The sequence below is a fragment of the Acinonyx jubatus genome, chromosome C1 (assembly GCF_027475565.1).
Source record: "Acinonyx jubatus isolate Ajub_Pintada_27869175 chromosome C1, VMU_Ajub_asm_v1.0, whole genome shotgun sequence".
In the NCBI taxonomy this organism is placed as follows: domain Eukaryota; kingdom Metazoa; phylum Chordata; class Mammalia; order Carnivora; family Felidae; genus Acinonyx; species Acinonyx jubatus.
Genome location: NC_069381.1, coordinates 14,096,059 through 14,319,003, shown reverse-complemented (window position 1 = coordinate 14,319,003; position 222,945 = coordinate 14,096,059). Strand labels below are relative to the sequence as shown.

General features: G+C 50.3%; 5 protein-coding genes, 1 long non-coding RNA gene and 1 other non-coding gene across 13 annotated transcripts; 3 read left to right on the top strand and 4 right to left on the bottom strand.

Moving 5' to 3' along the window:
- Nucleotides 1-32,754: 32,754 nt before the first annotated feature.
- On the top strand, nucleotides 32,755-33,938 carry RNF186 (ring finger protein 186). Its single transcript, XM_015081569.3, has one exon. The coding sequence runs from the start codon at nucleotides 32,950-32,952 to the stop codon at nucleotides 33,610-33,612; it is 663 nt and encodes a 220-aa protein (XP_014937055.1). The 5' UTR covers nucleotides 32,755-32,949; the 3' UTR covers nucleotides 33,613-33,938.
- A 20,652-nt stretch (nucleotides 33,939-54,590) lies between these two features.
- TMCO4 (transmembrane and coiled-coil domains 4) lies at nucleotides 54,591-140,448 on the top strand. 5 transcript variants are annotated; one of them, XM_053208149.1, is made up of 15 exons: nucleotides 54,636-55,328; nucleotides 60,379-60,556; nucleotides 66,708-66,882; nucleotides 67,625-67,652; nucleotides 82,660-82,792; nucleotides 89,333-89,430; nucleotides 89,685-89,828; nucleotides 90,620-90,739; nucleotides 95,040-95,204; nucleotides 96,108-96,244; nucleotides 99,343-99,427; nucleotides 125,862-125,979; nucleotides 132,343-132,436; nucleotides 133,447-133,470; nucleotides 139,741-140,448. In XM_053208149.1, exons 2-15 carry the CDS (start codon nucleotides 60,387-60,389, stop codon nucleotides 140,080-140,082), a joined length of 1,833 nt encoding a protein of 610 aa, XP_053064124.1. In that variant the 5' UTR covers nucleotides 54,636-55,328; nucleotides 60,379-60,386; the 3' UTR covers nucleotides 140,083-140,448. The 5 variants fall into 5 exon arrangements, with proteins under 5 accessions (XP_026916028.1, XP_053064124.1, XP_053064121.1 ...); XM_027060227.2 differs by lacking the exons at nucleotides 125,862-125,979; nucleotides 132,343-132,436; nucleotides 133,447-133,470; nucleotides 139,741-140,448 and adding an exon at nucleotides 115,055-117,250 and having other exon boundaries at nucleotides 54,591-55,328; XM_027060229.2 differs by lacking the exons at nucleotides 125,862-125,979; nucleotides 132,343-132,436; nucleotides 133,447-133,470; nucleotides 139,741-140,448 and adding an exon at nucleotides 110,346-111,172 and having other exon boundaries at nucleotides 54,639-55,328.
- LOC128312792 (uncharacterized) lies at nucleotides 62,443-70,950 on the bottom strand. Its single transcript, XR_008292529.1, has 3 exons — nucleotides 68,628-70,950; nucleotides 66,146-66,912; nucleotides 62,443-62,684 (listed from the first exon to the last, which is right to left on the bottom strand). It is a non-coding gene; the product is annotated as an uncharacterized LOC128312792 (long non-coding RNA).
- Nucleotides 140,449-140,781: 333 nt separating the features above from the next.
- Nucleotides 140,782-155,166, bottom strand: HTR6 (5-hydroxytryptamine receptor 6). The gene is made up of 3 exons (XM_027060232.2): nucleotides 153,965-155,166; nucleotides 143,434-143,589; nucleotides 140,782-143,233 (listed from the first exon to the last, which is right to left on the bottom strand). Exons 1-3 carry the CDS (start codon nucleotides 154,676-154,678, stop codon nucleotides 142,784-142,786), a joined length of 1,320 nt encoding a protein of 439 aa, XP_026916033.1. The 5' UTR covers nucleotides 154,679-155,166; the 3' UTR covers nucleotides 140,782-142,783.
- A 4,715-nt stretch (nucleotides 155,167-159,881) lies between these two features.
- Nucleotides 159,882-172,179, bottom strand: NBL1 (NBL1, DAN family BMP antagonist). Of its 3 annotated transcripts, none has more exons than XM_053208137.1 (4): nucleotides 172,157-172,179; nucleotides 162,966-163,154; nucleotides 162,726-162,837; nucleotides 159,882-161,332 (listed from the first exon to the last, which is right to left on the bottom strand). In XM_053208137.1, exons 2-4 carry the CDS (start codon nucleotides 163,133-163,135, stop codon nucleotides 161,084-161,086), a joined length of 531 nt encoding a protein of 176 aa, XP_053064112.1. In that variant the 5' UTR covers nucleotides 163,136-163,154; nucleotides 172,157-172,179; the 3' UTR covers nucleotides 159,882-161,083. The 3 variants fall into 3 exon arrangements, with proteins under 3 accessions (XP_053064112.1, XP_053064108.1, XP_026916034.1); XM_053208133.1 differs by lacking the exon at nucleotides 172,157-172,179 and adding an exon at nucleotides 171,300-171,482; XM_027060233.2 differs by lacking the exon at nucleotides 172,157-172,179 and adding an exon at nucleotides 170,208-170,504.
- Nucleotides 172,180-187,598: 15,419 nt separating this feature from the next.
- MICOS10 (mitochondrial contact site and cristae organizing system subunit 10) lies at nucleotides 187,599-221,875 on the bottom strand. The gene is made up of 4 exons (XM_015081586.3): nucleotides 221,720-221,875; nucleotides 191,476-191,523; nucleotides 190,301-190,410; nucleotides 187,599-187,847 (listed from the first exon to the last, which is right to left on the bottom strand). The coding sequence occupies exons 1-4, from the start codon at nucleotides 221,781-221,783 to the stop codon at nucleotides 187,833-187,835; spliced, it is 237 nt and encodes a 78-aa protein (XP_014937072.1). The 5' UTR covers nucleotides 221,784-221,875; the 3' UTR covers nucleotides 187,599-187,832.
- LOC113599642 (U6 spliceosomal RNA) lies at nucleotides 206,834-206,940 on the top strand. Its single transcript, XR_003420561.1, has one exon. It is a non-coding gene; the product is annotated as a U6 spliceosomal RNA (small nuclear RNA).
- Nucleotides 221,876-222,945: the final 1,070 nt, after the last annotated feature.

Here is a 222,945-nt window from a genome sequence, read left to right as displayed (position 1 = left end):
CTGGTGAGGAAAACCCAGAATCTCACCAGGACTGCCTGTGTTGCAAGCTTCCCGTCCTGCATCGCAGCTGGGAAGCATCGTTCTTGGCTCTCCCTCAAGAGCTCGTCGGTCCTTTGGCATCCCAGGAAGCCGCCTTGGGTTCTGGGTTCATTTCTCTTCTTCGAGAAGATTGAGTAAAAGCGTATGTATCGGCAAAGTTCAGCAGAGACCCAGACCTAGAGATAAGATGTCTCAAGTAAAATGGACTGTTCCCACACCCGTCAGTGTCCCCTGTGAAATCTCCAGCTGCAAAAGCACAACTCACAAGCATCCTGAAAGGAGGGGACATCTGCTGGTTCCAACACACCTACTGCTTCCCAGGCAAACATGTTTCCCTCTCTCTCTCTCTCTCTCTCTCTCTCTCTCTCTCTCTCTTCCAGTTAGAGAAAAAGAAACTGAGGTCAAATTGACCCCCTTGGGGTAGATCTATTCAAAGAAGTTAACGTCTAATGTCTGTATTTTGTATTTAGTTAATCGTAATGTCTTATACACACACTTCACTCAAATTGGTCTTTTAATTTGCACAGTTAGAGCCATGGGATTTACCCGCTATGCTGCCATTTTAAGTTATGCTTTAAAAATGGGGTGCCTTGGGGCGCCTGGGTGGCTCAGTCGGTTAAGCGTCCGACTTCAGCTCAGGTCACGATCTCACGATCTCGCGGTCCGTGAGTTCGAGCCCCGCGTCAGGCTCTGGGCTGATGGCTCAGAGCCTGGAGCCTGCTTCCGATTCTGTGTCTCCCTCTCTCTCTGCTCCTCCCCCGTTCATGCTCTGTCTCTCTCTCTCTGTCTCAAAAATAAATAAACGTTAAAAAAAAAAATTAAAAATGGGATGCCTGGGTGGCTCAGTCGGCTGAGCCAGGTCACGATCTCACAGTTCATGAGTTCGAGCCCTGCATCAGGCTCTGTGCTGTAAGCGCAGGTCCCACTTTGGATCCTCTGTCCCCCTCTCTCTGTCCCTTCCTCACACACACACACTCTCTCTCTTTCTCTCTCTGTCTCTCTCTCAAACAACAACAACAACAACAAAAATTAACACACCTGGGGCACCTGGGTGATTCAGGCAGTTGAGCATCTGACTCTTGATTTAGGCTCAGGTCATGATCCCAGGTTCATGGGATCAAGCCCCGCGTCAGGCTCTGTGCTTGAGATTCTCTCTCTCCTTCCCTGTGTCTCTCTCCCCTGCTTGTGTTCACTCTCTCTCTCCCTCGCAAATAAAACATAAATATATAAATTAAAACAATTTTAAATGTACACACCGTTTGACTCAATGCCTAACCTTAAAAAACCACACTGTGGCATTTATCATGGGCAAAGTGGTAGACATCCTAAAGATCCACCAACGGGGGGTTTTTCAAATAATCTAGGGTGCCACCATACCACAGAGCACAGCTGGCTCTTGAACAGCACGAGTTTGAACTGCATGGGTCCACAGGTATGCGGATTTTTTACAGTACAGTGCCGTAAATGTATTTTCTCTTCCTTATGATTCTTTTTTTTTTTTTTAGTTTTATTTATTTTGAGAGAGAAACACAGAGCGTGTGAGTGGGGAAAGGGCAGAGAGAGAGGGAAGGGCAAAGAGAGAGAATCCCCACAGGCTCCTTGCTGTCAGCACTAAGCCAGACACGGGGCTTGAACTTATAAACCGTGAGATCATAACCTGAGCCAAAATCAAAGATACTTAACCGACTGAGCCACCTGGGTGCCCCCCTTATGATTTTCTTAATAACACTGTCTTTTCTCTAGCTTACTTTATTGTAAGAATACAATAGATAATACATATAACTTACAAGGTATGTGTTAATCGACTGGTTGTGTTATCGGCAAGACTTTCAGTCAACTGTAGGCTATCAGTAGTTAAGTTTCTGGGGAGTGCAGAATTTTCAACTGCCTGGGGGCCAGTGCTCCTAACCCCTGCATGGTTCAATTTGTAGCCACACCAAATAGCCAATCAGTCAACGAAAACGGAATGGAATAATGTATGCAATGGGTTAGTAGGAAAAAAAAAACAGTTTGCACAAAGGTAAGGATCCCATTTCTATAGAGGTAAAAAACACAATTTAAAACACACACACACACACACACACACACACACACACACGTACACACACAGAAAGAATGAAGGAATAGATGTCAGACTGCCAAACTGATCGTGTCTGAGCTCTTGGAAGTGGAGGTGACTTTTATTTTCTTCGGTTTACATTGTGGAATGTTTGTATTTTTCTAAATTCTAGGCACTGGAATTTTATTACAATGGTTGTCAGAAAAACGCCTCCCAAAAGCTGTGCGTAGTCATCAGAACACGCGGGTCTTTGTTCCAAACCTGCTCCTGAAAGCTTCCCTCAGCACCAGAACTCCCAAGGCCAGGGCTGGAGTGGCCTCTTATGGAGGAAACCCTTCATTCTCTAGTCGCTGACCTTAACTTTGGATTGCGCCGTGCATGTCCCTTTTGGACAGTGTCTAAGCATCTTCATTAGTATCAGGAATGAAGAGCTGCCGTACCCATTGGCCTGGCTTGCCCAAAAAGCAACTTGGAGAGTAGGAATTCAGATTTTTCAGAAAAACCTCACATACCTTTCCTTGGGGACGCTCATGCTTACAGCCGTGACACTGGCATTGCTGTGGCATCTGGAATTGGAGATGGGCTGGCCATCCCGTGAATGGCTGGGTCATTTTATTTATAGGCTAACAAAAGCTGCCAGCTGTTTGCTAGGAACCTAGAACCTGCCTGCGACGCCCCTCTAAATAAGACAGAAAGCACAAACCCACCTTGTCCCATTGTGAGTCTGTCCTTCTACAGCTCGGGAGCTTTGCAACCATAAAGCGATATCCAGGCTAGTCTCCCTGCTGAACCATGGTAGCTTACAAAGCCAGGGGCAGCAACACATTTGGTAACAGGTCAAGTGAAGCTGTAAAAGTATCCAAAGAGGTAACATGACACCCTCCTCCCCAACTCATAATTAAATGCCCCCTTTAACACCATTAACTACAAGAAGCCTTCCCGGGTTTCACAAGCTACTCTTAGACCAAAGAGTATCATCTCTCTATCCTCAGATCAGACTCTGGCAACTGAGAAAGATTCTGTGAATGAGTGAGTGACTAATAACATGAGTGAATGAATAAGATCATGCGTCTGCTCCAGCACCACTTTGTAGATATGACTGCTTGTTCATTTCGCAAAAATTTATTGTGGGTTTACTGTGCGCCAGGCTCTGTGATGGGCACCGGGACATCAAGGGAGACAGACAAGCCTGCTGCTTGCAGGGAGCTTATATGCTAGCTGGGGAGAGAGTCGATCCACCAGGAAACACAAGCGTGTCTGCTTTCAGATGGTGATAGCGCTATGAGCAAATTGCAGAGGTTGTAAACTCACAGGAAACAGAGTGCCTTGGGGTTCGGCGTGGTTGGAAGGCAAGGGGGGCAGAGAAGGCCCCTCGGAGAAGGTGGCGTTTGAGCTCTGACTTTGGATGACCGTGAAAGTGTTCGTTTTCAAGTACTTATTTAGCTTTTGCCAAGAGCTCCGATCCTGAAAATAGAATTTCAGGAACGTGCCTGACATCACCTTTTTCTTGACAGTGGGCACTCGGTCTCCTTCATCGCCGCGACCTGGCAGGATGCTGTGGCAAGCTCATGGGATTGGCAACCGCACTACCTGGGCTCAAATCCTGCCTCCGCCACTTACTAGCTGCAGATCTGGGACAAGTTACCTAAGCACTGGAGCCTCAGTTTCCCCACCCAAATAGGAGGAGGAGGAGGAGGATTCATATTTAGCAATAATACTTTTACAAAAGGCATCACTAACTGCCCACCAAAAATCCATGATTCTTCTTCTAGAGCGTCAAGTTGTTACTAAAAGGCAGCTGCCCCACCATGGAGCCCATTTTCCAGCCCCCCCTTGCCTCCAGATTCAGCCAAAACCCACATTTTTGCCACTGAGATGTGAATGGAAGTTATGGGGGCCACTTCCAGGCCTGGGTCGCTGAGTCACCTTAAGGAGGAAAAGCACCCGTTGACCAGGAACACCCTCACTGGACCAAGTCAGGGAAAAACAAGCGTTGGTTGTGTGCAGCGACTGAAGTTCAAGGGTGTATTCGTGACGGCATCCACACTGCTGGACTTGCTCACACAGCCTTACAGTGTGTGTCATGCAGCCCCGGAAGTGGCAGCTGCCTGAGCATAACCGAGGACAGGGCTTTGAATCCCATCCAGTGGGCCACATGAGATTTTGACCTTCTGCCCCTCCTCACCCTTGCAGAAGGGGATGGTTTTTTACTATATTGGATATTTATTTCTGGGAAGATCCGTAGCTATAGGACAAGGGGATATTAGGTTCCTTGGACTTAGCAGAGTTGTATTGTCCAAAAAACAATTTTTTTTTAATTGATGGGGATACAGGAGAAAGGAATCTTTCTCACCTCTCTCCTCCTTGAGCTCAGAGATTGCAGTGGAGCTTGAAAATCAAGAGCTTCGCCCAGAATGTAAAACGTCTTTTCTCTTTTTACTTCCTCTTCCTCCAGGACAACTCTTCTGCGATACGGGCTTTCGCTCTCAGGCGTCTAAAAGGGAAGAAAAGAACTATGGGCCTCGTGTTTTCATCCCTTTTATTTAGTTTTTAATGTTTATTTATTTTTAGAAAGAGAGAGTACGAGCAGGGGAGGGGCAGAGAGAGAGGGAGACAGAGACTCCCAAGCAGGCCCAGTGCCGTCAGCACAGAGCCCAACACAGGGTGCGATCTCACGAACCATGAGATCATGACCTGAGCCGAGATCAAGAGTCGGAGGCTCAACCGACTGAGCCACCCGGGCATCCCTTTTCATCCATTTTAAAATGAGATAACGGGGGTGCCTGGGTGTTCAGTCAGTTAAGCCTCCAACTCTTGGTTTCAGCTTGGGTCATGATCTCATGGTTCGTGAGTTCAAGCCCCACGTCAGGTTCCATGCTGTCATGGCAGAGCCTGCTTGGGATTCTGTCTCTCCCTCTCTCTCAAAATAAATACATAAGCTTAAAAAAAAAAAAAAAGGAATGGGGTTTTTCTAAAAACTAAAAAAATAAATATAAACAAACAAACAGATAGAATGAGATAATGAATATACAGCTCCCATCCCAGCAAATGACACATAGTAGAAATTTGACAAATCAGTCTGATCTGCCTTTAGCTCATTTAGCTCCTGTTAGTTCATTGCCAACTATGGCGTGACTGATAGCTTATCTCAGCCATAATAAAAATGGCTTAACTGGTATTATTTTCCCCAGTGGGTAAATAAGAAAACAGAGCCTCAGGGAGGTCAAATACATAGCTTTATTATATCAATAAATGTCTGGTACCTTGTTTATTTAATTCTAACAACCATATATGAATGCATGAGATTTGTATTATTGTACCCACTTGCCAGATGAGAAAACTGAGGTTCAAAGAGTATAAACAACTTTCATTCTTTGACAACATTCTTTAGTACTTTTGTGTGTGCCAGGCTCTGTGCTGGAGTGTTGGGAGTCAACAGTAGGCAATAAAGACACGTTCCTTGCTCTCATAGAGCTCACAGCCTGGTGTGAGATACAGCCAGGTAAAGAGGCAGTCTCTAGTATGATAAGTTTTAAAAATGGGGTGCCTGGGTGGCTCAGTTGGTTGAGTGTCTGACTTCGGCTCAGGTCATGATCTCATGGTTTATGGGATTGAGCATCACACTGGGCTTTGCACTGACAGTATGGAACCTGCTTCAGATTCTCTGTCCCTCTCTCTACCCCTCGCTGGCTCACACCCTCTCTCTCTCTGAAATAAATACTTTTTTTTTTAATTCAAAAAGGGGGCACCTGGGTGGCTCGGTTGGGCATCCAGCTTCGGCTCAGGTCATGATCTCGCGGTTGGTGAGATCGAGCCCCACCTCTGGCTCTGTGCTGAGAACTTAGAGCCTGGAGCCTGCTTCATATTCTGTGTCTCCCTCCCTCTCTCTGTCCCTCCCTGCTCATGCTCTGTCTCTCTCTCAAAATAATAAACATTTTTTAATGAAAAAAATAATAATAAATAATAAAAATAAAATTCTGAGTAAGCTCAAGACACTATAGGAGCAAACAGGAAGGGCCACCCAACTCAGAAGTGGGGAGAGGTGAGAAATGAAGCATTTTAATTTACATTAGATATAAATTGAGATATAACTTGTGATAGGATTTAGCTAGAATGGGCACTGGGGAAGAATGTTCTGGATATAGGAACCACTGGAGCAATTTCACCACTAGGTGCCCAGAGTCTGATTTCTTTCTATTTATTCTGTCTGGGAATTTCCTGGCTTCTTGTGTCTGTGGAGAGATGTGCCCTCATCTCTGGAAATTTTCCAGTCATTTTCTTCAAATACAACCTGTGCTCCATTCTGTTTTTCCTTCTGGGATTCGAATTAATCCTCAATGAGGCAGTCTATGTCGCTTACCTCTTCTGTGGTTCAGACCTTTTTGATTTCCCATCCTTTTCTCTGGAGATTTTCTTTACCTGTCTTATAGCATACACTGTTAATCCTTTCTTTAGCTGTGCCTAATCTGATGGTAAAACTGTCCATTGTAGGGGTGCCTGGGTAGCTCAATCGGTTAAGCATCTGCCTCTTGATTTTGGCTCAGGTAGTGATCTTGCAGTTTGTGAGTTTAAGCCCCACATCAGGCTCTGTCTATGCTAGCTGTGCAGAGCCTGCTTGGGATTCTCTCTCTCTCTGCCCCTCCCCTGCTTGCTCTAAACAAACAAACAAACAAAGTTAAAAAAAAAAACAAACAGTCCGTTGTATTCTTAGTTTTGATTCTTCTATTTTTCAGTTCTAAAATTTCTGTTTGGTTCTTTCTAAAATCTATTATGTCACTTTTTTTTTTATCATTTCCTGTTTCTTAACCAAAATTGCCAGCTTAGGTTGTGTCTCCCTGAATAAAGTAAGTGTTGTTGTTTTATTTTTGGTTTCTGGTCATTCTTATGTTCCATATGGGTCTGTTTCTGTTGTCTGTTGTTTCTGTTGACACTTGCTCGTGGTGTCTTGTCTTTTAGTGTGCCTAGTTATCTTCAAGTACTCGTTGAATATTGTATTTTTAAGTATATTTGTTAAAATAATTGAAGGCCTAAAATGATGTTATGTTCTCTGCAAAAAAGGTTTTCATTAGCTTCTATGAAATACCTGAGGGTACTAACTGCTTGGGACAATTAAAAATTTTTTTTTCAATGTTTATTTATTTTTGGGACAGAGAGAGACAGAGCATGAACGGGGGAGGGGCAGAGAGAGAGGGAGACACAGAATCGGAAACAGGCTCCAGGCTCCGAGCCATCAGCCCAGAGCCTGACGCGGGGCTCAAACTCACGGACCGCGAGATCGTGACCTGGCTGAAGTCGGACGCTTAACTGACTGCGCCACCCAGGCGCCCCTTCTGCTTGGGACAATTTAATCAAATCCAAAAGATTGGGGTTTTCTGGACCATTCTCATGACTCAAAGACTAGTGCCAGTCTGAGCAGGTTTAGTTCCACCCCACGCTTTCTTCCAGGACATGGCACTTTTGAGTCTCAGCTAAAAATGGAAATGGTTGACTAGGATCACTACCCTTGATGGGATTCAAAATCCTACTTTAGTCCTCCAAGCTCTGAGGGTCTGCCAAAAGACAGCTCAATAGCTCAGCTGATTATTTGATATCAGCAAGTGTTCCTGAGCAAAAGTGGCCCCGAGTGTATGGCTCACCTCTCTGGGATCCTAGCTGTTCCCAGATTTAAGCCAGTATGCTTCACCATCTTTTTAGCTCTTTGATACTTTTAAGATGGTTTTGTATTTTATACAGCTCATTTAAGTATCATCAGCTTTTAGCCATCACTGAATATAGAAACTTAAGAATGGTATGTTCCAGAGATCTCAAATCTTCTGAGTAGTACAGGCAGGATTGGAAAGATCTGTTTCAAATCCTACATTCTTTGTTCTACACTGCACTGCTCAATCCAGATGATGATGTTATAGATAGGCAGACAGATAGATAGATAGATAGATAGATAAAGCTAACACTTCTTAACCCTCTTCTCTGTAGACACTCTGTTCTAAAAACTTTAGATTTTTTAACTCATTCAGTCTTTACAACCATCTTATGAGTTAGGCGCTCTCATTATTTCCATTTTACAGATGAGGAAACTGAGGCACAAACAGATGAAGTAAGCTCGCCCAAAGTCACACATCTAGCAAGGATTGAGCTGGAATTCAAACCTGAGTCCAACTCCAGAGCCTGTGCTCCTAAGTGCAAAGTTTTAAACAAAACTGTCCTGTTGCCAAGGGCCTGAGAATCATGTAACCTACCACATAGATTCAGTCACAAATATCAATTCTAGGACTATGGGTTCTCCAAGATTGGTTTTCCAAACTATTTTTACTTACACCTTCCTAAGCCCAGATAAAACAAAGTCCTCACTTCCAGTTATCGGGAAGGATTGCTTTGGAAACAAATCTTCAGTTCTATAAACTACAGCCATCCTCATCGCCTATCAGATGTTTTTCTCCACGGGAGACCAGAAGAGTTTACAGGCTAATCAGTGCTCCCGCCAGTCTCATAAATTGAAACAAGGGTGAGGCAGTGAAGGAGAAAATGTTTTATTGTCCCCATTTGGCAAAGGCAGATTCCAAGCCAAAGCAGGTGAGTCACCCACAGAGATCAGAATCCAACACCCAGTCTGTTCCACCCCTCTGAATTCCTTCTTGCAGTGGGGGACTTTACCCCATAAAGAAAGCCACTTCTCTTCTAAGAAATATGCAAAGTAGACTTGGGGTTGCCAGGGAGAGGGCAGTGGGAGACAGATTCATGCAAGATCCATGAGTCTCTCTGGGGATTGGGCGGTCCCATATCTTGAATTTTTAGGATATTAATAACCATCCAAATTACTATTGATTGAGCATTCACCAGTGTGCCAAAGCACCTTTATGCATTTTTTTAAAAATCCTCAGACAACCCTCTAACGAAGATTCTATTATTATTCTCACTTTCATATTAGGAAACCGAGGCCCGGAAGGGCCTTGAGACAACCTGCCATGGCCACCTGATTGGGAGAAGCAGCCCAGTGTCTGCTGTCTGAAGTCAGTGATCTTCTATTGCCTTTCCTTCCCCACCTACAGACATGTCTGTAGGTACTGAGAGACAGAGTGGGGACATAGCGCTTTCTTGGGGCCTGGGTTCATTCCGAGTCACAGCTGAGGAAGCTGAACCCCAGAGCAAAGGACACGAGGAACAGGAGACGGTTTCTCTGAAAACAGGAGGGTGGGTGCAGACTGACCTGTTTGTCAACATGTCAATCTGGACACACCTGGAAACACCTGCTCCACCACCCAGGTGGCCACTAATGGGGCAAGTGCCACCAGGTCATCCTCTTCCAGTTACTCTCTTCTTGTTTCTTCAGACTCGTACAAAGGCCACGTCCCATCAAGGAGCTCCCGAGGATCCCTGCCCCCATCTCACCTTAGGATGAAGCTTCAAATGTATTTTGGCACCAAGGCCCCCCCCCCCCATTGGGAAGCCCTCTCCCAGGACGAGGAAAGTGAAGCCTCAGGTGGATGAGCTGAGTGGCTTTGGAAGGGTATCCCTGCCCCCAAATCCATCTCTTATCTTGACACGTCACACTGGCTGAAGCCCCACGACCAGAGTTGTCCTCTTCTGGTGAAAAGTACTGAAACCTCTTCCAAAATGTGAACATCCCTAGAGAGGGTCCTGAATTTCTGCCCATCTTCATTTTTTCCCACATAAATATATCTTTTCCCAGACGTTTGGAACCTACTACCATCTGTCTGCTGAGAGTCTGACCCTTAAAAGGCCCCCAATAGGGGTGCCTGGGTGGCTCAGTCGGTTGAGCATCTGACTTCGGCTCAGGTCACCATCTCGCGGTTTGTGAGTTCGAGCCCCGCGTTGGGCTCTGTGCTGACAGCTCAGAGCTTGGAGCCTGCTTCCAATTCTGTGTCTCCTCCTCTCTCTGTCTCTCCCTCCCATGCTCATGCACTCTCTCTGTCTCTCAATAATAAATAAACGTTAAAAAATTTTTTTAAAAGGCCCCCAATAAACAGGATCTGTTTGCTATCTGATGAATGCCCAAAAATGACTAAACCAATAAACAAGTATCAGCCTAAAATTAGAGAGAAAGCTGAAACAAATGCATGCTTCACCTAATGTCTCTCTCTCTCTCTCTTTTTTAAGTTTTTAAATTTATTTTGAGAAAAAGAGAGAGCGTGAGTGGGGGAGGGGCGGAGAGAGGGAGAACCCCAAGCAGGCTCCGTACTACCAGCACAGATCCTGACGCAGGGCTCGAATTCATGAACTGTGAGATCATGGCGTGAGCCAAAATCAAGAGTTTGATGCTTAATTGATTGAGCCACCCAGGCACCTCTCTCTTTCTCTCTTTTTAATGGAGATGAACATATAACATAGTTGCATTAGCTTGTTCCTTGGGGGGAGTAGATATGAGTTTTACAATGTTCTACAAAAAGCACTATGACTAAAAGGGCTTTTGCACCTGAGCAATTTTTTAAAAATCACTGGATTCAGGGGATTGGCCCTGCCAGCATTCGTTAATATTTTAGAATTAACTATTCTGTGAAGCTGTCTTTCTTCAAACACCTTTCTGGGTGTCTTGGCATCAGCCAAGAAAAAAAAAAAAAAACATATTCAAAAGGGCTCAGCACACACCGTGGCACCAGAGTGTAAGCTCAGGCTATATTGCAACTGGTACTTCTGGTATTTGGGGACTTGAACTTGGAGACTTTTAACATTTGGTCTAGAAAAACTAATGCCATCTAATTCTGTCTCTTGAGGATCAAGAACACTGATGGATTAGAAGGTGGGAGAGGAGAGAAGCCACAGGTTGGTGCTCCGTCTGTAAAACTGATGGGCAGTGCTAGATAATTTTTAGGGCCCCTTACCTGTACTCTGTGGTGGGAGAGTAGCAAAGAGGGAAAAAGAGGATATGTGATAGAAAGGAGGGGTCTGAAAGGCTAGAAGAAGATGCTGAGCCCCCTGAGGGCTATGTTACTTATCTCATTTATTGTAACTAGTCTACAGATCCCACAACACAAATAGCAGGAGGGAAAAGAGCAACAGTAGAGATACTATCCTATCATCTTAGCTTGGATTTCCCACTACAACCTCGTCTGTTCTGAATCTATGCCAAGCAATCAAAATGGTTCCCAGGATGGGGCGCCTGGGTGGCTCCGTTGGTTAAGTGCCCGACTTTGGCTCAGGTCATGATCTCGTGGTTCATGAGTTCAAGCCCTGCATCGGGCTCTGTGCTGACAGCTCAGAGCCTGGGACTTCCTTCGGATTCTGTGTCTCCCTCTCTCTCTGCCCCTCCCCCACTCATTCTCTCTCTCTCTCTCTCTCTCTCTCTCTCTCTGTCTCTCAAAAATAAACACTAAAAGAAACAAAGATGGTTTCCAGGACATGGTAAGTGCCCCACAAATGTTTGTTGACTCAAACATAATTATGCTTTCATTTTAGAAAATATGGGAGGAAATACCAAAAAGTATAAGGGAAAGAATAACCATCATTCATGAGCCCATCTTCAAGAAACCAATAGAGAAATATCACTAATATTTATTAAGTGATTATCATGTGCCAAGCACATTATATGATCTGTCTCATTTTGTCAGGTACTTAACCACTGTCAACATTTCAGATTTCCTTCCAGGTTATTTTTTTTAATACAACATAAATATTTTCAGTAGTTGTGCTAGGCCCTTTACATATGTTTTATTACCATTTTTCTCACTCTTGTTTATTATAATTCTTACAACAAACTTGTGAGGTATTTGTTTTTTCTCCCATTTTACAGATGAAATCACTGAGGCTCAAGAGGTCAGTTACCTAAGGTCACAGAGCTAATAAATGGCAGGGCTGGGATTTGAACCGAGATTGGACTGGCAGAAACTCCCATAATTTCACCCATCACCTGCTTTCTCTCTCAGCTTCCCAGGTGTTCTTCACTGTAGGTTGTGAGTGAGGAGTGATGGGCAGAATGTTCCCAGGGGATCCGAGTGACAGGCCTTTGACATGGCACAAGGATTAAACATGTGTAAGGTGTGGTTGTTACTGTTAAGTGGCCCAAGAGACCCTTAATTCAGACCACCCATGCATCCAAGGAGATAGCGTTCTGATACCCAGTAACCCAACCAGAAAGATGTGAGCAGTGCCAAGGATGTTTCAGGGCCATCATTGTGGTAAGCTGGGACTGAGTTCCCAAGAACTGTAACTTTTATTTATTTTTAAATGTTAATTTTTGAGAGAGAGAAAGAGCATATGCATTAGGGATGGGCAGAGAGAGAGGGGGACAGAGGATCCAAAGTGGGCTCCATGCTGAGAGCAGAGAGCTCAATGTGGGGTTCGAACCCACAAACCTTGAGATCATGACCTGGGCTGAAGTTGGATGTTTAACCAACTGAACCATCCAGGCGCCCCAGAGCTGTAATCTAATAAACATGACTTTAAAAAAAAAAAAATCTTTATTTTTAAAGTTCTATTTATTTATTTTGAGAGAGAGAGAGAGCATGGGCAGGGAAGGGGCTGAGAGAGGAGGGAGAGAGAGAGAACCCCAAGCAGGCTCCGAATTTCAGCATAGAACCCGATGCGGGGCTCAAACTCAGAGACAGTGAGATCATGAGCTGAAATTAAGAATCAGACACTTAACCGACTGAGCCACTCAGGCGCCCCAGAACTGTAATCTGATAAACATCACTTTTATGACCATCTTAGCCAGTATAGCCAGAGAGAGGAGAGAACTTTCGTATATACTGAGTTTAAGATTTCCAGATAAAATCCAGAATATCCAGTTAAATTTGAATTCCACCATTCAACTATGGTCAACATTATAGATATACTTACATGTCTAAGTATGGAGACATGCTTACACTAAAATATTATCTGTTCTTTAACTGAAATTCAAATCTAACTGGGTGTCTTGTATTTTTATTTGTTAAATATGGCAGCCCTAGAAAGAGGCGCCCTTTGGTTTTATTCTGTTTCATTTTTCCCCTCTCCTTTATCTTCCACTTCCATTTCTGTTCTTCTCTCCTATCATAAGCATCCAAGTTGATTTTAATTAATATAAGTCCATCTAATATACCTTTCATTTGTTTATTTTGATATACACATAATAGTGAAACTGTATTATACGGATGTTTTTTTATCTCACACAATGGAATTGTACTATACATCTCATTCTGTTCCTTCTTTTTTCCTCAACCCTTTCTTCTTGAGATCTATCCATGTTGCTACATATACATCTGGATCATTAGTTCTGGGTTCATAATATTTCATCGAAAGCATTGACCAGGTTTTACCTAATAGTCCCCCAGTGGTAGACACCAAGGAAACTTCTACCTCCTGGCTCCACAAAAAATTCTGGGTCAGACTGTGTGCACATTTCATGGGTGTCAAGTCAATCTTGTATTTATTTGTATTTCTTTATCTTACAGATGTGTGTAAGAGAGTTTCTCAGAGGAGCAGTCTTAGGATTGGGATAGCTTGTTCATAGGATATACACGTACGTGATATTCAAACTATTTAACAACCATCAAGATGCAGGCACTGCCCACTCAGAACAGGCACTGCCTGTTTGGTACCCACCAGATTGGTACCCACAAAGTGTATATCTGCCTTGCAGAGGCACAAACACAGTTTCATTAGTGCAACTCAGGAATGGCTTTGCCAGACTGCACTCCACCAGCAGTGCATGAAGATCCCTTTTTTCAAATGTTGTCACCATTTGGCACTACTAATTTTTAAATTTTTGCTAATTTGATAGGTTGTGTTAGTCTTGTTGTATTTCTTTTTCTTCATCTATTTTTTAGCCATTTGTGTTTCCCCCTTTTTCTGCAAATTGCCTGTTCATGCTTTTTGCCCATTATGCTATTGCATTCCCACTCTTTTTTTTCCTGCAGATATATGAGTTTCTTGCATTGCCAAGAGCAACACTGTCCAGTAGAAATATATTGTGAGCCACACATGTAATGAAAATTTTTCTAATAGCCACATTTAAAAAGTAAATGTAAACAGGTGAAGTTAATGTTGACAATATATTTATTTAATGCAATATATCTAAAATATCATTTCAACATGAGTCAATATAAAATTACTCAGACACATTTCATTCCTTTGTGCATGCTTAGGCTTAGCCTAAGCCTTAGGCTTAGCCCACTCAAGGCTTAGCCTTTGAAAGCTCTTATGTATTTTATAGTACAGTGCAGTTCAATCTGTACTAGTCACATATAAAATGTTCAGTAGCCATCTGTGGTTAGTGATATGTTGAACAGTGCAGGCCTAGAACCCTGACTAAAGATAATAATTCTCTGGAGCAGGAGCAGACAGAGAGAGGTAGGCACAGAATCTGAAGGAGGCACAACTCTGAGCTGTCAGCACAGAGCCCAATGCAGGGCTCGAACTCATGAACATTGAGATCATGACCTGAGCTAAAGTCGGACGTTTAACCAACTGAGCCACCCAGGTGTCCTAGCTTTATAGTTTTTACCTTTCATAGATGGGTCTTAAATCTATTGGGGATTTTTGTTTTCATATTGTAGGCAATTACGATTCAACTTCTATTTTATAGAGTGATTTTCTCAACACCATCTACTAAATAATCTGTCCTCTCTCAACTGATTTGTGAAGCCATTTCTATCATACATCAGCATCCCATATACACAGTCTGCTTCTGAGTTGTCTGTTCGGATAGTTAATCACCACCATAACCCTTGTCTTTTAAATCTGGTGATTAAATTTCAGAGAATTGGGGTAAGTGACCCAACGTCATTCAAACAGTAAGTGCTAGAATTATGATTGGAATCCAGGTATTTCTGATACTGCTCCATAGCATTGTATTCGGCTCCGTGTAGCAGAAACCAGACTATAGGGGCTGGAACAAATGGATTTGTTTTTCTTGCAGCCAGTAATTCTGGAGCCAGGCCACCCAGTCCGGGTACAGTGGCTCCATGATACGACCCAGGATCCAGGAGCCTTCTATCTTTCTGACCAGCCATATTGGTGTGTGGTTTTTGTCTTCATGGCTGAAGGATAACTACTGCACCTCCTGGAATATGTCTTCATTTCAAGAAGGAAGAGGTAGGAAGGGAAAGAACAAAGGCAGAAGAGCATCAGCTGAACCTGTGCCTTTTAACCAAGGAAACAATTGTTTTTCTACAGATACAACCAATAGATTTCCACCAGCATCTCCTTGGCAAGAAGTAGGCCACATGTGCACACCTAGCCGCAAGAGAACCTGGAAAATGGGGAGGGGGCGTTATTTATTTATCTATCTATCTATCTATCTATCTATCTATTTATTTATTTTCAGCTGGGACGATTGCCACCTGTTTTAGTCTGCTTGGACTGTTAGAATAAAATAGACTGGTGACTTCAAAACATCAGAAATTTACTTCTTCCAGTTCTGGAAGCTGGGAGCCCCAAGATCAAGGTCCTGGTGAGATCCGGTGAGACACCACTTCCCAGTTCATAAGCAGCCTCACATGGCAGAAGGGACAAAAGCCTATTTCATAAGGGCACCGATCTCATTCATGGGGACGCCACCTCGTGACCTAATCACCTCCTCAAGTCCCCACCTTCAAATCCCATCATGTTGTCGGGGCGGGGGGGGGGGGGGATTCAGCATATGAATTTTGAAGGACACAAACTTCCAGCCCATAGCACCACCCAAACAAAATTTGGTTTCTGTTGAAAATTAAGAAGTGGAGAATGGATACTGAGCTGGCATCAGAATAGGTTTACTGAAAAGCTAATAAAGCTTAAGATTCAGGGTAACTCATTTGTCCACCCTCCTCCAATGCCCTATATTTAATTTTATATACTTAGTTTCATATTCCTTATCTTCACATGTTTGCATAAGAAGGGACACAAAAGTGAACCCCGTTTAACTCTACCTAACATCCCATTTCCCAGGCTTGTTCCCAAAATTTGTCCCATGTAATAGGGTCCCATGGTACACACTTTGGGACCTGAGCTACAAGAGTGAAGGTTACTATTCTATTGGTGTGGATAATAGTCAAAACGGAGTCCCTCCTCCAGGGGTAACTTTAAATCAGGACAGGTACTAACATTCAAGATGGGATTCAGAGCAATACTGCATAGATTTCCTTTTTAACACTGACCTTATTTTCTCCTTGGAAATGGATAGAGAACGCAGAAACTTTGTAAGGTGACCAAGTGCGGTTAGGCACAGAACAGAGACTCAGACCCGGAAAAGGAAGGTATGCATCCCTGTTTTACCACATCCTAGCTAGGTGACCTTGGGCACATTCCTTAACCTTTCTGAGACTTAGATTCCATGTCTAAAAACCAGGCATGCCATACCTGCCCCATAAAGAGTAAATGAGTTACCGTACCAGAATGCCTTGCATGATGCCTGACACGTAGGCGGCGCTCATTAGATGTCTGTTACATCTGAGTCAGTTGTTGAAGCAAGAAACAGAAGTGTTCCAGGCTGAGAAGACTGCAAATGATGGGAAACACCAGACAGGTATGGAGTGTCGACGGGGGATAGAAAAGGCGGGGGTGGGGGGGTGGGGGGGGACAGTCCTGTATGCATAGCACAGAGCAATGGGTGTTAGAGAAGGAAAATGTTGGCAAATTTCAAGGCCAGGAAAAGCCATGAGGCTTTGACCCATGACGTGCTGGTGGCCAATCTCAGGGTCGGGAGGAATAGCATGGGGCCCAACCTAGCCCTCCCAGGACACAGGAAAGAGCCACAAAAGACCCATTTATAGATCAAGTTTCTCTCTGTTCAGCAAATTAGACAATACCTCCCTTATTCACCATCAAAGCATAATGTGAGGATAACATGGGATTTTGAATGTGACCGAGCTTTATTGAATCTCATAAAGTATTCAGTGGGATACACCCATATAGATAAAATTTGAAAGGAAAAGACATATAAAGAGCGTTACGTGGATCAAAGTCGGTGTTTCTGTAATGGGTGTAATGAGTGTGCATTAAATTCCCTAACGATCTGGCATAAGAAAATGTTCATCCTCTAAATCAGTTAATGAGCTCCCACCCTCCTGGCTGCCGGAAAATTCCATCTCAGTAAGATTTTGCGAAACCTTCCTCTCCCCAAAATTGTATGAAGGTCATTGGGAGCTCGTGCAATCTGGAACATGCCAGGAGAGACCCTCCAGCTATCAGCCCACACTGGACTCGCCCCAGCCTGCTTTGAAGGTGGCATTTCTGTTGCCTTGAAGCCAAGCTTATACACAGGATGTCTTTGCTCCAGCCACGGGGGGAGGGTGTCTCTGTGCCTAGAGTCAGAGCACCCTCTGCTCAGCCCACAGCCATGCCCATCAGAGGTCCTGCCAACTGTGCTTTTCCGGAACCCAGTAAATCTTTTTGTCCTACCCTTCCTATCCTCTGGGGGAGCTCTCCCCATTCCCTCCTCTGTCCCCTCCCTACTAGGAGCTGCTTTTGCCACCCCTGGAAGCCCCATCCTCTCTCAGACAGTCACCCAGGGGAGCTCAAGTCATGGGGGTGGAGGAGGGGCTCTGATTTAAGGGGGCCTGGAAACTTCTGCTTCTGGCTACCTTCTTGGGATGAAAGAGGGGAAACTACCTACCATTATGAGAACAAAAATACACATTGATGTCTCAGAAAATGATCACATAGACACAAGTAATATGTTCTTCACACTCCTTAAAATCTGATGTAAGGTGAGTTCCCTTTTATTTGTTAAAAAGAGATCCGTTTGTTTTGTGAGCCAACCCTGCCCCAGGCGGAAAACTTACACCACCAACCACGTGCTCTGACCTCAGTCCCAACACCATCTGGACCGAGGCCTCCCTAGTCGCTGAGTCTGTTGTATTTGGAGGCAGACAAATTTCTTGACCATGAACGGGTAATGCTGACTCTGTGGGGTGAACAGGTCCCCTCAGAAGGTGACCAAAGAAAGGGAAAAAAATCCCAAGCCCCACCCTTCACCCCCTCATGCCCTCACCCTCACACTCTTTCTTACATCTGGAAAATATTCTCTCTTTTCGGGTCACAGCTATTTATTTTATAGCACAAGGTCACTGTCAAGAAACAGCCCAACACTGCTGGCGATTTTTCCTGTGATGTGGGGCCAAGGCTACAAACCAGGACTTTACTCTGAGGTGAAAATAACTCTTCTGGAGGCCTCTGTGCACAGGAGGGTGGCTCCATTGCTGGTCAGATGACTTTATGCTTTTTTTTTTTTCTTGAAAAAGAGAAGGAAAATCACAGTTGACAGAGAGAAGAAAGAAAGTGGGTGGAGCTCATTCCCAGAGAAAATGCTGATGCTCCGGGATTGTCAGAGCTGGCCATGAACTTGCCACCCACTGTGGCCCAGAGGAAAACACAAATGCATAGAGTGGGTCTGGAGAAGACCGAGCTTACAGAGGATGGGGATTGGGGCCGTGCGGGGCACAAAGGAGGTGGTAATTGTGGTTCAGGGAAAGTCCATCTCAGTAAGGGTGCATTCAATTTCAGGATGAATGTATACAATTCTAAGCCCTAGATTTGAGACTTGCCTTTTCCACTTGGAGATATCCGGCCATTGTTCAGTGAGCAACTATTATATGCCAAGGAATATGCCAGGCACTGAGGATACAAAAAGGAATAAAAAGAGCCATTGTTCTAAAATTTAAGATCCTGGGATGCTTGGGTGGCTCAGTCAGTTGAGTGTCCGATTTCAGCTCAGGTCATGCTCTCTTGCTTTGTGTGCTCAAGCCCTACATCGGGCTCTGTGCTGACAGCTCAGAGCCTGGAGCCTGCTTTGGATTCTGTGTCTCTCTCTCTCTCTCTCTGCCCCTCCCCTGCTCGCGCTCTGTCTCTCTCTCTCTCTCAAAAATAAATAAACATTTAAAAAATTTAAATTTAAGACCCTAACTTAACTTACCTGAGTATCCATTGACTTGTCTTTATAACGGGTATGATAATTTCTACTTCACAGGGTTGTCAAGAATATTAGATGAAGGTATAGAAGTCTATTTCTGTTAACTATAATACACTGTACAAATGCTCTTTTTTTTTTTTGCAGCACTATGGAAAAGTATGGAGATTCCGCCAAAAATATCAAAAATTAATTAGAATTACCATATGATCCAGTAATTCCACTACTGAGTATTTCCCCAAAGAAAACAAAAACACTAATTTGAAAAGATATATGCACCTTAATGTTTATTGCAACATTATTTACATTAGCAGACATGGAAGCAACCTAAGGGTTCATTCATCGATGGATGAATGGAAAAAGATATGGGGTGTGTGTGTGTGTGTGGTATGTAGTACATACATATATATAATAGAATATTGCTCAACCTCAAAAAAGAATGAAATTTTGCAATTTGCAGCAATATGGATGGACCTAGAGGGTATAACATTAAGTGAAATAAGTCAGAGAGAAAAATGCCATATAATTTTCCTCACATGTGGAATTTAAGAAACAAAACACATGAGCAAAGGGAAAAAAAGAGCAAACAAAACCCCCAAATCTTAACTATAGAGAACAAATTTTGGTGGTTGCCGGAGGGGAGGTGGATGGAGGGATGGGGGGAAGGGATAAAGGGAATTAAAAGTACACTTATCATGATGAGCAGTGAGAAACGTATAGAATTCCTGAATCATTATATTGTACACCTGAAACGATGTAGCACTGTGTTAATTATACCTGAGTAAAAAATATATATAAATGCTCTTTATATGTTTACTGCAAGCCTTGTTCAAAGAAGGGTTTGAAACAGTGACTTGAAAACAGTGACCTTTTCTTCTTTTTCTAACTAAATAAGTATTTGAAATAACAAAAAATGTACCAAAAATGTTGGGAAAATGCTACAAAGAATAATACAAAAATGAACGTTCAACAATTGTCTCTTCGGTGCAAAAAAGTCCTGAGTTGTAACATTTGCTGATTTCCATGATGTAAATACTCCCGCCACAGCCAATTTGTTACTGAATGCATAGTTGGGAAGTTATAAACCTAAGACTCCAGCATACCACTGACACAAAGAACTTTTTTTCCTGGACTATTTGAGAATAAATTGCCAATCTGATGCATCACCCGCAAACACAATAGGATGTATTTCCCACAAACACAGACGTTCTCTCTTACAACCACATTAATTAAAACTATACATATCAGGAAATAAACACCATCGAATCCAGAGACCCCCTGCACGTTTCACCAATTGTCCCAACAATGTCCTTCGAGCAAAAAGATCCGGTTCAGAATCACGTGCTGCATTTACTTGTTGAGTCTCTCTAAGTCTTGTTCAATCTGGAACAGTTCCTTGGTTTTTCCTTGACGTGCCTGATCTTGACTTGCCTATTTTTTAAGATTGCAGGCCAATGATTTTATAGAACATCCCTCGATATGGGCTTGACGGATATCTCTTCACGATTCTATTTAGGTTTTGCAACATTGGCGGGAACGCTAGAAGACCAGTGCTGAGTCCTCCCTGCGTCCCGTCGCGTGGAACATTCTTTAGATCTATGCCATTACGGATGATCATTTTTATCTCTTGATTAAGGTGGCATCTGGCCAGCACCATGACATTATCCTCTTTTCCTTCGGTAATTAGGCAGTATTATGTGGGGAGGAACTTTGAAACTGTGTAAATATCCCTTTCCTCCTGACATTGGCAATTCACTCCTTTGTTGATTCATGCCTGTGTGGGCTCGTGGTTTCCTATTTCACTGCATGAGTTTTAATCCATTATTATCATTAATTATTTTGTAGCCAAATTGTCCCTGATTTGGACATTTGCCAGTCTGATGCATCACAGTGCAGTGAGACATTGTTCTTTGAGCACTTCCTTTTTGGGGGGGAGGGGGGACACCGTATGATGTTCCAGGGTCACTTGGAAATGTCCGCACCCTAGCCTTGGAATCAAGCCATTTCTCCAAGGTGTTCTGCTTCCCTGGACTCCTTAGCAGAGTCCTTAGTGGAGAATGGTATTTAGAAACCAAGGTCTGGGTTGACTAGTGATGCTCCGAGGATTTCTATGAGGGCGTCACTGTTCCCAGGCCCGTTCAGCAGACAGATACAAGGATACATGCACACATACGCACAAACATACCCATCTATATTTATTTCTCTATCTGTCTGTCTTTTTTTTTATGGAAAGCCATGAGTTCACATCAACCTTGAATTCCGATTCAAAACCTCAGAGTTTATTCTAGTCTTCTCCCTTCTGTGTGTGTTATCTTCCTTCTCCAACAGTGAAAACTTAGGTCTTGCTTTTTTTTTTTTTTTTTTGAGCTATAACTCACATACCAAACCATTCACCAGTTTAAAGCGCAGTTTATTGTTTTTTAGGATGTTCACAAGGTTGTGCAAACATCACCATTATCTAATTCCAGAATATTTTCATCACCCCCAAAAAAGAAGGTCTAGACCAGTTAGGAATCACTCCCCAAATTCCTCCTCCTCCTATCCCCTGTCACCTACCGCTAGTATAGTTTCTGACCCTACACATTTGCCTGTTTGGGACATTATAAATGGAAGCAAACAACATGTGACCTTTACTCTCTGATTTCTTTAACTTAGTACAGTGTTTTCAAGGTTCGCCCATGTTGCAGCACGTGTCATGGCTTGATTCATTTTTATAGCTGAATAATATGCCATTTAAGGATAAGCCATGTTTCGCCTATCAGTTAACGGACATCTGGGTTATTTTCACTTTTTTGGCTATTATGAATAATACTGCTATGAACATTCATTTACAAGTGTTTTTTTTTTAAGTTTTTTTATTTATTTTGAGAGAGACAGTGTGAGCAGAGGAGGGGGAGAGAGAGAGAGAGGAAGAGAGAATCCCAAGCAGGATCCACGTTGTCTGCATAGATCCCGATGCGGCACTCGAACTCACAAACTGTGAGATCGTGACCTGAGCCGAAACCAAGAGTCAGACACTTAACTGACCCTCATTAACTTAACTGACCCTCATGAGGGACTCCTGAGCCACCCAGGAGTCCCTCATTTACAAGTTTTTATGTGAACATGTTATTGATTCTCTCGAGTACATACCCAGGAGTGCAATTGCTAAGTCACGTGGTAATTCTGTTTCGCTTTTTGAGAAACTGCCAGAATGTTTTCCGAAGAATCTGTATGATTCACTTTCCCTCCATCAATTATGAGGCCTTCAATTTCCCCACAGCAGTTACTGTCTGCCTGTTTTATTACAGGCTTCCTAGTGGATGTGAAGTGATGTCTCATTGTGGTTTTGGTTCGCATTTTGCTAATAACTAATGATACTGAGCATCTTTTCATGTGTTTATTGGTCATTATTTGTGTATCTTCTGTGGAGAAATGTCTACTCCTTTGCCCATTTTTTAACTAGGTTGTCTTTTTCCTGTTGAGTCATAGGAGTTGGTTATGTGTTTTGGATACTAAACCCTTATCCGACATAGAACTTTCAAATGTTTTCTTTCATTCTATGGATTTTCTTTTCACGTTTCTGAGAGTGTCTTTGAAGCACACAGTGTCCAATTTTGATCAAGGTATCTGGTTTTTTTTTCCCTTTGGTTGCTGTGTTTTACATGTCCTATGTAAGGGACCATTGCTAATCGAAAGTCATGAAGATTCCCAGCTATGTGGTCTTCCGAGTGTTAATAGTTTCAAATATTGCATTTTGGCTTGATAAATTTTGACTTTAATTTTCACATAGGATGTCCAAACTCACTCTTTTGTACGTGGATATCCAGTAGAACCAGCATCATTTGTTGAAAAGACAATTTTTCCCCATTGAGTTGTTTTAGCATCCTCATTGAAAATCGGTTGGCCATACATGTATGATTTTACTTCTAGACTCTCAATTCAACTGAACTCTACCTCTGTCTTTCTCTAGTATCACATATTCCTGATTACTATAGCTTTGTGTCAGTTTTAAAATCGGGAACTGAGCCGTCTAACTTCATTCTTCTTTTTAGACATTGTTCTGGCCATTCTGGGTCGAATACATTTCCATGTGAATTTCAAAATCAGCTTGTAAATTTCTGTGCAAAAAGAGAAAGCGAGGTAGGTTTTCGATAGGTTGTGTTTTTTTAATGTTTATTTATTTTTAGAGAGAGAGAAAGAGAGAGAAAGAGTGGGGAAGGTGCAGAGAGAGAGGGAGAGACAATCCCAAGCAGGCTCCTCACTGCCAGCCCAGAGCTTGACATGTTGCTCAAACCCACAAACCACAAGATCATAACCCGAGCCAAAATCAAGAGTCAGATGCTTAACTGACTGAGTCACCCAGGCGCCCCTTGATAGATTGTGTGTGTGTGTGTGTGTGTGGATGCCCTTATGAAATTGAGGGAGTTCCTTTCCCTTCCTAACTTCCTGAGTGTTTTCGTAATGAACGTGTGTTGAACTTTGCCAAATGCTTTTTCTGCAACTATAGGGATGATCATACGGTTTTTCTTCTTTATTTTATTAAAACTGTGCATTACATTAATTGATTTTTTTATATTGAACCAATCTTGCATTTCTGGGATGAATCCCTGCTGGTTATGGTGTATGATTCTTTTTATATTCTGTTGGATTTGGTTTGCTAGTTTTTTTGTTGGGGATTTTTGCATCTATACCCATAAGGAATGTTGGTGTATAGTCTATTGCTTTTTTCTTTGTGATGTCTCTGTCTAGTTTGGAAGAGAATGAGTTTGGAAGTATTATCCCCCCCCCATACTTATATATTTTGGAAGAGTTGGTTTTAATTTTCTTTCTTTCTTTCTTTCTTTGGAGAATGGGGAGGGGCAGAGGGAGAGGGAGAATCTTAAGTAGGCTCCACACCCAGCGCAAGGCTCAATCTCATGACCATGAGATCTTGACCTGAGCCAAAATCAAGAGTCAGATGCTTAACTGACTGAGCCACCCAGGCACCCCATATTTTAATTCTTCTTTAAACATTTAATAGAACTCATCAGTGAAGCCATCTAGTCCTATGCTTTTCTTTGTGAGAATTTTTTGAGTATTAATCAATCTCTGTTCTTGTTATAAGTCTGTTCAGGTTTTCTGTTTATTCTTGAGTCAGTTTTAGTAACATGTGTCTTTCTAGGAATTTGTCCATTTCATCTAGGTTTTCTGATTTATTGACAGTATACAATTGCTCATAATATTTCCTTATAATCCATTTTATTTATGTACTGTCAGTAGTAGTCCCCTTTTATTCATTAGTTTTGGGATTTAAGTCTTCCCTCTTGTTTTCTTGGTTACCCTAGCTGAAGTTTTGTGAATTCATTGATCTTTCCAAAGAAATATCTTTTTGTTTTATTAATTTTTTCTATTATTTTTCTACCTTTTATCTCATTTTATCTTCACTATTTTCTTCCTTCTGTTTTCTTTGAGTTTAGTTTCTTCTTCTCCTCCTCCTCTTTCCCCCACCCCTGCCACCCTCCTCCTACTCCTTCTTTTTCTTCTTCTGTGGGTTTTTTTGAAGTAGAAGTGCAGGTAATTCGTTTGTAATTTTTTTTCTTTGTTAATACAGACGTTTACAGCTATAAATTTCCCTCTAAGCACTGCTTTAACTGCCTGCCATAACTTTTGGTACAGTGTGGTTTTGTTTTTATCTAGTCAAGGTATTTTCTAATTTCTCGAGTGATTTCTTTTTTCACCAATTAATTATTTAGGAATATGCTGTTTAATTAACACATATTTGTGAATTTCCCAAGTTTCCTTCTATTATTGATTTCTAAATTTATCCCATTGTGGTCAGAGGACATACCTTATATGACTTCAGTCCTTTTAAATGTATTGAGACTTGTTTGATGGCCTAATATATGGTCTATTCTGAGAAACGTTCCATGTGCACTTGAGAAGAACTTGTAAGAAAAATAATAGATGTTGTTATGCTTTGGGGAAAGATCTTGAAGGACGCAAGAAAAGTGATGTTGCACAAAAGAGAGAAGAGAACGCCTGTGCCCTGTCCTTGGCCAGACCCAAGGGGATAGGATCAAGTTCACAGTAGTGGGGCTGGCTTTAGCCAGAAGCACAGAAGTTTACCTATGGAAGCAGGATGGGAGGCAGAGAATGTGGCGGCAGATCCTAGTGGGTGGGGAGTTGAGGAGGGGCAGACTAGAGAAGTTCTCTTCTGATTGTTTCAATCGCTCAGTAAATGTGCAGCAAGGTCAACAGCTGAGATTAAAGACAGGGAAGAAGTGGGAGTTTAAGGAGAGAGAAGAAGATGCAAACTAGCCATTCTGAAGAGCAGAGAATGAATGGACTAAGGACATGGCAGGTCCTTGCCTGGCAACATGAAAGCGCCATTGGAAGATCATGCTCAGCGTGGCTGTGTGTTTTCCTCCAGCCTTGGTTAGCTTCACTGGGACAGGCACAGAGCAGGTAGAGAGTTGGATTTTATCGAGAAGTCAAGTGATTGTTATTATTGACCATGGAATTGTAGCTGGGGAAGGAGAGGGGTGAGGACATTTAAAGACCAGGGGCCATAAAACCCTGATAGGAACACTGGAGGTTCCAATGTCCAAGGATTGTCAGAGTTTGGATATTAAAGAAAGTGATATAGAAAGGCAGGAAGCCACAGGTGGAGATCTGGTTGCACAAAACTGATATTGTGGCTTATTGGTAAAAACAAAACACGGTCAGGGGAGTGAGAGGTTGGGTTGGATGGGAGTCAAGATCACGGGAGGTGGGGTGGTCAAGGAACTGAGAGGCCCAGGGCTTGCAAAGATCATCCACACATATATGGCAACCGTCACGAATTCAGACTGGAGTCAGGGGGAAAAGCAACAGTGAGCCAGGAGCCCAGATCGCTGGGAAACGAGAGGAATGAGCCAGAAGTCAGCAGATGGCAGTAGACAGTAGACTCCGATGACAGAAGTCCAAAGCTAAGAGGCTTGGGGATGAGGGAAGGGAGAAGGGGCTACATGTGGTGATAACGAGCAAAGAGGACACCTGCCCACCTCCAGCCCTTCAGTATAAGGGTGCCAAGACGAGCAACAACCACCTCCTGAGAGGAGGCAGAAGGGGCAGCAGAATCCCCAGGGGGAGCTGGGTTCCTGTTAGCACGTGTGGGCAAAGGGAACATCCAGGGAAGAGGTCAGGATATGGAGATTTTTGCTGGTAACCCAATTCCAGAGGGCGCAGTGGAAGGTTTTCAGGAGTCGGGGATGAGTGGGAGAAGGGGGCAGGAAAGAGCACAATAGAGCCTTGGGGAGATTAGCAACCCAAGACGAGGAGCACCCTGGGAATCTGGAGTCCTGGTGGCTAATGACAAATACCAGGACCAAGGGGCTCGTGAGATGAGTCGTGGGGCTCAAGACAGATGGCAGTGGCACGGTGGGAGTGCCGGCATAGGCAGGGCCGGGTGTTTGGGGCTCTTTCTTTACCCTTAAAGACACACGTTCCTCCTCATGCATTGCCGGCAAAGGAGGAATCTAACTCGGTGGCTGGAGCACGGGTGCAGAAGCCAGGCCACCAGCCACGTATGGCCACCTAACTTCTCTGCAACCCGGTCCCCTCACCCACAGAGTAGAAATATTTCCTAGGTGCGTGGTGAGGAGCCAATGAAAGCATTCAACGAATGGTAGCTCTTGTGAAAGCCACACAACTAACTGAGTCTTACCCAAAGCCAGACCGCCCCTGGACTTCCCAGTCACGTGAGCCCAAACACAGCCCTTTCCTCGTGGGCTATGCTAGCTGAAGTTGAGTTTTCTGACCCTTCTGACCAAAAGATTCCTGGCACAGACACTATTTTCATCTCCGTTATTAGGCAGATGAGGAAGCTAAGAATCAGAGAGGTTAAGTTGGCTACTCCAGCTCGGATGTAAACGCAGGTCTGTCTGACCTGACAGTCTGCTCAGAAATAACCCTCCCACCGCCGACTCACAGCCCAAGGGCCCAGGAGCCTCTGTTATTTCTAGTCCAGTGTCTAGATTCTCCCAAGAAGATTCTGCGAAGGCCAGGACTGGACGTTGGGGAGAAAAAAGAGAGGCTGGTTTGGCAGCCTCCTGACCCTGGGCTGATCACGCCGCACAACAGTTTAATGGGTCCCAGGTCATGCTTGGGAGGTTTAATTTTCACATGGCCCAGTGGTCCAGATCCCAGGTCTGTGCTCCCTGGAATGTGGTGAACAGAGGACAAACGGAGAGGTGTTCTCAGATAGGCACACGTTGTCTCAGGCTCCTGTATCCAGGACAGCCTGAGTCAAAAGAGGCAAGAGCCCAGGGGTTTCGTTTCGAGCGAGAAATGCCACATGACACACCCACACGCTCCCCCCGCCTCCACCGTCTATCCTGTATTTACCAATTTTTCCTCTGTTCTTCTAGCTTCATGCCTTTTCTTCTCTTTTTCTACATCTCCTCTTTGCACAAACATTTTGGAATTACTTACAAAAATGTATATACAGATCAAATATAAATACAAAGATTGAACATTAGACCTCAGGACTAGGTAAACCACAAACTAGAACAGGAATTGCACACTAAGGGGACTGCAGCACCATGTGCCAACTGTGATATTTCACGATTGCTATGGTTGAGCTTCCTGGTGGCCAAAGCAAAAATGGGAAACCACAATTGTGTAGTTTGGAATATCTAGGTAGCGGGGACAGACACAATCTGCCCTCGGAGGAAACAAAGCTTTTCCAGCACTTAGCCCAAAAAAGAAAATTTTCGCATACGTGTGTGTACGGGTGACACTGAGTAGTGTCATACACGGGTGTCCCTGGCCACACCTGTGAATGGACATGCAGTAATGGGTTTCATAGGCCTGTTTCTTAGAGTGTCCTTTGAAAAAAAGCGGAGAAAATAATCCCAAATACAACTCAGTGAGAGCATTTAGAAAACACAGAGGCAGGGGTGCCTGGGTGGCTCAGTTGGTTAAGTGTCCGACTCTTGATCTCAGGGTCGTGAGTTTAAGCCCCATGTGGGGCTCTATGCTGTGTAGAAGCCTACTTGGAAGGAAGGAAAGGAGGGAGGGAGAGAGAAAGGAAGGAAAGAGAAAGACAGAAAGATGAAAAGAAAAGAAAAGAAAAGAAAAGAAAAGAAAAGAAAAGAAAAGAAAAGAAAAGAAAAGAAAAAAGAGGCAAATGCAACTTTCTAATGGTTTAGTTTGACCCAATAGCATTTCCCGAACTGCTTCTCAGCACATTCAAAAGCATTCTGTGGGGAAAAGGTCCCACAGGTAGAGGAGTTCAAGATGAAACCAGGATTAAACCCAATCAACCAGGTTTTCTAACAAGGGGATTTTCAAGAGCTTTTAACACTCCAGCATCCACGTGCATCTCCAAGTTCAGCTGAAGAACCCATTCTTTCCCGAGTTTACCTCTGGAACCCTCCTCTCCACCCACTGCCAGTTTCTTGAGGAGTAGCTCTGAAGAAGCTCACAGAAAGCCAGATACTCGTGGCCCATGGTGTGAGCCACGCGGATTTGGAGGAATGGGTGAGCTGTACTCCAAGGTAACTCTGTCTGAGCCAGGCGTTTAGTCCAGTTGGCCATCTGAGGTCTAAGGCCATGGCATCTCCTAGGCTTCAGGTGGTCTGCTATGCTCGCAACAAAATAAGGACACTTCTTCTTCACACTCTTCTTCTCCAGTTTGACCTCAAGACATCACTATTCTCTCACTCCTTCCCCGGTGAACTTGAGACTAAAGCTCAGATTAGCAACGTCTTTGCAGGGCGCGGGGCGACGGTTACCTGCACCGCGTGCCCAGGTGGTCCATCGGGAGAATTGGCTTTGGCTTCCCCCCTCAACAGTGAAAAGTCTGACCTCCGTTGAGGCTGTACGTATCAAACTCCTTATAGCCCTGGGGTGGAGGGGGGGGGGGGAGACATTGCGTGAACCCATAGGACAAAAGAAACATTTCAAAGAGGAAAACACAGTTTCATGAAGAATTAATGAGTTCAGATTGGTACAGCAGTTACAAAATATATTTTACTTGAAGATTTGGAAGGACTCTGGGTTTTCAAAGTCTAATAGCACAGCAAGCATAAACAGAACACAGAACAGCGTGAGAAGGAATCCTGGCTGAATTCCGCAGGCTGAGTCTCCAGAGACATTCTGTACATCCCCTGAGTTAGATCTGCTTCAGGCTCCTCTCAGGCGAGTGCACACACTCACTTCTCCTGGCTCAACAGACCACCCGGGCATCTCATCTCCATGTCTCTGGGAGAGATCCGTGACATTACAGTTGGCGACTAAAGCAAGGTGAATGCATTACTGGGTCTCCCCTGAGCAGGGTTTGACGGAGGCAGGGGGCTCAAGCAGTCTCCTACAATTCCCTACAGTGTGACTGTCTCCATTCAATCAAATTAAAAACTGAGCCCCAGTGAAGTTGAAAGGACTTGCCTAGGGTCACACAGCTCATAAAGTGACAGGAGCTGGATGTCCAACTATAAAGTGCCAAGGCGCCTTTAAGAAACAAAGTTGGGGTGCCTGGGTGGCTCAGTAGGTTGAGCATCCGACTCTTGATTTCAGCTCAGGTCATGATCCCGAGGTCAAAGGATAGAGCTCTGGTTAAGATTTTTCTCTCTCTCCCTCTGCCCTGCTTTCTCTCTCTCTCTCTCTCTCTCTCTCTCTCTCTCTCTCTCTCTCAAAAAAACAGAAACAAAGTGTTTCCTAAGCCACAATGGCAGGATGTGAGAAACATGAATGAACGAAATGTGTGTTAAAAGCTGTCATCCTGGGGTGCCTGGGTGGCTCAGTCGGCTTAGCATCCAACTTCGGCTCAGGTCATAATCTCACAGTCTGTGGGTTCAAGCCCCGTGTCGGGCTCTGTGCTGACAGCTCGGAGCCTGGAGCCTGCTTCCAATCCTGTGTCTCCCTCTCTCTCTGCCGTCTCCCCCACTCTGACTTTGTCTCACTCTGTCTCTCAAAAATAAATAAACGTACGGGCGCCTGGGTGGCTCAGTCGGTTGAGCGTCCGACTTCGGCTCGGGTCATGATCTCACAGCTCGTGAGTTCGAGCCCCATGTCAGGCTCTGTGCTGATGGCTCAGAGCCTGGAGCCTGCTTTGGATTCTGTGTCTCCCTCTCTCTCTGCCCCTAACCCACTCGCATTCTGTCTCTCTCTCTCTCAAAAATAAATAAACATTAAAATAAATAAATGTAAAAAAATTTTTTTAAAAAGCTGTCATCCTTGCAGAGGGGGCGGGGGCGGTAGTCAAAGGAGCTTTTATGTTCTAACGTATACTCTTCTATAATACTTGGGCTCTTATAAGCAATATATTTTCCTAATGGTGGCCGCCCAACAATATCAAAAGGTTATTCTTTAGACACTAGCCCTAAATAGCTTTCCTTGGTCTGATGTCAAGTTCATCCAGCTAACTTCCTGATTATTTGGCTTTCCACAGAGCTGGCTAGCAGAGAGAGCGGGGCTCTGGCCAAGCTGACATCACTGTGTTGTCCACCTGATTTTCTATTTCTCATTATAAATGAATGCAGCTCGACAAATTTTTCCTCCTCTTGTCCCCAACCCCTGCTAGTCTAGCAAATAGAACGGAGTATTATAGGATTCAAGTGAAAGCATCAAAAAGACACAGAGTCCCTTTGGGCATCGTAGCACATTAGCAGCATTAGTTCCCTTTTGGCCATGAACAGGCTGACTGTCTTGTCGATGCTTGACCCTGTGTCAGGCAGCAAGTAAAGGCTCCTTTTCTTCATCTTCTGCTGTGTTACTCAGAAGCCTTTCTCATGCAAGGGACAGGAATCCAACTTGAGCTGGCTTAAGAATACAAATCGGGGTGGATTTTGTATGTCAATATAACGAGAAAACCCAAAGATAGAGCTCTCGCCGCAGGTACGGCTGGATCCAGGCATTCCAACTATGTCATCAGGGCTCTTTCTGACTCTCTGCTCCTCTTTCTGTTGTGCTGGCCTTACTCTGAGGCAGGTTCTCTGCACACTGTGGTCCTAGCAGCCCCAAAGTTCCATCCTTCGGCTTGGAAACCCAGCGGTAAGAGAAACTTCTCAGCAGAATTGCCAGAGTTGAATCTCATCGGCTTGGTTTAGGTCACCTGCCCGTGTCTGAAGCAATTGCCGCAGCCAACAGAGTGGAAAATGCTGATCGGTCTGCTCTGAAGCCCATCACCTGCCCCCTTGCACCGAATGGGAACCATACAGAATGACAGTGGTCAGGAGCGGTGAGGGAACAGAAAGGGAAGAGGGAACAACCCATCGTCAAACTGAAGGCCAAGAAGAAACACCCTGGCAAAGTTGGGATTCGGATGATTGGATTTCAGAGACAGAGAGGCCTGGGGGGTGGGGGGCGGGGTGGATGGGGTGAAGCAGGAAGGCAGTGCCTGCCCCTTGGGGTGGAGGAAAGAGCTGAATCCGAAGAGCTAGACTCTGTGTGGACCTCAACAGGTACCATGAGCGGTAAAGGACCAGTCAGTGCGTCCTTCTGGAGTCGGTGAGGCCAACGTGATGCATTTTTCTGAGGACTGGATTGTGTCACCTCGCCCTCTGATGTTCAGGGCAAAGTAGTGGGATCATGTTTTCTCAACTGCCATGCGGCTCACATCGCTCGGTCCCACAGGCGTCCCGGTGGGTGGAGTCGGCTGCCCGGAGGCCAGTGGCCTCTGCACGAGCTGACGAGATTGAGCTCCCGGACCCGCGAGGTTAGGAAACCGACCTTGGGTACTGGTAGATTCCACAAGGCCCTGGCCCCATGGGAGTCCACTTGGAAAGCTGCCAGCAGGCCTGCCCTGACCACACCCCGTCTTTGCTTCCAGGCCTCACAGTGGGCCCCCTCACAGGCTGTGCCAGGATGCCAGGAAATTGCGCAGGAAGATCCCCCGGATGACGGCTTGGTTCAAAGTGATCCCAAATAAATGGCGGCTGTTCTTAACTACTACTGGGTATGCACGTGTCTAACAACAAATGGCACCTGCCGTCAGTCGTGTGGCAACAAAGCAGGCCACGAGTTTGATGCTCATGAATCCGTAGCTGTTAACACAGCTGCTGTGACTAAAAAGGAGCTGGCTCCAGCAGCAGGTGCTAAAGCCCCATGAGTTGGGGGCACCTGGGTGGCTCAGTCGATTAAAGCGTCCGACTTCAGCTCAGGTTGTGATCTCGCGGTTCGTGAGTTCAAGCCCCGCGTCGGGCTCTGTGCTGACAGCTCGGAGCCTGGAGCCTGCTTTGGATTCTGCGTCTCTTTCTCCCCAGCTTGTGCTCTCTCTCTCACACACACACAAATAAACATTTAAAAATAAATAAATAAATAAATAAATACCCATGAGCTGCTCGGGTTCTGGTTTTTCTGCGTTGAGCTGGGCTTTCTCCCTGCCCCCCACCACCCACCACCCACTCAGAATTCTGTTCCCTTCACTTCTCTCTTCTTCAGAGGCCACTTGTTTGCAAATGTGCACAAGGCACAAACTGTTTTCCACTGATCCTGACAGCTGGAGGGTGTCCTCTGAAACCGGGCCGTGGTGGTGTTTCTCCAAGTGGGTTCCCCAGTCCACCTTCATCACCATCATGACGAGACGCCTGTTAACGGTGCCTGAAGATTCTTAGATTCCCCTACTGACCTGCCGGATGAATCTGGGGCCTGGAGATCTGTATTTTTAAAGTCTCCAGAGGCGGGGGGGATGGGGAGGATTCGAATGCATCTCAAGGCTCATGAGCCACCATGTTGCTGGTACTCCTCTGGCATCTGAGGTTTCCTGACCTCAACAGGAAAGTCCTGATTCACGGCGCGGGCCCTGCCCCCTTTGGCAATTCAAAGTCTCCAGACCCACAAGTTACTGATTAACCCTAGGTTTCAAGAAGAGAAATAATAATAACTAGAGAGAAGACGTAAGACGAGACACAACCTGAGCAGCCCCGGGAGAGGGGTGCCAGACGGCTGCTGTCACCAGGCGCCTGCCGAGAAGGACAAGGGGACGTCCAGCCTGAGGTCAGACGGCAGCCAGGTCCCAGCGGCGCTGGCTGACCCCCCCGGTCAATGCCCAGGCCCCCAGCTGCCACGTCCCGCTGACTCCGTGCCCAGAATGGCCTGCGCCAAGCCCCAGCGCGTCTCCACAGGAGCCACCGCCACGGAGGCCACAGGCCCTGCTAGGGCTTATCTTGGCTCCACGGATGGCGACCTCGAGTGTCTGGTGTGCCGGGAGCCCTACAGCTGTGCCCGGCCACCCAAGCTGCTGGCCTGCCAGCACCCCTTCTGTGCTGTCTGCCTGAAGCTCCTGTTGTGTATCCAGAACGATGCCTGGTCCGTCACCTGCCCACTGTGCCGCCAGGCCACCACCGTCCCTGGGGGCCTCATCTGCAGCCTGCGTGACCAGGAGGCCGTGGCAGGGCGGCTGGTCTGGCCGGAGGTGCGGCTCTGTCCTCAGGGACTGGCGGATTCCGCCACCTCGACGGCCAGGCACCCCGGCCGGGTGGCAGAGGAAGGGCAGGACGCGGCAAGTGTTAACCGCGTGGCGGCCCGGCGCCTGGCGGCACACCTGCTCCTACTGGCCTTGCTCGTCGCCCTCATCCTGCCCTTCTTCTACCCGGGCATCCTCCGGTGGGTGCTCACCGTCATTATCACCTTGGCCCTGCTGATGCCCTCCCTCTTCTGCTGTCACCGGAGCAGCCGGGGCAGCTGCTGGCCTCCCCACGGGGCGCTTTTCTGCAGAGAACAGAAACACAGCGAGATCGCTTCCATCGCCTGAGTGCACTCCGGGCAGGCGGCGCCTGCGGACTCTTGGGCCCCATCAGGCTCACGGCGAACGGGGTCAGGGACTACGAACTAAGGCTGGTTCCCTCGGGGGATTAAATGCCAGCTGGACTTGCAAGCCAAAGCCGGAGGGCTGTGTTGGGTCAGGAACTACGTGCCTGGATGATAGACTTCTGTCTGTTTGGGGTGGGGGAGGAGGCCCATACCACTTGGCCACAAGGGGCCTCCTGTTCCTCGGACGCTAATGCTCCCGGTTTTCCTTCAGATGCCTTGATGAGGTTATTGCAAAAACAAATAGAACCAAGACCCCCTTTTTTTGCAGTTTACGTGCCTGGTTGGATTTTCTCGCTTTGTCTGGTCTTTGGCGTTTGGGGCAGTTTGTTCGGATTTGTGGCCGTCACACATTTTTCCTCGTGGGAAGTCGGAGCCCACGGGAAGTCCTCCTGGGCTGCCCACCCCATGCCCATCCATCTCAACAAAGGGCCCGGTGGCTTCGGTGTCCCCGTGATCGCCCCCAGGGATGGAGGGGGAGAATTTGTGTGCGGGAGCGGTTCTGGGGTGGCCGGGGGTCCCACGTTTAGTTGGCAGAGTTGGGGAGGCGGGGAGAGGATGCAGGGGAATCTAGGAATTGCTCTCAGCAGCCCCACCAGGTTTCCCAGCCCCGGGTCATTGGGCTCTGGCTTAACAGAGAATCTCGGGGTTACAAGGACTAACGGCGCCCACCCCCCAAACAGCAGACCCCACTGCCCAGCAGATGCACGGTCTCATGCTACAGAACCAACTCTGTACGGGTGTTGCTTTCCCGGTTTATTGCATTTCAATTCCTGTCTGAGTTTTTGTCATAAAGATAAGATGCCCCATAAATGCAACGGTCCTTGACAATAACTCCACCTTTCCCGCCCGCCCTGACAGTGCCGGTTGTCAGAAAGGCTGCTCTGGGACACAGAGGAGGCTTCTGCTGGAGGGAGACGTCTCAGCCAGAGGGGACCCTTGGGGGTGCCGGTGAGTGGAGGGCGGGAGATGATACCTTGTTTCCTTCCAAAGGCCTCGTAATTGGGAAGCGGACTTGAAACCTCAGAGGGGCTCACTGAGGACAATGCATGGTCCTTCCCTACTGCCCCCTTCCTCCTGGTAAGATGACAGTTTCTGGCCGGATGCTCATTCCTGGAGACCATACCTCTGTCAGAGAGGAACGAGAGCACTCTGCCATCAGAGCACAAAGGGTTGATCCTGGCCCCATGGGTATGTCTTGTCCAGCAAGGCCCTTGGCCTGAGTTTCATTTTCCCTGAAATGCACTAATTGGGCTGGATTACTCCTAAGACCCCTGAAGCCCAGGAGCTGAGAGCACTACTGGGTCCCTGAACGGTGGACATGAGTCACCTCGCCCCCGAATTCACACGAAGAAAGCTCAAAATATAAGTACGTGTGCAATTAGCTGTCCTTGAAGTCTGGGTGCCTTCCTTTTTTTCTTAAAAAGGTATTTCCAAGGCAACTCTGGGACACCCGTGCTATTGGCCTTATTTGCTCCTCACGCTGAGAGCGTGTGTGAGTGTGTGTACACAGGCGTGTGCCCACACACTCAGCCCAAGGCCAAGTGGAGAACACCCTGTCTGCCCAGGATGAGTAAATGATGAAAACTGTTCCACATTTCCTGAGCTGGCCTCAGGCAGGTGTAGTTTGGGATGGTTGCCAGTAGGCTAGGGAAAGAACATTCTCTCCCCACTCGCCTCCACTCACATTCCATCTAGTTCTTAGACCCTCCACCAAGAAGAAAACCTGCACCGAGGTCTCAGTTGCTAATGGCAACACTATTTCTACCATCGTGATGGCGGGCGCATGTTTATTGAGTATTTATGATGCGCCAAGCGCTGCGCTAACTGCTTCATGTGCGTCATCTAGATGAATCTTCAGCCCAACCTTATGAAGTAGAAATCACTTTGCCAATAACGAGACTGAGGACCAGAGAGGTAAATTCATCTGCCTAAGGTCACACAGCCAATTGCTTCCAGAGCTCCCCAAGGAATTAATGCAGCGTTCTTTCTGCTCCATTAAGCTGCCTCCTTCGCGTACAGTTCTGAAACAACCATAAGGGTGGTTGCTGTCTGTGGGCTTGCAAGGGAAAACAGGGAACTAATCTCAAGATCCTCTGAATTCCAGTGATCAGGTGCACAGAGAAGCCAGAGAATTCCAGAACCCATTCTACGTCTATGCTAAATGTCATGCTATGTCCTGCGATGTCTATGCTAAAGACAGAGAACACAGAAGTATAAAAATGCAATGGCTTTCCGAGAGACTTTTACTACCCAGCCCCAACCTCCCCTGCAGGAAGCTGTGTGGGCACATGGCCCCCAACCAGTGTGCCCTCCACCCCCACCCCCCCAGGGAAAGAGGCCCTGACAGTGCTGTTTCCACCCACTTTGAAGCCCAGCTGGTCCCAACCACCTTCTGGCCCCTGGCAGTATCTTCATGGAGAGCACTAGAGGCCAATATTGGTGCAGGCTGTCCCGGGGCCGGGGGAGAGAACGGAGGAAACAGGCAGGGCTGCAAAAGCCTGGATGTGGAAGAAATCAGAGAGGCAGGCCTAGGCTCAAAGCTAAGTCTGACCTGGCGTGTGACCAGTAGACGTTACAGGACTTCTCTGAGCCTCACTTTGCTCACCTATAAAGTGGACAAGGATGCCACACACCTCCCAGAGCCCCCATGAGGATTCAGAGTGCTACTGGATGAGAATCCCATGTCCAAACAGGCTGCTTTTATCACCAACCAGTGACCCTGGTGGGTGAGTGGGCTTTCGGGGGGTCTGTTCACTATGACAGCAGGCAGGGGGCTGGCCTTGACAATGGGGTGAAGCCGGTCCAGAGTAGGAGAATTGTCCAGAACCGGCCAGTCTGGTGGAGAACTCTGCACTTAGGAATTGTGCTTGGGAATTAGGAATGGCAGGGAGAGGCCAAATTTCATCCTTACTGGACCATTTCCCTATTCTGTGGCCTTCGAGTCAGACATACCTGGCTTGATTCTAGCATCACCATTCACAAGCCACCTCACCTATATCTCATAGGGTTGCTGGGTGAGTAATGAAGTCATCCATGGCTGGGCACTGGGGATCACAAGGAATTAAAGAAGCGGGGGAGAAGACAAGGAGAAAGATATGGGTTGAGTTCTAGAAGGCACTAACAGGCTCATCTTATGTTATTTGATCTTATTGATAAGGAAGTCTATTAAAGCCTGGGCACTAGAATTCACCTCTTCTGTTATCGGCCTCAGCATCAGCAGCGTGTCCAACAACAATTAGCAAAATAATTGCTAACGTGACTTGGACGCACCACGTAAAGCGTATTGCATATGCCATCACGTATGCTGTACGAGAGGTACTGTTATTACCCCCAAATTACCAACGGGGATGCTGAGGCACAGAGGGATTAAGTAACTGACTCAAGATCACACAGTGAGGCAGTGGTAGGGCCAAGAGTGCACCGCAGAAGTCCAACTCCAGAGTTTGGACTTTGAGTCACTTAGCTGTATCTGATGGAACGTTCCAGGCATATCATGAGCGTTCGTGGTATGTGGGTGCATGAAGGGTGAAGAATTAAGAAGAGATGGGGTTCCTCCATGTGGTTACAGCTTCCTGACTTAGTGGGTGCTGGGGGCAGGGGCTTGTGGGAATCCACCCGTCTCCTTACCCATAGGCACTTGCTCATCTCACCTGACAGCCCGTGTTCATTGTTGGGACCTCCTTTCAAATCCCCGGAGGAAGTTTCTCAGCCTCTGCTAGAGCAATGAATTCTTTGTGGCAGAGGAAAGCATTTCCAGGAATGAAGGACCTGCCTGCAATATCTCAGGCTGCAGGAACAGCATAGAACACATTCAAAGAGAAATCACATCCAAGTTTCTGAATCTGCCCAGAGCTGTTCTTATGCACTTTGTATTCTTCTCTGAATATCTTGAAATCACCTTTTTTAAAAGGGACGAATATTTCCCAGGTCAGTAGAGAAGTCTCTGAAGAATTCAGAAAACTCTGGAACCTATACCGCACCTGCCCTGGGCCTATGCTGGCCCTGTACTCTTCAGCCGGGGCCACTTCAAGTTCAGCCAACAGCTTGCCCAGAGTCTTGTGGCACGGAACTGACAACGTCAGTTCAAGTCAGGTCTGATCGACTCCTAAGACTAGATCCTACCTCTTCCATTTATGGGTGGCAAATGGAGGCTCGGAGAAGCCCAGTGATCTCCCCACCAAAAGTGCCTGTTACGTTAGAGATGGCGTTCGATTCATCATCCACGGTTCCTAAATATCCTAAATAATCTTTGCAACAATCATATTACAATTACTGAATTATTATCCCCGTTTCACAGGTTAAAGACTTAAAGCCCAGGGTGTCAGTGCCTACATCGTGCATGTGCTTTTCTGTGCATATTTCATAGTTTAACAATCAGTTAAGCCCAATGTAACAACGCTGTGGAGTCTAAGCGGTTTGAGGGCAACGACTCAGTGTGAAACTGGTTTCCAGGACTAACCCCACGCTGAGATGTGTGCCCCAGGGTTAAAGGGCTCACCCAGCGTTATATAGAGCTTTATGGGTTGCTCCGTAGACAGTCTGTCCGGTGTGAGGCCCGACTCGGCTACTTACTGGCTGTATGAATGAGTTCCTTATTTCAAACTCTCTGAACCTCAGTTCCCGCATCTATAAAAAGGGGAAATAATCACAGACTAGTGAGCATCAAACAAGAACACCTGTAGAGACCACTTGGCATGGTGTATTGGCACAGAGGACACACCAATTACGCAAACATGAACCGCTCTAGTTAGGCAAAAAGATGAATGTACCGCTCACATAACCAAAAGGTGGCAAAGGCAGTCTCCTGGTGGGCATTGGTGACGATGAAATTAGGGCCTGGGCCTTCTTCCTTCAGACTACTCTTCCCCATTTCTGTCTCCTTGTCTCTCTGCACTTGGGTTTTGTTCTCTCCGACCAGCTTTTTCCACTAGCTTGGAAACTTGACCATCTCCTGCTGGTGTCTTCCTAGCTTCACCTCCAGAAACAGACAAAGTGTCTTCCTTTGGTAAATGATGACAAATCCCAAGGAAGGACTCTGATTGGTCCTCTTGGGTCACATGCCCTCCGTGACCAGCAGGGCTGTGACTGGCAGCCCCAATGGAATCTCGTGACGAGAGAGGAGAAGGACCTCAAAGAATGGTGCTATTTGCAGAAGAATGAGGGGCACTGAGAAGACAGACAGTACCTGATGGCCCCGTAGAGAACCTATGTGAGCAGCAGGCATGTACCCCAATCCTCCACCCTGACTCCAGCTCATTAGAGGTCAACCTCCACCTTATTGGAGGTCTCTTTGAGGGGTTTGCCTCCTCCCCACCTAATCTCTGTCCAGGTGGCTTCTGATGATAATAGTACCATATTTGTATTTGGGGGGAGAGTATGTGTCTCAAACCTGCCAATCAAAGCATCATTAGCCTGGGCCACAGGGTTTGGTTCAAGGCTGAGCCAGTGACAGCTCCCCCTAGGAATCTTACTGGCACTACCTGGAGGGGGTGTTTTCTCCACCAGAGTTGCTAAGCTGGTAGAATGTTTGTCTGGACTTTCTGGTGTCTGTCTTGGCTCCCCTACGGGACAGATTTTTCTACTGGTAAAGCCAACCCAGGGGGAAGCTGAGCCCAGCATTCTCCGTGATAGAGAGAATTTCCTAATCATTTTATTTGAGTACCTGGGTCGGGCATGCCTGAAACCTGAGTTTCCTCTGGAGTTTTCAATAGTCACACGAGTCAATAAATCCCCTTTCTTTGCTTACACCATTTTGACTGGTTTGTTTTTTCTTGTAACCAAAGGAACCCTGACTCATTTGCACGTGCTTGAGTTACGAGGTCACGTGCAGTGAAAGTTAAGGAGCTGATATGGAGCCCTGTGCATGTCAAAGGTAGGAGGCTGGATGCAAGTGACTAATGAAGTTGAAAGTCACAGAGAGGCAGACAAGAGGGAGGCCACGTAGCCTCTGGCTGGCAAAAAGATAACCCCATGTCCTGACTTCCCTGATCACCCGTCTTGGTGAGTCCTAGCTGTCTGCCAATCCTATCCTGCCTGTCCATGCTGTCATATCCTTGAATATCCTTGAATATCTGTCATATCCTTGAATATCTCTCTTTAAGGAGGCTGGCTACCCAGAGAATTCCAATACCTCCTCATCCCTTCCCCAACATAAAAGCCAGTGCTTGGTGAGGCCTGTGACCTCCGTTGAGTGTTAAATGGAAGACTGTCTGGGGCAGAACACAGCATCGGTGAGTTCCTAGGGCAGACAGGAGGAAGGGGGCTGGGGCGGCCAAGGCAAGCCTCAGGAAGGCTACGGGAACTGACTGGGTCTTGAATCAAGGATTTGATTTGAACAGCCGGAAAAAAAATGGGTTGAATGAGAATATCGCAGGCAGCAGGAAATGGGAGGCAAGCATGGGAGCTGGCTAGTACACAACATAGTCAGGGGCAGAGAGCAGACCTGTCTGAGTTGGGGATTTGTCAGCGGGAGGAAGGAGGCCATGATGGTGGGGAGGGTCCCATACACCAGGTGGCAGAGGTCCAACACTGGGCATGGAGGGCTGGGTGTGGGAGCAGTCAGAGCCCCTAGCAGCCCAGAGAGTCTGAAATGGCAACAAACCCCGGAGAGAAGTCTGTGGCCGCACGCATGACAAAGAAGTGTCCACTGGAGGTGAGCATGGTGTGGAGGGGGCATACAGCAGACAAGACGTCAGGAGTTCGGGGCTGTTGCTCTGCCCTGGACCCTGAACAAACTCCCTCAGGGCTTCCCTTCTAGACTCTGGCTTTCAATAGCATCCATTCCTGTGTGAGGGGGATAAAGAACAGTTTCAAATAGCATTCATTCATTCATTCATTCATTCATCCATGCACTCAACCATTCAGAAACTATTTGCTGAGCACCTGCCAAACACGAGGCATTGGGTTAGGTCCTAGAAAGGTGAGAGTCAGTAAGACTTAAGACCACTGAATTTACACAGGGACAGACACTGAGGGCTGCCTGCTCAACAGCCATTGTCCCTCCTGCCTTGAGAGAAACCTGATTTTGGAGGGGGGGGGGGCAGTAGGGTGCCCAATCAATACTGGCAAGAGCAGTCTCTGCTCCGTGCCCCACCCTTCAGAGAGCCCCACTCTGACCCTCCTCCAGCCATGCCCATCCCAATGGAGAGAGGAATTACAAAACCAAGAAGTTGTGCCCACCTAAGCCCACACTGTGGATACCTAGTACCCCGATATCCCCTCTCCAAACAGCCCCGAGCTCACGTCCAGCCTATAGGAGTCAGTCTCTTCCCTGACCCATTCTCCCAAGGGTGCAGTCACCTAGGTTTGAGGAGTGGCCAAGGGCGGTTGTTTGCGGGAGGGGCAGACAGAGCTCAGATGTGTAGGCTGGAGTGTCCACACACCTGTGTGTGAGACCTCATGTGGTATGGGATGGGGGAGATGGAGGATGGTCAGTGAGCCAGGAGCCACATCCTGGCACGGAACCCCAAGGAGCTGAAGGGTTCTAAATCCACGCCTGATCTTCTGTGTGGTTCTGAAGGTGTATCTATCGGGCTGGACATGTTTCATTTATCATGTTGTGTTTTCGCCCTGAGCCCCACAAATGTTAGGGCTGGCTTGTTCCCATCTACAGGGGTCTGAACCAGTCTGCGTGCCAGATCCTTCCTTTCCCAGAGTCCCTGGCAGCCAGGGATGGTCATGTGACACAGACATGTGATCCTAACGAGGGGGCTTCTGGGAAATCGTTTCCACCCTGACCGTGGGGGAGAATCCCATGAGGAAAGGCCCACGAGGAGAGCTCCCTTTTTCCTCTTTTCTGCTTTTGAACATAACTACTGAAGGATGAGTGCCCCCGAGGGAGCCATCTTTGGACCACAGGACAGAGTGGTCCAACGTGCCAAGGGTGAGAAAAAGTGGAAAAAGTGTAGGCCGTTGCTGACATCACTGAGCTACCGGACCAACTATGGAACCACCTCCCTCTGGATCTTATGCTCCATAAGTCATCAATGTCATGATGTGGGCCACCGTGCTGGTCAATGTCTGATAGTCATAGCAGTGGCTTACCATCCTTTGGAAACGTACATTCTAAAGACTAGTGAGAGAAACTGGCGTGGCTGGAAGACCGCCCATCTGGCTGGTAACCATCATGCCAGCCCATGGGGAGGATTTTCCTACAGGTGAAGTCAACCTGAAGGAAATCAAGAATTTTTTTTATCATGTCTGCATACCACTTTTACTATTATTTTTTTTAAATAATCCCATTTTTCTGAGCTTAATGTTTCATTTTTTATTTTAAATGTTTAAGATATTTTTTATTTAATTAATTATTTTATTTATTTATTTATTTATTTATTTATTTATTTATTTATTTAGAGACAGAGTGCTCACAGGGGAGAGGCAAAGAGAGAGGGAGATACAGATTCTGAAACAGGCTCCAGGCTCTGAGCTGTCAGCACAAAGCCTGATGCTGGGCTCACACTCATGAACCGTGAGATCGTGACCTGAGCCGAAGTGGGACTTTCAACTGACTGAGCCACCCATGTGCCCCTGTGCTTAATGTTTTAAAAAGAAATAGGTCACTGTCATACATTAAAAAAAATTTCTTTTTGCATTATAGGAAGTAATTCTTAATAACTTAAAAAATGAGGGGCGCCTGGGTGGCTCAGTCGGTTGGGCATCTGACTTCAGCTCGGGTCATGATCTCACGGTTCATGGGTTCGAGCCCTGTGTCAGGCTAACACTGGAGAAACGGGGGAGGACACGTGGTTCTTAGGTCAGAATTCTGTACTATCTTTGTAACTTTCTATCAGTCTGAGACCATTCCAAAATACAAAGGCTATGAAATAAATAAATACCAGAAAGATCACATCCTAACTTGGTATTTTGGAGAGCCAAAGGCTCTGAGCTGAGGCCTATTCTCCCTTTGCTAAAAAGGAAAATTAGCAAATGCTAAAAGAGCGCGGTGAAATATTGCTCAGCCCTAAAAAAAGAAGGGAGTCCTCCATTGTGGTCCTCCAACATGGAGGAACCTGGAGGACATTGTGTTGTGAAATAAGCCAGATACATAAAGGCAAATACAGCATCTGAGCTCACTTTTGTGTGGGGGTCCAGCTCATGATCTCATGGCTCGTGGGTTCGAGCCCCACGTGGGGCTCTGTGCTGACAGCTCAGAGCCTGGAGCCTGCTTTGGACTCTGTGTCTCCCTCTCTCTTTGCCCCTGCCCTGTTCGTGCTTTGTCTCTCTCTCAAAATTAAAATAAACATTAAAGAAATTGTACCTTGGGGCGCCTGGATGGCTCAGTCAGTTAAGCGTCCAACTTCAGCTCAGGTCACGATCTCATGGTTCGTGGGTTCGAGCCCCACATTAGGCTCTTTGCTGACAGCTCAGAGCCTGCAGCCTGCTTCGGATTCTGTGTCTTCGTCTCTCTCTGTCTCTCAAATATAAATAAACATTAAAAAAAGTGTTTAAATTGTACCTCAAAAAAAAAGAAAGATGCAATGGCATTAAACTATGTTTTCAGTGGAATAAGGATTGAAGGGAACAACTTTTTCATGTATGATCCAAGAGGTTCATGTAAGTTCATGTGCCAGCTAAAGTGCCAGCCTATGCCTGACCAGACCCCAAATCGACAGAATCAGAATCTCTGGGGGTCGGGCTCAAGTAGAATTGTCAGAAAAAATATAGGATACCCAGTTACATTTCAGATACACAATGAATTTTTTTAAATTTATTTATCTTGAGAGAGAGAAAGCACCAGCAGGGCAGGGGCAGAGAGAGGAGGAGAGAAAGGGAATCCCAAGCAGGCTCCACACTGTCAGCACAGAGCCTGACGCTGGGTGAGGGCTCAATCCCACAAACCGTGAGATCATGAACTGAGCTGAAATCAAGAGTCGGACGCCTAACCAGCTGAGCCACCCAGGAGCCCCTGAATAATTTTTTAATAGAAGTATGGTTTGGGTAACAGTGGGACATACTCACACTAAAAAGTATTTATTTGTTGTGTACCTGAAATTCATATGTAACTGGGTTGTCCTGTATTTCTATTTGCTCTAATCTGGTGACCCCAGCATCAGCTTTTTACAAAGCTCACGGTGATATATGGCCCTCACTGCCTCCCTACTTTCGTCTGTTCCCCCGCGCCCTGCCCCCCCCCCCCCCCGCTCTCTCCTCTGGCCTTTTCCTTGAAAGTGTCAAGCACATTCCCCCTTGAACACCTTTGCAGTTGCTGGCTTCCTCTCACTTCCAATGTCCCCAGCAAGCCTCCCTGACCACAGTGATAGCATCCCCTCCGTCAGTGCCCTTCACCCTGCTTCCCTTTTTCTTGATAACACCGCTCCCTGGCAGATTATCTATTTGTTATTCCTGTCTGTCTCGCCTCTCCCCCATAAACTAGAATGCAAACTCCATGTCTTTGCTGGAAATCCTTCGGTTCTTTCCCTGGCTGTATCTGCAATGGCTAGAACCTCACCAACTTTCAGTAAATTCTGGTTGAAGTAGGTAGTGGGTATGAGAAGGCGTCTCCTTCCAGCACAACCCCCTAAACATTCCTTTGGGAGGAGCTGATAGAGGCCGTCTTAGTAGAAACGATGTTTACCGAGAGTAATGGCTTATTTTTTCTGAGCGTGTCTTGCGTGCTACTGTTCAAAGCACTTTCCCTTTATTTTCTTATCGAATCCTTATCGATAAATAAAATCGATATTTTATTTTATATTTTTTTAAACTGAGTTGAATCCTCAGCAGCTTTTTTTTTAAGTTTATTTATTTTTGAGACAGAGAGAAACAGAGCATGAATGGGGGAGGGGCAGAGAGAGAGGGAGACACAGAATCGGAAGCAGGCTCCAGGCTCTGAGCCATCAGCCCAGAGCCCGACGCGGGGCTCGAACTCATGGACCGCAAGATCGTGACCTGGCCTGAAGTCGGATGCTTAACCGACCGAGCCACCCAGGTGCCCCTAAAATCGATATTTTAAATAAAATATCGATAAAAAATCCTTTATTTTCTTACCGAATCTTACAACAATCCTTGTAGGTGTGGAGGCCATAATTATCCTCAGTTTACAGATGAGGAAAGTAAATTCTTCAGTGCACAACACCAAACCTCGACACTTTCAAAAGCCTATGCCAGAGGGGTAAACATCTTTTCTCCACCTTTCCTACCTATAGCCTTGGTTATGGGTTAGGTCCTGTGTGCTGTTCCGTGGGGGTGGCTGGGGTGAGAATGGTTAAGTGGGCATGGCTGTAACTGGATCCAGTGTCCAGAGTCAAGAGTGTTCAACAAAGGGTCTCTAAGCAAATTAGAGACCGGGCAAAACCACTGTGTGGAGTGGTGCCTGGTCCAGCATCATTCCACACAATCTTGCTGGAAGGGGCCACCAGACGTTGAGCAAAGGGGGGGCTGCCTGAAGGTTTTCTGTTGGCGTCCGCTTCCATATGGTTATTACTATTCCATCTTGCACAAAACCCGCATGATCATGTATAAGCCCCTAAGCCCCTGAAGAGTGCACACCATTGACCCATTTGACCCTCACAAGAGCCCTGTAGGTAGGTAGAGCGGCTCTTCTTAATGATTACTGGCCAGTGGGGCAATGAGGAGCTGGAAGCATAGAGCATTCCACAAGGGGCATGAGTCAACGGCTCTGCCCTCGAAACTGGTCTCTGACCCTGTCCAGTGCCTTTTCCATTCATGGTATTGGGCTGTCTTCACCAGGAGAAAGAGCTTTGTGGCAATTCTGGCTTTGGCTTTGGCTCTGGCACTCATTACCTCTACAGCTTCTGCACAGCCTGGACCTGATCCTCAGTTTCCTATCCTGTAGAATGGGTATGATGAGAATTCACAAGGTTGCCAGAGGAATAAAGAGCAATTCTTGCATTCATTAAATTCTGGACACCTACCAAGTGCCCAGCACAGTCCCCGAGGCTGGGCACACGGCAGAGGACAAGGTAGCCGAGACCCCCTACACTCAGAGTTCTTAAATTCTAGTGGGGATGATGACAGATTGTCAAATAAACAAACAGGAAAATAAATTAATCCCATACAGTGGTAAGTACTACCATTAAAAGAGAACAGAAGCGGCACCTGGTGTGTGATTCTCTGTGCTCAGAACAGTACCTGGCACACAGTAGGTGCTCAGTGTGGCTGGTGGTCAGGGAAGACTCACAGAACCTCCCTGAGTGGAAAGCTAGAAACAGACGCAGGAAAAGGCAGGTCTCCGGGCAGAGCGCCAGGCACAGAAACCCCAAACGGAAAGACCCCGTGACTGGCCCAAACTTAGCGTTAGACAAACCGAAAGAAGAATCACACAGGCCATCGCTATGTCAATACTCTGCAAATTTCAAAGTGCTGTGTACACATGCAGCAAGGTTGTTTCTGTGGCTGGCTCCTTGATGTCACACGCTTTACTTTTGAAGATGTCCATCCAAGTGCTTTCTGGCCCCCCACTCTGGGACCAAGCCCCAGGCTAGCAGTGTCCGCAAGGTGGAACCTCGAAGGGCCTTCTCTCTGGCTCTGAGGTCCTGCTGTTTCCTGGAAGGCCAACAGACCCACACACCCAACGCGCTCGGGTTGGCCCGTCACCTCCTGACGCCGGCACCCCTGTCGTGGAGTGGCGACCAAGAGAAAAGGGCTGGGACACTTGGGAGCCTGGGTCTCGGAACGCCGACCCACACACAAGCTCGGGGAAGGTCTGCGCAGGCGGCGGCACCACTCGGGCAGGAAGGGCGGGGCCGAGCGGGAGGGGTGGGGCGGGGCCGAGCGTGAAGGGGCGGGGCTGCCGGGAGCTCGTTGCTGCGCCGGCCGCGGAATCGCCCGAGCGGGCGGGGGGAACCGGAGGAGTCCTTGCCTTTGCCGCCGCTGCCGCCGCCGCCAGGTAAGAAGTACGGGTTCAAGTGGGCCGCGGGTGGAGCTCCCCCACCCCAGGGCCACTCCCCGCGGCTGCCCGCACGAGGGTTGCCCCTGCGTGGCCCGGCCGATCCGGCCCCGCGGGCCTTTGCCCCCCCCCCCCCCCCACTCTCCGCCCTCGTGGGCGCCAGGCCTCCCGAGGAGTGGCCTCACACTGCTCCCAGCGTTGACTGCCGGTGTCCAGGCTGCCTAGTTGTTGCTTGGTTTCTTTCAGAAGGGAAAGTGCCTCTAGAAATTACGTAGGGCGACAGATGGGGAAACTGAGGCCGGGCAGAGCACTCAGGCCATTCCCTGCCTCCCGGCTCAGGGCTGTGAGCCCTTAAAGGTCGCCCAGCTCCTCCCTTGGCAAGTGAGGACGCTGCTCTGGTCCTGGGAGAGGAAGGAACTTGCCCAAGGTCACACAGGGTCGCGGGCTTTCCCTTGTCGCAAGTGGCCCCTCCACGAACCGGTGAAGAACGCCTCCGGGCACCCCTGATGTCCTCTCTCCTTGCCCCTGCGGCTTTCTGAGCTCACAGCACACCTTCAAACTGAGAATTCCAAGGTGGGGCTGGGAATTCTTCTGGAAAAAAGCCCCCAATTACAGATGGGCCATGTTTCTCACCCTGCCACCTGTTGACAGAGTAGGAAAGAAGGACCAGCGCTGCTAACTTTTGAGGGGATTTGACCGCTAGGTAAACAGGCTGCGAGAGATGACTTCCCCAAGACAGTACCCCTAGGGAGGAGAACATTTTGAAACCTGGGTTACCTGTGCCGGGCACAGAGACAGAGTAGGCGTTCACCATGTCCTTTCTCTGGAGCCACAGCTGGGAGTACAGCGGGGCTGGACTCTGGGCCTTGACCTGAGACTAGTGCCTAACACGAAGTAGGAGTGAACGTGTTAGTTCTCTTTTCCCTGACTCAGGGTTTATTTCACTGCAGAAAATAGGAAACCCCGTTAAGCTTTAGGGCTATCCATTCATTCATTGGACAGATATTAATTGAGCACCGACTGTGTGCCAGTGTGTAATGTTCAGGCACTGAAAATACAGCAGCGAACAAGGCAAGTGCTGCCCTTGGGGAGTATACTACAAAGAATGGAATAAAATCCTGCTCTTGGGGAGTGGGGGGAGGGTTGGGGAGGGCTGAGCAGAGAGGAGAGACCATTGGAATCTTACCAACTGTGAAGTATGTGAAGAGGGCAGAGAGAGACTGAACCTCAGAGCCTCAAACCCTCGTGGGCGTCTATCTAGATGCTCAGCCAGCCTGAGCAGTCTTCCCAACTCCCCAGGGATTTGGTAGGGGGTGGGAAGGTCGGTGGATAGAGAGTGGTCCAACCAACCTCAGAGTCCATAAACCTGGCATTGCCACTCTATAGCTGTGATGTGACCCACCACCTCTGTGAGCCTGTGATTGTTATTCAGCAGGGGTCATAAAAGTGCATAGCGTTGATGATACCACGTCCGAATGCTTCTCAAATGGTAAAGCATGGTCCAAAGTGTGGCCTGTATCAGAGGCCTTGCCAAGTCAGGTGTAAGCAAAGGTGTATTTATTCAGAGGCTCCGGTGTCCCTGTTGGTAACCTGTTACTGCCCTCAGTAGAGAAATGTAAGAAAGAGGCAGAGGTGGGGGTGGCTGACTTCCAGGCGAGGAGGCTCCCTGCCTGGCTCAAGAAACGGAATGTTTGCAACAGCATTTCGGCCTTTACAACCCTTGCTGTCACATTCCACACACAGGGATTGAGCGCCTTCTCTGCCAGGCACTGTTGTAGGGAGCATCAGGGAAACGACACAAAAGCCACTGCCCGGTGGAGCTTTTTCTGGAGAGACAGACCACAAACAAGTAAACCTGTAATCGATCCATTGTGCATTGGTGACAAATTTGATAAGGAAGTTACGCAGGGTCTGCTGGGAGGGAGGAGGGGTGGGGCCCCCTCTTTTGCTAAGGAGCCTGGGGGGAGAAGCACTGATGTCCTGAGCATTGTCCACTCTGACCCTGACCCTCCTAGGGGAGGAGACTGGCACTTAAGCAAGCAGCTCTCAGACCCGAAAGCAGGTGAGGGGCTGGCCAGATAAAGCCTGGGGGGCGGGGGGGTGTCCAGAGGCAGCAGGCCCCAGTTCAGCTGCACAAATCCAGGGAGGCTCATGGCAATCCCTGAGCCCCTTTGATAAAGTAGAGAAGAATTTGGAGTTTGAAGTCACACAGGCCTGTGGGGGTGCATCCAGGCATCGCTATTTGCCAGATGTGTGGCCTTCACCTCTATTGGCCTCAGTTTTCTCATATGTAAAATGGGGACAATGATAGTTTCTTCCTCATAAGGCAGTTGTGAGGCTGAATTGGGCTCATGAGAACAAGCTGGCAGGAAATCTTCACTGATTTTAGTATTAAACTGTACTTTTGAAAAAGGACATCTTTTGGACACCGAGAGATCGGCATGAGTTGAGGCCCGAGGTGGGCATCCCAGTGTGGGCTAGAAGCCGCAGATAATGCAGTTTGGCTAAGGCCTGGCTGGAAGAAGGGGACTGGAGGAAAATGAAGATGGAAAGACAGGTTAGGTCTGTCCCAGAAGTGCCTGGGCTGGCTGCAAAGCAGGGTGCTAGCCTGTGGTCAGATGGGAACTAGTGAGAGTCATCTAATTTGGTGGCTTTCCATTTGTGTTTGAAATCTTTTGGGCCACCTCAGGACATCAGCTAGACTAAAGAGAGTGGTGCAGCATCATAGCTGAGACGGCTACCTCTGGGCTAAGGCCCGGGTGCATTTAAATCCCACATTACTTGCCCGGTGACCTTAACCTTCAATTCTCACGGTCTCTCTGTCTCTCTCATAGGTTGGAGATACCTACTTTGTAGGGCTGGTTGGGAGGAAATGAAATGATGTGTGCAAAGGGGTGGCACACGGCTAGCACCGTACCGAGAATTTACTGTTACAATTCTTTAAAATTTAATTGTGGGGGCGCCTGGGTGGCTCACTCGGTTAAGCGTCTGACTTCGGCTCAGGTCACGATCTCGCGGTCCGTGAGTTCGAGCCCCGCGTCGGGCTCTGTGCTGACTGCTCAGAGCCTGGAGCCTGTTTCAGATTCTGGGTCTCCCTCTCTCTCTGACCCTCTCCCATTCATGCTCTGTTTTTCTCTGTCTCAAAAATAAATAAACGTTAAAAAATTTTTTTAAAAAATAAAAAATAAATAAAATTTAATTGTGATAAAATAACATAAAACTTACCATCTTAACCACTTTTAAGCGTGCAGGTCAATAGTGTTAAGTATATGCACATAGTCGTGCAACCTATCTCCAGAACTTTTCCACTTGCAAATCTGAAACTCCGGATCCATTAAACAGCCGTCTAGTTCCCCTTCCCCCAGCCCCTGGCCACCATTCTGCTTTCTGTCTCTATGATTTGGACTACTCTAGGTACCTCACATTAGTGAAATCATGCAGTATTTGTCTTTCTGTGACTGGCTTATTTCACTTAGCATAATGGCCTCAAGGTTCATCCATGTTGTAATATGTCAGGATTTCCTTCCTTTTTGAAGGCTGAGTAATATTCCATGGGATCGATTCCTTTCTTACTGTTGTTCATCCATTCATCCATTGACGGACTCTTGGGTTACATGCACCTTTTATTTAGCTGCTATGAACGTGGGTGTGCAGATGTCTCTGACACCTTGCTTTCATTTCTTTTGAGTGGAAAATACCCAAAGGTGGTATCGTGGATTATTTTACTGTTATAATTTGAAGGTGGGGCATTGAAGGTCCCCACCGTATCTCCCCTCGCCCACCGGACCAGGAGAAGTCCCTGAGGCCCTGTGGGGCCGTTTGAGAACCAGTGGATCGTGTGGATCATTACAAGCTTTGCCTCCCCACCCCCACCTCCTTCCTCGGCAAATGTGCCTCACGTTATATTCTAGATACTCCCAAGCAGAGACCACCATTCATTCAACAAATGTTCGTAAGTGCCTACCGTGCTTACGTAAGGGCAGGAAGAGATAGACACTGAGCCGTAAGTGTAAACCAGAAAATGATCTATTAGGTCAGACGGTGATTCGTGCTGTGGACCAAGTGCAGGCGCCAGGTAAAGAGGATTGGGATGGAAGGCAGGGACAGGGTGGTCTCACCGAACCGTGAGATTTGAACAGAGACAGGAGGGAGGCGAGAGAGCTGGCCCTGCGTTTGTCTGCAGGGACAGCATTCCGGGCAGAGGGAACAGGCAAGTGCAAAGGCCTTGAGATGAGAGCGTGCCTGGTGGGCTCCAGGAGCGGCAAGGAGGATGGTGTGGCCGGAGCAGAGCTAGTGACGGGAGAGGGGGCGGAGGGCAGAGAGGCCAGGGGCCAGGTTGCATATGGACCAGGCACCACTGGGAGAACTGTCGAGCATGGAAAGGGGATTAGTAGAGGTTTGGAGCAGAGAAGGGACATGAGCTGACTTCAGGGGGAGACGGAGCTCACTGGCCACTGCGTGGTGGACAGCCAGGGGGGGAGAGAAGACGGAGCAGGAAACCGGTGGGGAGACTCCCGCTGGGATCCACCTGAGATGATCTCGGCTTGTACCTGGGTGCTAGTCGGGGAGGAATGGGGCGACCACAACGTGGACGAGATGTCATACAACCTGAGTATCTACCCCAGGGGCACGCTGTCACCCTACTCCACCACCTACTATCCTCCAGGCTGCTGAGGTGAGATGGGATAGGAACTTTCCCTCTGGGCCAACATCTCTTTTTTCTTCCGGTCTGTAGTGGAATTGTCTGAAACCCTCTGGGTTCTTCTGTTGCCATGGAGACCTCCTGAGATGCTACATCTGCCACTGGCTTCCCATGCAAGTTCCAGATAGAGGTATAGAATGAATGGGTTTCTCTCCTAAAATGCTGGAGGGGATTGGGAGATGGGGAATGAACTGGAACTGTCTAGAATCCTCCCTTCTAGGATGATCCCAAGAGTGTGTGGGGGGGTATGGGTGTGTGTGGGCATGAGCTCAGAACTACCATCTTTAGAGTTTCTGGCCTAAAAACGGTGCTGTGGCTCTATTTGTTGTGAAGAATTTCTTCGGTCACATGCTTTTCTTCCCCCTTGGCTTCAACACGGTTCATTCCCCAGCCCTCCCGTGATATTGTAGTTATCCCACTAGTGATGCTTATTTTATTGTACTTCAGTCTCATTCATAAAAAACTCAACTGTAACCAGTTAACCAGAAAAAGAAGGAAAGAGAGAGAAAGAGAGCACTTTCCCTGCCCTCTCCATACACATACATTCACATCAAATTTGACCTTGGCGTTCACTGGCTGCTCCAAGGGGGGAAAAAAGTACATAATGGGCTGGCTTGTAAGAAAAACACAAGAAATTCATCCTTGCATGTGATCTTCTAAAGAAAGGCTCAGGTCATGGAGTTTTAAGGGTGATTTAAAGGACATCCAAGGATAACATTGATCATACTGGTTTTCTCCTCGGTGCTGACTTTGGAAGTTTTCATCACCCCCAAGGAGAAATCCCGCTGTGTTGTTTATGGCGTGAGTTAACGATTATCGGTTGAGTGCCTACTGTGGGTGCATGCAGAGCCAAGGACAGATGTGGAGTGGCTCTCTGCCCTCACTACTACTGACAAAAATAGCTCAACCAGTTTTTGTTTTTGGTTTTGGTTTTTTTCGGTGGTAGGTAATGTAGCTGGCTAGATAGAACTCATAATCACAGACCATCATGACAAGGCCCGCTCTGGCATGCCTGTCCGTCCTGGGCCTGGGCTGTGCAGGCTAGCCATGGCTGAGTGTTCACCCCGTTCATTCTCACTATGTGTATGTTCTTTCCCTGCCAGTTGGTCAAGTGCAGGCCTTTCTCAGAGTTCTTGGTATCTCCACAGTACCTGGACTAGAAGCTACTCGGTCCATCGGTGACCTCCAAGGCCGTGGGTGCTGCTGGACCAGCTGTGTGCACACTAGGTGGCCCCAGGGCATGGAGTCACCACTGGCCCCGACCAGCAAGGTCTTTTTCTCACTGCAGGAATCCAGCTCTCCCTCTCGAAATCGGTTTAGCTTCTCAGACATACTTGGGCATCTCAGCTCAACTTGGACCGGATCCTGATGCTAAATCAGACCAAGGGGGAGAGTCCCCTGTGAGGACCAGTATATACAGTTCAAGGGTACATCTCCCAGCCCCACCACACTCCCTCAGCTGGCATAGTTGGGGGACCCAACCCATGCAAGTGGACAGTCCGTAGGGTTGGGACCAGGGGCTCCTCCATCACAACAAACTGGGTAGGTGGGTCACACTACGCCCTGTCCATCTTGTTGATTACAAGACCTGTTTATTGGTCAACGGAATGGGACTTAACTGGGACCTCAGCCCCGTGGGCTTGGTGGGCCACATGAGACCAGGGCTTTCTGAGATAAAGCACTCCTTCTCTGGGGCAAGAGCAGCGTTGTTTTTAATTAAAAAATTTTTCAGGGGGCGCCTGGGTGGCTCAGTTGGTGAAGCCTCTGACCTCGGCTCAGGTCATGATCTCACCGTGTGTGAGTTCGAGCCCTGCATCGGGCTCTGTCTTGACAGCTCAGAGCCTGGAGCCTGCTTTGGATTTTGTCTCTCTTTCTCCCTCCCTCTCTCTCTCTCTCTCTCTCTGCCTCTCCTCCGCTTACACTCTCTCTCTGGCTCTCAAAAAAATGAATAAATGTTAAAAAAAAAAAATTTGCTTTTCTTTTCAGGGCTTCTGAGTGGCTCTGTTGGTTAAGCATCTAACTCTTGATTTCAGCTCAGGTTAAGATCTCACAGTCGTGAGATCGAGCCCCACGTCGGGCTCAGTGCGAAATCTGCTTGGAATTTTCTCTCTCCCTCTCCCTCTGCCCCTCCCCAACTTGCATACACACTCTCTCGCTCTCTCTCAGAATAAATAAATAAACTTAAAAATACAAATATTGTTTTCTTTATGAAAGCATCAATATGCTCAGGACAGAAAATGTCAAAAATACGGAAAAATAGAACAAAACCCAATAAGTTCTAGTCCCACAACCCTGCCACCAAGAGATAGTGACCTGACAGCAAGGAGCCTGACGTGGGGCTCAATCTCATGAAAGGCAAGAGCAGAAAACAAGAGCTGGACGCTTAACTGACTGAGCCATCCAGGCGCCCCTCCTAGTGATCTTTTTGTTCTGTGAAACTGTTTTAAAAAACATACCTGGAAGGTCGCGGGGGGTGGCTCAGTCGGTTAAGCAGCCAACTTTGGCTCGAGTCATGATCTCATCATTCATGGGTTCAAGCCCTGCATCAGGCAGGCTCTATGCTGACAGCTTGGAGCCTGGAGCCTGCTTCGGATTCTGGGTCTCCCTCTCTCTCTGCCCCTAACCCGCTCGCATTCTGTCTCTGTCTCTCTCAGAAATAAATAAACATTAAAAAAATAGAAAATAAAAATAAATAAAATCATGTCCTTTTTTTTGGATCATAAAATCAATATATTACTGAAAATTCACAAAACATAATTAATAAAGAAAAACAATTAAGATGATCCAGAATCCAAGAGCCCCCTGCTTCGATTAGAGACAGCCACCGTTGCCATCCTGATAGGAGTCCTAACAGTCTCCACTCTCTGGGCAGATACGTATACTAGATATGCATTTCTTCAGAATGCAAAAGCAACACATATGTATAGCAAAAAAGCCTCAGCTATCTCACCTTTCATGGAGAATTTGAGAGACTATTTCTCCAGCCATTTTGTCTCCTCTGCATTTTTTAACATGGTTGGACTCATAGCTTGAGTCTCGTAGTTTGTAGGCATGGTGAAGGCACTTTGCCATGCCCCATAGGAAGGGCATCTCCAGGAGAAGGACGTTATCCCTGATAATTCCTTAAAAAGGATTAAAGAGGTGGGGCACCTGAGTGGCTCAGTCCATTAAGCATCCAACTCTTGATTTCAGCTAAGGGCATGATCTCATGGTTCCGTGAGTTTGAGCCCCACCTTGGGCTCTGTGCTGACAGTGCAGAGCCTGCTTGAGATTCTCTCTCCCCCCTCTCTCTCTGCCTCTGCCCTGCTCACTCTCTCGCTCTCTCTCCCCCAAAATAAATAAATAAACTTAAAATTTTTTTAAGGATTAAAGAGGCAGAAAATCATACTCTGGTTCTTTGGCATGGAAAATGGCCAGTAGGAGGAAGCGCAGATTATCTGAGGTTGTGGGGAACCGTGGGTAATTCCAGATGCTTGCTTGGCCCCCTGTCCCATCTCCCCTGCTCATCTGATGCTCCAGCAAAGTATAAGAACAGGAGCACCTTTGGGGAGTGAATTAGCAGGAAAATACGGCTCTTGCTTAAGCCTAAAAGCTAGTTCATTCATTCATTCCTGCAACAGACATTTTCTGAGCACTCCCTCCGTGGCCGGTATGTGCTCAGGGCACAAGGTACAGCTATGAAGGAGATCTGGTGCCTGCCAGCTACTTCCAGGCTAATCGTGGAGCTGGGCGCTGCGACCACATCTCAAGTTAGGAGAAGTCAGAACAGGGATATTAAATGAGACGACAAATGGCACGAGCCCAGGGGAAATGCCAGGGCTGTGCTCAGTGATGGCCGCTGCCTGCCGTCCAGCAGAGAAAAGTATCCCAGGTAGGGGAACCTATTGGGGCGAAGGCCCAGAGGACAAAGCATTAGCTAACAGATGCCTCTTTCTCTCTCCTCCTCCTCCAGATCCCACACCCTTGGACCCACAGGCTGGTTTTTCTGGTTTGCTCCCCCCAGGGCAATTTGCATATTTCTCCAAGAACCTTCAGGAAGCTGAGCAGCCTGTTTCCAGACTTGGAGAGAGGAGAGGCCAGGGGAAGCCAGCAACTGTTTTCTGAAATCTGGGTACGTGTTATTTAAGGTTTCTTTTGACTCAAATCCTCACGATTATTTAAAATTGTCTTATTGTAAATATGAGTTTACTTACTGTCTGTCTCCTTCCCTGGAATATGCCTCCATGATGGAGGGCTGTTGTCTGTCTGTCTGTCTCCGCTGTTCCCGTAGCGTGTAGGATGATGCCTTCCACGTAATAGGTGCCGATATGTATTTATTAAATTAATTGCTTCTTGACCTTTTGGCCAAGATCAAACGTATATTTATTAAATGAACTAGTTTTGGGTGCCTGGGTGGCTCATTCGGTTAAGCATCCGACTCTTGATTTCAGCTCAGGTCATGATCTCACGGTTCATGGGTTCGAGCCCTGTATCAGGCTCTGCACTAACATTGCGGAGTCTGCTTGGGATTCTCTCTCTCTCCCTCTGTCTCTGCCATTCTCTCTCTCTCTCTCTCTCTCTCTCTCTCTCTCAAAAGTAAATAAATAAAAGAATGAACTAGTTAATTTGGGGTAAGGTGAACATTTGCTTGTAACTTACTTGGAACTTAAGGTTTTTGCCACGCTATAGAGACATCCCGCTGCTTTTTAAAAAGTTCTTTATCTTAAAATAATTATACTCTCACAGGCAAAATATTAGTACCAAGACATCCACCCGTACCCTAACTCAGCTCCCCGCCCCCACGGCCACTGCCTTCACAATGAAGTCTGACCCAGCATCTTTTTGGTTCTTCAAAAGCATCTTCCCTCTGGGGGCGCCTGGGTGGCTCAGTCGGTAAGCATCCGACTTCAGCTCAGGTCATGATCTCGCGGTTCATGAGTTCGAGCCCCTCATCGGGCTCTGTGCAGACAGCTCAGAGCCTGGAGCCTGCTTCTGTCTCTGTGTCTCCCTCTCTCTCTGCTGCTCCCCCACTCACACTCTGTCTCTCTCTCTCTCTCAAAAAGTAAATAAACATTAAAAGAAAAAAAAATTTAAAAGCATCTTCTCTCTTGTACCTCTGGGCCTTGACATGTGCTGTCCCCTGTGCCCAGAACATGCTCTTGCTGTCGACCTCACCCCTGTCTGACCGCTACCTTCTCTCGGAAGCCAGTTCTGGGTGGCAGGCCCCTGTTTGTATCCCTCCACCCGTGTTGCCCTTACGTTTATCCTGCTGGTTTGTCATCGTCTTTTTACTCGTCCGTCTCTACCACCGCACGGCTTCCTCTACGGAATACCCTCCCCTATCCACCCGCCCGGCTGTCGCCCTTGCTTCCTGCAGGCCTCCGCTAGAGCGGTCCCTTTCAACTGCACACCGTCGTCACCCCCTCCTGCCACATCACTTCACATCCCCCTCATCCGAATGCTTCTTCCCCGATGATCCCTTCATGGATCCGACCGTCAGACCTGACTGTGACTCTGGTTCTGCCACTTACCAGCCACATGATCTTGGGCAAGTTACTTAGATTATTATTATATATTGCTGGATTGCTGCCTGTGTCCCACCAGAACGCAAGCAGGGAATTTGTCAGTTTGTCACCTGATCTGTCCCAAGGCCCAGACCAGGGTGTCACACATCACGTTCCCTTCTTCATTCACCCAGCACATATTTATCGAATGCCTGCAATATTCCACAGCCTGTTCAGAGAGCTAGAAGCATGGCAGTAAAAAAGAAACAAAAAACAAAACAACCAGGGGCCTCCCTCAAGCTTATGTTCTGTTGGTATACATGGGTAAATAAATAATTTGCATGTATATTATTTAAGACGGGAGTAAGTATAAAACTAGAACAGGGTGCTAGGGTAGAAGGGCAGGAGTACTTGAGCCTGAGAGGTCAGGGAGGGCCTCTCAGAGGAGGTGACATTCAGGCTGAGGCAGAATGATGCGAAGGTCAGAGGAAGAGTGTCCCAGGCAGGGGAACGGCAGGTGTAAAGGCCTGGAGGGGGGACCAGCTTGCATATTTGCAAGCACATCGGTGGCCAGCCAGTGTGGCCATAGGGTAGTGAGCAGGCCGGGTTGGGGGGAGTGAGATGAGTCCAGGGCCAGGCAAGGGCCATCCTAAGGGGATTAGTGTGCGTCCTGGTGTGAGGGGACGCCTTTGGAGACTTTTAAGCGGGCGAGTGACATGATTGGTATGTATGACAAAAGGGCCACTACAGCTGCTGTGTAGAGAAGGGATTATAGGACATCAAGAGTGTATCTTGTTGAATGAATGAGGCAGTTTGACCTGATCTGAGCTTTTTTGTGCCCCAAGCTCATCCCCTCTCCCCTGTGGATAGAGACAGGCCAGCTCGTGCTTCTCTGACTGGAAGGCTATTTATTCTTGAACTGAGAACTAACATGGGGCCCTCCAAGTACCAGCCCGATAAAATACCATCTTGGGCTCTTCTGGGTGAGAGGCACAATTACCACGGCCTCTGAATGGAGTGGATTAAATCACTAAGCCTGCCACATCATGGCTGGGTGCTGCCCCTACCCCTTCGTTTGTGACTTGTTGTCCCCTTTGTCCACCACCATGGTCTGGGCTGATCCTGTGAGCCAGGGAGACCTGCGAACCTCAAACTTGGGTTTCTGGAGCAACCATTGGAGGCCAGTCTTGCTGGGTGACACTGGCCACGGTCTTAACCTCTCTGGGCCTCGGTTCCTTCATCTGAAACAAGGGAAGAAGGATCCCTGTGCATACGTAGAGGAAAGAACCCCGGGTTTGGAGCCGGAAGTCTGGTGTGACTTTCATTACTTAGTTACTGTGTAATTTTGGGAAAAGCCCTTGGCCTCTCTGAGCCTGTTTCTCAGCTACAGGAGGGAATCCTAATAGCTCATGTCCTTCTTAACCGTACGTAGTAGTTGTGAGATTTAAGTGCATTGTAAAGTGCTTTGCAAACTGTTATGTTTCTACACAAGTTGACTTGTTGCTTCAGGGTTACTTTGAAAAACTAACGAAATATTTAGTTTCACAGACTTTAATATTTAATATTGCACGGACTTTTAATAACTCCTCTGTAGAGGTAATATTTTGAGGATAAAATTGTTGTTTAAGTTTATTTATTTATTTTGAGAGAGAGCGCGCGCACACAAATGGGGAAGGGGCAGAGAAAGAGGGAGAGAGAGAGCAGAGCCCGAGGTAGGTCTTGAACTTACGAACCGCGAGATCATGACCTGAGCCGAAGTCGGACACTTAACCGACTAAGCCACTCAGGCACCCCTGAGGATAAACATTTTTATTGCTCAGCTGGAGAAGAATGCATTTATGGGCCAAAGGCAGTGTGAGTGTGGGTATGAGACTTGATATCTCTTGGCAGTTGTGATGAGTATTTAAACAGAGGTAGTGGCCAAGAGCTCTGGCTTTGGGCTCCAGTCTGCAATTTACTGGCTGGGTGACCCGGACTCATTTACTTCTCCTCTGAGCCTGGACATTATGGTGATGCCTGGGCTCATAGAGTTAGCCAAGACTGAACATGTTAACGTTGCAGCCCCAGGGCCTGGCGCCCAGCAGCAGGCACGTAATGTTAGCTCTTGTCGTTATCTATACACCTTGCTGTGTGCCAGGCACCGTGCTGAGCATTTCAGTGATTTCTTTGTTGACTTTTTTAATGCATTTATTTTCTTAACAGACGTTTATGTGGCATGGGCCCTCTGGCAGGCTTTGTGCTAAGTGCTTTACAAATACTAACCTACATGGCTATGTCATTTACTGCTAACCCAGTTCCTCCAGGCAGATAATGTTATAGTCCCATCGGCAGGTGAAGAAATGTGAGTGCAGAGAGGTTGAGCTGCCCAGGGCTCCGTATCTATCAGATGGAGGTGCTTGGATTCGTGCCCAGGTTTGTCTGGTTCTGAGCCTGCATTCATATCCACAGTGCCCTGTGGTCGAGGCGGGTTCCCTTCCTGGTATCCACTCCCAGGACCCCTCCTGCCCCTTGAATGCCTGGCTTGGCTTGGTTTGTTCCCTCCCCTGCCTTCTCTGCTTCCCCTTCTGCCCCTGGGAAGGAAGGAAAGAATAAAAGGAGGGGAGAAAGGAGACCTCCTCCCCTCCCTTCTTTCCTTCCTTTCATTAAAGCATAACATACACAGAGGGCACAAATCTTAAGCATACAGCTTGATAAGTTTTTAAACGTATTTATACACATGTAATCAGCACTGGGTGATAGAGAAGATTTCCATCACCCAGAAGCCTCACTGTGCCCCTTCTGAGCCAATACTTATGGCTTGCCATGGGTAACCTCTCTTCTGTCTTCTTTTACCTTAGACTGGGAAGGTATGGAATGAACTCAGTTCCGCAGATAAGTGTATCTGTTTATCATTGTGTCTGTGAGGCTCACTCCTATTGTTGTGGTTAGCCAGGCTTCATTCTTTTTCATTGTTTTGTAATATTCCATGCTACAAATATGGCAAAGTTACCCATTCCGCTGTGGACAAACATGTGGCTTGCTTCCAGCTTGCAACTATTATGAATGAAGCTTCTATGAGCATTCATGTACATGCCCCGTGGTGGACAAAAGCCCTCATTTCTCAGGAGTAGAATTGCTGGGGTACAGAATTGCGTATAAAACACGTTTAGCTTTAATGATAAAGTCAAACCAGTTTCCAGAAGGTTGTACCATGAATACTCTCATCAGCCGTGTGTCCAAGTTCCGTGTGTCCCTTATCCTCACCAACACTTAGGATTGTCAGGCTTTTAATTTTGGCCATTCTGATGAGTAAGTAGCAGTATCTTGGAGTTTTAATTTTATTTCTCTGATGACTAATGGTGTTGAACACATCTTCATGTACTTATTGGCCATTGGATATCTTTTTATGAAGTGCCTGTTCAAGTCTTTTGCCAGTTTTTAAATTTGCCTCATTTCTATTTCACCATGACTTATGAGAATCGTTTATATACTATGGATACAAATCCTTTGTTGATACACATACTGAAAATATCTTCCCCCAGTCCATGGTGTGTGTTTTCACTCTCTCGAAGATGATGAAGGCCTATTTATCAGTCTTTTCTTTCATGATTGGTAGTTATTGTGTCCATTTAAGTAACTTTGGCCTAACCCCTCACCCCCGTTTGCGTTTTTCACTGAGATTTTTTTTTTTTCCTGCAGGGCTGGAAATGGCCACGTGCAACAGTTCAAGTGAGGGGCTGCCTCCGGTGGCCGAGCCAGCCGTGGAGGGGGAGCCTCATCTGCCCGTGGGCCGGGAGCTGGCTGAGGCCAACCGCTTTGCCTATGCCGCCCTCTGTGGCATCTCCCTGTCCCAGCTATTTCCAGAACCTGAGCAAAGGTGAGTGCCTTTGTCCTTACAGAGGAAATGTCATGCTTCCTTGGGGAGGCAGTTACTGACAGCCAAGCCACCTGCCGGGTATTACTGGCAAAGAGGAGAAAGTCATTGCCCTTGCCTTGAAGGAGCTCACAGTCTAGAGGATTAGATAGCCTTCCTTCAGTACTCACTCATTCATACCTTCACCAGGCATTTTCTGGGCACCTACTTTGTGCCAGGCATGATTTGGAGTACATGGAAGGAATACGCAAATGAGATGGACAAGGCCAATGCTGTCCCTGCCCATAAACGGGACACAGCCTAATGGAGAAAAGATGCTTATTCATGCATGCAGCGTGCCTTCGTTGAGCACCTACTCTGTGCTGGGTGTCGTGCTAGGCCCTGTGGAGAAAACAAGCAAGGCCTGGCTCCTATCCTCTAGGGGCTTACGGTCTGGGATGGGGGAAGACACCCAATAACTGACTACCATTATACTAGACAGATGGGGTAAGTGCCCGGGTGAGTTCAAACCAGGTGTCATAGGAACAAAAGATTGATGGGTTTAATGACAACATTAGTATCTGTTGTTGCTGGCATCTAGGACAGATGTGTTTCAATCACACATTTGGAGTCAGAATAGCAGAGCTGTGAAAAGCCTCCAAGCCTTTGAGGGTTCTTGGGGAAGAGAGTTTAGAGGCAAGACGAGGGGACGTAGGGAGGCAGACGGAGTGGTCCAGGGCCTGGAGCCTGCTTTGGATTCTGTGTCTCCCCAGGGCTGTGACCAGGGGGTAGGCGTGGGGGGGGGGGGGCGGCGCGCACAGGTAAGACTTTCCTTGGGGAGAATGGAGTTGACTCAGGGACAGGTTGGATGCTGTGGATGGGGCAGGGGGAGGAGCTGTCTATGGCCCCAAAGTTCGAGGTGGAGGGTGGGGCTAGATGGACAGAAATACCATCACCGAGAGGGGAAGCGACAGATGAGGGCAGGAAATGACAGGAGATTTTTTGCATCTGTAGTATTTTCAGGACTTCCTCCCCAAAGGTCCCCTGTGAGTAAACTTCCCCATGCTTTAGGTCTTAGCTGGGTTTTTATTTGTTTTGTTTGTTTTTTATCTTCATCCGTCCCGCTGAATACTTGAGCACAGCCCTCTACTTGGGGGGCACCTCTGGGACCCTCCCCACACCCTAGACCAGGGTGTTTCTCCAGCCACATGTTCAGCGACCCAGCCCTGCGACCACCACGCTCTTCCCATACCCACCACCCCTCCAGTTTGGGCTCTTGGAGGGCGGGGGCTGCCCGGTTCACCTGTAAGTCCCCAGAGCCTCCCGTACAGCTTGGTGTAGCTGACAAGCCAGTACATAGTGGGTAGAACTTTGTGTACTTTGTTCACATCAGCAGATGTTCATGGGGCGCCCGGGTGGCTCAGTCAGTTAAGCATCCAACTTTGGCTTAGATCAGGATCTCTCAGTTCGTGAGTTCAAGCCCCGTATCGGGCTCTGTGCTGACAGCTCGGAGCCTGGAGCCTGCTTCGGACTCTGTGTCTCCTCTCTCTGCCCCTCTCCTGCTCGTGCTCTGTCTCTTTCTCTCTCAAAAATAAATAAACACTTAAAAGAAAAAGTTAGGGGCGCCTAGGTGGTTCAGTCAACTGAGCGTCCGACTTCGGCTCAGGTCATGATCTCATGGTTCGTGGGCTCAAGCCCCACATTGGGCTCTGTGCTGACCGCTCAGAGCCTGGAGCCTGCTTCCGATTCTGTCTCCTTCTCTCTCTGCCCCTCCCCTGCTATACTCTGTCTCTCTTTCAAAAATGAATAAACATTTAAAAAAATTTTAATAAATAAAATAATGTTTAAAAATTTTTTTAAATTAAAAAAATTTTTAATTAAAAAGACATTTGTTTTAAAATTTTTACAAACCCCACAAATGTTCATGAGCCTGCACTGTGTGCCAGGCCTGTGCTGGGCACCACCTAGGATGGCACATGGAGAAGTGAGTTATCCTGTGTGCCCCCAGCCCCCCAAACACACACACATCCAGGTACCACTTTAAGCACACATGCTCTTGCCTGGCCAGAAGCACTTGCCCTGGGGTATTTCCTTTCTGAAAGTTTACGATCTAGTTGTCAGTTCATTCCACGAGATCTCTGTTTTCTTAGGCCTAAAACACATTTTATTTAATTTTTTTTTTAATTTTTTTTTTTAACATTTTATTTATTTTTGAGACTGGGAGAGACAGAGCATGAACGGGGGAGGGTCAGAAAGAGAGGGAGACACAGACTGAAACACGCTCCAGGCTCTGAGCTGTCAGCACAGAGCCCGTCGCGGGGCTCGAACTCACGGACCGTGAGATCATGACCTGAGCCGAAGTCGGCCGCTTAACCGACTGAGCCACCCAGGCGCCCCTAAAACACATTTTAAAAATGACTTTAGTCATTTTACAACACAGATATACTTGTTGATTTCAGTAATCTTTTTCCTTTTAATTTTATTTATTTATTTTGAGTGAGAGAGAGAGAGAGAGCACCCAAGCAGGTGAGGGGCAGACAGAAGGAGAGACAGAATCTCAGGCAGGCTCTGAGCCATCAGCACAGAGCCCCACTCGGGGCTTGAGCTCAGGAATCATGAGATCATGACTTGAGCCGAGATCAAAAGTCAGGTGCCCAACCAACTGAGGCACCCGAGGTGCCCCAGTTTCAGTAATCTTTAGAAAAACACTCTGGATTTTTTTGTCACGTGGGACATAAAAGCAAGCCTTTTTAATGTATTTATTATCTGAGCCATAAACGTCACAGATAATATTCCCTAAAATTAACTCTGTTTATTAAGCATGGAGAAATTAATGGGGTAGAGTAGGGAACTACAAACGTTTTCTGTAGAGGACCAGGTATTTTAGGCTTGCGAGCCACGTAGCTGCTGTGGCCGTCACTCAATTTTGCTGCCATAGCCTGGTAGGAGCCAGGAACAACATGTAAAGGATAAGTGTGGCTGTGTTCCAATAAAACTTCATTTACAAGAGCAGGGCCAGCTTTGGCCCACGTGGGTAGTTTGCCGGCCCCTGGTGCTGGAGCTTTGGACTCATCGTGAGAAACGCTGGATTCCTGTTGAGGCTTTGTCTCGATATGGCATTGAACCTCTGCAGCCCACGTGCTCCATCCGTGGGGAAGGGGGGGAGGGGGTGGTGCAGGATGCAAGGGGACGTTTGATGCACCTGCCCAGCCAGTGCCCAGAGCTTGGTGAGTGCCCGGGAATATAATCCCTGGAGAGGGGCAGTCTCTGCGGTGGTGAAACACGGCCCCTGGTGTCATGGAGATGGGGGGTTTGAACCCTAGAGCTGTCATGTCACCTCTCTGGGTCTAGGTTTCCTGATCTCTGGACTGGAGTAAAAATAACACGTCCATCCCTGGTGACGTATGGTGAGAAGTAAATGAGTCGGTGTGTAGAAGGTGCTTACCTAGCGCAGGGACTGACAGATAGTTGCTCTGTGATTGTCTTTTGTGATCACGGTTGCTGCTGATATCACACATTTCGATAAACCAACAACCACATTAGAAGTGATTACCAAAACCCCGCTGATCTAAACGCTGTTTGTTGTTTAATCAATGGCTGTGCTGTCGCTTTACGACCATATTTATTCATTTGTTCCTTTAAAGAAACACACGCATAGCGCTTTATACGGGCCAGCTCTTGTTCTGAGCACAAGGCCAAATGTTAACTTACTTAATCCGACCGGCCACCCTGTGAAATGGGTTTCGTCATTATCGCCACCATTCTATAGACCAAGAAACTGAGGCACACGGAGGTTGAGTAACTGGTCCAAGATGACACAGCCAGTGACAGAGCTGAGATTTGAACCAGAGGCTGTGCTCTCTACGCCTCCACTCTTATTAGGAGATGCTTGTCTATATCCAAGACTTTCTTGTTGGACACAGGGCCAGGCCCTGCTTAGTTTACTCCGAAGGAATGTTTAGTTCACTACGTCGTTTCCTGCCTCCATACACACCCATGTAACCACCCCCGAGGTTATCCCAGTAGATTGCAGTGGGGTAAATTGTAATTGTAGTAGCAATAGCTAGCATTTATTGAAGGGTTATCAGGTGCCAGGCCCTATTACGATGTCACTTAATCTTTCTATCCAATCTCTGAGGCACATCCGCATTTTATAGCAGAGGAAAATGAAGCTAAGAGAAGTGAAGTAAGGACATGAACCCAGCCACTGAGGGAGCCAGGACTCCCCGGGCACCGGACTTCAGAGCCTGACTCTGAAACCTATTCTCCGCTGCCTCCCTTGGCCACGTTATAAGCAAAGCAGTGAGGCCAGCTGACATGACTTGAGGATCTCCTACATGCCAGGCCCTGCTCTGGATGCTTCGTATGTATCGTCTCATTGAGTCCTCAAACAACTTAATGAAGTTGGTCTCAGGGCGCCTGGATGGCTCAGTCGGTTGAGCGTCCGACTTCGGCTCAAGTCATGATCTCTCAGTCCATGAGTTCAAGCCCCCCGTCAGGCTCCGTGCTGACAGCTCAGAGCCTGGAGCCTGCTTTGGATTCTGGGTCTCCCTCTCTCTCTGCCCCTCCCCCACACTCTCTCTCTCTCTCTCTCACTCTCTCTCTCTGTCACACACACACACACACACACACACACACACACAAAATAAATAAACATTAAACACATTTGAAGTTGGTCTCTTAAGCCCATTTGCAGATAGGGAAACTGGGGCAAGAGGAGGTCAGTTTACTTGGCACGGTGCCACATTACCCAGATGTCCCTTCGGGAATGGCCTCCTCTCGCCGCTGCTGAGACAGGGCTGCCCGTACGGCCGGGGCTGCCTCGGCTGAGGAGAGCCGTCTTGCCCACGCTTCTGCCCCCTTCCTGGGCAGCCCTCTTCCAGTGATGGCCTGATGGGGCAGGCGTGGAAAGGCCCCACTGGGGGCAGCCCTGAAGGGTCTCCCATCTCCCTGCAGGGTTGGCTGAGGCTTCTGTTGAGGCTGCAGTGCAGCTCGGCCTGGCGGCCAGTCTTGCTTCCTGGAGACTGAACCATAACACTGTCAGGCCAGGGTTGTAGCTGGCCCGCAGCGACCTCTCCACTGGGCTTGGGCACTGGCGGCTCTAGGGAGGGGGTGGGTGGGCTGCCTGGGATCCATGGGGGCCCCCCCCCAAGGTTGCCCACACCACCAGGGAGCTCAATTTGTTTTGGGGAGACCTGATTCCACCCTGGCCCCATCAGAACCCAGGGTGCAGAAGCCAGCATTGAGGAGCCCCAGGGTAGTGTGGTCGAGGCAGGCTGGGACGTGGGTTTGCAGAGAGACTTGGCCTCGAGGCCTCAGCCTTTTTTTTCTGGACTGGTGGACTCACCTCCTAATTGACCCCCTGCTCCAGGGGCCCCCCATCCCCCCACCTAGTTCACCACGGTCACTGCGAGGAACGTTGGTGGCTTTGAAGCAAAGCCTGATGTGGACTCTGTCCCAGTCTCCCAAACGCTGTGTGCCTCCCACAGCTCAGGGGTCCCTTTCCTCCTGGAGTCCTCCAGGGGCCCATCACCTGCCCAGGGACTCCTGTGGGACTAAAGCAAACGACGGCCATGGGCACCGTGGGGGGAAAGACTCTTCCTGTGCGCTTACCTGCTCCTGCAGTGGCCGACTTCTTTCCTGAAAGCATGTCCTCAGTGATTTCTGACAGCAGCAAATCAGATCACCTGTAGGATGCCTTTTCTAGCAGCTTCTAGCAGCTGCCCCTCACCTCTGCAGGTGGGTCTGGGCACTGCCTCTCTGGACACACGGGGCTCCATTCCTGCCTCTGGCCTGGCCTGTGGCAGGGCACGAGGGTGTGCGAGTCACGTACATGTCTGTGAGCTTCTCCCCTGAGGCGGGGGTGCCTTGTTCCTCTGATTCCTCAATCCCCCGGCACAGGCCGGGCGCAGGGCACCGGTCAGTAACTGCTCATTACCCTCCTTCCTGTGGCTCATCAGCTGCTTTGGTGAAAGTTCTGGTGGGGGAAGAAGCTAAGATCCACATCACCTGAAATTAAGTTTCTGGCTCTCTGTCTCCTTCCGTGGGTCACGGTCACCATGGTTTTTGTACAAGCTGCTGTTCACACCCATGAACGCATCTCACCCGAACTTCCCCGTGGCCTCATGAGACGTGTTCTGGGAGCCCTGGGATCTAAGCCATGTCTGTCTTACAGCTCCTTCTGCACGGAGTTTGTGGCGGGCCTGGTGAAGTGGCTGGAGTTGCCTGGAGCCGTCTTGCCAACCATGACCGCTTTTGCCAACGGCCTGGGAGGCGAAGGAGCAGACGTGTTTGCTGCCATTTTATTGAAGGACCCCATCTTGAAGGACGACCCATTGGTGATCATTCAGGTACACCCACCACCCGGGCGGTGCAGCTGGCTGCTGGGGAAAGAACAAATGATTTCCTTTCAGAGTCAGCCTAGAAATCGCTTCTAGTGGGGTGGGGTCATTGAAAGCTAAAACAGTTCGTCGTAATATCACAGGATGATGATCAGAGCTAATAGTAAGTTACCATTACTGAATATTTACCATGGCTTTAATTTAATACTTAAACAGTGCTTTATTATGTGCTAGCACCTTACAAATATTAGTCCATTTAATTCTGCAAGCCACTTTATGAGTTAGATTGCATGATCATCCCCATTTTATAAATGGGAAAACTGAGGCCCCGAGAGGTTAAGTAACTTGTTCAGGGTCATGCAGCTTGACAGGTGGCTCAGCCGGGACTTGAACCTTGGCAGTCTGACCCCAGAGTCCAGGCTCCTGAGTGCTAAGCTGTGGTGCCTCTTTTCGGAAGCAGGAGCTCTGCTCTGTGCCCTTGGGTGCGTGACTCAACCTGCTCAGGGTGCAGTTACAGCAGGCAGCTTATGACGCGGGCTGTTGTCGAATCAGTAGGTTTCCCTCCTTGAAAGTCTTACCCATTTCTTTCTTTATTTTCCTACCTGTGTGGCTGGCTCACCACTAGAACACAGGGCAGAGATATTTTGTCGGTCTCGTTCCCCCACTTGGTAAAAGTCAGTAAGTGCTGTTCAAACAAGCAGGCTAGTTACATATCGAACGTATTGCTAATTCCTGTCCCCTTTTCCCCCAGGACCTTCTGAGCTTCTCCCTCCAGGATGGTGAGTTGATTTTCTAAGTTCTGTGTATTTGGGGTGCTCATCTCCACCCTTGGCCAGGAAAGCCAGTGACAGGTGTTGCGACCTGTGGACCTACCCCCCTGCCCCCACCATGGTCTTTTGGTGCAGGGAAGGAGAGGGACCCTTGTGTAATGGGGGAGCCAGTAAGCACTTCGTTTGTGCCAGACATTGTGGGTGCTCGATAGTTATTTCTCAAGGCCCCATAGTTTTACCTCCTAAGTAGCTCTTGGGTCTGGTTCCTTCGCTGTCTCCACCTGCCATCCCAGCCCCAGCCACCATTGCCCCTTCCTGGCATCCTCACTGGTCTTCCTGCCTCCATTCCAGTCAGCACTTTGTTCTCACGCTGCAACTCAGTGATCTTTCCAGATGCACGTGGGACCACGCGCGGCTCCCTCTGCCCTCAGGAGCGTGGCCCCCAGCCTACCCCGCCTCATCTCTCAGCACACCTGTCCCCCCTCTCCACAGCAGCCTCCCCAAGCGCCTGTGCTTCCTGCACCGTGGACTTTGCACATGCCCTTCCCTGCTCCTCTTATCCAGTTACTCCTACCTTGCCCTCAACCCTCCACTCAGGCATCTATTCCCTGAGGCAGCCTCTGCCCCCACCCCCTCACCCCCACCCCCCGTCTGGGATGCTCCTCCCAGCACCACGTGGCCACAGCTGCAGTTGAATGGTTACGTGATTCTTTGCAGACTTCTCCTCCGGACCATAAGTGCCAGGCAGGCAGAACCACATCTGGTTTCCTTCACCACGTATTTCTAGTACCTAACATAGCACCTGGAACATAGTACATGCTCAGTAGCTATCTGTTGAATGAATTGATGAGATAGAGCTTACTGCCCCGTTTTGTGGATGAGGAAGTCGGCTCAGAGAGGTTAAGTGATTTACCCAAAGCTGCACAGCAAGTGGCAGTGTGGGATTCTACCTGCTTTCTTTCCTGGGGCTGTCAGACAAATTACTATAAACTGGGCAGCTTGAAGCTGCAGAAATGTATTCTCGCACAGCTCTGGAGGCCCGAATTCTGAAAGCAAGGTGTCAGGCAGGGTCTTGTTCCCTCTGAAGGCTGTTGGGGAGACTCCTTCTTGCCTCTTTCAGATTCTGCTAGCTCCCAGTGTTCCTCCGCCTGTGGCCGTATCTCTCTGGTCTCTGCCTTCATTGTCCTGTGGCTTTCTCCTCCCTTTGCTCTCCTCTCCTCGCCTCCTGTAAGGACATTGTACAGGGTGTCCTCATCTGGAGATCTTTAACGTAATTATATCTGCAAAGATCCTTTTTCCAAATAAGGTCACGTCCCCAGGTGTCAGGGCGTGGATGTATCTTTTGGGGTCACCATTCAACCCCCTGCAGCACCCCAGGGTGCTCTCCATCAAACGCCTGGGCTGCCTCGTGAGCAGCCCCCTGCCCCCGTAGCTCCGCATCAGATTCTCCCCACCACCTCCTCTCTGCCCGGGCTCCCCTGTTACTGTGTGTGCGGCTTCTTCTGTTCCCTGAGCTGGCAAGGGGTTTTGGCACAAAGACCTCCGATGTTTATTCTGACGGCAAGCAGGGAGGAGGAACAGAGAATGACCGGTGAAATCCCAACAACCTCCAGACCGTCACATGGGGCAAAATTTTGCTGGAAAAATTACAGAAAATTACATTAAAAAGGTACCCAGGGAAAGTGGCACCAACTTCCCGTTGGAGCCCTGGCTCGTGGGGAGTGGAGGGTGGGAGGAGGAAGAAGAATGGAATCACGACAACAGCATGTGCAGGAACACGGGAGGAAAGAGCACACGGGAGAAGGTCACTGGGGGCAGGAGCCCAGCGGGCAGGGCTTTGAGCCACCGTGGCGGCTGAGCTGGGGAAGACAGCAGGGTGCATTTCCCCTGGGCAGACTTTAGGAGGCGTCCCCACCGGCCAGGCGTGAGGAAACGTGGCCTCAGCAAGGGCAGCCGAGATTCTGGGGTGAAGGGCTGCCCCAGGAGTCATTCTGATGGAGAGACAGCAGAATGGCTGACGGACCAGACAGAGGGAATGCAGGAGAGCGACCAGGAGTGACGTCTCGTCTCTGGAATTCTGTTGCCCGGTGCCGGTTGCCTGCGTGTTCAGATCCAGCTGGGGAATCCTGGTGTGTGTCTTAAGTGACGCTTTCAGGCACAGTGGCGGTCAGGGACCCTAAGAGAGTAGGGAGCCTCCACAAGCCCGACGCGGCAGGTCACAGAAGCTGGTTTCTCACACACGCTTGCAACTAAAGCTTTGTTCAGCGCGAGGTCCGTGGGGATGGCAGAGCACAGAGGTCACCCTACCTTGGGGCTTCTTATTAGGAGACGAATACATGTTTCTTTCGTATTTTTTTTTAAAAAGAAAGAGCCTTAAGTCCCTGCTCTTCACAGTGTGGTCCGTGGACCAGCAGCGTCAGCATCCGGGAACTTAGGTGGAAGGCCACCCTTGGGCACCACCCAGGCCTACTGAACCAGAATCTGTGCATTGACAGGATCCCAGGGGGTTCCTTTATAGTCTGAGAAGCGCAGCTCTAAGGCTCAAAACCCAGAGTATATTTTTTGGTCCTCCTGTATCCAGACAAAATATTTTCACTCCGTATCTCAGAGCCGAATCGGGCCCCAAGGGTGATTTGCTGAGCCCCTGGTCTCGGACACGTGTGGCATTAAGTAATACTCCTCTGTTTGCTGGCGAGGCTTGCCCCAGGAAGTGGCACAAGTGGTCTGAGAACGTTGCTCAGTCATATCACTGCTTTTGGGTTTTTGGTTTGTTTTTTTTTTTTTAACAGAAGTAAGGGAGGGATAATGATGTCTGATTCTCCTGGGTGCTCGCAGAGGAAAGGATTGGAGTTTGCACGGAGGTCTGAGACCCAAGTGGCTAGAGAGCACAGACACTCTCACGTTATAATCCTGTAATGACTAAGCCACCAGCCGAGCATTCACTGAGTGTCTACTGTTGCTGAGGGCTGTGCAGCACCCCTCCCCCCGGGTGGGGGGGTGGGGCATGGTTGAGGCTGTTGCTTCCATTTTGTAGGTCTGAGACACATGGTCAAGGTCATCTTGGATGAGCCTCTCATTTTTCCAAGTGGAGAGATTAAGGCCCAGAGAGGGGAAGAGGCTTTCCCAGGGACACACAGCACCAGAGGCAGACTAGGAGTCAGACCCAGGTCTCTGGCCTCCCGGACCAGCACTTTGTCCCACTGCCTTACCACTGGGTGGGAGGAGAAGCTGTCCCAGTGCTCCTGCATTTGCCTCAGTTTCTCCCTTACCTGGAGAGCCGTGTTCATCCCACCCCGCTTCCTGCCCCCCACCTGCAAACCACAAACCCTCCCGAGCACCCTCGAGCAGTTAGAACACAACTTACCCCTTCTGCTATGGGTGACCTTGGCCACAAGGTTTTGTTCTTGCAGAACAGTTGGGGTGGGTTTAAAACTGCGTGTCTTATGTCACCACCCGGTACGTCCCAGGGGCGTTCTCTGAGCTACATTGAGCCCAGCACTGCCTTTTAGATTCTTTTGACAGTAAGCACCACTTGGCACCTGGCCCTTTTCACACATTGTTGCGTTTCACCCTCACAGCCACCTTTACTGCAGGCACCCCGCCCACTTTGCAGATGAGCAAACCTCAGCTCAGAGTAACTGAGTAACTGGCCTAAGCCGGTGAGTGACAGAGCTCGACTTTCTAAAACGAGTACTGCTAACCAAAACCTTAGCAGATTTTACCCCCAAGGGTTGGGATATCCAGAGGCGTCCCCACGGAATGTCATAGAACCCCGTATCTGAATAATACGAGTCCCCGATCACATCGGGAGGCCTTTGGCTTATCTGATGGCCTCACCAAGTGCCTGCAGACATGAACAAGAGTAGCTTCAGCAACACACTGGGACCCAGTGGGGGCAGGTGCTGGGGTTTCAAAGGTCTACAGAGGTCAGAGGTGGGACCCTGAAACCATCTAGACTGCCATCTCATCATATAGATGGGGAAATGAGGCCCAGAGGTGGGACTGGCTTGCCAGTAGTTGTCACGGCTAACTCTTTATCCATATTCATGAAGAAACAGGGACCAAGAAGTGGGGGCATTTCGGGAGTCAGCCTGCCTGGGTGTTAAAATTCAGGTTGTACTTTGGCAAGTAACTGAACGTCTCTGTGCCTCAGTTTCCTAAGGTGTCAAATGAGAATAAGAGTAGTCTTTACAAGGTGGTGGTAAGGATTCAGTGAGAAACACATGCCAAGTGCTGTGAACAGGGCTGGCCATCAATGCCACTCACATGTGGTGGGGGTTAGAGGTAAATGGCAAAGCCCTGGAAATCAGGAAAGCTGGATACTTACCCTGTCCCTGAGACGCCCTCGTTGTGTGACCTTGATCAAGCCACTTAGCCTCTCTGAACTGCAATATCAAATAAAAATAAGGGGCAACAGCCAGATGCTCCTTAAAAACAACAAACAAACAAACAAAAACTGTCTTTGGTTCTAAGAACACAGTTAGGGATCTTGGAAGGAGAAGATCAGGGTCATTGTTGGCCCATTTTTTTAGGTACTTACTTCCCCCATAAACTCCACGAGGGCAGGGCCCTGGTCTGGCTTGTTCACCATTGCATCCCAACATCTACCATACTGATGGGCACGTAGTAGGCATATAGTAATTATTAGACGGATAGATGGAAGGATGGATGGATAGAAGGATGGACAGAAGAATGGATGGATGGATGGATGGATGGATGGGAGGAAGAACAAGTGGACAGGTGGACAGAAGGGTGAATGGATGAATCAATGAATGGATAAATGGAAAGATGGATGGATGGATGGATGGATGGATGGATGGATGGATGGATGGGTGGATGGCCTTCCTTTAGAGAATGAGCTTGGATATTAGCAAGGTGGTTTGTCTGAACTTGAGGGTTAAACCATCTTCTTCTACAGAGATTAATACAATAGGAAGAGGCTTTCTGTGCCCCTAGGTTTTTCTCTGGGTGTGAGGTGGGGTGATTAGTCATGGAATCAGCCCAGAAATTCAGTGTGAAAGACGGCATTTCTCAGAACTTCCTGGAAGTTTGACCTTTACTGACAGTACTGGGATCTTCGTCACCAGACGGTGCCATCTTGGCAGCTGGGTGGACTTGTGTGTGCGCTAATCATGTTCTCTTCATCCACTAACAACCCACCACACTCTTTCCCCACACAACTGAAAAAAACGAGTCTTCTCTATGTGAAGGTTCCACTGAATCCAAACTGATAGCTCTCAGCCAGGTTCCTCAAGCTCAGCACTATTGGCATTTGGGACTGGATCATTCTTTGTTCTGGGGTCGTCCATGCACTGTAGGACGTTGAGCAGCGTCCCTGGCCTCCACTCACTAGATGCTAGTAGCCCTTCCTGGGTTGTGACAACCAAAAATGTCTGCAAAGTTGCCAAATGTCGTCTGGGGAGCAAAAATGTCCCTGGTTGAGAACCAGTGCTCTAGGACCCAGAATTTGCCCCTCTCAGGTGGGGCCCGTTTATGTACAGCTGGTAGTCTTTATAAGTTATCCTAGTTGCTCTCCTAGGTTCTGCACGTGGACTGGGAATTGCTACACAGTATATAATCCTCAGGTCAACTGCTGAGGAAGGCAATATTACCCCCACTGACCGGGGAGGCAATCAGGCTCAGGAGGTTAAATGAGTAGCCCAGGGTTACATTTCAAAGGAAGTTTCGAAATTCCATTTAAGGCAAAGTGAGTGTCACCGTGAGCTCTGCGCTGGTGGCCAGGAAACTTCACCTGAATCGTGGGGTTTGCCCTCTGTACTCTGAATCCAAAGATAGCATCGACTCCAGGCTATGGGACTGGACGTCCAGGCAGTCTTCGCACAGACTTGATTCTACTTTGTGATGTCTTTATTACTGAGTTGCAAACCCTCCCTCCCTGATGAATCAGAGAAGACTGAGGTGTTGGTGTCTTGGCGTGGTGAAATTGCAAACACCATCACCTGATTGCTGAGTGTTTTTGTCTGGAACTTGAGATTCATGCAACCTGTTATCAGTATCAAAAACCGGTCCAAACACCGGCAGGTAAGAACTGAGCACCCACTGTGTGCGCCTGGTCCTGTGCGAGGCCCTGAGAGTAATTCTCATAGCTGATACTCCTTGAGGGCCCACTGTGTGCACACCCTGAGCTAAGTCTTTATGCTAATTCATTAAACGCCACAGTGATCCTAATGCGCAGATGCTATTACAGTTTCCATTTTACAAAAGAAGAAACTGTGGCCCACAGAGGGAAATAACCTGCCTAAGGTCACACAGCTGCAAAGCGGTGGGGCCAGGGTTCAGACACAGGCAGCGTGGTTCTAGAGTCTGCTCTTAGCTCCTGCTGTGCTTCCCACGTAGGTAGAAATTGATTAAAAAATCCTCTTCCTTGTAGCTGACTTTGAGGAGATTTGACAAGGTCAGAATTGAGAGGGGGTACCCCGGGTGGCAGGAAGAGCAAGAAGGTGGAGCTGAAGGACCATGACCTTGAAGTAGCCTTGTCACCACCCTCATGCCTTTAATTGTCCCCCTGAAATAAGCCGTGGACGGAAAAGGCAGGCGTCATACCTGGAACAATCTGAGCTCAGTTCCTGCCCTGTGAGGGGGGGGCCGTCCTAAAGGTCGCATCCCTCCATCTGTGTTCTGCGTCGCAAAGTGAAGACGCTAGGCAGACAGAAAAGCTTAAACCCAGGGCCTAGTGGTAGGCAGCGTGGGACGGGGTTGGAGTAAGGCGTAGATTCTTTATATGCAAAAAAAGTTCACTTAGTGTAAAAATGGGGATACATTGTCTCGAAGTTTCTAAAAGTCGGTGAGTTGAGGGGCGCCTGGGTGGCTCAGTCGGTTGAGTGACTTCGGCTCAGGTCACGATCTCGCGGTCTGTGGGTTCGAGCCCCGTGTCGGGCTCCGTGCTGACAGCTCAGAGCCTGGAGCCTGTTTCGGATTCTGTGTCTCCCTCTGTCTCTGACCCTCCCCTGTTCATGCTCTGTCTCTCTCTGTCTCAAAAATAAATACACGTTAAAAAAAATTTTTTTAAGTTGGTCAGTTGAGGGGATGCTGGCACAGCAGGCTGGGTGACAGTTGTACGTGTACAGGCTGAGATGTGTGTCCTCAGACCCTCGGGAGAGGAGTGAACAAGCCCCCGGCCTGCCTAACACAGTGCACGGTGTGGACACTAGCAGGGTAGTACCTCCTGTCCTGACTTCTTAGCAGGGGTCTTCGCGTAAGAAGTTCTGTCTTTCTCTGTCTCTCCCAGAAATAAATTAAAAAAAGAAAAAAGAAAACGTGGGGAGGGCAGCCTTGTTATTACAAGACCTGGGGTGCAGCCGGCATTTTGCACCGCGCTCCAGAGATGCTGTTTGGCCTCTGGTGCCCAGGACAGCGCTGGACAATGACGTGCAAAATGCAGTAGCTTCTCTCTTGAGAGATGCTGGGGGAGGAAGGAGCCCAGAAGGGCGGGTTCTGGCCCCTGGCTCTGTCATGAACACCCTGGGTGACTTCGGACACGCCCCTTGCTCTTCCTCGGCCAGAGGGACCAGCTGGGCACCAAGGGGTTCCGCAGTACATGGTTGTGTGTCTGAGGTGGGTGAGGGGGGCTGGCACGCTCCTGCCCCCTGGTGGCAGAGCTGAGATCCCTAGGTTCCCCACACCAGCCCGTCACTACCCACCCACCCCCCCCCGCCCCCCGCCCCCCGCCCCCGCTCCCGCTCCCTTTCCCACTGACCACCAACCACACCAAGATTATCTAAAGAACAGGGTGATTTGTCACCTTTACATGTGCTTGTGGACCATGGCCTAGGGCCATGCGTGGAATTGTGTGCACACGCTACATACCCCTGAACACGGAACACGGAAAATAGGATTTGCCGCTGACCTCATGGGATTGCCCTAGAACCCCCAAACTCACTCCGTAGTAGATTTGCCTTTAAAAGACAGCCACAGAGGGGCGCCTGGGTGGCTCAGTTGGTGAGGCATCCAACCTCGGCTCAGGTCATGATCTCGTGGTTTGTGAGTTTGAGCCCCACATCGGGCTCAGTGCTGACAGCTCAGCGCCTGGAGCCTGCCTCAGATCCTGTGTCTCCCTCTCTCTCTGTCCCTCCCCTGTTAATGCTCTCTCTCTCCAAAAATGAATAAACATTAAAAAAAAAAAAAAAAAGACAGCCACAGTGGAATGAACAGAAACGTTGGCATCAGATAAGCCCCGCATCGTTATCCAGGCTCCATCTCTCTCTCAGATGAGTGACTTAGAAAGTTTCCCTGCTTCTGGGCTTCCCTCTTGTACAAAGCTGAGCATCATCATTCCAAGCTCCTAAGACCGTTGGGAGGGCGGCCAATCACACGTGCAAGCTCCTGGGGTGGTGATACCTGGCACTTTAGTAGGGGTGCCGTGGACAACGATTTTCCTTCCCGCCCAGGTAGCACAAGGGGCCATCTTGGTCATGCCCCTGCCTCTGGGCATCAGGGTGCCCAGACCTTCTCAGACCAGGACGCCCCCTACTGTGTTTCTCATAGTGGGGACCACCCGCTCCAGGATCGCCTGAGGAGCTTGTTAAAGGTGCAGATTCCTGAGCCCCATGCCAGACCTGCACGTGGGGCCTGGGAATGTGAATTTTCACCAGCTCCCCTGTGACCTCCCATTGTGGGTCTCAAGACCGCACGTCACCACATCTGGATTCACATGCTCACTGACTTGGAGATTCCCGTCTCCTGAGGTCCCGAGAGGTGGGGGTGCAGAGGCTGCCCTGGGGCTGCTCCAAGCCCATCTGACCTTGGACTTTTGCAGGTTCCTCCCAGAGAGGGTAGGGGGACGGTGGTGGTGGGGACAGGTACCCTGGGGCTGACCCTTAGATCTCTGAGCTGGAAGGGACCTCAGGAGACCAGCTTCTCTGGCCTTAGTCCTTTGGGTGGGTTTCCAGAAGTGCCAGCCCAGGCGCTGGACTGGGACAGGAGCAGCCGGGGCGGTCGTAGGGTCCCACTGCCCACTGCCAGGCAGGCTGGGGAAGATCAAAGCCTGACACAGATTCGAGGGGAGGCCAGGAGGGAGGAGCGGAAGCCAAAAGCCATGTGTCAGCTTGGGAGGTGCGTCAAGACCGTGTTTTGCTGTCTCAGCTGTGGCTCCTGTGTTCTGGGCCAGGACAAGGGCACAGCCTCTGCAGCCAGACCGCCCGCTTCACCACTCACCAGCTGGGCGACCCGGGGCAAGCGACCAAGCTCTCTGTGCCTCTGTTTCCTCTTTGATTAAATGGAGATACCATAGCAGCTGCCTCCTGTAGTGGCTGTGAGGGTTCAGGGAATCAGTGCATGTGGAGGGCAGCACCAACTGTGGTTTCGAGTGAGCAGTGCATACGTGAGGCTTCCAGTATGAATATGATTATTAACCGCAGGGTGTTTCTGCCAGAAGGGGATACGAATCTCTTCCAGCATAATTATCCTCCCCTATTTTGGACCTCTCCCAACTGAGATCCGTTCGTTCGCTCGTTCGTTCATTCCTACAAATACTCCATTCTTCACTCTTACAAAGATAATTACACATCTGCTTGGTTTTAGGCACAGAGCTAGGTGCTAGGAATGTACAATGAATTTGTAGCTTATTTCCTAGAAGGAGAGACAAAAACGATAGACTAGGAGGCAAATTGAAAAGTTTTAGGGGCGCCGGGTGGCTTAGTCGGTGAGCGTCCAACTCTTGATCTCAGCTCACGTCATGATCTCACGGTTTGTGGGTTTGGGCCCCGTGTCAGGCTCCATGCTGACAGTGTGGAGCCTGCTTGGGATTCTCTCTCTGTCTCCACCCCTCCCACACTTGCATGCGCTCTCTTTCTCTCAAACTAAATGCACATTAAAAAATAAATAGGGGCGCCTGGGTGGCTTGGTCGGTTAAGAGTCCAACTTCGGCTCAGGTCATGATCTCACGGTCCGTGAGTTCAAGCCCCGCGTCGGGCTCTGTGCTGACCGCTCAGAGCCTGGAGCCTGTTTCAGATTCTGTGTCTCCCTCTCTCTCTGCCCCATCCCCACTCATGCTCTGTCTCTGTCTCAAAAATAAATAAATGTTAAAAAAAATTTTTTTAAATAAATAATAAATAGACAGGGGGTACCTGAGTGGCTCAGTTGGTTAAGCCTCCAACTCTTGATTTCAGCTCAGGTCATGATCTCACGGTTCGTGGGTTCGAACCCCATGCCTGGCTCTGCATTGATGGTGTGGAGCCTGCTTGGGATTCTCTCTCTCTCTCCCTCTCTCTCTGCTCCCACATCTCTCAAAATAAATAAATAAACTTAAAAATGAAAAGATAAATAAATAAAACTAAAAATTTAGCTTTAAATGGTGATAAGAAAATACCTCCTGATAAAGGGATAGAAAGCAGTAGAGTCAGGGAGGACTTCTCAGAGGAGGCAACACTTAAGGAAGGAACTGAGTGATAAACAGGTCCAAGAGAGAGTATGCTAGGCGCTGTGAAGACTTTGACATTCGAGAGTAATTCATCACTGTAAGAGATGACCCTACCCACAGGAGGAGAGAGGCCTTACCCAGTAAAGCCGCTGTCTCCTTGTCTCCTGGGGAAGCAGGACTCAGATGGTCCTGGAAATAGGGAATAAGTCTCGGCTGGAGGTAGGAAGCAGAAAAGAGTGGGCATGTCAGAGAGTCCTGGCAGACAAGGGAGAGCTTCAGTTAGTTAATGAGCCAACACGTCTTACTAATTGCCGAGCATCGTCCAGGGCACTGGGAGACAAGGAACAAACACAAGGTTTCTGCCCTCGTGGGCCTGACTCTCTGGTGGGGAGAGCCGGACAATAACTCTATCCACGGATCCAACAGTGGTGGGAACCGGGGGTGGGGACAGCATGACCAGAAGTGGGCTGCTGTACTTTAGAGGCTGATGGCTTCTCTAAGGAGGTGATATTTGCAACCCGAGTGATGAGAAGGGACCAGCCTGGCAGAGCTCCGGGAGAGGAGCTTTCGAGTTAGAAAAGCAAGCGCAAAGGCCCTGGGGTGGGAAAGAGCTTGCCTTCCTGTTGGGCCAGATACTGGTGCATGACACAGGAATCAGTGGAAAGTGATGCGGGAGAGGGAGGGTGGCTAGGGGCCAGCTAACGTACAGCCTTGCGGACCAGGGGAGGAAGTGTGGATTTTATTCTGAGTGCACTGGGAGAATTTTTAGTTGGGGAGAGCGCAATCTGCCGTATGACTTTGCCCTTCTGGCTGCTGTGTGGCAAGTATAGTGCTGGCAAGAGTGAAAGATGAGTACCTGCGTGATGGCTGGTAGTTGAAGAGGGAAGGCGGTCACAGGGGCAGTGGCAGGCGGCGGTGGTGGGAATCGGGTGCCAGGGTCAGACTCAGGATAGATTGTGGAGGTGCAGCTGATGGCACTGGTGGGACTGGATGTCGGGGTAGGGCAACAAGAAAAACCAGGAACAAGGCCCAGGCATTTGACCTGAGCTCCACAGCAGGAGAGTCGGGCCCTTGGGCAGTGAACTCAGGCCACCCGGCAAGTTGGCCGCAGAGACCAGAAAACCCCAGTGTCAAGGTTGCCGGAGGCTCCTGCCTCTCCCCAACTGCCCACCACCTGCCTTGAAAGAACCTCAGCCCCAAATCCTGCAGCCTGGCCCCCAGTGACCCTTACAGGAGGCTGACGTTCCAGAACCCCATGCCTGAGAATATCTTGGGAGGTTAATCTCCTGTGCATCTGGTAACATATATTGCAGAAGCTGAATCACTGCTGGCTTAACCAGTGGAGTATGAATTAGCAGGTAATTATGGTTGCCGGCCATTAATCCCCATGGCCAAGGCTGGCCGAATTTCCACAGCTCGACTATCACCTGGGTGCAGTTGTCTTTGATCCTTTGAGAAAGTGAGGAGCTCCTGTGTGAGGCTTTAACTGACCTAGTGATCCCAAGCCACGACGTGTCTGTTCCCCAGCACGTACACAGTTGCTTGTCTAAGGAGGCAGTCCAGGACAGCAGGGCAAAGGCTACTGGATCGTGGCTCGCTCTGAGTGCCCTAGTGCACGGAAGGAGCCGGTCTATTCCACAGAAGCTGAAACTTCAGGACTTTGGGGGGGGCTATGTCATGTTGAAGGCTAGCCACTACTACTTTAGTATAATGCGATTGCCCACACTGCGGACACCCAGCGCAGGAGTCTAATTCCGTGACATTCATCAGGGGCCACTCGTGGACCAGGAGTCCTCTCCTCAAAACTTTGTGAGGTGACTCTCACCACTTCCGTTTTCCACCTGAATGAGGACGTGCTATTTGCCCAGGGTTAGACACACAGAGAGGGTCCCTACCCAGATCTGTCAAGTTGCTCATTGAACATTTATTCTTTGTGGCAAGCACTATGCTGAGGACTAAAGATAGAGCAGTGATTACCCTTATAACATGTATATTTCGGGAGGAGAGACAAACAAGTAAATGAATGTATGAGACAGTAGGAAGCTCTGTGCGGAACGAAATGCAGGGAAAAGGAATGGAGAGTGCTGGAGGGATGGTCAGGAAGGCCTCTCTGGGCACGAGGATTTAAACAGAGACCTGAGGGCCGCCCGGGTGGCTCAGTCGGTTAAGCGTCCGACTTCCTCTCAGGTCATGATCTCACGGTTTGTGGGGTCCGAGCCCCGCACTGTGTGCTGACAGCTCAGAGCCTGGAACCTGCTTCAGATTCTGTGTCTCCCTCTCTCTCTACCTTTCTCCAACTCGTGCTTGCTCACTCTCTCTCTCTCTCTCTCAAAAATAAACATTAAAAAATAAACAGAAACCTGAATAGGGAGACGCCCCACATGAAGATCTAAGGAATGAGCCTTTTTAGGTAGTGGAAACAGCAAGTGCACAGGCCCTGAAGCAAGAACATTCTAGAAGGCAAGGTCAGGGACTTTGACCAGGGGGTCTCATAGGTCAAGTTAGGGTTTGGATTTGGTTCTGTCATGACCAATTTCTTCATTATCACCAAAGAAAAAAGAAAGCAGAGTGAGACCCCTGACTGGAGTCCCATCTCCAGTCATGGAGTTGTTTCTGGGTTGGGGAAGAATCAAGGAGGGCAAGTGGGAGACTGAGGGAGGGAGACCCGAGAGCAGAGTCAGGAGTAACAGCAGCTCTGTGCCTCCGACTCCCGGCCCCCAGGCCAGTGGTCCTCAAATCTGGCTGTGTACCTGCAGGGACAGGCCCCGGGGGCCTGTCCCACCACTATGGAACCAGAATCTCTTGGTGGGGGGGAGTGGCACTCAGGGGTCTGAGTAACACCCCTCTGGTCCCCACCAGAGTCTGGAGCCAGTTGGGTGAGGCAGAGGGGAGCCCCAGTGTCAGCGGATGACCGGAGACTATGGTGGCAGTTTGGGGACTTGAGGTGCTGACATGCCTCACCCCGAGGCGCCTTGCTGCCCCGCTAAGCTCACCATGTGGGAGAGCGGCCAGGTTCTCTACAGAGAACAGGGACCACCAGACTGTCCTGGTCGAAAAGGCCGCCCTCCCAATGGAATGGGGTGGGGGCGGGGGAGAAGCAGAGAAAGGACACATTAGAGCTGCTTTTGGATAAACTAAGGGTCCCGGGCCCTTGGGCTGTGAGGATGAAGGAGGAGGATGGGTGTATTCCCGGTCTCGTTTGGGTGGCTGAGCCGTGTCACTCTCTGACATGGGGCACCCTCAGGTCCCCCACTCTGCACTAACCAGATACTAATGCATTCTTACAAGCTTCTGGGCTATAATAAATAGAGCTTGGACAGACCACCTTTGGTCGCTTAATTTTTCCAATTAGAAAATTAACCCAAGCTCATTATGGATAATTTTGGAAAGATGGGAAAAAAATCCTATTTGGTCTATTTCTCTCCCTTTTTCCTATGCAGTGTTTTTTTTTTCCCCCTTAGTTGGGCCCTGATGCCATATTATCAAGAAATCTCTCCATTTAAAAATTTCTTTCATGACATAAGCATTTTTTGCAGATTTACAAACTTCTTAGGAATCTTTTTTTTTTTTTTTAATGGCTTATTCTCCACAGGGTGGACATGCTGTGGTTTACCTGTCTAACCCCCTGATGTTAGAAGTCTCCAGATTGTTATCACTCTCACCTTATAAAGTAGGGCCTTCACTTACTGTTTTCTACATCTGGGATTGTTTTCTTAAGATTTAGAGTTTCAGAGGGGCATCTGGGTGGCTCAGCCTGTTGAACGTCTGACTTCGGCCCAGGTCATGATCATGTTCGTGGTTCGAGCCCCGCATTGGGCTCTGTGCTGACAGCTCAGAGCCTGGAGTCTGCTTCAGATTCTGTGTCTCTCCCTCTCTCTCTGCCCCTTCCCCCCCTCATGCTCTGTCTCTGTCTCTATCTCTATCTCTCTCTGTCTCTCTCTCAAAAATAAACACTTAAAAAAAAGATTTAGGGTTTCAGAAATGGAATTCCTGGGCCAATGGGGATGCACACCTCCTCCCCCCCACTTTTTGTTAATTGCGGCAAAATACACGTAACATATACTTCAGTATTTTACCCACTTTTAACTGTACGGTTCAGTAGCATTCCCCAATTCGCCGTGTTGTGCTCCCACCACCGTCCATCCATCTCCAGAGCTCTTTTCATCCTGCAAAACTGAAAGTCTGTCCCCATCAGCACTGACTCCCCTTGTCCCCTCTCCTAGCCCCCGGCCGCCATTCTCCTTTCTGTCTCTACGATTTTGGGGGTGTGCACTGTGCTCAGCTTTTGATCCATATTGTCAAATTGCTGCCCTCGGCGGTTAAAATCAACACACACTCCCAGCAGCGATGTCCTCGAGCACCTACCTGTTTTCACCACCTTCTTCACAGCTCTGGGGTTGGAAAGAACTCATCTTTGCTTATTCGACTGGTGAAAAAGACCATCTTGCTCCCGATCAGTGGTTTTCATTGTTGCACACTATTCCGCCTGGGAGTCTGTCCTGTGGTTTAACGGACCGCTTCCCTGGGGTTGTGCATGTAGGATGTTTCTAGGGTGTGGGTTTTATCCGTTACACCGCTGTTAATGTCGCTGTGCTTAAAGGCCAAACTGATTCTCTGCCCTTGTGTCTCTCTTTCGAGGGTGTTATGATGCACGGGCCCGAGTCCTCATTTGCCACATGACCTCCCTCTTCCGAGTGCCCGTGGGGGAGCTGGATCTCCTTGAAGAGACGTTCCTTGAGAGCCTGAAGGAAACCAAAGAGGAGGAATCTGAGTAAGGGAGCCCTGTGACCCTAGCTCCACTTGCCAGGAATCAGGAACTTGCACTTTTCAGATAACAGAGGTTCCCCTTCTGTCCCCATGACCCCATTAAGAGATGGTCCGTTGAAGTGGAAGGAGCACTGGACCGAGAGTCCCAGTGCAGCCCTGACTTGCTGTGTGGCCTTACCAAGTCACTTCCCCTCTCGGGGGCCCCAGTCCTCAATTGTAGGAAATGGGGATTGAATGGATTATTCCTGAGGCCTGTGAGTGTATAACTTTAACACTGATGGCCCCAATATCCCGCTCCGCCTCAGGCTCTCATGACATCTTGTCCATGGGCCGGAGTGGCCTAGATTAAAATCCTACCTCTGACACCCAGCTGCTTTTTGACCTTGGGCAGGTGCTCTCCCCGCCCCCCCCCCCCCCGCCCCCAGCGTCTCTAAACCACACTGTTCTTATCTGTAGAATGGGTGTAAGGATAGAGTCTTCCCAGGGTCACTGTGAAAAACGAATGGGATCACGTAGAGGGCTTGGCCTGGGGCTGGCACAGAGCAAGTGCTCAGTAGATATGAGGCCTTCCCTTCCCCCACGGCCGCCTATACCTACCAGCTGCAGAGCGACTTTGCTATCTTTGTGTGGTCAGGAGTGTGCAGAGGGAAAGTATCCTGGTGACTTGGCCAGAGCTCAGCTCCTTGTGGAACACCTCACGCAGGATCTGATCCCAGAGCAATAAAGCCAATCCCAGTCACAGCCTAATTGCAGGCTCCTTGAACCAGGCACGTCTTCCAGCGTCCTTTTGGTCTGGGCCGCCATGGCTATCTTTGAGCAGCCGGGTTGAGCCAGTTCAACCCCACTGGGAAGTTAGCTTTGAAGCCAGGTTCAGGGCTGGAGCTGCCCTCCTGCCAGGAAGGGGTTGGTTCCTTGAGAAAGGGGGAAACTGGATCTGTTGAAATAACCTGAAAACCGGCTTGTTTTGACTCCCAGAGCTGGGTCAGTAAAGAAACACCCGGAGCCAGGCCAATTCCCATAATCACAAGCACCGCCCAGATTCTTTGGATGTATCGCCCACACACGCACACACATACACACACATGCACATACACACCTTGAGATGAAGGGAGAGCTATTTGTTTTTGTTAGCTATTTGTTTGGAAATCTTATCATCCGAAAAAACGTATTGTCCAGAGGATTTGTTCTGATAATATTAGTAATGCCGGATCAGGGACCCTGTGAAACAAGTTCTAATATGGCCACTTCTCAGCATGTGACATTGGGGAAATTATTTAACTTCTCTGGGCTTCAGTTTGCTTCTCTGCAAAATGGGGATAATAATAGCACCCTCCTTCTAGGTCTCTCGTAGGGCTCAAATGAGTTCATACACGTGCTCTGAGCAGGCTTCGCATGGAGTAAATAGTTGATAAACATCATCATTTGCTGTAGTACAGTCATCATTGCTGATATTCCCTTTCCTCAAAAAATACTCCACGTGTGTAATTTTTTTAATTCCAATTTGGGGACCGTAGAGACCTCTCAGGTTCTACCTGTGGGCTCTGGAAGGGTCTGAGACCCAGAGGAAGCTAACAACTGTTGGGCCAGGAGACCTAGTCTCGGCCTAGTCTCAGCATGATTCTGTTAAGTGTCTGTGTGGCCCTGGGCATGTGGCTTTCCCTCTCTGGTCAACAGCACCAGTTTTTTTTTCACCTATACAAGTACAGGATCAAATTTTGTGCAGGTTTCTTTTAGCTCCAAGGTTTGCATTTCTGCAAGGTGAGCTTATCACTCGACACCCTGAGGCGATCCTTTGCTACTCTAGTTCAGGTGTAAGGTACCACATTGCTGTTCTCAGGTCCCCGTCTGAGCCCTGAGGCCATCCAGGCTTCCCCCACAGGCTTGGTGACCTCCCTTCTCTGTGCCTCATTTCCTTCACCTCCTACATGGGGGTAATGGCAGTATCCCCGTCATAGGGCTGTTGCAAGGATTAAACGGCTACATATCAAAAACTTGGAACAGTGCCCTAGCACATAGTAGGTGCCCGTAAATGTTGGCTGCTGTGCTGCTGGAGGCTGATACTGATCACATCAGAATGACATGGTCAACATCTAACTTTCACTGAACCCTTAGTAGATGCGGGACAAGATGGGCACACAAGCCCCTGAGGGTTTCGCAGAAGAAGAAACAGAAGGTCAGAGGGCTGACTGCCTCACCCGAGGTTGCACCACTGGCCAGTGGCGCCCTCAGACTCAACTACCATATCCCTCTGAACGGCCCTTAGTACATCCCTCACCTCATGGTTGACAAGCCCCATTTCCTTCCTTCCTTCTGAAAAAAAGCAGTAAAGATAATTCTTAATGGGGTTTTCTGAGTGTTTACTAGGAAAGTGTCTCCAGACCTCCCAGAAATATACTCACTGTCTATGAACTGGAGAAGGTGATCAAAAAAGAAAACAAGAAGAAGGTGGTGGTGATGGTGATAAGGGTAAGAACCACCCTGTCATGGGAGAGGAGATAGCCGTGGGCGACATTTATTTGTGGATCCGTGAGACGGGCGGTGTGGGTGTCTTGCCCTTCACTATGGCTTCAGCCTCTGGCCTGGGAAGGCCCACATGCAACGCCAACTCAAGGTCATTTCTAGCATCCTGAGGCATGAATGTGGCCAGGACCATAGGTAGGATGGCAGAGATTGGCCTGGTATCTAACCCGTAGGCAGTCAGTGATGGGGACAGGGTTCCATTTGGATTTAGTGTTGTGATCTGAATTCCCACTTCCTAATATAGGAAGCATTGTAGACGTAACTCCGAGCCAACATTGTGGTGCTTTAGATGTTGAAATTCACACAATGGAATTAATTGCAGGGGTAAAATGCTGTGATAATTAAGGATGATTGGGAAAGCTATTCATTTTACGTACAAAACAGTTATTAACGTTTGAGGACTTAAATAAGGAGATTAGTTCAGGTAAACATTGGAGAGGGAATTAGCTGAATAACTCTGGGGAAAATACTGTATTCTCTTTGATCCAGCAAATTTTTATGAACATTCCAACAATAATACAAAGCTGAATACTAGAGATTAGAGTGTATCATCCATCTAATCTTTGTAAAATTGATTTGATTGTACCAGCACTCATACATTGAAATAAAACAGCTTCAAGAACCACATTTACTTTTTAGTTATTTTATTCCCTTTAGGCTCTGGGTTTCCCCTTCCATAAACTCAGCTAAAAGGGAAGATTATCTAGTATCATGGATGTGCAGATGTCACTGCAGGAACAATGTAGGAGCAGAAATTTATGCAATTTTATAACATTCCAGATTTGTCCGAATATCTCAGAAGTTTTATTATTGATGGTGATCGGCCTATTCTCTGCCTGAATATTTAGCCAAAATGCCGTGCTGGCTTTGTAGATGTGGGCAGTGATCGGGGGGATAGATACTGCAGCAATATGTTTACGTCCAGTCCTTGTTGGAGTGATTAGGTTCTGCTCGAGAAAGGTGTTTTCTGAGCACCTTCCAGGTCCCAAGCCCTGGACAAGCTGCTGAGGGCGGCGAGCAAGAAAGGTCCTATCTGTGCAATCCTCCAACTCAAGATACAGCGGGTCCCTGGACGGCTTGTTCCAGGTCCAGCTTTCCCACCGTCCTGCCCAGAGCTTCTGGCCCAGGAAGTGGTGCCTTTTTTCCTTTTAACGTTTATTTATTTTTAAGAGAGAGAGAAAGAATATGTGCAAGCAGGAGAGGGGCAGAGAGGGGGGGACAGTGCTGATTGCAGACAGCCCGATGCGGGGTTCGAGCTCACGAACTCATGAACCGTGCGATCATGCCCTGAGCCGAAGTGCCATGCTTAAAGCCACCCAGGCGCCCCCCCCTCCCCCCCTGGGTGCTTTTAACAGCTACCCTGGGGGCTTGTGATGCAGTTGAGACAAAGCCCCACCCTTTGAAAAACAATGGTCTAGAATTCCATGTTGAGGACAGAGGGTTAGGGGCCCCAGAGTCAGGGCTCAGGCAGGCTTCCTGGAGGAGGAATGACGTCATCTTGAATGGTGACTAATGTTTAGCCAGTCAAAGGAAGGTGAGAAGGTGAAACCGTGGAGGTCCCAGGAGCACAGGGACTGAGGCGTAGGCAGTGTGTTTTTGGAGGGCAGAGTGTGAGAAAGTAATGAGCAGTGAAGCTGGAAAGGAGGCAGGGGCCAGGTGTCATGTCGGAAAGGTGACGCTGCCCTCAAGGCAGAGGGAGGACACAGGGAGGGAGGGAGGCAGACAGTCGGGGTTATACTGTATATATCACTATGGTGGTGCTGTCCATATCCCCCCATCGCCAGTCCCTAAGGGAGAAAATTGAGGCTCAGAAGCATTGGCTGACCCAGAGAGATCATGGCAGAGCTGGGCTCAAATACCTCTGCCCCAAACTTCCAGACTGTTTCCCAGCCCGAGTTGGTTAAACGAGATGCCGCTGATTCACAGACCCAGCCACTTGTCCCAGTGCGCGATCTTATTGCACGTCCTCAGCAGCTTGCATTTCACCTCAGACCTTGAACTCTGCCGAAAGCAGCTCATTCCCAGTCTTCCTGTTTGCCTGGAATGGTGCTAGCAATTAAGGGCCAAAGTGTATCTCCAGCCTTGTGTGTGGAATAAGTTGTAGTAATAAAAGGAATGATAATAACAGCAAACATACCGACCCATTACAATATGCCAGCCACTGGATGTGGATGGTCTCACTTAACCTCATGACGCCCCCAGGGATTAAGTGCTATTATTATCCCCACTTGGGTGAGGCAAGTCAGACTGGTGCTTAGTCACACAGTTAGTAAGTGGCTCTCCCATCGGGATGGACTGGGTTTTGCTGCAGTAACAAATGACCGCCCCATCTCAATGGCTTACAGCAGCAAAGCTGTGGGTCCTGTTTCCCAGTACTTGTCCACTGCACACCCCGGTGGCTTTAGTCCACACTGTCTGGGGTGACAGAGTGACTTCCATCTGGAACGTTGCTGATTCAGGGCAGAGCAGGATACTCATCTGACTGACTCTTAAGGATTGTGCCACAAGTGATACACCTCCCTCCTGCCTACGTTTCAGTGGCTGAAGTGGGTCACGGGGCCCCTCAGTTCCACAGGGCAAGGATGTCATCTTTCTGCGGGGAGGGCCAGTGCAGGCAGGGAGAATCAAACCTGGTGCTCCAGTACCACACCGCAGAGGTCAGAGTCAAGTTCACAGGGTCGAATTCTGATGTCAGAACCCACACTCTGTGTCGCCACCTTGCCTTCCACTTGGGTAGATGCGCACCGTTCACGTCTCATCCCACGTCTGATAGCATGAATTTCAGCCCTGGGAAACCAGCACCTGTGGTGTGCATGGAGATGGTTTTTTTTAATGTTTATTATTTTTGACAGAGAGAGAGAGAGAGAAAAAAAAATGCAAGTGGGGGAGGGGCGGAGAGAGAGGGGGACAGAGGATCTGAAGCAGCCTCCGCACTCACAGCACAGAGCCCGAACTCTATGGGGCTCGAACTCATGAACCGTGAGATCACGTCCTGAGCTGAAGCTGGACGCTCGACCCACGGAGCCACCCAGGCGCCCCGTGCATGGAGACTTTTATCTTCCATGTTTCCGCCTCCCTGTAGTGAAGTAGCTGCAAAGGGCTGTCCTGAACACCCAGGAGGGACGTAGGACAAGAATTTATAGAGGTGAGCTGGCAGGGAACCAGAAGGCATAGCAGATCCTGAGCGCCCAGCTCGGACAATAATGATCCTGCCTCCAGGATAAGACAACCCACGTGAAATACAAAGCACAGTGGCCAGCGAGAAGGAATTCCTCAGTAAATATTAACCATTTTCCCTCTTTATCATTATCGTCTGCTATCACACCATACGTTGAGTTGCTGTCCAAACTCCACCGTCAGCTCAGAGTTCGAGCTCGTGAAGACCTCACCGACCTGCCCTTGGTCCCTCGTCCTCCTCCTTCTTGCCCCACAGCAGCGAGGGCTGCTCGCCAGACGCCAGAGCCAGGCTCAGGGACACTCACAGCTGCCATTCTCCCGTTCGCCTGACCCCGTTCACCCCACGTGCCTCCTTTCTGCTCCACTTGATAGTTTTTAAGTGTCAAGTCTGACTGATTCTAGCTATTGCCCCAAGGCCAAGGTCTCCAACTGGCAGACCTTTCCCGAGGGAGCTGGGACCAGATGGTGGGGGGCAGGGAGGGATGGGAAGATGGCGGTGACGGAGTCTGTGATTATATTTGCTACTCATTCTGGGTCCGTCTGTTCAAAGATATTTTTTTGTGTGCTGCTCTTGCTATTATTACTATTTTTTTGTCTTTTTGTTATTCAAATTGCAACCCTGTTAGGATGGATCGGTCGGGTAAGTAGCACGTCCCACTCGCTGGGATTTCCCAGCTGGGTTGTAGAAACTTTCCAGCTTTTTAAAACCATCGATGGGCCCAGGGTGACTTTGGTACCTTGCTCTGCATGGCAGCATCAATCCCAGTCTTGGGGGCTGAGTGGGGCGGGGTGGCCTCACGGGCTCCCAGGCACAGCCAGCCCTAACGACCAACCTCTTTTCCCCCAGAACGGCTGAGGCATCCCGGAAGAAGAAGGAAAACCGGAGGAAATGGAAGCGCTATCTCCTGATAGGCCTGGCAACTGTCGGAGGCGGGACGGTGATCGGTAAGGCCAGCCCAGGCTGAGCCGGCGGCACGTGGGCCAGTGCGGAGCCAGGGACGGTGCCAGGCTCGAAGCTAGAGAGGAGAGCGTAAGGAGGGCAGCTGGGAGGTGGCCCCAGCTCTCACTAGGTGCTCTGTCAGCAGAAAGCACATTCATTAGCGTTAGAAGCATCCATGGAAGGCACTGGGCAGCTGACGGGGGAAGAACCCAGTGGGCCGCATCTTCCCATCTTCACCAACCGTGGATTGTTCTTGCAGGCGTCACCGGGGGTCTGGCTGCCCCTCTTGTTGCCGCTGGCGCTGCGACTATCATCGGCAGTGCCGGGGCAGCGGCTCTGGGCTCAGTGGCTGGCATCGCTGTCCTGACCTCGCTGTTTGGTGCGGCTGGAGCCGGCCTGACAGGTAAGGCTCCAAAGGGGTGGTGGCCTAGGGGGGATTTTCAGCCAGGGGCGCCCGGCTGTTCCAAAACATGCCCAGATTCTCACCCAAGACGGCTCCCCCAGGGACGGAGGAGGATACGGCTTTTCTCACGCTGGGTCCCAACCCTGCCAGAACCCATAGCAGGCTTCCCACAGACCTGCCCCAGGAGCCTGGCGTGGATCAGAAAAGAGCTGGATGTGAGCACCTGCCCCTCTACAGATTTTCTGAGGAGGGTCTGATTGGACTTGCTGGTCTCCATCCAGGAAATTTCCAAGCAGGCCACCTCGGAAACACATGGGCTTCTTCATGTTCAGAGGCCACGAGGATACCCTGAAATTACCAGTGTCTCCTGGGTGGGTTTTCCAGATCATATGTGCCAGTAGCCCCCCAGTCACACACAGAGATTCCTGTTCCACTCCTCAGGTGGGGTCCATCCCTCCCCGTGTTGAGAATCCTCATCAGTTTGATCCGGTTTTTTGAGAGGCGTATATTACACCCATGACACGCATGGGCAGGAGAAAACACATAGAACCAACGGAGTCACAATGGGCCAGCGAGTTCCAGCCCCAGCTCTGCCACTAGAGCTGGCCAGCCTTTGGAAGCCTCTGACCCTTGGCTGTAATCGGGGACAATAATGGCACCTACCTTTAACGATTTAAAAAATGAGACATGTTTCCAGGGGCAAGGCAAACAGTTGGCACTCACTGTGAGTTTGAGAGCACAGAGAGCCACTCTCACTAATCCCATCCTCATTTTTGTATCTACGTCTTTAGGATACAAGATGAAGAAGCGTGTCGGGGCCATTGAAGAGTTCACATTTCTGCCTCTGACAGAAGGCAGGCAGCTGCATATCACCATCGCCATCACAGGGTGGCTGGCGTCTGGCAAATACCGTGAGGACCGGGGCCAAAACAAAGAAGGATGAGGGTGGGGGAGTGGAGCGGGGAGAGGTGGGTGTTGAATGACTCTGACTGCTGCTGTGGGCCAGACCCCGGCCTAGGCTCTTGCCTGTGGATGTCTCTAGAGGGTGGGGAGGGGAGCCTCATTTTGCAGAGGAGGAAACCGAGGCTCAAGGAGGTGAGATGACTTCATCCCGTGTCCATCCACCCATTCATCTATCCACCAATCTATCCACACTCCATTTTTCCACCCGCCTACCCACCCATCCATCTATCCATCTGTCAACCGTCCATCTACTTACCCACATCCATCCATCGTCCACACACCCACCCATCCATCAGCCTTTCATCCACCTACCCAACAATCCACCTTCTCAACCATCTCTACCCTTCCATCCACCCATCTACCCATCCACTGATGCATCCACACACCCATCCGTCCATCATCCATCTAGTTATCTGTCCATTCATCCACCCACCCATTTATCTAGCCACCCATCCATCGTCCATCCATCATCCATCCACCCTTCCATCCATGTATCCATCCACCTACCCATCCAGCCACTCACCTATCCACTCATTCATCTCTCCACCCACTCATCCATGTATCCACCCATCTATACATCTATCCATGCATTTATCTATTATCTACCCATCCAACTGTCTATCAGTTCATCCAGCCAACCACCCATTCATTCATCCATCCATCCATCTATCCACCCATCCACCCAACCATCCATCTACCCATCCATCCATTCACCCACCCATTCACCTATTAATTCCTCCATTGAGCAATATTTATAGAGTATCTTCATACCACCTGCCAGACACTGAGCTAGGCCCTAGGAATTCAGTGGTGAGCGGCACAGTCATGGCCTCTGCTCTCGTGGAACTTACGGTCCCGGGTGGAAGAAAGACCACTGAGCAGTAATTACAGGGAAGTTCTATGGATGGCACAATAGAGGAAACCAGGAGTGTTTCTGGGGAATGAGGGAAAGGATCCTGGAGAAAGTGACTTTGGGCTAAGGACTGGGAGTTAACTGGGTAAGAAGGAGCAGGAAGTATACACTAAGTAAAGGGGCAGCAGGTACAAAGGACCACGGGATGGCTGGAACAGGGAGCTAGAAGACAGGAGTGTGGGCAGGATCAGATCGTGCTGGAGCATGTGAGGTATGGCAAGGAGTTTGTATTTATCCTCAGAGCAAGTGGGAAAGAGCAAAGGATCGAAGCATATGGCTTCAAGTAGAAAGGACTTTTAAGTAGGTGCGAGATCAGTACATCTTGACTGCGTGACTTCAAGCAAGTTACTTACCCTCTCTTGGGCCTCAGCTGCTTCATTTGTGAAGTAGAACAAATTATCTCTGCCTTTCAAGACACAAAGTTTAAATTAAACAGAGCACATGGAAGGCACCTGGTTTCTCATTGACTTTCCGCAAACATTAGTTCCCTCTGCTGCTCTAATCTGAATCTGTGTTTTGGGGGAGAGGCCAACCAGGGTGGCATCGAGGACTAACACCATGGTCCACCCACTGCCTGGCTCTCTGTTGCAAGTGCCCAGTGTGAGGCTCCGTAAACAGTTCATCACAGAGAGAGAGGGAGCAGGGTGGGCCAGGGAATCTGGAACATTCCAGCCAGACCCATGCTGACAGCCTCCTGAGTTTCCAAATCTCTGGGCTCTGAGGCTGGAAGCCACAGTCCTTCTACGTGACGCAGAAAAAAGCGAGTGAGAAAATGCCCCATCTCTGTGTGGCGGCCTTCCCAGGTGCCAGTCTCATTGGTATGTGATCGCCAGGCCCCATCCGCACACAGCGGGCCTCTGGTGTCAGCTGAGCACTTCGCCTGTGCCTACCCTGAGTCAGACGTTTTACCCTCTCAATGGGAACTTGTATGCGTTACCTCCCGAGAGCCTGACATCCACCCTCTGAGGTGGGGGCCTTTCCTGTCCTGATCTGGCAGGAGGGCAAAACTCAGGGCGGTCACGTGAGCTCAGGGGCGTGGCTAATGCAGGATTCAAACCCGTGTCTCCTGACCCACCCTTTCGTTGGATAGGATTATATGCAGTAATGACCACCACTTTGTAGGGAACAGGAACTAACCCAGGCACTAAGCCAAGCATGTTGCCTGCCTCACTCTCTTGGTCTCTCACTGCAAGCCGGGGAGGTGGGCATCAATGTCACCCCCATTTTATAGATGAGGAAACTGACACTCGTAAGGGCTGCTCAGGGTCCACTTGGGTAGCCAGGGACTGGGGCAGGACTCACCACTCTTCTTTCCGTCTGGCCCCACACCCCGTGTTCTGGGCCGCGGGGCGATACAGTGCTTTACATGTATCGAATGCTATTCATGCAACATCTCACGGGAGCCCCACGACACTCGGAAGTCAGAAGGTATCATCCATTCTTACAGATGTGGAAGCCGAGGCCCACAAGGGTGGCCTGGCTAGCTGCGAGCCAAGCGACCAGGAAGCTACTGAGCCGGGTGCGAGCCCAGGCCGGTGACCCGGCACGGCCTACCTTCCTCCCCCTCACTCTCCCCACCGCCCCCGCCCCCGCCCCTGCTCTCCACCCTGAGCTGCTGCAGAGCCATGGCAGGGTCCCCGCAGAGCAGGGAGCAGCTCCAGGGTGGTCCTCGTGTCCGCATGGCGCCCTTAGGTAGGGATGACACCTCTGAGTCGGGCAGGTAGCGGACGTCCAGAACCCAAAGCCTCCGGGAAGCTGATGGTGCACATTCATTCATCGTCGTGTTTTCATGAGTTTTACCCTGTGCCACATCACTGGGCTTTGAGAATCTGGTCCTTGGCAAACAGGCTGTGGGAGACGTGCTTCACACAGACAGTCGCAAAAGTAAGCGTGTGACTGCAGGCCGTATGAGAACTTACGGCGGAAAGGCATTTGCTCCACCAGAGGGGCCACGCAGCCTCCCTGTGGAAGAGGTGATTGAACTACAAGCTCAAGGGCAAGTAGGAGTGAAGGGAGAAAATGGTGGTTTCGGGGGGTGTGGGGGTGGGAGGAGAGTTCTGTTTTGGAAAGGTCACTGGGGCCACAGGCAGGAAAGCATGGGGCGGGGGGACTGGTCAGGCATCCTCCTGGGCCCCTTTCCCTTCTCCCAGAATAGAGTGACAGCATGATGTGTGCATGTCCCTGTCTGTGCCCAGCCAGAGGGCTGGATGGCTCGGTTTCCTCAGCTATAAAATCAGGCTAATTTGGGGGCACCTGGCTGGCTCAGTCAGTTAAGCGTCCGACTTCAGCTCAGGTCATGATCTCACGGTCTGTGAGTTCAAGCCTCATGTCGGGCTCTGTGCTGTCAGTTCAGAGCCTGGAGCCTGTTTCAGATTCTGTCTGTGTCTCTCCATCTCTCGGCCCCTCCCCTGCTCATGCTCTGTGTCTCTCAATAATAAATAAACGTTAAAAAAAAATTTAAATCAGACTAATTGTGGCACCCTATTTCAGAGGCCGTGAGAAGGTGAAATGTGTTTCTGAAGGGCAGGGCGTAAGTGAGGCATTGATGAGGGAGGGACTGGGAAGGAGGCAGGGGCCACATCATGGAGGGCAGAGGGCTACAGTGTCATGCAGAGAGGTGACACTATCCTAGGGGCAGAAGGAGGGCACAGAGGCAGACAGTCGACATTATACTTCCTGCTTGACGTTGGTCACTGTGGTGGTGCTGTCCACATCTCCCCATTAACTCGTCCCTAAGTGAGAAAAACGAGGCCCGGAAGCATTGGCTGACCCAGCAAGATCGTGGCAGAGCCGGGCTCAGATACCTCTGCCCCAAGCTTCCAGACTGTTTCCCAGCCTGAGCTTGTTGAATGACCTGCCACTGGTTCACAGAGCCAGCTGCTCGTCCCCGTGTGCAGTGCACGTTCCTGTTGTATGTCCCCGGCAGCTGACGCCAGAATTTCTGCAGGGAGAGACAGAGTAGCACTTCACGTGCACGGAAGTTTGAAGACTTCATTCCTACCCACTTTATAGAAGGAGATAAATACTCATCTCCTACTGCACAGATAAGCGCAGTAAGGCTCAGGGTAGGAAAGTGGTTATGCCTGGGGTCACCCAGCTACTACTGAATGCAGAATTGGGACTTGAACCCCAGCCTGCTGACTCACAAGGTGGCGCTGCACTCTGTCTGCTCTGCTAACAGCTGACGCTCATCGCGGGGGGGGGGGGGGGGGAGTCTGCCTCCCCACAAGGGCAAGCGGTCCCCTGTCACCACCTGTCTGGGAAGGTGGGGTGGGCCACCCTCTGTCACAGACAGGAGAGACCCCCCCCCCCCACCTACCTGCGTTCTCTCCTAGGTACCTTCAGCGCCCCGTGGGCGGCCTTGGCCCGCAGCCGCGAGCAGTACTGCCTGGCTTGGGAGGCCAAGTACCTGATGGAGCTCGGCAATGCCCTGGAGACCATCCTCAGTGGTCTCGCGAACATGGTAGCCCAGGAGGCCCTGAAGTACACAGTGTTGTCTGGTAAGCACCCCCTGACCCGGCCACTACCGCCAGCAGCAGGCCCACAGCTCCCAACTCACACCAGTAGCATATCTTTGTGTGCCTGAGGCCCCCGGTGAGCCGGGCACCGTGCTGGGTCTTAGGAACACAGAGAGGTTAAGACTGCATTCCTGTCTATCAAGTTTATGGTCTCTGTGGGGAGGCAACCGGTAAACAGCCAATCACATTGTCACACGGCGTATCAGTTAGCTATTGCTGCATGACAAGCAACCCCAAAACTCAGTAGCTTAAAACAGCAATCATTTCTCATAATAGCTGAGAAGTCGTAAGGCTTCATTTGGCTGATCTCAGGTGGGCCTGCTCATGCGTCCGTGGGTCAGCCAAATGTCCGCCGATCTGGGCTAGCCTGGTCTGGGGCAACTAGGACAACTCAGCCCTGCTCCATTTGTCTCTCACCTCCTCCTGGGATCAGCAGGCTAGCCCACACCAGCGCTAGAAGTGCGTGAGAACCTGGACCCAACGCACAAAACCGTTTCAAGCTTCACGTCGACTAATAGCTCATTGGCCTAAGCAACTCACATGGCGAAGGCTAGAGTGGAGCGCAGGACAGGGGCAGGGGCCCGGGCCCTGCAGAATTATAACACAAAGCGGGAGGATACAGGGTCGGGTGACAAACTGAGGCCATCTTGGGCATCTCACTGATGACCGATGCTTGAACAGAAGGAATTTAGTCCATGAGTCAGAAATGCATGAGCGTCAGTTTTCTTCATTGCTCTAATAGCAGTTTGACAGCACTTGGAAAACTTAACAGGTTCCAAGTTCAAGACTCTGCACACATTCACTCGGGCATCCATTGGCCAGCCCACCACTTCCCGAGAAGGACCTCCCCCCACTGCTTTCATCACTGATATCCCACCTCCCCAGGCATCGTGGCTGCCCTGACCTGGCCAGCCTCACTCCTCACTGTCGCCAACGTCATCGACAACCCCTGGGGCGTGTGTCTCCATCGATCCGCAGAGGTTGGCAAGCACCTGGCCCACATCCTGCTCTCCCGGCAGCAGGTACCTGGGCTGTTGGGGGAGGTGCAGAGAAAAAGGGAAGTGTGGAAACTGACTTGTGCACAGATGTCAGCCCTAAAGACAAGCCCACATGGAGGTAGCCCAGTGGCTTTTTGGGGGTGGATGGCCTTCACTGCCCCTACAGTCCAAGTCACAAGAATATCCCAGGATGGACCAGTGAGAATTGTAGGTTCTGCGTTTCTCGCAGGTAGTGAGGTGAAGACTGAATAACAGGGACATTGAGGGAAGGGACAAGGGCAGGTGTTCCCTCCTGGAAGTCTAGAGCCACCATCTGAGCAGATGTCCCGTGGTCCAAATACCGTGTAAAATGATCAGGAAGATAAACAATCGGAATACTTTTAAAATTTGAATCCAGTACTTACCAGGGAAATGAAACTGCATGCCCCCCCCCCCCCCCGTAACTTCAGAATATACTTGAGTAAATGGAAACAAGTTTGGGGGAAAGTTTCAGAGATGACTGTGCGGTTAGGATTAGTTTTAGCGGCGAGAGAAAACCCCAAATAACGGTGGCTTAAGCAAGGTGGGAGTTTATTGCTCGAGGAGAAGCCTAGGAAGGCAGTCTTGCGCTAGAACACTGTGCCATGGCGAGGCAGCAAAGGGCCATCTGGCTTGTTGCTCTGCTGTAGGGGCTCTTGAACTCGTGGTACCAGATGCCAGCATCCGCCCTCCAGGTAAGCAGGAAAAAGAAAGGCCTTGTAGCCTTTCCACTGACGTCTCATTGGCCAGACCCTCGCCGTAGGACCACGCCTACTGCCGCAGAAGCAGGGGGACGCCGTCTTTATTCTGGGTGTCAGTGAACCCAGCTGAAATTCAGCTATGGGAAGGGGAGGATGGATATTGAGGGACAGCTAGCAGTTTCTGCCACAGCGGGTAAATTGCTTGAGACCCCCAGCCCCCATCTGATTTCTGTGTCTGTGCCAGAAGAAATAGGGAGGTCCTGTGGCGGTTTGGAAGTAAGGCAGAGACCAGAGTGGCCTCGGCTTAAACAAGGTAGACGTTTATCCTCTCCCGTGGAATAGCCCGGGTATCAGCATCCAGGGCAATGCGATGTGTGTTCGTTTGCTCGTGGTGCTGTAACAAATTACCCCAGGCATACTGGCTTGAAATGCAAATTTATTACCTTACAGCTCTGAGGTCAGAAATCTAAAAATGGCGGGGGGGTGGGATACCTGGGTGGCTCAGTCGGTTAAGCATCCAACTCTTGATTTCGGTTCAGGTCATGGTCTCACGGTTCGTGAGTTCAAGCCCCATGTTGGGCTCTGTGCTGACAGCACAGAACCTGCTTGGGATTCTCTCTCTCCCTCTATCTCTGCCCCTCCCCAGTCCATGCGCGTGCGCTCGCTCCCTCTCTCTCTCTCTCTCTCTCTCTCTCTCAAAGTAAATAAATAATAGGGGTGCCTGGGTGGCTCAGTCAGTTGAGCACCTGACTTCGGCTCAGGTTATGATCTCACGGTTCGTGGGTTCAAGCCCCACGTGGGGCTCACTGCTGTCAGCCTGGAGCCTACTTCGGATCCTCTGTCCCCCTCTCTGTGTGCCCCTCCCCTGCTCTCTCGCACTCTATCAAAAATAAATAAACATTAAGGAAAAACAAATGAAAATCTAACACGCGGGCCCGCGTTCCTTATGGAGGCTCCAGGGAGCATCCACTTCCCTGCCTCCCCCGGCTGCCAGAGGCCACCTGCTGTCTTTGGCTGGGAGCCCCCTTCCTCTGTCTTCAGAGCCAGCAGTGTGGCATCTTCAGATCTTTCTCTCTGTCCCTTGCTTCTGCCAGCAGGTCACCTGTCTGACTCGGACCCTCCTGCCTCCCCCTTTGTCATATAAGGTGGCATTCGCAGGGCCCACGGGTTAGGATGGGACCGTCTCCCGGGGGCTATCACTCTGCCTCACGTGGGCGGCTTTCAACGTCATGGCCACACGTCCTCAGCGTTCAGTCTCTCCTTCAGTTCGAGACGGACATTGCAGACAGTTGGGGGCAGGCAAGTGAAGGGAAAGGCGTAGACACACAGTTGCTTCCCCTCTCCTCCCTTGGCCATCCCTCGCTGCAGGGGAGTCGGAGAAACGTCGTCCCTGGTCGAGGAGCTGTGTGCCAGCAAAACTCAGGAATTTGTTCCCAGGGACCCAGGGAGAGTGGGTGTCGGGGGATGGCCAGCAGCCGTTGCCACAAAGTTCCCGCAGGACAGGGATACTATTTGATCAAGGGTTTCCTGTTGTCGTAAAGGGGGGCGGGGGTGGGGAGAGGAGGGATACACATTTTGGCACAAGAACAAGGAAAAAGAATAGACTGGCAGGACCCGACCGCACCTTTTGGAGCTCCTCTGCTCCTTCCTCCTCCTTCCATGGAGAACTTGCACCCAGACACCTCCGGGAACTTTCTTCTTCTTACGAGTTGCCTTTTCCGCGAGTTCTTTAGTCAGAAGATTCCCCTTCATGTCGAACTTACTGCCTGATTTCATGTCCCACCTTTCTATCTAGAAACAGAACAATTATCCCTCACCTGTCTCTGCCTCTTTACCCGTCATTACCCCTGGGGGTACCTTCCGTCTCCTCTTCCTGGCTCCAGAAGGGCCCCGCTATCCTGCAGTCATTTGCCACCTGATAGTTGAGTCCTGTCCCCTGGGGGAGAAGAGACAGTGGCCGGATGATGGTTGGAGATGAAAGGGAATTAACCCAGCCAGAGGCTGCCTGCAGTTCCACAGCAGGTGCACTCCTGCATGAATGAAGGCCCTGCCCGTCCTGATTAAGACACCAGAGCTTTGGGGGTGCCTGGGTGGTTCATTCGGTTGAGCGTCCAACTCTTGATGTTAGCTCAGGTCATGATCTCAGGGTCAGGGGATCAAGCCCTGCATCAGGCTCCGCGCTGAGATTCCTTCTCTCCCTCGGTCCCTCTCCCCCACACTCTCCCAAATAAGATTAGTTAATTAATTAAGACCTCAGAGCTCCAGGACAGGAATAGCACATCATGATTCATTCAGCGTGAGGCGGGCACCGAGGGGTGTGCAGGGGGCTGTCCTTGTCAGGGCTGCTGCTTTGCCGGAACTGGCTGTGCATCCCCCAGACACCTGTGTCCTGTCTCCCCACAGGGCCGGCGACCTGTCACCTTGATTGGCTTCAGCCTGGGAGCCAGAGTCATCTACTTCTGTCTGCAAGAGATGGCTCAGGAGAAGGGTGAGTCTGGCTTGTCACGGATGAAAACCCTTCCCCAGCTCATCCCCCAGGCAGGAGGTTCTGGGCCAGGGGTCACAAGCCTTGTGAATGTGTTCCCAGTTCTTGGTGATAGTCGTTAAAAGTTAAAAATAGTTTGACAATAGACAAAAGGGCGAAGTCGTTTGGAAAATGGTTTGTGTTTTCTCTGTACGCAAATTCGAGTGGATGTGAGACGGTCCTACGATAATGGCATTGCCCTGGCGTTCTCATGTGCGTTCTTGAGTGGGAGCGAAGGGAGCCGGACGAGAAGTCTGAAATCGAGGCATCGGCAGGGCCACATTCCCTCGGAGGTTCTAGGGGATGATCCTTCTTTGTCGCTTCCGGCCTCTGGTGTGGCTGGCAGCCCTTGGCCCTTCCTGGCTTGTAGATGCGTCCCTGCCTTCTCTGCCTGAATCCTTACATCTTCTCCTTCCTATCTTCTCTTCCCTTCTCTTCCCTTCTCTTCTCTTCTCTTCTCTTCTCTTCTCTTCTCTTCTCTTCTCTTCTCTTCTCTTCTCAGGACAGTCTCATTGGATTTAGGGCCCACCCCCCCCCCCCAAAGCCAGCATGATCTCATCTCAGGATCCTGAACTTAATTACGTTTGCATAATTCGATTACATCTGAAGACGCCTTTTCCAAAGACGTTGTCATTCACGGGTGCCAGGTGGATGTATCTTTGGGAGCTAGCCTCCACAGACACCTTTGGGTGTGTGTCGTGCCGTCCAGGGACATACTTGGAGTGCTGAGGCAGTGGAAAGCTTAAGTGCCATTGCTCCGGGCCTTGGGTGGGTGAGGTCTCCAGGACAGAGTGCTGGTTTGGGACAGCCCGTAGGGGATGGCTGGGGGAGTCGGGTGCAGAGCCCGGGGCGCTTGGAGTGGTCCAGGGTCTGCGGGGCCCAGACTTAACGTCTCCTGGGGGAACACAGCAGCAGTAGGACCCTGGAGCAGGAGGAGGCACTGAGACGGTGACTCCTCGGCCTGGGAGCAGAGGGTGGCTGGCAGGGAGGGCCAGAGTTCCGCCCAGCGGTCTCACTGGGGGCTTCCTCGAATGCCTCTCTGGGCGTCAGCTCCCCGACTTCGAACGTGGAGTTCTCCTGCTCAGCCGCGTGCTTGTTCTGAGGTGCCCCGCTTATCGTACAGTATTTCTGCAAATGGCAAAACCCACGGTTGACCAGATTCAGCTCAAGGTATGTCGCTTTGCAGCTTCTGATCTTCAGAGCTGCTGCCGGCCTGAGGCCAGCCCCGAAGGAGGCCCCTGGCCGCTCCCCGGCTGGCCTGTGTGTGTGTGTGTGTGTGTGTGTGTGTGTGTGTGTGTGTGAACGGATTGCTGGCCGGTTGCCAGCAAGCAGGGAGGGGCGGGAATGCCCGCCGCTGGCCGGACCTGAGGGAGCCGGACGTGTCTGGCTGACCCGGGTTATTTGAAGTGCTGGCAGCCCCGGAGGGCCTGGGAGAGACCCTGGAGCTGAGGGGCATGACTCATTCCTGCTTCTTCTCTTTTGCTAAAATGGTCCCCCACCTTGGACTGAGGACCAGAGCTATTTTCCCGGTTACACGGGCAAGGTGGATGTGCCGTCCTTGGCATTTACCGTGGAAGGGCCAAGCCGCCTGCAGATGAGCCTCGTGTCTTCTCTGTCATTTTGGAGGACCCCCCCACCCCCACTCCCCTGTAGCTTTCAGCAGCCCCCGCCCCCCCATCACCCGGTGTTGTCTGCATCACTAAGCAATGAGGAGGTAGCTCTGTCGTATTTCCAGGAGCTTTGGGTAACCTGGGGCCACCATGCAGAAGGGCCTGGGGAGCCAGCTCGGAGCTGCGTTCACCAGGAAAATCCAGGCTGGGGTCAGAGTTCAGGCAAAAACCACGGAGGAAGCAGGGCTGAATCTGGGGCTCCGGTGAAAGTGAGTTTCCACTTACACCGTGGAGAACATTGTACTTTTCCTTTCTGTATAAATTCTTCCCCTACCCAGGCATCACCAGAGCAGATTGAGTCAAAAAGACATCCCTTACCTGCCTTTCCTGCTCTACCTGGTACAAATAATCCACCTGGGGGGCTCCTGGGGGGCTCCTTGGGGGCTCAAACATCTGACTCTTGATCACAGCTCAGGTCATGATCTTACGGGTGTGGATTGAGTCCCCCATCGGGCTCTGCACTGAGCATGGAGCCTGCTTAAGATTCTCTCCCCTGGGGCGTCCGGGTGGCTCAGTCGGTTGAGCGTCCGACTTCGGCTCAGGCCATGATCTCCCGGTCCGTGAGTTCGAGCCCCGCGTCAGCCTCTGTGCTGACAGCTCAGAGCCTGGCTCCCGCTTCCAATTCTGTGTCTCCCCCTCTCTCTGCCCCTCCACCACTCGTGCTCTGTCTCTCTCAAAAACTAAATAAACATAAAAATAATTTAAAAAAAAATTTTTTTAAAGATTCTCTCTCCCTCTCTCTCTGCTCCTCTCCCCCACTTTCTCTCTCTCTCAAAATAAATAAATAAGCATTTAAAAATATAATAATCTACCTGGGACCTTCTGGCCTGCTAGGAAGAACCCCCCTGGAGACCTTCTATGTCTCCCCGTCCTCAGCTCTTCACCTCTTGCAGTAAAGGGCTTCGTTGGCATACAGCAACACCGTCGACTCCTGCATAATGCCATATTCTGTATTCCTGCAGCGTTGTGCAAATGACAGAATCTCTCACGAAAATTGGGGGGATGGCATTTCTCATGCAGGACACAGGACCTTCGTTACAAACGTGTGGGTCATAGAGAGGCGGGATGGGCGTAGCAGTCAGCTTTTGCTGTAGCGATGCTGCATAACAAGCCACCCCCTAAACTCCGAGGGCAATAACACCAAATGTTTTCCTGCTCAGGATCTGTGAGTTGGCTGTGGTTCGGCTGCTCTAGAACAGGCTCTGTTTCTGGCTGCGGGTTGGACAGGCTTGGCCCCAGGCTGCGGGCTGAGCCCACATCCGCTCCATGTGCATTTGTCCCGTTGAGGCTGAAGGGGAGCAGCCACCCAGGGCGTGTTCCTCCTTACGGTAGATCTCTAGAGCTCCGGATCCAAGGCCAGCCACATGTGCACATTTAGGATCTCTTTTCGTGCCGTGTTTGCTAACATTCTGTGTCTGTTGTTTATTGCTGCAAACAACCTCTCTAAATGTAGTGGCTTAACACAGCAATAACTGGATAATTCTCACACTTCTGTGGGTTGACCAGGAAGTTCCTCTCCTCTTTGCACCTGGGCTCACTCGTGCAGCTGCAGGCCCAGCTGGAAGGCTTGGAAAGTCCAGGCCGACCTCCCCCACTGACTGGCCGCGGGTGCTGGCGGTCACCCGGCATGCCTCAGTCCCTCCTGGCGGACTGCGCATCCTCCCGTAGGCTCACCTGACGTCCTTACGTGGTGTTCTCCGGGCTGTGTCTCGAGGGGCAAGGGTGAAAGCTTCTCCATCGGTAATAAGAGCACTCGTAGTGACTGCCGCGTAGTGCGCTCCCCTGACACGCTCCGTGTTTCTGTCTGCCGGCCGCGGTTTTGACGCTCTTCCCGTCTCTTATCTCACGTGATCCTCCATAGCAGCCCCGTCAGGTCGATGCTGTTACGGTACCCATTTGGCAGATGAACAAACTGAAATACGGACCTCAGGTAACGTGCCCGAACCACACAGCCAGCTCATGGCAGAGCAGGCGGTCCAGCCACGGGTTGCGTGACCTCGACCCCAAAGCCAGACCACCTCTCCAGGCCACCATTCCGTTCTTAGCCGAGCATCTTTCCCAGCACTGGCGTCACCGTTAACAACGGCCTGTCGACTCCTCTGTCCTGCCGGTCCGATAGTCACTGTGAGCTAGGAGCGCGTAGCACAACTCCCTGGGCAATTCTTTCCCCAAAGTATACGTGCCGGGGCCCTACGCGGCGGGGGTCAGTCACCCCCTGTGGTGGAAGCCGGTCCCCTGGCCAGGAACGGTAGTGCAGGTGGGGGCAGGGCAGGCCGCTTCCTCGTCTTCCTCGTCACTGCGTCCCGAGCCTGTGACCAGCCTACGTCTGGCACGTAAAGGGACACGTGACAAGTGGACCAAGCGAAGGAATGAGCCCCACCATGGGTCAGGGGCGGGGGTCTGCATGCCGGCCTCCCCCGCCTTGCGGGGATGAACCGTGTCGCGCTCAACTCTGCACTGCCAGGGCCGACTGTGGACGCTCACAGATTCCTGCAGGAAAAAGGGAGGCCTTTTTATGCTGGCAGCAAAGAGTCGTCCACGTTCTCTTTAGAAAACCTCTGCATTTTAAAAGAAGAAGCGAGGGCCGCCTGGGTGGCTCAGTCGGTTGAGCGTCCCACTTCAGCTCAGGTCGTGATCTCGCGGTCCGTGGGTTCGAGCCCCGCGTCGGGCTCTGGGCTGACGGCTCGGGGCCTGGAGCCTGCTTCCAATTCTGTGCCTCCCTCTCTCTCTGCCCCTCCCCCACAGGCACTCTGTCTCTCTCTGCCTCTCAAAAATAAAACTAATAAAATAATAATAATAAAAAAAAAAGCGGGAGCCACTAGGATGGGAAGCCCTCTGAGTAACGAGAGTTCGGGAGGAATCGGAACAGAAACCCGTCGGTCCAAAGTGCACCTGGTCTGATCTCACCTCTGCTCAGAAGGGAGAACTCACGGCCAGAAGACTCTGAACAAGCCTTCACTCTTTTTTCTTTCTTTCTTTCTTTCTTTCTTTTTTTTTTTTTTTTTTGAGAGAGACAGAGACAGCGTGAGTGGGGGAGAGGCAGAGAGAGAAACAGAGAATCCCAAGCAGGCTCCGTGCCGTCAGCACAGAACCCGACACAGGGCTTGAACTCACGAACCGTGAGATCACGACCTGAGCTGAAACCAAGAGTCAGATGCTTAACTGACTGAGCCACCCAGGTGCCCCATGAACAAGTCTTCATTCTTGGTAGTTCTGATAGTTTCCCCCTCAGGTTGCTAACGTCCTGTCCCATCCTGTGTCTGGACGGGAGGTGAGAGAGATCTGGGAACCCTCTGCCTTGACCCCGGTCCCGAACACTCCGGCAGGTCCGTCCCTTGGTTAGTCTTGGCTGATTCCCAACCTAAGCCCGGCTGGCTCCTGTGCCAGGGGTGTGCAGGCCACACTCAGTTTAACCCACTGCACCCCCTTGGCCTTCTCGGTGACTCCACATAGAGGGGCGCTTGCCAAAGCTAGGCCTCTGAGCCATTTACACCACCCCACCCCCACCCCACCCATTTCCCTTTCTCTTTCTGGAGGGTGAGGGAACTCCTGATGGCTCCCACAAATGGGAAGTTGAACACAAAACATACCAACCTGCAAAAGGGAGCTGAAAGGTCCTGAATCCCGAGAGCGTGACGCCCCCCCGCCAGCAGCCCCTGGAGGGGAGGGGGCGGTCAGGGGGCCCAGGGCTGGGACTCCAGCAGTGCCTTGCAGGCCACAGTTCTTTAACCCACACCAGAAAGTAAAACACACGAAAACACGGACACACACGTGCCCACAAAAGTACGCTCGCACACGTGCATGGTTATGCGTCTGCCCTCCACTCAGGCCCTCAAATTCCTCCTGCACCTGCTCACTTAGCAGCATCCCAGCAAGCCTCTGGCCTTCCAGGGCTCCACAACCCGCCATCCGGTCCCCGCCGGTTCCCGCAGGCCTGGCACAGCAGGAGCTGGGTGGGTGGTCATGAGATGGGGGGCGGGGGGGGTGCAGCTGAGAAGCTGCACAGGCTTAGGGGCTGCACGCATACGCGCTCCACAGTCAGGGTGTCTGGTTGGAACCCCAGACCCACCACACTGCAAGCCACCTAGCAACCTCTCTCAGCTGCCCTGGCTCGTGCGAAACACGGCAGAAAAGGACAGTCGCTCATCGAGGTGCTTGCGGGGATTAAGTGCGAGAGTATGCCTAAAGGCCAGCATGTATGCACCCCGTGACACTCACTGAGCATTTCTGTTATGCGAGAGACTGTCTTAAGCTTTATGAAAGGGAGCCGGCACTTTGTATCAGGGCACCCCACGCACGTGGTGCCTGGAAAATGGACCCGGTGGAGAAACCATGACCTCGCCCCTGCACCGGCTTCCTCCACGGCCCCTTCCAAATCTGACCTTGTGTTACTGACAGGAAGGTTTGGGGGGGGGGGGGGGGGCGGCATCTTCGAGTCCGCAGCTGGCTGTGATTGTGAATGAGTTAGTCACCCTTTTCCTGGAGCTGAGGCCTCACATCTAGTTCATTCCAGCTCAGCTGTCTGGTTTCACGCAGCCCTGCTTAACACCCAGTTAATCTGTGCACGAAGGAGACCCTCTCCTAATTGCAGGAAAGCTGTCATTATCTGAGTTAGGGGATGTAAAAAAGGAACTGCTGTAACGCGTCCGAATCCACTAATTGTTTTCTGCAGTCCCTTGGTGCCCAGTAATGAAATGTAGCAATAAATCCCTGAGTCACTTCCGCCAGCCTCCCCCTCCCCACTGCCTCCTAGCTGCCACTCATTCTCCCTTCCCTCGCCCCCAAGAAAAGCTGCTTGTAGAATTAACCATTTTCACAGCGTTATCTCCTCTCTTGGGTGATGTTGCAAACAGCAGGAGGTTACTGCTTGGGGGACATGCCAGTGCTCACAAGGTGCCCCTCCCAGCCACACCTGCCCTTGCCTTAGGCTCAGCATCCTTTCAAAGAAGCGCCTAGGCTACAAGCCCATCAAGGGCAGGGACTGCGTCTGACTAACCTCTGTGCTGCCTGCACCTGGGATGAAGCCCACAGAGAGTGCATGCTGTTTAAGCAAATTGAACTTCAAGTGTAGAGTTATAAGCCTTTACACTGTATCAGTCAGGATAGGTTAGGTTATGCCACAGTGACAAACATTCCCCAAATCTTAGAGGCGAAACATAACAAAGGTTCCCTTCTCATCCCTGCTCTCTATCCACTGTGGGCAGGCAGGGGCTCCGATCCTCGTCGTCGCTCAGAGACCCAGGCCGATGTTGTCATTCCTGTATATTCTCGATGGGGGCCTCGTGGTTCCATAAAAGGAACCCTAAGTATCTTGCCCTAGAACCAAGGTCTTGAAACCTTTCTCTGACTCCAGAACTTTTATTTACATTAGTGTCTAGGGCCCCTTCTGGTTGGATATATTCACTCAAAGCAGTAGCTCACCTCAGACCTGCTAAACAGAACTACTCTAAATTCAGTTTGCTCCAAAAACAAAAATAAAGAAAAAAAGAAAAGAAAAGAAATTTGCTCCACCTGTCCACGCACATTAAGCACCTGCTGTGTGCCAGGCACTGTGCTGGGCTTTGGGGGAGGTGGCAGTGAGGAAGCCAGTACAGCCCCTCCCCGCCCACGGAGCAAAGAGCCCAGTCTGTTGAAAGAACCTGCCATCTGAGACAGGAAGTGGGGCCTTGCAGAATGGCCACGGAGGTTGCCGATGAAGTGTGTCAGTCACCTGAAAGGCACCTGGCACAGAGTAGCCTGGTGGGAGCTGACATCCTTAACCTGAGTGTCCCACCCTCATGGGGAGACCACCATCTCCTGTAAGGAGTTGGCTTAGAACATGGAAGGAAACACAGCCCCCCGGGACACAGTCGGATGCTTAGCGAGACTTCCAGGGCTGCTCTGCTCCTCCCGGGGCTCCAGGCAGGTGGCTCGGAGTTCGCAGTGGTGCGTGGGGGCTGGACCATGCTCTGCCCATGCAGCTTTCTCCATCTGTCATTCGGATTCTCAGAGCAGCCTGGCGGCGTATTCAGCGGGAAGGACTGACTCCCCCCCTTGGGAATCCCTTGTCTTCTGGATGAGCGTTTTGAACGCGTCGTGTGGCCAAGGAAGCTCGTCGTCTTCAGACAGAAATAGACAGACCCAGATTGTGCCGGGGTGTGCTGATGGCTGCTCCCTGTTTGACTCACTCCAGTCATCATCTTCTCTTCATCCTCGCCTCGCTAGCTAACAGACATCGGCACTTACTCTGTGCCCACCACAGCTACATATTGTACGTACTGTATTTAATCCTCAGCGATAATCCTGTGAGGTTCTAATTAACCCCGTTGTACAGATGAGGAGACCAAGCCTTACAGAGGTGAAGCGACTGGGCCACGGTGACAGGGCTGCTAATGGTGCCACTGGAACTTGCATCCACAGTGGCCGACCCGTGCTCATATTCGTGATTTTGGTCGCTAACCCTGACAGCAACCTGAGATCAGGATGATTCTCTCCATTTTGCGGGAAGGCTCAGTGTGAGGCAAAGCCACGTTTCCAGGTGCATCCAGCAGGGTTTTTTGGTTGCAAGGCCTTGGATTCCCATGAGCTGCCCTTCCCTCAGAGCTCCCCCGTGCCCGGGAAAGACAACTGCAAGTTCAGGGCGGCTCCTGTCTGTTTGGGTCAGAGCATCCTGTGCTTTACAGCCATTCTTGCTGCCCAGAAGGCTCTCTGCCTTCCCCCCAGCCCCAGGCGTGGCGCCAGCTCAGACACCTCCTTCAAGATGTGGCTCAGAGATCCCCTCCCCCGTACTCCTCGTGGAGGGAGAAGTCTCTGACTCGGAGGCAGTGAGGAAGGAAAAGGTGTTTCTTGCAAAAAGGTGTAAACTAGCCAGACTTCAGAAGGCCAGGCTTGTCAAATTACACACACACACACACACACACACACACACACTCACACTCCTGAGTCCCAGGGTTACCCCGTGTTTATCACACGGTGGGGAAACTGCCATGTTCTCATGAGATTATGGAAGCCACACGGGGTGTCAGGGTCTTCCGCCATCCGTGTTCCAGATGCTGCGAACAGAGCTATTCTCATGGAGTCAGCAGCTTGCGGGAGGCGCTCGTTCATTTGGGAAACTAGACGTGACAAGGGGGCCCTCCTGTTTCTGCTTTCTCTCAGAGGATAAAGCGGGCGTTTGCTTGTCTTTGGGGTTTGGGCCACAACAGGGTGGGACGTCCGTGCTTCGGCCTAATGGCACAGTTTTATTAACTGATCTCACAGCTTCCTCACGAGGCAGTATTCCTCGTCCCATTTTACAGAATTGCGGAGAAGGAGGCTGAGACCCAGAGAGCCGAAGGGATTTGCCCAGAGGCAGAGCCGGGAGGCGGCAGAGCTCAGATTCATGCCCAGCACCCAAGTCCTAAGTGTGAGCCATTCTCTTTGGGGGGCCGCCTCTCTGCTGCCTCTTCCCGCCCCCTTTCCCCAGCCGGCTGTCCCTGCACACACTACACTGTGCTGTGCAGCTGCTTACTGGTCTTTCTCCCGGACTAGAGGGCGGTCAGCCTCAGGGAGGACCTGTCTTTCAGGTTCACCTCTGACCCAGGACTTGGCACATAGGAGGTGTTAGTAGCCAATTCGTTGATGAGGCACACGACGGTAGCCGGGAAGTTTGCTGTGAGTGCTGCCTACAGAACGCGACGACAGCCCCCAAGACCTGAGCCAGCCCCCGCACCGCTCCGCTTCCAGCCGGCATGTGCCCAGCAGGCACGATCGGCCAGCACCGCCACACCCCCATGCACCCATCCTGCCCACTCAAAACTGAGACGATGGGCACCTGCCAACAAGTATTTGTGCCTTTGGGCAGGAAATGAACGTAGCCAGAATTCCCAGAGACGAACCGTCCACTTCCGGCGGTCCATCTGCCAGCCCACGGGATGGATGTGCTTTGGGAGTGGCTGACCGTCCAGACCAAGGGTATTTCTGGCCCCAGCAGGTGGCAGGGGGACTATAGCGGTGCCTGTTGCCAAGAAGAACCACCATTCAAGCACTCACTGAGAGCCTCTGGGCCCCAGATCATGATAGACTGTTCATTTTTCTCTGCATTTGCATCAAAAGCTTTCAAAAATTAAGTAGTTGGAGAGCGAGCTCAATTCAGACTGACTCATGGTAGCAGGCTGAGCCAGGAAATGGCCTCATGAACCAAGAAAATCAGTTCTGTTTCAGTTTATTTATGCATTTATTCTCCTCTTCGTTCCAAAAGGATTTGAGGGGAATTAATTAGAGGCATTCCATATTATCTCTGCCCCGTGGCTCCGGGCAGGTAGTCAGCGAGACATCTGAGATGAGCCAGCCCACCTGTCGGCGTATTCAGTCTGTACACGGAAGCCTGCCGGGCGTGCTGCGCTCTGGGTTGTGGGGTGCGTGCATCCACTCGGCCTGGCTCCCCCATCCACGCTCCATCTGTAAGCTGGCTCCATTCATTCACCTTCCCTGTATCTCCAAGACGCAAGGGATCGTGGCAGCCAAGGCGGATGACAGAAAGAAGGAGCACTGGACCTGGAGTCTGGAAGCCAGAGTTCAAATCCAGGCTCTGCTTGTTACTCTCTGGGTGCCCTGAGGCTAGTCACCCACCTCGGAGCAGGGTACCAAGGCCTCTCGGGCTGGTCCTGGGATTTAATAACTACTATTTATTTATTTATTTATTTATTTATTTATTTATTTATCTTTAGTCTTTTTTTTAATGCGTGAGAGAGAGCGTGAGTGGGGGAGGGGCAGAGAGGGGGGGTGACATAGAATCGGAAGCAGGCCCCAAGCTCTGAGCTGTCAGCACAGAGCCTGACGCGGGGCTCGAACTCACGAGCCGTGACACCCTGACCTGAGCCGAAGTCAGAAGCTTAACTGACTGAGCCACCCAGGCATCCCTAATGGCTCCTATTTATTGAACACTTACGATGCTAAAAGCACTTGGCATGTTCTCTCTCCTTTCACGTATGAGTGGCACTAAGCTGTTAGTGCTGTGTTTTGCCTGTGAAGAGGTTGAAGGCAGGGACTGTGTCATGTCCTCCTCTCCTGTGTCACCAGAACCTGGCCCGGGACTTGGTGCAGGGAAGGGGTCCAGTCATGTGTATATGGCAGCCCCGGGGCTCAACTCTACCCCACTGCTGGCCTTTTGCTATAGCAGATGTGAGCACACAGTGCTTGGCACACGGTGGGCCCTTAGGAAGTAAGAACTCCTTTCTCCCTCTTTCCATTAGTTTATCCATGTGGATTTTTCCAAGGCTGTAACACACGCTGCTTCTGACCTCTCTCTAGGACAGTAACGTCTTCGGGTGGCAGCTCCCAGGGGAGGAATGATTCAGCAGAACGTGGGATTGTTTGCTGCCTTCGTCCAAACAAATGGGGTCTTCCTGCCAGGCTCGGCTGCAGATTAGGCCCCTGGCTCCCTTGGAAAGGCATTTGCATCCTCCTGGGGATGCAGACACCCTTAACTTTGGTGGTTGCCACCTGCTAAAATGCATTTATTCACACACAGAACCTGGGTTGTCATGGTTGTGTGAAGAAGGCAAGGATTGGAGGGCTTGCTCTCGCTTGGGGCCCGGCCACGCTGCTCCACCGTCAACCCACGGGGCAGAGCCCCAGCTCCTCCCACAGACTGGCCACCAGCCCCTACGAGATGAGTCCTCTTACCTTTCCGGGGCCTCCAGAAACCAACCCGTCTCCCCAGCCTGGCTTTCCTACCGCCTGGTCTAGCCATTTGTAGACCTGCTTTCCTCCTCCTACCTGTGTGGGGAATGAGGAGGGGTAGCTCTATGAAAAGCCCTAGAAGGGTCTGCTAACAACTACCCAGCAGGCCACTGTTCTCCACACCACAGGGTTAAGATCAGGGGCTCAGGGTCAGAAAGCCCTGGGTTCAGATTTTGCCTCCACTACCAACTCTGTGACCCTGTGCAGAGTACGTAAATCCTTCAAGCCTTCCTTGTGAGTAAGAGCTAATGCTACCCACCTCATGGTGATGTATCGAGAAAACAGCACATAGGAGGCACCTAGCACGAGCCTGGAACATAGTAAATGCTTGCTAACTGGCTATGGTACGGTCGGTGGTTTGAGCCTCGAAAGCATTAAAACATTGTAAGGGGCACTTAACACTCCAGGCCATCATAGTTCGACGATCCAGGGGCATCTCACAGCGTCCTCTTGGGGTCGGTCAGCAAGGCCTTCATTCTTCCATCCCATGAACACCAGAAAGTACAGATTCCTATGCGCAGGTTCCGAGGGATTGTTTGGAATCGCCTGGTTGAGACCTCTACACAAACGGGATCTCCTTGGCATCATCCGTCAGAGGTGCCTACCAGCCTCTGCTTACTTGCTTCTGGTGACAGGAAGCTTACTACTCTGCCCAGGAGTGGTTAGGAACTTAGGAATGGGTCGACTTCATCTGCGCATCCGTGGCTTGTGGGCGGCGGGACATCGGGCTCTGCCCCAGGGCATCTGTTCAGGCTGCTTGTGCTCAGATGTCATCCAGAGTGGCCGCTGGCACCACGACGGAGCCCTGAGCACTGCAGCAGCACCTGGGCGGCCAGCACATCCCCAGGTCTGTTCCTAGGCTTTTCAGAAACATGATTGTGTCCGTTTTGCACCCAGAGCTGATCAGAGTCCCACTAGGCCAACTCACAAGAGACAGCGCTGGGAACTGAATGCTGATGCATTAGGCTCACCAATAATTGTCACCCTCAAGCAGATGGAGCAGCTGTCCCTGCTCGCTGCCCAATCTCCTGGGAAAACAGATTCTCTGCCAGAATTTCTATGGTGAGCACAGGGATGGGGAGGGGACGGTCTCTGGGAATGTTCCTTTTCCTGGCCATGATCAGCCCTGATGACCAACCCAATCTCATGGGCCAGATCGGCCCTCTAGTGGCCATTCCCAGTTTCCTTCCCCCACCCCCGCCACCCCAGGCCTCCCCTCAGAATTTTGTATAAATAGGTCCTGTGTATGAGTCCTGCTTAATAACAACGGAAGAATCCAGACGATGTGCCGTGAGGGAGCACTCCTGGGGGGGGGGGGGGTTGGATTCCATCCAAGGAAGAAAACACCCCAAGTCCCACTGATTTACATATTAATTGACCGTCTCGGTTCACAGCACTCTGTAATGGAAACTCTTGGGGTTTTCCCCTGTATCTAAGATGTCCGTGATCATCAAGGCTGCTTAGCCAGTATCCTCAAACTGCTGTCTTTTAGAAAACAGCCAGGCCCACTTTGCAGCAGATTAAAACGTTCCTACCTGTGGGGTCAGTGTGTCCCCCATACTTGGCGATTTAATGACAGGGTCTGAGATTTGAAGCCCCTGTCCCTGCCCCCCCCCCCCAACACAGCATGTCCCCGTGTGAACTCTGACCTTTCAGGTCTCTCGAGGGTTCTCCATTATTCTTTATTTCTTCCATCTTTTGTCGACTCATTTTCTCAGACATCCATTTATTAATTTATGCAAATCCACATCTCCTTCCTCAAAGGACTTGCAGGACTTCTCAGCAAATACAGCCTCAAACGCAGAAACTCAGGGTTAAATGTAAAACATTGGGAGCACAAAACCCGGCACCTGTGAATAGGGGCCTGAGCCAATCCGGAAGTTCGGATGCAGGGGAGCAGGGCCCGGCACCGGAGGAGGCTCAGACCCTGCTGCCAGGCCTGGATCTGAATACTAGCTCAGCAAAGAGGCGCATGCACTTAGTCCCTGTGCCTCAGTCCCCTCGCCTGTGAAACGGGTCTAGTAGGACTAGATTAAGGGGGGTGATATACGTAAAGCACTTAGCAGAATGGCTGGCCAGTAGTTGGCATTCGGTAACCACGAGTTTTGTCGCTGTTACTGTTATAAGTTCTCCTGTGATGACCCAGTTGCGGTAACTGAGCTGTGAATAAGGCCACAACTGCCTGTTTCTCACTTCCGTGGGGGGACGTGGAGATGCCAGCTGCACAGGTAACGAGACCCTCTCTTTCACCCTCACTTCCTGTGTCTGAGAGCAGCTTATCTTCGCCTTTGGGGAGCTGGGCGCACAGGTTCAGAGCCTCAAACGTCTCTACCTTTGCCTCGCTAGGAAGGTCACGACTGGAAGTTACAAACCGGAACCATGAGGGCAATGTCGTGGTTGGGAATAATCTTCCCAAGGTGCCTCCTGGTGATGGGGAGGGTTGGAGCAGGGGCTTCTTCGGAAACTCGGTCTGGAGATCATGATCTCTTGCGCTTTCCCGAGCAGCTGGGTACTTGGGAGACTGTTAATCAGGTGACACGTCCCCAGTTGCATTTCCGTTTGTCATCTGGCACTTGCCGGAGACTGAGGCTTCAGGGACTGTTGTTGAGCCTGGATCACCGGCTTACAGAGCAGTGGAAAACATGGTTTTTGGTTCGGCCGGCCACATTCTTCTGCTGAAGTTTGATAGAGAACAGTTTCATCTCGAAAACAAGAAAGCATCTTTCCAAGATGGGGAGCCGGGAAGGGAGCTGAGGTGCATTGAGTACCTACTGTGTGCCAGGTGGGAACAGAACCCATCTCAGTGTTAAGGTGTGGGCATTACTACACCTGGAAATGCAGGTATTGCATTTTCTCTTTTTAAGGATGGGGAGCCAGAAGCCCAGAGAGGTTAAGTGACTTGTCCAAGGGCCCACAGCTAGTAATCTGGGATCACACACAGCAAAGCTGGGATGCTAACACAGGTGAGTCCTACTCTAGACCTTTTCCCGTGAACGCATCTCTTATGCTTCTTCTGATGATAAGCTTGCCGCCCCCCTCAAGTTGCCCGATAGTCTGGCTAAGAGAATAGATGCCAGCCTTAAAACCAGACGCCACATCGCAAGGGCCTAAGCATGAAGCAGTTCAGAGCAGAGAACCTTTCCTTCCAGATGGCAGGGACGGCTTCAGGGAGCAGGTGGCGGGCCTCAGAGAAAAAAATGAGCCTTGAAAGGCTGTGAGGAAGACAGGATGCCTCAGATCCCAGGACCGGCAATAGCGAAGATCCCAAGGTAGGGAGCTGAACGGTCAGGGGAGGGCAGGCAGCCGGATCCCGGGTTTCTCTGGGAAGTTGGGAGAAGTAAGGCTGGAGAGGTGAGCAGGGTCCAGAACTCAGGGACCTGACCTGTCGAATGGGACCCGGATGCAGGCTCTGCCTTGAGGCTTTGCTATTGGTGCTTCTTTCCCTTGCTGCATTTTTGTGTCCGTCGGTCAGCAGAGACCTGCTGAGGACCTCCCATGTGCCATGACCTGCACAGGGCTCAGGGACCGAGGTCAGCCAGACCGCAGCCCCACCCGGCGAGATCTTGGATGAGACAGGACCTCCCTTCCAACCACACTCCCTCCCTGTCCTTCAGCATTCCCACCTGAGGCTGCACCCACCCGACCCTCTGTGTGGCCTGGAGGCCTCTTTCCTCTGCTTCCCCAGGCCTGGGGCCAGGTGCACTGCACCATGTGAAGCCAGCTGACCGAGTATCCTTCATGCCAGACCCTTCCCATGTAGTGTCACCAACCATCCCAGCCAGCCTGGGAGAGGGAGATGTGTTATCGCTGGCGCTCAAGAGAACAGGCTCAGAGAGCCCAGGGAACTTGTCCACAGTCACACAGATGTAAGTGAAGACTCCCCCAGCGGTCCTCTCTCTACCGCCCACAGGGACCCTTGACTCGTCCCTTTAATTTTTCAGCTGAGCATTTCCAGGAAGTCCCTGGAGTAGTGCCGGGTCCTGTAGATACATTTGTGGGCACCACAGTACCATCTTGTGGTGACTTTCAGAGGGGCCACACATTTCACAGGGAAAGGGCTCCTCCATGCCCAGTGATGGGTGGGTTCCAGCAAATGCTGGCCCAGGAGGGTCTACAGTCTGCCTTCCATTGAGGGCTGGTGCAAAGCCGAGCGGTTGCTCCTGCTTCGTGAGAAATTCGCATGCCGCCCAGTTACATCCTTTTTGTTGGCATTTATTAGGTACCGAAGATACAAAGGGAAGGAACTACCAAACAGTGAATACCTACTGTAACAGGGGTTTCCAGACCCTATCCCATGGAGCCTTCCCAACAGCCCTGCAAGTGAGGGATTCTCAGGCCACTTTCCAGATGAGGACATGGGCACATGGAGAGGTGCTCTCTAGTCCCGACCCCCACAGCCGGACAGCACAGGGCCAGCCTCAGACCCCTGCTTACACGCTATCTGAGCAAAAGCTCTGCTCATCCAGGCACGACTGGACTTTCTGGCAGCAGCTGCCAGAAATGGGCTACTATTTCAGTGACCTTGTGCTTTTCAAATGAAAATCAGGAGGAAATGGTCTGATGAAGAATTTCTTGTAAGAAAAGAGAAAGAAAGAAAAATTGGATCCCGTCAGCGACAAGTCCCCTTTTTTGAAAATGACCAAAACTATACACAAGCAAGGTGGTGTGGCGCATTTTAAAAATGCAAGGGAACGCAGATGGGGTTGTTTCTGAGAATTCCACAGCATCCCAGAGGACACTGAGAGGCCCCTGCCACGTGGCAGACTTATATGGAGAAATCATTGGCAGAGAGGAGGAAGACCAAGTTCATGATGTGTCATTACCTGTGAACTGGGCTTAGCCTAAGAGGTCCGTGGATGCACACTCATGCTCACAGAGATATTCAAAGACGCAGGCTGCGGCTGGGTCTTGGCCATTCCACAGTCTGGGGCTCTGCTGTTTGGCAGGCCACTCATTCAAAGAGATGGCGGGGTTTGTCACACAGAATTATTGCCACCAGCAGGTTGATCAACACTGTCTTCCCTGACTGTTCCTCACCAGCAATCATTGTGCTATTCATTTCGAAATGGAATAAAGAGTTGTAAAGCAGCACTCCTAAAAATAAAGGAAATTTCCAGAGATGAGAAACAAGGAGGAAGCAGAAACAGGGAGGAAGAGTAAGCATGTGCCCTGACTGGAGAGAGAAAAAAAAAAAAGTTTCTTTGGGGAATTCAGAGACACAGGATAAGGTATCACTGGGATTTAGGGGTCATGATTATACTACCTGCAGGATCCAGGAACCCCCAGGTCAAAAACCTGACACCAGACTACTCTGGAGAAAACAGGTCCTCAATCCAGGCCACATGTAAGAGCAACTTAAAGATGAGCCCATGATCCAGACTTCTGAAACGCACAAGGAAAAGCCCAACCATGTGGGAAAGTCACAGAAACAACAAACACCAGGAATAGACCCTCAGTCTTTGACAGAATGGTTTGAAGGAGCACCCTCTGAAAAAATAAGTAGGTTTACAATTATTAAAGACCTAAATTAAAACATAAATAAGGCAAAAGAAGACGACACTGGTGGGGGTGGGGAAAGACAGGGAAATTTGACAATAAATCAAATGAAACTTCTAGAAGTGAAAAACCAAGGTCATTGGGATGACCTTAGTTGGATGAGTTAAATAGCAGATTAGATAAAGCTGGAGAGAGAGATCGCGAATTGGAAATTTTGATGTGAAGAAATTACCGACAGTGCACCATGGAGAGGTAAGGAGCCAAGAGATGGAGAGGGAAGTTAAGAGCTTACCAGTTGCCTAATACCAGCTCCAAAAGAAGAGAAAAGGGGAGAGATGCAGTTTGTTGGCTGATAATTTTCCAGAATTGATTCCTGAGATTCAAGAAGCACGTTTGAGCAGGATAACTATCTCATCCACACCCACCATAGTCAGATTGTAGAACTGCCAGGATGAAGAGAAGACTTTAAAAGGGAAGAATAAAAAGATTGCTTACAAAGAAAGAGCGACTAGACTGTGGAGACCTCACAAAACAACAATAGAAGCCAGAGAAGAAAGAAAAAGAACGGTCGTATCATTCAAGAGAAAAGAGCACAGATATTTTCAAACCGAGTACTTTTACCTGTAACAGACTTTTGCTGCAATAACCACTCAAGGATCTACTTCAGAAAGCAGTGAATGGGGCACTTGGCTGGCTCAGTCTGTAGAACATGCGACTCTCGATCTCAGGGTTGAGTTCAAGCCCCACATTGAGTTCAGAGCTTATATAAAAATTAATTATTTAAAAACAAACAAACAGGGGCCCCTGGGTGGCTCAGTCAGTTAAGCATCCGACTTCGGCTCAGGTCGTGATCTCACAGTTCATGGGTTTGATCCCCGCGTCGGGCTCTGTGTTGACAGCTGGGAGCCTGGAGCCTGCTTCAGATTCTGTGTCTCCGGCTCTCTCTGCCCCGCTCACGCTCGCTGTCCCTCTTTCTCTCAAAAATATTTTAAAATTTTTTTTAATAAAATAAGCTCACACAGATACATCTCAGCATCCTGGCCTGTGAGTCCCTAAGCTCCCGCTTGGCTGAAAACTGTTTCTGAGCTGTCACCAGCTGACATGCAGAACGGACTGTCATTCGGTCAGCTGGCTCTTCCGTCTTCACGATAGCAGACATCACATATGACGTGATCTATTTCCCTCACATGGAACCACACCCGCCAGTTGCTTTATCCTGGTCGAGAGCGGCGAGAGTTCGGGCAGGTTCATTTCCAGGGCCCCGGGATGCTCGTGCCAGCCTTATCACTTTGCACAGCCAAGTCAAAGGCGGGATGCAGGTTTACTCCTTCTCTAAAGAATTCATCCTGGATCCTTACAGTGTATCCAGACGGGCTCCCCGAAGCGATTCTTTCCAGTGTGAACCTCATTCCTGGGGTCAGAGCTTCCCTTTTCCAGTCCCTTCCTGCCCAGCCACCCATCTCCCTCCCTGTCCATTTGGCTGCTTCCATCTGTGTGTTTATAGTGTGCGTGTGTGTATACCTTCGGAATGGATTTTGTTCGTGTTCGACGCAGTTCATATCATTTCCTTCAAGGTCTGTTTTCTGGACCCGTGGTTGGGAGATAATTTCCTCCTTCCTATCTCTCCCTGCACACATGGACCCCCTGCCAGGAGGGAGAAAATGCTTCTTTTTTTTGCTTCTCAGGTTTGAGATCCTTTGGTCTTTGCAGCCCAGGAGAATCTCATTATTGACAACGTGATAGGCATGGGAGAACATGTGATGTCGCCTTTCCAGCCGCTTGATGAGATTTCTGCGAACTCTTAGGGGGGGCTGTGTGGAAATACCTGGAGAGCCCTGCAGAGGCCTGCCTCACTTTGAGAACGCCCGCTGTGTGGGGGGCTCAGTCGGTTAAGCGTCTGACCTGGGCTCAGGTCACGATCTCACGGTTCGTGAGTTCCAGCCCCGTGTCGGGCTCTGTGCTGACAACATGGAGCCTGCTTGGGATTCTCTCTCTCTGCCCTTCCCCTGGTTTCCCCCCCCCCTCTCTCTCAAAAGAAATAAGTGAACTTTTTTTTTTAAAAAGCGTCCCGTAGAAAGCCTCCCATCAGGAGTCCAGTGCGACCTGCCAGAAGTGTGAGAAGAGTAATTGACAGGATATACACTGATTGACCTAATTTCCAGTTGATAAAAGAGAGGATGGTTCATGACAAAGTGAATATACTTGACGCTGTTGAACCATACGCTTAAAGATGGGTAGATGGTGAAGTTTATGTTCCATGTGTCTTATCACCATGACAAACTTTGCTTAAAGAAAAGTAACTGAGGAAGCGGTTGACCATAGCTCACAGCCCTTCAGCCGCTTCCTGCAGAGGCTCTGCTCCGAGGGGCTGGTGCTGCTGTTTCCTGCCACCATCTGACCCACGCCGCTGAGCCACAGCAGTGCCTGCCGCTAGTGTTTCTGTACGCAGCCGGGCCGTCTGCACAGACAGGGCCTCGCACACCCCATTCCCCCCACCCCCCCTGCCCCGATTACCAAACTGACCGTGTGGGGAGAACGTGGAGTTGACCCCACGGACCGAGCCACGTGCCCCGAACACAAGGCCTGACACCAGCGCTGGGAAATCAATATTATTATCAATATTATCAATTATCAGTATTACTACCTTCTCTATCTCCCTCTGACAGATGAGGCAGCTGAGAATCCGCATTATTAAATAACTGACCTCCGTTCAGGCAGCGGTGAGGCCAGGATTCGAACACGGGTTTCTCTCACGCCACAAGCCAGGCGGCTTTCCCCGGGCAGGTGATTCCCAACCCTCTTGAGCCCAGGGGCCCTTTCTAATGGCGCACGTCTTCACAGACCTGCCCACAGCAGCAGTCGTATCTTCAGTGTCTCCTGGCTGAGGAGATACGGAATGGCCAAGAGCTGTCATCACCAGGAATTCTGTGAGTCACCACAGCATCTGCCTACAGTCTTAAAATGACGACACCTGATGTGTGTGTTTTGTGAGGCTGTCTCTCTCTCTCTCTCTCTCTCTCTCTCTCTCTTTTAATTTTACAGGTGGGAGGGACAGAGGGAGAGAGACAGAAATGTTAAGCAGGCTCCATGCTCGAGCCTGGCACGGGGCTCGATCCCATGACTGTGAGGTCATGGGCTGAGCTGAAGTCAAGCATCAGACGCTTAACTGACTGAGCCACCCAGGCGCCCCCATGTGAGGCATTTAATTGGCCAATGGTGGTTGGTGCTTGTGCAGTGTCTTAGGCCCTCAGAGTCGCTCTGGACCTTTGCCCCCAGAGATTGGGCACCCCTGAGCTGCACCAGGAATTAGATGAAGGGGCTGGACACCCTGAGTCTTTTGTAGGCCAGACACAAGGGAGTTTCTAAATACAGCTGACGTCAGGTTCTTCTTAGGTGGGGAGGCAGGTTACTCTGAGCCTGTGGATCGTGCTGAGGCCAGGGGAGGGAGACTGAGGCAGCATTAGCTTTAGAAGGACCACTCACTATTCTGCCCCGTTGCAGCCTGCAGTCATGCTCAGTAGCATCCGTCCCCCAGAACACGGCTCTAGAAATGAGCCACTGAAAGGCTGAGAACAGTAAAGACATTTCCGTTTGCTTTCACCTCGGTTAGCACTCTTCGTTTGCTTCTATCCAGTCTTCAGAGATCCCCAACCGTAGCTGCCGGGAAGAAATAGTGCCAGGAGAGAACAAAGAAAAGGAAAAGAGGAAATACCCTCTGTGCCTGTATCCTCAACACAAAGGGTTCATACTGCTGAGTTGCGCTGCTCACTTTCATTCGTTCCGCAGATACCTGTTGAGCACAGCTTCTGTGCCAGGCACTGTTCCAGGCACTGGGGGCTCACGAGAGAGCACAAAGAGCCAATCTCAGCCCTTGGGGAGCCCGTGTGCTAATAAGAGACAGACTAGAAGTGAGGTTTTTATTTTTACTTATTTCTATTTTTTATTTTTAAAGTTTGTGTACTTAGAATAAGTAAGCGAGAAAAAAGAAAGTGAGAGAGAAACAGAGTCAGAGTGTGAGTGGGAAAGGGGCAGAGAGAGAGGGAGACACAGAATCTGAAACAGGCTCCAGGCTCTGAGCTGTCAGCACAGAGCCTGATGCGGGGCTTGAACCCACAAACTGTGAGATCATGACCTGAGCTGAAGTTGGATGCTTAACCGGCCGAACCACCCAGGCGCCCCAAGAAATGAGGTTTTTAAAGGTAAAGCAGGTAGGAAGTCAGGTAGTCTTACGTGCAATGGAGAAAAAGAAATCGGAGAAGGGAGGTGGGGCCCATGGGGTGGTGAGGTGCATTTGTCTACTCTGAGAGGGTGGCAGTTAAGTGAAGAGGGGAGGGAAGTAGGGAGGCGCAGATATTAGAGGGGAGAGCATTCGGGAAGAGGGAACAGCAAGGCCAGTGTGGCTGGAGGGGAGTCAGCAAGGGGGAAGCACGGGGAAGGTCACTTGGGCCTTTGGGAGCTGTCACAATGACTTGGCTCCAGGTCAAGTCGTTGTGGCTCCAGGGGACATGGCTCCAGGGGACATGGGTCCCACAGGACAGTTTTGAGCACAGGAGTGAAATGATCTGACCTTCCTGCAGTATAATTTACCTACCACAGAATCCCCCATTCTGAGTATACGACTCAGTGATTTTTAGTCAATGTACAGAGTCGTGCAGCCATCACCGCCACCCGATTCTAGAACATTTCCATCACCCCCGAAAGATGCCTTGTGCCTAAGACTTGCTTTTAAAGGGATCACTTGGGCTCCCGTGTTAAGAATAAACATAAGAGGTGGAAACGAAGGAAGTGTGGGAAGGAAATGTTTTTTGCCGCACCTGCGAGTGACAGAAAGGACTAGAAGCAGGGAGGTAAGACATGACTGGCAAAGCTCTTCTTTCTGAACTCCTGGAGGCTCAGAGCCTCCTTCTCGCCAGAGTTATAACAGGGTGGAGGGCCTCCAGCTTTAACAAAGCAGGATATTAGTATCATACAGAAAACTTTAAATGTTAGAAAGCCTGCGTCCCCTGACTGGAGAGTCACTGAACGCATGTTGGATCCCTGCCCTCCCTTATATTAAGAGTCTGACTATTTGGGTTTTTTTTCTTTTTTCTAATGTTTATTTTTGACAGAGAGAGAGAGACAAAGCATGAGCGGGGGAGGGACAGAGAGAGAGGGAGACACAGAACCCAAAGCAGGATCCAGGCTCTGAGCTTGTCAGCACAGAGCCTGATGTTGGGCTCGAACTCACGGACCGCGAGATCATGACCTGAGCCGAAGTCGGACGCTCCACCGACTGAGCCACCCAGGTGCCCCTGGGGATTTTTTAATGTTTTATTTTATTTTTGAGTGAGAAAGCATGTGCACACAAAAGGGGAGGGAGAGAGAGGGGGACAGAGGATCTGAAGCAGGCTCTGTGCTGACGGCAGTGAGCCCGAGGTGGGGCTCGAACTCACGAACAATGAGATCACGGAGCCGAAGTCGGACGTTCAACCGACTGAGCCACCCAGGCACCCCAGAAGTCTATTTGTAAAGCCAGAGAACTATCTTCATACCGTAAAAATTTGCAAGAGAAGCAGAGGTTGCGAGAGGAGTAAATCCAAACGTGTTTCAGCAAACATTCATTGTCCCTGCAGCAAAAAGGCAGTGAAGACACGACTTGACCCTCGAATAGTTCCTGAGTGAGGATTTTCTCTGTTTTACCTGGAAGCATGAAATCTGCTGGTGTTACAGGGTTTGGGGCTGAGCAATGACATCTGACGTGTTTTCCTGTGCAGCATCTCCTATAGCAGCCAGCGGCCTCTTTCTCCTCGCCCCAGGTTTCGCTCCTGGACCGTCCCCGTTCCCAGGCCGGGCAGGTAGTGAGGGCCTGGCGTAGAGGGTTTACCTTGGGTGGGTCTGAAGTTATCCTTGCCGACTTCCCTTAGCTAACGCCTGCGCCTTACCGGGGGCCTGCCGTGCCACGCGGCTCGTCACCAAGTTTGCAGCCCCGCAGAGAGCAAACCCTCTTTATTTACTTATTATTTTTTTCCTTCTCAAACTTCTTTATTTATTTTTTATTTTTTATTTTTTATGAATGTAATGTATTGTCAAATTGGCTTCCATACAACACCCAGTGCTCATCCCAACAGGTGCCCTCCTCCCTGCCCATCACCCCCTTTCCCCTCTCCCCCACCCCCCAACCACCCTCGGTTTGTTCTCTGTATTTAAGAGTCTCTTATGGTTTGCCTCCCTCCCTCTCTGTTTGTAACTTTTCTCCCCCTTCCCTTCTCCCATGGCCTCTGTTAAGTTTCTCGAGATCCACATATGAGTGGAAACATAGGATATCTGTCCTTCTCTGACTGACTTATTTCACTTAGCATAATACCCCCCAGTTCCAGCCACGTTGCTGCAAATGGCATGTTTTCATTCTTTCTCATTGCCAAGTAGTATTCCATTGTATATATAAACCACACCTTCTTTATCCATTCATCAGTTGATGGACATTTGGGCCCGTCCCATAATTTGGCTATTGTTGAAACGCGAGCAAACCCTCTTTAAAGAAGGAAAGGAGCATGCCTGGATGTGGCATCAGTCTGAGGACAAAGTAAATGTGTTTCCAGGTCACTGCCCACCCTGACTGGATTTGGCCACATCCGCGACTGTCTTATGAAGTTCAACTACCAGTCTCAGTTCAAGGTCACGGAGAACTAGCTTTTTTGGCTTTTCCTAACAGTTCTCTTGTAGCCACTTCCAGGATCGGCCGCCCATCAGGAATGCCGCCTTACCGCTGCTGGCCACAAGGGGTCCCAGCCCTCGGGGGAAGGCAAGATTCTGTAGGGCGGAGCAGGTGCCTTGAGCGGCCAGCCCCCAGAGAGAGCTGCAGAGCTCCGGCCCTGGGTCCACAACCGTGTGGCACTGTGGGAGCAACGATAACCCACGTGCGATCACTGTGCTTCGTGTTGTTAGTGCAAACAGCACAGAGCACGGCCCCAAGGACCCGCGCAGTCTGGGTTCTGGTCCCAGCTTTATTCTCACTACCTGCATGACCTTGGGCGCATCCCATCCCCTCTGAGACTCAGTTTCCTCATCTGCCAAGGGAAGGGGTTAGAATAAAGTCCCGTTCTCCACAGCCTTGCCAGCAATGTAAGTACCCAAAATAGCCCTTCTCTCGAGGGGCGCCTGCTTCCTGCCCAGCACATGCTTACCCAGCTCACTGAAGTTTTAAGTCCTTCTGCCAGATTGTCATCTCCCTGGAAGCAGAAGGAGTGAAATGAGAATTCTGTGCCATGGCATCTTTTAACGTCAGAGCCAGAAGAGCACTTGGTACTACAGGGGTTCCCAAACACCTGTTAGCCTGGAACCCTTTATTCAGACCAACGCCGACGTGGAATCCCAAGCAGAAGACAGTTGGAAGCACTCTGGTTAGAAACTGGAGCCCAGGGGCACCGGGGTGGCTCAGTCGGTTGAGTGTCCAACTCTGGCTCAGGTCGTGATTTCATGGTTCATGGGTTCAATCCCCGCATCAGGCTCTGTGCTGACAGCTGGGAGCCTGGAGCCCGCTTCCGATTCTGTGCCTCCCTCTCTCTCTGTCCTCCTCCACTCACGCTCTGTCTCTCTGTCTCTCTGTCTCTCTCTCTAAGTAATGGATAAACATTAAAAAAAGAAAGAAAGAAACTGGAGCCCAGAGAGAGGAAGCCACCGGTCCAGCATCACTCATCAGGAGAGTGGCACCCTGGGCAGAGCTGTCCCTCTTGGGCACACGCCCCAGGAGGGACACTGAGTGTGTAGCTTCCCGGGACATGCGGAAACTCAGAATCGTAAGAGCTGAATGTGGGGAGGCAGGAGCGCAGGGCAGGCGGGTGCATCCCCTGTGCTGCGGTTTTCCCCACGTTGTGACTTATCCTTATAAAGACCCTCAAGGCCACTGTCATTACCCACTTGTAGGCTCAGAAAAGTGACCTGGCCCAAGTCCCAAACTCAGACGTGATTTTAACCCAGGGCTTCGCAACTACAAAGTGCACATATTGGCCTTCCTGAGGACGGCACTTAGTCTGCTAGGTGGGGGGGTGGGCGGAGATGCTTCTTCCCTCTTTCTGTATTTATGGGACAAACAGTCCATGGGCCAGCCCTGGTCTGAATCGCACTTGGAATAACCCTGCCTAAAATATTTCTGAACCATTTGGTCAGTGCAGCTGATGAATGTACCCCATGTCCTGGGGACCCAGTCGCCCCGTCTTCCCTTCCCTCCTGCCTTCCCATCACGCTGCACAGGCCCCAGGGAACTGCTGCGTGGGCATCTCCCCCCTGGTGTGTGTGATGATCCAGGGCTCAGATGTCCCTTCTAAAGGAAGATGTCCCCTCCAAGTTCCTGGCCGGCTGGGAGCTTCGTAGGTGATGGAAATAGATCTGGGTCCCAACACAGGCTGTGTCACTTGCCAGCCATGTGATCTTGAAAATGTAGTTTTCCTTAACTCTAAAATAGGGATAATGGTGGGGGGGGCACCTGGGTGGCTCAGTCGGTTAAGCGGCCGACTTCAGCTCAGGTCATGATCTCGCAGTCCGTGAGTTCGGGCCCTGCGTCGGGCTCTGTGTTGAATGCTCAGAGCCTGGAGCCTGTTTCGGATTCTGTGTCTCCCTCTCTCTCTGACCCTCCCCCATTCATGCTCTGTCTCTCTCTGTCTCAAAAATAAACGTTAAAAAAAAATAGGGATAATGGGGGGCACCTGGGTGGTTCATTCAGTTAAGCATCCAACTTCAGCTCAGGTCATGATCTTGTGGTTCAGGAGTTCAAGCCCCACGTTGGGCTCTGCGCTAACCGAGCAGAGCCTGCTTTGGATCCTCTGTCTCCCTCTCTTTCTGTGCCTCCCCACCTCTCTCCCTCTCTCTCTCTTTCTCAAAAATAAACATTAATGGGCACCGGGGTGGCTCAGGCAGTTAGGCGTCCAACTCTTGGTTTCAACTCAGGTCACGATCTCATGGTTCATGAGCTCAAGCCCCACATCGGGCTCTGTGCTAACAGTGAGGAGCCTGCTTGGGATTCTGTCTCTCCCTCTCTGCCCTTCCCCCACTTTCTCTCTCTCTCAAAAAAAAAATAAATAAACGGGCACCTGGGTGGCTCCGTCGATTAAGCGTCCAACTTCGGCTCAGGTCACGATCTCACAGTTTGTGAGTTAGAGCCCCGCGTCAGGCTCTGTGCTGACAGCTCGGAGCCTGGAACCTGCTTCGGATTCTGTCTCCCTTTCTCTCTGCCCCTCCCCCACTCCCACGCTGTCTCTGTCTCTCTCAAAAATAAGTAAGCATTAAAATAAATAAATAAATAAACGTTTTAAATAAAAGAGTATCTTTTTCAAAAAATAAATAAGATAGCGGTAATGGTGCTTTGCAGGACTAGATCAAGCCCATGGCCTGGGCCACACTCTGGAAGCCCCCACTACTGCGTGTGCATGTGTGTGTGTGTATGTGTGTGTGAGAGAGAGAGAGAGACATCCCCCTCTTCCGCCACTTTGAAGAGCCCCTTCCAGGCCCCACTGTGGCCAGGGACACTGACAGCCTTTTCTGGGGTCTCTTCCCAGACTGCCAAGGGATCATTGAGGACGTCGTCCTGCTGGGCGCGCCCGTGGAAGGAGAAGCCAAGCACTGGGAGCCTTTCCGGAAGGTGGTGTCTGGGAGGATCATCAACGGATACTGCAGGTGCGCCATGCGGGAAGGGGCGGGCGAGTGCGGGGGGCCGAGCTCTCAGGGCACCGTTCCAGGCGGGGCAGGGCGACAGTGCAGGAGCCAGTCCCCACACCGTGCCGCGACCCTCGGCAGGACGCGGGGGCCCGTGAAGGCTGGAGGCCGTGAGGCTGCAAGGGACCCCCCCCACTTGTTGGAGCTTGGAGAAGAAGGACTCAAGGGCTTCAGCCAAGGCCATGCCCCAGCCTCCAGGGAAGAGGAGACCGCAGGAGGTGAGCCTGACAAGGTCCCAGGCCCATCAGCCAAATGAAGCCAAGGACGGGCTGACAGTACTGAAGAGAGGTGGTTTGGAATCGTCCGGACCTGGGTCTTCATGCTGGCCTCAGTTTCTCCATCGGAAAAAGGGGGCGGTGGGTAATAGCAGTAACTCCCCCCAGGGTGTGACGATAGTTAAGTGATCCACAGAGTTGCACGTGGTGTGCGCATGCTCTGTGATTGACAGAGGGTGTCACTATTTATCCCTGGGACCACCAGCCTTGGGATATTCATTCGACAGACTTGTGAGCACCAGCCTCGCGCCAGCTGCAATGAGGAACACGCCCCAGCCCCGTGGAACCAGCGTCCAGCAAGGAAAATAGGAAAGCAGGCAGCTCCGATCAGGCATCTGGAAGCTCGTCTGCGACACCAAACTCCAGAAGCTGTAAAATCAAGGGCTTTCCCCCAGGTTCCGTGCAGCCTGAGCTGCCAAGAGGGATTGCTAGGCTTGACTCCTCCCGCTGGGCTTCTGGGCTGGGTGACTTTGGGCCACCCCCGCCCCCAAACCTCACAGGGAGATCATGTGACACACGGGCTACAAGCTGGATCACCTCCCTAAAATCCAAAACATTACCCCGAATTCTGAAACGCGGTCCTCCAAGGATTTTTGACAAGGGACCTGCATTTTATGGTCCTGATACAAAGCACAGGGTATTGACCAGAAGGTGACATCCTGAGCCCAGAAGAACAGGTTTGGAGTATAGGAAACAGGAAGGTTGGCCGACTAGTTGTGGGCTCCGTGAACACAAGTTAACATACAGCCGTTTAGAAAACAAGGAAATAGGCCTCAGGGAAGCACTGATCCCTGGGTTTTGGACACGACCATTCCACCAGCCAGCTGGAAACAGAGCATGGAGCTCAGAGAAGTCAGCTGGAGTGAAGGCCAGTGGGGTCACCAGCTGCCACTGAAGCCAGGGGACAGCAGAGATCACTGGCCAGGCAAAGTGTAGAGAGAGAAAAGCGTTGGATTCCCAATTCTAAGTAATATGTTTCAGGGAGGAAGAGGTTCCAAGCTGAGGTTGGGGCAACTCGGGATCATCTGGCATTCGGTGCCCGAGACCGTAGCTGGGCATGGGAACACAAAGATGAGCGAGAGGAGAGAGGCTCACGTCCGGTGGAAAGGACGCATGTGGAAATAGACAGTTATGAAAAAAGTCAAAACTAAAAAGATACAATATGAGGGGGAAGGATATAACAAGTATTAGACTTACAAGTATCTTACCCAGAACCCTCTGGTGTTACTGCGTTCATCTGTTTTACACATGAGAAAACTGAAGCTCAGGTTAAGTCATGAAGCCAGTTAACTTTAATTTTAATTTTGACCTAAGCCCAACTATCCTAAGTAGGACCCAAACCTAAATGGAACAGATTCGAAAAGTCTTTATCATTTTGATGATTGAGGCTGCAGCAACGACTGGGTAGTTCAGAGCTAAAGATAAATACGATTTTCAGTCACAGATAGAGGGCATTAGTCAGGACACAGGAGTTCTGACAATCAGTTTGGCTCTATCACTCGTACTGTAAGCTGAGTTCTTAGAACTAGGATATGGTAGGGGCGCCTGGGTGGCTTTGTCGGTTAAGCGTCGGACTTCGGCTCAGGTCATGATCTCGTGGTGTGGGTTCAAGCCCCGCGTCAGGCTCTGTGCTGACAGCTCAGAGCCTAGAGCCTGCCTTGTAATCTCTGTCTCCTTCTCTCTCTGCCCCTCCCCACTGTGCTCTGTCTCTCTCTGTCTCTCAAAACTAAATAAATGTAAAAAAAAAAAAAAGAAAAGAATTAGGATACTGTAGGAAGAACAAAGAAACAAAAGACAGAGCCATAATATATAAAGAGCTCATGCAAATCAATAAAAAAACCTAATAAGAAAATAGTCAAAGGAGATCTACACAGAAACTCACAGAATAAATACAGTCGATAAATGTTTTAAAAGATGCCACCCTCATCATTAATGAAAGACATGCAGATAAAATCAGTAAGATACCATTTATCAACATGAATAACATTCAGTGTCGGTAAAGATGTAGAAAAATGGGCATTGCCATACACTGTTGGCCACAGTTGAACTTAGTAAATACTTTATGGAGAACAGTTGCCCATATCCATCAAAATTTTTAACGTGCCGATGTTCTGATCCCACACATTCTGACTTCTGTGATCCTGCTCTACTGGACGGGGACACACACACACACACACACACACACACACACAGAAACGGATGTGCAAAGAGAGACATTGCAGCTTCGTTTCTAATTAAAAATTTAAAACAATCTAAATGACCACGAATTGGAGAACAGTTAAGGGGGGGAAGCAAGCACAGCTCACATATCGTGAGTCCACTTCTGAGGGAAGAAACTTGTGTGTGTGCATATGCGTATCTATATGTCCGTACATACACAGGAAGGTCCAGAAGGCCCATAGGAAACTGGTAACGGTGGCCACCCCTAAAGATTGGAAGTCAGGCATAAAAGAGACTTTAATTTGATTTTTTTTAAGTAAGGATAGTTTTAAAAACAAGCGAAGAAAATGAATGGACAAAGCTTCAATTGGGGGTCAGGCAGCCTTCAGTTAAAATCTTGGTTCTGCCAGTTACGTACCTATTGGGTGGCTTTGGACAAACAACTCTGAATCTCAGTATTCCCACCTGTGAAGTGGTGATAACAGTCCCTCCTGCACAGAGGTTCTGGGGAGATTAAACGACGTTATTTAGGAAACACACTGGCTCTTAGTAGGTGCCCAGTAAACTATAGCGGTTATAATAACGGGGCCTGTTCACACGGCACATGATTTTTTGGTGTTTTTCATAAACAGCAAAGGGAAAGAATTAAAATTGCATGGGTGCAATATGAAAGCAGCAAAAACGTATTAAATTCATCTGTTCTGCTGCAAACCTGAGGCTAATAAGCTTGGTTTTCAACTATTTTGTGGGATCCTGAGCCATCTCTCTAGAGAAAGGAAGAGGAGGAGGAAATCCAGGAAAGAAGGGGGCGAAACACAGACAAAACAATAACTATGGTTTCTTGGTTAAACTGAGCACCGACCAGGATTTTATATTCTTGGCCCCCAAAGGTGTTTTACTTGCATTGAACCTACTTAAATATGATGGGTAGAGGGAAAGGGTGGGGGAAGCTTCAGGGCAACACTACCAAACAGCATACATTTATAATTTTATCATATGCATTAATAAAGCTCTTTGCAAATCTGTTCGCTTGGCTGGGCTTTCGTGAACCGCCCGGAAGCTAGCCAGGGCGAGTGGTAATGCTCCCTGTTGTACCGTGAGGAAACCGAAGCTCAGAGAGGGTCAGGTGCCTTGCCAAGGTCACACAGTAGAGCCAGGATATGAACTCAGGCAGGCCTGTCTCACTCCACGGTGAGAGGGTTTCATTCTGAGCCTCCCGGGGCACTTCTTGCGGTCGCCGCTTCGAGTACCCCGTGAGGAGGGGATGATGGGAAAAGAGGCAGTGAGGACGCCTGCCTGCACGTGGCCTCCAGGCCTGGGAGCAACCAAGGCAGCCCTCCCACAGGCCTTGTGGTGGTGAATCAAGAGTTCTGTCATGATTGGCGCATCGGCAGGGCCTGGAGGGCCACTGAAGCCTGGCTCGCCGGGCCCCCACCAGGGAGCACTGATCCAGCTCAGAATACAGGACTAAGGCACAGTTTTGCCAGCAGCAAGCCCTCTGCCTAGAAAAGGAAAAAGACCCAAGAACGGACACACAGAAGGCATGGGACTGACGTCCCCAAAGGAACATATATACCAGGTACGTGAGGCACAAAGGATTAATAATACCAGGGGTGGGGGGAGGGGTGCCTCAGGAGCACTCCCTGGGGGAGGTGATGTCCAAGCTGAATTTTGAAAGGATGGACAAGAGCCCATCAGACGCTGGAAGACAAGGCCAAGCAAGAAGGCCCACAGCAGGAGGCGTAATCAGACCAGATGCTTCCAGAAGATTCACGTGTGTGGGCGCCACCTACGTGATGTGCCACCTCAGCGTATGCTCCTGCCCACCCTGGGAAGTAAGATGCAGTGAGGAGACTGAGGCTCAGAGGAGGCAAGCAACTCGCCCAAGGTCACACAGCGAGTAACAAGGTGGGACCTGAGCCTGGCTCTGTGTGGTCCCGTGCATAGGATCACGGCCCGCCCTGGGTGAGAGAGGCAGCTGCCAAATGGAGAAGAGTCCCGAATGCCAGTGAAGACCCTATGGTTTGCTCAGCACAATTTAGAAGATACAGAACCTTCCAACATATGTTCCTGTTAGTCCCTAAATGTGTATCAACAAGTAAGTGCAGTCAACGTTCTATGTACAGTGTTGTGATCATTAAGACAGAAACAGTTTGGAAGGACTAAGGCTGACTTTACTCATTTAAAACTGTCTACAGCAGAAATATTTACAGACCACCCTCCTGCCCAGTATCTGATGCTCGGAAGTCGTGATCAATGCAAAACAACAACTTGAGTTCATCTTTCTTCTCCCCTTAGTGATCCGTGCTTAGAGACAGTGCTTCTCGGGCCCTCAATATTAAGATAATCCCTGGGACTTGCAAGGATTGCTCTCTGGAGAGAGAAAAGGAATTTTCTAGAAGAGAAGGCCCAGAGGCCACGGGGAGGCACAGTTGGCTTCTCAGAGAGAAGAGCAGTGGTCAGATGAGGGTTTAAGGAAAGCCGCAGTGGCACATGGGAGGTGAGGCCAGGAGCAGGGAGAGCGGGGAGAAGGCTGTTGCATTGGATCCTGGGGACTGGAGTGCCTGATCTCAGGGCTGGGGCACACGGGATGGGTGCAGGGGCAGGTAATAAGAATCAGCAGGACTCTGTGGTGACTTGGTCGTCGGGGAAAAGGGGGCCTAAGACACTGCCCTGCTGGTTTCTGCCTGAGGGACCAGGAGGATGGCAGGGGAGAGGGAATCCAGGCCGGTGAGCTCGGGTGTGGGACACATCAGGAAGGTCTGTAGGGGGCCTCTCGACTCTGGGCCCCGGTCCGTCCAGGGGTCTCCGGGGTGGTAAGCACATAAGCACCCATGCGGTCAGAGAGCACCTACGAGGGAGCCTGGGGAGTTCCCCCAAACCCTGGACCCCAGACAGCAGTCACAGAGACAGGGCAGGGACCCCTGACTCTGACCCCTTCTTCCCTCGCGCCACACGGGGGCCCTTCTTCCACGTAAGAACGCAAAAATAACGGACTCAAGTCGCCATACGAACCAGAGTCAGAATCAGTCTAAATAAAAGACAACCAGGTCTGCTAAGTTAGATGCAAGTCCTGGATGCAGAAGGGAGGCGAGGAGTGTCCACTTGCACAGACCTGCTGAGCACCGAGGCCAAGGGCACAGCTCTTGGTTGGCCCAGCTTCAGCCGGACAAAGTCAGGGGTTCGAGGGGAAGGCTGTCTCGTGGGCCCCTCAGACCATGTCCCCCACAGATGGTGCCCCTTGCACCTGAAGAAACAGGCAGCATGGGGTCCAGGGTTCTCTTCCCTCAGGACTGTGTGTGTGGCTGGGGATGCGGGTGCCGGGAGCAGGGTTCACCGCACCCCTGAAGGTGGAGGACAGTTCCCAGGGCGTGACCTGCCTGGACAAACACCTTCGCCTCTTCCAAGATGAGTGAGAGCAGAGAGGCCTGCGGGCTGGGCCGGGCCTGACTCAGAGGGCGAGCTGGACAGACAGGAACCCAGACCTCAGAATTCTGTGCCACAGAGCAGGGTAGACCCCCAGCCCCCCGCAGCCCATTCACACCAGGAGGATCCCTGCTGCCTCTCTCTCGTGGAGCCCCAGACCAGCCACCCTGGAAGCCGGAGCCCCCTCCAAAGCCACATGCTGACTTGTGAGAACCTCATCTGGCTCCCTCATTCCCTCACCCAGCACACACCTCACCACTGCGCACCAGGCACAGTTGTCGGCGGTGGGGACCCAGCACGAACAGAGCGGGCAGCACCCCCAAAGAGGCGGCCACTGCTCCACCATCGTGCCCCGCCGTGTGCGGCCAGGGCCCCGGGTTCCCGCAAACGTGCCAGTCCCACCAGGCTGTCCAGGGCCAGCTGGGGCTCCCAAGGCTGACGGCCCCCACTTCTCTGCCCGCAGGGGGGACTGGCTGCTGAGCTTCGTGTACCGCACGTCCTCGGTGCAGCTCCACGTCGCCGGCCTACAGCCCGTGCTGCTGCAGGACAGGAGGGTAGTCTATGACCGGTGAACCGATTACCACCGTCTTTATTCGTCCGTGACGTCAATCGGCCCAGTTACTCCAGTATTTTTTCCTAAAGGTCCTCCTCGCTCCCGCTCAGTCCTGTGGGGCGCATTTTGGGACTTTGACCCAGCCCACAACATCAACTGCCAGCTCCTCTGAGGGGCCACTGGCCGGGTGGATCATAACAGCCTTTCGCTAGCGAAGATTGAGGAGTCCTACTGCAAATCCCCTCACTGGTTTACCGGGCCGCCGCCCTTCGCGCCAGGACATTCCGCCAAACCCTCAGCTTTCCGCTTCTAACTGCCCTAACAGATACACCCCAGTGCAGCGCTACCCATTCGGGTTTAGGCCCCTCTCCCATCACCCAATTACCCATCAATGAGACAAAGCGAGGCTTACGACTACGTTCCCGTCATAACCCTCCGACCTGCTCTCCGGCTTTTCCTTATGGTGCATGTGAGTCCCCCCTGGCTGTAAGCCCCTCCAAGCCATGCTTACATTTGGCCCGTAAGTCCATCCTTTCTCGCCTCTCCCTATTGGAGTAAGAGGGGCCCCTAATCCTCCCCCATTCCCACCAGGTTGTTTACTCTTAGTCAGACGCCAGACTGTCCCCCCCTCCCCCTAAGTAATGGCGCGCTTCCCCCAGAGGGCGCACCAGTGGCTGGGGGACTGGGGCTTGACCACAGCACGGGTGACTCCCCTCTCACTGCCCAGGTTCAGGTTGACCACTATGTGGAACTGCCAGGGCAGGTGAAAGTGTGTTCCAAGGACTTCCCACCTTAGGACTCACGTCTACGATCTGAGGTTATTCCTCCGAACGTAGTGACACTCACCCGCCCCCCTCACTCCGCGACTACTCTGCTCTTCTCACTCTACGCGCTGAACACCAGGACACATATTCTCCCGTATATAAGTGAAAAAAAATGCCCATGCAGACTCTTAGACCAGGTCACTCGGGGGATAGGGATGGGGGGTCACAGGAGTGGGCCTTTTCTCTCTAGGAAAGGGTAAGCCTAGCCCGTCTAGCTCTGCCATCTATGGTTGAACAGACCCCTCCCTCCCCAGTGGTTCTGGACATCTAAGACTAGGCTCCGATGGAGAGCGCAGCAGATGGCGGTCTCCTTCAAGACATTCTTGCTGGAGACAGGGTGGGGGAACCATAATACATATATCTTGTAGCGTCTCTAGATCCACGCCTCGCCCGGGCCGAAGGAGCCCCTTCTACCACCTGCTGCGTTTGCCGTCATCAGGATCAGCTGTCTGTGGGGCACTTGCCGTCCAGCTCTGAGCTGGACTCAGCCTTTACAGGTACCAGTGTCCCCATCGTACAGATGAGGACACCGAGGCTCAGAGAGGCCAAGGGACTTGCCCAGGGTCACACAGTGGGAACATGGCCAAGCAGGACTCAACCCCAAGTCTGAAGCCAGTGGGCATCGCCCCTGCTCAGAGAGCTGTGGCCGGCAGTGGGAGAGGGGCTCGCTACCAGGAAGGCGAGGGCACTGAGCTGCAGCGACATCCACAGGCCGCCTCCAGCCAGGGAAAATCCTTGTGATGCAAGGGGCCCCTGAGAACAAGAACGAGCATCTGATTGTTACATGGTTGGCCCCAGGCGTCAGGTGCCAAGCACTTCCCAGGCGTGGCCCAGGCTTCCCAGGTTCCACACCAGGCACAAGCAGACCCCTGGGGGTGCATCTGAAAGCCCCTGGGGGGAGGGGCGCTCTGGAAGACTCCAGCTTCCCCAGCGACACCCGACACCCAACACCCACGCCTCACCTGGATGGTGGATGGAGCTGGGCACCTTGGACCCTGCCCTCGCGCACAGCTCACTCAGGGCCGCGTGGTTGTTGAAACCTGCCCGAGGTCTGCAAGCAGCACAGGAGAATATTCTTGCACAAAACACTTAAGGCCAGAACTTTCTCAGGCACTGCCGCCACTGAAGCCCATGGGCCGTGTCCTTTGCCTGAGCCTCTCGCTCAGCCTGCCGCCGTGCTGCTGGGCCACTTCCTCCTCGCTTACATCGTTGCTCCCCAAGTACCCAGGATGCTCGCACACAAGTCCTAACCCCCCAGAAGAACACGGATGGAGCAGCCCCCTGCCTTCCTAAAATATATATACTTTTTAATTTTTTATTTTTTATTTTTTTTGAGAGAGAGAGAGAGAGCATGAGCGGGGACAGGGCAGAGGGAAAGGGAGACCCAGAATCGGAAGCAGGCTCCAGGCCCTGAGCTGTCAGCACAGAGCCCGACACGGGGCTCAAACTCACAAACCGCGAGATCATGACCTGAGCCGAAGTCGGACCCTTAACCGACCGAGCCACCCAGGCGCCCCAACCCCCTGCCTTCCTAACTGGTAGCTTCAGAGGCTGGCATTTGGCCTGAGAAAAAGGACCTTCTAGACTCACACATACGCAAGACTGATGGTTCCTGGTTAGAGAGACGGTCTTCCCAGGACAGATAAGAGCTTCTACCCCCAGCGCCACACGAGGCTCCTTGGGTCATCTGTCTCCCTGATAGACCAGCTTCACATGATGCGAACCTCATGGCAGCCTGTGTAGTCAGTACTGGGCTTCCCCAATCACAGGTTGGAAAACTGAGACCTGACAGAATGGGCTCATGGAGCCAGAGGTCATGGATCCGGGCCCTGAAACCAGGCCCAGGGCTGTGCTGTCCACTTCCCTGTGGGGTGAGGTAGGCTGAGTGACAAGACCGGGAAACCACAGGACCACCGCGAGGCCTCCTGACCGTGTCCAGGGGTCGCCGTCCTATTTAAGGGTTGCTATTCCCTGAAGGGGTGAAGGACAGAAGTGACTTTGTGCCTCACCATGCCCAGTCTCCCTCTGCCAGAAGAATCAAAGGTGCAAAGGGTCAGAAGAAATGTCCTCGTGTGTGAAATTCCCTTTAAACACCACAAAGCCCTGGCAAGACCCGCTTTCTGCCCTGGGGAGCCCCTGAGTGGGATACAGTGACAAGAGCACAGCAGCCTTTGGCACCAGAGAGGCCAGGCTCTGCCGCTAGTATACTGGCTGTGTGACCTCAGGCCAGTTACTCAGCCTCTCTGTGCCTCAGTTTTCTCCTACACGAGATGGGGGGAGTCCCCTGCCTTCCGGGGCAGCACAAGTAAGATGCTTGCTGCCTCGTAGGCCTTCATGTAATACTAGTTCCCTCCTGTCCTACCCCTGCCACCGTCTTCAGTTCTTTCGCCCCTCAGACCCCTCTCCCTCCTCAGACCGTCTTTGAGGCGGCTTCTGGCTTCAGAGATCGCAGCTCTTTATCACTTCAGGAACACAGCACAAAAAAAGCAGTGCCGTCCTCTTCTGGGTAATTGGAGGTAGTTAGCATTGCTTTGGTGCTGAAAATCCTTGCCGGAGGAGAGGCCGCTGGCCAGTGAGTTCCCTTCGCTGCTGCCCAGGTGCTCCGGGCAGAGGCCTGCGCGGTCCGCCTTCTCCCTGCCGGGCCGCGGGCAGAGCCCTTGCGCACCAGCCCGGCATCAGCCACCCACCCAGACGTGGTCCGTGGTGGCTCCTGGTGGCAGACAAGCCTGAGCCAGCAGGGAGTGAGGGGCTGGCCCCGTCGCAGGCAGGCAGCTCCTGTTGGGGTGAACGAAGCCGACAAAGGCCAGGCGGCCCTCCTGCCCTTTGGCCTGTCCCGTGTGGGGACCGGGGTGCAGCGGCTGGGGGCGTCTGGCTCGGGCGGGGCCAACTCCTGAGGTGTCACGGGGTTTCCACTCTCCACGGCCCTAAGGAAATGCCAGCTGACTTGTAGAACTTAGCACAGGGCTGGGCTCCAACGGTGGCAGTAAGAAAGCCGGCGTGTGCAAGGTGCTGCTGTACCTGCTTTGCAGACCTTATGTCGCCCGTCCCCATAGCGGTCCCGTGAGGCAGGGACGGTAGCCCTATTGTACAGGTGTGGAAACCGAGGCTGCATGCGAGCGGTCGAGCCAGGTGAACCTGGGGGGAGCGGGCAGGGCCCGGGCTCTTTGCCGTTGGACTCGTGCTGCCCGCGCCCACACGTCTCTGGTGTCCCGCCGGTGACCTCTACCTCCGGGTCAAGGAGTCTGCCACGCTTGTTAGCTCACTGATTCCTCCCACCAGCGCACGTGACGCGGGTGCCTTCCCTAGCCCCGCTTGACAGATGTGGACACTGAGGCCCAAGGGGTAAAGGAACCCGAAGGGGCCCGATGGGCTTGGAAGGAGTTTCTGGCGGGCAGAGGCGGGCAGCAGCGGCCCAGTCGAGGCGGGTCCCAAGATGCCTCACGAGGCAGCAAACAGGCAGTGCTGAGGCCAGTCCAGGCAGCGCGGGTCACCGGGCGCCGGGCCAGCCGTGGGCAGTGCGGCGAGTTCGAAGGGGCCCCTGCGCTCCCTAGGCTCACAGTCCATCGGAGGATACAAATGAGCAAGCAGACGAAGACAGTGGGGTGCGGCGGACACGGTCACAGAGGAGCCCCCGGGGACAGTCCCTAGCCAGGGAAGGCCAGAGCTGTGTCCCAGAGCCAGGGAAAGCCAGGGAAGGAAGAAGAGCCGCGTGGTGGGATTTCCACCTGCAGTCAGCGGTAGCCTGGGGCCACAAACCCCTCCCTTCCTGCCTGCCTGCCTCCACCCAGCCCAGCACAGGTCCTTCACTAACAGTTCTTGTTTGTCCCTGTGGGTCTAGGTTTCTGCTGGCTGGACACTGAGGTGTGATGGCTAGAGCCCAGTCAGCCATCTTGGGTTCCCAGGTGGATCAGCCCAGCCAACTCCCTACCCTCTATCCCCTATTGTCCCTTCCAGGGAAATTAAGGCAAGGGAACTCACTCACGCTCACGCAGCACCAGCCATGTGCCGTGTACCTCATGGCTTGTACGTATTATTTCTTCCCCTGCACCCCGTGAGGTAGGCATCACTAACTCTAACTGGGTAATGTCCCTGTGAAAGTGTTTTGAGCCATAACACAAGACACGTCCTAGTTAGAGGTAACGTATGCTGATTCCTACAAAGTGCCAGGACCTTGCACTCTTGTCGTAGACTTTCAAGGTAGGTATCATGATCCTCATTTTACAGATGGAGAGGCTGGAGGTCGGGACATCGTTAAGACTCACCCCAGTTCCTCGTAAAAGAAGGAGCTGGAACCCCTGTTTCTCTGAGCCCGAAGTTAGGTCCTCTCTAGTGCTTTGCAGCCACTAAGGTCCACCCTCTGTGGAAAGACACTGCCCCACCCTGCCCTCCACCCGGAACGCAGGGATCCGAAAAGCCCCCCGTCTGGGTGTACGTGCATGTGTGTTCACTGAACGCTGTTAAAAAGTGTTTGTAGAGAAAGGTTCTGGTCATGAGCAAACCACCAGGCTGTACAGGAAATTGTGTCTTCGTGTTCTTGAGAAATCATTTGAATAGCGTGTGATGTGTGGTTCTGGTGAATGTTAGCAGCAGAGCCTTCGTGCGGTTTCCTAAGCGTCCCTGGCGTTTTTCCTGTCTTCTTTCTAAACAACAAGGAATGTTCTGGGTTGCACTCACCTTGGGCACTAAGCAGACCCCCCGGAACTGGCGGGGAGAGCGGGAGGCTGCATTTCAGGGAGCAGATCCCAGCTGAACAGCCCCCACTGCAGCATCTCGAAAACAGTACCACACGGCTTGGCCTTCAAACGTGCTGTGTGTCATGAAGCAAACCACCACCCCTCTCTGGACTTTGCTTTCCTCTTCAGTAAAATGACAAATGATTTTCAGCGTTCCCCACCGCAGCCGGTTCTCTACGAAGAGACCAGGCCCCAGATGCCAATCCCGACTCGGACACTTCCTAGCTAGATGACCCTGGGCAACTCACCTTACCTCTGCAGGGCTCAATTTCTTCATCTACAGTTAGCAGCCGACACCTGTCACAGGACTGTATCCATTAAGTTCGTCTCCTGCGGTGTATTATGGACCTACTCCGTACGGGGCATTGTCCGTTATCACGGTGAGGCATCGGGCATTCTCAGCCACCCCTGAAGCCAACACAAAACTGGGGGTGTCCCTATTCTCTGAGGAAGGAGGTGGGCACTTCTGAGTCCTCAGCCTTTGTCATAGTAAAGATTCAGGTCCAAGGAACAGAGGCCCAGCTGAGGTAGCTTGAACACACAAGAGTTGCTGCTGTCAGGGAAGGAAAGGCCAGAATAGGCAGTTCAGGGCTGGTATGGTAGCTGTGCAGGCTTCAGGGGTCAAAATTCCCTCTTGCTTGTAGAGGGCCAACTCTGGCCCAAGATTGCCACTCAGGCTCTGGCCATCGCGTCTGAATTCCAGCAAGCAGGAAAGAGGACGTGGAGGAGAGAAGGGCACTCCCTCTGCCTTTTAAAAAAAAATAAGCTCTATTCCCAGCACAGGACTTGAACTCACGACCCCGAGATCAAGAGTCGCATTCTCCACTGACTAAGCCAAGCAGACACCCAAAAAAATAAAAATAAAGAGGCACCCAAAGGGTGCCACATAACACTACTGCTGCTTCCCGTGGCCAACCCTTGTCACAACACTACACTCAGCTACAAGGGACGGGGGAGAATGTACTCAGCTATGAGTTCTCATGACAGAGAAACGGGGAGCGAGAATTGCAGGACGTACCTAGCAGTCTGCGCCGCAGCTGTTTTCAGTTTGGGGGCTTTTCCCGAAGGAATCCTCCCAGCCACGCTCTGATGTAGCTACTCTTACTGTTCCCGTTTTACAGCTGAGGCAAGTGGAGGTCCGAGGTCTAGAGAGGCTCGCTCGCGGTCCCACAGCTGTGAGCAGCAGAGAGCTTCTGCCGTACCTGAAAGCTGCTGGCAGAGAATGAGAACTTCCACCCCAACTTTCTATCAGGAGATTCCTTCCTGCCCCCAACGGACCCAGACTATGTAGAGAAACATCCTTCATCTTTATTTAATAAACTCTAGGGGTGCCCGGGTGGCTCAGTCGGTTGAGTGTCCGACTTCGGCTCAGGTCATGATCTCATGGGTTCGTGAGTTCAAGCCCCGCGTCGGGCTCTGTGCTGACAGCTCGGAGCCTGCTTCCAGATTCTCTGCCTCTCTCTCTCTCTCTGCCCCTATCCAACCCCGCTCCCTCCCTCTCTCTCTCTCTCTCTCTCAAAAATAAACTTAAAAAAATATTTAATGAATTCCGGAGTGGCCTTGAACCCAGAGGCTTCCCAACGCACTCTGGATTTGAGAGTCCTTGAGAGCTAGACTCCTGGTGTCAGGGATCGGGTTGCTGAGGCTGCTGAGGGAGGAGAGGGTGAGGCCCAGGAGTGTAGCTTGGGGCCCTGGGGAGGGCAGGGCTCTGACCACCCACCACGGGTCACTCAGTGCTCCCCCCCCTGCAGGTCAGCGGCCATCTGGACTACGCCAAGCAGATGGACGTCATCCTGAAGACTGTGGGCATCCACACCAAGCCAGGCTGGGACGAAAAGGGGCTCCTGCTGGCCCCAGGCAGCCTGCCCCAGGAGGAGCCTCACCAGACAGCAGCCGCCTCCTCATCAGACAAGACCACACCTGGAGACAGCCCCAAAGTGGCCACAGCCACTGACCCTAGCCGAGCCCCGGTGCCAGCAGGGCTGGACCCTGCCAAGAGTCCCCAGATCTGCGGCCACGGCATGGGCCCCAACCCACTGGGCTGCCCCGATTGTGCCAGCGAGACCCAGGGGCCCTGCGCAGGGCTGGACTGACCGCAGAAGGGGACTGGAGGTGTCTTCCCAGGCTCCTACATGCAGCACTCTCTTACCCCTCCACCAGGTGCCCCCCATGAGTCTGAATGTCCACCGGTGCCTTTCCTAAGTCAAAGGCGTTGGAATTGAAAAGAAAGGAATTGGAAGGAGGGGGATTCGCAGAGAGACAGCGTTCCCTCTGTGAGCAAGCAAGGCCAGAGCCCTGCAGAGACGACCAAGCACAGTTTAGAGCCCCAGGACTCAACCAGCCTTGGGCTTCCTATATTTCAGGTCACAGTTGTGGGGTCTGGCTGACCATCTGGGGGCCTGGGGGGCTCTCTGGGGCCCAAGGCTTCCAAGGCACCATTCCCCCCCTCCCCAAGCCCCAGTAAATCCAGGTGAATGCCCATACTCCAGGGCTGCCCAGCAGCCCACAGGCAGAGCAGGCACAGATGGGGAGCCAGCAGTCTACTCTCTGCTCTTGGGAGATCTGATCGGATTTGCCTTGTACAGCTACCCAGGCTGTGCACTGCAGAACCACAGGAGCTTCAATCACATGTATGTGATATAACGGGCACACTCCCCCAGTTGTGCTATGGTGGCCCTGGATCTAACTGGCACAGTGTGCTGAATATATGCTGAATCAGCATGCACTATGGTGGGGAAGGATTTCCTAGAACAGGAAGAGGTGATCATGATTATCATAATAAAAATAACAATAGCTACCACTTATTGAGAATTTACCATGGGCGGAGTGCTTTCATGAGTTGTCTCAGCTGACCCTACCAATAGCTATGAGGTAGCTACTGCTATTACCTTCATGTTACTGAAGGTTATTGAGATCCAGAGAGGTTAGGTAACCTGCTCAACATCACACAGCTGGTCAGTCTCAAACTCCAGTCAGATTCCAGACTCTTGGCCACTGTATCTGTATCTCCTTTGCTCCTCCCAGTGCTCCTGAATGACAGGGCCAGAGAAGGTCATCCTCCATTGTGCAGAGGGGAAAACCAAGGTCCAGGCAGAGTAAGTATTGGCAAGCTCTGGGGCAGGCTGCCAGGAGGAGGACGGCAGAAGGAACTAGAATATTAGCGCCGAATGGACCCTCACGTATGCGTTTGCTGGTTCATTCAACAGATATTTACAGAACTCCTGCTGCTCTGAGTCCGGACAGCCCATTTCGCCCAGGGTCTCAACCTACTTCACCAGCTGCTTGTCCATCCCAAGGGGCCCCTCAAGCAAATCCAGTCCACACCATGGTCACTGCCTCAGGTAGTGTTTATTGGGAGTCCACTCAGGCAGGCCTGGGGGCTGAGGGGAAGCCCCAACAAGCACCATGAACCCTCTGTGGCTGGTGGCCAGGGCCAGAGTTGACTCTAATCAGCACCAAGGAGAGCGCCCGGCCGCCATGGAGGGCCCCCTGGGACTTTGGGTTGGTGGAAACTGGGGAGGCCTCTGACTGAAAAAGAACTTACGGCAGGTGAACTGTGGAGACCAAGAGTCCCCCCGCCTCAAAGGCAACCCAGGCTCCTGTGCCAGGGTCCACCTACCTGCCCGAGGGCAGTAACCCACACCAGCGATGGCTCTTCCACTCTGCTGAACTGAGGGGCCACCACTGTTTCCCTCACTGACCCAGGGAATGCCAGAAGGAGGTGGGGCAATGGGCTGGCCTGTCCCTCATCAGTTGGCTCCCTTCTAGGTCCAAGGAAGTCCAAGATGAAGGGAAACCTATTCCTGGTGTTGAGCAAGGAACCACCTGCACCCACTTGGCCCCCAGGAGAGGTAGGGCCACAGCCTGGGAGTGGACACGGGAGCCCCACTCAGCATCCAGAGCTGGAAGTCAGGGAGCCATAGGTGGTGGGATCTGGGCCAGGAGTTCTAACAACAGCAGGTACCACCTACAGCAGCACCACCTGCGGGTTCTGCGTGTTCTGTTCCACACATGCTGTCCTAATTCTCATGACACCTTAGGAGGCAGGCATTGTTACCCCACTTTGCACACGGAACATCAGGCTCAGAGAGGTTACAGAGCTCGTGTAAGAGCTAGGAGTAGTGGAGCAGAGATTCAAACGTATGCCTTCCTGACACCCGGGGCAGGTGTTTTTCTGTGCATCCTGAAGGCAGTGGCCAGACTGAACGGCAAATCATCCTCAGGGCTAACGATCATCCCAGCCAGCACATCTCAGACTGTAATGTGCACACAGTTCACCCCGCGGCTCTCGCTAACATGCAGATTCTGACTCAGCAGGTCTTGGGTGGGGGCGTGGGTACAGGTGTGCATTTGTAACAAATGACAGGGAGGTGACGCTAATGCTGGTGGCCCACGGATTACACTTTTTGAGGAGTGAGGGATTCAGCTCAGCACTAATCTACCTCTGCAGACAGAGGCATCCCTTCCCTACAGTCTCCTAGAATGTCAAAGGAGATGGCTGTCTTCCCCCCAACCTGAACCAAGAGGTCCTTTTCCCCTCTGCCACAGTCCCCCAGCCACCTCCACACACATCCACGGGTAACACTCAGCAATGGAGCATCCTGGAGAAAACAGTATCTGAGCCAGTTTTTATCCCAGGGAGTGGGCAGTGGGGGCTGGCTCGATGCACCCCACCGGAACTCAGAGGGCTCCCAGGAGACCTGCAGCCTCCAGCCTTAGCCCAGAGCCAGTCCAAGGCCTTGGGGACTTGGTCCCATCCGGTTCAGCTCCCCACTGACCAGCTCCAAGCCCAGGTCAGTTCGTGGGAGCACCAAGTGGATGCAGCTGCAGCTTGGGTTCCACCGGATCGATGTCGAAGAAATTGACCACAGCAGCAACCCTGGCAGAGAGCTGGGGGTCCCGGGGGACCTCTCTACGCAGCAGCGGCTGGGCCGTGTGCTGCAGGCCCGATGAACCACCGGAGCCTGAGCCCGAGTCAGAATTGGAGTCAGGTGGCAAGGACAGTGGCAACACGTGCTGCAGGCTCAGGCCCGGCCGGGGGCCGCTGTGAGAGGTACGCATGGAGGGTGAGGCCAGGCTGGCCCGGCGTTCCTGGGGGCAGCGGGGACACGGCAGGAACCTACTCAGGGCCCGCTTGAAGTCCCGCATGAAGAGTGGGTAGATGATGGGGTTCATGGTGCTGTTACAGTAACCCAGCCACGTGAGGGCATCGAAGAGGCCTGGGGAGACGCAGTCGCACACAGCCTGGAGAGATGGGGTATGTCATGCTTGGTCCCGGAGCAGGCTCACAGACCACCCCACCCAGCGTGGATGGGACAGGCACACACAAACACAAATGCCATGAGAGGCAGCCCACCCTCCTCCATCCCCATGTCTGGGCTGGGGTGTGGTTCGGGGCCTCCCCAGCAAGGCCTGGACTCACCTGCGCCCTGTGGTGGCATTACCTGGGCTATGTTGGCCACAAAGAAGGGCAGCCAGGTCACAAAGAACATGCCCAGCAGGATGCCCAGTGTCAGACTGGCCTTTAAGGCCTTCCTGCTGTGCTTGGTGGTCAGACGCCTATCAGCCAATTCCATCCCTGGGCGTGGGGTCCTGGGCACCTGTGAAACAGAAGGCCACATACATAAGATACCTGAGAGAAGACCTCCAGTTCGACGCTGACCCCAGCCACAGATGAAGCTTCGATCCTAATTCTAGACTGAGCCCTAGTACGAGCGATACATGGAGCCCTCCTGATCTTTGAATGAGCCCTGTGGTCCTAGATTCCCCAGTTGTAGACCTGACCCTGACTCCAGAGTGAACCTTGATCCCAGCTCTAGACCAAGCCCTGACATCAGCAGTAAACCAAGCCCTGCTCCTGGTCCCAGGCTGAGCCCTGATAACTACTATAGATTGAGACCTACATAACCAAGGTCCCAAACTGAGCCTCATCTCTGGACTGGACTGAGCCCAACCTTAGCCCCAGACTGTGGCCTGAGCTCAGCAATAGACTGAGCCCTGATCCTGGCCCTGCACTGAGCCCTGACCCTGACACAAGGACCTCTAGGAAGCACAGTAAACAGAGAAACACTGCCCCAAACACAAATCAGACAGTTCAGAAGACCACCCTGCTCACCCCACAAAGGACAACACTCAGTCGACACACATGACTGTGAGCCCCAGCACCACACAAAGCCTTTGGCCTACAAGAATTAGTTCCAATTAAACAGTACTTGATGGCAATCCCCATCAAAATAACACCAGCATTCTTCACAGAGCTAGAACAAACAATCCTAAAATTTGTATGGAACCAGAAAAGACCCCAAATAGCCAAAGCAATCCTGAGAAAGAAAACCAAAGCAGGAGGCATCACAATCCCGGACTTCAAGCTATACTACAAAGCTGTAATCATCAAGACAGTATGGTACTGGCACAAGAACAGACACTCAGATCAATGGAACAGAATAGAGAACCCAGATATGGACCTGCAAACATATGGCCAACTAATCTTTGACAAAGCAGGAAAGAACATCCAATGGAATAAAGACAGTGTCTTCAGCAAGTGGTGTTGGGAAAACTGGACAGCAACATGCAGAAGAATGAACCTGGACCACTTTCTTACACCATACACAAAAATAAACTCAAAATGGATGAGAGACCTAAATGTAAGACAGGAAGCCATCCACATCCTCGAGGAGAAAGCAGGCAAAAACCTCTTTGATCTTGGTTGCAGCAAGTTCTTACTCAACACGTCTCCAGAGGCAAGGGAAACAAAAGCAAAAATGAACTACTGGGACCTCATCAAAATAAAAAGCTTCTGCACAGCGAAGGAAAGAATCAGCAAAGCTAAAAGGCAACCAACGGAATGGGAAAAGATATTTGCAAATGATATCAGATAAAGAGTTAGCATTCAAACCCATAAAGAACTTATCAAACTCAACACCCAAAAAGCAAATAATCCAGTGAAGAAATGGACAAAAGACATGAATAGACACTTTTTCCTAAGAAGACATCCAGATGGCTAACAGACACATGAAAAAATGCTCAATATCACCCATCATCAGGAAAATAGAAATTAAAACCACAATGAGATACCACCTCACACCCGGGAGAATAGCTAAAATTAACAATCAGGCAACAACAGATGCTGACAAGGACGCGACAAAAGAGGAACCCTTTCGCATTGCTGGTGGGAATGCAAACTGGTACTGCCACTCTGGAAAACAGTATGGAGGTTCCTCAAAAAGCTAAAAATAGAACTGCCCTATGACCCAGCAATTGCACTACTAGGTATTTATCCAAGGGATGCAGGTGTGCTGTTTCGAAGGGGCACATGCACCCCCATGTTTATAGAAGCACTATTGACAATAGCCAAAGTATGGAAGGAGCCCAAATGTCCATCAACAGATGAATGGATAAAGAAGATGTGGTATATATATACCATCGAATATTACTCAACGATCAAAAAGAATGAAATCTTGCCATTTGCAACAACATGGATGGAACTAGAGTGTATTATCCTACGTGAAATTAGAGAAAGACAAATATGCTATGACTTCACTCATACATGGAATTTAAGAAACAAAACAGATGAACATAGGGGAAGGGAAGCAAAAATAATATAAAAACAGGGAGGGGGACAAACCATAAGAGACTCTCAAATACAGAGAACAAACTGAGGGTTGCTGGAGGGGTTTTGGGTGGGGGAATGGACTAATTGGGCAAGGGGCGTTAAGGACGACACTTGTTGGGATGAGTACCGGGTGTTATATGTAGGGGGTGAGTCACTGGAATCTACTCCAGAAATCATTATTGCACTATATGCTAACAAAGCTAGATGTAAATTTTTTTAATTAATAAATTTTTTGAAAAGAAAAATAAACAGTACTTGACAAAAGAAGTTCTGATGATGTCCAGGCCTGGCACTTTCTTCATATACAGATTCTCTCCATATTTGGGAGTAATGCTCTTGCCTGCACCATTACCCTCACGCTAAAGTGCTTTTCTGAAAACGTGTGCACAGAGCAATGTTTGCAATAAAATCAATTTAGACTACTAGGGATGCCACTAACCTTGGCATTTTATAACCCAAATTACAATGTGGACTGGCAGACAGACATCTTCATTCCCAAACATTGACTTAAGAGCTGGATTTTGGGGAGAAAAGGAGGAAAAAGGAGCTGCCCCACAGCAACCATCGAAGGGGACACAGGCGTGAGGAGGTTAGAATTTGACTTTGGAAACTGGCGACCAGTAGTCCCAAAATATTAAAAGCCTTGAACTGGATGATCCTTTAGCCCAGCTATTCCCTTAACTTTTTCAACCTCCTGAGCTCATTGAGAATCCAATGAAATCTACAAAACCTTTTCCCAGAAAACGAAAAGCTTATAAATTCTTACACATGCATACACAGAGAAGGAATAAAACATCCCACATTTCCAGTGGGTTCAGAGACCACCTTGAGGTCCATCCATGAAACCCCTGGGGCCCATGAAAGCTGGGAGACGAAGCCCCCCCTCTGAACTGCATGTTAGAGTCAATTTGGATTTTCATACACCAGTTTTGCACAAAGTGAGACCCACCTAGATTTGCAATTTAAGTAAATACCGGTGTGCCGAGGTGTGCACAATTAATTGAACTGTGCAAAGTTTGCATGTGCTGCCTGGGAACACGCCTGGCCTTTGAAAGCCAGGGATTCCTCTAACATTTCCTAAACTGCGTGAGAGCTCAGCTTAGCTCTTGAGGCAGCAAGAGGTGGGTTGGGTATGGGGTGATGAAAGAGTCAGAAGGAGGCAGGAAGGGAACCAGATTCCCAGGCAACCTCCACAGAAGGAAAGGGGGTGGAGGAGGCAAAGCCAAGAAGACATGTCAGTCCTGGGGAGCACCAAAGCCAAACCCCCACCCCGCTCTCAGGCACAGGGGCCCTCTTCCATCCGTGTCTTCTCTCCCAGCCTCCTCAGGGTAGCCAGTCTTGGGGTCCTGTCCATGGTGCTGAAACCCCAGGTATATATTCTCTTTCTATAGAATCAAAGAGTCCTATTCTAGAATGACAGTGGGCAGGAAGTCGGAGATGAAGCACACTGTAACTCCCACCAGGGAGCTTATCAGTATGTTTATCCAGGTGAAATCTGGTTATATGACCACCAGAGACAAATTCACAAGGAGCAGCCTATGAGAAGCACTTGATCTCTCCCCTCTGTCTTGGTGGGGCAGCACTGTGTGGAGGCAAGAGCTGGGTTTGTAAAGACAAGTGATCTGGCTTCAAGTCATGCCTCTACCACTTACTCGCTCTGTGATCTTGAGACAGCCTCTGTTTCCACATCTGTAAAATGGGAAAAACAATACTCAGCTGTGGAGTCATTGTGAGGCTGTGGATAATAAATGCATGCACAGTGCCTGACATAGAGTAAGTGCTAAGTACATGGTAGCCCTGATGTTGGTTCAGTGGCATGTGTTGGAGGCTGGGGAAATCTTGAGCACCCTCAGAAACCCTGTCCTTCTGCCAGCAACTCAGGCTCCCCGAAGCAGCACAGATGTCAGGACAAATGCTCTGACTCACCATGCTGTATGTAGCAAGGGAGGAAAAAAGGATCTGCTTTTCTCTTTCCTCTTCTCACTTTCTCCCTTCCAGAGTAGACTCTATATGGCCTCTGTGGACCCACCATGGTCAACTTGGAGGAGAGATTCCTGCTTCCCCCAAAGATCTGCCTTGCCTTCAAATTGCTTCCAACAGTGGGGATAGCCAATAGGGGAGGAGGGAGCCACCATTCTCAGAGGGACCACTCATACAAGTATCCCCCCTGACCTCTGGTGACCTGGATGGAGCAAGAGACAGCCTTGATCTTGTCAGAGCTCTATGGCACTGGGGAACTGAGACAATGGGGAGATATTTGGGGGCAATCATCAGAGAGGGAGCTCCAGAAAAGGAATTAAAGACGGTCTCAGATTCCCTCTCTAGGATATTCCTGGGGAAACCCTGGGTTTTTCTTTCTCTTCTTCTCTCCAAAGAGTTGGCCCAAAAACACAGACAAAAGGGCAAGGCTCAGAGAGGACAGGGGACCTTTCCCAGGTCACATTGTCCCAGTACAAGGTCTCAAAGCAAAGCACTCCAAGTGACCCCCAGTCAGCACTATAACCCACATTTATAGCCCACACTACAACCCACTTACTATGTGTCGGCATCTGATATTCATCATGCCATTTAATCTTTACACAAGGTAGGCATTATTATCCCCATTTTGCAGGTGACGTCCAGAAAGGCAAAACAACTTGCCGGAAGTCACACAGCAGATAAGTGTTGCGTCAGGGATTCAAAGTCCTTTCTAGCTCCAGAAATTGCACTTCTTCCACTCACCACACTGCCTCCATTTGGGGGCTTCCAGAAACCCCCACCACTGTCCGCCAGAAGCCCCCATGAAGCAGAAGCCAGTGGCAACCACCAGCCTCACCCTGAGGTCTAGCTGATGCCAGCTTCACCCTGCCCACTTCTCTGCCCTGTAACCACCTCATGGCCCCTCAGGGCCGTGATCTGTTGTTTGCCTGCCCCTCAGATATGCGTGTCACCGCCAGAGTGCAGGCTGCCAGGAGGCAATTCCACCTACAGGCTCCTGTGTTCAATAAATGCGCCTGGGTGGCTCAGTCGGTAGAGGTCTGACTCTTGATTTTGGCTCAGGTCATGATCTCATGTTTCGTGAGTTCGAGCCCCGCATTGGGCTCTGCACTGACAGTGTGGAGCCTGCTTTGAATTCTCTGTCTCCCTCTCTGCCCTCCCCCACTCGCACTCTCTCTCTCTCTCTCTCTCTCTCTCTCAAAAATAAGTAAACACAAAAAAAAATACCTATACACATGCCTGTACATGTTGCATATACAGAAATGTGTATCACAACACAGGAAAAAAACTGGAAACAGCCTAAACGTGCATGGAAAGAGAGTGGTTAAGTAAACCATGGTACATCTCCACTATGGACTATGACACAGATGATTAAAAGAACATAATTGATCAAATGAAAAGATCTCCAAGACGTAATATTGATATTAAGTGATAACAGCAAGTTGCAAAATAATAGGGACGACGTGATTCCATTGCTGAAGAAATACACAAAACAAAGCACTAAGTCTCTTTGGGTGCATCAACAAATATGAACGCACAAAGAAAAAGGAGTGGAAAGACATATCTTAAATTGATAAGAGTGTCCCTGGGAATGGAAGGTGATTGGGTGGAACTTGAGAGGGTCTTTCATTTTCTCCCTATGGCCAGACTTTTATTTATTATTTTTTTATTTTTTTAAGTAACCTCTACCCCCCAATGTGGGGCTTGAACTAGTGACCCCAAGATCAAAAGCCGCATGCTCTACCCACTGAGCCAGCCAGGCACCTCCTGAATTTTTATTTTAAAGCGTATTTATGTATTCCCTTGTGTGATTTAAATTTTCCACAATCACCTACTCCTAGCGTAAGGGTTCTCAGACAGACTGTGGAGCCAGAATCGTCTGGATTCAAATCATGGCTCTGTTACTCACTGGCTGTGTGGCCTCAAGCAAGGTATTTCACCTCTCTGAGCCTCAGCTTTCTCATCTGTAAAATGGCAATTGTAATGGCATCTACTTCGTAGGATTGTAGTCAGGATTAACTAAGATAATATGCATAAAGTCCCTTGAACAGCACCTGGCACATAGTAAGCACCATGTAAGAGTCAGCTATCTTCTCTGTTATTAGAGTCCATCTCAACGCTCTGCTTATGGCGATGTGGCTGCTATTGATGGCAATCATGGGGATTTCCCCTAGAAAGGCTTGAAGAGATAACTTCTCCGGAACCATATATCTTACCACCAAGAGGAAAGGGGGGAAACTACCACTGGTTGAGCAACCAGTATGTGCCAGGTTTATATATAGTATCTCACTGATTCTTCAAACAGCCTCATGTGATACATGGCATCACTCTGGGGTAGAGGGAGGTGAATGACCTGGTCCAAAGTCATCAGCAGCGATGGGAAGGAGGCAGGACCCGAACCCCTGACCAGCCGGATGTACAAGCACCTGCACCAGCTCTGGCTGCTCCGGACCACCTTGTTCCCAGCAGCAGCTGAGGCTGCCATGCTCAGCACTGCTCCTCTGCAACCCTTCCCCAGCTCAGCCCCCTCCTCCGCCCCCGAGATATTTCTGTGATCACAGCCTCTTCTGAGGAGGAGGAAGGACAGCGATGGAAGGGAAGGCAGATCACTGAGACAAAGTGGTGCAGAGTTGGGTGAGGGCGGAGGAGGAGAGGGGGAGAAGCCGATGGGAGAGACGGGGGAGAGGAAGATGGGGAGATGTAGAAGGAAGGCAGAGAAGGGGGCGAGGTGGATCTGGAGAGAGGGGTGGGAGAAGGGGAGAAGGATGAGGCGCCGAGGAAGACAGAAGGGAGAGGGCTCCAGACCAGAGGCACAGGTCCTGGCGCTGAGACAGCTGGGAAGGCAAAGTCTCAGGCAGACCTCCTTCTCTCCTGCTGCTCTCCATCGCTGAGCTCCCATGCGGGTCCCTCCCGAGGATGGGCACCAGCCCACCCTGGCACAGATCTCTCTCTCTCTCCCCCTGCCCTGCAAGCATCTCACTCTGACACCACTCCTCCCACGCCCCTCTCTTCACCCCCAGCCCAATCCCTGCCTCAGCTGTAAGTGGGACCCCTTCCTCACGGCTGCAGGGACAGCAGCTGAAACCACCAAGCTAACCAGTGGCTTCAGAAAACCCCATTCAAATAGCTAGGTAGAGGTGGGAGGTAGCGGGAGAGAGTAAAATGCTCAAGCCCGCTCAGGTACCATGTCCTCAACCCCAGAGGAGCTGGGGCCTCAGAAACACATGTCCCCCACCCCTCCCTCGTGGGGAAGCTAGCAGCTGGACTGGGGAAGGGAGGGAGCTAAGGGCTAAGCGAGGCTGAGGACAGGAGGAAAGGGGTCCAGTGCACCCCGAGTTTTGTTCATTCTCATCAGCTCCTGCTGGCACTGAGAGCCCCCCACTGCCCGCTGAATGCTCGGTCTCTGAGGCAGGTCAGCTTGGGTGGGAGGAAAGGGGTGGTGACCCAGAAAGACGGACTAGAGGCAAGAGTCCAGAAACAAATTCCCCAAATGCAGGCAAGTGTCCGGGAAATGAGGAAAACAGGCATGGAGGAGGCTTGCCGAGGAGCTGAGTGGTTCTGGAAGCAAGGTCAGTGGTGGGGTCTGACACTTCCTCTCTCTCTGAACCTCATTCTCCCCATCTGTCCAACGGGATGATGGTGGTCCTTGCCCGGGTGGGTGTTTGGGGGATGAGTTTAGCTCGGTGCCCAGCACATAGTGAGTGCTCAAAGACTGTGGGGCTGCAGCTGTCAGCACCCCGGGGGGATTCCTGCCCAGGTCCCGAGGCCACAGTCTCAGGTGCAATCCTGGTGCCAGCCGATTGGCTTCATGGAAAGAAAAATGGGTCATAAACACCGTCGGAATGGAGAATCCAGCCCAGTCCCACCCCAAATTCACCAAGACCAGCCAGCTCGTCACATCCTTAGTCACCACTAGAGCAGAACCTCCCAAAGTACAAAAGTGGAAGATGACCCTAGATGGTAAATGGACCCATAAAATAACTGAATCACAGAGTGAGAACATGAGGCTTGTCCAGCATCCTCCCAGCTCTTCTGGTCATGTCCAGAGAAAGTCTTGTGTTCGTGCCGCTGTGCCTTTAACATCCCGCTAACCCCCGAGAGAAAGCGGGCCTGGGGGCTCGGCCACTCCAATCACGCCAAGCTGGACTTCAATAACACTGCTGGGGTTCCTGCTGCTCACTGAAGCTGTCTTTGTGATTGCCTTCCATTTATGGCAAAGGTACTGAGTTTCCATTTCCAGAAGAGATAAGAAGTTTCCTTTCTAAACAAGTGCATGGAAGTAAAAAGATAAGTGAAATGATCTAGAGAAAATGCTAAGTACATAGGGAGGCAGCCACTTGAGGCGTGCGGGTGGGTGGAAAGAAGGAAGGTAGATATTCCAAGGTGGTTCCAGATGCCTGAGGTTGGGGAAACGCTCCTTTCAAGAACCCAGGGAGAGAGTGTGGATGGCCCAAGGCAGCCATCCTACCACTGGAGAACCAAGTCAGGGTCACAGCCACCTACTGAGATTCAAGAATGTTCTCCAACAAGCACAGATAGAGGGAGGGAATAGGACTGCTTTGCCAGGACCTCCTGTCCACCCAAGGCCTGTTCCCCCGGTTTATGGGCCAGCCACACTGCTGGCGTGGGACAGGCAAGCTGTTCTGTGGAACTGCCTTTCAGCCCCCAACCACCCAAACCTCCAGGCACCGCCCCTCGATCCTGCGGGAGCCTCCTGCACCTGGAGATAGATCAAGACTGGAGAGCTGATGGGGTGCCTGGGGGGCTCAGTCGGTTCAGCTCAGGTCATGATCTCACAGTTGGTGAGTTCGAGCCCCACATCAGGCTCTGCACTGACAATGCAGAGCCTGCTTGGCATTCTCTCTCTCTCCCTCTCTCTCTCTCTGCCCCGCTCCCCCCCCACCCTCAAAATAAATAAATTTAAAAAAAAAAGATTGGAGGGCCCACTCAGGACTTTCCTCGGAGCCTGTGACCTAACTCTCTGGGGTTCAGGCCTGGTCAACCTAAACCCCCATTCGTCAGGGGTTTAGGACAATAGGCACTGAGACTCCAGTGCCAACTGGCCTGAGTGACAAGAGCGGCCAGTCTACTCCAGACACTGCAGGCCCTTAGTACTCACAAGTAATTAGTAAGCACCTACTATGTACAGTGGGGATCAAAACCTACCCAGATGTTCCCAGCCCTCATGGAGCTTACATTGTAGTAGAGGAGATTGACAGTGAACAAGTCAACAGATCAACCTGTGGTCAGGATAGAGAATAACAGAGTGAGGGAGCACAGACGGGTCTGAAGACAGGGTGGGCAGGGACAGACTCTGGGAAGAGGTGACCTGTGAGCTGAAAAGCAGTCGGGCAGGGCAGCCCCAGGGGAAGAGCGTTCCAGGCAGGGGGAAGAGCAGTGCAAAGTCCTGGACACAGAAGTCCATCTGATGCCTTCCAGGAGCATGGAAAGGCCAACGTGCTGGTGCAGAGAGAGGGCAAGGGGAGGAGATGAAGCGAGAGAGGTTGTCAGCACCAGATTCCGAGGCCAGATCCTGACATGGGTCTCCTCTTTTCTCTTAAGAGTGATGGGGCGCCTGAGTGGCTCAGTCGGTTAAGCCTCTGATTCTTGGTTTCGGCTCAGGTCATAACCTCATGGTTCGTAGGATCGAAACCCCGCGTCAGGCTCTGTGCCAACAGAGCGGAGCCTGCCTCGGATTCTCTCTCTCTTTCCTCTCTTTCTCCACTCTCTCTGCCTCTTCCCCTAGTGTGTGTGAGCACACACACACTGTCTCTCTCTCTGTCTCTCTCTCTGTCTCAAAATAAATAAATAAACAATAAAAAAAAAAGGAATGATGGGATCACTTTCGTTCTGTAAATTGTTGTGGCTCCTATGCAGGGAATAGACAGGAGTGGGCCTGGAGTGGAGGCAGGGGAAGCCAGTGGGAGACTAGAAAAGGCCTCCAGGTAAGAATCACTGGTGGCCTAGATGGGGAGGGTGGCATTACAGGTGGCACAGCTTGAGGAAGGCAGCACCAACAGTCTTTGCAAATGAATCCCATGAGCATGAGGAAGAAAAATTATTCCTAACTTTCTGTCGGGTGATGCCACGATGTTGCCATTTGCCATGATGGGAAAGACGGGAAAGGAGTAGGGAGGGAGGGCTGGGACCCCCTGAATTCCCTTTTTGCACATAGAACCTTCGAGAAGCCTGCCCCACATGCTGATGGAGCTGTCCTAGAGACAGCATTGAGTCTAGAGCACAGAAGAGGGGTGGGAGCTGGAAATGGCCACTCGGAGGTCACCACCAAGTGCACATATTAAGTGCACGCTGCCAGGTGGGTACCCAGTGGCTGCTCATTCCCCTCCATCCCCCCAAGCCCAGCTCTCCCTGCACACCCCGGGTACCTGCAGCGTCGCCAAGGCCTGGCCGGCCATGCCGGTGGTGAGGGAGGCCACCTGCACCGCCTGCTTACGGGCGGCCAGCAAGATCCTGCAGTAGGTGAAGCAGATGGCGCCCGAGGGCAGGAAGAAGGTGAGGCCCGAGGCCACGAGGACGAAGGGCAGGCTGGCCAGCAGGCGGCACTGGCCCGGGGCAGGGGCCCGCGCGCGGCCCAGCTGGTGCCAGCCCAGCAGCAGGGGCAGGAACGAAGCGAGCGCGGCCAGGCTCCAGGCGCCCAGGACAAGCGCCAGGGCGCGCGGGGGCGTCATGCGCAGCTTGTAGCTCAGCGGCGAGAGGATGAGCAGGTAGCGGTCCAGGCTGATGAGGCAGAGGTTGAGGATAGAGGCGCTGCAGCACATCACGTCGAAGGCGGCCCAGAGCAGGCAGAGGCCGCGTGCCAGCACCCAGCGCCCGTACAGCGCGTTCAGCATGGCCGGCGGCATCACCACCAGCCCCACCATCAGGTCCGAGGTGAAGAGCGACACCAGGAAGAAGTTGGACGTGTTGCGCAGCGCGGGCTGCGTGCAGATGAGCGCGATGAGCAACGAGTTGGCCGCCGCCGTCAGCGCGATGACGACACACAGCGCGGCCGCCACCCAGCCGCTGCCTGCGGGGTCCGAAGGCGGCCGCGACCCCCAGTCCGGGGTGCTGTTGTTGGCGGGGCCGGGCTCTGGGACCATGGGGGCGAGGGGGTGGAGAGCGAGGACGTCAGGCCCGAGAGGGGTCCGGAGGACGAGGGACGGTGGGCGGGAGGACTCCGCAAGGGACCTGGAGGAGCGGAGACTGGATGGGCGTCGTCGGTGAGAACAGACCGCCACCAGGGATCAGGCGGGAAGACGGGGACAGGCACACCGGGTGAAGGGGCAACGGCCCAGGAAGGTGGAGAGGGGTTATATGGTGTGAGGTGGGGCTACGGAGCAAACTGGAGGGGAGTTCGGGAGGGGGCACACGATGAGGCGCCAAGTGGAGAGCGGGCGGGAAGTCGGGAGGATGAGACGCCAAGTGACTGGACGGTTGGACGGGTGGGAGCGAGCCCCCTAGAGGGGGCGGGCGGGAAGACCCGGGCGCGGACGCCTGCCTGGGGCGGGGACCCGGGGAGCCGGGAGCGGGGGACGCGCTCAACCCGGGGCACCCCCTCCGTGGCAGGTGGGCGTACCGCGGTGACTCGGGTGGCAGCGGATGGGGGACGGGGGGGGCCGCGCGCGAGCCCCAGCCAAGCCCCCGGTGGGGAAGGCAGGTCTCCGAGCCGGCGCAGAGGCAGCCCGGGCTTGGGCGGCCACGGCCCCCTGCGGCGTGCGGGAGGACACCGGGCCGACCCGTGGGGACAGGAGCAGCGGCGGCCGCGCCGCCGCCGGGTCCCCGGCCCCGCTCCCGCCCGCGCTCGGTACCTGGGCGCTCGGCGCTGCTCCGCTGCCGGCGACTGCGGCAGGCGCCGCGGGGCTGGGGGAGGAAGAGGCGGCCGCGGGCCGGGCAGGCGCCCAGGGAGCCCGGGAGGCGCCGCGAGGGGCAGGCGCGCGCGAAGGAGCCGGTGGCGCTTCCAGGAGCGCGCGGTCCCCCGCGCCGCGGAGCCTGCGCCCCGCCCCGCCCCGCGGTGGGCGGGGACAGCCGAGCCCCCGCCCCGCCGCGCTCGGGGCCCTCCGCACCCCCAGGTCGCCGCCCTAGCCTCGGCCTCCTCCACCCCGCACACCCCTCTCCGACCCTCTCGCGGCGGCGGCGCAGGAGGAACTCAGAGGAGGGGCTGTGGCCGCGGCTACCTAGGACTGCTCCCCAACGGGGGGCTGCCCACCCGCAGCGGGGGTCGTCGCGCTAGCATGGGGAGCCCGTTGGGAGCTACTGGGGAGCTCGCTTGCCCTCCAGTGTGTACACACACGCATATGTGCACATATGTACGTATAGAATAGTATTTGTAGTCCTTCAAACCTTTAAACAGCAGGTTACCTCCTCCTTGGGTTCCTTTGGGCAGAAACCTACATTCCCGACAGCCTCACTGGGGGTGAAGTCTCCGATTCGGGAATCCTTAGGCCAGATGCGGTGGAGACACCGCAGGTAGAGAGGTTGGGTGTAACACCCCCGGAAGGAGACCCCTCTGTGTGTCTCTTCCCCTAGCTAAGAAGAATCTCTACCAGACACTTCACAGATCAATACTGGGGCTTCCACTCATTCATTCAACACACATTTATTGAGCACCTACTAGGTGTTAGGCACTATTCTGACCAATCAGGACACGAGAGTAACCACAACCAACATCCAGCTTCACGGAGTTTACATTCTAGTCGAAGGAGACAGACAGTAAACAATAAGCATAATAAACCTTTAAAGTCGCCGTAAAGGGATCACTGCTATGGGGAAGAAAAGAAAACACGGAGAGCTACCTGAGGGAATCTGAGGGGGGAGGGGGTCTTTTTCCCTCCACAGAAACTGAAAAGGAGTACCTCCCATGTACACGATTCGCGCCATGTTCCAGAGGCTTTACTCTATTATTCTTACCGCTACAATAATGCTGATATGTGGGTGTTAAGCTGGGACTCACCCAAGGTCAGCAAGAGATCAAGGGGAACTGAAACTCTGGGCCGTCCAACGCCCAAGACAGAAAAACCTCAAGACCCTGCAGCACCCCATCCACCCTCAAGTCACTATTTGGTGCTCAGAGTCCCAGTCTTGCCCACAGATGGGGCTGTGGAGGAGGAGGAGGCCTTTATTCATTCATTCATTCATTCATTCATTCATTTATAAGTCTAAAGAAAACATGACAACTTTATTATTTGTTCATTCTGGGTGACAGATTCACAAATGTTTGAGGATTTTCTTTTCATGTTTATTTATTTTGAGAGAGAGAGGGAGGAAGAGAGCGTGCACACGTGAACCGGGAGGGGTGTGGGGGGGGTAGGGGGTGGGGAGAGAGAATCCCAAGTAGGCTCCAAGCTGTCAGTGCAGAGCCTGATATGGGGCTCAATTCCCGAACTGGGAGATCATGACCTAAGTTGAAATAAAGAGTCGTACGCTTAACTGACTGAGCCCCCCAGGCGCCCCCCAAGATGTTTGTTATATTGTGAACTGTACTTAACTATAATTTAAAAAAAAAAAAATTTTTTTTCTAGATTGGGCTGGGTAGTGGTGCCACCTTGTGGCCACACTGTTATCATCTTGAATGTAAGAACTTTTCTTAAAGCTCCATGTGTGTGCTCTTAAAGTTTATCATCTCTGTCATGGAATAATAAAGTCCTAAACACCCTTAATGTCTCAGGGTAGAGAGGGGCCTTCAGGGATGCTCAGTCTCTTCTTGATTACTTCTAGCCATGGGGAGCTCCCTTTCTGGAGGAGAAGGCTGGTGCCACCTCTATTATGCCTGCCAGAATTCTGCATTACAGGGAGGGAGAAACTGAGGTCCAGGGAGGTTGTGAGGTCTGCCCAAAGCTGCTTTTGCAGAAGATGCTGATTAACTGGATAAATTCCTTGTGTTCGTGGTCAGTTTCGTTCACTGCTGTAGGCTCAGCATATATTAAGCTCCTCAGTAAACATCTGTTCAGTGAATGAATGAATGAATGAATGAATAAAACTATCAGCCCATCCACCAGCAGTTGTGACCCAATCACTCATTCTCGATAATTAGAACGACAGCTGGCATTTTTCTTGTGTATGTGTGTTTTGTTTTTTAATGTAAACTCTACACCCAATGTGGGGCTTGAACTCAGGACCCTGAGATGGAAAGTCACATCCTCTACCGACTGAGCCAGCCAGCTGCACCAATAGCTCGTTTTTCAAGGTCTTCCTACTTTCCAGGCACCGTTCCAAGCTCCATTTGTACATCAATTTATGTAAAGCTCACCACGACCCTGGGAGTTAAGAGAGGTGTGATCACTAGTCCCCATGTTACAGATGGGGAAACTGAGCCTCAGAGTTTAACCGACCTCCTCGAGATTACACAGCTAAGAAGTGGCCCGACCAGGATTTGAACCCAGCGCGACTGGATATTCCCAGAGGCATGCAGCAGAGGAAGAAAACTAGCTGGGAGTTGTAGGTTCCACGTAAACCAAAGAGGTGGGGAAGCTGGAGTTAATTACTCGCCCGCCCTTGCGGGGAGGGGCCTGTGCTGTCAGCGTTAATCCCTTGTAAAGATTTTAGGTCCTTCCACCATCGCTGTGGGGCGGGGGGCTCTCTGGGTGGTTCAGCTTGAGGTTGGCCAGGAGGAAAATCGAAGTCACTGCTCCGTGCACCTCACTCCCAGGGGCAGGCTGGCACCGCTAGCGCCGCTTCTCAAGGGTTTGCCAGCAATCAAGTCTGGCTCCTCCCATTTGCTGCTCCCGCATCCAATCATCGGCGCCTCTCCTCCTCGCCCCGCCTCCCCAGCGCGCCTTTGCCCCCGCCCAATTCTGGCGTCCGTCCTCTCCTGCCTGGACCCCTGCAGTCACCGCCGCGGGTCTCCGCTCTCCCAGAAACCCAGCTCTGTGCAGACGCCTCCGGGGCGCTTACTGCAAAGAGAATGAAGTCTGAACTCTGGCTAGCATTCCAGACCTGCCACCAGCCGCGCCAACCCACCTTCCTGCTTTCTTTCCAACCAGCCTCTTAATCTCTTTGTATGTCTACACTGCCTTGTTCCACACACAGGATGGAGGCGGCTCCTGACCAAGATTCATCCTGCCAAGACGGTCCTTGGGCCTCAGAGGTCCAGCACCAAGGACACGGTCCCAGGAAGTCCTTCTTTTGTACCTGGTCTCTGAGTCCTTGGAAGCGCCGCAGCATCTTCTCTGTGCCCTCCCGTCAGTCCTCACCACCAGCCGTAAAGAATGGCTACTAATATGGCCAGGGCTTGTCCCTACCAGACTAGGGGTCACTAAAGTCTGCATACAGGAGCTATACTTCTCTCCAATCCAAGTCCAGGTCATACCCATGGATGGGTATGTCCAAACAACTGCAAGGAGCGACGTCCTGGAGCTGGGAAGTACACAACAGCGCAGAGCAGCCAAGAAGGGAAGGCTGTGTCCAGTGGGGAAACCACGTGTGTAGTACACAGTCCTTGTCGCTAGAGGGCGCAAGGTTAGACTCCCGGCACCGCTGCCTCCCAGCCTGGGCACAGCCTTCCCAGGGTATGAACGCGCTCAGTTGCAAAAGGAGGATTTTCCCTCCCATATATTAGAAATAATATATGTAAATTGCCTGGTACATGGTGTTTACAGCGATGTGTGTGAGGAAGAAAGGGTCAGAGTCCTCCCACACCACCAGCTCCGCGGTGTCTCAATGGAGAATGTGGGGGGACCAAACGGCATGGGGATCCTCCCCTCGGATCTCCACGGCAACCAGAGAGCATTCCAAGTCCAAGTCTGAATCCAAGTCCGTCCAGTGACAAAGGGGGGCTTCAGCCTTTCTCCCCACCTTTCCCCCAACGGCATGGGGGGCAATGATACCAAACCCATAGGGTCATTGTGAGGCGGTCAGGTGCCCAGCCTGGCACGTAGTAGGTACAACACCCCACCTCGTATATTCATTTAGAACCACTGGTTTTGTTTCTTTCCCCTTCTTCTGGGCCGGGCTAGGCTGGGGTCCAGGAAAGGGCTGATGCCGGCTCACTGTGAGGATGAAGAGGGCTGACGGGAGGCAAGCCCAAGGGACCAAGGTCAAGACTGGAAGTGCCTGGTCTGGTGGCCCACCCAAGGCCCACAGAAGTGGGCGCCCAAGGAAAGAGGTGGGAGCCAGGAAAGCAGGAGCCACAGCGCACAACACCGCAGGAAAGTGAGAGGGTCACTAGGCCCCAGGGAGGGTGTGCTGGGGGAGGGGGGGCTCACTGTGCAGCCCGACCCCCTCCCCCTAGGCCTCAGCAAGGGCCCCTTGGGGGTACCCTGGGTCAGCAGAGCCCCCACCCCCACCCCTAGTAAGGAAGAGAACACAAGCATTGAACGAATTTATTCATGAGAAAACTCAGGGTCCGTCAGGGAAACAATCTGCTGGTTACAAGCTCCAGAAGCTCTTGTCGGAACAGCCGTGAGGGCCGGGGGCACCCCCAGGCAGGGGGCTGGGGGAGCTACCAGCCGCCCTGGGGTCAGAGGAGCAGACACAGGCGGGAAGGGGTCCCGAGGGGCACTCCTCACTGCCCGCCTGCCCTGTCCCCAGGACCCCACTCCCCCTCTGGGTTAAAGTGCAGCTGGGAGGGAGGTGATGGGTGGAGAGCTACTGGAGAGCTATGGGGACACTGGCCACCAAGGACCCACCCCCTCCTCTCCCTAGTTTCTTGAGGCTCAGCCAGAGTCCACCCCACCCAGGTCCCTCTTTGGAGCCTCCCCACCGTCAGATATTTAGAAAGCGCTCCCCAGGAGGGGAAAGGCTGGCTCCACCAGCTCTCCGAGGGACCCAGAACTGGGGGGGGGGGGGGGGGGGGGAGGGGGAGAGGGAGAGGGAGGGACACTCTGGTGATGGTCTGGGAGCCCTCCCCTCTCCCTGGCCCAGGAAGGCTCCTTCCTTGCCTCCCTCCACCCCCTGGAAAGCCAAGGAAGCCAGAGAGGCCCAGAGAGCCTGGCTCCCAGCTCCAGGGCCATGAGTCAGCAGGGTCCTGCCCAGACCTGACTCCCAAGCACGCCATCGAGGGAGGGCCACTTCGGTGCCACCTGGGAGCAGCTGCCCTGGGCACGGGAGGCCTTTGGGGCTCCAACTTCTCCTGTGGTCCCCCCAGCCTGGACCCAGCCCCTCCCTCAAGGCTGCTCCTGGCAAGGCGCCCCCCCACCCCCGCCGGGCTCAGGGCCCCACTAGGGGCTGTGAGGACCGCGCGCACCCACCTCAGCAGCGCGGCCAACCTCCTCCCCCTCCCAAAGGCACATCACTAGGAGGCAGAAAGGAAGAGAACCCCCCCGCCCTCCAAAAAAGAACCCTGAAGATCCACTGCTCCCTCCCCTCACTCGTGAATATATTAAATTGTGCAGCTTGGCCCCCGACCCCTCCCCTCGGATCTCCACGGCAACCAGAGAGCATTCCAAGTCCAAGTCTGAATCCAAGTCCGTCCAGTGACAAAGGGGGGCTTCAGCCTTTCTCCCCACCTTTCCCCCAAGGGTGACACCCAACATTCCGCAGGGGACAAGAGGGGAGGAAGAGTCGGGGCCTCAGTCCTCAGCCCCCTCTTCCTCCGCGTGGGGGGCCCCGGGCGGGTCCTCGGGCTCAGGGGTCTGCCCTCCAGGGTGGGGGTGGGGACGGGTGCCCGGCTGGGAGCCCGGCGCGTCCTCGCCCTGCACATAGACACTCAGCCCGTGACTAGGCTCCTTGCCACATGCCTGGCAGCTACAGTGCAGGATCTTCTCCACCAGCTTGTCCACCCTGGGCACCTCCTCGTGGCCGGGGCACTCCAAGGTCACCTGGGGAGGGCAGGAGAGAAGAGAAGACATATTTCCAAAGGCCCGGGGCTGGCAGGGAGGCCCCGAGGGCCACATTCCTCACGGGACCAGCAATCCCAGAGACCCCAGAATCCCTGAGCCCACCCGAGACACCCCAGTTAGCTCTGTGGGCCTCTCCACTGGGGGTGGGGGTGAGCCCCTGCAGGTCCCACCCAAGCTGTCTCCTCACACCCAGTCCTGCTGCCTCCCTACCATTCCCTCACAGAGGCCTGAGGGGAAAACCCAACATGGCCTGCCCCTGCCTAAAATTCCCCTCAGTGCTCCCCAGTGCACTTAAAGAAAAGTTCAGACTCCTTACTAAGGCCCCACAGGACCCTCAGGCTGCCTCCAGCTGACCTCTCTGCCCCTGACCTTGAGCCCCTCCCCACCGCCAACTCTGAGCTGCCTGATCTGAGACTTTGCACATGCTGTTCCCTCTGCCTGAAAGGTCCTTGCCTAACCCACCCCTACCACCCGCACCAAACTGGCCCAGTTAACTTGTACGCAACCTCTGGATCTGTGCTCAGACATCACTTCTTCAAGAAGCCCAATCCCAAACCCCCAGCCCAGCCTAGGTCAGCCCTACTGAGCCCTCCAGGGTTTTGCTCTTCTCCTAAGGTCATACTTTTCCAACGGCCTTTCCTTTTCCCTTCCTTCCTTCCTTCCTTCCTTCCTTCCTTCCTTCCTTCCTTCCTTCCACGGAGCACCTACTCCCTGCCAGCTCTGGGGACACAAGGACAGGCATGATTCCTCAAAGAATTCAGAGTCTAGTGGGGGAAACAGATTTGTCAAAATCACCCAAATGCAGATGGAAAACTGTGACAGGAGTCAAAGCAGAGGCACACAGCGGTCAAGGCGGTGGGATAGGGCCCCGAGAAAACGCTGCTGAGCCACAAGCAGAAGAATAAACAGACGTTCACTGGGTGAGGAGGAGAAGCAAACAGGGGAAGAGCATGTGCAAAGGCCCTGTGGTGGCAGCAAGAAGAGTAGGCATGAGAGACTGAAAGAAAGTACACTGATGTCAAGTGTCAAGCTAGTAAAGGAGATGAGAGAGGCCAAAGCTCAACAGACTGGTGAACCAGGCCATGCCAGGCACTGTGGGTCACGACAAGGAGTTCGGTCTCATCTTAAGACAGTGGGAAACCACTAAAAGGACTTCAGAATGTGACTGACATCAGAATGGAGCTTCAAGAGATCCCTTGTCCTGTACACGCTGGTGTCAGACTCATAAGCCATCACGTGGCAAGGACCACACGTGTATCCCCAGCACAAGCCCTGGACCCTGCACACAGTGGGGCCTTACTCATAAGCACTGGGGCCAAGGTCCGGGAAGTCTCTGCGGGGAGGCTGGGCAGGGGCGGGCAGCCATACTCACAATCTCCCACATGGACTGGGCCGGCATGCAGGAGTCACAGTGAACCAGGGACTCCGTAGACTGTGGGAAGGTGTTGGGAACGCTGTAGCTGAAGCACTGTCCTAGGCAGGCCCTGTGGGAGGAGACGGTCACGGCGCCCGTGACACCATGGCGGAGGCAGGGACGGGCGGCCAGCCCTGTCTCCGCCTCCCTCCGGGCCTCTGGACGCATCCACTCCCCTCACACCCCCGGGGTTTCCACCTGTTCTGGATGGACTTGGCCTCACAGCCGCTGTGGCCCACGATCTGGGTGATGTTCTTGGCCTCACACCAGGCACTCTTGTCCGGGAACAGTGCCAGCTTGTTGATGGGCGGTGGGGCGGCCAGCAGCATCGCGGGGAGGAAAGCCCCAACCAGGACCCGAAGCATCATGCCCGTGGCCTCTAGAGCCCTGGAACGGAGCGCAGACAGTAGGTGAGGCCAGCAGGGCCCAGCGGGCCGTGGGCAGAGCAGACGGTGGTGTTACAAGCATGGGCTCTGACCCCTGGCTGCCGGGGCACAAATCCGAGCTCTACCGCTTACCAGCGAAGCACGACCTCAGACAAGTTACTTCTCCTTTCTGAACCTCGACAATGGGGCTGCTGATAGATGTGCATGGGGCGGGGGTCACAAAGACGAGCTGCAAAGCCCTCGGCAGTGAGGCTGGCAGGTAACACACATTCCACGTGCGTTACTTTCACAACTTACTGTGCAGCTTTGAGCAAGTCACCTTTTATGTCTGTGCCTCAGTTTCTTCATCTAAGAAATGGGGATGGTGAGACCGGATGGCAAAGGACGAGTGCCCAACGTGACGCAGAGTCTCCAAGCGCGTGGTGAGTGTTGAGCAAGCGTTAGCTCCCTCCTTGCTGTGATGCTGTGGGCCCTCCGGGAAACACAAAAGACTGCCCGCACAGCGCCTGCCCTCCAGGGGCTGGCCACCCAGCACGTCTCCTGGGCATGCCGCCCCGGGGGTCAGCCACCAGGAAAACCTTCGTCCGTCACCGTGAAGTCTGGGGCCGCCCTGGCTGGCTGGGCGTCGGGTGAAAGAGCTAACCTTGGACCAGACCATTTATTCTTTGGCTGCCCCACCAGAGCCTCAAGCCCTGAGACGAATGTGTATTCGTCTCCCAGCTCCATCCCAACCTCCGAGGCACGCCAAGCCAAGCGCTGGACCCTCTCTGTAAACTGGACGGAAGGAGACAGTAATACCAGAATTTGCCAGAAGATGGCGCTGCAGGGCAGCGTATGTCTGAAGGATTCCACTCAGAGGGGGCTCTCCCGGTGTTTGTTCCCCAACTTCATCTTCTGTAGACTTCGCCCTCTCCCCCACCTCCAAACGTGTGGACGAGGGAGGATTCAGAGAGGCTAGGAAACGAGGTCAGTGCCTGCAAGGGGGTTTCTGGGGACAGAACACGAGAAAGGGCACTGGACAGGGAGCCAGGAGTGCTCGTGCCTGTGCGACCCTGGACACCCAGGCCTCAGCGTCCCCGTCCAAAAAAATGAGTGAAATGCCCTGGACCACTGGTTTCTAAACCTGGTGAAGCATGAGAATCCCCTGGGGGCTTGTGGGGTGAGGTTCTAGATCGGAGTGAGCCTCTAGGAAGCTCCCAAGGTGCTTCTGGTATGGAGCCGGGCTTGAGAACTGGTCCAGCTCGGTCGGTCCCGGATTCGGTGTCTTCAGACACCCCCAAGAGGGGCCTGGGGGTGGCTGACTCGGGATCAGGGGCCAGGTGCTGTCCCCCAGGCACCAGAGGGGAACATCGCATTCAGAACGACCCTACCCTCAGCCCACCTCCTGCAGAAAGTGGCAGGTCCTTGGTGAAAAGCCCAGGAAGGGGGAGGGAGTGTCCCGGAAGTGCCCCGAGGAGGGAAAACCTAGGTGGGCTGGCTCCGAGGAGGGAAAACCTAGGTGGGCTGGCTCCGCTGGGCTTTCGCGGAGAGCCTGGGCCAGCCTGCAGGGCCGTTCTGTCTGTTGTCTCCACCCAGAAAGTTCTGCTCAGTCCCTTCTCCCTGCCGGAGGTCTCCAGGAGAAGAGACAAGCCCCATGTCACTGGACCCCAGTGCCTGGGTGACCCCTGCTCCAGCCAGTGGGGAAGGGGGAAGGGTGTTCTGCCCCGTCCCAAATGTGTTTGTGTCATGACCCCAGCTCTCACCCACGTATTTCCGGTCTCACTCATAAGATGGGCAGCGAAGCCCATGTTTTCAGTACAACCACATCCCAACAAAACAGAATGGGCTTGTTCCTAACTGGCAACCAAACTAATTTTTCAACAAGCTGCACATCCAGGAGGCTTCCTGACCCCACCAGGTCCTCTCCCGTGTCCAGGGAATTGGCCTCTGAGTCAGGGTCTGACCACAGCCCCCCAGGAGGGGGCCCTGGAGGCCCACTTGAGGCCAGAGCTCCCTAGGCCTCCCCAGGCTGGACCAGCCCCTCAGAGACTTCAGAGAGGTCTGGGGACTTTGTCCTATACCTGACCCTATGGAGAGTCCTCAGGAAGATCGGGTCCAGGCCAGGAGGGGACTGGGGCCGGGAGTGGTGTTCACTGGGAGTTGAGACTGGGGTTGACTGGAAGCAGCCTGGAGCCCAGCTGGGTCTGCTTTGCAGTTCAGTTTGGTGAGGGGGTTGTGGGGGCTGGAATGGAGGCCATGGGCTGGAACCAGGCTACAGGGGGGCAGAGCTGTGATTGGGGGTGGGGTTAATAAAACAACGTTTATTGGGAGACAGGGCAAGGGTGAGTTTTTGTTGGGAATCAGGGGCCTGGAGCATGGGGACTGGTTATTAGGGTCAAGTTATAGCAGAAAGTGAGTCTCCGTCCCCAGTACATAGCCCAGAACTAATCCAGCTGTGCCCACAGCGTGAGGGGAAGGAGTGAGGCGGTGGGGGGGCGGGGGGGGGGTTGTCGTGCCATAAGCCAACCTGCGAGGCCCAACCGGGACCTCAGAGGGGGCTGGAGCCACACTCTGCTTACCCAGGCCAGCAGCCCTGATCTCCAGCCAACTGCCCAGCTCACAGCACAAGCACGGGCCCCTGGAGTCTCCTAGTTCAAGTCTGGCCCTCCCACCAGGGCCTGTGTGACTTCCAGAAATAAAGCTCATCTCTCTGCATGCTTGTGCCGGCCTCAACCCTAAGATGGGGAGCAGAGCCCTGTTGGGGAGAACGACTGGGCGGATGCAATCAGCGGGCACCCAGCTCGGGCCAGCCCTCTTCCCCTGGGAGAGCGAGGGAAAGGCGGGCCAGGCAGCAGAGGGTGGGGCACTGGAGCAGGGGGGCGGGGCAGGGTGGACCCCGGGCTAGCCTCTCCCACAGACACTTGTCATCAGGACGCACCCACCCTCGGCCCACTCTCACACCCAACCCCCAGGAACCCCTGCTGCCCCCCACACACACTGGGTCGGGCTCTTTGCTAGTGAGTTTGTTGTTGTTATTGTTGGTTTATGCTTTTTTGTTGTTTTTTCAAGCAGCAAATTAGCTGATTTTTTTTACACAGTAGGGGGACCTTCCTTCTTCAGATGAGAGCCTCACCCACAGATTCTCATCTCTTCCTCCCTCCCTGAAGGTCACACCACAAGTCAGGGGACTCCTAGAACGCCAGGGTGGGAAGAGGGATTCCCCCACCCACCCACCCACCAAGGAGTCGTCCCAAGGCCCCCCAGCAAGTCAGGCCAAGCAATGCTTTTCCACTGAGGCATGCAGTTCCCAGCAGGTCAACACTCAGTTCACTAGGCACCTTCTAGGCGGGTGGAGACAGAGGCGAGGGCAGGGGAGCTGGGGGCCCAGACCCTATGCCCACTCAGAACTCAGAGCCTAAAGAGGGAGGTCGAGGGAGGTGGGCTTGGAGGAAGTAGTTATTCGGATAGGCAGTCAGAGATGGCTGGGGCGGAGGGAAGGAGAGATTTGTGATTCTGGATTTAATTCAGGATGACAGTTAGTTACCAATGATGGGGAGAGGAGGGAGCTGCTGGCTGAGGGCACTGCATAAGCAAAAGCAAGAAGGTGGGGGGGGGGCTTTATCCCTAACAGATAAAGCACTGTTCGAGGCACTTTTACCCGTAGTCATTTACACGTCCTTATGACAACTCCACAAGATAGTTACTACTATTTCCCCCATTCTAGAGATGAAGAAACTGAGGCACGGGGAGGTTAAGAGATTTAAGCTTACAAAATTTGGATTTACGAACACCAAGATTTGAACATGGACAGAAGCAAGGTAACCACCAGCTACCTTTGCAGATGGAAAGGCTCCCAGAGGACAAAGCCAGGAACAGAGGAAGAGAAGGCATCCAGGGAATCCAGGGAATGGTCTGGAGCTGGCAAAAGGCCTGGGGCTTCCTGCCCTTGCCCCAGCAGGCTGTGTCTCTTATCCTTATTCGCACCCCCTCGGAGCAGAATTCAAGTCCCACTCCTTCACGAGACAGCCCCCCCCCCCACTGCCGCCTATGAGACGCCCCCACTGTCGAGCATGCAGCCATGGCCGACCCCTGACTCCTTGGATACAATTCTTCCTCAGTATCATGGAGAAGCTTCAATGGAGGCACCTCACCCCACTGCCACCCAAATCCAAACCCCCCAGATCCTCAGAGGACCTGCAAACACCAGACACATCTAAGGCTGCCAACAAGACAGAAAGGAAGCTCCCAGTGGGAAGGGAGGGGACAATGGCTGACCCATTCCAGCACCATGGAAACTGAGGCACAGATCAAGGAGGTGAGCACCCAGATCTCTCACACTGAGGCACAAGGCAGTGGACGAACAGAGGGGAGCCGCTGAGTGGTTTTCTGGGGATCCTTGGTTCAGAAGGTCCCTGGGGAAGGGCAGGGGGTGGGGCAGTAAGAATAGGCTTCGTGGGAGGGTCTTTGGGGTCCTCTCTCTCCACACCTACCAGAACCCAGCATCTTCCCGGGGATGTCTGCCAAAACCCAGATGTCCCGGGGCCACAGCCCTGGAAATTCTGACCCCACAGGTCCGGGCTGTGGCCTGGGCATCTACAAGTGCTCCCACAGGATTCTGAGGCCCATCCAGGTTAGGAGCCACGGCCCCCGCCCCAAACTCCCCAGGAAAGGATCTCCCATAACAGCACTGCTGACGGCAGTCACCATCCTGCTGTCTGGATTCTAGGGCCTGGAATCAAGTCCTCAAGTCACTGGAGGGGCCTGGCTTTCAAGGAATTCCTCCAGCCCACCCACACCCACACCCACACCCCCTGGGAAACCCTATAGAGAGCAAAGAGTCTGTTCTGTATAAGAAGTGAAACTTGGCTGCCCGCTTCCTCTTCTGAGTCAATCTGAACATTCAGGCCAGGCACATGAGGATTTCCTGGGTAGAATGGTCCACTCACCACCGGCCACACACACACCCAGGCCCCTGGTGTCACCGTTCCCAGCAAGCAAGCAGCCTGGTGTGGAAGCAGGTGAGGGCAGGGCTGGCAAATCCTTGGTTAGCAAAGTAAGCCTCTCGCCAACTTCAACTCCTGCTTCCGTAACCTCCTCCGGGAACCCTTCCCACTCTGGGCCCCAACTGACCCGGATGGAGGCTTGAACTGTGGTGCTCAGCATTCGGGAGACGTCGCGATTCCCGTGGCAAGCACGTGGGGTTTGTCTCGTGTTGTTTTCAAACTGATCGGACAGGGTGACCCAAGTCCCTCCCTCTCCTTCTTTTCCTGTCCACACACACACAGAGAAAGATCTGGTTTCTCCACAACATATTCTCCACAACGGACTGCCACAGACCCAGGTTCAGATCCTGGCTCTACCGCTTTAACCTTTCTGTGCCTCGATGTCCTCATCTGCAAAGCGGGGACAACGATAACACCTGCCTCACAGGCCAGCTGGGAGCATCGAATTGAGCAGTGCGTGGAAAGGTCTGGAGAGCGTGGCCACCACGGGATAAATCCTGAGGTCACCATTAGTGCTAGCCTGGGGTCCCTGAACTCTGCCCGCACCCTCCTGCCTCCCACACGATGCCCCTCGCCCTCCCCTCTCCCCCACCCCCTCCCGCCAGATCCTGGGCGGGTCCTGAAAATACCGAAATCCAGGGTTGCAGCCACCCGGGGGGGGGGGGGGGGGGGGAGTGGATTTAGGGGAAACTCAACCATTCGAGATGATGGCTCAGAAAGGGTTTTATAAACTGTGGAGCACTACCCAGCACACTGACTAGCCAGGGTGGGAGCTGAGAGGAAGAGGCCACTCAGACCTTCACCCCAGGGGCCACTGACGGAAGGAACAGGGTCTTGGAGAGATCAGCCCCCTAAAACCCCCTCCTGGAGAAAGCAGGCTGGGCATGGCTGCCAGGCTGTCCTCACTGCTGGTGCAGAGGGTGTGGCCTTTGTGGCCACAGCCCTAGGCTTGGGACTCGGTAAGGGTGGGGCAGTCCCTGCAGGTCTTGGAAGGAACGCCGGGACTTCCAGGACTTCCGTGAAAGGTGCGGCGGGCAAGGTCGCTCTGGGAGGCCCGCCAAGCTGCGTCAGACCCCAGCCTCGCTCAGCTCTGCAGGCTCCCCTGCGCCCGCTCTGGGGTCCAAGGACAAGTTCAGGCCCAAGCTCATCTGTTGACTCACTGTGTGCCTGGGCGCGGAGAGTCTAGTAGTTATAGACGGAGCCACTGACCATCTGCTCTGCCTCCGTAAGCCTCACACCTGCACCCTCCACAACAGGGAGCGTGGCCCGGGGAAGTCCATTTTAGCAGATTCCCTCAAGGACAGTCCGGCTCCGGCGTGTTGCTGAAGGCCACTGTGACTCCATGACCCATCTCACCGCAGGGTGGCTTCCTTCCTTCCCTCGGCCGTCAGCGCTGGCAAGGCCATGAACTGACTGTCCAGGGGGTGGACACACAGGGCCAAGCCCATGCCCCAAAGGCCTGCCCCTCCATCACGCCAGGCAGCTCCACCTTCCAGGCTACAAACCCCCACCCCACCCCAACCTCCCCACCCAGGCCACGGCCCTCCCACCTGCAGACTCTCCTGCCCACAGACCAAAAACTGTCTCCAAAACAAATCTATGCTAATGAGCTGCTGCAGGGCTGGCCGCACATCTGCTCAGCAGAAGTCCTACTGCAGACCTCACCAGCACCCCTGCCCATTCTGTAGCCACCGACCCTAGGGGCTGGGGGTGGGGAGAAAGAGCCAGACTCGGTCTAAAACCTCACGTCAAAAGAATGAGGATATATCCGTGGCTAATGTAGACCACCTACTTCCCCCCTCCACCCCTCCAACAGGGCAGGCCCAGGAGAAAGAGGTCCAGCTTGCAGGGGCTGGGGGGGAGAGGGGCAAGGGTCGCCAAGGAAATGCTCCTCTCGTCTTTTCTTTGGCCCCAACTACAGGCAAACCACACCCAAGCAGTCCCAGCATCTGGGGGAGTTTCTGGAGGCTGATGGTTTCCACAGTAACAAAGGGTGAGGGGCTCCTTATTGACAAATTGCTTCCCCACCCCCCTCCCCCACCAGCGCCCAGCCTTTGGCCTCCAGCCCTGACCTCTGTTTTCCTGGGGTTCCCGTAGTTACAGGCTGGTGTCCTCCAGCTGGGCGAGGGCCTCAGAAAGCCTGAAAATGTGCCCTTCTCTTCCGATGCCTGCCAAGCCCCTGGCCACGCCAAGGCAGGCAGCCGCCCCCTTTACTGCGGCTTGTAAAAGATCAGAATCGCCCCGCCCAGGGAGCGGGGCGGGCAGGTGGCCGGCGGCACGGCCCCGTTGTCCAGGCCGCCTCGCGGGGGTGGAATTCTTAAGAAAACTGAGCCCCCGGAAAGGCTGGCTCCCCCTGCCCCAGACTCAACTCCAGGGGGATGACCCAGGCCAGGCCCCCGGGGGCAGGCGGAAGGTAGGGGGAGGGTTTCTCTTCTTTTACCCGGTCTAGGAAACTGTTCATGAACCCCAATGGGGGGGGGGGGGGGGGCGGCGGTTCGTGCCGCCCATACTGGGGGACTGTCGGAGTTTGAGGGTGGGGGATCAGGGAGACGCAGAGACATGGAGAGACTCGCCCAGAGGAGCTGCACGGAGAGACAGAACAGAAAGGCGGAGAGGCACGAACCCAGGGAGAGCCAACACGAAGGCAGAAGGGGAGAAGAAACAGAAAGAAAGGGACGGAAACAGAGAGACGAGAGACACAGGCAGTCGGATGGGGAGACAGAAAGACAAGGAGAGGGACAAAAAGGAGGCAGAAACGTACCGGAGCGGAGCGGCTCGGGGCGCGGCGAGGCCCGGGCAGAGCCGGGGAGACGCGCGAGCCCCGCGGCCGAACCCCGGCCGCTGCCCCGGCGCCCGCGCGGCCCGACCCGCCCTCGACCCGCCCGGCGTGCGCTCGCCACGCACCTCCCTCCCTTTCTCTCGCGGCCGCCGAAACTCCCAGCAAGGACTGGAAGCCCCCACCCCCACCCCCCACCCCCCCGGCGAGTCCGGGGACGGGCTCGGGGCGCAGAGGTGCCCCCAGCCGCCCCGCGCCCACGGCCCCGGCCCCGGCGTCCGGAGGCGCCTCCGCACCGTGCCCCGGCGGGCCCGGGGGCGCGGCGCTGCCCCTGCGGCCGAAGCCTCTGGAAGCCGGGCGCCCGCGTGCCGGCCCGGGCGGGACTTACCGCGCGCGCGGCGGCAGCAGCGGCGGGCGGGGAGCGCGGCGCGCCCGCCGGTTCCTGCGGAGCTGCGTGCGGGCGGCGGGGGCGGCAGGCCCGGCGCCCCCGGGAGGCTCGGGAGGCGGCCGGCAGGGCTGGCGGCGGCCCCGCGAGGCTCGGCTGGGCTGCGCTGCGCGCCGTCTGCGGCCCCGGGCGGGCGCGCGGTGCGGGGGAGCGGCGAGCCGAGCGGCTCCGACGTCAGGGGTGTCTCCGCTCCAAATAGGGAGCGAGGGCGGGGGCAGCGGAGGGAGGGACGCGAAAAAGAAAGAGCGGGCGGGCGCGCACGGCCGCTCCCTCCGGGCTCGCGGGAGGGGGCGCCTCGGCCGCCCGGCCCGGCCCCTGTCCCCGCCTGCGAGCCGCGGCCGGCCTTCGCGGAGACCCGACGGCGCGGCGGAGCTTCGGGCCGCCCCGGCCGGCGCCCCGGGGATGGGGGCCGAGAGCCCGGCGCCCCGACCCGTCCTAAAGCGCCCTCCGCCGGCTTTCTGTGCGCGCCGACTCCCCCCCCCCCCCCCCCCCCCCCCCCCGCCTAACTTTTCCCGGGCCGGGTCTCGGGGTGAAAGATGGAGGTGTTCCTTTTTGTGGGGACCGGGCATTGCCGAGGGTGTGGCGCTCCGGGCGACCGCCCTCGCCCCACAGTCCCGCGGTGCGCCCCACCTATCCGCTCCCGGGCACGACCCCGGGGGGCACGTCCAGCTCTTGGTACCCTGGTATCTCGCCCTCCGCCCAGCCTCCTCTCAGCTCGGGCGCTGGTCTAAGCGTGCGGAGAAGGGTGTGAGAGCCCCCGGAGGGGCTCTAAGGCGCCGGAGCGCCGGGAAGAGACTCACTTGTCCGGTTCCCGGGAAGAGCAGAGCGCAGGCCCAGCGCGCGACTCCGCCTCGGAGGTCCGACTGATCGGTCCGCACCCGGGTGGGTGGCGGTCGTGCCTTATCTATTCCGTGTGCTCTCGGTGGAACGAGAAAACAGCTTTGCTCCTGGAAAGTTACGGCCCAGAACACAATCGTGGGACTGGGAGATCGTGCTTTCCTATCAGATTTGTGCGTGCCCAAGTATCTTGCCCCAGCCTGGCTGGAAGCTCGCGGCCGATCGGTCTCCCGGGTTGCAGAGCATCCTGGGTGGCTGCTGGTGGCCTGCTGGGGACTCCGAGGTGTGCTCCGATGAGTCCAAACCCAGGCGCATGCGCATGCCTCCTAGCCCCTGCTTATGCTGGTCCCTCCGCCCGGGGTACCCTTCTCCCCCTTTCACCTGGTGAAAGCATTCTTCAAGCACCAGACTGGGAAGACTTCCAAGGCCCTCAGGTAGCATAAACTTCTCCCTCCTCAGGTGTAATCCTGGAGCATGGACTACATACCTCTGTTAGTGCACATCTCTTCCCTCCATTAGACGGTCCGGCCCCTTGAGGGCAGTGATCACCTGTTGTATTTGGCTCGATTCGCCATAGGTAAGTGTTCCCAGGAGAACAACCATAATAACCATCATGCGGCATATAATGTGCATATTCTTGACAATGTGTATTTGTAGGTACAATAACAGTCATGCTAGCTCACACACACTGAGCACCTCGGTGGGTGCCTCGTCCCCGTTGTAAGATAATTCTGTAAGATCAACAGTACCGTTGTCCCCATTTTACAGAAGAAAGACGCAAAACCTAGAGGGAGGTTGAGTGAGTGGCTCAAATCACACAGTAGGGGATGAGGCCAGCTACGGTCTGGTGGATGACCTTGTCCCACAAAGCCTGGCCTCGCTGCCTGGGACACAAGAGGCACTCAGGAAATGCCACCACCACTCTCAATGCAGACCTTGGATAGGGCGGGGAGGGGATGCCTGCGTTTCGAAAGAAGCCTCTTGGGCACTGCGGGAAGCTAATTGCGTAGCCCAATAAGATTGTCAGATCACGCAGAGAGCCTGGGGTTAGAAGGCCTTGACGGCTCAGCCGCCACTCTCTCAAACCCAGGGAGGTTCTAGACCAATCCCGACCACCTCATCAAGGACATGGGGCTTGGTGTCGAGTCACACATGTCTGGGGAAGACTGGCCATCGCAGAACGACTGCAGTGTGGGCAGGGGGTCTGGAAAACGACTCGTCAGTAATATCAACAGCCGCCCCTACGTGCCAGGTAGTGTGCAAAGCACGAGCCCTGCCTTATCATGCGGAATCCTTACCCCAGTCTCAACGTCATCCCCATTTAACGGGTAAGAAAAATCGAGGCCCCAGAACGTTCAGCGACCTACCCAAGATCACACCACTACGTGTGACTTGAAGACGGAGATGAACCTGAACCCAGACCTGACAAGTCCTAAGCCTGTGCTCCTCTGCCTGCCACACCCTCTTGGCTGCCTCCGAGCCTCCCCCCACCAGGCTGCGGTGGGGATGCTACCCCATCGGGAGCCTGGGCGACGGGGCCCCCACAGGAAAGGCAGAACCTGTCACGTCAGAGTCTCCGGGCTCACGGAGATGCACCTGGTTGGCAACAGTGTGCCAGTTGCCCCGACAGGCCTGGCTGGCACAGGGCACGGGCCCGAAGCCAGAGCCTGCTGGCCCTGGGCCAGCCTCTTGGGGCCGAGTAATGTGGGGCCCAGAGCTGGGGGAGAGGGCTGAAAGCCTCTCTCCCCAGCTCATTAGCAAACATCTGGGCTCAAGAAAATGACCGACCTGGAATGTGACTGGGCTGTGGGGAGCTGCTCCCTCCCTGAGTCCCGGGAATGTGAGCTCCCTCCCGCAGGGCACAGGCTCGGGCCAGCTGTTTCCTCTAATCCCGTCAGCCTGGCCTCGACAGGGGTGCAAACCTCTGCACTCTCCTGGAGAGTGAAAACAAGCACAAGGCCTTCCTTCCCAGTCCTGCCCACTCAAGAGGGTTGGTACTGGGGCCCGGGAGGAGCAAGGTCCCTCCCTTTTCTAGGAGATAAAGACCAAGCGTGTCCACACTTCCACATTTGCAGCTGGGAGGGGCCGCTAGGGCTCATCAAGGAAGCTGCTGGAGCCTTCCTGCTGGAGTCGGACTCCTTGCTCCATCACCCGCGGACTCTGGGGCTCTGGGCAAGCTGTTTCCTGCCTGGACCTCGGTTTCCTTCTCCGTAAAACGCAGCTCATGGTACTCCGTAGAGTTGTTGTCAGGACTCATTTATTTAACAAAGATTTATCGGGCCTACTGTGTGCCACACAGGCACAGACGTGTCGAGGACACTGCAGCCCTTGAGACGCCTGTGATGTGCAACAGGGAGCGGAGACAAGTAAGCGGATGAAGGGGTTTCTCATAATCAAGGAACTCAGCAAGCGGGGGGGTGGGGTGGGTGGGGTGGGGTGGGTGATGGGATGGGAGAAGCCTCAGAAGATGGCTCAGAGGTGCCGTTTAAGGTACGATTGTGATGTGAGGGAGCCAGGACTCAAGGAGATAAATGGATGCAAAGTGCTGGCACAGTTTCCAGAAAACAGCACGTGCTCCAGACAATTGAAGGCTATTTTAGGCAGGTTCGTATACAGCGGAGGGAAGGCGGGGGTCAGGGTCCCTGGACCGCATCTAGGCTTTCGCACAAAGCTTCCCCACCTTAACTCAACTAATGCACTTCCTGAGCCTCAGTTTCATCATCTGTGACATAGGAATCTTCACAGTACCCAACTGCAGGCTTACCGGGGGCCACGCACATGATGCACAGAGCCTGGCAGGTGCTCCCCCCTCAGGAAGCGGTGGCTGCTAACATTGTACTACCCTCTCCCCTGGAGGAAAAGGACTTGCCTAAGTCTGCCCAGTGAGTCAGCAGCAGGTGCGGGAGCAGAATCAGGTATTCTGACTCTGAGCCCATCCCCTGGGCTGTGTCCTCCTGCCTCCTCATCCTCCTCCTGTCCGTGGAGGCTCAGGAAGCCTCTGAGCCCCATCTTGGGCTCAGAGAAAGCTCAGAGAAGGCCCAGGGGAGGGCCCTTGACCTCCACGGAATCCAAATTTGAACTACCCTTTGTAGGCAGGGGTGGGAGGCCGAGAATCAAAAGGAGGGATCAAGTGCTGAGAATGGGGGAGGTCGGGGGAGAGAAGAGGGTCAGAGATGAGAACTGAATTCCGGGAATTTGGGAGCAGAAATTTCAACGCAAGTCCATCTGATCCCAGTGGTCGTCCCTTTTCCCCTCCGGGAAGGCAGCACAGCATGATGGTCATGACTGTGAATTCAGCTGTAACAGTGAACATTCTGCCAGTGATGGGGGGCCAGGGGCTGTCCCCAACCACCCACTTGCCCCCCACCCCCCCCACACTTGTTTGCTTTCTACCCAGCATCCCTCCCTCCCACCCGCCCGCCTCCATGTGGCGGCACCAGAGCTGGGTGGTCAGAAAAGGGGCATGTGCCTCAATCCCTCACCCTGCTGCCCATCCACGGTAAACACAGTAAACAAGGTTTCCGTGGCGGTGAGCCACAATGGGCAAGTCAATTCCTTGGCCGTGTCCCCGGTCTGCTGTTTTCTGACATTCCTTCCACTTCCTAGCTCCCAGGGGCCACGTGTATCCACAGAGAGGAGAGCTCTTCTCCCTCCTCAAGAGTTGGTCCTTCTGTGTGGATTTAATATCCCACAGAACAGCTTTTTTTCTTAAGGTTTTCAGGCTCCAGATGAATTCATTGAAACAAATCCCCTCTCTTAGGAACCTGGGAATTGGGGGAGAAAAAGGAGACACAAAAGAATATCATCTGGGTGAGTGTCTGTCCAGCTCCTCCACTAGGGTTAGGGTTAGGGTTAGGGTTAGGCCTCCAACTATATCAACCAAACACAGTTCCCTAGCAGCCAAGTTCATTCCCCCTGAATCTGCCCTCCTGGCCTGAACAGGGTGGACCCAGGCTGGGCCAGGCACATCCTCTCTGAGGAGTCTGAACCTTAAGGCACAGGGACCCATGCTAGGCAGCTGAATCACGGTCGAAGTGGAATTCTAGAGAATTCTGGCTACTGAAGAAGCTAAGGGCTTGGTTCCTGCCTTGTACATTGTTGATAGGCACCTGTCTTTTGAGTTTCTCGAGTATCTTACACTCTTACGCTAACTTGCAGAAGTATATTATTTACCTCCCAAAAAAGCCTTTTTCTCTTTAATGTTTATTTATTTTGAGAGAGAGAGAGGTTGAGCAGGGGAAGGGCAGCGAGAGAGGGAGACAGAGAATCCCAAGCAGGCTCCAGGCTCTGAGCTGTCAGCACAGAGACTGATGTGGGGCTCAAACCCACGAACCTTGAGATCGTGTCTTGAACTGAAACCAAGAGTCAGACACTTAAGCGACTGAGCCACCCAGGCGCCCTACAAAAATCTTGATGGAAACGACGTATTTCATTGGCCACTTACTAAACGTACAGCACAGTGACAGGTACTAGGGACAGAAGGCGTAATGCCTGCCCCGTAAGAGATGACGACAGACACAACAACGAGAAACAGCAGAGCAAAGTCCCAGGGGGCTGACATGCCTAGGAGAGGCTTGCTGGAGAAGGCAGGATTTGAACAGGGGCTTGAGGTAGGAGTAAAGCTTGAGCAAGTCAAGCAAGCAGTCCATACTAAGAAAGAAAAAGCCAGGGAAAGGGGTTTGCGTTTGACAAATGTGTGGCCCTCACCTCCACAGCATACAATAGTAACATAACACCTTCCAAATTGGCCCAGATAGAACCTCAGAATCCTTCTTAACACAGCGCCTCCATACAGCCACCACCAAATGGATACATTTGGCTTTTGTGAGATGAAGCGTGGCTGCATTTGTCACCCCAGGGAAAATGTGTTTCAGGAATAAATAATTAGTTTGATTGAAACAGAGTTAATATACTATTAGTCACTCACTCAGCAAATATTTATTGATCGCCCACCTTGTGCCAGCTCCATTCACGTGCTAAGGATACAGCAAGAAAACAAACAAATTCAAATCTCTGCCCTCAGGGAGCTTACATTCTAGTGGGAGGAGACAACCAACAAACATTGTAGGTAAAGATACAGACAGACTGTAGGAAGTGTCAGAAAAATAAAGCAGAGCAGTGGGTTAGGGTGTGTGTAGGGCCTGGGTGGCTCCATTGGTTAAGTGGCCAGCTTCGGCTCCAGTCACAATTTCATAGTTTGTGAGTTCAACCCCTGCGTTGGGCTCTGTGCTAATGGCTCAGAGCCTGGAGCCTGCTTCGGATTCTGTGTATGAGTGTCTCTCTCTGTCCCTTCCCCACTCGCTCTCTGTCTCTCAAAAAAATGAATAAGTATTAAAAAAAATAATAATAATATAAAAGAAAGACCCAAATGGGTGTGTGTGTGTGTGTGCCTGAGTGGCTCAGTGGTCTGACTTTGGCTCGGGTCATGATCTCATGGTTTGTAAGTTCAAGCCCCGCATCAGGCTCTCTGCCTGCTTAGGATCCTCTGTCTCCCTCTCTCTCTGCCCTGTCTCTGTCCGCTGGTGCACGGGCACGTCTCTCTCTCTCTCTCTCTCTCTCTCTCTCTCTCTCTCTCTGTCAAAAATAAATAAACAAACAGTTTAGGGGAAAAAAAAAAAAAAGGCCTGAATGGGGGCACCTGGGTGGCTCAGTCGGTTAAGTGTCCAACCCTTGATTTTGGCTCAGGTCATGATCTCAAGGTTTGTGGGAGCAAGTCCCACGTGAGGCTCTTCGCTTACAGCACAGAGCCTGCATGGGATTCTCTCTCTCTGCCCCTCTTCTGCTTGCACACACACCCTCTCTCTTTCAAAATTAATAAATAAAACATTGAAAGAAAAAAAAAAAAGACAGACCTGAGTGGTCAGGGAAGATCTCACTGAGCATGAGACATCGAGTAAAGACTAGGAGATTAGGGTGTGAGCTTTGCAGGTCCCTGGGAGAAGAGTGGTCAGAGACCATGAGCAGAGGACAGCAAGTACAAAGGCCCTGAGGTAGGAATGTGCCAGTGTGTTCAGGCACAGCAAGGACAGAATGACTAGGGCAGAGGGGCGAGGGAGACGGTGGTCAGACAGGTACCGGGACAGCCAAGAGAGTCTTTGGCATCCACTGTATTGACTTTGGCTTTCTCTCCAAATGGGATGAAAAGCCATTGGAAGGTTTTGAGCAGATGACTGACATAACCCAATTTATGTTTTAACACTGACTGCCACGTGGAGAACAGATTAAAGGGGGGAAATAATATTGTCCAACATTACCAGATACCAGGCACCGTTCAAAAAGCTTTTCTTATCTTAATGAATTCATAGATTTATGAACTAATTCTCATAATAACCTTTTGAGGGTATTATCATCATCCCCATTTACAGATAAGGAAAGTGAGGCACACACAGAGTTACGTAACTCCCAGGGCCCCAGAGCAAAGGAGTGTCAGAATTGGAATCCAAACCCCAAAAGTATGGCTCCAGAGCTCTTGCCCTTAGACTTTAACTTACTTCATGGAGGGGGCAGTGGGCATATAGTAGGAGCAGAGATAGGAGTTGGTTGGTGGAGGGCCTTGAATGCTAGGCTAAGAAATTTGGACCAATATTCTGTGCATTAGTGGGGAGCCACTGGAAATTTCTGGACTGAAATAATGTGCCTAAAACACTTAAAAATGGTGGAGGGGTGGGGGGGCTGGTGCCTGGCTGGCTCAGTTGTAGAGCGTGCAACTGTTGATCTCGGGGTTGTAAGTTTGAGTCCCATGCTGGGGGTAGAGATTACTTAAAAATAAAATCTTTAAAACTCTTTAAAAAACAGAACACAGGGGCAGCCGGGTGGTTGAGTCAGTTGAACCCCTTATTCTTGATTTCAGTTCAGGTCATGATCCCAGGGTCACAGGATCAAGGCCCATGCTGGGCTCTGTGCTGAGTGTGGAGCCTGCTTAAGATTCTCTCTAAAATTAAAAAAAAAAAAAAAAAAAAAAATTAACTGGGGGGAGGGGGTGAGGCTGGAGGCTGAGAGGCCACCAAAAGTCTTACAGAGATTCTGATAAGGTAAAAGAAATCCCCAAGACTCCCCTGCCTTGACTGAGTAAGGCTTTACAGATCAGTTTCAGGCCAAAAAAGACGTTTAAGGCTCATTTTTGGGGTCCAAGGAGAAGAGTTGAGAAACCCTGAGGGATGTGGCTACTGACTGACGTGTTCTTTTTTTTTTTTAACATTTATTATTGAGAGACAGAGCATGAGCAGGGGAGGGGCACAGAGAGAGAGAGGGAGACACAGAAACCAAAGCAGGCTCCAGGCTCCGAGCTGTCAGCACAGAGCCTGACGGGGCAGGGGGGAGGGGGGGGGGGGCTCGAACTCATGAACTGAGAGATCATGACCTGAGCTGAAGTCGGACGCTTAACCGACTGAGCCACCCAGGTGCCCCTGACCGCCATGTTCTAACGTTCACCTCCTGGTATCTAAATGGATCAAGGAAGGCTCTGTAATTACCTTACACTCCTTCACAGGGGAACTTTTCCTGGTAAAACAAGACCTAGAGTTTTATCCATGAAGTCCACCACAGAGAGAAGGGGAAGTAAAGTCCGGAACCGCGGTGGGCCTTTGCTTGATTTGTGTGGTAGACGAGTCTGTCGTGTGATATCACAAGTGATATCCCTCCATTTTAAATGGGAAGGGAGGGGTGCCTGGGTGGCTCAGTTGGTTAAGCATCGGACTCTTGGTTTCGGCTCAGGTCACGATCTCACGGTTTTGTGAGTTCGAGCCCCCACATTGGGCTCTGCTTGGTATTCTCTCTCTCTCCGCCCCTCTGCAACGTGTACTGTCTCTGTCTCAAAATAAACTTAAAAAAATAAATACATAAACGGGAAGATGATTTCATTTGATTATAATTTGGCACATAGTTGATTATATCATAAAGTAATATTTAGCTGGCTGTTTCACCTTTCTCCAAAATAGCAGGGTGCATGACCCCACATTTGTACAGTGTGGCAGGAAGGGATCGTTACAACCAGCTTACAATGAGGCCCAGAGAGATCGAGTGACTTTCTCACGGAAGTCTGACCCAGGGAAGCAGCTCAGAAGAGAACACAGGATGCCCTATCGTAAGCATCTGGGGAAGCCCTTCTTCCAATTGAAAGTCACTGACCCATACAAATGGTCAGGCAGGGCCACCCACTGACAAAGCAAGTTAATTTAGGGGTTTTGAAAATATATGAAACATTAAACTCAAGTACCTAACTGAAAACTAGTAGGGATAAAACTGTTACATAAATGTTACCGTAAGAAAAATGTACTCTGGGTCTTGATCGCATCCAGAGAAGGAGACGGCAGAAAAGGTAGAAGGTAAGGAAAGAGGACATGCCAAGAGCCCAGACAGCACTCTCAGTCTGACTCTCTCTCAGAGAATCACTGCGTGTTTCCACACATCTATACACGTGTATACACAGAAGCCAAGTAGATCTCATTGATAATAAATACTGCTTCTTAGAAATTAAATCCTTACGGGCGCCTGGGTGGCTCAGTCGGTTAAGTGTCTGACTTTGGCTCAAGTCATGATCTCACGGTCTGTGAGTTCGAGCCCTGGTCAGGCTCTGATGACAGCTCGGAGCCTGAAGCCTGCTTCGGATTCTGTGTCTCCCTCTCTCTGCCCCTCCCCTGCTCATGCTCTGTCTCTGTCTCTCTCTCAAAAATAAACACTAAAAAAAAAAACAAACAGAAATTACATCCCTAAAGCCAGGTTTCTCACTGTTAGATGAGAGAGTTACAAAATGGGATGGGGTAAGGCCAGACAAAACCCTAGCTTTTGGACTTCAATTATCAGGATGAACTCAAGGTTCACACACACCCCTATTTCCTAGCTCCTCTGAAAGGCCCAGGAACAATGGCACACGGACAGCAATGTGCACACCTGTCGATCTTGGTTCCTGTCTCCCCTAAAAGGAACTAGAGCTCCTTGGAGAAATGGCCAGATTCAGAGCCTGGGGTAAAGAAAATACTGGAATAGTCCGGACTTATCTTGTCCTTAAAGAAAACTGGTGCCAGCTTGGAGAGCTCCTAATACACAAATCTGGACAATCTGAGTAATAAATATTGACAATCATGGATTATAATCAATTTCATAAAATGAGAACCCGTGGGTCCATAATGATAGAAATAAATGAACAAATAAATTGGGGGGAAGGGAAAGTTCTTCCTCATAGTGACATCAAGTCATAAGGAATAATGAATTCTGAAAATCACCAATGGATGCTAAAAACTAATGATGGCTTGATAAGGAACAGGATATTTACGGTCTCAAAATTTTCTCCTCACAATTTATTACTACGAAGAAAAATAATAAATTTACAGTGGAGAAACCAGGCAAGCACCACTTACACCATGAAACCAAAGTTCACTGTTAAGACACACAGACATTGTGTGCCTCCTGATATCATGCACTGAAAAGGACACATCGTGTCTCTGCCGAAACTGCAAAACCTGAATCTAATCATGAGGAAACACCAGACAAACCCAAACTGAGAAACATTCTACAAAGTAACTGGCTTCTACTCTTCAAATATGTCAAGAGCACGAAGAAAGGCTGATGCACGTTTCTGGATTAAAGAAAGAGACCTTACAACTAAAAACAGTACGTGATCCTGGACTGGGCAAAAAGCAAGATACTGTATTATTTTGACAACTTACAAAATGTGAACACGTACTGTGGATTAGATGATACCATCGTGGCAGCGTTAACTCCCTGATTTACTTATTTATTGCTTTTAAGGATTTTATTTTAAAATCATCTCTATACCCAACATGGGGCTCAAATTTTTATGACCTCGAGATCAAGAGTCCCACGCTCTACCCGCTGGGCCAGACAGGTGCTCCATTAATTCCTTGATTTAGACCATTGTACTGTGGTTATCTAAGACCATCCTTAATCTTAGAAAACATACACTGAAATATTTGTGTGTAAATGGGCATGATGTCTCCCTCTTACTCTCATATGGCTAAAAAATTCTATAGACACACAGATACACAGAGTGACACAGGAGATGAGGGAAAATATGAATGATTGGCAAACGTGGGTAAAGAGTACAAAGGAGTACCCTATTGTCACAACTTTCTGTACATGTAGAATGATATCACATCAAGTCACAAAAATATTTAGCCTCTTAAAATACAAAGGTAGTAAATATCACCAGTATATACATTATAAAAAGGGTTTTCATGTTCTACCAGCTGATGGGTGCATTTCACTGTTTGTGAATTATGTTTAAAAAAAACAACAACCCTGGGGCACCTGGGTGGCTCAGTCAGTTAAGCAGCTAACTCTTGATTTCTTTTTTATTTTTTAAATGTTTGTTTATTTTTGAGAGAGGGAGACACAGAATCCGAAGCAGGCTCCAGGCGGCTCTCCAGTACAGAGCCCAACACGGGGCCTGAACTCATGAACCGTGAGATCATGACCTGAGTGGAAGTCGGACACTTAAATCGACTGAGCCACCCAGGCACCCCCAAACTCTTGATTTTGGCTCAGGTCATGATCTCACGGTTTGTGAGTTCGAGCCCTGCACTGGGCTCCACTGACAGTGCAGAACCTGCTTGGGATTCTCTCTCTTTCCCATTCTCTCTGCCCTCCCCAGCTAAGTAAATAAACTTAAAAAAAAAAAAAAAAGTTAAAAAAGTAACAGAAAAGTGCTCAGTTTTAAAGATACACAGGTCAGTCAAATACCATGATGCTTTATTACATTTGCAAGGATTTAGTAAAACTCATCAGTAACTGATGGCCTGAAACTCTGATTGACCATTGTGTTTGTCTAATAAACATAGGAATTGTTTTTTTAAACAAATACAGCAATTTGAAACTGGATCAACTTGTTCAATTTAAACCCAAGGAAACTGATCGATTTCAACTAGTTCAAGTGTGTCAAATCGGATTTAAACACCGTAAGCCCCTCTGAATGACCCCTCCTGGTTTAAGCAGTGTTTAACTGAGCAGTTGTGAGCTGGAATCAGATACAAATCCTGCCTGTATCACTTCGTAGCTGTTTGTCCTCAGGCACGTTAAATTCTCCTCTTAGAATCTGTTTGTTCACCTGTAAGTGATAACAGTATTTCTCTCATAGAGAATATTATAAAAATTAAGCATCGTGATGTATGTGAAACCTTAGAACACTGATTGGCACCAAGTATGTGCCCCGTAAATTCTATTACTACACATTCACTCGAAGTGATCAAATGAAGTCCTGCCTGGCTCAGACTGGCTGGACCAGGAAGAGGGAAAGACGACTCGGGCTCACCGTTGATAATGAGCTCCTTTTTCTAGCCCCGCTTTCTTTCCCTATTAAGGACTCCTCCCCTGCCCACTCCTGAATTCCTCCAAGAATTCCTGACATCACCTTCCCCCACTTCCAGCTCTCAGCTCCGAGCTCCTGTGTAAGGATGGCACAATTGAAGCCAATTATCCTGAACGAAACTGTTCACTGACAGTGCCTTCATGTCGGAAGGCCCCATTCTATTTCCTTAGTGTCCCCTGTCCCCCTTCCCTCCTAGCGTCCCACGTGGGTTTTAGCTCAAGTGGTTTCACAAGGGGAGATGCTGCGGTGGCTATATTCATGGGGATCTCAATGGAGCACCGTGAAAAAGTATTCACGCTCACGCGGATGCAGTGCTTGCTAACAACTTCTAGTATGTTTTATTACAAGCAGCTCATCTGAGACTTCAGGCTCTCAGAGCTTGCTAATACCGCCTCTAAGAACTGACTCCTTGAGCCCAAGGATTACGCCCTTTCGACTCCGGAAGAGTCTCCCAACCACCATTAAATGATACCCTGTACTCCATTCTGATTCAGCAACAACCTCTTTCCAGTACTGGTGCGAGCACATGTATTCAACCCTCAAAGCCTGTAGGTAGGAGTTATTATTATTTTTTCTTCTCCCTTTACAGATCAGAGTCACATGGCAAGTAGGTGGGGGAGTGGGAACTGGACCCAGCTGCTCTGACTCCAAACCTCTGCTCTTCCCTGCACAGCCCTGTCTCTCCCTTGCTCCCCACCTGCCCTCTTCCTTCGAGGCACTTTCGGACTGGAACGGGGATCCCTGACCCTCACGCTGGCTCCACACAGAGGCTGCTCAGCGAACCAGGGAAGCCCTGTCCTGCTCCCGCCCAGGTCTGTGTCCACCCTGACCTCATCCTTCGGCGTCCCAGGCGCAGCAGAGCGTGCGGCACGCTTCGAGAAAAAAGTGGTGATAGCTTCCAGATGAGCTTGTTATTCTAAACTGAACATTCCTCTTGGTTCTTAGAATTTCCACTTTCTCCCTTCCACCCCTCTGCATTTATGTAATTAGCAAGCGTGCAACAGGAAACCGTTTTTGTCTCCGCACCACTCACGATGAAGGCTGTTCCGGCCCCACGGAGTACTTTGCAGAGTTTATTTGGACAGGTTATTGGGACAGGTTCAAAAATAGTCCTTCAACAATACAATCAGGTTGAACCACGACAAGCAAAATGTAATTATGGCTTGGTTACATAAAAAAAAAAAAAAATGTAAACAGTGAGGTTTGGGGAAACTAAAAGCCAATCTGCATGGGTATCTCCTTCGTTACCGATCTCTGCATTTCGTACAAGCAGGATTTCAAGACTGCGTCCTTGGATCTTCTGAAATGGATGAGAGAAGATGACATTCACTTAAGGAGACAGCCCATTGGAGTGTGTGCTGAGGCCATTTCTCAGAACAAAGGCCTACACTTCTGCATAAGGCAAATGCAGCCTGATAAAGGCTCCCCCAGTGGGTACTTGGAATGCCAAAGTCATTCACCTAAATGAGTTCAAAATACATATTGTTCTGGGCCAAATTATACAGTGTCAAGCTCAAACTGTATGAATTTATATATGTTGGCAGAGCAGGCCACTTTCGGGGCGCCACAGCTTTATCCTAGCATCCTGTGCCCAGCTGGGTTCCCATCACTCTCTCCCCAAACCCATGAATTTCCTCCTACTTGGTTCCAGAAGGGCAGACGAGGAGCAGAGTCAAAGTTTCACAGCCCCACAAGGGAAAAGAGCCCCGGAGGACTTGAATTTCTAATGAAACTTAAAGTGAAACAGAATGCGTGCCTTTGCCAACAAGCTGGAGCTTTCTGAAGGTTGATCCGAGATGGGGGCAGGGAGTGGGGACAAGATGGAGCACCGTGCTTTGGGCCAGCGTCCGCGAAGAGCTCTGCGGCAGGAATACAAAGTACCCTGGGATGAAAGCAAACAGCCAGTGCTTCCTGTGGCCAGCCTCTGCTCAGAACCATTCCCTCCCAGAGCCCACCAGACTCTCAAACATACAAGCGGTGTTTCGGGGATGCTGAGCAGACGGATCCTCCAAATGGAATGTCCGAGCCAATAGCTAATGAGACAGGGAAGCCAGCTTCCACCGTCCGTTTCTACTCTGTGTTCTTCTGACGCATCTAGAGAATCAAAGGGCATGTTGTGTTTCCTGGGGTTTTTGTTGTTGTTTTTTTTGTTTTTTCCTTTTTCGGGACGGGACCTGTTATTCTTCTCTCTGCCTGAATAGAGATGGAAAAATTGGAGGGAAGTACTAGCTTTTTTTTTTTTTTTTTTTTATGTTTATTTATTTTTGAGAGAGACAGAGACAGAATGCGAGTGGGTTAGGGGCAGAGAGAGAGACACAGAATCCGAAGCACGTTCCAGGCTCTGAGCTGTTGGCACAGAGCCCGACCTCGGGGCCTGAACTCATGAGCCGCGAGATCATGACCCGAGCCGACGTTGGATGCTCAACCAACTGAGCCACCCAGGCGCCCCGGAAATATTAACTTTTAAAGCAAATATGGAGAAGACGAGCGTAAGGGATGAAACAGGTTGCAAAGTTATTTTTCTTTTAATGACACGGGTTGTCTTGATCATGGAACGAAGGGGGCAGAGTGCAAAACAGCAGCACGGCTAGGCTAAGGCAAGCCATGGCCATGACCTTTGGTCCTGGGCTCAGGCCCACTTGAGGCTTTAAGTGAATCAAGTAAACAAAAAAGCGCAGAGAGGACAGGAGCCTGGAGAGTTTGCAGGGCAGAGAGCCGCTGCTGCCCGGTCTGGCCCAGAGCTCAGCACACCTTTCTGGAAAGGGGGCGTGGGGTGAAGGACGAAAGTAGGTTTAAATGAGAGAGTATTTCTACCCCGAATCTACTCATCACAACACTTGCAGGAACCGTCTGATCGGTGCTTCAGAACGGGGGTCAGACGCTAGTTCCACGCCAGTGCCGGGCCTCGCCCTCCACACCTCTCCGGGCCCTGCACGCTCCGGGGCCACGTACCTGCTTACCCTACTACCCAAACCCCCCCCCCCCCCCCCCACCGGCTACCATACCCGGCGGGATTCCAAGCCTTCACGTAAGCCACCTTCCCGCCCTTCCTCATCCGTCTGGAACGTCCCCGTCAACGTCAAGTATGAGTCCACGGTATTCCCTCGCCCCCTGGGCCACCCAAAGGGGACTCAGTTGCTCCTTCTTGCTTCTCACTGCACTTTTTCTGCACTCCTCTGCTTCGTGTCGAGGGTCTGCGTGTCTGGTTGCCAGCGGACTCTAAGCTCCTCGAGGGCGGGGGGCCTGTGTCTTACTTTCTCGTCTATCTCTGCTGCCTGGAGCAGTACCTGGCTCACTCAGGATGCTCCGCCAGCACGTACAGGGTAAAGGCACAGGTGGGATCAAGCTCTGCCCATCTTAATTTCATCCTGAAGAGAGAAATGCGATCTGAGAGACTGAGCTCCCTCTGGGTTCCATACATTTTCAGAAGAAATTGCTACTGTATTACTTTTGCATCCAGCCTCCCTGGTTCAGGTGAAACCAAAGGAATAAACTCACAGAGGGGCATTAGAAGTGGCCCCTCCGTCCTCAAACTTCAGCTGCTGTGTGGAGTTAACCCCAAACGTGGCCTTCCAGCCAGGTGGGCCGGCCACGAGTTCTCCCCACCCCCCAGGACAAAGCCCCCAGAGCTGAAGCCCGGACTGTGTCCAGCTCCACGAAGCTGTGGGAATCAGCTGTGGCTGATGGAGTGAGCCACCGACGCGGTCTGCTTCCACACCCTTGCACACAGCCAGCTCTCTGACCTCGTGCACTGGGCACACTGAGACGTGCCCTGCCGGGTCCCCTGGTGAGGACAACACACAGATCTTAAAGAGCTGCTCCTGCAAGGCAAGGCTCCTCCAGACGTCTGTCATCGTCAGCAGACAACCCAGCAGCAACCTCCGCGCACCCATTACACGAGGTAGAAGTGGTTCCGAAAACTACGCATGGTGGGGGGTGGGGCGGGGGGGACGACGGGCTGCAAGGTGGCTGTGGCTTCAGGAAGGCTGGGAGGTTGGGACCCAAGGCGACAGCTGCTGGCAGTCCAAATACAGTCCTCCTCCTGCTCAAAGACCAGAGGCAAAGAAACGCAGGCAATGCACTGGGCTGCCTATTTTTAATTTATTTCTTTTAAGACCACCTCCTCGCAATTTCCAGAGAGAAAATACAAAACAAGAAACAGACTTGGTTTCAAATACATAAACAGTGCTGGAGTTGAAAGCATTACTGATAACATTGCTACAGAAGAATGTCAGCTTACTCCAGGGCACTTCAGTATTCCTGAGGCGTAGACAGGATTTCTCTTTTCCTCCCACTGGGATGTTCTCAGGTGGAAGTCACTGCTCCTGCTCCTGCAGAGGAGGGACGCTCTGATTAGAAGTGCGCACACAGCATTTTGACAGCCATCTCTAACCCAAGGGACCAACGGGCCCAAGCCTCAACACCCAGCTTGCTTTAAAACAGTCTCACGAGGGGGCGCTTGGGTGACTCAGCGGGTGAAGTGTCCGACTCCGGCCCAGGTCACGATCTCACAGTTCGTGGGTTCGAGCCCCGCGTCGGGCTCCGTGCTGACAGCTCAGAGCCTGGAGCCTGCCTTGGAATCTGTGTCTCCCTCTCTCTCTGCCCCTCCCCTGCTCGTGCTCTCTCTCTCTCAAAAATAAACAAACATTAAAAAAAAAATTAAAACAGTCTCACAAGAGGACCATAAACACCCCTCCCAGGCTCTTAAGAGCAGCTCCCTAATCTTTGAGGGAGGTGAGCGGACAGAGCGTGGCTCTGGAATCAAGCAGCCCTACTAATGAGGGGATCTCTGGCCAGTTTCTCAACCCCAGTAAGATCTGTGTTTTCTCATCTGCTCAGCGAGGGGCAGTAAAACCTCTCCCACTAATCTCTTGGGAGGGCGGGCTAGAGAAAGCACAGAAAGCGGGGGCACCGAGGAGGGCCCACAAGGCAGCGCAGGCACCCGACAGGCAACCACCATAGAGTGACTGCCCTGCAACAGCCCCGTGCCGCGCTCCTCTCTTCAGAGAGGAGGATGACAGCACAGAGAGGCACAGACTCAAGTTCAGATAAAGTTACAAGGCCGTGCTGGAGCAATCCACACAAGGCTGTAAAATCGGAACAATATTTTCCACAGTAATTCCCCACCATTAAATGTATAATATGCATATAATCACGCCTGAGCCATTACCCATGACAACTCAGTTCGGAACAAAGAGAGTCTTTTAAACAATTAAAAGCCCTGAAGCTCCTCTCCTGTTCCTTTCTGTTCTCTTCCCCCAAATCCGGCCCGAGTGCCAAGAAAGCGAAGGGTCAGGGAGCAGTGGAAACTGCCCGTCGTCAGCCTGGGTGCCACGCAGCTGTGCCTCTCCTTGCGCTGTCCCTCTGATTACCTCACCCTGGCTTTGCGGAGATGGCTCACTAACATGGAGGGAGGCGACAGGGCAGCCAGGCTCCCCGGCTCCCGACTCTCTCGGTGAGCATGCGCACACGGGTCGCTCGGGCAGGCAGCTGACAGTCTGGGCAGGTTCTAAGAGAGAGGCTACCGAGCTGTGGCGGGTACGGTCATCTGGGATTCGGTGACCCTTGCGGCTACAGCTTTTGACCAGAACTGGGACACTCCATTGCACCACATTTTCTGCTCTACTTGTTATCAGGGTGGAACAACAGCTAAGCCAACCAATCACCCTTCCTTGGTCGGCCTCAACTATTCCCACCAATGTGCCTCCTTCTACAGCACCTCACGGCTTACAAACATGTTCACGCTGAATTCTAACAGCAACCCTGTGGGTAGAAATTACCACCCTGTTCTTATGGATGGAAGACAGAATCTCAGAAGCAAAAACTCAAGATCATACAGGAAGCAAGTGGGTGGTGGCCCAGGACCCACGCCTGGGTGTCCTGGCTTCTGGGCTCTCCCCACCCCCTCCCCCCAAGGCCGCCCAGATCAACTGACTCTAGCTCACGGTGACCCAGGAAGACGATTCTACACATCCAGGCAACGGGACACTCTTCACTGCAGCTGGTGCTGCTGCAAAAACTCTGCCTTAGGAAGCCTGGGGCCACGAACACGTCTAATGGGTTACACAGTGTATGTCACTCCTTCACTCCTTCGTTTCACTTTTGTCTGAGCGTCTACTTCGTTCTGGGCCCTGGGGATACATAACTAGATACACCCGCGTCCCTGAGCACCCGGCCTCCCGAGATCCTTTCCCCTAAACCCCGCGGTAAGCACGGTAAGGCGACGGGAAGGCTGCGACACACAAGACCCTTAGGAAATGTGCTACTTTCTTCCCTCTCAAGGCACGTTACAGTTTTTCATCGTGTCCGCATTAGTAAAAATGTCTGTAGACAAGGATGTTGGCAGAATCACTGGGACTTATTACAGTCAAGAACCTCCCCTCCTCAATAAAAAGCAGAGTCGTGGCTGAGTCCCAGCTGCTGGGTTTCGCCCGAGCGTGTGTGAGACGTGGACGGGGCACTCCACGATGTCACACGTGAGCGCCACTGGCAGGTAGTGAAGACAAGTCCACTTTACCGTGACGATACATTTCCAGGCAGGTTCTTCAGCTGCACTCGCTAGCAAGAGAGTCTATGTGTGAACGTACATGTGCATCTCGAGGGACAGTGGAAGGAGACACTTTAGGCACCCAAGCGGGGTCAACACCACGAGACGCCAAAGAGCAATCAGAAGCTCGGTGACACGCACAGTCTATTAAGTATATGTGCTCCAAAGAATTCTTCAGAGACTCAGGAGAAACTCTTTGTCTTTTAAAAGAAAGAGAAATATTAATTCTGTACGTACTTTGACGTATTTTCCATGTAGAAGGTATGGAGCCTGGAAATCATGCTGACAGTTGGAGTAGGCCATTCCCAATCCCATACCAGAACCAAAGGCTAAGGGCCACATTCTTCCTAGTGAGCAGAAAAAAGGAAAATCCCAATAGAGAACGATTAAGAGAAGATAAAGTTTTTCGTCTGGCTTAAATACATTGCTTAGGGTTCCATAAATATTCAGCATGCCTCCTACTAATACCTACAACATGCCATTCATTTCTATCGATGTTTAATCAATGGCCAAAAACCAGGAAAGGGAGTCCTTTAGTGAACCTATTAATTTAGCAAATAATTACCTGGTATCTATGCTGCTAGGTTTGAGGTCTTCATGAGTGGTACAACACGGAAAACAGTAGACACAGTCGAACATTTTAACTTTTCTATATCAGTTCTTTTTTTTCCCCCCAAACTTTTATTTAAATTCCAGTTAGTTAACATACATCAGTTCTAATCATTTACTCATTTTAACTCATTTCTTAACCTTATCAGAAATAATACCACCCTCCGGTAAGGTGCTTGAATTTTAAACTGAACCAACTGAATTTTGAGGACAGGAAGTTGTGAGGCTTACTTAAGCCAAGACTGTAAATGATTCTTTTATATCAGCACCAGGTATTAATTGTGATTCTCTAGTAATGTATCCCCCCGCTCAAGTTCTTCATGGAAAAGGGGTCAAAGTGACCCCTCTGGCTTCTGTTCAATATCCCAATGTCAGAAGTTCTTACACGGAACGAAAGCGTTTCTGGTTAAAAGGCATGTGTATTTCTGGCCCACTTGTTTTTCTTACCAGTTGGACTCTCATTTTCAACCTCCTTGAGAAAAAAAGTATAATTAATTTGAAATATTTGAGCATGCAGATTTGGCCAAATGACTCACTGGCAGAAAGTAGAGGCTTTTCAAATGATATCATATTTAAGATATCAGGCACCCTGACTCAATGCCCAGGGGAAAGTCTAGAGATGCCCAGCCCATCCTGACCTCTTTTGAGTCCACATTCTTTGTCTAGCATATTTGACAGAGGCCTCCCTAAACCCATAAGTGTATGCTTGGCAACCATGTGGATGTGCCCTCCAGAAGCATCCCTGCTATGTGTATGCACACACTAGGACATTATGTTGAAAAGGCAGTAAAAGTCACACTTACTTTTAAAGAAGGTAAGTGAGAAAACCAGTCCTAATCCAAAACCAGTACCTACAAAGAGGGAGAAAAAACATGTTCAATCTCATAATAGTAATGTGACAAAAATAAAATGAACCTTTCATAAATGTGAACATCTATAAAACATAGTACAAAAAAAACACAAAAAACTTGGTACAGAGCTGATCTTCTCATTTCTAACTTTTTAAAAAATTTTTTAAATGTTTTTATTTATTTTTGAGACAGAGAGAGACAGAGCATGAGCAAAGGAGGGGCAGACAGAGACGGAGACACAGAATCTGAAGCAGGCTCCAGGCTCCAAGCTGTCAGCACAGAGCCCGATGTGGGGCTCGAACTCACAAACCGCGAGATCATGACCTGAGCCAAAGTCAGACACTCAACTGACTGACCCACCCAGGGGCCCCAGTCGTTTTCTTTACAAAAAAAAAAAAAGATAAGAAAATCAGTGCACAATTTAATTAAGTAAATATGGCTTGAACTTCAATAATAAATAATAGCATTGGTATAATCATAGCTTTGAATGCTAGCTATATCGTTTTCGTAAGATATGTTAAAATGAACGTAGAACCTTTAAAAGAAATGTTTTACCTAAAATGTGGTACCGTTTTAGGGGCAAAAAATCACCTCCTGTACTGCAGTGATACACATCCCAGACTTTGAGGTAAACTCATTTTGCCATTATCAGAAAAGTTACACACACCAAGGAAGAGAACCAAACTCTGATTTTGAATTTTTTCAGACTTGCCAATTGTTTTCAGACCTTTCAAAAGTATTCTGATGCTCTTGATGGAGTGTCTACTCCAGGGTCCAAGTGTGCCCCCAACCAACCTCTTTACAGTTAAGCACCACAAAAAAGCCCCCCGTGCCTCACTTTGCCTTCACAGTTTTCCAGTTTGTGCTGTGGGAACTCCAAGAGCTTCTTCTCTAATCATGACTTGAGGCTACTGCAGTGGAAACACTCAGAGTACTCCTCGGTCGACCAGCCTGACCTCTCTGCTCCAAACCCAGAACTTCAGCACAAGCAACCTCCTTCACATAACTTTTCATCCACCCAAGCAGCCACCCAGCTGATAGTGGCCTGAAGAAAGTGCTTATGCTACTTACTCGGAATGATTTCTGGTAATTCTCCCCTGCCACATATATGTGGCCACGGTGTCCCTTTCTTTCTCATGACTAAATCCTACACAGATAGGAATTTTAATTAAAAATCATTACTTTGCCCTGTCCAACAGACCCTGCGTTAGGTTCGGTGCTCAACTTTAAAAAGCAGTATCTTGGGGCATCTGGGTGGCTCAGCCGGTCGAGTGTCTGACTCTTGGTTCAGCTCAGGTCATGATCTTGTGGTTCATGAGATGGAGCCCCACATCTGGCTCTGTGCTGACAGCACGGAGCCTGCTTGGGATTCTCTCTCTCCCTCTCTCTGCCACTACCCTGCTCGTGTTCTCTCTCACAAATATAAATAAACATTAAAAAATAAATAAAAATACAGGGGTGCCTGGGTGGCTCAGGTCATGATCTCATGGGTTGTGGGTTTGAGCCCCGTGTTGGGCTCTGTGCTCACAGCTCAGAGCCTGGAGCCTGCTTTGGATTCTGTGTCTCCCCCTCTCTCTACTCCTCTCCCACTCATGCTCTGTCTTTATCAAAAATAAACATTAAAAAAAATTTTTTAATAAAAATAAAATAAAATACTAACAATTTTAAAAGATAAATTAGAAGCAGTATCTACAGGGTGCCTGGGTGGCCAGTTGGTTGAACATCCAACTCTTGGATTTCAGGTCATGATCCCAGGGTTGTGGGACCGAGCCCTGCGTAGGGCTCTGCACTGAGAGTGGAGCCTGCTTAGGATTCTCTCTTTCTTTCTCTCTCTCTCCCCTCCCCTCCCCCCCCTCCCCCCCCCAGTTCTCTTCCCCTTCCCTCTCCCTCCCCCCTCTGCCCTACTTGCACTCTCTCTCCCTCCCCCTCCCCCCTTCCCCTACTTGCACTCTCTCTCCCTCTCTAAATTAAAAATAAAATGCAGTGTCTGAAAATCACTCATGTCACCCCAATTTCCATATAATTTAATAAAATCGTGGAGAACTAGTGAGCTTACAGACCACAATAGTTAACCTGTTCAAAGTTGACATCATTTGAGGAAAAGGAACTAACATTTTAGTATGGCCCACACGTACCCAACATTCTCTCGCCACTGCCCCTAAATTCTCTTTTAAACCAAACATCAACTTGATACGGTATTAGGCCCCATTTTTCAGATGCGGGAAATAACTTGCTCAAGGATACTGGTTAGCGGCAGAGTAATGAACTGGGCCCAAGTCTGCCCGACTCCAAAGCCACCGTACCCACCGTGCCTTGACACTGGAGTCCCCTACGGTTTAAACCCCTAAACAATCACTACCTCCCAAGGGAAAACTGGGAGTGTCGACATGTCTACAGCCAGTCGAGTAAGATACAGCCAAAAAGCAAATTGTGCTTCCCACACAACAGCCCAGAACGCTAGGCAACCAGGGTAGTAACAAGTCTACACAAGGCCACAAGGGCTTGTTCAGATTCATTCCCGGACTAATCCTGTCACACATGTCACAGACACAAGTCTACCTGGTAGATGAGCTTCACGAGCTTCAGGGAACAGGAGCGATCGCGATTGATACTCCTTGGCAAGAAAATGCTGTTGCCTGGTTTATAAAATGGCACAGGGTTCAATTTCAAAGCAACTTGCCTCACCCCCTTGCAGCTGGAAGATGAGTAAGACAGTAAATTGGTACTAGAAAATGAGGTAAAGGATTTGGACTGGCTTACAGATTTCAAACCGGGCAATGGGATGGGGAGGTAGGCCAGTAAAAACATAATGGCTTACAATCAGAGCTTTCGGTCTTCTCCATCTGGAAGGCAACTTTTTGGCAAACAAATCAAAAGCCCAAAAGGAAAATATTCCAGCATTTTTCTTGTCCCTCTGACTCCATGCCTGTCTCTCCTATTTTTCCCCAAGGAAAGAAAGCTCTCTGATGCTCAACTTTTCCAAGTAGTAGACCAAGAATGATGGTAACCCACTGCTACCAGCATCGCTCATCAGAGATGAGAAACGTTTCAACATCAACCCATACAGAACAGGAAACCTTGACACGTTTAAGTGCAGGTATATGTCCAGTCACCCAGTTCTGCTCCCAGCAAAGGCATCCACCTGCAAGTAGGAGATCAAAATCACAGTTCAGACTGACCAAAAGACGGAGGGTGCTCTATGGCCTGATACTGGGCTGCTACACCTTCAATTCTTAAGAGTGGTTTTTTTCCTCCGTTTCTATATTTTTAAGACACAAAAATAATAAGACTGTTCTCTCCAGAAAAAAAAAAAAAAAACACAGAAACTGATTTTTCAATGCCAGTGTTTTACTTAAACTTAGCTATCTCGGTTATTTGAGAGATTAGCAACGGTGCAGCCGCTGATGAGTTTCACAGGCTCAAGTTCTCACATGCTGGATTTCTTTTAAAAGCAACATGTTGCTTCAAAGAAAGTCCCACCTGATCCGGGGACACCAACTCTGCAGCTGTTTCCACTACAGATCGGCACCTCGAGGCCACGTTAAAGTTCGTAACAATAAAACATGAAAGGTTTGTCTTACAATAAAAACAAACCAACATAGAAAAGAGAAGAGTTTTCTCCGCCTTTGGCCACTTTTTTGTGTTGTTGCACGACAAGCTCTCTTAGAGGAAAAAAGCCAAAGGAAAAAGTACAAAGCATTTTTCACCTTCCCTGGAAGCAAATATTTAACTATGAATAAGGTTTATATAACTGCCTTCCCCCCACTCAAGCCTGTTCGTTTGGTCAATGCTGTCTGGAATGACAAATAAACCTAAAGATGCCTGATTATAGGTACACATCTTCTTCATGGCAAAGTCCAGTTAAGAGGGGAAGGAGGGGGGCAAGGAAACACACACACACACACACACACACACACACACACACACACACGAGAAGCCTTATGGAATTGACATTAGGCAAGGAGCCCGTGCTCCGAAACCATTTCTTTTGGAGAGGAAAAAGAATTGGCACAAATTCTTTCAAAAAGAAATTACTCCAAATCAATCTAACTCTGCACTTCAATGCATGCTCAGTGCCCAAAAGGACATCATAAAACCGGCTAGTAGATAAACCCAAATTTTTAGGAAGGAGCAATCCCTGAATAGTTCATCTGATACTATCTTAATAACGAAACAAGGAACTCACTCCCACTAATGACATATAAAATACTGCCCTATCTTATGCCCAAGCAGATTTGGTAACAAATTTAAAAGAACAACAACCAATCGCAGTACACCTGCGTATGCCTTAAGCCACATTTTGTGTCATAAAGGGGAAAAAATCAATATATGTTGATGGCCATTACTGTGACATACAATTTCTGGTTTCAACTTTATTTAGAAAAATCTTTGCTCTCACCATGCCACGTATCATGAAGCTTTACTTCACTGCCAATAATGAAGAAGCAAACATAATCAGCAAGAATTAACAAGCAGGCTACATAATCTCATTGCAGTCTGGGGATAGAAATGTACTCTGGATGTCAGCCCCTAAACAGAACAAACTGGGGCAATGCCTGCTCCTGCGGAATCAACCCGGTAAAAGTTGCAATTGCCAACGGACTTTGCAGTTAAGGAGGAATAGCTCGTTGTCTGGAGTCACACAAAAACAAATTCACTTACGAAGCGTTTCTATGAAAGATCACAGGGGGGCAAAAAAGACCAGGGACCCATTTTATCTATCAATAACTTAACATATGATAACTAAGATCTCACTCTGGCTTACATTTAACATTTTTATTTATTCTTCTGACTTTTTTTCACTTTTGTAAGTTTTTAATTTTAATTCCAGTATAGCTAACATATACATATACAGTGTAACATATACATATACAGTGTTATAGAAGTTTCGGTGTACGATACAGTGATTCAACAATTCTATACATTACTCAGTGCTCATCAGGATAAGTGGACTTACATTTAACACTTTATTTTTTTTAAATGTTTATTTTTGAAAGAGAGAAAGAGAAACAGAGCATGAGCGGGGGATGGGCGGGGGGGGGGGGGGGAGAGAGAGAGAGAATCAATGAATCTGAAGCAGGCTCCAGGCTCTGAGCTGTCAGCACAGAGCCTCACGCAGAACTCGAACCCACAAACGCTGAGATTGTGACCTGAGCCAAGGTCGGACGCTTCATGGACTGAGCCACCCAGGCGCCTCACATTTAAAACTTTTTTTTTTTTTAAATTTTTTAACATTTATTCATTTATGAGAGACAGAGAGAGACACAGCATGAGCAGGGAAGGGGCAGAGAGAGGGAGACACAGAATCCGAAGCAGGCTCCAGGCTCTGAGCTGTCAGCACAGAGCCCGACGCGGGACTCGAACTCACAAACTGCGAGATCCTGACCTGAGCCGAAGTCGGACGCTCAACCAACTGAGTCACCCAGGCGCCTGACATTTAACACTTTGAATGAAGCTCCTAAATTCATCAGCCTAATGTATGGTTATCAATACTAACATTTGACCTGTACCTAAAAATTAAGCGAAACTGCAAAGCATCTCCATTTTAATTTCTATAACTTCTATCAAAATGTATGGGCAAAAACTTCAGTACCATTGCAACTGGCAGTCTGTGAATATGAGAAGCTTCAGGAATTGCACACGAGTTTTTAAGATCCCTAGAAGCCATGTGCCAAGCAACTCTGTTCTTAAATGTCTGAAAGAAAAGATAAAGGCTCTAGAACAAGGAGGGCTTTCGTCTCCTGCTAAGTGGCGTGGCAAGAGGACCAGTGCCATCACGAGGCGGGCCTGAGTCAACCACTGCTCCCCAGCTAGCTCTCTGACGTCAGCTCAATTATCTAACGTCGCCTGGCCTCGCCCCACTCGGCTATCGAGAAAAAACAACCTCACTGAGTTGCAGTATCAGGAAAATACAACGTATCTGGCAGTGTCTGGGACCGAATTCGAATTCATTAAGTGGCAGTAAGTTCTGTTACTTCTCTAATGGAACTCAAAACAGGTCCAAAGTGTCACTTAATAGTTCATCCTCTATTAAAATACAGTCCACTGGCTTGACTACAGACCACACTGTGGGTGAGTCACAGCTGAAAGTCACAACCTTTCTCCCAACTCTGAGTGGGAGTTGCAAAATTGCATCAGCAATTTTGTATAGGAACATATCAGGTCGTGACATACATTTTCTAAAAATAGGGGATTCTGGGGCGCCTGAGTGGCTCAGCTGGTTGAGCATCCAACATCGGCTCAGGTCACGATCTTGCAGTTCGTGGGTTCAAGCCCCGTGTCGGGCTCTGTGCTGACAGCTTGGAGCCTGCTTCGGATTCTGTGTCTCCCTCTCTCTCTGGCCCTTCCCCTCTCGAGCTCTGTCTCTCTCTCTCTCTCAAAAAGAAATAAACATTATAAATAAATAACAAATAAATAAATAAATAAATAAAGGGGATTCCTTCAGACTCATTGTTAACTAGAACATTTTGCTTCAAATATAATATTTTCCTAGAGCTATCTTGTGTTTCATAAAGCTGTATTTATGCTTTGAACCTGGATTAATATCAAACTGATCTGTTTATAATGGACATGCTTTCCTGTTCAATCATGTTTCTATCAATGCTATTACAATCATCAAATGCATTTGTTATGACAGAACAAACAAGAATGTGCTTTTATAGAGAAGCACCCTTGGGACTGAGTTTAGTGAGAATTACATTTCCAAGAAACATTCCTGATTTACGAAAGATGCTCAGGGCCCAATTTATGAGGAAATAAACAAACAAACAAACAAACAAACAGTTTTAAGTCAGCTCCAAACTGTGTCACTTAATGCTTTGAGCCAAAGACGGACTGTCCCAGGTGTCCACGTGTAAATGCCAAGTCATGTGAATTAACCAAGAAAGTGTGCCGGGCCAAAGACCCAGGGATGGTAAAGTCAGTGTGTGTTAATCAGCTTCTCAAAAGTCAACATCGCTGTAGGGTATGTGGGAAACAGAGGAAGAAGGTGGCTATCCGACAAGACCTCCACCTCCCTGTGGCTCTCCAGATTAGACAGGGGCTGGAAGGAACATCTGTAGGACTTTCTCGGGTAGACCTCAATTCCCGGGATTCTGATCAGAACAAGCAAACCAGTCAGCAGAAAGAAGTCAAGATAGGGAAGGTAAATGTGGAAGTCATTACTGATGTGCTCTGCTTCCAGAGAAGCCAAACTCACTAAAAGGGTCCTTTTAAATGAATGTGTGTATGTAGCACACGATCCAACTTCAGAATTCTGACAGTCATACGACTTTCCAAGAAGGCACAGAAGAAGAAACAGGTTTGGCACACATTTTACTGACATATAACTAGTTAATAAATTCATATGTGGGCATAGCATGTAGGAAAATGAGAAAAAGCTCTGAAGACTTTATTTAAGAGAGACTGGAAAAAATGCAGAATTACTACGTTTCAAGAAACACAATAAAGAATGCAATGCATTACATCTTTTTGGGGGTGGGTGCTTTGGAGGTACTAACACTTACAGAGTGCCAGGCACTGTATTATGTTTCTAGATATTATTTCATTTGACCCACAGAGGCACCTTCTAAGGTGTATTATGGTCCCATCGTCCAGAAGAGGAAACAGTTCAGTGGAACCGACTTACCCAAGTACACACAACTAAAAAAGGAGAGTTCAAACCCAGGCTGTCGGACTCCAAAGTCATGGCTCCTTCCTATACACGTGGCTCCTTCCTTTGGGTAAGCAGAAGAGCAGGGCACCTGGCCTATCACTACATACAATAACTATGTGTTTCTGGATCTTGGCAGGTAATTTATGACTGTGCTACTCTTTGGTCCTTCAAGAAAGAACAGAAACCACAGATGTCTGACTTTTCAGGAGTGGTAACAAAAACCTGAAATCACTTAGAATCAATGACAAAGAGTCAACAATTCAAGCCGGGAAGTACTTCCCTTTGTGCACAGGCTAGAGATCAAATGAATCCAAACGGGCTGAGGGCTGATAAAATGAATCCAAATTCATCCCAACTGCTCAAAAGGGAATTTTCTGGTGAGTCCCTACCCTCCCAACACCCCCAATCCCTCTTGCCCATCCCCATCAGTATCAGCAACTGGATTCTCCTCTTTGGGAAAGGAAATGGAAGAACCGGGGATTCAGGATACCCGACACGTACGTTGTTATAGCCATTATGTTTGTCGTCACCGACTCCTGACTCAAAGGAAAAATTCCATGGAGCAACAAGAACCATTAACTCCTTTTCCTTACACATTTATTTCATCTACAGTCACCAGCATTTACTGAGCAGAAGACACAGGGGATACGTTTATTTACCTCTGGAGTACATCACTCCAACACATAGTGTTTATTCTTTGCAAAGTGGGAACTGTTACCCAGTGCTTCTATTTCAGTTACAAGGTTATATGGACTTGAGGCAAAGACAGGTTAAACATGAATGAGAATACTAGCTAGGAAGGAATAGGGCACATTCTGAAGGCACCAAAACATGACAGCTCTTAATTCAGCAGGCAGTTTCTTAAGATACGTAATGTGACTGAGGCCGTGCTTTAGTTAAGATTCATCTAACTAAGGTGTGCAGGAGCACTTGGAAAGGAAGAGACATTTTGCTGGCAGACTTTACAGGACTTAAGAACCGATTAAGTGTGTGTATGCGGATCTGGAGTTTGGGGGCTGCAAAGGGGAAAGGCTGTCAAAGAAAATGCTGAGAACTTCTACCTGGATAACTAGAAAAACACTGGTGCTATTTATAACATTCATCAAGTAACCTTTTTTTTTTTTTTTTTGATTTTTAAATGTTTATTTTTGAGAGAGAGGAAGGGAGCATGTGTGGGGAAGGGGCAGAGAGAGGGAGAGACAATATCCCAAGCAGGCTCTGTGTTCTCAGTGCAGAGCCCGACGCAGGGCTCGACCCCAAGGACCATGAGGTCATGACCTGAGCCAAAACTAAGATTCGGAGGCTTAACCAACCGAGCCATCCATGTGCCCCCATCAAATAACCTTTTAATACCAAATTCCATCCCCCCCCCCTTTTTTTAAGTTTATTTAGTTATTTTGAGAGAGACAGAGACAGCACAAGCAGGGCAGGAGCAGAGAGAGGGAGAGAGAGAGAATCCCAAGCAGGCTCCACACTGCCAGCGCAGGACCCAATGCGGGGCTCAAACTCAGGAACCGTGAGATCATGACCTGAGCCAAAATCAGGAGTCGGACATTTAACCAACTGAGCCACCCGGGCGCCCCAATACCAAATTCCCTTAATCTAAAATATAACTGAGCTGTAAAAACGCAACATGTACAACATTTTCAGGAACACCACACGACATGAGTGAAAGGCATTCACTAAGCACTTACTCTTCGGGGTTCAATGACCTCATCTAATCCTCACAGCAAACTTCTTTTATCAGCCCCGTCTTAGTGACCAAGAAACTGAGACAAAGAAAAGTTAAGTAGCTTGTCCCAGGTCACACATCTGGGATTTGAACCAGGCAGCCTGACTCCCAAGGACACGTCCTTGATCGCCCCCTCACAGATACACAAAGCTATTAGAATAATTTTGACTCCCCAAAGTAAACGAAATACCTTCCCAAATTCACCCTGGCCAACACTATGCATGAGCGTTACCTTAATCACACAAACTGAGCCCCTACTGTATGCCAGGTGCTATGCCAGGCCCTGTACCCAGCAAGATTATCGTCCAGAGTTAGAGCCAACTGATAATTAGAAACTCAAAGTGCGGGGTGCCTGCGTGGCTCAGTCACTTAAGCGTCTGACTCTTGATGTCGGCTCAGGTCATGATCTCGCGGTTCATGGGGTCAAGCCCCGCGTCGGGCTCTGTGCTGACAGCTCAGAGCCTGGAGCCTGCCTCAGATTCTGTGTCTCCTCTCTGCCCTTCCCTGCTCACGATCTTTCTCTCTCCCTCTCTCTCTCCCAAAAATAAACATTAAAATAAATAAACTTTAAAAAAAATAAAGTCATCTTTGTCTTTAAGGAAAGAAACAAACTCAAAATGCAAGATACTGTGACAGAAGCAGGGTGCACAGATACCCCAGCCACTGTGGGGGCTAGAGAAGGGGCAAGGGAAAAGGGGTGCAAGGAGCTCCTTGCTACCAAATTATCCAGTGTGAGGTAGATGGAGCCAGAATCTTTCGTGCCGTACTAAGGACCCTGGCCTCTGTCATAAGCAGCAGGGAAGCAAGAGAGGGAATTAAGCAGGAACAATGTATCTGATGTGCAGTTGACAATGGCCCTCTCTGGCGACAACGGGGACAGAGGTGAAGAAGCCTCCATCAGAGATGGGAAAACCACGAGGACAGAGCTGTCACAGCAGCCCAGGGGGGAGACAAGTCCAGACCGCCGACTCTCCTCCGTCCATCAGACTGAAAAATGTTACCTTGCATACTCTGGTCTCTCCTCAACAGCCCCACCTCTGCCTTCCCTGCATCCCCTGCGAGGCAGAACTGAAAGGGACGATATTCGAGGTGAGCAGGGCAGGTGAAAGCGGGACTCTGGTCAGGGGTCAGGAACTTCTGAGCAGCGGGAGTGACCACACTCCGTGATGATTCATGGATAAAAGATCCTTAAGGAAAGACAGTCACGGGCAAAGGCAAACAGAGACAGAAGAGGGGCTCAAATATTTGAAAAATATACCAACGGTTTTGCAATGAAGGTATTGTTGGTGCAAATGGGGACTGTCCCAAATGAACATTTGCAAAAGGTGTTGGAAGGATTCACCTGAATTTCAGGGCCTTCTGTAAGAAACCAACGTTTTCTCTGCTATTCAAATCCGGCTCTAATAAGGTGCCCAGGACTCTAAGGCTAGGCAATAGCACCCAGCTGACCTTATATTCCAGTAGCGGCCTACACTCTTTCGTAAAGGCATCATTATTCTACAAAGCCCCACAAGTAAGCCTCCCCAAATCACTGGACTTACATACATAAAGAAACCAAGAATTCGGTTTTCATAAACTAAGGGAAAAAAAGTCTTCTGAAATAGAAGTTATGAGCTAAACTGAATTTCAAGTTGCAGCAGGAACAAGGAGAAAAGTAAGTTGTGGTTTTTCAACAGTCACAGCCAATCTTTTCTGGGAATTTCTAAGATTGGTAGCATATAGTCTAATGTCAAGGAGATATATGATCAGTGCAGTAACATACCGTTTTGCTTCTAATGAGAGTGGGATATTTATAAACTCGTGAGTTCAGGGTTTGTCACAGTTAGGCCTATGCTAAAATGGTTAAAAAAAAAAAACAAAACCCTACAACTAATGGATTTCAATTTAATCATTTGAGATGATGCCAAGAAAGTAGCAGCTTTCTCAGGAAAGCTTCCTAGTAAAAGGTGAATTATGTTGCTTAAATCATTTGCTTCGGGTAATCATTTAAAATCCAGCAAACAGAAATTGAGTGGTTTACATGTGCAGGTTCTGACAATCAGAAACACTTGTTCTAACTGGTAAACATGTGTCAAAGTAAGTCTACCAATCTGTCAACAATTATGTCAGAGTGTTACAATAATTATAAATTACCCTAAGCATTCTAATGCAGCTTTAAGTTGGATAAAGAAACTTGACGTAAACACAGTAGATTCCAATTCCTCCCATATATGCTGTTATGTATTAATCAATAGTTTTAAAATTCTACCTGAAGGGGCACCTGGGTGGCTCAGTCACATAAGCGTCCGACTCTTGATTTCAGCTCACGTGATGATCTTGTGGCTGGTGGGATCAAGCCCCACGTCGGGTTCTGTGCTGACAGCTCAGAGCCTGCTTGAGATTCTCATTCTCTCTCTCTCTCTCTTTCTCACTCTGCCCTTCCCCTGCTCGTTCGCAGGTGTGTGCAAATAAATGTTTAAAAAAATAAATAAAATAAAATCCTCCTGAAGATACACAACTGAAGCAACTCTGGAAATTCTGGACAGTTTTAAACAAACGCTGCAATCTGTCAGCTCTCCCAGCCATGCCTCACACCATTTTGCAACTCAGCTCCCCGTCGTTCATTAACATTGACTCATATCCCTCACACCCCATACTCTTCTCATATGCACGCATGTGGTGTTTTTTTAAGGCCCTTATAACAATGTACTATGCTTTGTTTAAGGTCATTCTAATGATTGTTTATTCCTTTTCTTTTTTTCCCTTCATTTCTCACCTCAATTTCAGTTGCTGGAAGAGTACGCGCCTAGAGATGTATGAATATATGACCCGTGTTGTGTGAGTATTAGTCTGAAAGGGCTGTGCCTGGGGAGCCATAGAGAGTAAGCCATAGAGACGTAAGCCTGGGGCAAGGTTTCTCAACTTCAATTCTTTTCCATGTACCATTTTCCGTGTACAATTCTTTGGTGCTCTGCACATCACAGGATGTTTGGCAGCATCCCTCTCCCCTACCTTCTAGGTGTCAGCAGCACCCCGACTGCCCCATCCCCCGGTATGGCAACCGCACGAGTTTCCAGACGTTGCCCCCAGGGGGTAGAAGGTAGCGGTAAATCACTCCCAGTGGAGAACAAACTGATCTAGGCGGTTACAATCTAGAAAGTGCTTTCACACCCATTTAGATTATTATCTTACCCTGAGCCTCATCACAACCATGTGCGGACTAGCATCCCAAGCGTACAGACGAGGAGGGGCATCTAGCTGGCTCTGTGGGTAGAGCACACGACTCTCGATCTCAGGGTCATGAGTTTGAGCCCCACTACTTTAAAAAAAAAAAAGAAAAAGAAGTATAGAGACGAGGAAATTGAGGCTCTGAGACAGTCAAGCCCACCTGGCTTTTCACCATCCTACAATGCTTCTCCAGCTAACGTCCTTCACCTTCCTCACCCTTATAGTGAAAGGCTTCCCTTCCTTCTCGTCTGCCTTCCTTTCAAAGCAGAAAGCCTTCCTTCCAGAGAAATCTTCTCTGGTAGCCTAGTACATGCAATAGATAAAGCTGAAGCCACTATCTGAGGACTCCAAGTTGCATCTAGACCCTACCTGCTAAACCCATACTTGTCCCAAAGGGGCCCCACAAACTGTAGGGCTCTACAGAGCACATTTTGAAAACTGGTGATAAACGAACTCCCCTGTCTATTCTAACGTAGAAGCTATATGATTTTCATGGCCACCTCTCGGTTAGGGATGGTCTCTAGCTAAAATGGGAACCAGCCACATTCAGGAGAAATCAAGCTCCAAACTAAGTTATGGGTAAGTGGTAGGGGAATGGAGAGGGTGTGTGTTTGGGCCCAGTGTGTGGGTAAATCTGGATGGAGGAGAGAGATCATAAGCTGGGATCAGAAGACCATGAAAGAAGCAGTCTCCTGGACAAATCCGTCCAGTATCCAGAACAGGCAGAAACAGGTTCCAAATTACCCTGTATGAACAGACCCTGGAAAACACATCTCAACCTCCCCAGGCATCAATTTGCTCATCTCTGAAACAAGAGGGTTAAAGAAAGCTAGTCGTTATCAGCACTCCCCACCCCACCTTTTTTGAAAGCAATGGAGTTATCTTCCCAAATAGGTAAACGAAACAGACCACAGCGGAGCTGCTCTGTTGGGGAAAAGGGGAGAGGCTGGAGGCCCAACCAGAAAACCACTTGCTTCACGTCCCCTCGTCTTCCTCTCCCTACCTACTCCCACCCAGAGACAACCACTAAGATGCTGTGGAAGACAGTTAAAAACCACTGGACCAAATGAATCCCTAAGGTTCTTGCTGGCTCCAACAACCCATCAGTCTTTAAGTTTATGAATTCACGGAGGTTATACAACTGGGGCCTTCCAAAGCAACAATGGGCCCTCACATCCACCATGAGCAAACTCAGTAACAGGTCATCCAAGAAGAAACTGCATTAACATATACCAATATATGGGGCGCCTGGGTTGCTCAGTCGGTTAAGCGCCCAACTTCATCTCAGGTCATGATCTCATGGTTTGTGAGTTCAAGCCAGGCATCAGGCTCCGTGCTGACAGCTCAGAGTCTGGAGCCTGCTTCAGATTCTGTCTCCCTCACTCTCTGTCCCTCCCCCACTTGTACTCTGTCTCTCGCTCGCTCTCTCTCTCTTAAAAATGAACATTAAAAAAAATTAACATGGGAATGCAAGCTGGTGCAGCCACTCTGGAAAACAGTATGGAGGTTCCTCAAAAAACTAAAAATAGAACTACCCTACCACCCAGCAATTGCACTACTAGGCATTTATCCACGGGACACAGGTGTGCTGTTCTAAAGGGGCACATGCACCCCCATGTTTATAGCAGCACTATCAACAATAGCCAAAGTATGGAAAGAGCCCAAACATCCAGCGATGGATGAATGGAAAAAGAAGATGTGGTATCTATATACAATGGAGTATTACTCGGCAATCAGAAAGAATGAAATCTTGCCATTTGCAACTACGTGGATGGAACTGGAGGGCATTATGCTAAGTGAAATTAGTCAGTCAGAGAAAGACAAAAATCATACGACTTCACTCATATGAGGACTTTAAGAGACAAAACAGATGAACATAAGGGAAGGGAAACAAAAAGAATATAAAAACAGGGAGGGGGACAAAACAGAAGAGACTCGTAAATATGGAGAACAAACAGAGGGTTGCTGGAGGGGTTGTGGGAGGGGGGATGGGCTAAATGGGTAAGGGGCACTAAGGAATCTACTCCTGAAATAATTGTTGCATTATATGCTAATTTTGATGTAAATTTTTAAAAACAAAAAAAAAATAATAAAAATTAACAAAAAATAGATACCAATATAATTTCAAAGTTGGTGAAAAGCTTAAACAGATTTTCACTTTGAAGGACTAACCTATTAAATATCAAAACTAAACTTCACATATTCATGTAAAGATTATTCATCATTCTCAATTATAGGACCCAAATGAAGTGACTTTAGTTACTAGTTCAGTAAAGTAGCTTTAAGAAAAAAATTTTTTTTAAGATTTTAAGTAATCTCTACATCCAACATGGGGCTCAAATTTACATTCCTGAGATCGAGAGTCTCATGCTCTACCAACTGAGTCAGGCAGGTAGCCCTAAATAACTTTTTTTTTTTTTTGAGAGAGAGAATGTGAGTTGGGGAGAGGGAGGGAGAGAGGGAGAGAGGGGGGGAAAGAGAGAGAGAGAGAGAGAGAGAGAGAGAGAGAGAGAGAGAGAGACTCCTAAGCAAGCTCCACGTTCAGCAGAGAGCCCAACTCAAGGCTCAATCCCACGACCCCGGGATCATGACCTGAGCTGAAATCAACAGTCAGATGTTAAACTGGCTGAGCCACCCAGGAGCCCCGCTTTTTTTTTTTTTTTTTTTAACAGAAACTGTTCTCATTTATTTACTTACGTTATAAAAACAGCAAAATTGTGCTCACTTCGGCAGCACATAATACTAAAATTGGAATGATACAGAGATTAGCAAGGCCCCTGTGCAAGGATGACATATGCAAATTCATGAAGCATTCCATATTAAAAAAAAAAAAACAGCAAAATTAATGATCCTCCCCACCTAGCATCATCACCATTCTGCAGAGATATTTTGGATTAAGTTTATTGTTTATCATTCCATTTATATAAATAGGATCATATATCATGCATGATGTTTTACAACTTGCTTTTCTCACTTTATAATTACCAAGGACACCTTTCTGTGACAACACATGTCTTTCAGAAACTTTTAATTGAAATACAACATACATATAGAAACTACACAATTAAGGACACCATTTGATAGATTTCTAGACTAAACACACCCAAGTCACCAGCAGCCAGAGCAAAGCAAAGCAAATTACCAACATCTTCAGAAGCCTGCCTGGTTCTCCCTTATCCAAAGCTCTCTATCCAAGGGTAATCATATTCTGACTTCTAATAGTATAGAGTAGTTTTGCCAGGTTTTAAACTTACATAAATGGAATCACACAGTAAGTACTTTAGTCTAACATTTGCGAACAGCTGTGGGTCGTTCATTATCATTGCCATAGAGTATTCCATCACATCAATATACCACAATTTACTTATCCATTCCAGTGATGGGCATTTGGGTAGTTTCCAGTCAGTGCTATTATGAACAGTGTTCTATGAACATTCTAGTATAAGACGTCTGGTGAACACATGCACGCATGTTTGTTGGGTAGATACCTCGGCGTGAAACTGTTGTGTCACAGGGCAGACACACGGTCAGCTTTAGCAGATACTGCCAGTTTTCCCAAGAGGTTCACTGATCAATACTCCCACAGGCAGAGTCTGAGGGTCCTGGTTGTTTTTATCCTCACCAACACGGAGTACTTTTCATTTTTTTCATTTTCATCTTTTTTGTCTTAAATTACTTTTCGAAGTATAATTTATGCAGAATATACCGCACCTACTTAAAGCGTATGAGTTTGACAAGCATCTACGCCTGTGAAACCGAACAGTGCTGCCACCCCTGGAAGTTTCCTGGTGCCCCTCTGCAGTCCACCCTTCCCTCCACCCTTTGCCCCAGGCAAACGCTTATCTGCTTTGTCATCACAGATTGGTTTGCATTTTCTAGAAGTGTATGTACAAATGGAAGCAGGTAAATGGAATACAGCACACAGTCTTCTGTGTCTAGCTCCAACAGAATGATTTTGAAAGGTATACATCTTGCTGTATGTATTAGTACTTGTTCCTTTTACTACCGAATAGTCCACTTTATGGATAGTCTGGATTTTGTTTACCCATTCACCTGCTGATGGACATATGGGTCCTTCCCAGTTTGGGGGCCTCATAAATAAAGCTGCTACGAATATTCATACAGTCACATACATTCACACTTTGTGTGAGCAAACGTTTTCGTTTCTCTTGGGTAAATACCTAGGAGTACAATGACTAGATGGTATGTTTATAAGAAACCACCAGACGGTTTTACAAAGTGGATGCACCAACATACAACCCCATCAACTGTGCACGACTCCAGCTGCTCCACATCCCAGTCAAATTTTAGGGGGTGTTGTCAGTCTTTTTAACTATTTTAACGGGTGTGGAGGCTGATCTATCTCCTCACGATTTTAATTTGCATTTCCCCAATGACCAATGAAGTTGAATATCCTATCATGTGCTTACTTGCCATTAGCATAATAATTTCTTTTGTGAAGATTCTTTTCAAACACTGTACCCATTTTTAAAATGTTTAATGTTTGTTTTTGAGAGAGACAGACAGAACATGAGTGCGGAAGGTGGGGGGGGGGGGGGGGGGGCGGCGACAGGGACACAGAATCCAAAGCAGGCTCCAGGCTTTGAGCTGTCAGCAGAGTCCAACGTGGGCCTTGAACCCACAAACCATGAAGTTGTGACCTGAGCCGAAGTTGGACACTTAACCGACTGAGCCACCAGGCGCCCCTTTTACCCATTTTCTTAAATGGGCTGTCTTCTTAGTATTGAATTTTAAGAGTTCTTTCTTTATTATGGAAACAGGCCCTTTATCAGATATAATGTATTGCAAATATTTTCTCCGATTCTGTGGCTTGCCTTTTTGTTCTCTTCATGCCGTCTTTCAAAGAGCAAAAGTTTGGGGCGCCTGGGTGGCTCAGTCGGTTGAGTGCCCAACTTCGGCTCAGGTCATGATCTCACCATTCGGGAGTTCGAGCCCCGTGTCAGGTTCTGTGCTGAGAGCTCACAGCCTGGAGCCTGCTTTGGATCGTGTCTCCCTCTCTCTCTGCCCCTCCCCTGCCGTGCTCTCTCTCTCTTTCTCTCTCAAAAATAAATAAACATAAAAAATTTAAAAAAAACAAAACAAAACAAAGAGCAAAAGTTTTAGATTTTGACCAAATGCCACATATCATTTTTTTTTTCTTAGTGACTTTTGCTTTCATGACCTAAGAAATCTTTTCCAAACTCAAGGTCACAGAGATTTTTCCCCTATGTTTTCTTCCGGAGGTTTTATAGTTTTACATTTTACATTTAGGCCTGTGATCCTTTCGAGTTAATTTTTATGCACAATAATGAGGTTTGTTTTTTTCTCTGGATATGGATATCCAGTTATTCTAGCACATCTGTTGAAAAGATTTTCTTTTTCCCATTAAACTGCCTTGGCATCATCTTTAATTGACCATATATTTACGGGTCTATTTCTGGACACTGATTTAGATGTGTTTCCCTTCTCCAATACCACACTTTGTTTACTGTAGCTTTGTAGTAAGTCTTGATGTCAGGTAATGTTAATTTTCCAACTTTGCTTTTCTTTTTAAAAATTGCCCTGGCTACTTTGGATTGTTTACATTTTAATTTAGACTTAAAAATCAGCTTCTCAATTTCTATAAAAATCTTTGAGCATTGTTTTTCTTGCTAGAAAAAGAGAGAGAATATAAACTTCCTCACTGAGTTGCTAGGAGGGTAGAAAAGGGATAATATGTTAGTGTAACAAATACGGTGACACATAACAGGCATTCACTTAATGTTAGCTTCCGCTCTCTTTCCCTCTCTTGGCCTTTAAATAAACAGGATCCAATCTAGCAATGCCCTAACATTTTACTAGTGGGTCAATGGCTGTAGTAGTAAAAATATTACCACACCAAAAGACTTTTATAAGTAAATATTTGTATTTTCACTTGGATTCAACACTGAAACGCACTTGCCAGAGAAAGCAATTCAGCATATTTACTAATAAACGGTTTCAGGCCACATTTTAGGAAAGCATAAAACCACAGCCAGAACAAAAATTTAAATATGTTTTCAAGTTCCATACAGTGCCTAATTACATTATTCTATAATACTAACAGAAAATTCTCCTCTAGCAAGATCACAATGTTCCATTATCCATATTGCTGTCGCAAATGGAAAAAGTATTTTTGCTCTCAAAAACTGTTTAGAAATACATATAGCAAACAAAATATGGTGACCGATTCAACAATTAACATGTACTAATTTGAAACCCAAACCTACAAACAACCAAAAACCTTTGAAGTATTTTAGTTTAGCCTAAGTGATATCACTCCATGAAATGGAAACGTATCAGTTTCCAAACACAGGCTACCAAAAGGCAATTTTTGGTGAACCACCAATACTTTGTGGTAACCCACATTTATCAGATGAACTGATATTTAAAGACAAACAATAATTTGCTCCTTTTTCCATGACCTTACTCAATGGCCTCTTTCGGTACAGCATTTTTTTAAACATGAAAGTGGCCTTAAAAAAATAGCCTTAACAATTAATTTCACTACACTTGATCGATTATTGGAGGAATACACAAAATCTGCTGGCTAATTCAAAGGCAAGTCAGCTGCTAAGTCATTTCTGTCCTACTTTCTTAACAAGGAAGAAATAAGGCCAAACCCTTTCTTTTCATGAAGATTGCTGCAGGGCAAAAGCAATTTCATCTCTGTTGACTGAGCTGCATATCACCAGAGACCCATCTCCAGACATACCAGAAATTAATAAACTGTAAAATGTTGCTTGGGCTCCCCACCTGTCAAGGGCAAAGCCATTCTCCACTTACATAAGCTTGGCATCACCCTGACTCCTCCTGCTCATGAGCATTTCAGGTTCCATAAATATGACCAACGCATGACACCGTGACATCTGTGACATCTGTCTCCGTTCCACTCCTCTGGCCCCATCTTGGTTTTGATTTCCTCTAATTGGACCACCTCATCTTTGGCATGAACTTGCAGTAATATACTAACCAATCTCCTTGCCTTCACCTTGGTCCTTTCTACCTCATTCATCTTTCTGAAATCAGAAATCCAACCATGTCAGTCTTCAGCCCCACATTCCATGGTTTTTCTCAATGCTACGCAAAGAGTTGCCACACAACCCAACAATTCCACTCCTAGATACAAACACACCCAAGAGAAATGAAAACATACATTCAGGTAAGAACTTGTACACTTGATCACAGCAGCATTATCCATAATAGCCAAAAAGTATCAACAACGTAAATGCCCATAAACTGGCAATGGATAACCAAAATGTGGTATATCCATACCATAGTATTCTATAACAGAATAAATGGTGTTAATACTAATAGTATTATCATAATACTATAAATATTATAAATATAAATAGTATTGAATACTAATAAGCAGTATTCAATTTGTTAACTAGAAACAAATTTAGATTCAATCTAAAATTCTAAATCTAAAATTCAATGCACTCCTTAATCAAAATCCTAAGAAGTTTTCTGCAGAAGTAGAACAACCGATCTAAAATGCACACGGACTCTCAAGGGACCCTGAATAGCCAAAATAATCTTGAGAAAGTACAAACCTGCAGGGCCTACACTTCCTAATTTCAAAACTTACTACAAAGCTACAGGAATCAAAACCATGTGGTACTGGCATAAAGACAGACATACAGCTCAATGGGATAAAATAATGAGCACAGAAATATACTCTTGCATACATGGTCAAATCACTTTTCACTAGGGTGCCAAGATCATTCAATAGGGAACAGCAGTCTTTTCAACAAACGGTGCAGAGAAAACTGGAGATCCACATGCAAAAGAATGACACTGGATCCTTCCTTATCTGACACTATATGCAAAAATTAACTCAATACAGATCAAAGACCTAAATGTAAAAACTAAAAAACCCTTAGAGAAAAGTCAGGGCAAAAGCTTCACAATATTGGGTTTGGCAATGATTTCTTGGATACGACACTGAAATAACAAAAAATACATATATTAGTCTCTGCCCCCAATTCCTGGCAGAGCTCCTAAATCCCTCAGAATTTCCTGGGTGATAGGAGTGTCTGTTCCAATGAGGCAAATCTCAGAGCTCCTGGATAGCTTCAGGGTGGGAGCTGGTCACGGGAAAGACCAAGCCAAGCCTGGAATTTGCAGCCCCACCCTGCATCCTCTCAGAAGGGAAGAGGGACTGGAAAGTGAGTTAATGACTGATGAGGCCTTCACGATGAAGCTTCTATAAAAATCTCCAAAGTATGGGTTCTGAGAACTTCTAGGTCAATGAACATATCTACGTGCCAGGAGGGTGGCACACCCCAATTCCACAGAAGCAGAAGCTCCTGCACTTTGGACCTCAGGTCCCCAGTCTGTGTGTCTCTTCATCTGGCTGTCCATTCATGGTCTTTAATATCCTTGGTAATAAACTGGTAATCTAGTAAGTAAACTGTTTCCTTGAGTTCTGCCAGCCATTCTAGCAAATTATCAATCCCTAGGAGGGGGTCATGGGAATTGTGATTCATAGCCAGCCAGCCAGAAGCACAGGCAACAGCGTGGACTTGTGACAGGCATCTGAGGCGGGGGCGGTCTTACGTGACTGAGCCCTAACCCATGGGGTCCAGTGAGTGTCAGAATTGAACTGAATTATAAGACACTCAGCCGGGGTCAGGGAGCCACTTGCTGTGGAAAACCCACACGTCAGGTGCCAGATGTACTCCAAGTGTGGGAATAAAGAAGAAACGGAGTTTTTCCCATTCGGACACCAAAGGCACAGGCAACAAGGGGAAAAGCAGACAAACTGGACTTCACAAAAATGTTTAAACTGTGTGATCCAAAAGACAACATTAACAGAGTTAAAAGACATCCACAGAATGGGAGAAAATATATACCAATCATCTATCTGATAGGGAGTTAATATCCAGAATATATAGAGAGCTCCTAAAACACAACAATAAACCAATTCAAAAATGGACAAAGGACCTGAATAGACATTTTCAAGGACATACAAATGACCAGTAATCACATGAAAAGATGCTCAACATCACTAATCATCAGGGAAATGAAAATCAAAACTACAATGAGATACTAGCTTACACCCATTAGGATGATTACTATTAAAAAATGAAAAGGGGGGGGGGGAGCCTGAGTGGTTCAGTCGGTTGGGCATCCGACTTCGGCTCAGGTCATGATCCCACAGCTCCTGAGGTCGAGCCCCGCGTTGGGCTCTGAGCTGTCAGCACAGCTGCTTCAGAGTCTGTGTCTCCTTCTCTCTCTGCCCTTCCCCCAGGTGCTCGTTTTCTCTTTCAAAAATAAATATTAAAAAAAAAAAGAAGAAGAAGAAACGGGGGGTGCCTGGGGGCTCAGTCTGTTGAGCATCCAACTCTTGATTTCAGCTCAGGTCATGATCTCATTCATGAGCAGGGTGTGCGTGCGCTCTCTCCCTCAAAATAAATAAATAAACTTTAAAATAAAAAGAAAGGAAGGAAGGAAATAACAAGTGTCAGTGAGGATGTGAAGTAATTGGGACTCTTGTGCAGTACAGGTGGGAATGTAAAATGGTACAGCTGCTGTGGAAAACAGGAGGGCAGATCCTCAAAATGGTAAAAAACAATTACAATATGATCCAACAATTCCACTTCCGGGTACGTACCCAAGAGAACTGAAAGCAAGGTCAGCTGTATACCCATGTTCATAGCAGCGTTATTCACAACAGTGCCCATCGACAGGTGAATAAGCAAAATGTCACACACACACACACACACACACACACACACACACACACACACAGTGGAATCTTATTCAGACCTAAAAAGGAAGGAAATTCTGATATATCCTACAACATGGATGAACCTTGAGGGCATCACACAAAGTGAAAGAGACCAGTCTCAAAAAGACAAGGGCTGTATGATTCGATGTATATGAAGTACTTAGAGTAGACCAAATCAGAGACAGAAAGAATGGAGGTTGCCAGGGGCTGGAGGGAGTTGTTGTTAAATGGGTAAAAGGAGTTACAGTTTTACAAAATGAAGAGTTATGGAGATGGATGGTGGCAATAACCGCACAACATTATGAATGTATTGAATATCATTTAATTATACATTTTAAATGGCTCAGATGTTATATTTCATCACAATAAAAAAAAATGGGGAAAAAAGGGGAGAGTACCCATAAGGGTATAAGAATTAAATGAGATAGGGGCACCTGAGTGGCTCAGTCAGTTAAGTGTCCGACTTTGGTTCAGGTCATGATCTCACGATTCAGGAGTTCGAGCCCCGCATCGGGCTCTATGCTGACAGCTAGGAGCCCGGAGCCTGCTTCGGATTCTGTCTCCCCCTCTCTCTGCCCCTCCCCGGCTCATGCTCTGTCTCCGTCTCTGTCTCTCTCTCTCTCTCTCCCCATCTCCCTAAAATAAACATTAAAAAACAAAACTTTTTTTTAAAGAATTGAGATAATGTATGTAAAATGTAACGTAAGATGCCAGAATCTGGCACAGTGTCCAATAAATGGTAGCCATTATCATCATTTCCTGAAGAAGTCAAAGCCCCTCTGTCCTCTGGGACACCGCCTGGACAGTTTCCAAGGCCTAGAATACAATTGTCCACCCGGTCCACCTACTAAATGCCAACATATTCTCCAAGATGGAACTCCTTCTTCCAGAAGGTGAGCCAGGGTAAGGCCAGTGCCTACCACCTGTGCACTTCACCCCCCAGGCTTTCCACAAGGCCTGGTATGAAATTGTTTGGGGACATATACATGAATGATTGCTAGTATATATATAAGCTGCAATACTGATCATTAGGCTTCAGTACTACCCACAATAGCAAAATAAAAGCAAACGTGTTACCTATTTTAACTTATGACTGCTATCCTTCATTTACATGCTTGGAGCTAATATTTTTCAAATACAGGTAATATCTTAATCGGCTCTATAGAGAGTATTTCATTTTATCCTTACTCATAACAACCCTCTGAGGAAGGTACTACCATTCTATAGATGAAGAAACTGAGGCACAGATAGGTACTTACTTGTTTCTTTCTTCCTTTCTTCCTTTCTTTCTTCCTTCCTTCCTTCCCTTCTTTCTTCCTTCCTTCCTTCCCTTCTTCCTTCCTTCCTTCCTTCTTTCCTTCCTTCCTTCCTTCCTTCCTTCCTTCCTTCCTTCCTTCCTTCCTTCCCTTCCTTCCTTCAAGTAAATTCTACACCCAACGTGGGGCTCAAACTCAGGCCCCTGAGATCAAGAGTCACACACTTTACTGACTGAGCCAGGTGCACACCCCTTAGTATATTGTTTTCTTTTTTTTTTTTTGTTTTGTTTTGTTTTTTGGTATATTTATTTCTAATGAAAAAAAATCAAGGAAAGGAAAAGTACACGAATGCGAATGCCCCCATAGTCCACTGAATGGAATACATTCTAAGGGTGCTTGCAAATGTCCATGGCTTGCACTTTTCCTTGCTACTAAGAAAACTAAGATCTCTTTGAGATCTCCCCACCAATTCACAGGTTAGAAGACTAGATATTCCATACTCCGGCCTCACAGTGGGAACGAAACGTGGGGAAAAGGGATACAGTCAATTTTAGAACTTTTCACGTCACACTAGGGATACCAGGACCCCCATGTGAACCCGGGAAGTACCAGAATCAGATGTTCCTCAAAGCTTCCTCAGGCAAATCTGCAACCCTGGCCACTCACACAGACATCAGCTTGGTGTGAGGTCATAGCCTGGCACAGAACTGGCTCTGGGGGCAGTGGCAGTGCTTCCATGACCCACACTTGCAGGGCTTAGAAATTCTCAAGTCACAGGGAAGTACCTCCCTAAGTCTCATAGTTGGGATTTTCTCATCTGGAATCTTATTTTCCCAGGGAAACAGAAAACATACAACTGCCCATCCAGTCCAGAGTGACGAGCACAAGCTGAGGGCACCAGCTTGTCCCAGAGCTTTTAAGCCCTCTATTTCGGCAGGACACAATGCTTTCTATTCTTGTTAACAAGAATGTGTGATTTATTCATGTGGGTACACACAAGACAAATTACTCAGTACGTACAAGGAAAACAAACACCACAGCCCGTGAACGGAGTGGAGAAAGAAAACCAGAGCATTCAAGAAATCTGATAAAACTTAAAAATATATCCATAAGGGGCGCCTGGGTGGCTCAGTCTGTGAAGCGTCTGACTCTTGGTTTCAGCTCAGGTCATGATCTTGCAGTTCATAGGATCGAGCCCTGAGATGGGCTCTGCGCTGACAGCACAGAGCCTGCTTGGGATATTCTCTCTCCCTCTCTCTCTCTCTCAAAATAAATAAACTTAAAAAAAAAAAACCACACAATAAATCCATAAAATTAGCAAAAAACCATTAACGATGCATTTATATAAAAACTAACGGAATATGGGCCACCTGGGTGGCTCAGTCAGTTGGGCATCCGACTCTTGATTTTGGCTCAGGTCATGATCTCACGGTTTCATGGGTTCAAGCCCCACACTGGGCTCTGTGCTGACCACCGCAGCCTGCTTAAGATTCTCCCTCTCTCTCTGCCCTTGCCCCAGCTTGAGCTCTGTCTCTCTCAAAATAAAGAAATAAACTTAAAAAAAAAAAAAAAAACACCTAATGGAACATGCCATTCATAAAATGTAATATTCTTCACTCCTTTTTAATTTCCTGCAATAAGGCTTTGGCACTACGACTTAAACCAACATCACCCTCTACTTGTTCAAATACAAAAGTGCTCTCTGCTTCATGTTTCTTTGCTGACTACTCCCAGGCATCTCTAATACTAGTTTATTATTAAGATCTACTGACAATCATTTATATCCCCAGATGAAATAAAAAGTTGGTAAAAGTCCCAAGATCACAGGGACACATGATCAAAGATGTGAACTGGCAGAAATTCACGTGAAATCTACTCCGGCTTTTTAATTTAAATGCTAATTCATTCAGTTAATAAACACACTGAGGAGGAGCAAATATGGGCAGAGAATGTAGTCTGCAAAATTCTCAGCAATACATGTCATTCATTTAACAGTAACTATTGTATGCCTCCTCTAGGCCAGGGGTTAGGGGATCAACAGTGAACAAAAAAAAAAAGTCTCTGAGTCTCATGAGTTCACATTCAAGTAAAGAAACAAATCGCAAATTTCAGATGGTGATATGTGCTATTAAGAAAAATCAGTGCTGTGAAGGAGAACAAACAGGGCACTTATTCAATGCGAACAAGTTTATTAAAAAAAAAAAAAGATACATTAATTTCAAACTTTATGGAGGAACTAGGCAATGCATATGAGTGGCAGGAATAAGAACAGAGGCCAAAGAGAAGAGTAAAAATGTGAGGGGGAGAAAGGAAAAGAAAGGAACAAGAGCTGAAAGAGAGAAACAGATGTGTCAGGAACAATGGCCTATTGTGCCTATTACAGGGAAGCATGTGTTTTGTTTTGTTTTGTTTTGTTTGATTCATGGGTTCAATATATTAGGTCAAACCATATTAGAAACCACCTATCCTACCGCGCACACAAAATAGATATTTTGAAACCAAAATTAACAGGGAAAATAAAACTGCGAAGGGTAGGGGAAAGGTATTCGTAAGTAAATATAGCTCTTCCTACAGGACGAAATCATAGGAGACTTTTCTGTTGAGGCACTGCCCAAGCTTCAGAGTAAGAGATCCTTGAAGGGCAGTTTGGGGGTTTTTTTTTTGTTTGTTTTGTTTTGTTTTAAGAACTGTCTAAAGTACAAGCTTATGTGCTCTTTAACTCAGACGTATTACCTCTAAGCTAAACACGAGCAATGAAAATACTCATTCTTTAGCAAACCAGTGAGAAGAGAATAAAAACACTTCAGGTCTAAGGCAGCCAGAGAAGAGCTCACAAAGGGAGCTGTCCATTCACCCTGGCTTCCCTTCCGTCTCGGTCAAGCCAGAGCATGACATTACCAAGATCCAGCTGAAAGCCCACTGTTGGCCCTTCTTCCCTGCCTGCATCTGCTATAAAACCTATCTTACCGCAGGCCGCCGCTCTGAGTCTCCACCTCTGTTCTGCAGGACCAGGAAGCAAGCAGCCAAAGAGGTTTAGAGTTCCATAACCTCACTGCCTACGGGAATAGGAACCGACACTCACGACAGAGTGTGTGCATCTGCACCGTCTCAAAGATCTCTCAGACTAAAGCCTCCCCAAGTGCTTTGGTGCTTCATCCCTCTTACGCCCTTTCTCTAAGTCCCCCTGCTAAAGGGACTGTGCCCTGCAGATCTGAACTCAGTTTCTTCTGCAAAATTAAAGCCTCCTTCTCAACTGCATGATCATTCTCAAACAATTCAACCATGTAAGCAGAAAAGCAACCAAAATCACGATCTTTGCTCTCATTGGTCTCTCTCCTGCCACCCCCGTGATCAGTTATGAGTCTTGTTACTTTTTACTTCCAAGTTCTGATCAATGAATCACCCCTTAACCACATTCTAACCTTGGAGTCCTCTTTGCAAGAAATGGAATAAGGCAAAGTTAACCATTTGGAGAGAAAGATGAAGAAAACAGCATTTACTGGGTTCCTACTACAAATCTGGCACTGTTCTAGCCTAGAGGAGGTGGGAATTACTGTCTCCATTTTATAAATGGGGAACAAAGTCTGAAGTTTCTCAAATATACTCATTCCTTTCTGGTCTAACAGTGCAGGCGTTCACTGCTCCACACTCACAGTACTGTTGGCTTCCTCAACTCCTGATCTGTTCTTTATAAAACACTGCCAGAACAATCATACCAAAATTCCATTGATATCACATCAGTTCCCTGTTGAGGCAAATGAAATGCCTTCTGCTTCTCCATTTGCCCACTGACTGGCCCGGAACCCAGTAAATATTTGTTGCTTAAAACCATCCCATGATTCTACACCAACCTAGAACTAATGAGCCCTAGAGGCAGAAAGTAACAAGATTTTTAAGACAGCCTGTGTGGAATATGCAGAATGCATGTGAAAAAGCCAAAGGCAACTCAAAAGCCTTTAAGACAAAGTGGAATTTCTCTAAGACATTTCACAATTCTGACTCCACCTAAACCACCCTTCTTCAGGGAAGAGGGATGCTGACTTCAGAATAGCTGCGTTCTAACCCCTGCTCCTCCACACCTAGCTTCTTAACCTCTCCACGCTTCAGTGTCCTCCTCTACAAAAGTTCAACTGGGCCTCTGTTCAAATTCCCCCACCCTCCCAGCCTATCCAAGTCCAGGTCATTCTCCAAAGGTCAGGTGAAAGCCCATTTTCCTTGCAAACTCTCGCTGGATGACCTCAGCCCATCACGGCACTTACTTGCTTTATAACAGCTCTACAGCAGAAGGAGCCTGAGTCACTCATTTTAACTTTTATCTGTAATCGTGTATCACTGTGCCCCCATTTAACTGTTTCACCCCTGTATCCCCCACCCCCCACCAGTGTCCCACCTCATGAATGACAGTGACGCTACTCACTGCCTCAGGTGATCCTGAGCAGCACAACAATATCAATACCAACAGTGATTACGACTACCGTCTGCTGACTGTGGAAGTGCCAGGCACCGGGCTAAGTATCTTATTACTTCACTATCCTTCAATCTTCCTAACCCTTTTAGGTAAATCTTTTTTTTTTTAATCTCCATTTCACAGTGAAGGAAGCGAGCCTACCCAAAGCTACAAAAGTAGAGGATGGGGGTGAAGGGCGAGAGTTGGTAATTTCCAACTCAGCTGTCTGCCTCCCCCTCTTAACTACTGCCATCATACTGTGTAATACTTCCTGTGGCTTGGTTCTTATTTATTTATTTATTTAGAGGAAGAGAGAGAGAGAGCGCGCGCGTCTAAGCTGGGGAGGGGCAGAGAGAGAGGGAGAGAGAGAATTCCAAGCAGGCTCCATGCTGTCTGCACAGAGCCCAACTCAGGGCTCGATCCCGGGAACTGGGAGATCATCACCTGAGCTGAGATCAAGAATTGGACACGTAACTCACTAAGCCACCCACGCACCTCCCGTATTGTGGCCATATGATACCCACGGTTACATCTTCGCCCCTAAATGTGAGCTGTTTACAATCACAAAAACTGTATTTCTTGGCTCACTTACAGAATAACTCATTCTTCAGTGGTTCATACTCAAGCCTTTACTTAGACTAACTCGCAGTCTTAATAACTCTGTGAGGGGCGCCTGGGTGGCTCAGTCGGTTGGGCAGTCGACTTTGGCTCAGGTCATGATCTCCCGGTCCGTGAGTTCGAGCCCCGCGTCGGGCTCTGTGCTGACAGCTCAGAGCCTGGAGCCTGTTTCAGATGCTGTGTCTCCCTCTCTCTGACCCTCCCCCATTCATGCTCTGTGTCTCTCTATCTCAAAAATAAATAAACGTTAAAAAAAATTTTTAAATAACTCTGTGAGATAGTAATAATTACTATTGTCCATTTACAAATGAGGAAACAAGAGGGCGAGAGGGTTAAACAACTTGCCCCAAATCACACAGCTGGTAAGTAAATTCAAGGGTGAAGTGACAGCTTTGATCTAGTAAGCAGTACTCCACTTATTAACTTATTCTCAACAATTTTTATTAAGCACTGGAAAACCTAGAAAGGGGCAGGAGATACAGCAATGAATAAACCAGAAAGCATCTCTGTTCTCATGGTGCTTACCATCTTAAATCTCTTTCAACATTTTCATTCAATGGGCACAATCTTAAATCCTCTTAAATTTTCCATACAAAAATATCAAATCTGGATAATAAGAATTAGTATCAAAGAGCGAGCATGGGGCTTGAAGCCAGAAAACCTGAGTTAAGTTTCCAACTTTGCTACTTATTAGAAACTTTGTCATTTATTAGACCCTGGACCAATTCATTCACCTGCCTCCCCGTTTCACTACCGGTGTGAGATAATGTATTAAGTTGCGCACCGAGCGCAGTGCCTGGCACTTAGTACACGCTCAATAAATTAGCTTCCGTCTTTCCCCTCCCCTCCATGCAGTGACTTCATAATCTGTGTCGTCACTGAGCACATGTTAACAGGCTCCGCGTAGTTACATCGAGAACCAAGAAGTGTCCAATCTCTTATTTCCCTGGGCTATTCTCATTCCAGATCACTATGTCTCCAATTTCAGGGCGCAGACTACTCTGATGCCAATAAATCAGATAATCAAATAAATACAACTCGGGAATGACAGCAACTCCCGTGAGGGCCTGTCGGTGTCTATAAAATGCTCCCCATGACCTTCTTTAGAAGGCACTTGTCTCGGCAGGACAGCATTGTGACCCTGACCCGGCTCCACTCCCTGTGCGGGAGATGCGGCCCCCGAGGAGAATTTCCAGCCTCTGGCAAGAGGTTGTGCCCTGCAGACCGCTTTTTACTCGATGAGCTCTGCACCTCTCCTGCCACCTGCCAGCCCGACCGTCCCCTATTCCCTCGGGGCTGAGACTCCTCCCCTCCCACCTCGCGCGGACGCCCAGGGTCCTCCGGCCGGGGCCCCCGCCGCCCGAGTGACCCCCCGCCCGGCTCGGGCAGCTCGCCTTGGCCGGAGGGGCTGGACCAGGCCGGTCGGCCTGACCTCCCCAGGGGCTTCCCTCCCGCTCTCCTGGTCAGCGGGGCCTGGAGCCGGCCGCTCCGCTCCGGGAGGGGCCTGCAGGGGCGAGAGGCTTCTCACCTATCTTCACGACCGCATCCGCCATGCACCGGTCCCACTTCCTGCCGAGCTCGGAGTCCGACATGTTCCCCACCCGCAGCTCCCACTTTCCTTAAGGTCGGGCCCCGCGCTTCGATTCCAGGCAAGTCTCGCGAGAGCCGGCCTCGGCCTCCAGGCCCAGAAGGCCGGCTCCGGCCTGCCACATATCGCGAGATAACCTGAATGCTTCCGCCCCTTCCGGGTTGTTTTTTTTTTTTTTTTCCAGTTGGTCGTCAAGGTGACGGGTTGCCTGGAGGCCCGAGGTGACCCTGACCTTGGAGCCGCGCCTACCTGAGGGCTGGGAGGCTGACAGGCTTCCCAGGCTGCATCCCGAGCCCTGTCGGGAAGGCCCTTCCTCCGCACCAGCTCCCGACGTCGGCCCTGGAATTTCCCAGGGCAAGTGAGGGCACAGCGCTTGGTTTCTTCATTCACTTTTTCTACTCCCTCATTGACTGTTTATTGCAGTGGGACTCCCGCCTGCACCACTAACACGGAGACTGTTCTGGCGTAGGTCACCTAGGCCAGATCGAACGGATGCTTTGGAACCTTTCTCTATACAGCACTGGGCACAACTGGGCCCTCCTTCCTGGTCCTCCTTGTCTGCGTCTTCTTATTCATTCGGACTCCCAGGTTCTGCTCCGGACTCTCCTCTTTAGGTGTCCTTCCAGCTTTTTCTCTGCCAGCTGCTTAAAGAGTGTTGGTTCCAAGAAGCACATCCGTCAACCTTGATGTCTACATACTCTCCCTGAGAATTGCAACCACTGTCAAATTCTGTTTCTGGATCAAACGTCCACCACAAGCCTCTTTTTCATAATTCAGCCTCCTTGCTGGTGTCGTTGGTTTTAGACTTTCTTTCCCTTTTGCACCCCCCATCCTACCACAAATACAAATTTGACCATATTAGTCCTCTGATTCGAAGCTGTCAATGACTTCTATTCACCTGCTGAATATATCCAAGACTCAAGAAGTTCATTCTAGGAAGCCTACATTAAAACCTTAGAGTCACCCTTCATCTACTAATAGAGCTTAGAACCCCCTCTGTTTTCTTATTATCAAAGCAGCTTGCCTACCCTATAGAATTCTCTACATGCTATTGAAACATCCTCTCTCTCTCTCTCTCTTTTTTTTTTTTTTTTTTTTTTGAGTTTATTTTGAGAAGGAGTGCAAGCTGGGGAGGGGCAGAGGGAGAGAGAGAGAGAGAGAGAATG

Coding starts and splice junctions, on each gene's coding strand:
- RNF186 (XM_015081569.3), top strand. CDS start 32,950: ATGGCCTGCGCCAAGCCCCAGCGCGTCTCCACAGGAGCCACCGCCACG.
- MICOS10 (XM_015081586.3), bottom strand. CDS start 221,783: ATGTCGGACTCCGAGCTCGGCAGGAAGTGGGACCGGTGCATGGCGGAT. Junction 191,524..221,719: donor GGATGCGGTCGTGAAGATAG/GTGAGAAGCCTC, acceptor CCCTCTTTGTAG/GTACTGGTTTTGGATTAGGA. Junction 190,411..191,475: donor CTCACTTACCTTCTTTAAAA/GTAAGTGTGACT, acceptor TCTGCTCACTAG/GAAGAATGTGGCCCTTAGCC.
- NBL1 (XM_053208137.1), bottom strand. CDS start 163,135: ATGATGCTTCGGGTCCTGGTTGGGGCTTTCCTCCCCGCGATGCTGCTG. Junction 162,838..162,965: donor GCCAAGTCCATCCAGAACAG/GTGGAAACCCCG, acceptor CTCCTCCCACAG/GGCCTGCCTAGGACAGTGCT. Junction 161,333..162,725: donor CCCAGTCCATGTGGGAGATT/GTGAGTATGGCT, acceptor TGCCCTCCCCAG/GTGACCTTGGAGTGCCCCGG.
- HTR6 (XM_027060232.2), bottom strand. CDS start 154,678: ATGGTCCCAGAGCCCGGCCCCGCCAACAACAGCACCCCGGACTGGGGG. Junction 143,590..153,964: donor AGGCCTTGGCGACGCTGCAG/GTACCCGGGGTG, acceptor TCTGTTTCACAG/GTGCCCAGGACCCCACGCCC. Junction 143,234..143,433: donor TTGTGGCCAACATAGCCCAG/GTAATGCCACCA, acceptor CCATCTCTCCAG/GCTGTGTGCGACTGCGTCTC.
- TMCO4 (XM_053208149.1), top strand. CDS start 60,387: ATGGCCACGTGCAACAGTTCAAGTGAGGGGCTGCCTCCGGTGGCCGAG. Junction 60,557..66,707: donor TTTCCAGAACCTGAGCAAAG/GTGAGTGCCTTT, acceptor TCTGTCTTACAG/CTCCTTCTGCACGGAGTTTG. Junction 96,245..99,342: donor TCCTGCTCTCCCGGCAGCAG/GTACCTGGGCTG, acceptor GTCTCCCCACAG/GGCCGGCGACCTGTCACCTT.